The sequence below is a fragment of the Oncorhynchus clarkii genome, chromosome 14 (genome assembly GCF_045791955.1).
Source record: "Oncorhynchus clarkii lewisi isolate Uvic-CL-2024 chromosome 14, UVic_Ocla_1.0, whole genome shotgun sequence".
Classification (NCBI taxonomy): Eukaryota; Metazoa; Chordata; class Actinopteri; order Salmoniformes; family Salmonidae; genus Oncorhynchus; species Oncorhynchus clarkii.
In genome coordinates, this window is record NC_092160.1 from 16,834,787 (window position 1) to 17,123,144 (window position 288,358).

The 288,358-nt window shown below is 41.4% G+C and overlaps 7 protein-coding genes across 11 annotated transcripts; 3 read left to right on the forward strand and 4 right to left on the reverse strand.

Annotated features, from left to right (window-relative positions):
• Nucleotides 1-5,234: 5,234 nt before the first annotated feature.
• On the reverse strand, nucleotides 5,235-10,139 carry LOC139366008 (spermatogenesis associated 4). The gene is made up of 6 exons (XM_071103082.1): nucleotides 10,037-10,139; nucleotides 7,578-7,707; nucleotides 7,135-7,253; nucleotides 5,749-5,969; nucleotides 5,457-5,570; nucleotides 5,235-5,356 (listed from the first exon to the last, which is right to left on the reverse strand). Exons 1-6 carry the CDS (start codon nucleotides 10,135-10,137, stop codon nucleotides 5,262-5,264), a joined length of 780 nt encoding a protein of 259 aa, XP_070959183.1. The 5' UTR covers nucleotides 10,138-10,139; the 3' UTR covers nucleotides 5,235-5,261.
• Nucleotides 10,140-10,497: 358 nt separating this feature from the next.
• On the reverse strand, nucleotides 10,498-14,439 carry LOC139366009 (ankyrin repeat and SOCS box containing 5a). 5 transcript variants are annotated; one of them, XM_071103084.1, is made up of 7 exons: nucleotides 14,306-14,439; nucleotides 13,444-13,523; nucleotides 13,252-13,359; nucleotides 12,879-13,029; nucleotides 11,987-12,121; nucleotides 11,503-11,694; nucleotides 10,498-11,259 (listed from the first exon to the last, which is right to left on the reverse strand). In XM_071103084.1, the coding sequence occupies exons 1-7, from the start codon at nucleotides 14,367-14,369 to the stop codon at nucleotides 11,132-11,134; spliced, it is 858 nt and encodes a 285-aa protein (XP_070959185.1). In that variant the 5' UTR covers nucleotides 14,370-14,439; the 3' UTR covers nucleotides 10,498-11,131. The 5 variants fall into 5 exon arrangements, with proteins under 5 accessions (XP_070959185.1, XP_070959186.1, XP_070959184.1 ...); XM_071103085.1 differs by lacking the exon at nucleotides 14,306-14,439 and adding an exon at nucleotides 13,910-14,047; XM_071103083.1 differs by lacking the exon at nucleotides 14,306-14,439 and adding an exon at nucleotides 13,613-14,022.
• An 8,957-nt stretch (nucleotides 14,440-23,396) lies between these two features.
• Nucleotides 23,397-29,750, forward strand: LOC139366355 (nei-like DNA glycosylase 3). The gene is made up of 10 exons (XM_071103737.1): nucleotides 23,397-23,642; nucleotides 23,760-23,869; nucleotides 24,016-24,150; nucleotides 26,391-26,604; nucleotides 26,875-26,949; nucleotides 27,100-27,266; nucleotides 27,665-27,834; nucleotides 28,109-28,535; nucleotides 28,896-29,076; nucleotides 29,240-29,750. The coding sequence occupies exons 1-10, from the start codon at nucleotides 23,535-23,537 to the stop codon at nucleotides 29,420-29,422; spliced, it is 1,770 nt and encodes a 589-aa protein (XP_070959838.1). The 5' UTR covers nucleotides 23,397-23,534; the 3' UTR covers nucleotides 29,423-29,750.
• On the reverse strand, nucleotides 29,550-35,165 carry LOC139366356 (aspartylglucosaminidase). The gene is made up of 9 exons (XM_071103738.1): nucleotides 34,839-35,165; nucleotides 34,039-34,192; nucleotides 33,755-33,867; nucleotides 33,425-33,537; nucleotides 32,746-32,851; nucleotides 32,564-32,639; nucleotides 30,474-30,581; nucleotides 30,010-30,143; nucleotides 29,550-29,917 (listed from the first exon to the last, which is right to left on the reverse strand). Exons 1-9 carry the CDS (start codon nucleotides 34,936-34,938, stop codon nucleotides 29,817-29,819), a joined length of 1,005 nt encoding a protein of 334 aa, XP_070959839.1. The 5' UTR covers nucleotides 34,939-35,165; the 3' UTR covers nucleotides 29,550-29,816.
• Nucleotides 35,166-78,253: 43,088 nt separating this feature from the next.
• On the forward strand, nucleotides 78,254-226,226 carry LOC139366354 (teneurin-3). Its single transcript, XM_071103736.1, has 30 exons — nucleotides 78,254-78,509; nucleotides 80,846-81,121; nucleotides 132,598-132,826; nucleotides 145,480-145,718; nucleotides 150,514-150,639; nucleotides 152,133-152,347; nucleotides 154,718-154,928; nucleotides 157,279-157,380; nucleotides 159,512-159,706; nucleotides 163,731-163,931; nucleotides 166,488-166,673; nucleotides 168,680-168,700; nucleotides 170,421-170,444; nucleotides 171,280-171,426; nucleotides 171,587-171,806; nucleotides 175,155-175,274; nucleotides 176,709-176,970; nucleotides 178,715-178,982; nucleotides 179,620-179,763; nucleotides 196,283-196,532; nucleotides 205,053-205,073; nucleotides 206,297-206,529; nucleotides 208,228-208,382; nucleotides 210,084-210,958; nucleotides 212,763-212,938; nucleotides 213,369-213,604; nucleotides 214,743-215,039; nucleotides 218,514-220,125; nucleotides 220,383-220,513; nucleotides 224,623-226,226. Exons 1-30 carry the CDS (start codon nucleotides 78,254-78,256, stop codon nucleotides 225,373-225,375), a joined length of 8,181 nt encoding a protein of 2,726 aa, XP_070959837.1. The 3' UTR covers nucleotides 225,376-226,226.
• An 11,307-nt stretch (nucleotides 226,227-237,533) lies between these two features.
• On the forward strand, nucleotides 237,534-241,844 carry LOC139366357 (tryptophan 2,3-dioxygenase a). The gene is made up of 12 exons (XM_071103739.1): nucleotides 237,534-237,650; nucleotides 237,812-237,917; nucleotides 238,106-238,196; nucleotides 238,461-238,531; nucleotides 238,859-238,986; nucleotides 239,781-239,967; nucleotides 240,077-240,184; nucleotides 240,302-240,413; nucleotides 240,531-240,588; nucleotides 240,681-240,760; nucleotides 240,919-241,009; nucleotides 241,133-241,844. Exons 1-12 carry the CDS (start codon nucleotides 237,613-237,615, stop codon nucleotides 241,284-241,286), a joined length of 1,224 nt encoding a protein of 407 aa, XP_070959840.1. The 5' UTR covers nucleotides 237,534-237,612; the 3' UTR covers nucleotides 241,287-241,844.
• LOC139366358 (cathepsin O) lies at nucleotides 241,771-248,881 on the reverse strand. Its single transcript, XM_071103740.1, has 8 exons — nucleotides 248,561-248,881; nucleotides 248,174-248,279; nucleotides 247,857-247,981; nucleotides 247,159-247,326; nucleotides 246,850-246,971; nucleotides 245,297-245,460; nucleotides 244,940-245,032; nucleotides 241,771-242,017 (listed from the first exon to the last, which is right to left on the reverse strand). Exons 1-8 carry the CDS (start codon nucleotides 248,771-248,773, stop codon nucleotides 241,983-241,985), a joined length of 1,026 nt encoding a protein of 341 aa, XP_070959841.1. The 5' UTR covers nucleotides 248,774-248,881; the 3' UTR covers nucleotides 241,771-241,982.
• Between the last annotated feature and the right edge of the window lie 39,477 nt (nucleotides 248,882-288,358).

A 288,358-nucleotide genomic window follows, 5' to 3' on the forward strand; every position in this document is an offset into this window, starting at 1 on the left:
ACTGGCGGCCCCTGGCTGACTGGCGGCCCCTGGCTGACTGGCGGCCCCTGGCTGACTGGCGGCACTGGCGGCCCCTGGCTGACTGGCAGCCCCTGGCTGACTGGCGGCACTGGCGGCCCCTGGCTGACTGGCGGCACTGGCGGCCCCTGGCTGACTGGCGGCCCCTGGCTGACTGGCGGCCCCTGGCTGACTGGCGGCACTGGCGGCCCCTGGCTGACTGGCGGCCCCTGGCTGACTGGCGGCACTGGCGGCCCCTGGCTGACTGGCGGCACTGGCGGCCCCTGGCTGACTGGCGGCACTGGCGGCCCCTGGCTGACTGGCGGCACTGGCGGCCCCTGGCGGCACTGGCGGCTCCTGGCAGACTGGCGGCACTGGCGGCGCTGGGCAGACGGGCGGCTCAGGCGGCGCTGGGCAGACGGGCGGCTCAGGCGGCGCTGGGCAGACGGGCGGCTCAGGCGGCGCTGGGCAGACGGGTGGCTCAGGCGGCGCTGGGCAGACGGGTGGCTCAGAGGGCGCTGGGCAGACGGGAAGCTCCGGCAACGCTGGAGAGGAAGGCTCTGGCAGCGCTGGACTAAGGAGCTCTGGCGCCTCTGGAATGAGGGGCTCTTGCGCCTCTGGACTGAGGGGCGGGAGCTCTGGTAGCGCCGAACAGGCGGGAGACTCTGGCTGCGCTGGAGAGGAGGAAGGCTCTAGCAGCGCCGGAGAGGCAGGAGACTCCGGCAGCGCTAGAGAGGAGGAAGGCCCCGGCAGTGCTGGACAGGCGGGAGCCCCTGTAAGGATGAGCCGGAGAGACAGCCTGGTGCGGGGGGCTGCCACCGGAGGGCTGGTGCGTGGAGGTGGTGACGGATATACCGGACCGTGCAGGCGCACTGGAGCTCTTGAGCATGAGCCTGCCCAACCTTACCCGGTTGAATGCTCCCGGTCGCCCTGCCAGTGCGGCGAGGTGGAATAGCCCGCACTGGGCTATGCAGGCGAACCGGGGACACCGTGCGCAAGGCTGGTGCCATGTAAGCCGGCCCAAGGAGACGCACTGGGGACGTAGAGCCGGCTTCATGGCACTTGGCTCAATGCTCACTCTAGCCCGGCCGATCCGCGGAGCTGGTATGTACCGCACCGGGCTATTCACCCGCACTGGGGACACCGTGCGCTCCACAGCATAACACGGTGCCTGCCCGGTCTCCCTCGCCCCCCGGTAAGCACAGGAAGTTGGCGCAGGTCTCCTACCTGGCTTCGCCACACTTCCTGTGTGCCACCCCCCAATACATTTTTGGGGCTGTCTCTCGGGCTTCCTTGCCAGCCGTGTTCCCTCATATCGCCGGCTCCTCTCTCCGGCTGCCTCTGCTCCCCTAGCTGCCTCCACCTGTTCCCATGGAAGGCGATCCTTTCCCGCCAGGATCTCCTCCCAGGTGTAGCAACCCTTGCCATCCAATACAACGTCCCATGTCCATTCCTCTTTGCGCCGCTGTTGCTGTTGCCCGTTACCACGCCGCTTGGTCCTGTTGTGGTGGGTGATTCTGTAAGGGTTTTCCTGTGGTGAAGTAGAGGCGGACCAAAACGCAGCGTGGTTATATTGATTCATGTTTAATAAAAAAAAGATAAACACGAACACTACAAAACAATAAACGTGGAAAACCAAAAACAGCCCTATCTGGTGCAAAACACAGAGACAGGAACAATCACCCACAAACACACAGTGAAACCCAGGCTACCTAAGTATGATTCTCAATCAGAGACAACTACTGACACCTGCCTCTGATTGCCCACCCAACTCACGCCCTGACCATACTAAATAAATACAAAACAAAGGAAATAAAGGTCAGATCGTGACAATTAGCAAGTGCATCGGTGATGTTGTACCCACGGTGACTATTAAAACCTTCCCCTACCAAAAACCGTGGATTGATGGCAGCATTTGTGGAAAACTGAAAGCGCGAACCACTGCTTTTAATCATGGCAAGGCGACCGGAAACAAGACCGAATACAAACAGTGTCGCTATGCCCTCCGCAAGGCAATCAAACAAGCTAAGCATCAGTATAAAGACAAAGTAGATTCGCAATGCAACGCCTCAGACACGAGACGTATGTTTCAGGGTCTAAAGTCAATCTCGGACTACAAAAAGAAAACCAGCCCCATCACGGACACCAACGTCTTGCTCCCAGACAAACGAAACAACTTCTTTGCTCGCTTTGAGGACAATACAGTGCCACTGACACGGCCCACTACCAAAACCTGCGGGCTCTGCTTCACCACAGCCAACGTGAATAAAACATTTAAATGTGTTAACCCTCACAAGGCTGCCAGCCCAGATGGCATCCCTAGCCACGTCCTCAGAGAATGCGCAGACCAGCTGGCTGGTGTGTTTACGGACATATTCAATCAATCCCTATCCCAGTCTGCTGTTCCCACATGCTTCAAGAGGGCCACCATTGTTCCTGTTCCCAGGAAAACTAAGGTAACTGAGCTAAACAACTATCGCCCCATAGCACTCACTTCCGTCATTATGAAGTGCTTTGAGAGACTAGTCAAGGATCATATCGTCTCCACCCTACCTGACACCCTATACCCACTCCAATTTGATTACCGCCCTAACCCATCTGGACAAGAGGAATACGAATGCTGTTCATCGATTACAGCTCAGCATTTAACACCATAGTACCCTCCAAACTCGTCATTAAGCTCGAGACCATGGGTCTCAACCCGTCCTTTGCAACTGGGTCCTGGACTTTCTTAAGGGCCGCACCCAGGTGACGAGGGTAGGAAACAACATCTCCACCCTGCTGATCCTCAACACTGGGGCCCCACAAGGGTGCATTCTCAGGCCTCTCCTGTATCCCTGTTCACCCATGACTGAGAGGCCATGCACGCCTCCAACTCAATCATCAAGTTTGCAGACGACACTACAGTGCTAGGCTTGATTACCAACAAGGACGAGACGGCCTACAGGGAGGAGGTGAGGGCCCTCGGAGTGTGGTGTCAGGAAAATAACCTCACACTCAACGTCAACAAAGGAGATGATCGTGGACTTAAGGAATCAGCAGAGGGAGCACCCCCCTATCCACATCGACGGGACAGTATTGAAGGTGGAAAGTTTAAGTTCCTCAGCGCGTACATCACGGACAAAATGAAATGGTCCACCCACACAGACAGTGTGGTGAAGAAGGCGCAACAGCGCCTCTTCAACCTCAGGAGGCTGAAGAAATTTGGCTTGTCACCGAAAACACTCACAAACCTTTACAGATGCACAATCGAGAGCATCCTATCGGGCTGTATCACCGCCTGGTACGACAACTGCTCCGCCCATAACCGTAAGGCTCTCCAGAGGGTAGTGAGGTATGCACAACGCATCACCGGGGAAAACTACCTGCCCTCCAGGACACCTACACCACCCGATGTCACAGGAAGGCCAAAAAGATCATCAAGGACAACAACCACCCGAGCTACTGCCTGTTCACCCCGCTATCGTCCAGAGGGTGAGGTCAGTACAGGTGCATCAAAGCTGGGACCGAGAGACTGAAAAACAGCTTCTCAAGGCCATCAGACTGTTCAACAGCCATCACTAACATTGAGTGGCTGCTGCCAACACACTGACTCAAATCTCTAGCCACTTTAATAATTAAAAATTGGATGTAATAAATGTATCATTAGTCACTTTAAACAATGCCACTTTATATCATGTTTACATACACTACATTACTCATATCTTATGTATATACTGTACTCTATACCATCTACTGCATCTTGCATATGCCGTACGGCCATCGCTCATCCATATATTTATATGTACATATTCTTATTCATTCCTTTACCCTTGTGTGTATAAGGTCGTTGTTGTTAAATTGTTAGATTACTTGTTAGATATTACTGTATGGTCAGAACTAGAAGCACAAGCATTTCATCTGCTAACATCTGCTAACCATGTGTATGTCAAATCAAATCAAAAGTTGATTTGTCACGTGCGCCGAATACAACATGTGTAGTAGACCTTACAGTGAAATGCTTACTTACAGGCTCTAACCAATAGTGCAATGTGACCAATAAAATTTGATTTGATTTGATATACTGTACCCAGACACCAGACCTGACAGTTAAAAGATCAGATCAGCTTCTGATCTTTTCCAATCAGTTGTATAAAGAAAATACCTTCCTGATAATTGGAAGCATGGTTATGTTGCAGGCCATGTGCTGTGTGTTTGGGATCCTTTATCTAAATGCTGCTTTCATTCTATTATAAAGGTGACATTACTGTGTCTTATCACAGGTGCAAGGAAAAGAGGAAATGATCTGCACATCATTGTAAAGTTCTCAGAGGTGGAATTTTATGAGCTGTGCAAACAAAGAACACAATATCTGAACCTTACGGTTTTCATCTGGTGTATGATGCACAATATCTAAATGCTGGTGAAATAAGACATTAGGGATCTTTCATCACACAAAAGCTATTGAATTTCCCATCCTTCATTAGCTGAAACTGGATGGAGCCAGTGTAATATGGCAGAGAGAGGTGGTAATTAACCATGTCCGATACCTGAAGACTTGTGTTAACTCCCAAAGGAACCTAGGGTTTAGCTCAGCTGGCTAAGATAGTTTTGTGATGTGCAGATGACCTGGGTTCAAACCCAGTCAGTCACAACAATCTAGTCATTATTAACGCGATGTTGAGATGGATGCACCAAGCATATTACCTAACACTGTATAAAGGACCCTACCTGAAATGAGGGAATTTACAGGCAGAAGAGTTGAGCAGACAATATATTGTCCATTGTTAGTCACTGCTGTGAAGGTAATAACTGGAATGTTAACAGACATTTGTGAAAAGCACAGATCTATAATACAGAATGCATTTATCAAAACGACAGTTGATCGTGCTTTGATTTTCAACCTGCCTCACCCATGATTATAAACCAGACACAGCACCGCCACCTACTGGTAACCCCCTGAAATTGTAATTTTAGAGCAACTACTAATGGTTGAAGTACTGTAACTAATGGACTAGTGAATAACTAGTAAAACAACACCCCTAAGGTAATATCTTGCATGATAGTCATTGAGAACTGCTGTACTTGTATTTGTTCATAGAGTTACTTCTATTAGAGATATAGAGGTACTTTTATTAGAGGAATAGAGGAACTTTTATTAGAGGAATAAAGGTATAGAGGTACTTATATTACAGAAATAGAGGTATAAAGGTACTTTTATTAGAGGTATCGTATCAGAGGCATCTCTCACAAATACACACCAAACGGCTGAATCTCCTGGCCTTTTAAATTGCAATCAGCGAGCGTCTGTCCATCTGACGCACCTCAATCTCCTTGAAATGGACACTGGCTTTACTCCTGATGGATGGTTCACATGACTCTATAGAAGGGAGGAAAAAGTAAGTGATGAGAAATAAAAGAGACTACAGTGTAGACACTGTAAAACTGGTGGTGGTGAAAAAACTATGTGAATGACTTACTTGCGGTTCCACTTTGTACTGAGGCGTTGCTATCGGAGCTGTCATCTCTGTGGTGAGAAGATGGGGGCAGTCTCACGGCCAGTTCTCCCAAGGTGGGCTTCACGTTGAAGCGCTCTGCCAGAGACAAATGCAATTTTTTTTAATATCCCAATTCAATTACATTATTTGTATTTGAATAACAGTAGCATTGAATTACAATCACATGATAGTCCTGTCGAATCCTAACCCTAATGTTACCAGCCTCATGGTCTATCCAAGAACCCCACTCTATCCCGATTGTTGGTGCACTCACTGGGGTTCTGGACTCTCTCGGCCGCCCTCTGCTCCAGGTGCATGTGGATGATGGCCTGCACCTTCCTCTGATTGGTGGAGATGTTGGGCTCGGCTATGACCTCGGTCAGCCGCAGGTTGTTCTTGATGGCCTTGGAGGCTGTGGCCCGAGCTAGCATGGGCAGCTGGTCCTGGTAGTCCCTGTCTGTGAAGTCAATCTCCCTGCCCTGGATCCCTTTGATCCTGGACAGTTATACAGTATATAAGTTTTATCAGCTACAGTGCCCTCCATAATTATTGGGACAGTGAAGCATTTCTTCTTCTTTCAGGTTTTATACTATGAAAGTTTGGTTTTGAAATAAAACAATGACAATGAGCTTAAAGTGCAGACCGGCAACTTTAAGTTGAAGGTATTTTCATCCATATAGGGTGAACTGTTTAGAAATTGCAGCGCTTTTTGTACATAGTCCCCCCATTTTAGGGGAGCAAAAGTATTGGGACAAATTCACTTGTGTATTAAAGGAGTGTATTATGTGTATTATGTGATATGTGTATTAAAGGAGTAAAAAGTTAAGTATTTGGTCCCATATTCATAACACACAAGGCACTTTATTCATTACATCAAGCTTCTGACTCCATCGACTTCTTAGATGCATTTGCTGTGTTTTGGTTGTGTTTCAGATTAGTTTGTGCCCAATAGAAATTATTGGTAAATAATGTAGTGTCATTTTGGAGTCACTTTATTGTAAATAAGAATAGATTATGTTCCTTAACACGTCTACATTAATGGAGATGCTACCATGATTATGGATAATCCTGAATGAATCATGAATAATGATGAGTGAGAAAGTTACAGACGCACACATTTTTGGGGGGGTATGATACTTGTGCTTCTATGGAAAAATATGAGGAACTGGATCTGGAAAGCAGTAAAAGAAAGCCTGGTTAAACCAGACTGACCACAATGCTCACCAGTGAATATTGTAAGTGCAGCAGACAGTCTAGATTCACAAAGCTAAGGAAGAGAATCACTTGATGATCAGTTAGCGTCTATGCATTGTATTTATTTTAGCCAGGATAGTCGGCTCAGTAACAATTGGAAAACAGACAACCCATTGTCTCACTCTCTTGATAAAGCCTATTGTAATCCTAATGTATTGATGAAAAGGAGAGGATTTGAATTGGTTGAGCATGCTAAGGCTCCCGAGTGGCGCAGCGGTCTAAAGTACTGCATCTCAGTGCTAGAGGCGTCACTACAGACCCTGGTTCGATTCCAGGCTGTATCATAACAGGCCGTGATTGGGAGTCCCAGCATCCGGGTTAGGGTTAGGGTTTGGCCATCATTGTAAATAACAATTTGTTTTTAACTGACTTGCCTAGTTAAATAAAGGTTAAATAAATGTCCCACCTCCTGTTAGTTAAGATGTTGTAAATCTCTTGCACTAGAAGCTCCGCTGCTCCTGGCTTGCAATGGATGGTCCCGTCCAGAACTTCCTTTTGCAGATGGATGTTCTGTTTCACTAGAAACTGATAAGAGAGTAGAAATGGATTCTCCATTATTCAACATGACAAACAAAAGAAAATACAGGACGTCAGTAGTATAGAAAGACAGCCTTCTCACAGCAAAAACATTGATGACTTTGCAAGTGGACATTATAGGATTATTATTATATATTATATTATTATAGGATTATTAGGATTATACCCACCAGTTTATTTGTACTCATACACCTACTATTTTGTTACTGTCCGTTAGTCTGGGTTCAAGTCTGTTTAGCTAAGGAGCGTAATGTGATAACTGAACAGAAGAGATGACAACCAGGCTACCTGGCCATACCCTCCAACTCTTACCCTCTCTATTTGTGCCCAGTTGCCCTGTTTGGTTGGAAGTGATGTCCCATTGTTGTAGGAGTGCATGGGGAAGTCTTCATGATAATACCAGGAGAACATCTCTGCCACAAGGTAGCCATTGGAGAAATCCCTGGTGAAGGGAAAATGTGACTCCATAACATAGGGGAGAGTGGGATAAGTTGAGCCATTTTTTATATTCATTACACTGCATTCAGAAAGAATTCAGACTACTTCCTTTTCCCCCCACATTATTTACGCTACAGCCTTATTCTAAAATTGATTAAATTAATGTTTTTCCTCATCAATCTACAATACCCCATAATATCAAAGCAAAAACAGGTTTTTAGATTTATATTTTTAATTATTTTACAGAAATACCTTATTTACATAAGTAGTCATACCCTTTGCTATGAGATACGAAATTGAGCTCCAGTTTATCCTGTTTCCATTTATCATCCTTGAGATGTTTCTACAATTTGATTGGAGTCCGCCTGTGGTAAATGCATTTGATATGACATGATTTGGAAAGGCACACCTGTCTATATAAGGTCCCACAGTTGACAATGCATGTCAGAGCAAAAACTCAGCCATGAGGTCCAAGAAATTGTCCATAGATCTGGGGAAGGGTAGAAAAACATTTCTGCAGCATTGAAGGTCACCAAGAACACAGTGGCCTCCATCATTTTTAAATGGAAGAAGTTTGGAACCACTAAGACTCTTCTTTGAGCTGGCTGCCCGGCCAAACTGAGCAATCGGGGGAGAAGGGCCTTGGTCAGGGAGGTGACCAAGAACCCGATGGTCACTGACAGAGCTCCAGAGTTCCTCTGTGGAGATGGGAGAACCTTATGAAGGACAACCATCTCTGCAGCACTCCACCAATCAGGTCTTTATGGTAGAGTGGCCAGACGAAAGCCACTCTTCAGTAAAAGGCACATGACAGCCCGCTTGGAGTTTGCCTAAAGGCACCTAAAGACTCTGAAACCAAGAATGAACTATTTTGCCTCAATACCAAGCATCACATCTAGAGGAAACGTGGCACCATCCCTACGGTGAAGCATGGTGGTGGCAGCATCATGCTGTGGGGCTGTTTTTCAACGGCAGGAACCTCGGAGACAAGTCATGATCGAGGAATGATGAACGGGACAAAGTACAGAGAGAGCCTTGATGAAAACCTACCCCAGAGCGCTCAGGACCTCAGACTGGGGTGAAGGTTCACCTTCCAACAGGACAACAACCCAAAGCACACAGCCAAGACAACGCAGGACTGGCTTCGGGACAAGTCTCTTAATGTCTTTGAGTGGCCCAGCCAGAGCCCGGACTTGAACCCAAATGAACATCTCTGGAGAGACCTGAAAATATCTGTGCAGTGACACTCTCCACCCAACCTGACAGAGCTTGAGAGGATCTGCGGAGAAGAATGGGAGAAACTCCCCAAATACAGGTGTGCCAAGCTGGTAGCGTCATACCCAAGAAGACTCAAGGCTGTAATCGCTGCCAAAGGTGCTTCAACCAAGTACTGAGTAAAGGGTCTGAATACTTATGTAAATGGCGCTAAAAAAAGATATACATACTGTAACTGTAGATTGATGAGAATTTGTTTTAAATCCATTGTAGAATCAGGCTAACATAACATGTGGAAAAAGTCAAGGGGTCTAAATACTTTCTGAATGCACTGTATATTCATTATGGAAATAATCAGAATTCCATTACAGTTTTGAAAACATTGCTTATCCAAAAAAAGCGGTGTCTTGGCACAACTTATCCTGGGTATGGGGTATGTTGAGCCCCTGTACAGGGTAAATTAAGCTGCATACAAATTTCTGTACTGACTGGAATATTACCACTATAGTTACCTTTTTGAAACCATGTCTATTTTTATTTCCCAAACACAATAACAATCGCTTTTTTGTCTTTTGATAATTATAAGGATCTTTTAACACATGCTTTGTTGTTTTACCTCATGCCTTGCTATATGCCTGGGAAGAAAACACTTAAATTTGTTCAACTTCACATTTGGATAAATTTACCACATAACCATTAGCTCAACTTACCCCAATGCAAAAATGTTGACTATAGCCAACACAACTACAAGATGCACTTTCAAGCTAGGTGTAGAACGTCATATTAAAGCTTATAGAGACCCCAATAGAACAATCTTAAAAGGATCTACTTTGGTTTAGATACAAGCATCATGAAACCTCGAACTCAATTCAAAATATATAAATTTGTTTACCTAACTTGCTTACCACTTTTTCCATGTGGTTTATTCCTTCACAGACTACATGAAAATTGACACTTCCTCAATATTTGGTCAAATTATATATCTTGTGTATTGTTTCCTTGAAACAAAGGTAGCTCAATTTACCCGACTGTCCCTTTAAGGTTACTTGGTTAGATAGACCAACTCTCAAGTTATATTTCACATAGACACGCTTTGCAATTTGCTAATGTACACTCACCTGCGCATATTCTTTGGAGAAAATGACAAATCCAGGCTTTGGAGCCACTTCAGAACTTCTCGTGGCAGTCCTGTCTTTTTGGGAGGCTGTGCGTAAGCCATTGTCAGCTGTAATGTTAATTCAGCTAGCGTCTATGAACCAGCCACACACGCTTACAAAATGATAAGATAAGTTACTATTGGTCTAACTTTTCTGGTTCAGTATTTCGTTAAGTTGTTGCTATATAACACTGTGTCTTATAGAACATTTGTGGTAAACGAACTAGCTAAGCTAACGAGCTTACTAGCTCATATGGCACATTTGACATGTTTATCAACAGTTCCATAGCAACGGCCTTACTTCTTCTTTCTCCTGGAAAGGTGAACGTATCGCGGGAAGGTACATTGTTGCCACCCATTGGAAATAGAACATGTTGCGCACACTGAAGAGAGCTGCTTGCCTTTGAAAGTTTTGCAAAAACGTGGAATTCAAAACGTTTTAATAAAATAATAGCAAGCAGCTCAGTCAATAAGATCACACATAAAACACATCAAGCAAGCAAGTTTATATATATATTTTTTGAGGATATGAATGTAGGAGTAGTGTTCTCAATGATAATGGTAAAGATTTTGGTGAATTTTAAGTTTTGCAGATGCACAGGTCTAATCTAAAATATATAACGTGATAAACCATGTTAATATAACAATCCAAATTAAATGCATTTTCCATAATATGAAAGCACTTTAAATTGTGTTATTGTATGAGAATATGAGCCAGCCACAGATTAATTTATAAACCTGCTGCAAAATATTGATGAGGAACACATTTTCTAAGTGCCTTTAAACAGTCCAGCTCTGGATTTAAATGAAACTCTCCCTTGAAAATGTTCATAGCAAACCATGATTGCTGGTCATTGCTCCAACCCCAAATTTTAGCAGTTTCTTGTGAACCATACTCAAATCTGGTATAGGCTAAATCAAGCATGTATTTCATTGCTTCAAGTGCAAGTAGTGCTCCTTCTATCCTTGCAGGCTGTTGAGTTCACATGAATGACTGACACCAGGAAGATGCCACCACCACCACCACAGCCTTTGAGATTGTGACGTTCTCAGCTCATCATCTGTACTGGAGGTAGTTCCTGAGGGGGTTGGGAAGGGGAAGATGGTTGATGAGGTGAAACCTGTCACGGCCCACACGGTCACGGATACGCTGTCGACACAGCTGACTCAATGGTTGGGGCGTGGCTGCAGAAAGGTGGAAGGGAGAAGGGAAAACATATCATGCTATTCAACCAAATGCACTACAGCCCGGCTAGTTTGCTATTGCTTGAACACGTGATATTCTATTCCTGACAATGATGGTTTAGTTTTAAACATATAATGGACAGCTAGTTTGACTTGGGTGATTAACCAATAACACTACGATACTTTGGCTATAGGAATTCACTGATTTCTAAGGATGACTGTGAATAGGCCTATAGAACTTACCCTCATAGACCAGTAGAAACCCCTCTGTCAGGCTGCTGGGGGGAGCAGCCTCCACAGGTCTCTGGAACTCAATGTTCCTGGCATGGATATCTGCCCCAAAGTCCAACAACAGCTTAACAATGGCAGTGCAGTCCTTCTCAGCGGCAGCGTGTAAGGGAGACTCCATATATCTACCTTTCTGTACATTTGCTCCTGTGTGGAGGCGTAAACCAAGGTATGGATATAACACACATTTAATAGTCCTATGTCATTCAGTTACAGGAAAGAAGTACTTTATCGATGTCATAACATGATGGATTTGGACTTTTATCCAGGTGGGTTAAACATATTAGTAGAAATGGGAAGATGCTCTGAGCTACTACAGCATTACAGGTACAATACATTTCACCACTTGGGGAGACAGTAATAATCTTACCACTAGTTCTCCTCCTCTCATCATACCTGGCTATGGTGATTTGACAGAGCAGATGTGCACGTGCCTCACCTTCCCTCAGCAGCTTCTGGACACATTCTATCTCCTGAGAGACACAGGCGGTGTAGAGGGGCGTTCCCAGGTGAGGAATGTCAAAGTCCACGTCGGCTCCCCATCTGATTAGAGTCTCCACACACCCACTGTTGCCTACCGACCGTAGGCACATACATGGAAGTCATTAGTGTCAGCTTTCCAATTATTGTGGTTGGTGTTTTAGCTAATTATTTCTGTACCCGGAATATGAGGATTCCTCTAAGCACCATGGGACATACTCTAAATTGAATTATGTTTGTGTATCTCAAAAACTGTACTCTGATTTGTGATATTTTGATTCAGATTTTTAAGTTTTATGTATTTGCCTCAATCCCAAGTTAGCATACAGCCCAAATGGTCAGTGAAGTACACTTGAAGGTTCGTACCAATGATGTAAATAAACCATGGATTGCTGATGCTAAGTATTAGCCAATGAGAGGCTTTAAAGCCACCGGCCGCCATATTGGTACACCTCATAGGAATAAATGGAATTCAACAGTATTTCAATGAAATGTTTCAAGAACAAGATAACATGTATTTAAGTATTTTTTTGTAGTGGGGCAGTAACATTAGTACTCACAGAAAAAATGAAAATGTTTATATGTATATTTAAAAAATATATATATATATGTATATATATATGTGTTTAGCTCATATAATATAATTTAAAGTATGCATTAAGTGTCTGTAATAGAATAAACTAATTTAGACATTAAAATCTTTTTTACAATAGAGGATTATTACCAAGGTGGCTGTGCGGTGGCTTCAATACAGCAGCCCTTGTCATTCATCCAGGCTTTATACACATCATTGGGTTCATACTAGATTAATTAAGATAAGGATGTTGGAGTGATAAGGGTACTGAGCATACCTTTACTGCTGGCTTGGTGAATGGGCGAGGGCTGAAATACCAGAGCCTGGGGTTTGGCCCCGTTCTCCAGGAGGACCTCTGCACATGATACACTGCCCACTGAGCACGCGTTGAAAAGAGGAGTCACCCCATCAATGGTGGTGACGTTCACCTGCACAGAGTCTCATGTTAACTCTGACCGTTCAGCTGAATAACGCAGCACCATTTTGGGGCAGAGAAAAAATAACAAATAACAGAGAACAAGATGTATTTTACAAAAGCTTTATTAAGCTATTTCTTAAATGTATTATTTAGTACAAATTATTACTGTTTCATGTAAAAAAAAAAGAAGAAAGTTTTCTTGATTATTAACGGATCTTCTCCATTGACTCACATTGGCTCCTGCAGCGATCAGAGCTCTGGCACATGCTACATGGTCTCCAAGGCAGGCCTCGTGCAGAGGACTCACATGGTCTATAGTGACTACATTTACATTGTGGCCCTGTGGGAGCAGCAGAACACAACCATAGTACATTTCAGAAGGTAAGCAGTGGGTGCACACTGAATTGGATTACCTTTGGCTCACCTGTAAAATGAGATTCCTCAGAGCTAAGAGACGACCTTGGCATGCAGCATCATGTAAGGGTGAGCGGTCTGCCCAGGACCCTGCAGCAAACACAAATGCTTGTCACATACCACAGCTCACCGTCTCACAGTTTTGATGAATGATTCCATTTCACAGGGCACACACACACCTGGGTCAATATCCAGAATAGCACCAGATGCATTCCAGACTGCATCATCATTGTTACCTTTCTCCATATTACTGATCTATGACACTTCTATTCTATTTCACTTCATATAAGGTAGAGTACTAAGTATCCATGTTGTCCAATTGAGGGTGAGCCAATATGTCTCCATTGGCAATAACCGTCAAATCTATTTTCTCTTGAGCTAGCCTAACCTACTTGATGTATTAATGGAAGACCAAGCCACTGTAAATCAGAAACAAAACATGTTCTGGAAAAACTAGTGTAAACTACATCACTGACCTTTAATAACGCACAACAAGATTTGATTTTGTGTTGCTGTTTGCTGCATTGGTGCTCCCTTTCCATGCGCCAAGCATGTTGGCACACTGTCTGTCACTGACACTGGGAAGCTTAAGTGCTGTTTTGGTCTGCAAGTCTGCCTACAGACCACAGTCAGTCAGGAATGAAAACTAGGGCAAGGGGGGTGGGCCGTTCTATTAATAGTTTAGGGTAGAAATGAGCCTGACCGGTATGTACCATATACACAGTTATTATGTTTCAGCTACTTTGCATGTTCAGGTCAACAAAGTGAGTATATGCATTATTCACAGTAGCCAAATTATAAATAATCATTATTGTGATAATTTTGGTTGTTGTGACAATAGACTAATACAGTACAGAGATATGGGTACTCACTGTGTCCTTGACCAAAATCAGAGCCAGTACGGTGAGAACAGAGCCAGTATGGTGAGGTAAACATTGGAATAATGGAGCAACGCGAAAGGATTCGCTGTCATATTGCCCCTCTTTTGAACAGGCTCTGCTATACTGAGGGGAACATATGCCACTCTCAAGTGGTCCTCACTGAACTTCTGTGCCTGTGTTAAAATAGTTTAATTCTCATTGTGGTGTAGTGGAGTGTCATTTCAATTATGGAAGTTTCAGCACAGTCAATATCATCATGTAATCAGTGTCCACTACTGGTTCCAAGGCATGTTAGGTGCTAAATTCAACTAGTAAATCTGAGCATTGTCCAGAATCAAGTTACAAGGAAGGAAATTAGATACTTAGTCAGTTACACCATTGTGTCTTCCACATTTAACCCAACCCCAGTGAGTGCATTTTTAATCCAGGAACAAGGAAAATGCCAACAATAAAGTGAAGCTTCCAACTGTATATGAATAAGACAAAGTGCTCATTTCAGCATCTCTGACCTATTAAAACATTATTGATACAAAGGAGTGAGAGTTGGTTAAAGGCATGGCAGGGTAGTATCATTCATGTTGTAGGTTAAATGCAGCAGAGAACAGTATAGTTCCACTATTCGTTGGGAAGGTCGGAGATTTTGCCAGTATTTCATTCCATTCTCTTTAGTTATTTTCAGCCTGGCTGAATCAGCCATGTAGTCCAACAACAATCAACAAATTGCCATCAAACATGACCGTATAATGTTTTGATTTACCTTGTTTTCTGCAATGTTTGTTTGGACATGATTCTTTATCAAAATAGCTTTCCTAGTATTAGCCCAGCTTCCATCGTTTGTCATCAATCGACATAAGGAAAAATAGCGCCATCTGGCGGCAGTAGAACAATCCTAGTATTTTAATTCACACGTATTCCCAGGGGCTCAAGGGTGGGCAAACATTTATTGGATGTGGAAGGTTCGAACAAAAGACAGTACAACAAACTCTGTGTTCAAACGTTCAAGCTTTAACCAAGCCAATTTCAACTTTATATGGAAAAATAAACATAAATATTTAAGAAAAGTAGATATTGTAAAGTCTACTGAGGAAGGTGGACTGAATGCAATTGACTTTTATCTAATTAATTGATACACCATCCACAGTGTAATTAATATCTTCACCATGGTCAAAGGGATAGTAAATATCTGCTTTTTTTTTACCCATCTACCAATAGGTTCCCTTCTTTGCGAGGCATTGGAAAACCTCCCTGGTCTTTGTGATTGAATCTGTGTTTGGAATTCACTGCTCGACTGAGGGACCTTACAGACAATTGTATGTGTGGGGTAAAGAGATAAGGTAGTCGTTCCCAAATCATGTTAAACACTATTATTGAACACATAGTGAGTCCATGCAACTTATTATGTGACTTGATAAGCACATTTTCACTCCTGAACTTATTTAGGCTTGCCATAACAAAGGGGGTGAATACTTATTGACTCAAGACATTTCAGCTTTTCATTTTGAAATCATTTGTAAACATGTCCACTTTGACATTTATTCAAAATGTGAAAAAAGAAAAGGGTTGGGAATTCTTTCTGAAGGCACTGCATCTGGTCTATCAACATGTAATGGATGATAATGGCAATGCTCTATTGTATAACAATTTCATTCAAAGTATTATCTTGTTTGCACCAATAGGCAATACTCTACAGTAGTTAAGGCAATTCCACAAGCAATGCTTTTTTAAATCAAAGGAAGGTTGACATATTCTACTGCAGTACCACAGATGTTTTCATTGGTTATATATGGATGTCAACAAATTCTAAATGCATTTTATTACTTCCGTGTTTCCTTTCACCTTTGAAAAGGAAATATTTGTTACAAGATTTCATTAGGATTTGTATAGTCATAACAAGAACCAGATACCTTTTATTTTCCTTTATCACCATAAGAAGTTATTGAAAACCTTTATGGGATGCTTTTCAATATTGGATTACAGATAATGATCTTTCATTTCTAATTATGTGATATTATTTTGTTTCCTAATTAATGACAGTAATGTTGAATTTATGTACAATAATTCTTACAGAAAAGTGTTTCTTAAAAACTATATATATATATATATATATATATAACTCAGCAAAAAAAGAAATGTCCCTTTTTCAGGATTCTTTCAAAGATAATTAGTAAAAATACAACAGATTACAGATCTTCATTGTAAAGGGTTTAAACATAGTTTCCCATGCTTGTTCAATGAACCATAAACAATTAATGAACATGCAGCTGTGGAACGGTCGTTAAGACACTAACAGCTTACAGACGGTAGGCAATTAAGGTCACAATTATGAAAACTTAGGACACTAAAGAGGCCTTTCTACTGACTCTGACAAACACCAAAAGAAAGATGCCCAGGGTCCCTGCTCATCTGCTTGAACGCGCCTTAGGCATGCTGCAAGGATGCATGAGGACTGCAGATGTGGCCAGGGCAATAAATTGTAATGTCCGTACTGTGAGACGCCTAAGACAGCCCTACAGGGAGACAGGACGGACAGCTGACCGTCCTCGCAGTGGCAGACCACTTCTACCAACACCTGCACAGGATCGGTACATTCGAACATCACACCTGCGGGACAGGTACAGGATGGCAACAACAACTGCCCGAGTTACACCAGGAACGCACAATCCCTCTATCAGTGCTCAGACTGTCCGCAATAGGCTGAGAGAGGCTGAACTGATGGCTTGTAGGCCTAATGTAATGCAGGTCCTCAACAGACATCACCGACAACAACGTCGCCTATGGGCACAAACCCATCGTCATTGGACCAGACAGGACTGGCAAAAAGTGCTCTTCACTGACAAGTCGCAGTTTTGTCTCACCAGGGGTGAAGGTCGGATTTGCGTTTATTGTTGAAGGAATGAGCGTTACACTGAGGCCTGTACTCTTGTGCGGGATACATTTGGAGGTGGAGGGTCCATCATGGTCTGGGACGGTCTGTCACAGCATCATCAGACTGAGCTTGTTGTCATTGCAGGCAATCTCAACGCTGTGCATTACAGGGAAGACATCCTCCTCCCTCATGTGGTACCATTCCTGCAGGCTCATCCTGACGTGACCCTCCAGCATGACAATGCCACCAGCCATTCTACTCGTTCTGTGCGTGATTTCCTGCAAGACAGGAATGTCAGTGTTCTGCCATGGCCAGCGAAGAGCTCAGATCTCAATCTCATTGAGCACGTCTGGGACCTGTTGGATCGGAAGCTGAGGGCTAGGACCATTCCCCCGGAAATGTCCGGGAACTTGCAGGTGCCTTGGTGGAAGTGTGGGGTAACATCTCACAAGACCTGGCAAATCTGGGGTAGTCCATGAGGAAGAGATGCACTGCAGTACGTAATGCAGCTGCTGGCCACACCAGATACTGACTGTTGCTTTTGACCACCCCTTTGTTCAGGGACACATTATTCGATTTCTGTTAGTCACATGTCTGTGGAACTTGTTCCGTTTATGTCTCAGTTGTTGAGTCTTGTTATGTTCATACAAATATTTTCACATGTTAAGTTTGCTGAAATTAAACGCACTTGACAGTGAGAGGACGTTTCTTTTTTTCCTGCGTTTATATTTATAGTACCAGTCAAAAGTTTGGACACACCTACTCATTCAAGGGTTTTGATTTTCTTTATTTTTACTATTTTCTACATTGTAGAATAATAGTGAAGACATCAAAACTATGGAATCATGTAAAAAAAAGTGTTAAACAAATCAAAATATATTTTATATTCTTCAAAGTAGCCACCTTTTGCCTTGATGACAACTTTGCACACTCTTGGCATTCTCTTAACCAGCTTCACCTGGAATGCTTTTCCAACAGTCTTGAAGGACTTCCCACATATGCTGAACACTTGTTGGCTGCTTATCCTTCACCCTGCGGTCCAACTCATCCAAAACCATCTCAATTGGGTTGAGTTATTATGGAGGTCATCTTATGCAGCACTCCATCACTCTCATTCTTGGTCAAATAGCCCTTACACATCCTGGAAATGTGTTGGGTCATTGTCCTGTTGCAAAACAAATGATAGTCCCATTAAGCGCAAGCCAGATGGGATGGCATATCAATGCAGAATGCTGTGGTAGCCATGCTGGTTAAGTGTGCCTTAAATTCTAAACAAATCACTGACAGTGTCACCAGCAAAGCACCCCCACACCCTCACACCTCCTACTCCATGCTACACGGTGGGAATAATACATGCAGAGATCATCCATTCACCTACTCTGCGTCTCGCAAAAACATGGTGGTTGGAACCAAATATCTCAAATTTGGATTCATCAGACTAAAGGACAGATTTCCACCTGTCTAATGTCCATTGCACGTGTTTCTTGGCCCAAGCAAGTCTCTTCTTCTTATTGATGTCCTTTAGTAGTGGTTTTTATTTTTTTTATTTTATTTCACCTTTATTTAACCAGGTAGGCAACTTGAGAACAAGTTCTCATTTACAATTGCGACCTGGCCAAGATAAAGCAAAGCAGTTTGACACATACAACGACACAGAGTTACACATGGAGTAAAACAAACATACAGTCAATAGTACAGTATAAACAAGTCTATATACGATGTGAGCAAATGAGGTGAGATAAGGGAGGTAAAGGCAAAAAAAGGCCATGGTGGCAAAGTAAATACAATATAGCAAGTAAAACACTGGAATGGCAGATTTGCAATGGAAGAATGTGCAAAGTAGAAATAAAAATAATGGGGTGCAAAGGAGCAAAATAAATAAATCATTTAAATACAGTAGGGAAAGAGGTAGTTGTTTGGGCTAAATTATAGGTGGGCTATGTACAGGTGCAGTAATCTGTGAGCTGCTCTGACAGTTGGTGCTTAAAGCTAGTGAGGGAGATAAGTGCTTCCAGTTTCAGAGATTTTTGTAGTTCGTTCCAGTCATTGGCAGCAGAGAACTGGAAGGAGAGGCGGCCAAAGAAAGAATTGGTTTTGGGGGTGAATAGAGAGATATACCTGCTGGAGCGTGTGCTACAGGTGGGAGATGCTATGGTGACCAGCGAGCTGAGATAAGGGGGGACTTTACCTAGCAGGGTCTTGTAGATGACATGGAGCCAGTGGGTTTGGCGACGAGTATGAAGCGAGGGCCAACCAACGAGAGCGTACAGGTCGCAATGGTGGGTAGTATATGGGGCTTTGGTGACAAAACGGATTGCACTGTGATAGACTGCATCCAATTTGTTGAGTAGGGTATTGGAGGCTATTTTGTAAATGACATCGCCAAAGTCGAGGATTGGTAGGATGGTCAGTTTTACAAGGGTATGTTTGGCAGCATGAGTGAAGGATGCTTTGTTGCGAAATAGGAAGCCAATTCTAGATTTAACTTTGGATTGGAGATGTTTGATATGGTTCTGGAAGGAGAGTTTACAGTCTAACCAGACACCTAAGTATTTGTAGTTGTCCACGTATTCTAAGTCAGAGCCGTCCAGAGTAGTGATGTTGGACAGGCGGGCAGGTGCAGGTAGCGATCGGTTGAAGAGCATGCATTTAGATTTACTTGTATTTAAGAGAATTGGAGGCCACGGAAGGAGAGTTGTATGGCATTGAAGCTTGCCTGGAGGGTTGTTAACACAGTGTCCAGAGAAGGGCCAGAAGTATACAGAATGGTGTCGTCTGCGTAGAGGTGGATCAGAGACTCACCAGCAGCAAGAGCGACCTCATTGATGTATACAGAGAAGAGAGTCGGTCCAAGAATTGAACCCTGTGGCACCCCCATAGAGACTGCCAGAGGTCCGGACAGCAGACCCTCCGATTTGACACACTGAACTCTATCAGAGAAGTAGTTGGTGAACCAGGCGATGAGGATGTGGTGATTGACAGAGTCGAAAGCCTTGGCCAGATCAATGAATACGGCTGCACAGTAATGTTTCTTATCGATGGCAGTTAAGATATCGTTTAGGACCTTGAGCGTGGCTGAGGTGCACCCATGACCAGCTCTGAATCCAGATTGCATAGCAGAGAAGGTATGGTGAGATTCGAAATGGTCGGTAATCTGTTTGTTGACTTGGCATTCGAAGACCTTAGAAAGGCATGGTAGGATAGATATAGGTCTGTAGCAGTTTGGGTCAAGAGTGTCCCCCACTTTGAAGAGGGGGATGACCGCAGCTGCTTTCCAATCTTTGGGAATCTTAGACGACACGAAAGAGAGGTTGAACAGGCTAGTAATAGGGGTGGCAACAATTTCGGCAGATAATTTTAGAAAGAAAGGTTCCAGATTGTCTAGCCCGGCTGATTTGTAGGAGTCCAGATTTTGCAGCTCTTTCAGAACATCAGCTGAACGGATTTGGGAGAAGGAGAAATGGGGAAGGCTTGGGCGAGTTGCTGTGGGGGGTGCAGTGCTGTTGACCGGGGTAGGAGTAGCCAGGTGGAAAGCATGGCCAGCCGTAGAAAAATGCTTATTGAAATTCTCAATTATGGTGGATTTATCAGTGGTGACAGTGTTTCCTATCTTCAGTGCAGTGGGTAGCTGGGAGGAGGTGTTCTTATTCTCCATGGACTTTACAGTGTCCCAGAACGTTTTTGAGTTAGTGTTGCAGGAAGCAAATTTCTGCTTGAAAAAGTTAGCCTTAGCTTTTCTAACTGCCTGTGTATAATGGTTTCTAGCTTCCCTGAACAGCTGCATATCACGTGGGCTGTTCGATGCTAATGCAGAACGCCATAGGATGTTTTTGTGTTGGTTAAGGGCAGTCAGGTCTGGGGAGAACCAAGGGCTATATCTGTTCCTGGTTCAAAATTTCTTGAATGGGGCATGTTTATTTAAGATGGTTAGGAAGGCATTTAAAAAAAATATCCAGGCATCCTCTACTGACGGGATGAGATCAATATCCTTCCAGGATACCCCAGCCAAGTCGATTAGAAAGGAAATAAAGTTTATTTGCAGCAATTCGACCATGAAGGCCTAATTCATGCAGTCTCCTATGATCAGTTGATGTTGAGATGTGTCTGTTACTTGAACTCTGTGATGCATTTATCTGGGCTGCAATTTGTGAGGCTGGTAACTTTAAAGAACTTATCCTCTGCAGCATAGGTAACTCTGGGTCTTCCTTTCTTGTGGCTGTCCTCATGAGAGCCAGTTTCGTCATAGCACTTGATGGTTTTTGCAACTGCACTTTAAGAAACTTTCAAACTTCTTGAAATGTTCCGTATTGACTGACCTTCATGTCTTAAAGTAATGATTGACTGTCGTTTCTCTCTGCTTATTTGAGCTGTTCTTGCCATAATACGAACTCTGTCTTTTACCAAATAGGGCTATATTCTGTATACCACCCATACCTTGTTCCAACACAACTGATTGGCTCAAATGCATTAAGAAGGAAAGAAATTCCACCCATCTCTACAGATCGGTGTGCCACCCTCACAACAGTAGAGCTAAATTGCGCTAATGTGATTAGCATGACGTTGTAAATAACAAGAACATTTCCCAGGACAAAGACATATCTGATATTGGCAGAAAGGTTACATTGTTTTTAATCTAACTGCACTGTCCAATTTACAGTAGCTATTACAGTGAAATAATATCATGCTATTGTTTGAGGAGGGTGCACAGTTATGAACTTGAAAAGTTATTAATAAACCAATTAGGCACATTTGGGCAGTCTTGATATAGAATTTTGAACAGAAATTCAATCTTTCTTTGAATCTGTCTACAACACTGCTACCATCTAGTGGCCAAAGTATACATTTCGCCTGGGCTGGAATAAAACATTATGGCCTTTCTCTTGCATTTCGAATATGATGGTACAAAAATAAGTTAAAAAGGTTTGTTTTTTCTTTGTATTATCTTTTACCATATCGAATGTGTTATATTCTCCTACATTAATTTCAAATTTTCCACAAACTTCAAACTGTTTCCTTTCAAATGGTGTCAAAAATATGCATACTCTTGCGTCAGGTCCTGAGCTATAGGCAGTTAGATTTGGGTATGTCATTTTAGGCAAAAATTGAAAAAAAGATGAGGATCCTTATTAACTTTTGACAAGGCACACCTGTTAATTGAAATGCATTCCAGGTGACTACCTCATGAAGCTGGTTGAGAGATATATTCATGCTTTTTCTAGTTGCTTGTTCTGTTTATTGATTCAAGTGTTGTTTTGTATGTAAAATGTTCCTATTTGATTGTAAACATTTCTGAATAAAACAATTACAATTTCAAGCTAAGAATGAAGTAATTTGGTAGTTATTGAAAGACATACCTGTTTTTCCTTTTAGGGAATACTTGTATTCAAGGTAAAGTTTTCGCTGGCAAAGACATTACTCTCTACTACAAGCTACAGTGCATCTTGCTACATCAATGACTGGATGGATCCCATGCATCTCATAGGACGTCCAGGAATGTACAATGTGCACATTTAAACAAAGATTTTTATAATTAACCCAAGATTGATCAGAGCATGTCATTTCCAATGGTCTACAAAATACAGTCCACTCTGTTTGTTACAGAATCTATTTTCGCAAACACAAAACTGTATGGAGATCAAATTTGTTGATAGTTGGCCTTAATCATCTCGCTCCGTCTTCTCCCTCATCCGGTTACTGGGCTTCCTCTCATCACCATATTTGGTAGTGAGTGGAAACACCAACTGGATGCTTCGTACTTATACATCCGGTGACATATCTGGTTCATTGTGCCATCTGTGATTTCAATCTTCTTCTTCTTCTTCTATGGCGGGGTGAAAATTGAGTAACTTTAATGCACGTCTTAATCATGTGACCATGTTAAAATTCAATGTCAAAAAGCTGGACATTGTAGCATTTATTGCAATGGTATAAACTGCACCGCACAAATTGAAATCATTATGAGTGCAGCAGAATGCTTTTTGGGAGTCAGTGAGTTTACAGTTAGACATTGAAAGAAATCCTGTCAAAGAATGTTCCTCCCTCCCAGGCCCCTGAGCCTGTGTAAGAATGTGACTGAAGGAGTGGGGTGGGTTTTAATATGTCTATTTTTGTATTTTGTATGCTGGTTTTTATACAAATAATATTTTTTTCTGTCGTTTACCAACCGTACAGTAGGTGGCGGCATGCACCTCTAACCCTTGTTTTACGACCGCCTTCATACCATAGATGAAGAAGATGAAATCATATGGCGGGAATCCGGATGTTTTGGTTTTGTAAAAATTCAGTACGCACAGCTTCTTGTTGTATGTTTTTTATCCAATAGTTTGCAACAATAACTTTAGATACCAAGATAAAATGGTTGAGGGTCCAGGATGCACATTGAATGGAGAAAAGATCCGCTCGAAGGTCCAAAGAGGACAGAAGGTGAAAGAATTCAGGGGAAGCTTGACGACAAACACACAAGTAAGTTACTATTGTTAGTTAGCTAACAGTAGCTAGTTACAGTAACGTTACCAGTTATATCTCTGCTGTTGTAGCTAGCTAACTTTAGGTGATTGTAACGAACGTTATTTTTTGCAGAGGAATGCCACCAATACGATCTCCTTCCAGATATTCATGGGCAGTCAATACACAGGAGTTGAGACCCTTGGAAAGGAACTCTTCATGTACTTTGGCCAAAGAGCTCTGAGGTAGCTAGCTGCTATTATGGGGGTGATGTCATTTTATTGTTAGGAATCAACTGATTCAATTTGGGTATTAAATGTCTAACATACCACCCATGTAAAATGCATTTCTGAACTGTTTACATTTGTCATTATCTCTCTTCTAATGGCAGAGTCCACTTTGGTATGGATGGCTCTATGCGAATCAACCCCACTGACATCAAAAGCAGAAAGGGATCACCCCCTGTGCTGGAGATCCACCTGACCAATGACACAGTCTCCTTCTTTGACTCTACTGTGGAAATCAGGTATGGGGGATAATTCACACTGGGCTGGAACAAAAGCCTGCATTTGCAGCAGGCATCAAGGTACTACCCTTCCACTCCTGGCATCAACCTATAGTTCCAATTCAGCCTTTGATTGTAATCATTCTAACATGAAATGGTGTTCTCTACACACACACACACACACACACACACACACACACACACACACACACACACACGATTGCAGACGGGAGGGGAGGGGAGGCAAGTCACTATTATTTGAGTTACAAGCAGGTCTCAAGTCAAAATATCAGTCTCAAATTGAGTCCCAAGTAGAAGTAGAAGTAGAAGTTGTGCATCTAACAGCAAGTTGAGTCACAAGTTTTCATGTCAAGAAAAAAAAATCTATGCATCTGTCTATTTATTGAGGCTACCAGAAAGAGTGTTGATTTATTTACAGGTCTAGGTGATCTAATGATGAGAGCACCATATCATGCAAAATATACAAGTAGATTGACCAAATATACATGGGCAATAGCCCAAAAGAAATAGCCTCTATATCAGGCTTAACCTCTCCTATCTTAATGTACACAGGTAGAGGGCAAGGCTGTACTGCCTCCCCTTGAGACACCAAATCGAATCTGTCTAACAGGAGCTGAAACAGGCCTACATAATATAAGCACTTGGCCACCAGGACCAAACTATTTTTCAATTGATAATTACAACCAATAAACTTGTTTTACAATATAAAATGTGATTTCCACATCCATTGTTACATTGGTACTTTTGTCTTAATCAGACTTAATGATCTTTCAACACAATGGATACATGGAACAATCATTTTCCAAAGCATTGAGCTCAGGCCACATAGCCTATTTCTATGCACACTGAGACACGTGCTAAAATTACGCACAACAAAAATGACAGAGACATAGGACACAGACACACGGAACTCTGACATAACTCTGGGAAATATGAACAAAGGAAACCATACATTGAATCAAATAAACAGAACTTCTACATCATGAGTCTTGCAAACTGTCATGTGCACGCACTATAAAGAGATGTTTAAAATGCATAGGGCATTTTAAACGTGTGAAAGCCAATATTTCAACGGGGGGGAAAGCACTCCACTGGCAGGAGTGTGGAGAGTGCAAGTGAAGAGCCTTGCCTATTGTGCGTCTTCTCAATAGTAATAATTCATGCTAACAATTCCAAATGCAAGCTTCATAAGTTGATTATCAATTTCAAGCGATTGTTACATACCAAAAGACCAGTAGGCCTGTGCTAGTAATTGTTGCCAATTCCTGGTGAACTTGCAAAGTAAACCATTAATATTTATTTTTTATACCCCTTTTTCTCCTCAATTTTGCGGTATCCAATTGGTAGTTCCAGTCCTGTCCCATCGCTGCAACTCCCGTACGGACTCGGGAGAGGCGAAGGTCGAGAGCCATGTGTCCTCTGAAACGCAGCCAACCCGCACTACTTCTTGACACACTGCTCACTTAACCTGGAAGCCAGCCGCACCAATGTGTCGGAGGAAACACCATGCACCTGACACAGTCAATGATTTACTTTGCAAGTTCACCAGGAATTGGCAACAATTACTAGCACAGGCCTACTGGTCTTTTGGTATGTAACAATCGCTTGAAATTGATAATCAACTTATGAAGCTTGCATTTGGAATTGTTAGCGTGCATTGAGCCCGACCCGCCACAGGAGCCGCTACTGCGCGATGGGACAAGAACATCCCTGCCGGCAAAACCCTCCCCTAATCTGGACGACGCTGGGACAATTGTGCGCCACCCCATGAGTCTTCCAGTCGCGGCCGGATGTGACAGAGCCTGGACTCGAACCAGGATCTCTAGTGGCACTGCGATGCAGTGCTTTAGACCACTGCGCCACTCAATATTCTTGGGGGCTTGATATTTATTATGGCAATCTTGTCCCGACAATTTGACGTTTGCACTGTACCCGATCCTATAACTGTACAGCCAATCAGCAATCTGTTCACTAGCTTGCCGATCTGTGTCGATTGACAGTTTGCTGGTCCAGTGTGTGCGGTTTACTAGCCAATTTGTTGCAGTTTTTTTTTTGAAGGGCAACGGTGTTGCAACTCTCTGGCTGCATGTAGACTCTGCCTCAACCTGGCCAGATTAATTTCAAATTATCAACCTCAAGTCAAAGTCGAGTCCCGAGTCTTGAGGGTCCAAGTCAAGTTTCAAGTTATTTTATATCAAGTTGAGTCTCCAGTCAGACTTGAATCCACAACTCTGTTGCAGACTGACCGAGGACTGTGAACAGAGAGTGAGAGCTATGGAGAGTCTGGATGTTTGCTCCTGTAAATTCAGCTTCTCCCACGCGGAGGAGACTGTGAGGAGGCAGAGCTACAGGATGCTGTGTGACGTACTCCTAGACCAGGCCGTCCTACCAGGAGTGGGAAACATCATTAAGAACGAAGCCCTGTTTGACTCCGGTCTTCACCCTTCTGTTAAAGTGGGTAAAGCTGATACACCATCATTTTCAATACCTATACATAATGAGCAAGGTCCAGTCATGTTTTGGATTGCCTCTAGGCTATTTAGCATGCATTACAAACTACAGGGAATCCATTCAGTAAGTGACTTTGGATGAGTTTATTCAGCACTGTGGTGACTGAGCAGTGTATTGCATTGCTATAATTTGCTAAATAGTTAAGATTTGCTAAAATGCTAATTAGAATGGAACCAAGTCAATGGTATGGACACAATTTTCCAAATCTTTCAGGTCAATCAACTCACGGATACCCAGCTTCACCATCTTGTGAAAATGACACGAGATTTCACACTCCTATTTTACAAGGTAGACTACACTTAGAAATGTAATGAAAGCAATATCCTATGTGCTAAATGACCTCTTAATTGAATGAATATGCTTTACAGTAGTGTAAAGACCGTGTATTCATCAGCCATGTCCCTTTTGTTTCACTTCTGTTTCACTGTTTCACTTCAGTGCCGTAAGACAGGCTCCGCTCTCAACAAACACTACAAGGTCTACAAACGGCCTCAGTGTGGTCAGTGCAATGGGGCCGTCACCGTCTGTCGCCTCGGGGACAACGGAAGGATGACGTACTTCTGCAACCGCTGCCAGACTGGGGACCCAAGTGAGGTTAACGTGAGGTAAAGTCACAGGATCTGAATTAAACTAGAAATGAGTTGGGATGAAAGCCTTGGACCCCGACACCTCTGAATTTTCCCCACATGTGCTGGCATACAATTTAACATTGGTTCTGATCATTGGCCACCCGATGTGGGCTCAAACGTTGCTTGAATCATGCTGCGTGATAGCAGGTCAGCTGGAGAGAAATCCAAGATTCACAGGGGTAAACAGGTAAAAAATTTAGTTTTTTATTTAAAAAAATGAAGCTTGCATATATATTTTTTTAAGCCTATGCATCTTGTAGGTGAATTTTTGCATATATAGTACAATCTGAATGTAAAAAGTACTGGTGGAACAGAATTCAATGTATTTGCGACTCACATTTAACTCGTCTTCCTTTATACTTCCTCTTCTTTAGCAAGCTCCCAACCAGGAACACGTTAGTTGGCTGGGCTTACCAAGGCAGCATGGGGAGCAACGATCATGTGGCCAAGAGGGAGGAAGAGGAGTGGGCCTGTCAACTCTGCACTCTGATCAACCAGCCTATGAGCAAGGCCTGTGATGCCTGCTTGACCCCTAGGCCTGAGCGTGAGTAGTCAACTACTCTTATATGGACGAATGTGGTTGTGTCAAACCAATTCTAATCACATTTAAGTCTGGTTTTATGTGTGTGTGCAGGTTTCTTGACCCAGAATGAGCCTCCTCCTGGACTAATAAAGCATTCACAATGTTGAATCTCAATTTAGTTACCCTACCCTTCAGGCCAAAAATCCAGCTCTAAACTAACAGAATAGAATGTGAATCTAATTGATGTTGTTGAATAAAATAAACAGTTTTCCCACTGTCCTCGTCCCCTCCACAGTCCCCAAAGACAATGCCAGCCCCGAGAGTTCACCCTTCACCAGAGATCTGATCAAGTACCCCTGCAATGCCTTCTCCAAACCACAAGAGGGCCTGAAAGTCAACCGCAGGGCCGCATTCGGGAACACCACCCTGATGTTCACCGACCTCAGCCCAAAGGCGAGCCGCGTCAACTCTCCCCTTCCTCTATCCTCCACCAACAGTCAGTTAAATTCCACAGCAAGAGGTTTAAGTAAACACAATGTCTGCCAGGGAAAAAGAAGTAGTCCAAATTATGCCTCTGGTGGCTGGCAGGACAAAAGCGGGGAGCTCTCCAAAGGGGAATCAACAATGGTCTCCTACAGTCAGCCGCACAAGAAAATGAGAATTGATCACAGTCCCTTTTCTGTCAGTAACAAACCTCAAAACGGAACCCACCATAATTTGAGGTGAGTGAATGGTGGTGCTTTCGTATTCATAAGTAAAATATTATAACAAGGTAGTTTGACTTTTGTGTGGGTAACTGGGATGGAAAAGCCTCCTGCTCTCTGTACTTTACAGAATAGTTGATTAGTGACCATACTGTACGTGTTGCTCCGCTCAGTGAGCCCAGAATGTAGGTCAGTGTGCTGAATAAAATGTTCACAGAAACTGTTGTATGCCAGCTAATGCATGTGGAATGGTTTAAATTCAAAGATGTTATCAAGTGTAGCGATAATTAAACATACTCAATTTAAATGAACAGCTGATCCTTTGACAGTGAATGTTATACCATTTATCTAACAAGAATCATTTTCTCCACCTGTCAGTCCCCCTCAAAACAATGCACCAACTGGGAGTACACAGACCCAGTCCCCTCCCAGCAACCCTTGCTGTGTGTCCCATGGGCGGCCCAGCGTGCTCCGATTGGTCACCAAGCAGGGCGACAACAAAGGAAGACAGTTCTACACCTGCTCGCTCCCCAGGGAGACACAGTGCAAATTCTTTGAGGTAAGAATTATGGTGGAATTGGTCTACATGTCCATTAGCAAAAGTAGATATGTGTTTGTTCAAACATAAACAAGTACATCCTGATTTACAGACAAGAAAACTATTAGACTGACCAGGAAAAACTGGTGCCTCAGAATGACTGTATTCTCTCTTATGTCCTTAGTGGGCTGATACACACTTTCCATTCTGTAACCATGCAAAACGCTGCCTGATGAGGACTGTACTCAAACTAGGACCAAACAACGGCCGCAACTTTTACGTATGCAGTTTTCCAAAGGGCAAGCAGTGTGATTTCTTCCAGTGGGCAGAAAATGGTCCAGGAATCTCCATCCTTCCTGGTTGCTGATGAGAGGAAAGGGGCAAGATACAAAGACAAGAACTGTTTTGAACATCACTGCTTTTTGTACTGCTATTGATCCATTTGAGTGTAAAATGTTTTAATTAATCAATGTATCACTTAAGTTCTTAAGCTTCACCCTTGTTTTAATATTAAAATCCATCACTGTCATTAAATAAATAATTGATCGCTTTCAATATAAACCATGGCTGTCATTTGAAATGTTATGAACTGCACAGCTTTTTGTATTATGAGTTTATTCATAAAATGTGAACTATTTCTGTATTTATGAAAACATTCAAACAGTTTAGATTAAAATCCATGGCTCATAAGACAAGTATTGATTGTCATAATTGATAGTGGCACAAGGGTACACATTACCTCAAATTAACATTGAATAGTTTTAAAAACAGTCAACTGATTGTAAAAGTGGAGATTTGGTATTTGAGTTGTACACCACAAAAGGAAATTTGGAGAAGCCAGGAACTTTGTTGCATGCAGCACCTTAGAAGACAGAACAATGGGTCAGCATTACATTTATCATAGTATTTATTATGACCATTGTAACCATAACTGGGTTAATCTAGAGAACTCACCATAGTGGCCTGTTGTGTTGGCACAGATGACAGCCCCAAAGAACCCTGGGTAATGTATCTTGATCCTGGAGATGGATGTCTTACAAGCAGTGGATGGATCTGTTCCTGTCTTCATTAGCTCAACAGCCAGGTAACTGCATTTGTAAACAAATTAAACACATTTCATTAGTACCTGGTTTTGGCATCTAGCACGTTTAGCGATGATAAGCCGTTTGCTAATCCTTAAAATATTAAATGTCAGCTGTGACTAAAAAGTACACCCAAATGTAGACAAAGCAGAAATGTGTCTTATCTGGGGTGTAATTCAGTGATGTAAAACGTTCTGAGCGTTGCAGATAGAAATATAATGAATAGAGCTGACACTTCTATGACGATCATATTTTGTCTACGCCATATGTTTCTATCTGAACGTTCTTTAACGTTACATCCTTCCGAACATCTCTGCTAGAAGCCTGGATGGATACCTAGGTAGGAAGCGCATCATGACATCTCCATCTCCCGTTGCTGCCGCACCCCCTGCGGTGCTGTCGGCATAGGACCCTGCTCCAGCGATGGGAGAGTCCCCTACACGCCTACAGGACAAATCAAGGAGATGTACAGGTATACTCATCGTCAATATTCATTATATACAGTACCAGTTAAGTTTGGACACACCTACTCATTCAAGGGTTTTCTACATTGTGGACTGCCAAGAGTTTGCAAAGCTGTCATCAAGACAAAGGGTGGCTACTTTGAAGAATCTCAAATAGAAAATATTTAGATTTGACACTTTTTTGGTTACTACATGATTCCATATGTGTTATTTCATAGTTTTGATGTCTTCACTATTATTCTACAATGTAGAAAATAGTAAAAATAAAGAAAAATCCTTGAATGAGTTGTGTCCAACCTTTTTTTTTTCTCTTAAATTTGTTTTATTATCCACCGAGCTGAGGCTGCTTTTTTTTGTGTGTGTGTCCAAACTTTTGACTAGTACTGTACCAGTGCCTTTGGAAAGTATTCAGACCCCTTGACTTTTTCCACATTTGTTATGTTACAGCCTTATTCTAAAATTGATTAAAAATATAGAATCCTCAGCAATTTACACACAATACCCCATAATGACAAAGCGAAAACAGGTTAGACATTTTTGCAACTGTATTAAAAATAAATATCAAATACCTTATTTACATAAGTATTCAGACCCTTTGCTATGAGTCTTGAAGTTGAGCTCCGGTGCATCCTGTTTCCATTGATCATCCTTGAGATGTTTCTACAACTTGATTGGAGTCCACCTGTGGTAAATGTCTATATAAGGTCCAACAGTTGACAATGCATGTCAGAGCAAAAACCAAACCATGTGGTCGAAGGAATTGTCCATAGTGCTCCGAGACAGGATTGTGTCGAGGCACAGGTCTGGGAAAGGGTGCGAAAACATTTCTGCAGCATTGAAGGTCCCCAAGAACACAGTGGCCTCCATGATTCTTAAATGGAAGAAGTTTGGAAGAACCAAGACTCTTCCTAGAGCTGGCCACCTGGTCAAACTGAGCAATCGGGGGAGAAGGGCGTTGGTCATGGAGGTGACCTAGAATGTGGTGGTCACTCTGACAGAGCTCTAGAGTTCTTCTGTGGAGATGGGAGAACCTTCCAGAAGGACAACCATCTCTGCAGCACTCCACCAATCAGGCCTTTATGGTAGTGGCCAGAGGCCACTTTTCAGTAAAAGGCACATGACAAGCTGCTTGGAGTTTGCCTAAAGGCACCTAAAGACTCTCAGACCATGAGAAACAAGATTCTCTGGTCTGATGAAACCAAGAATGAACTATTTGGTCTAAATTCCAAGTGTCACGTCTGGAGGAAACCTGGCACCATCCCTACGGTGAAGCATGGTGGTGGCAGCAGCAACATTCTGTGGGTATGTTTTTCAGTCTGGGAGACTAGTTAGGATTGAGACAAAGATGAAAGGAGCAAAGTACAGAGCGATCCTTGATGAAAACCTGCTCCAGAGCGCTCAGGACCTCAGACTGGGTTGAAGGTTCACCTTCCAACAGGACAACGACCCTAAGCACACAGCCAAGACAACGCAGGAGTGGCTTCGGGACAAGTATCTGAATGTCCTTGAGTGGCCCAGCCAGAGCCCGGACATGAACCCGATTTGAACATCTCTGGAGAGACCTGAAAATAGCTGTGCATCAACACTCTCCATCCAACCTGACAGAGCTTGAGAGTATCTGCAGAGAAGAATGGGAGAAACTCCCCAAATACAGGTGTGCCAAGCTTGTAGCATCATACCCAAGAAGACTCAAGACTGTAATCGCTGCCAAAAGTGCTTCAACAAAGTATAGCTTAAAGGGTCTGAATACTTATGTAAATGTTATATTTAAGTTGTTTAATTTTTAATAAATTAGCAAACATTTCTAAAAACCTGTTTTTGCTTTGTAACTATGGGGTATTGTGAGTAGATGAAGGAAAAAAACAATTTAATCAATTTTACAATCAGGCTGTAAATGTTACAAAAGTCAAGGGGTCTGAATACTTTCTGAAGGCACTTTAATTTTAAACAAGACATGCATACCCCGGGACCTTATGGTTCGCTCCATTGGTTGATGTTCCTGCTGCAACTTGGCCATCTTTACCAATCACAATCATCCCTAATGTCAGGAAAAGGTACACAATATTAAATGTACAATTCTGATCTGAAGATCAAAGTTGACTATCGACCTCTACAAAACAATTCATTAATTTAATGAACTATACCAATAGTGTCATGTGCATGTATATCAATCTGTCGTTTTCTCTTTTGCCTCAGTGTGGCTCCAGGTTTGTATGGTCCACAGTATTGTGAAGGATCTGGGGAAACGTTCTGTTGATATTAAAGGGGAAAGATTAGTCAACATCAATTTGGGTTAAGACTGTTCTATCACAGCAGCCATAGACAAATAACACATTAGGTTGTTTGTGAATATATCCACAGTTCTGTAAAGGATTTTTTTTTATGACATTTTTTTTTGTTGTCATTTAGCAGATGCTCTTATCCAGAGCGACTTGCAGTAAAGCAAAGAGAAGGCTTCCAATTTAATGAAGATATTTTCTACTTCAACCAGCACACTACCTAAGCACCTTAATCTTTTGGCTATGGTTACCCAGCTCAATAGTCATTTAAGCAGCCGGTAGCCCAAATGCATAAGCATTGTATTGTCTACAGGGCTTTGGTTGTGCCAATGGTAACAGCATGTTGGGATAAACAATAGTCTCTTTCATACGTCCCCTAATGCATTATTCATAACATGGATGTCCATTTAATTCATTACTTTTTCAAACATGGTGATATCCTTACATTTTTTCAGTACAGTATAAATCATTATGATTATGGAAGCCTGCATGCATCTTCCATACAAGATAATGACAGACCAAAGCTATATTAGAAAACACACACCTTGCGATAATTGGGTTGGCAGTTGTCCTTCAACCACTGTGTGAAAATGCTGATAGATTTGTTGGTTGTAAGGTCTTCTGCAGTGAAGCCCATGTTCTCAGCAAAGACTGATGCTGTGTTGAACATGGTAGTGGGGTTAAAAATAATAATATAGGGTCAAAAGCAGCAAACAGCAATACAATGTACTACTAACTGTATATGATGGAATGGTTAACTGTAGGAGGCTACTGTATGTTAAAAGATATGTGATTAGTTACATGCAAAAGGAGTCATGTTTTTACTGTGTCTGTCCTCTTAGCAAATAAAAGCCTATTTTGAATCCTGCAATACCTGACTCGCCCACCAGTAGTGTGTGGTCGGTGCGTTCCATCACGGCTCTGGCCACCCCAATTGCATTCTTGATTCTGCGTAGGTCTCCTACAGCGCCCACCTCCATTGTATTACTGCATCCACATAAAACCAGGAAACCTTTAATGAAGAACATTAATAATATTTCCAAAAAATGCCATGTCCCACAATAACTTAATTAAACATTGTATTGACTGAAATGGGATCAATTGGTTTTAGACACCCCTAAGCCCTACTCTAATGACTAGTTAGTGGGTATGACTTGCCCGTTCATGATCATGGCATCCAGGGTGGTCTCTCCTCTCTCATCTGGGCTCCCTCCAAACCCCACACTGCCATCACACTGTTCAGCCTCGCAGCGGGCACAGCCCTTCTCCACGGCATCCAGCACAGAGCCCCCAGCCTGCAGAACACTCCACGCTTTAAGAGAGAGAGTCACAGACAGACAGATGAGTGTTTGACTTTGCAATATTCTTACTGTCTAGCTACATTCTAGGAATATGTCTACACGTGAAAATATGCTTTATAAAAAATAAATGGATGTGCCTCCCGATTCACCAATTCAACATGAATGGGTCCCAAGAGCATCATTTGTACATAAAATAATATGTTGGTTCCCACGCAACACACCAAATATGTAGCAGAGGTAGAACCTAGATGCACACAATATTTAACTTTTTCACAGTATTTAGACATGATTTTGGTCACATATTATCAGAGTGCCAGACGGTACAGTCCCAATCTTGCCAGATAACATGACCATCTCAAGGGATTGCCCATAAAAAGGAATAGGCCTAGGCTGCCAAAGAACCATTTGGTCAATGATCCCCCCCCAGTTGCCAAGGATTAGTATGCCAACTGGTGATATTTCGACAGCTTGGATTGTCCACATCAACTCAGAAAATAAAATCGAAAGGGCCACATTCATCTCTTGGGCTGGCAGGACAGATCTAGCTAGCTAACTTCATGAATGTCTTTCTTACAATGTATCATTTGATAAAGTTGTATCAAAATTGATAACTTATTTGCAACAATAAGAACAAAATGATAGAATGTAGTTAGTTACCTGCCGCTGTAGCATGCTCGAATTGCCATGTGTTTATAACAAGAGGCAATGTTGCGTGACCAAATGGCAACAAAAACATCAATATAAAACACAGATGCATTTTGACAAAAGTTTTGCAAAATAAATAACGTTAGCTTTCAGTTTCAACTGCAATTTTTTTCCAGAACATGTTAATTGCAAGTGATTTTTTTTAACGGTCCACAGTATTTCGAAAATATACGAGGCGTTTTGAAATTAGTTGGTTAAAAATAAACCTAGCTTTCATGAAGAATTTCATTAAGAATGAACGTTCATTTTTCGACTTCCTTGTTTTGGCACATGACTAGTGGGCAGGCTTTTCATTAAAGGGCCAGTGTATCTTTTCAGTGCAATGCATATGTTGAAATACAGCTTCATGCTCTGCATTGCTTTTCTGCAATTGCATGCGACTTGATAAAGTGAACAATAAAAAAATACCATGTTTGCTGCGCTCATTATGCCAACACTTATCTAAATTCAGATCACACATGTTAAATCATTCACAACTGTAGCCTAGCAATAAATCTGTGAAATAGAAATGGACTGACTCCATCCATTTAAAATAGGTTCACGATTAATGTTAGTTGCGGGAGATATTGGATTCAACGTTTTGCTAGAACTGAAAACAGTGGATTTAATTTGATCTTCTCATCTCAAACAAAAGAAGACAAAAGCACAGGCTACACAGGGAAAGTAACAAAACAATCAAGTCTAACCTTGAGAAGTGAACCTTAGTAGTGTGTCATCCTTTACATTATTCATTTGGAAAATACAATTTTCACTGATATTTTATTCATTGGTTAGTCCTTAAACATGGCATGACATACCGTGATTGTTACAAGGTGTCTGTTGGGGAACAATGAAGAGAGAAATATAGAGTATAACTTTTTCTGTGTTATTGATCAAAATGAAAGAGCAGAGGCTAAAAGGATTGCCCTTATAGGATATAACTTTGTCAATCACACATGTCCTTTGTGATGCAATTTTCACGATGTCCTCCACAGCTTTTCAATAAACAATGTCCCTATAGTTGTGTAGAATAAGCATCACAGCTCAATCCTATGAATAAATGTTGCATGTCAGCATAAAAGACAGTGAGAAAGGACACCACGTGCACATACTGTATGAGTCTATAGTCTCATAAGAAGACATAAAATATTATGCATGCTTATAGCATGTGAAATCATTTGGGCTGTCGGTCAATTCAAATGAGTGATTTTTTTTATTTTCCCTATTCGTTGATTACTAATACCAATGAATCCGATACAAGGAGTTAGTGATCCTGACCTTTGTTGTGTGCTGTAGCCCGAGTAAGCAATAATTAGCCCTCTTGTCAGTCAACTGTTGACTTCTTATGTGACATACATTTTACTTGTAGGGTTTGAAGGGAGCTAAAGATCTAATCGTTATTGAATGGTCATGTTAAAGGCATTGGTTAAACATTTATGATTCAACTGATTCATCTTTTTTTTTATCAGTTGTTGACTGAACCATTAGTTGATTGGCCTGAATAATCCATTAATAGCGTATAGCTGTATGCACACTATAGCAGTTTATGGTTGAGACACTGAACTTGTCAAACTTGTCAAATTGAATTGCAAGGCCTAATAATGATGTGTTTTATTGCTCTGCCTTTACAGTGTTGGCTAATACAAAAAAAAGTTGTGCAAATCACCAACTCATGAATTTGATATGGACCCTAAAAGCCACAAGTTATCGAGGTGGTGGTAGTGATGTACCACTGTTTTTCATGTAACTTTTTTTTTTACAACTTCACATGTAAATACCTTTGCAGCATGCACTTTGTAAAGGACCATGGGATCACAATTGAGGTGAGATAACAGGCGATAATAGCGCAAAAGAAAAATCATGATAGGGTTCAGCTCATGTCATGAAAAACTTGAGAGCGAGATCATTAACTACACTTTTTTTCTTGAAAGGAACTTTGCAAATAGTTAATGTTTCTATTTAAAACATGTTAAATCCTCCCAATTTGTCTCATGACCATAGGGACTAAGAAGAGTTCCATGATTAGCCACTCTTCAGATGATTAAATATAGCTCGGAATAAACTTTTTATTTTTATTTTTTTTACTCTAAGCAACACCAAAGTCAGTTGGTTCCATTTGGAGCAAAATCATTGAATGTGAAACAGATGGTAGAGAGATTTGTCAAGAGACCTGGCTTTGCAACACATGCGCAGTGAAGAGATTCATGGGTAGCGATTTTAAAGGTCCGATAAAAGACCAGCAGTGTTTCAAAGCAAGCAAATGGAGTAAGACGCCAGCTAGGTAAACAGCGATAGCAGCTGCCCGAGCAGAAGAAGAAAAAAACGTTCTTTTAAACGGCTGGCATTGGAATAAGCGTGGAGCACAACAGATCTGCCTTCAATGGAATTAAAATGCAAATAAACAAAGCATTGATTATTGAAGTATTCCCACAAGAAATGATATTGCTATTTGGTGAAGGTGACGTGACGATAATAAGGATGGTAGGCACTTTTCCACATTTTTATCTGTCAAACAATGCCAATAAAATCCTAATTGCGGGGGTAATTACAAAAATGATTTATTCAGAGTTCAGTGGCCAACTTGGCAGTCTCTTTGTTGTATTTCTTTGCCGATTTGGATGAAGTACAGATAATCATTTCTTGTATTTCTGCAACTTACGAATGAAAAGTATTTTCTTTACACGTTTCATTGAAAACTAACATTTTATCTTTATTTCAGATATAGAATTGGAGAAAAAAGTTAGATGATTTTAAATCAATCCAGACTTAGATCTGTATAAACATTAAGTATATCTGTTTGTATCTTTGTCAACAATGTGTATTTGACACATTACCTAGCTTGAAAGTTAATATTTAAAATAAGTAAAATGTCCATTGCTGTATTACCAAAAGTTGGCCAATTTCTAACTATCATTAAAAAAGTGAAGCACTTGTGAAGAGCAAACCAATAGCTTATTTATTCATTTTTTATATCAATCTAGTTCGGTAATGCAATAGCCTCAGTGAAAAAAAATGCACTAAAAACCTGATAGGTAAACTTAAATATGTATATTTAAAAAATGTATTCTAAAATGGCTCAACTGGAGCACCAAGATAATGCTAGCTACACTCATACTTTGTCCGACACTTTTTATTAAAGAAATCCATGAGAAACATTTTTTATTATGAGTTGAATATCAAATTGTATTTTATTTGTAATATCAAAGAGTCATTATAAACTTTAATTTGGCACCGTTTTTGAAACAAACATTCACTGAAATATAAGCAAACAAAATGCACCCAAAGACAAAACATTTCACTTGAAATGTTCCTTTAGGAAACTACAATAACATCAGTGGATTAGGTGCATTTCTGCTCAGTCAAGCACCCTTTTCAAGAAGCTTAGGAACCTTATGTATGGATATTTCCTTGTGCTTTTCATTGCGATTTGAATGCGTTAAATCCTTCCAATAGCCTTGCATTCGAGGCTACTCAAGCAGATCTCAATGTTTGCTTTTGGTTGAAGCGTTTAAGAACTGAGACGGATTCAAAGGTTTGTTTCTGGACACAGGCTAGGACAGGCAACGCTTTGTCACATTTCAAACAAAATGTTTAACAGGGGAGGGACGGGTCCATCAATATTTATTATGCAAGGCAAATCAACATTTCTCTTAGTCTTATGGTGTTTTTTAATCGGCCAAAATCTTAAAAAATATGTAAACGATATATACCTTTAAAAGTAATTTCACATCATGCATTAAGGAATGGAATGTAAAGCAGATTACTCAAAAGGGGCATGAGCAAAACTGTTCAAAGCACTTAATTATCATTCTATTGTGGGCTTATGTATGTACCCCAAACTTATAACGCTCACAATATCCATAGAGATTCAACATTTGCAATGACCTCTTTTTCAGCTCTGTCAGCAGTTGTGTACAATCTAGTAATACATTCAGAGACTGGCTTAGAGGCAAGATATATATATATAACTTAACGCTGTTAATGCTGTGTGTAATGTATTTTGTTGTGTACTCTCCAGTTACATTGACTGACTCTTGGAATGGCCTAGTGTGTTGTTTCTCAGAGGTTGCTGCTGTCACAACTGGGGAATGTGAACTGCTTAACATTGCAATTGATACAAGGCAGATGCCAAGGTGGACTAGAATGGCTCCTTGGAATCTGCAAGTGGAAGGACCAACATTTTGTGAAGTGAAAGATAAATTCAGACTGTGCTGTCTTTTTCTTCTTCTGACTAGAACGTTAAGGTACTCAGTGCCAATATCAATCATGCATCAGTAGCTGATTGACCAAGAATTATTAAAGATTCAGAATGTATGCTATGAGAACAAGATGTGAAGTATGTTATTTTGGCTCAGACTAGAGTGTACAGTACATCCAACACAATGTAATGACCTATAGATCCAGTGGATGGGGCTGAAGTGGAACCTCTCCATCATATTACCCTACATGATGAACAATGATTGTAAAAATCCTTTGAATCAACAGCATTGATTGATCCACAGGAATTACTGTTATTGTTACTCACGTGCAATCAAAAAATAAAGTAATTGATATTTTGTTTATTTTTGGAAATAGTGCTTGTGAATGAACATGAATGGAAAACATAATTCAAAACGTTTGATGATATTTTGTACTTTACACCAGGTTACTTCTTCTAAAGCTTTTCTCCCAAAATCTTCAGTGTACCAGATCAACATTTGGCAAAAGGTGCATCCCAAGACAAATTCAAAGCAGTTTGAATGCTATTTCAAGAAGAGGAAGAATACGAATGCCATTGGTAAGTATCACAAAACCTCAGGTATTCCTCTTGAGATTTAAATTCCTCTTCACACACAAGAGAACAGGAAGAGCCTCTATCCTAGCTTTGGCAACCGTATGAAGTATCTTCCTTTGCCTGTTCTTTTCTCTACTGCCTGTGCAGCTGTGATAAGACACTAGTTGTATCAGCGGAGAGGTCGCGGCGACTACCCGGGGTGTAGTGTTATGCTTTCGATGGAGTCACTGATGAACTGTTTACTCTAAATGGTAATGATGTGCTAGGGGGAGCACCAATCTTTACAGAAAGCTGTTAGGTGACTAGTGTCAACACAAAAGCCTCTGCCATGCCTGTGTCATGATCCCACTTTAATGAAACAATGAGATAGCAACCCCATGAGAGCAAATAGGTTTGTTTGTGATACTATTGGCATTAAGTGTTTTGAGTGTTACATTTCCTGTAGCTAGCACTAAGGTAGCAAGCAAACATTGTTTCAGGTAACTGTGCCTATCCTATCTTCAACAGTCCACTGATCTGAAAGAGGTGAACGTGGTGGGAGGCCACTATTTTACATGTTGGAATTGCAGCCATACATTGTAACCATGCAAATGCACATAGCTGAGTGAAGTATGTGGGCTATGATCAGCTCAATCTAACAGTGATAGTCATTTCATATTCAGAAGATATTTCCTAGGAAAAATAAAGCAGTATCAATTGAAGTCTCCTTTTCTCTCCACTGCAATCTTATTTCCTTAACTGCTTTGAATTCCGTTGCAGCTCTTTAGACTTTGACAACACCAGACAAAATCCAATTTATCTTGTTTTCATTTGTACACAAAGAAGAAGTGTTCAAAAACATAAAAGGTGCAGTACCAAAATACGCAAAGATACAACCAGGTGATATTACCGATGTAAATATTGACTCACACTATACAATTTAAACACCTATCCTAGATGTTATATACACAGACTCGGTCTATAAATTATAAACACCTTTCCTAGAGGTTATTTCCACATGATGTGTTTGTGTTGTAAGGTACACTTCAGGGAATCAATTCAGTCAATCAAATGCCAAATTAATTAGATCTTGTTTTCTGATTACTGACCACATTACATTTTTCTTTGAGGTAAACATGCAGAATGATATTTGCAGTTAATTAAAATAAATTGTACGAACTAGATTAATTGCGTTTGAATTAGATGGTCAATCTGTACACCAAATTTCTAATTTCAATTGTTCCCAATCAGTATTGGACACCTCCTTTCACTCCTGGGTGGAGATGGAAACTTAACAACCGACAGCATACACTCATTTGTGTTCTAAAGATTTAAGAGCACCAAAACCAATTCAATTAAAGGGACATTTATTCCAGGGCAATAGAAAAGGTCCCAGAACCGCTGAGAGTATTGTAGAAAAAAGTCTTATTGACCTGGATTCAAATGAAGCTGTTGTGAGGAAATGGATTTGTTTGTCGAAAAGCGCCGCATGTGTCACTCCAAACAATGAGAGTAAAATAACCACTTTAATTCCTGTGTTCTGTCGTCATCAAAGTGATCAGTGACAGCGTTTTGACTGGCACCTGTTGAGGAATCGATGTAATTGAATACATTTTTGTTCCCCACCATCTGGTTCTCTGTTAAAAACACTGTGAGGACTGATTTAGAAAGCAGCAGCTATGCTAATGTTTTCCTGGTGTTTCCCTGGTGTAAATGTAGCTGTATTACAGTATTGAACGAAACACAATTGTTGTATACATAATTTCCTGTACATCGGAATACTGTGATATCCTGGGACAGCTGATAATTGATCTCAATAAGGTATTTAAACACAGATGCTATATCTTTCGCAGTAAAACAGATGTTTTCTAGTACCTAAAACTATGTATCAACTAAGTACAATAATTTCCAGCATTATCTCCCAAAATTATCCAAAAACCAAGATCTCCAAGATTACAGGTTTGTTTTACATTTACCCCTGGTCACACAGAGTACACAATATAGTGTATTGTGTACAGTAGGCCTTATGTATTAACAAAATGGAGTAAACATTAGATTTACTAGAGTCACAACAGGATGTTGTCGCACACATCCCAGGGATGCCATGACATTTGGTTCAAATAGTGGAGTCAATTTCCCCCTGAGAGACTTCTTCTAACATCTTTAATTAGGCTAAGAGAGCACTGCACAGTGTAATCAATCCTATCACCCCTGGGGGACTATAGTCTTCAATATGAGGATATGCTTTGAAAAGATGTGTGGCCTTGAAAATACCTTTTGTAAATTGCCCATTTAATTGCAAAATACTTAGAACCTACAGAAGCAGTAATGACTCAAAGCAACCTGGGTACCTATTTTATTATTAAGATCTCATTTACTCCTCATTCAGATTAATCTTACAAGAGTCTTTAAAACATAAACATACAATTGATAAAACAATCACATTTTCACAAGTAAAATTACGTTCCAAACAGCAGACTTATTGACATGTAAAGTAAATAGAAAGTAAGTAGGAAATAATCAAATTGATAATTACTCTGGCAGTCTGAAAAGGGTACAAAGTACATAAACCCTAATCTACAAATTGAACACAATTTGGTTCCATTTGTCTATAGCACCACTAACTGCTTAAAGTCAATTAAATACTTTATAAAACCACCTCTGTGACTGACTACTTTTGGTAGTCAAAATCCTAATGTAAAAACAAAATGTTACAAAATGATATATATTTTTTGTTTTGGTTTGATGGATGCACACAACAGTCCTCATTAGTGGAGCTCTTTGAGAAAGGGTGATGAAGCCTCTGTTGAATGCCATGAGACCATTGGGATAGGTTTTAATTTATCTAGCACAGAGATTCTTCGCTCTGACAAGAGCAGCAGGGGGTCTTTTGAAAGCAGGGCAGCATTTCAGCACGGCAAAGCTTTGGAAGTATCTCCCTAAAGTGGGTCTGGAATCAAAAGCCAGGGCTAATAGGCTACTCCTCGCGCGTTACAGCCTTAGACAGGCAATGTGAACCAGACTGGTTCCAGAACATTCATTTATTCATTGGCTGCTTCTTGTTAGGTACATGTCCAGACATGATAGCAACACATGGAAGTGTGGACAGAGAAATATGTTTGCTTTGTCAAACCATCATTACATTTACATTTGAGTAATTTAGCTGACACTTTTATCCAGAGCGACTTACAGGAGCAGTTAGGGTCAAGTGCCTTGCTCAAGAGTACACTGACAGATCTTTAACCTAGTTGGCTCGAACCAGCGTCCTTTAGGTTACTGGGCCAACGCTCTTAACCGCTAGGCTTCCTGCCACCGTGTAAGGATCATTCTTACACGGTCCTCCTGATTGTCAAATTTTCATTGCTTTCGTCTTGGTGGAAAGGGTCGCCAATTAACAACTGGGTGCTGTGAGATATTCCTTGCAACTGCTCGTTGAGCAACAAAGATGTTCTCTTCCTGTTCATATGCTCAAGGTGGCAAAGGTCCAGACAATATTAAACCAACACTCACGCAAAACATAAATAGCAGATCTACAGAGACACAGCATCATAATGATGCCCAAGTCTAAGGATGTGTTTTTAAAAGCTTATCTCTGTAAAGAATGAGATGGTATTGAAGTAGTTTTATGTAAAGTGTGTACCGACGAAACCGGGGGAAATGGCACCAATGTCGACATTTCCACTAATGGCAAATGTATCTTCGAAGCACGTCTCCAGAGATGCAAGACTAATTTACAAGTTGTGCATATAAACAAATGGTTAACTGAAAGAACAGTGACTGTGTCTTGGTAATTGTTAGTGTGAGGGATAAGTGAAGTTGTAATGAACATCGTCAGTACCTTATGTTAGATATGACAAGTGAGCTCTTATTTACTGTAACAAGACAAGCAGCTGCGGTAAGTCAGGGCATCATTACCACTCTCTGGGCATTGTGCTCTTACTTCAGCTGAAATGTGCAGTCCATACAATAAAAACTTTATTATAATATTTGTTGGATATGTGATAATGGCAATTGCATCGATATAATGTCAAGCGAATGCTACACCTGCTCAAATTTCAACTTGAACAGTTTTCTATCCTCAGATTGTGCATCATTGTTATGTTTGCAAATATTAAAATAGCCACGGTATCGGTCATTTCTGCAGACAGATGCTGGTGGGCTTATGGGAAATTGATACAGGGATGGCCTTGGGTAAATTCTGGCAAATGCCAGACAGACTGGTCCATTTTCAGTTGAAAAGCTGGAGCGATAGCAGTGGCCCGTAAGGACCTATTTTAAGTTGGTCCATCCTTAGCCCAGTGGACCAATCTAAATTGTTTTTTTGTTGTTGTTGCAAAATGATAATTATTTGGCTTCGAGGAGAAAAACGGGACTGTGTGGCCCCCCCCCCCCCCCACGCTGATTCTGGTCCCAGGCCGTCCCTGAGTTGATGCATCCACACACGGACCATGACATCAGATGCTGATTTGAGCCAAAAAGTGCTGAAATGTAAGCCTTGTTGTGTCCTTGTCAACAACTTGGGTAACAAGTGAATGGAAATTGTTTTTAACGGAATCAGGTAATCATTACTAAATGAATTTGCTCTGGGACCAAGGATATAAGTGGGATAAATATATATCTCTGAAATGAAAACAAATGTCACTTATGCAATGAAAGGCCGAATGCGTATTGATTTTTGAGGTTACGCTCTTTCGATGCCTTTCATCGGTGGCCTGTTAAAATGATGAGTTTTCAATTTGGCATCTGTTTATGGTGAGCTGTCAACAATTACTGTACATGCAACTATCAATAATGTTTTTGTTGTTGTCCTGGACATATGTAAATTACTTTATTGAGTGATTGAATAATTCTGTGAATGATTAACATTTACCATCCCTAGTAGGCTACTTTCTACTCAAATGACCACTACTACTACCATCATCATCATCAAAACCATTGCTAACATTATCCTCATATCATCTTTAAAGCTACTAGCATCATCATCACCAAAACCATCGCTATCACCTTCGCCATCACCAGCATCGTCAGACATTAACACAATAATGATTAATTTCCCCACGCTTAAAGACAATGTTCATTATTCCAATAACAGATGGACCCTGTTAACTGCACATGGCTGATGAGTGTTGAAGTGTCAGCTTCAGCTTGGGAAACAGCTGGACACGGCCTTGTGTTTTGGAGCTGGTCTGCACTCATCAATTATTCAGCCCTCACAGCTGTCTCATAGTAGGCTGACTCAAGCTCTCTGGCCCCTTATAGCTCTCATAGCCTTCATTTCATACTAGTTTGAGTTGTACTTGCCAGGACGCATTGTAAATGGACTCCTCACAGCGCTGTAATTAATGAATTAATATCAATGCCTCAAGCGCTTGACCCCAGAAGCCGAAACATTAATATAGCCTAACGTTCTTCTTCTTCGAAAAAAGATAATAACCTCACTCCGTCTCCCTCCCAATGAAGTAATTTACTACCCACTGGGCACACTACGTCCTTTCAACGTGGATAATTGGGTAGTATTTGGTTGACGTTGATCAATCAGATTACAAGCTATATTCACCGACTCAAAAAGACAGCCAAAAGTCAGTTGAATTTCCAATGTGTTATCACTATGCTTTCAACCATCTAAAAGCACAACCAAATTCCAATGGAAAAAATAATGATTTTTGGTTAAGTTGTCGCCCAAAATGTCTATCACTGCGCTTTCAACCATTTAAAAGCACAGCAAAGTTCAAATGGGAATACAATGTCAGATATTTTGTTTATTTACACAACAAATTGTGATATCACTGTTCATGTAATAGCACAACCACATCACCTGGGTTGCAGATGAGATTACATTAAAAGTACATGGTGCAAGTGATCAATGCTGTTTGAGATTCTTCGCAGATTATTACAGCAATTGTGAAGATTTTCACAGACCTATGATGACCTATGCACACTATCTTGAACATACAGCATTTATATGATTTCATAAGAAGACATTTATAGTTACAGTGGATATGTTACTCATTTTAAGGTTGACTGTTACATTAGTTTGTAAAATAGCCATAATGAGGTCTAAGAACACGGGACTGGGGTTAACATATGGAATTGTTATAAGATGGTCATACCAAGGATCAGTTAGCTATTAATAATATTGGATGAAACATTGAATTTGGACTTACTGCTATTAGCCCATACAAACACTTTGAATAACAATTTAATACATGTCAAATAATAAAAGTTTCTGTCCTACAGTGTCTTCGAAAAGTATTTAGACCTCTGACTTTTTCCACATTTTGTTATATTACAGCTTTATTCTACAATGGATTAAATACAAATATAAAATCCTCAGCAATCTACACACTATACCCCATAATGACAAAGCGAAAAATTTTAGCAAATGTATTCAAAACAGAAATACCTTATTTACATAATTATTCAGACCCTTTGCTGTGATACTCGTTATTGAGCTCCGGTGCATCCTGTTTCATCCTTGAAATATTCCTACAACTTGATTGGAGTCCACCTTTGGTAAATTCCAATGATTGGACATGATTCGGAAAGGTCCACAATTGTCTATAAAAGGTCCCACAGTTGACAGTGCATGTCACAGCAAAAACCAAGCCATGAGGTCGAAGGATTTTTTTTTTTCATGTACATATTCTTATTCATTCCTTTACACTTGTGTGTATAAAGTAGTTGTTGTGAAATTGTTAGGTTAGATTACTCGTTGGATATTACTGCATTGTCGGAACTAGAAGCACAAGCATTTGCCTACACTCGCATTAACATCTGCTAACCATGTGTATGTGACAAATAAAATGTGATTCGATTTAGACCTGTCGAGGCACAGATCTGGGGAAGGGTACTAAAAAATGTCTGCAGCATTGGAGGTCGCAAAGAATACAGTGCCCTCCATCATTCTTAAATGGAAAAAGTTTGGAACCACCAAGACTCTTCATAGAGCTGGCCACCCGGCCAAACTGAGAAATCATGGTTAGCAGATGTTATTGTGAGTGTAGCGAAATGCTTGTGCTTCTAGTTCCAACTGTGCAGCAATATCTAACAAGTAATTTCTAATAATTCCACAACTACCTAATACACCCAAATATAAGTAAAGGAATGGAATAAGAATATATAAATATATGGATGAGCAATTTCAGAGCACATAGGCTAAGATACAATCGATAGTATAGAATACAGTATATACATATGAGATTAGTAATGCTGGATATGTAAACATGATTAAAGTGGCATTATTAATGTGACTAGTGTTCCATTTATTAAAGTGGCCAATGATTTCAAGTCTGTATGTAGGCAGCAGCCTCTCTGTGAAAACCTGCTCCAGAGCGCTCAGGACCTCAGACTGGGGCTAAGGTTCACCTTCCAACAGGACAACAACCCTAAGTACACAGCCAAGACAACGCAGGAGTGGCTTCGGGACAAGTCTTTGAATGTCATTGAATGGCCCAGCCAGAGCCCGGACTTGAACCCGATCGAATATCTCTGGAGAGACCTGAAAATAGCTGTGCAGCAATGCATTCCATCAAACCTGACAGAGCTTGACAGGATCTGCAGAGAAGAATGGGAGAAACTCCCCAAATAGAGGTGTGTGTGTGTGTGTGTGTGTGTGTGTGTGTGTGTGTGTGTGTGTGTGTGTGTGTGTGTGTGTGTGTGTGTGTGTGTACCATTCAGAGGGTGAATGGGCAAGCCAAAATATTTAAGTGCTTTTGAACAGGGTATGGTAATAGGTTCCAGGCGCACCAGTTTGAGTGTGTCAAAAACTGCAACGCTGCTGTGGTTTTCACACTCAACAGTTTCCTGTGTGTATCAAGAATGTTCCATCACCCAAAGGACATCCAGCCAACTTGGCACAAGTGTGGGACGCTTTGGAGTCAACAAGGGCCAGCATCCCTGTGGAACGCTTTTGACACCTTGTAAAGTCCATGCCCCAATAAATTGAGGCTATTCTGAAGGCAAAAGGCGATGCAACTCAACATTAGGAAGGTATTTCTAATGTTTGTACACGCAGTGTATATTTCTCTGTTTATGAGTGGAAATACTTAGGAATAGATAGAGGCAGCCCATAGGCAGATGCGGTGGATCGAGACACAGCCCATACACAAACAAACATCTCTCGCTTAAACAGACAGATTTGATGTATTTTTGTATTATTATGTTAATTAGATTGACACGTGGGTGCAGGTGGCAACTCTAGGGGGTTTTAGGCTATTTACTGTATTACTAAAGTAATATTGAATTGTGTTGGTTGACTACAGAACCAAATACACTATATATACAAAGGTATGTGGACAACTCTTCAAATTGGTTGATTCGACTATTTCAGCCACACCCGTTGCTGACAGGTGTATAAAATTGAGCACACAGCCATGCAATCTCCATAGCCTAACATTGGCAGGATAATGACCTTACTGAATAGCTCAGTGACTTTCAACGTAGCACCGTCATTGGATGCGTGGCACCGTCATTTTGTCAAATTTCTGCCCTGCTAGATCCGACCCGGTCAACTGTATGTCCTGTTATTGTCAAGTAGAAACATCTAGGTGCAACAATGGGTCAGCCGTGAAGTGGTAGGTCACACAAGCTCACAGAAACACTGAGTGCTGAAGCACGTAGCGTGTAAAAATCGTCTGTCCTCGATTGCAACACTCTCCTGGCATCCGCCATCGGACTCTGGATCAGTGGAAATGCGCTCTTTGGAGTGATGAATCACACTTCAACATCTGTCAGTCCGACAGACGAATATGATTTGTCGGATGCCAGGAGAACGTTACCTGCTTGAATGCTTTGTGACACTTTTAAAGTTTGGTGAAGGACGAATAATGGTCCGGGGCTGTTTTTAATGGTTCGGACTAGGCCCCTTAGTTCCAGTGAGGAGAAATCTTAACTCTACAGCATACAATGATATTCTAGAAGATTCTGTGCTTCCAACTTTGTGGAAACAGTTTGGAGAAGGCTCTTTCCTGTTTCAGCATGACAATGCCCTTGTGCACAAAGCAAGGTCCATTCAGAAATGGTTTGTTGAGATCGGTGTGGAAGAACTTGACTGGCCTGCACAGAGCCCTGACCTCAACCCTATCAAATACCTTTGGGATGAATTGGAACGTTGACTGCGTGTCAGGGCTATTCGCCCAACATCAGTGCCCGACCTCACTAATGCTCTTGTGGCTGAATGGAAGCAATTTCCCGCAGCAATGTTCCAACATCTAGTGGAATGCCTTCCCAGAAGAATGGAGGCTGTTATAGCAACAAACGGTTGACCAACTCCAAGTTAATGCCCATGAATTTGGAATGAGATGTTTGACAAGCAGGTGTCCACATATTTTTGTTCATGTAGTGTATCAACAGGAGACATATCTACTGCTTAGATAGTTCCGTCTGAGCCACAGGCTTCATCCCATTTTTTAACTTGTATTTTTGTTTGAGATCATGAATCCAACATACAATCATGAAATCAAGAATCCAACATACAATTTGTTATCTCATCACAAGTTAATCGGCTATTTATTGTATTTCAAAAGTGATGTTGAATTGTGTTTGGTTGTCAGTGCAACCAAACATCAACATTTGAAGGATATTTATATTCTGTTTGGATTGTTCCATCTGTGCTACTGACTTAGTCTGGCTTTATTTCCAGTTTGCCTACAAATAAAACATGTATATGTTGGATTCACGTCTCCATCTCAACCAAAAATCGAAGTTATAGAATAGGACTAAATCAAATCAAATTTTATTTAAAGTGCATGTTGATATTTGGTTGCGTTGACAACCAAACACAATTCAATATCACTTTTGAAATAAAATAAATAGACTATTAACTTGTGGAGATGTTAACAAATGAAATGTTGGATCAAAATCAAACAGAGCTTGAAACCCTCAGCATATTTAGTTGAATTCTGGGTTTAGTGTATTTTTTTATTTAAATTCTGGTTTGAATTGAAACAATATCTGTTGATGACTTCCCAAATGCTGTATAGGCCTAAATAATTTAATTATGATATATGAATGATAAGGTATGATCACATTTGATTTGCCCTTTTAAACCTACCCTTTGGAATTACTTGGATAGCATCAGTGAATCTATATAGTTTTTAAGTGGAGTTCTCTCAACAATATTTCACATTGGTAATAGTCATAGACAAATATCATAGCCATGCAGGGCTTGGTTAAAACTCTGGATGGGAGACCAAATGGTAGCTGTAGATAGATCAATTCTCCAGTATGAGGTGCCACCCAGCCTGTTGTTTTTTTTTCTATTCTCATAGTGTATAAAATGTTGAAAATCTGACGTTGTTTAAAGGTACAAATTCAATATATTTTTTACAAGGTTTGTCTATGTTGAAATGTGGTCACCATGATGGCATAATCCTGTGGTTGAAATTTGACCCTCAAAACAACAGTTGATGACTATTTTCAAATCCAATGTATTTTACACGTAAAAATACATTGAACAATTCAATTAGATTAAGAACAACGTTGATTAAACCAGTCCGTGCCCAGTGGGTTGCAGTGCACGAATTGAAGATATTCGTCTATTTTTATCAGACCGTCTCTTTTTTCAAGATATCTTTAATTATTGACTCGTCCCCTGAAGGAAAGTGGTTAAAGACCCGCTCTTTCTCCTCTCAGAGCCTGCCTTGAAGAAAGAAATGGATCTTTGGGTGAGCGAGGTGTCCTGGTGAGATGAGTCTAATTATCTCTAAGAAAGCAAGTTGGAAAAGGTTTTTTAATTAGGTCTGACGCTGAACCGGTGCGCTGAGAATTTGTGCATTGTGATGGATGGTGTGCGCATCTCCTTAGTTTCTGCAGATATATTAATAATATGAGGGGGGGTGGAGGGACTCTGGGGGCGGTGCCGGAGGAAGTGGGCGAATGAAGCCCAATCCCATGATTATCATGGGGCAGGTGAGGGAGGGGGAGAGAGAGAGAGAACCCCGAGCGACTGAGCAGTCCTGTTCCAGCACAGTGGATTGGTTAGCCCGTCTCCACACTTCCCTCTCATCTCAGCAGGGGTCCCAGAGTCGCCAAGCCCTTAATGCCCCTCCTCTTCCCCAAACTCTCCAGCTGCTTCGCGGATAGCATGCAAAATACATAATCAGTAGATAATCACAGTCAACTGCTGTGTTTTGAGTAGGCGGAAGTGGTGCTTTGGGGTGGGTGGAAAGTGTTGCGTTCGAACACAAAATTGAATCATGCAAAATTAGATATGTGTATATGTTATATAGGGCCCTGTGTTTTAGACAATCATGTCACGTGACCTGGATTTAAAATTGTTATTTAAAGCTTGTTCAACAAACTGTCCCCTTTTCTTTTTATGGCAAATGGTCCAGCACCATCCTTAGACAATTGCTTTAATTTTTGGTGTAATTCTCATTTACGTTAAAGGCTTAAAATAAAGGTTAAAATCTAGATCCTGTGACATGATAATCCAAAACACAGGGCCCTAGTTTATGTAGCCTACGTGTGATGTATGTCAAAACAACTATGTATGCAAATGAATCCCAGAACAGAGCATGTGATAATACGATTATATCTACGCTAACTCGATTACAAGCTTGAAAGGCTACTGGAGGTGTGCTTTGGCATTTGAATGCCATCGTAACGCAAACCTTTTTTGGGACAAATTCACACTGTATGAAAAGCCTGGATAGTATTTTCTACAGAAATAAACACGTGTTGAGTCACACAGTTCCTGAGTAATACGCGTACCCAAAAGACTGTGCAAGTGGATGGTCTGAATACGATGCGCTGCTGTATTTATTGCCTTCATATAATTATTGGAGGAGTCCCATCCAAACGGACTATTCATAGGACCTTGGCTTCAGGACCTTGGCTGTATTCTTCAAAAAGTTATTATATTCAATTTTCCATTCAATTTGAAGTTTTCCACCTGATCACAGCCTTCCACTGTCTAATTTCCTCAAAGGGTACACACTGGCCTGCCCACTGCTCTGAATCCTCACTGAACTCTTGGAAGATGAATGGCAGGGATTGAGTGAGTCCTCGTCCCTTTGATGTGGACTAATGGAGAGACCCTGTTCCACCGCTCTCCTCCGTATTCTCATTGGCTACCGAGACGACTGTGGCAGTGCATTTAGACACCCCATCTGATGGCCATCTGAGAAGCTGGTGTTACAGTTAAGGTTAGTCCAACAAGTTGTGTTCGTTTCATTTTTGTTATTTCTCAATATCCACACTTAAAAAATACATAAATGGATGTGCACACATACACACACACAGAGATACTTCAAACGAGACCAAGGCTCATCATCAACAACTGGTAGTCAAAGGGGAATTCAACTGAGGAATAAATCAATGAGAAAGAGGAGACCGTGGTTCCTACTACTCTAAAGGGACATGATGATTTGGTAAGCATATCATATGCTGTGCTATGTATAAGGCCATCCAAAAACAGTCAGCCATTTCATGGTCTATTTCTCCCTTGCAGAGTGGATGAAATGGATGACATTCTGCTTTGTCACACTGCCACGGCTCATAGCTTCAGAAGGCCTCTTGACAAATTAACCCACGGCAGGAGAGTCACTCAGCCCTGTCACTCCTATGAATTTATCATGAGTAACGTCATTCACTCCACGGACTGCTTTACCGTTCCCCTCAACACTCCTCACATCCTCATAGCTGAGGAAAGAAAAGACTGGGTCAAACTTCAAGTCAACATTACTACATTGGAATGAGAAGAAAAAAGGTAACACTTTCTTTAAGCACATTTATAATGCCTTAAAGACAAACACAGCCTTACGGAAATAGTTTTTAGGGTCCAGTCCACTCAATTAAATATATTTAATTTTGCTTAATGCTGCAGGAAGAAACATGACAATAGTCATGATTTTGTGGAAGTACCCCTCTGTAGGATGAAAGGGATCAAAAATTGAAATAGTGGTAAAACAAATTCTAATATGGATAGACTATTATCATTATCATTAGTAGTACCCCAGATTGAATACCATTAGATTTGGTTATGCCTCATTTAAAATGTTTTAGGCCCTAGTAAATAAAAAAACATGTCATTGGCTTCCGCAGCATAAATGTAAAGGAGGATCATAACGTGGTCCCTTCTTTTAGGCCTAGCTGATGGAGTAGAAGAAGTGATTGTGGGTTCTCAATTTTGGATATCTCGAAGAACTAGTTCTCAAAATGGTCTTCTATCTTGGGAGCAATGCATGGACCTCTGCTGTGTTCTCGCAGCTTGTCCTCAACATATTGATGAAAAGGGAGTGCATGAGATATTGATTATAATTTAGCATCCAATCATGTCATCCAGTGGATGTACTTGGTCCATTGTGATAGCACGTTATGTTCTATAACTATTACTGTGTATGATCTTAATCCTTCTAGCAGGGCATTTAAACATCTAACGTTACATTTGTGTCACTTAATGGTGAATGTAATCAATATTTTAAGTATTTGTACTTTATGAATAGTTTTAAGTTCCCCATAAATCTGTTGTAGAATATAGCCTCAAATCACGGGGCGAGGCACACAATAAAAAACATACAGACATATTACTGTATCACACAGCAAAGTGTCAAAGCAAAAAAGATCTATGCATTAGAAAACATATCTCGTTATCTTCCTAAACCCTGCGTTATGCCCTAATATGCTGATTCAATGGTAATAAACCTACTAGATAGGTATTTTTCAAAAAGGAAAACATGACTCACTCCTCCAATCAGTTATCGCTAGGAACAATGTTTCATTGCCATCGGAGACCAATTTCAAGTCAATTATATAAACTCCCTGCTGCTCCTGCCCTCTGTAGAGCACTACCAAGTAGCCATGTTGAGGCTCCTCATCTTGGCTCCTCATCTTGAAAATCTATGGAGGTCATTATTTTCTTAATTGCAAACTTAACTTACTAAGGGCTCTATTTTATCAAATCTAACGCTATGTTAAATCTAAGCGCAGGCGGTAGCGTTATAGGTTCAGGGGTGTGTCAGATATTTTTGCTTTTTTCGCTGTTACAATTATCGGCGAATTTGCTAGTATTGGCACGAAAGGGCTGGGTTTTGATGAATAAATAAGTTGTGGGGTGTGTCGAGGCTTGGCCCCTTACTGGCCAATCAGAATGTGCTCCATAGCAAAATATGTGGTTGATTCAAGTTGTGTATTGCCTTGGAATCAACTCCAATTCCAATGTTTGCCCTTTATAGTTTGTTAAATGGCTTACAGAAACTAAATAAAATGTAAACCTATCTTTGCTAAATACGTTAACTGAAACCCATTTACAGTCCACATTGTCCTAAGTAATTGAATGGCTTCAATAGTAATCACACTTATATAGGGGCCATGCCTACTGTAAATTGTATTATGGCTGAGCATGGAGATGCCAAACATTGTCAATAAGCAAGATGAAATTCATTAATGATAAGGCCTAAAAAGAGAATGAATAATTTGAATCAAAATGAAACAACAACTTGTTTTAAATAGGCTATGTCACACTTACAGGCATCATCATTTCTCCCTGTGGGCATATAATATTAAAACAATGCAGACTATGGAGGGTTTTACGCACATCCAAATAGGAACTGCATGGCTAAAATAATGTAGGCCTGCCTACAATGCATAGACAAAAAGGGAATGTCAGGTCACTGTTTTACTCCTGTCAAACTATATTTTAATAAAGCTTTGGTGATTAAGATGTATTTCCAAGTGGTCTCAGGAGCCAAACCCTTTATTGACAGTCTTGACTACTTCGCTATTGCATTGGGCAGCACAAAAAAAAGCAGACTTCATTGAGAGGAGGGGAGGCTATGCTTGGTTTTTAACCAAATAAAATGAATTGGGAAAAAACATTAGTTTTTTTATGTTTTTAAATACAAAGTATACAGGCACGAAAAGCACATAAGGCTACTCTTGTTCCATGTGCATATGGGCAGTGTGCATCACGGCTGGATAGGCTGTGTTTCCACTGTCAGAATGAATTCCATCACCAACTATGTTACCGCTAAAATCAGCTTTTGGTTGGTCTTAAATATTCCTGAAATTAGTATTTTGTTTTTAAGGACACGCCTACAATATTTCCAACCCCTCTGAACCTGGCGTTAGGGCTGGAAAATGCCAGTGCACCAGTTTTTATATGACGAAATTGCAAACTAACGTGCGTTTGACACTAGCACCGCCTTAACGCCAGACCGAAATAGAGCCCTAAGTTTTACTTATGCTTCCACGGGCTGGCCATATTGACAGTTGTCAAAACAAGTGTCGATTATCCTAGTTATTACTGTATAAGATGGTTGCCCATTCTACGATGCCAGTCTGTCATTCTCCATGGCTCAACAGATGGACATGCTGTAGACTACAGCTGTTACAGTGATTGACAACTTGACTTTTGATCTCGAGGCTGGTCAATACCACATGTCAATCACCAGCTGGTATGAACACACCATTCATTACATTGCCGGTGGAGTTTTTTTTATTTTATTTATTTATTTTTCATTTAACTAGGTAAGTCAGTTAAGAACAAATTCTTATTTTCTATGATGGCCTAGGAACAGTGGGGAAACTGCCTTGTTCATAGGCAGAATGACAGTTTCAGCTCGGAGATTCAATCTTGCAACCTTTCAGTTACTAGTCTAACGCTCTAACCACTAGGCTACCCTGTCGCCCCAGGTTAGGTTTTTGTGCAAGGAAGAATTGCTTATAAAAGTTTCATATTACTTACAAAACATCTGAGATGTTTACTTGTGTGCATTTATTTAATTGTGTCTGGGTGAATTCTTACTGGATGACAAAGCCGCAGAGACTCACATTGTTATCTGTTGACATACGGATATTTAATGCTATAGCACTGAAGTCCCTTGATGGTTTCAATTGTTGTTGTTTTTCTTTTTCTATTTGTAGATCTAGTGGTCACCCTGTTTCATTTAGATGACAGCATATATTGGACATGATGGCTTGATGACATAGTGGACATGATGACATAGTGGACATGATGGCTTGATGACATAGTGGACATGATGACATAGTGGACATGATGACATTATGACATAGTGGACATGATGGCATAGTGGACATGATGGCTTGATGACATAGTGGACATGATGACATAGTGGACATGATGGCTTGATGACATAGTGGACATGATGGCTTGATGACATAGTGGACATGATGGCTTGATGAGGACTGGCGAAGGAGTTGATGGGACCGTCATACGTTCTGCACCTTGGGGTGTGTGCGTGCGTGCGTCCTAGCATGTGAATGTGATGCATCATCCACTGCAGTTTGATTGAGTTACAGCATTGATTCTATGTGGTTTCATCTGACACTATAATGACCATTACTTGATTGAATCTAAATGATCATGCAGTCATGCTGTAGCAAGACGTGGCCTCAACATCCCAGAGGATGTTCTGTCTGGGGGAGCCAAGGAATGAAAAAGACAAAGAATGAGAGAGAAAAGATTGCAGAGATCTGATGGGTGCTAAACTGATATAAATCTTATATACAGTAAATTGTGTTTGTAAATGGCAGAAACCCTATGTCCATAGTTAGAGTTTGTAAATGGTGAGGCAAAATGGCTGTTCACTATTGAAATTTGACTACCGTATGTTAAGAATACTGTATAAGCCTGGCCAAACATTATTCCAATAGCTTATCTTCCCTAATGCAGTGTTGATATAATAATTAAATAGAATGAACATGTATTTCTCAAACTTTGACATGTTAAACTTTGGGGGTCAAAACCAAGCTTTTAATTGTGAGTTCCCTTTCATATTGGTAAAAACAAGTCTGGCAAATGACCCCTGTGGGAATAGTTGTACTCAAAATGTGCAATTGTCATGGATGTTTTTGTGTTCTGCCTGTAGCGTGTTTTACCAAAGGTTAGGACTGTTATGGAAGTTCCTAATAACCATCCACAAATGTCCCCAAAACCTTCATATGGGTGCTAATACAGTGCAGTAACACCAATAAAGTATAAATTGTGTCCGTATGTGGTGTCATGAAGCAAAGGGGCTGCTTTCCAACAAGTAAGAAATAGACACAACACACTGAATATGGTATGATGGTGTTGATACTCTTACAATCGTGTTTAAATTCTTGGTCATGCATGAAGTGTGATATTGAAAACAACAAGATAATTTGGCTTGAAATATTGTGACTTTAGACAGTTTATTTATAATATTCAATTCTGTGTTTATAACAACATTTGATAAGAATCCATTCTCTTCCATTTTAATGATTTGAGTCAGGATGATGAATCCTTCATGTTAGCTTTACATAGAGCAGACTAAAGCAAAAATGAGCAAAATAGCTAAGTTTGCTTTCGTCAGAAATATTTGATTCTCCTCCTCTCTTCCAGCTTCAGCATGGTAACTGTGCTCTACTGAAATGACCTCCTGTTTGCCTGTCTGTCAGCAGAGAGAGAGGAAGTTGTATGAGTGGATTTAGATTGCATTTCCCCTCCCTTATTGTTATTTTTGGGGAGAATAACAGATTGCTCCTCCACTCAAAGGCAGAAGCAGAAATCACTCTGTGTGTAATGAATCCTTTAGTGTGCCCTCTGCTCGGCTCAAAATGGAATAAATGTGTCATTAGGGACGCGGGTATCATTACCTTGATGAATTACAGAAGGTATAACGATTATGGAAATAGTCATCGACTGATCATCCGTCTCAATTTATTTGTGCTCAGTGCCACTGTGGCCCCGGACTAAAATGGTATCATGTACAGCATGTTGACGATGCTGGCCGTGCCCTTACAGCAGTGGGGCTCTTTAGCTCTGGTGTACGTCATCCATCCACTGCTCAACAATGGAGTGGACTGGGTAAATGCTAATTGGTCAATTGACTGGTCTGCATGGCAATTGGCCAAGGGAAGTGCCTCGATCATGCCCTTGGGACATGTACCATGTGTACAATTCCTTCAATATGATTTTATAAGACAATTTTCAGGCCATTTCCATATGTGACCCGTTTATGTGTATGCAAATCTGCAAAAAATATATTTAGCCTTCACAATGTTTGTCTGCCTATAAGGGTGCTTGTTCGCCCTGTGTGTGCATATATTTGTGTTTTATCTCAATACACAGACAACAAAATGATCAAGACATTTAGGCCGCCATTGTATCGAATCCCCATGTTGCGAATACATTGTAATATGATTCATTTGCACCACACTATGGCATCTATAATTTGCACCACACTATGGTCAATTTGGTAAGCCTGCGAGACAATAAATCACAGTTATGTCAAGCGTGCTCATTAGACTTAAATTTATGAAAATTGCATGGGATATGAAGATTTGCAAAGGTCCAGACTCAGTGAATGCTGTGTGATAGAGTCTCTCTGGAGAGTTTCTAATCGCTGCTGCAGGAATATGGGATAATGGAGAACATATCTCTTCATTAAATGGGGGAAGGAGGAGTACAGTACAGAAAATTGCAGTACAGTTCATTCAGGCAATGATATACGGGTCTCTGTTTTGTTGCCCCTGCACTTTCAGCACACAGTACCGTATCTCATGCATGTGTAAAAAACAAATTCCGTTTTTTGGTAGAACAAAGGTTTATTACTGAATCACTGTAATCGGCGGAATAATGTTTTTTTTTTTGTGTAAATGCTGCATTCCAACTACTTTGCATTATCTTGAGACAAAAAGTATAACAGCTACATTAGGTTGTGGTGTGGACTCTTTTTTCAATTTACTGTTATGCACTCTTCAAGCATTTGTCATAAATCAATGTTTTTAAAAAAAAATGTATGTGTAAACATTCAAAATGATTTTCAATCATCTTTCTAGCTGAGTTAAAGTCAAAACTCGCTAGTCACCCATGTTTCAAACACAGCGATTGTATTGTGAGCTACATAAAGCTGTGCCATTTTTTTCAAGTGACATCTTTCAATTGACACTTCTTTCTAAGTCTTATTTTGTGGAACGAGCCATTGAAAGTCACACTTACTGTGTGACTTACTGTGTGACTTACACTTACTGTGTGACTCACTTACTACACTTACTGTACTTAAATGATACTACCATGATTGATGATGATGTCACAGTCTAAAACATTTCTCCTCCTCAGTAACTTTGATTGTACATCATTTATGGGAGAATGGTCAGTGATTGGTCCATACAAATGCGACAGTCAAGCTTACAAGCCAATCGATCATTTGGGGCGACAGGTAGCCTAGTGGTTAGAGTGTTGGGCCAGTGACCGAAAGGTTGATGGATCGAATCCCTGAGCTGACAAGGTAAATATCTGTCCTTCTGCCCCTGAACAAGGCAGTTAACCTACTGTTCCTATGCCGTCATTTTAAATAAGAATTTGTTCTTAACTGACTTGTCTAGTTAAATAAAAATAAAATAATAGAAAAATTCAAGCAGCTGAAAGTAACTTATTTCTTATTTCTGAAGTCAGGTAGTCTTTGTGGTGGTTGTTTTTCAAAGTAATTGGTCATTTGGATTTTACCTAGACTTTTCAATTTAGAATATACCTATTGCATTTGTTTCATATTTAATTTCCGTTCCACCTCCCCAATTAACTATGTAATTGCTTATTTATCTGCAAAGTGAAATCATGAACTATTCCTTGTCATTGCATGTTTTTTTGGCAAGTCTGACTCAAAAATCCCCAACATCTTTCAAACTATTGTAGGTTCTAACAGTGGCGCAATACATTTAATATCAGTGACGTAACATTGTGGGGCTTTTACCTCAGGCAACATTCGAATCCCTTCCGTATAACCAAAGGTGAAAGCTTTGTTGTCCCTTTTGAAGGGATTCATTTCCACATGAAAGGAGAGGTTCTGTCCAATCCTTTTATACAGCTCCATTTAGTTGTTGAGAACAATAGTGTATCAACAAAAGACTTCATCCTCCACACTATGTGGCTAACACACTGTACATACACTAGAGCTTAATAGCCATTGATACTCTTTAATGTTATGTACCTATTCATGTAACTGACAAAACAGGCCATTATTCTGAACGTACTGATAGCCTCACGGTGTCTGATTCCACAGTGGCAGATTCCCACATAGAGGCTCGAAACAGAATGAGTCAAGTAGCATCACTGTCCTTATGGCTTGACCCATATGTTTCCTCTGGTGAGTCAGTGCATCTGTAACCCACATGGAGCCCTTTATTCCTTAATGTCTGTATGCTTTGCTCCTAGGCTTCAGTGCGGAAGTTTCTAGTTCTTATTGTATATGCATATGAATGCTGGGGCAGCTGCAGAAGTAACAACAGCAGAGGAAAGTAAGATGGTAATATTTCGAAGTGTAATACACAGAGGGCAGAGTTGGCATTTTTGGGACTATTTCATTGGTTCAATGCTGGGCAAGCTACAATAATAAATAATGCATTATGATTCAAATATTCTAATTTTAGCTAATGATATGTCAAGTTTGTCTGTCAGTATCACAACACTTTGTAGTCTATATGTACTGTATGTTGATAAGAATGTTATTATCTCCAATAGAGGGCATAGTAGACTGTATAGACATGTTAGTGCTTTTGTGTGTGGTAGAGAAACCCAGTCCTTCCAGTAGTTCTTAGTTTACAAGGCTCTGAAAATGCATTAGAACATATAACACTGAAATGAGAGAAGGTGAGAAGTTTTATTTACTGTAGCTGTGATCTGAATGGAGCATGGAGGTGAAACTGAAACTTGCCTTTTGCGCAAAATAACTGTAAAAACAAATGAGATGTCCGAGTGCTATATGCAATGTGGATACCAGGTAAAGCTGTGTCTGAGTGGAAAATAGTGGGTACTATCATATCACTGAAGTGGTTTGGATTGCCACACCAGGGTCAGACAATAGCAAAAGTGTTAGTGATAAAAAGGGAGTTTTTGTCTCTTCAAGGACTGACTTTCAGAATTGACAGTTTGCTCTTTTAGCTCTTCACCTCAATGGCAAAACTTTGAGTTCCTTCATCTTTTTGTTCAACTGTTGTATTATCCAACACTTTCTTTTTAAAACTAAACTTGGAACATGTTGCAGAAGAGACATATTTGTGCGTTGGAGCCTGTGAGGTAGGGGACATTTGTTTTTTTACAAAAATGTATCTCCTATTTCTTTTTTACTCTGGCATGCCCTTGAGCAAATATTCAAAGGCAGTTTTAGATAGATTTCTGGGCACTTGCCATTCATGCAGATAATGCCATTTGATGAAGGCAACGTTTTGATGTGTCGGGATGATAATGGCGAACCCGAGGTTGGCCTCGTTGGGTAGAGAGAAGCTGTTTTCTGTGATAACTTCATTGCTGCATGTGGTCGAACGTGGGGGAAATTCAGGAAGGGGGATTAAAAAAACTGCCCAGTCAGAGTAGTATTGTTAGTCCCCCTACTGTGCACTGGACCTGCCACAGCTATAGTTTACGTTTCTGATGTGCCAAGGTATTGCCGGACCCCTCTTGTCTTAGAACCTGGCAGAGCCCTTGCCTCAAGAGTTTTTAGGTGGGATTAGTCAATGCTTTTGTAATTAATGAAACTGCTTTCCCCCCCTGTTGATCCTTTAAATGCTAACATTTGAATACCATCAGATTGAGTTAAAAAGTTGTTTATTAATCTTTCTGATTCAAGTAAATTCAAAGCAATAAGCCAAATGTTACATGAGTAAAGAGGAAGGCAATGGGATGTAATCTCAAAGATCTAGAAAGTTTATACACTTTTCACACACGCGCACACACACACAGACACACACACACACAGTTATTCTAAGTAGGCTGGCCTATATATTTAGAGCTGTGACTAGTGTGATGAGTAATAACTCCATCCATAAATAAAGCATTTGTACTGGACATGTATAGGCTACCTATCATTTTATTTTGAAGTGATGGTAGCCTACCGTTATCACTTGTTACAAAAATAAATTGAGATGTAAATTAATACCTACCTTAGGCTTCTCCCATTACTCAAATGCTTTATGCAATTTGTCATGAGCAGTGGCATGTGACACACAAGGGACAGTTTGCAAGGATATCAGAAGCACCCATATAGAAGAGTGGAGCGCGCTCAGCCCAGTGGAGACTGATGGACTCGCTGCGCATTTCTCCTGCTAACAAGTGTATACAGGACAAAACACCAGCATTATGTAATTGGAGAGCGTCGTCTGCACTACTAAAAAGCCTCAATATTAATAAGACGTCCGCATTTACATGACGACCAAAAAGAGGCAGTCTGAATTGCTGCAGACAAGGGAATTGATAGCTTACCCCTGAGCGGACTAAGATAATTGTAAGAAATCTTGGCAGTACTGTTTTTGACATGTACTGAAATCTTGATATTCAGCACCGCACACCTTCAAACTGCATGACATCGTTGTCTCGTGGTCTGTTATTAAGGAATTTGCAACAACGAAGACTACTTGGCACACATTTTATTTTCAAGGATATTGAGGGTGTGAGTGCGTGAAATTTCACTCACCATCATCACCGACGGACAACGCGGTGCGCAAGTTTGGATGTCTCTTGTGGAAGTTGTTCTGCGGCTCCGGACAACGGGACTGTTCAGTTAGTTCCACCAGGTAAGGAAGGGAAAAAACTATTACCTTTGGTGCTGACACATACGTGTTTAGTTATCACTGAAATTCTACTATTTTCAATATTCAAATCGATGATTTTATCCACAAACATGGACAAATAATAGCCTAAATAACATCAGATGTAGTGTTCTATGGGCTACAGGTTCATGGCAGTAAATTAGGCCTACTGTTTCTTCAGAACAGATGCGTTTTTTATATAAACTTGATCGCATAAGGATAAAAAAAAAGAAAAAGGAAAAGTCCATTCAAGTACTTGCTTTAGCAGTGTGGCATACAATTGTCGTCCAGTAAAGCTACTCTAGTTCAGACAAGCAGCTCCACCACTCAGTAAATCGGCATTGGGTTATTATTAGCCTATCCATCATCATTCCTATAGGTCGAAGTAAAACGACTGTTCTATGTCCCCTGGATAGTTTGTTCATTCTTGAATGTATCTGTTCATGGGTCTTACTGTCTGTCTAGATCAGGGATGGGCAACTTTGATGGGGTGGGGGCCACAAAAAATCTGAACTCATAATTAGTGGCCGCTGTGGCTCGCGGGTCTGCATACCCACATCCATAACCACACATGCAGTCAACTGATTTGTGCAATCAATCTATTTGTGCAGTTAAACTACTTACTTCTTAACTAAATACAAAATACCAGTAGCCAGGGCCAGTCCTAGCCTGTTGGGGGCCCTAAGTGAGATTTGAATGACCCCCCACCTCGTGATCATGCAAAGAGAAACATTTGTCACATTTTGCCATGGAGGAAATTGTGAAATTGTATGACCATTTTCATGCAATTCTATTCATTTTGCCATGGGGCAGAGATTTTGTTTGCGGTTTTACAGCTAATTTCCTGCAATTCAACATATTTTGCCATGACTTATGCCATGTTAATATGATATTTGAGTGCGATAGCTACCTAGCTACTAACTTAGCAAGTTAAATGCACAACTGCAGCATTTAGCACCTTTTAAAAAAGTTAACTTAATAGTTATAAGATATCTAGTCGGCAAACGTTTAGTTGAGAATTCTATACTGTAACTGGAACACCTGGCGCGTGCTGCACAACAGTGAGTAACTCACAAGGCTCCCATCTTTGTGTGCTTGTAAACAAACACCACCTGCCTGGGGACTACCGGTAAGCTTTATAATGAAAAATTATGTGACAGGTGAAATTAAGAATGCGATCTTCTTTATCTCCTAACATATTGCACTAATTATAGTTTCAGCGGTATTGACAGTATTGAAAAATCATCCCATGGCTTTTTCCAAATACCTCTGTATACGGTATATACGGTATACCGCCTAATTTCTAAATTGCACCTTGTGTATTCTACTACTCTATGTCTCAACAATAAGTTCAACATAAACGCAACATGCAACAATTTCAAAGACTTTTTGGAGTTACATTTCATATAAGAAAATCAGTCAATTGAAATAAGTTAATTAGGCCTTAATCTGTGGATTTTACATGACTGGGAAATCACATACCTTAAAAAAAAAGTCGGGGCATGGATCAGAAAACCAGTCAATATCTGGTGTGACTGCCTCATGCTGTGCGACACTTCTTCTTTGCATAGAGTTGATCAGGATGTTGATTGTGGCCTGTGGAATGTTGTCCCACTCCTTCAATAGCTGTGCAAAGATCCTGGATATTTGCGAGAACTGGAGCACCCTGTTGTACACGTTGATCCAGAGCATCCCAAACATGCTCAATGGCTGACATGTCTGGTGAGAATGCAGGCCATGGAAGAACTGGGACATTTTCAGCTTCTAGGAATTGTGTACAGATCCTTGCGACGTGGAGCCATACTATATCATGTTGAAACATGAGGTGATGGCGGCAGATGAATGGCACGACAATGGGCCTCAGGATCTTGTCACGGTATTTCTGTGCATTCAAATTGCCATTGATAAAATGCAATTGTGTTTGTTGTCCATAACTTATGCCTGCCCATACCATAACCCCACCGCCACCATGAGGCACTCTGTTCACAATGTTGACATCAGCAAACCACTCGCCCACACAACGCCATACAAGCTGTCTGCCATCTGCCCGGTAAAGTTGAAACTGGGATTCAGCAATGAAGAGAACACTTTTCCATCATGCCAGTGGCCATCAAAGGCAAGAATTTGCCCACTGAAGTTGGTTACGCCGCCAAACTGCAGTCAGGTGAAGACGCTGGTGAGCAAGACGAGCAAGCAGATGCGCTTCCTTGAGACGGTATCTGACAATTTGTGCAGAAATTCTTTGGTTGTGCAAACCAACAGTTTCATCAGTTGTCTGAGAGGCTGGTCTCAGACAATCCCGCAGGTGAAGAAGCCAGATGTGGAGGTCCTGGACTGGCGTGGTCACACATGATATGCGGCTGTGAGGCTGGTTGGATGTACCGTCAAACTGTCCCTTGTGTGCCACATGAGCGGTGGCATGTGACACACAAGGGACGGTTTGCAAGGATATCAGAAGCACCCATATAGAAGAGTGGAGCGCACTCAGCCCAGTGGAGGCTGGGAGCACGTTGTTGTACATGTTGATCCAGAGCATCCCAAACGTGGCTTATGGTAGAAAAATTAACATTAAATTCCCTGGCAACAGCTCTGGTGAACATTCCTGCAGTCAGCATGCCAATTTCATGCTCACTCAACTTGAAACATCTGTGGCATTGTGTTGTGTGACAAAACTGCACATTTTAGAGTGGCCTTTTATCTTCCCTAGCACAAGGTGCATCTGTGTAATGATCATGCTGTTTAATCAGCTTCTTGATGTGCCACACCTGTCAGGTGGATGGATCATCATGGCAAACAGGAAAGTCTCACTAACAGGTATGTAAACACATTTGTGCACAAAATGTGAGCGAAATACGATTTTTGTTCATATGCAAAATTTCTGGGATTTTTTTATTTCAGCTCATGAAACATGGGACCAACACTTTACGTGTTGTGTAAAAAATCCCAGAAATTTTGCATATGAACAAAAATCTTATTTCACTCAAATTTTGCGCACAAATGTGTTTATACACAAATCTGTTTATATATATATATATATATATATATATATACTGAATGTACCAAAAATGAAGGACACCTGCTCTTTCCATTACATAGAATGACTAGGTGAATACAGATGAAAGCTGTGATCCCTTATTGATGTCACATGTTAAATCAACTTCAAACAGTGTAGATGAAGGGGAGGAGACAGGTTACAGAAGGATTTTTAAGCCTGGAGACAATTGAGACATGGATTTTGTATGTGTGCATTTCAGAGAGTAAATGGGCAAGACTGAAGATTTAAGTAGCTTTGAACGGTGTATGGTAGTAGGTGCCAGGTGCACCTGTTGGTGTCAAGAACTGCAATGCTGCTAGGATTTTCACACTCAACAGTTTACCGTGTGTTTCAAGAATGGTCCACCCCCCAATGGACATCCAGACAACTTGACACAACTGCGGGAAGCATTGGAGTCATCAAGGGCCAGCATCCATGTGGAATGCTTTCGACATCTTGTATAGTCCATGCCCTGGCAAAAGGGTGGGGTGCAACTCAATATTAGGAAGGTGTTCTTAATGTTTTGTACACTCAGTGTAATTGTTTTTGGAAATGTACCCATGGGCTGGCAGTTGCCCATCCGTCGGCCTAGATACATAAATACATGATAGTGAATGACGGCTGGGCCTATTATCCTTTGCCTCTCACAGTAGGCAGTAAGTCAATTCTGCATAGGGAAATATTTGTATTGGGATAATGTGATGTTTGGTACTTGTGTGTATGTTGTTATTTGTGACCTGGCAATACCCCTGACTGCATGTATATATAATATTGCATAATGTATAGGCTAATTCATAAGGCATTATAAATGCCTCATATTGCGTTATGAAGAGGTTATGCACAGGAATTGTTACCAACATCCCATATGCCTGTTATGGACATATTAACTAATAACAGCCATCAGAAATAATGCCACAGGAGATGTTGCTTGGGGTTGGGACTGCAGTTCATTAAGTCCCCAGTTCATTACACCTCATTACAGCCATTACTTAGCCTACCTATAATTCACCTGATTCCCCCAGTCATGACGGAGAATAATTGATTTCATTTGAGTGTTTTTCTCACTTTGGGGCTGATAGCGCAGGTGGTCACTGAGACCTGGTCCACCTAAATGAAATCAGACAACTTCTAATATATTGCTTTACCACATTCACAATCACACTTTCAGATAAGCTTTATTGTGATAAAGGAGTATATGGGAGTTTCAGGCTTTATACTGAGCCATTTAACACAAATGGTACATCAACTGAACAATGTTTTGCCTATTTTTTGACACTTGTCCATACAAAACACATGAAATATATTGTGGGTTGCAAAATATGATGGTCTGGAAGTAGTTTCATTCATTTTTTTCCATAGGCCTACAATGTAAATACGATTTGTATTTCAATCACACATGTCAGTTGCCTCATTTAGGAAGGTGTTAACATTTTTTGTAATAAACATTTTTTTGAAGACAGTCCAGAGGGGTGGTGCTGGGTGGGACATCTCCCTCCCTCCTGTTATCTTGCTCATTACATGTATAGTGTCTCTTCCTGTGGACGCTCAATTGTTGATCATATGAAATGTTACATTAGATATGTCAAATAGCATGGCTGAGGCATATGTTTCAACACATCAGAGTAAACATGTGAAGGTTAATGCAGCTTGTCAAACTGTGCACAGATCCCTGGTCCCAGCAGATAGTTTTTATGGCATAATTTGCTTTGCATGATTGCTGGCCTCTATCTTCTACTGTTAACACACAGCCTGCTACTGTTAGCACACAGCCTGCTACTGTTAACACACAGCCTGCTACTGTTAGCACACAGCCTGCTACTGTTAACACACAGCCTGCTATACTGCTGTTTGGCTGATCTGTTATCTTACCTGTTTTTTCTGAATCCTCACTGAATCCTCTTGCCGCTGTTTGAGTTTTTGACAGATTGATATTCTAGCTCTTACATGGTCCAATCGATATTGTTTATAAATCAATATGGATGGAGTATATTTTATTGATTTTATATGACTGTAGACGAAAGCAAGGAATTGTGTCCTTACGTTTATTCAAACTAGTGTAGGCTAGATTTTGAAATAAATGAATGAATGAGACTCTAGTAGTGTTTTGTTGCAGCAGTGCCATGGGTGAAAGTTATACGGTACTACGTTATTGCATTTTAAGGTAGGTGAACAAGCTTTTGGATCTCAATCAGAATGACAATGACAGCTTCTCTTTGAAATTGTCTTTAATAAAAAGACTGATATATGTGGCACATGATATGGTCTTTATAGATACATGTGAAAAAGTCCCAATGGATACATTTATCTCCCTGGAATTAATTTGGAGAAGCACAATACAAGTTATACATAAAATGTATGCATGCATGACTGTAAGTCACTTTGGATAAAAGCATCCCGCTTAATGACATATATTATTTTATTATTATATTACATAGTTTGACAGTGTGGCAGCAGACACTTGATGGCTGTACTCTGAAAGTCAACCAAATACTTTTTGGAGGATTGCATGCTCTTGAAATGTACTCATGGTAGGGATATTTGATGACAGCCTGTGATGTATTGCCACCATAATTCTTAACACATGTTAAGGGCAGTTGGCTACATGTTTAGGGCAGTTGGCTACCAAAACTGTCCTGCAATTTGTTTTAACACCTACTACTGTAAGACTGTAGCTATTTTAAACCATAGCCGCTATTGAAACACATAGCATCTGGACTTAGTATTAAAGTCACTTATTTGGCTCACTGAAATATGGACACTTCAGATGCTTTGGCTGTATGTTTTCCTTTGGAATTGTGTAACATATATGTGAGCCATACACACCTTTGTACATTGGTTTCCAGCAACTCCTGCTCAGTATAGTTATGGGCTGTACTTGTTTTTCACTAGCCAAACCCAGCAGGCAAAATGTGGCATTGGGCATCATAATGATGTTTTTCTGGTAGTAAACTGTTTCTTTTCAAGTGACGTCAGATAGCTTGTGTGATGACTAACCTTTTCTGAGACCTGAAGACTTGCCTAGGCTTTAGCTCAGCTGGAAAACACAGTATTAAGGCACACAGACGACACAGGTTCAAACTCAGACTGTATATGTTTTAGACAGCTATTGTTTTATCATGATAGAAAATAAATTGTTCTCCAATACGCGGTTCCTTAAGTGCTTGAAAAACTAAGCTGCGTGCATTGCAGCTTTGGTTTGTTTCTGCCTTTTATTTCTGGGCCGAAAGCCACCTGCGATTAGCCACATGGTGGCATCCTGCTGACCAGGCGCCAGGGGCCATACCCGACTCACTGGAGCCTGTCTCTGGAACCAACAGATTTACATTCATATTCCTCACTGGCAAGCATATGTCAGCTTTTAGCAAGAGGATCGTAGTAATAAGATTGATCAGGAGCGGGGCTGGCATCGTAACAAAGCACCTCAGGTATCTTTCGATTAACACTTAGTAGGGAGACTGGTCTGCGGTAACATTGATCTACCCAAATTCTCATCTTGTTGCCTGTGTAACTTGAACCCTTCTTTGTCACAGATATCCTCCTATCCATAAATGACGGCCTTCGATCACACTGTATCATGCAGTACGCACCGAAAATACAGTTTGAACACAGTGAGAACTTGGAAAGATGCTTTAGTTCTCGTGATATCCATGTGTCGTTTAATGCTACAGGATTTCAATAAAAAATGTGTGAAGAAAACAACCCACTCTAGACGTGGAACTAGAGTACAAAGCTTGAAAATCTCAGAACGATCTCTTTGATCACCCTAAATGTTGCTTTTGAACCCTCTCTTTCTAAGGCCTGGACAGTGTTTGCCATACAATGCAATATTGGCCTTTGCAAGCTTCCTCTGAAAAGGAGATGCCAAGTGCTTCAGGTCAGGCTCTTTTGTGTCCCTCAGACAGCCCAGTGGGATGTTGGATGTCAGCTCTGCTCGTCGATGGAGCCACTTGACGACCTCAATAATTCAGTTGAGGTGACCTGGGTAATGCCAAAAGCCCCTGGTCTGGCAGGCTGATGAAGAGCCATGATAGACCAGGGCCAGCTGCTAGTTCCTGAGGGACCCTACTCAGCAACCCCTCTCCCCCATTCTCAATGGGGGTGAAGACAGAAAATATAAAAAATCCAGACATTGAGTAGTTTGGGAGAAAAAATGTTGTAATGATATACAGGTCAATGGTCATTGACATCCAGCACGCCATCACTTGTATTCAAGAATTTGGGCTTTTTCACCCCCAGAAATTAAGAAACAGCCAGCGCAACGTCAGAGGAATTTCAGATGGATGGTTCTTTAATAAGGGCTGCGGTCTTTCTGTATTCTGATAGTGTGTTATCATGACCTATATATTCTTCCCCATAATGCTGACACCTGTAGAATAAAATCCCCCAGTTAATTTGTTCTTTTGTTTGATTAATGCACATCTTTAAGTGGTAATATACTCATTATATTATTCTCTGTTAAGTGCATAAACTGCATACGATCATGTTGTCCCTAATTTGTGCACGTAACAATTCACAGATGGCTCCAGTTTTTTGACTATGTAGTAGTAGGCTTCATTCTTTGCACAAACAGAATCCTATCACAATTACATTTCCCTGATTGTTTAGACTGTCTTACTGAGGTTGTTGACGTGGAGTCAGACTCTTTCAGTAATCACAATTTCTTCCTGTAACCAATTCATGAGTTGAATGTATTGCCAGCTCACATTGTATGACTAAAATATATCTCAGGAGAAATGGAAGGGTTTATCCTTGCTTGTAAAAAAGAAAATATGCCTTTTTTTTATCTACATTCAGACTCAGCACTTTTGTGTAACATCCAGCATTTTAATGTTTAACCAATAACATGGTTTGAATGCACACAGCAATCGGTTTCAATTTTGCTTTAACCCATACATATTATGTCTATTTTGAAGCTTCAACATTTATGCCACCTCATATGCCATTGCCAGCAAACAAGTACTTTAGGAACAATCCAAGTAGAATTTACTACCGAGACATAAATAAGGATATGTGCAATTTAGCATTTAGGAATGTTTGAGAAATGTTTTGGCAATCAGTAATTGAAGTGTGACACTCTATTTTCATTTCCTCACCAGTTTCATTTGAGGCTTCAGTCCCATTTTGTTTCAGTTATTAGAAAATATGTTTGACAAATGTTATGTTCATCATGCCATATTTTGAAATAGCACTGAACCAGTCATTCAGTTTTCATTTAACCAGTCATTGTCAGTTTACGTCAGTGCCTGCGCTTGCCTTACAACCTCATTACAACTCCACCACTGCCCAAATGTAATTTATTTCTCTAAGGGCATACTGATCATTGTGCTATTTGACTGTACATTTTTACAATTCCGTTGATGATATATTTTCAGATGCAGTCAACTCATGCAGGTAATCAGGCCTAATTCATTTAAATGTGGTGAATATTCACAACCTTGGCCAAGCAGCTATTCCTACACAGTTCCATTAAGTTAATTTAGATTCATAATATTCAGTACCTCCTGTATACAATAAAACAACTTATATCGCTGTACTGATGTGTATTATTTAGAAAAGGAATGGAACATTGAATTAAGGCAGTGGCTAATGGAACATTGAATTAAGGCAGTGGCTAATGGAACATTGAATTAAGGCAGTGGCTAATGGAACATTGAAGTAAGGCAGTGGCTAATGGAACATTGAATTAAGGCAGTGGCTAATGGAACATTGATGTAAGGCAGTGGCTAATGGAACATTGAAGTAAGGCAGTGGCTAATGGAACATTGAATTAAGGCAGAGGCTAATGGAACATTGAATTAAGGCAGTGGATATGATTGTGTGGATATGATACATACACTACCATTCAAAAGTTTGGGGTCACTTAGAAAGCACATTTTTTGTCCATGAAATAACGTCAAATTGATCAGAAATACAGTGTAGACATTGTTCATGTTGTAAATGACTATTGTAGCTGGACACAGCAGATTTTTTATGGAGTATCTTCATAGGTGTACAGAGGCCCATTATCAGCAACCTTCACTCCTGTGTTCCAATGGCACGTTGTGTTAGCTAATCCAAGTTTATCATTTTAAAAGTCTAATTTATCATTAGAAAACCCTTTTGCAATTATGTTAGCACAGCTGAAAACTGTAGTGCTGATTAAAGAATAAATAAAACTGGCCTTCTTTAAACTGGCCTTCTAGGCAGAGTTGCAAAGAAAAAGCAATATCTCAGACTGGCTAATAAAAATAAAAGATTAAGATGGGCAAAAGAACACAGACACTGGACAGAGGAACGCTGCCTAGAAGGCCAGCATCCCGGAGTTGCCTCTTCACTGTTGACGTTGAGACTGGTGTTTTACGGGTACTATTTAATGAAGTTGCCAGTTGAGGACTTGTGAGGAGCCTGTTTCTCAAACTAGACACTCTAATGTACTTGTCCTCTTGCTCAGTTGTGCACCGGGGAGTCCAACTCCTCTTTCTATTCTGGTTACGGCCAGTTTGCGCTGTTCTGTGAAGGGAGTAGTACACAGCGTTGTACGAGATCTTCAGTTTCTTGGCAATTTCTCGCATGGAGTAGCCTTCATTTCTCAGAACAAGAATGGACTGGCAAGTTTCAGAAGAAAGTTATTCGTTTCTGGCCATTTTGAGCCTGTAATCGAACCCACAAATGCTGATGCTCCAGATACTCAACGAGACTAAAGAAGGCTAGTTTTTTTGCTTCTTTAATCAGCACTACAGTTTTCAGCTGTGCTAACGTAATTGCAAAATGATTTTCTAATGATCAATTAGCCTTTTAAAATGATAAACCTGGATTAGCTAACACAACGTGTCATTGGAACACAGGAGTGATGGTTGATGATAACGGGCCTCGGTACACCTATGTAGATGTTCCATAAAAATCAGCTGTTTCCAGCTACAAATAGTTGTTTACAACATTAATAATGTCTACACTGTATTTCTGATCAATCTGATGTTATTTTAAATGGAAGTGCTTTTCTTTCAAAATCAAATACATTTCTAAGGGACCCTAAACTTTTGAAAGGTAGTGTATAAGGGGAGGTGTGAGTCTGATAACAGTATAGGGTATAGGTTGCCTGGAAATAGATAAACAGACTTTCAATAGGGCATGGAAAAACATACTATTACCACTTCAGATAGCCTACAACATGTCAATATCTCTCTTTCTATGTGATCTTAGGCAACGTTTTTATATTTGTTTTTTATATCCAAAGAGCGATAATGATTGCCTCATATTCTGCGATTTTGCTTGCGTCAGCAGATTTTTTGCTTTGTATTAAGACTCAATGAACATTATTTATTTGAGTGTCGTTGTGCTTAAAGCTGATTGGTTGGATTTGTAGATATCTCGTTGCTGTTTATTATTTGGTGTCCTGTCTCACATGAAGAGATGCATTTCACCTCCGTGTCAAGCCCACCTCAAGTGAATCGCTGTGTATTTCAGATAAATAAATCCCTGTTAGTTCTGGTTAAAGTTGGAATCTTAACACTGTTATACTCCCTCTGAGATCATTGCACAACAGTACACGTGATAGAACAGTGGAGTATGTACTACATTTTTTGACGCTCCTTTTCAAAGACAAAACTATAACACCTGTATTGGTACCGCCAGTGGCTCTGTTTCACCTTGCTCATATCTCAGCATTAAGGTGAGGTCTATACTAATGTAAGACATTGACATACTTCAGCATTGGTGTCCACTGATGCCTGAGTTTCTGGATTTCTCATCCTATCCATGATTGTAAAAAAACATAAAGGTTTCTGCAAAGACACCTGAATGTATTTAATGATAAAACTCACAGCCTCTGTGAAAGGACACACACACACACACACACACACACACACACACACACACACACACACACACACACACACACACACACACACACACACACACACACACACACACACACACACACACACACACACACACACAGCTAACTCAATAAAAATCTTGCATTAGCATGGTCCCTGTTGTAAAGCTTTAGACAGATTGAACAGAAATCTGGTTCTGATGGGATCCAGACTAGAACACAGGCAGAGCCAGGGAATGTGATGGCATCAAGACTAGAACACAGGCAGAGCCAGGGAATGTGATGACATCAAGACTAGAACACAGGCAGAGCCAGGGAATGTGATGGCATCAAGACTAGAACACAGGCAGAGCCAGGGAATGTGATGGTATCAAGACTAGAACACAGGCAGAGCCAGGGAATGTGATGGTATCAAGACTAGAACACAGGCAGAGCCAGGGAATGTGATGGCATCAAGACTAGAACACAGGCAGAGCCAGGGAATCTGATGGCATCAATACTAAAACACAGGCAGAGCCAGGAAATCTGATGGCATCCAGATTAAAATACAGGCAGAGCCAGGGAATCTGATGGCATCCAGACTAGAACACAGGCAGAGCCAGGGAATCTGCTTTCAACAGACAAACACTTCTGTGTCTCCAAAATCACTGGTGTCAGGAGGGAACAGGCAGCAGCTGATGGAAGAGTGCCCTTGTTACTCCTCACCCCATTCCAGAGAGTTAGAGAGAGGGAAGAGAAAGGAGAGAGGAGAGGATAGAGACTCGACAAGATGAATTATGCAAAGCTGTCAGAGCCGGCTATTGTTGGAGGTGCTGGCTGTGTTAAAGTGAGCCGGCCTGATCCCCACCACCCTCCATCACCACTTTCACAACTCCCTTGGCAAAGGACCGTACGGTCCCTGCAAAAACAAATAGAAAAGGGTGAGGCCACAGAGTGGAAGGATGGGAAGGGCAGCTAGCTTGGCATCGTGGTGGCAAGTGGAACATCTGGGAAAGGGGGACTTGATGGAAACGATAACCATGTGTTTTTATTGGCTTTATTTACAGAGTCAGGGGTTACGTCAGGTAGTAAACGATAACCATGTGTTTTTATTGGCTTTATTTACAGAGTCAGGGGTTACGTCAGGTGGTAAACGATAACCATGTGTTTTTATTGGCTTTATTTACAGACTACAGGTGGTAATTACTGGCTTTTGGACCCAATCTTTTTTTTAAAGCCAATAAATGTAATAGTCGATCGGGAGAAAAAAACTATCTTATTACAAAATAATGCTTTTTGTTTATTGATGGAAATATCAGTCGATGGAAATACATTTGACCATCACGCTTATAGGTCTATAGGTTAATGTTCTTAAGTGGAATTAAATTGGGGCGTGTGTATTTTCATTAGTCATCATTTATCTTATTTATCAAACACAACTATCACATGCGCACAGCATACAGGGCTTATTTTGAGCTTGAAACGTGTGATTTGATAAGACCAGTCATTGCACAACAATTCTAAATGCAATCGCATGGCCACGATTAAAAAGAGCTACTATTTTTATTTCTCAATTGGCAAATTGAAGGGCGCCTCCCATTTGCCATTCAAGTGCATAGTCAACGGTAGGCAGTCTATCACCATGCCACCCAATGTGAGCTGGAGGCAGTATGCATTTTCAAGACATATACTTCATTTTTTTAAAACCTGAACGTTTACTTCAGATTGTGAGGCATGTCTTTCCGTGTTTCAAAGTAGCCTAGGAACCATAGAAACGTAGAGGCAATTATTTTATAAAGACTTCCTCATATGCAGTTGAAACCAGCATTTTTCTCCTCTTATATTGGTTTTCAAATCAACTTTCTTTCGTTGTCTAGAAGCCAAAGGCACAATCCTAGTCATATTAGAAACCCACCCTAGTTGCTGCATCTTTAGATTTCCCCTCTTTCTAAGTTTCTAACATACATTTTTATCTCTGTCACATGTGGAACCGCTCGCATCAGATGTGCTGTTTAGAATGGTGTTTTCCCGCAAATTGCATTTTGGCAAATGTTTGTAAATGACATTTTATTGTCTGCTTCATTACAGGAATTGTGTGTTCTGTTAAGATGAATTACCATAATTTAAATGTGAATTCTGTCATTCTGAGCACCGTGGGTGGACTCCCTAATGGGTTACGCACCCAATGCATATGGGTCCCATAATTTCTCAAATGGCCGTTAAATGAAACTCTTCCCGGTCACATTGTCCGGCGCCTCATTTTCCTCACGGAAACCCTGGGTCAGGGGGTCTGAGTTAATATTTAGAACAGGCCTTCGGAAATGTAATTACTTGAACAAAGAGGGCTTCGGGAAGAGTTGCCGTTTCAGCAGGGAAGTCTCCAGTGGCTACTCTACTCTCTCTTTGCAAAATGCTGTTTGTGCTTACGTCAGGAATGTGGGTCACATTGGTTGAAACCAATTTATTTGTCTGTATTGGCTCTGAGCCACGTCTGTGGTGGCTTCTCCTTTGGTCCTCTCATGTGAATCGTGAGTGTGAAGCAAAAAATTCCAACACACAATCCCTGATTTTGTGTCCAAACAAGAGAATTGAGCCTAGATCATAAAAGCTTATATTCTCGAAAACTATGTTACCAAATTGACATCAAGACATTGCTTGACACTATATTATATATATGGTGTATGGTTAATGCTTAGAAAAACATTGAGACTGTATATAACAGAATAAGCAGGTTTAGGAGGAACTGGCTGGGGAATCATAGACCTGTGTAGTACTGTGCTACGCTACATGGATCATGGAGTGTCACTTCCCCCTGCCTCACTGCCTTGTCAACGTTCCCACTGTGCCACTATAATACTGCAGTGTCGGCTTTTCCTACTTGAGGTCATGGGTGACTGGCTGTCTCAATCAACCATATTATCAAAGGTGACACATACCGACCAGAGGATTAGCATCCTAACAAATCAAATTTATTTATATAGCCCTTCGTACATCAGCTGATATCTCAAAGTGCTGTACAGAAACCCAGCCTAAAACCCCAAACAGCAAGCAATGCAGGTGTAGAAGCACGGTGGCTAGGAAAAACTCCCTAGAAAGGCCAAAACCTAGGAAGAAACCTAGAGAGGAACCAGGCTATGTGGGGTGGCCAGTCCTCTTCTGGCTGTGCCGGGTAGAGATTATAACAGAACATGGCCAAGATGTTCAAATGTTCATAAATGACCAGCATGGTCGAATAACAATAAGGCAGAACAGTTGAAACTGGAGCAGCAGCAGTATGTAGGACAGCTCTCAATCCGAATCGGGAGACGTGGGGATAATTGTTGGTGTATTGCGGTAAGGCACAACGTGGACATTATGTAGGTCTATTTGTGGTTTTGGTATCCAAGCAACGAGGTGGCTTAATCCTTAGATAAAACTTCCTTGAGTTCACAGCACAGCACACTACACCAGACAGCTTCTATGAGTATCTCCCTAGTGTCCCCAAAGCGTCCCCATGTACAGGAACTACCTTCATTACATTTTGATGAACTCCGAAAAATGTTGGCGTTAGTAACTTTGGATCCTCCTGAGGAAGGCAGTATGTGTTCACATTAAAGACGTGCCCGGTCGTTCACTTTGCTTTGTGAGAATCCGGCCCGCCACGACATTTCCACATAACACACCCATGGAGACTTATAGCTGATTAGGACACTAATCTTATTCCCCCTGTTGGGTTGTCGGCGGCTCGACAGACAAGGCTCTTAGCAATGTCGTCTATCAGCCCCTGTGTATAAAGTCCATAAATCAGAACGGATCACAATCGGGGAGGTTTGTGGGTGAGTCCGTTCTTGGCCACTGCACAATAATCTTTGTAAATGTGGGTTAACATCTCCACTCTTGTCTCTGCGTTTGAAAGTGTCTTTTAAGATTCCATCTCTGCATAGAAAGAAAGAACAACCTGTCACCTAGTGAAAGGACTTCTCAGCAAAATTCTCAATAAAAACTTTGAGGTCGAGAAAATATCTTTTCATTTCTCTTGGATCCAAAGTTTCAGTTTCAGTACAGGGAAATGTGTAAGTGTCTGATACACCTGTCTTTGGGCTTCCAGCTGAGTCAAGACAGAAATGAAATCCAAGTTGTGGACAAAAGGAATTTAGTCAAGACAATGGAGGTCTGAACTGAGGCTGAAAGAATAAAAGAAGGGGGAGTGAGAGGAGAGGAGATCTGCTTTATAGAGGAGTTCATGCAAGGATGGTGGGGGTTTAGGGATGGTGGGTTTGAGTGGGCTTACGGGTGAGGTTTGAGAGATGGTGGTGGTGTGAGTGTGCTTACGGGTGGGGTTTGAGAGATGGTGGTGGTGTGAGTGTGCTTACGGGTGGGCTTTGAGAGGTGGTGGGTGTGAGTGGGCTTACGGGTGGGGTTTGAGAGGTATTGGGTGTGAGTGGGCTTACGGGTGGGGTTTGAGAGGTGGTGGGTGTGAGTGGGCTTACGGGTGGGGTTTGATAGATGGTGGGTGTGAGTGGGCTTACGGGTGGGGTTTGAGAGGTGGTGGGTGTGAGTGGGCTTACGGGTGGGGTTTGAGAGGTGGTGGGTGTGAGTGGGCTTACGGGTGGGGTTTGAGAGGTGGTGGGTGTGAGTGGGTTTACGGGTGGGGTTTGAGAGGTGGTGGGTGTGAGTGGGCTTACGGGTGGGGTTTGAGAGATGGTGGTTGTGAGTGGGCTTACGTGTGGGGTTTGAGAGTTGGTGGGTGTGAGTGTGCTTACGGATGGGGCTTGAGAGTTGGTAGGTGTGAGTGGGCTTACGGGTGGGGTTTGAGAGGTGGTGGGTGGAGTGGATTTACGGGTGGGGTTTGAGAGATGGTGGTGGTGTGATTGGGCTTACGGGTGGGGTTTGAGAGATGGTGGTGGTGTGATTGGGCTCACGGGTGGGGTTTGAGAGGTGGTGGGTGGAGTGGGTTTACGGGTGGGGTTTGAGAGATGGTGGTGGTGTGATTGGGCTTACGGGTGGGGTTTGAGAGATGGTGGTGGTGTGATTGGGCTCATGGGTGGGGTTTGAGAGGTGGTGGGTGTCAGTGGGCTTACGGGTGGGGTTTGAGAGGTGGTGGGTGTGAGTGGGAGCTTTTGAAGATTAAGTTGGGGGATTAGTGTTATCTGAGCTTCTCCCCTCTCCCCTCTCTGTTTTCTAGGTAGAGCCAAATGGGGCTAAGTGGACAGACAGACAGAAATACAGACGGATAGACAGAGGGACAGATTTACCAACGGCGTAAACCGGAGTGGAATATCCCAAAGCGAGCGTCTCAGGAGAGAAGGACACAGTATGCAGGCAGCATGGAACAGGTGAAGGAGCAGCAGCCTTTCTGCTCACTCTCCAAGAGCCAGAGAGAGAGAGACCGTGAAAGGGAGAGGGAACGGCGTCACACTGCATCATCAACAGACCAAGAAGGGGCCTGCCGTGTGCCAACCCAGAAGTCCTACAGCTCTAGCGAGACGCTGCAGGCCTACGACCATGACCCCGCCCGGCTGCTGTTCTCAGGCCGAGTCAAGGAGATGGCCCACCAAGAGACCAATGACTACAGCAGGCCAGGTCAGTACAGCCACAGCCCTATTCCAATAATATGAAAGGATGGTTCATAATAGGTCTGCTGTTTGGATATCATTTGTTTCATGCGTGTACTTTTTAAACATACTTAATTAACTTGGGAACACATGGAGTTTGGTATAATAAAAAAAATTGCAAGGTGTATTATAGAATTGAAATTAATTGTCTGCTGTTGAGATCATTGACATAGGAAAGATAGATAGAGAGATACTATATTAGTAAGTTTATCATTCTTTCATAGGGCCTCCCATGGGTTTCCTTGAAAACTTTATCTTGGTAATGCATGATCCATTAACCAGCATTCATAGTTCGTCATTTGAGGTTTGTATTACTCCATGATGAACAGTAGAGCTCTTATCAATCTGTGCAGTATGTACAGATCCAAACGAAATGATCGCGCTCCACTTGACGTACCGTTGATAATTACCCATTGAACTGCTGAGGAAATAACCCACCGTTGTAATTGGTTGTTGGCAATTGGTAGGAAATGTTCATAATAAGAAAAAAGTTGGTTGGTTTATTTTAGTGTCATAGACGATTCTTGATTTTCTAAAATTGCATATTTTATGGCATATTTCTCATTGATGTCTGCTAATTGGCGCCAACTGGAAATGAATTGCATTCTAATTAGGCTGTGGGAAGAATGTTCATTTCCCCTTTATTTCTAGATCAAATTACAACCTTTAATGAAAAGGTAATGAGCGATTAGACTTATTATCACTTCAATTATCAATAATTGTTATCTACACATTTCAAAGTTGTATCTGTTTTTAAAATTAAATTCACACCTTAAGTCAAATGTATAGTTTAAGGTTATTAATTGTCTTTTGAAGTTTTTAACACGACATACAATATTGTCAAAGTCCGGAATCGCTCCCCTGCAGTTTTTTCTTTAAAATGTTCTTTGTCAATTTCACTTGTTTAAATGTTTTCTTTCATGAAATAACCAGTAAACTAAATCAAATGACAGTTTTAAATGAATTTATTCATTGCTAATTTACTTACATTAATCTTGCTCCCTGTCTTGTCTGCACTAATGATATTTCTATATTAATGTGGATAAAATACATGTCTGTAATCTTATGCAGCATGACATTACATTCTCTATTATTCAGCTAGCTGAATACATTTTTTTTATAGAATGACTTTGAATGTATATATGAAAACATATATATCGATAAATATATACACTGAAAAAGATTTTCCATCCAAACTTGTTTTAGTTCTGTCCACGCATTTAGAAATATAAATTCAGTGAAAAGTACATTAATTGTAGATTTTTGCTGTTTACTTCAGATTACATTCTTTTTTCTAAATCCAGCATTGACATCCTGTAAATTCCTTTGCATCTCTGTTTTTCACCATTTTGTTTCTCTATTAAATCAACACTTTAGATCCAGATTTACAAACAATTTAGACACAGAATTGTGGAACTCTTTCAATTTACAAAAAATAATAATTTGGGTGGTTGTACAATGAGTGGGAGTCTCTTTTCTCTGAGTACGCACCCACAGTTTTTAAGGAACTCAGTCTGGCTTTCGAAGGACTCTTGAAAGTTGTAATAGTAGAATGCACAAGGTGCAATTTGGAAATTGGGTCGTGCGTCATCAGTTTTCCTCTTGTCATGTCAGTCATTGCATACATTAGAGAGCTATTTATAACTTGTCAGAAATGTCCAGATCAACAAGCCCATGTCAGCTAACGTTTTTTTAGCCCATAGATTTTGCTGTAACGTTCAAGTCACTCAAATATCACATGAATACATGTTAGACATGGCAACATGAATAGAATTGCAAGAGAATGGACTTTAAAACTGCAAAATGTTCACTGCCCAGCTTGACAAAAGGTGTAGAATTGCAGGAAATAAGGTTTAAACCTGCAAAATGTTCTCTCCGCCAACAAGAGGGGTATGAACAGTTTGTGTCAAACCGTGCTTGTGCCCATAGAAATAGACGTGGCACGAGTGCACGGTGGGGGGGATGTTGTTTTCAGCAGAAGTCCTATCATCTTCCATCTTACTTGAATGTACAGTATGTCTGTTGTGACTTGTCTTCTGATTTACTGGTTGGCTTTTATTTTTGTGAGGCTTCTATTTGAGTTAAGCCTACTGCCCTTCTAAGAACAGACATTTTAAGAATCACACAAATATTTAAGCTACACATTTTGGCAAAATGGCAGTCATTGTAAATAAGGATTTGTTCTTAACTGACTTGCCTCGTTAAAAATAAAACAAAACGTCCGCACCTGATATTCTGGGTTTGGGATTGGGGTTTGATAACATTGTTAAATTATAGGCCTGCTATTTGGTTTTGTCTGTACAGGACAGGCCTTCTCGCTGAGGCAACTTGGGATATGTGAGGCCTCCACACGCAGAGGCCTGGCCCTCTGCCCTGAAACGGGCCTCTCGCACCCCCTTGGTAGCTACTCCAGAGGAACGGTCCCCACAAAGAATAATGAGCACACATCTCCGGAACGTACCATGGTTCTCTGGGGCAGGGGTGCCAAGTCAGGCCAAAGCTCATGCCTGTCTAGTCGCTCCAACTCGGCCATTACCCTGACAGACACGAAAATGGACAATAAGTCGGACAACGAAATTGGTGAGTCTGCCACACCTTTATTTGTTAATTGTGATCCCCCTTATTCCTGTTTTTGTGGAGGTTTAAGTATGAAGTTAATCGCACAACAAATGTGCAAACTAGTAAGCATTGTACCGGTAATATTTCATTGGTGCTCAGGAAATCTCTTTCATTGGTGGAAGCGATAAGCGGTGGATTCTGATTGGGCATGTGCAGCTGCTGTTTGGGGATAAAAGGCATGTTTCATGGCCTCTTGTGGATAAGAATTTGGTCTTCCAATTGAGTGTTTGGTAGTCACCTGGTCATCTCCACATGGAGGCAGGGGAGTTTGATCAAGTTTCCCCTTGGGCTAGTGTGTAATCAAAGATAGCTTTGTAAAGCGTCGGTCAGAGATTTCGCATAGAAATTCCACAGTAGTTGAACGAGCACACACAATAGCTGATTTAAGAAGGTTCAATGGTTTGAAGTGCAAATTTGATCATGCTCGAAACCCAAAACTTAAGACTGTGGTATTCTTTTGAAGGAAGATCTTCTGTGCATCAAATGCGGGATAAAAAAATATACATTTATGTTTATACTTATCAATATTGCTTTAAGTGATAAATGACTCTTTCATTTTGATTTAGAAAGGGTTTGTACTCAAACAAAAAGCGGTCTATACAGCTATCTAAAAACACAGTTATTTTGTTGCTTTTGTTGTGTATAGAATGTGAGGCACTTTCAGTGTATAATATTCCTTGCAAGTGATAACTTTTAAACTTTTTATCCGGCATTCGTCAATGACTTTACAAAAAGTACAATGTTTTGCCTCCAACTTTGTGATGTTATTGTCTATTACTTATTTATTCATGTCGTTGTGCAACAAATATTGTTGTATAATATTTTCTACACATCAGCCATGGTCTCAAATTTGTTCTTAGAGCAGTTTTGACAACTTTTGCTGCTGTTAAGCTAATTTGAGGAATACTTTTACCTTTAATGCTCTCAGAAAACATTGAAAATATATTTACCATAGTGGTATGTATTGTCATCTCATATGTTTGCTATCGCCATACTTTTCAATAAGTATTACCAAAGGTACAGAAGAAAGAGAGAGAGTAGTGGATTATCCAAGAATTATCCACAGACTTTCAACTGGCCAAAACATATAGAAAGGTCACATGGTACAAAGGAAATATTTTGTGTTCAGAGCAAGCAATTTATATTTTGGTTATGTTCCAGAGAGATATTCCATACCACACTTGAGACGTAGATCTGAGACGTGGATCTTTCGCCTCTCTTAAGTGCCTTTTTTCATTATATAACATTATTTTGTTTTATTATAGTCTCCAACTACTTTGTGACTACTACTGATGTAAAAAGGGCTTTATAAAATACATTTGCATTTGATTGGATGGAAAAACGTGTGGAAAATAAATTGATGCAAGGGTAGTGATCGGAAGGATTAATGCTCGCACCAAAGTCAACATCTGCTTGTTCACACACTTCAATTTCTGTGTCCTCATCTAGTTTTTTAAAGCCCCCATTATTCATGTGACGCCATATAATGTCATTCCAAATAACTCATTGATGACGTGTAATGGGAGTAAAATAAGACATTCAAGGCACCTAACAAGGTGTTTTCTTATCTATATCACTTTTCCTCCATGTTTGTTGCAGCTGTTACATGCGATCTCTGTGGCTCAGAAAGCGCATTGGAGTTAGCTGGCTTCAAAAGGCTCTGACCTGGCCTCCTACCCCCACTACCCCCCGCAGCCTCTCTCCTTTGGAGTCTCTTTTGGCGATGTCTGGAGTGCTGCCGCTCATTTGTTCTTGTTAGTGCGACTCCCCGCTGTGACTTTTATCTCGCCCAATTTCCACCCTATTATTTTAATCATAGGGAAAATAAGCAATACGTGCCACATCTTGTTCGCAGGTAGCGAAGCTACCACCCGTTAAGAAGGCGCGGAAAGATGCCCAGAGTTCTCAAATTTTAATTAAACCCTAACCACGGGTAACTTTTCCGTCACTTGTGCTTGTTTGTTCTTTTGTAGCTTAACCTTATTTGGATGTTTCGTTGTGAATGATAAGAGGTTCAGATCTTGACGTGTCATGCACTAATCAACAGCTACATTGTTGATTTGTTATCGTGTTATCCTTATCTTGAATCAGATGGCTACTTTTATTTTCAACTTGAGCAAAGGGGAAAAAGTAATCCTTTAATACTGCTTTAGATCTCATTCTTTCTCTCTTTTTGTCATGAAGCATTACACTTTCGACTTTCACTATTTAATGAAGCAGCTAAGAGGAATTACCCATCCAAAGGTTTCCATCAACTGAATATGCATGTGAAAGCCGTTACAAAGGGGCGTTCAGCTCCACTTATTCATAAATGAACTCAATATTTCATTGTAATTTGCACCGTTCTGGGCAGTCAGACACAGAAGACTACTACAGTCTTGGCAGACTGTCGGGCTATAGCATCTGCAACTGTTAATAACTGCCTGATCCAAGAGAAAGAAGACTAAGATTAAAGACTGTGTCTTTGCTGGCTGTGTTTCATTCCAAAAGAATCCAGAGAATTTAGGTCCAGATTGACAGATTTACTTTGTTGGTTGTGATGTTGGTTGTTTTGTTGGTTTGGGATGTTGGTTGTTTTGTTGGTTTGCGATGTTGGTTGTTTTGTTAGTTGGGATGTTGGTTATTTTGTTGGACTGTTGTGTTGGCCCTGATGATGGGTTATTGTCTGTTCAGCGTCTAATAACAGTGAACAAATTGATTGAGACAATTGTGCCGAATCGTACCCTGTCGACAACAAATCCAATGCCTTCTGAACCGATGTCCTCAAGAGCATTTTAACAGCTGTTTTAACATATTATTAATGCTATGTGTCTGTGACATTTCATCAGTGCAAAAATTGCAAAAGAAGTCCAATTTATCCAAACAATGAAGACAGCCACCAAAGACAGTTTTACACACCACTCTGAAATAGAGTATAACTCCTGGCTGCTTTGTGTGAACCCTTCCAGTAAAAGGTTAATTGAATTACACGAGAAGACATTGTAACATGCAGTGCAGCACAGCACACACCAGAGAGCTGTGGGTATATGAAAGCACCACACAGATACACACACACACACACACACACACGCACACGCACACGCACACGCACACACACACACACACACACACACACACACACACACGCACACACACACGCACACACACACACACTGGGAGTCTAACAAACAAAGGTTACACACCATCTGTCAACTCCTGCCTCAGATCCGCATCACATCATGATTACAGTGGAATCATTCTATTGATCACGGAAAATAAAAACACCCTCACACTGCCTATATAATTCAATATGGCCTAAGTTGTGAATATACAGAATAAGTAAAACCTTTAGTTTGGTCAAAGGCTCTGAACATCTGTGACGTTTTTGAAGAAGAGCTGAGAACGCATCAGTGTGTTTGAGCCACAGACCTTAGTGGCCTGAGTGCCGGCCACGTCCAACTCTTGTTATTTTCTCCTCTCCTGGTCCCATTGACTGCTCCCTCTCAGAAGAGTTGCCTTTATCTTTTGTCGGACCGTGTCAATGTATGTAGGACACTGGCTGCGTGATGTGTGTACAGCGCAGAGGTGTCATGGGGGTAACATGCTCATCCATCAACTGAACCCACACTGCTTTCTATTTTGGTGGAAGACAGAGAGAGCTTCGTGTGGAAGATTTCCTTGCTGTTTCATTGGGTAAAGGGTCAATTCCATTGGATCTAAACTTCTGTTACTTATTTGATAAGACTTGACTCATTTCTTTTTAACTCCTAGTGGAGAATAATTTATGCCCAATTCATACCTTGACGACCTCTTTTCTAAAATAGTTTTCAATTCATCCTGTGTGGTTACAGAGGAATTGAACCTGGCCTTGTTGTCCAAACCGATTGGGCTTGCCATTGTTGGTTAGCCGTTGGTAAGCAAAACATGCCATTGAGCTTGCCATTGTTGGTTAGCCGTTGGTAAGCAAAACATGCCATTGAGCTTGCCATTGTTGGATTGCCTTTGGTAAGCAGTTGCATACACCAGACAAGACTGCACAACATGCTATTATAATTAAGACCTACTCTAGCATTGTCAATTACCAGACCTGCTATTGACTGTACTATATAGAAAGGGCTCATTTCATTTCAATAGGCAGCCTGATGGAGTAGCTGTATTAGCCTCCAACATGGAAACAGTTAGGGGTCTATTTCTCAACACATGGCAACGGATTAGGCTGCGTGTTGGGGCTGTGGTGTATATAGAACTGTCTCAGAGCTACTTGTCCTTTTCCTTTCTTTTCAACAGAATTAGCATCATTAGCATATACTCAAGTGTAACATCATGTTCCTTGAATAATACAATGCAGAGCTAATTTCGATCGTTGGTGGCTTTTCCCCTGTTGATACACTGTGTTTTATTGCTGGAGCAATCTTAGCTTTTGTAGACATCAGATCAAATCAAACGCTACGGGTTAAGACTACTTGTCAAACTTGCCAAATCACATTGATGCTTATTGACGCTCCTATGTCGACTATATGTTTTGAATGACAGCTCTTCTCCGATGAGCTCAGATATTGAAAAGGAAGGAAAAATGGTTGACAAGCCATTATAATACTGTGTGTATCCCTGTAAATAAGATGGGAATTTATGGAAACATAAAAGCAGCTATAAAGAGTGAAAATAAAAATAAAAATAATTCTTAAATGGTATATTTTAAACATGAGTCACATGAGGGAAACTCACATTAAGATCAGTCTAATAGTCAGAGGACATGCATGCTGTGAATATGCATGCTAGGGGTGTGAACGTTTTAATGTTTCAGCGAAATTGGGATCCTTAACGTTAAGTGCCCAGAAACCTGCTCCTTTTATTCTCTGTTCCAAACGTGCTAGACGATCAGTTCATATAGCCTTTAGCTGTACCCTTATCCTACTTCTCCTCTGTTCCTCTGGTGATGTGGAGCTTAATCCAGGTCCTGCAGTGCCTAGCTCCACTCCCACTCCCCAGGTGCTTTCATTTGTTGACTTCTGTAACCGTAAAAGCCTTAGTTTCATGCATGCTAACATTAGGAGCCTACCCCCTAAGTTTGTTTAACTCGCAGCTTTAGCACACTCTGCCAACCTGGATCTCTTAGCTGTGTCTGAATCCTGGCTTAGAAAAACCACCAAAAACCCTGAAATCTCCATCGCTAAATATAACATTTCCCGCCAAGTTAGAACTGCCAAAGGGGGCGGTGTTGCAATCTACTGCAAAGATAGCCTACAGAGTTCTGTATTACTATCCAAGTCTGTGCCCACACAATTCGAGCTTCTACTTCTAAAAGTTCACCTTTCCAGAAACAAAACTCTCACTGTTGCCGCTTGCTATAGACCTCCCTCTGCCCCCAGCTGTGCCCTCGATACCATATGTGAATTGATTGCCCCCCATCTATCTTCTGAGCTCGTGCTACTAGGTGACCTAGGACATGCTTAACACCCCGGCCATCCTACAATCTAAGTTTGATGCCCTCATTCTCATACAAATTATCAATGAACCTACCAGGTACAACCCAAAATCCGTAAACACGGACACACTCATAGATGTCATCGTAACTAACTCGCCCTCCAAATACACCTCTGCTGTTTTCAATCAAGATCTCAGCGATCACTGCCTCATTGCCTGCATCTGTAATGGGTCTGCGACCAAACGAGCACCCCTCATCACTGTCAAACGCTCCCTAAAACACTTCTGCGAGCAGGCCTTTCTAGTCGACCTGGCCGGGGTATCCTGGAATGACATTGACCTCATCCCTTCAGCAGATGATACCTGGCTATTCTTTAAAAGTGCCTTCCTCACCATCTTAAATAAGCATGCCCCACTCAAAAAATGTAGAACTAGGAATAGATATAGTCCTTGGTTCACTCCAGAACTGTCTGCCCTTGACCAGCACAAAAACATCCTGTGGCGTTCTGCATTAGCATCGAATAGCCCCCGTGATATGCAACTTTTCAGGGAAGTTAGGAACAAATATACACAGGCAGTTAGAAAAGCTAAGGCTAGCTTTTTCAAACAGAAATTTGCATCCTGTAGTACTAATTCAAAAAAGTTCTGTGACACTGTAAAGTCCATGGAGAATAAGAGCACCTCCTCCCAGCTGCCCACTGCTCTGAGGCTAGGAAACACTGTTACCACTGATAAATCCACTATAATTGAGAATTTCAATAAGCATTTCTCTACAGCTGGCCATGCTTTCCACCTGGCTACCCCTACCCCGGTCAACTGCCCGGCACCCTCCACAGCAACCCGTCACAGCCCCACCATTTCTCCTTCACCCAAATCCAGATAGCTGATGTTCTGAAAGAGCTGCAAAATCTGGACCCATACAAATCTGGACCCATACAAATCAGCCGGGCTAGACAATCTGGACCCCCCCATCTATTTACCTACCTCATCCCCATACTGTATTTATTTATTTATCTTGCTCCTTTGCACCCCAGTATCTCTACTTGCACATTCATCTTCTGCACATCTACAATTCTAGTGTTTAATTGCTATATTGTAATTACTTTGCCACAATGGCCTATTTATTGCCTGAACTTACCTCATTTGCACTCACTGTATATAGACTTTTTCTTTTCTTTTGTTCAACTGTATTATTGACTGTTTGTTTAGTTTATTCCTGTATACCTGTATACTTTATACCTGTACATAGCCCATCTATAATTTAGCCCAAATAACTACCTCTTCCCCTACTCTATTTATTTATTTATTTAGCTCCTTTGCACCCCATTATTTCTATTTCTGCTTCGCACATTCTTCCCACTGCAAATCTACCATTCCAGTGTTTTAATTACTATATTGTATTTACTTCGCCACCATGATCTTTTCTTTGCCTTTACCGCCCTTATCTCACCTCATTTGCTCACATCGTACATAGACTTGTTTATACTGTATTATTGACTGTATGTTTGTTTTACTCCATGTGTAACTCTGTGTTGTTGTATGTGTCGAACTGCTTTGCTTTATCTGTCACGTTCTGACCATAGTTATTTTGTGTTTTCCTTGTTTTAGTGTTGGTCAGGACGTGAGCTGGGTGGGCATTCTATGTTGTATGTCTAGTTTGTCTATTTCTATGTTTGGCCTGATATGGTTCTCAATCAGAGGCAGGTGTTAGTCATTGTCTCTGATTGGGAACCATATTTAGGTAGCCTGTTTTGTGTTGGGTTTTGGTGGGTGGTTGTTTCCTGTCTTTGTGTTCTCTGCACCAGATAGGACTGTTTCGGTTTTGCCACGTTTGTTATTTTGTATTTGTGTAGTGTTCACGTTATCGTCTTTCATTAAACATGTTGAACACGAACTACGCTGCATTTTGGTCCTCCTCTCCTTCGACGGAAGAAAGCCGTGACAGAATCACCCACCAAAACAGGACCAAGCAGCGTGGTGACAGGCAGCGGCAGGAGGAGCAGCGCAATCAGGACTTCTGGACTTGGGAGGAGATCCTAGACGGGAAAGGACCCTGGGTACAGCCAGGAGAATATCGCCGCCCCAAAGAAGAGCTTGAGGCAGCGAAGGCGGAGTGGCGCTGGTATGAGGATGGAGCACGGCAGTGCGGATGGAAGCCCGAGAGTCAGCCCCAAAAATGTATTGGGGGGTGGCACACAGGAAGTGTGGCGAAGCCAGATAGGAGACCTGCGCCAACTTCCTGTGCTTACCGGAGGGCGAGAGAGACCGGGCAGGCACCATGTTATGCTGTGGAGCGCATGGTGTCCCCAGTGCGGGTGCATAGCCCGGTGCGGTACATACCAGATCCTCGTAACGGCCGGGCTAGAGTGGGCATCGAGCCAGGTGCCATGAAGCCGGCTCTACGCATCTGGTCTCCAGTGCGTCTCCTTGGGCCGGCGTACATGGAGCCAGCCTTACGCATGGTGTCCCCGGTTCACCTGCATAGCCCAGTGCGGGCTCTGGCGGCTCCTTGCAGACTGCCGGCTCTGGCGGCTCCTTGCAGACTGGCGGCTCTGACGGCACTGGCAGGGCGACAGGGAGCATTCAACCAGGTAAGGTTGGGCAGGCTCGGTCCTCAAGAGCTCCAGTGCGCCTGCACGGTCAGGTCTATCCAGTGCCACCTACACGCACCAGCCCTCCGGTGGCAGCCCCCCGCACCAGGCTTCCTGTGCGTGTCCAGAGCCCAGTACTCCCTGTTTCCCTTCCCCGCACTCACCCTGAGGTGCGTGTCTTCGGCCCAGTACCACCAGTGCCGGCATCACGTACCAGGCCTACAGTGCGCCTCGCCGGTCCAGAGCTGCTAGAGTCTCCCGTCTGTCATGAGCCGCCAGAGCCGCTAGTCTGCAAGGAGCCGCCAGAGCCGCCAGTCTGCAAGGAGCCGCCAGAGCCGCCAGTCTGCAAGGAACCGCCAGAGCTGCCAGTCTGCAAGGAGCCGCCAGTCTGCAAGGAGCCGCCAGAGCCGCCAGTCTGCAAGGAGCCGCCAGAGCCGCCAGTCTGCAAGGATCCACCAGAGCCGCCATTCAGCCAGGATCTGCCAGAGCCGCCAGTCAGCCAGGAGCTGCCAGAGCCGTCAGTCAGCCAGAAGCTGCCACGTTTGTTATTTTACATTTGTGTAGTGTTCACGTTATCGTCTTTCATTAAACATGTTGAACACGAACTACGCTGCATTTTGGTCCTCCTCTCCTTCGACGGAAGAAAGCCGCTACATTATCTTGGCCAGGTCGCAATTGTAAATGAGAACTTGTTCTCAACTAGCCTACCTGGTTAAATAAAGGTGAAATAAATCAATAAAAATAAAACATGTAGTAGAAAGGTCAACGTAACGTAGAGGAAATAGAGCAATTGAGATGATTGATGACAGTGACCAGGGAGGACAGTGTCACTTTCATTGTCAAACTCATTATATTATTATTATAGAGTCCTCCTCTTCTCATATTCTATTTCTTTTCAAGTACAGCCCAGCAGAAACACTCAATCATATGAACATTCACTCACTCACGCCCACACAAACTTTAGTACATGCACACACACATACTGTACACACGATGAGTGATACGGAACATCTTTAATCCTTAAATGTGAAGAATCTCTATTCTCCTTGACTGTATAGCGCTTCTTACAATGTACAAAACATCCCACGGCTATATATACTGAACAGAAATATAAACATTTCAACGACTTTACTGAGTTACATTTCATATAAGGAAATCAGTCAATTGAAATACATTCATTAGGCCCTGATCTATGGATTTCACATGACTGGGCAGGGGCACAGCCATAGGCCCACCCACTTCGGAACCAGGCTCACACACTGGGGAGCCAGGCCCAGCCAATCAGAATTAGTTTTTCGCCACAAACTGGCTGTATTACAAACAAAAATCATTCTCAGTTTCATTAGCTGCCCGGGTGGCTGGTCTCAGATGATCCGTCAGGTGAAGAAGCTAGATGGGGAGGTCCTGGGCTCGCGTGGTTACAAGTGGTCTGTGGTTGTGAGGCCATTTGGACGTACTGCCATATTCTCAAAAATTCTCTTCTATCAAGGCTTTCCACTAGACATTGCAACATTGCTGCGGTGCGGGGACTTGCTTCTATTCAGCCACAAGAGCATTAATGGAGTCGGGCACTGATGTTGGGCGATTAGGCCTGGCTCGCAGTCGGCATTATATTTCATCTCAAAGGTGTTCGATGGGGTTGAGATCAGGGCTCTGTGCAAGCCAGTCAAGTTCTTCCATGCCAATCTCGAGAGATCATTTCTGTATGGACCTCGCTTTATGCACACGAGCATTGTCATGCTGAAACAGGAAAGGGCCTTCCCCAAACTGTTGCCAAAAAGTTGAAAGCACAGAATCGTCTAGAATGTCATTATATGCTGTAGCATTAAGATTTCCCTTCAATGGAATTAAGTGGCCTAGCCTGAACCATGAAAAACATCCCCAGACCATTATTCTTTCTCCACCAAACGTTACAGTTGGCACAATGCATTCAGGCAGGTAGCATTCTCCCGGCATCCGCCAAACCCAGATTTGTCCGTTGGACTGCCAGATGGTGAAGCGTGATTCATCACTAGAGAGAACGTGTTTCCACTGCTCCAGAATCCAATAGCGGCGAGCTTTACACCAATCCAGCCAACACTTAGCTTTGCGCATGGTGATCTTAGGCTTGTGTGCGGCTGCTCGGCCATGGAAACCCATTTTGTGAAGCTTCCGACGAAAAGTTATTTTGCTGACGTTGCTTCCAGAGGCAGTTTGGAACTCGGTAGTGAGTGTTGCTACTGAAGACAGATGATTTTTACATGCTACATGCTTCAACACTCGGCGGCCAGTTCTGTGAGCTTGTGTGGCCTACCACTTCGTAGCTGAGCCGTTGTTACTCCTAGACGTTTCCACTTCACAATAGCAGCACTTACAGTTGACCGGGCAGCTCTAGCAGGGCAGACATTTGACTAACTGACTTGTTGGAAAGGTGGCATCCCATGACGGTGTCACGTTGAAAGTCACTGAGCTCTTCAGTACAGGCCATTCTACTGCCAAGTTTGTCAATGGAGATTGCATGTTTGTGTGCTCAATTTTATACATCTGTCATAAACTGGTGTGGCTGAAATAATTTAATCCACTAATTTGAAGGCTTGTCCATCTACTTTTGACCATGCAGTGTGTATATACTGTATGTACAGTATATATGTGTATGTGTGTGTGTGTGTGTGTGTGTGTGTGTGTGTGTGTGTGTGTTTGTCAAGGGGTCTGAATACTTTCCGAAGGCACTGTACATCCTTGACTTTTTCCACATTTTGTTGTGCTACAGTCTGAATTTAAAATTGATTATATTTATAGTTTTCACTGGCCTACACACAATACCCCATATTCTCAAAGTGGAATTATGTTTTTCGAAATAAAAAAATATAGAAATGAATGAAAAGCTGAAATGTCTTGACTCATTATGTTTTCTAAGCCTTTGTTATGAAAAGCCTAAATAAGTTCAGGAGTAAAAAGGGGCTTGTCAAGTCACATAATAAGTAGCATGGACTCACTCTGTGTGCAATAATAGTGTTTAACATGATTTTTGAATGACTACCTCATGTCTGTACCCCACACATACTGTAAGGTCCCTCAGTCGAGCAGTGAATTTCAAACACAGATTCAACCACAAAGACCACAAAGGTTTTCCAACGCCTCACAAATAAGGTACATATTTTGTAGATGGGTATAAAAAAACAGACATTTAATATCCCTTTGGGCATGGTGAAGTAATTCATTACACTTTGGATGGTGGATCAATACACCCAGTCACTACAAAGATACAGGCGTCCTTCCTATCTCAGTTGCCGGACAGCAAGGAAACCGCTCAGCGATTTCACCATGAGGCCAATGGTGACTTTAAAACCGTTACGGAGTTTAATGGCTGTGATAGGAGAAAACTGGGATGGATCAACAACATTGTAGTTACTCCCCAATACTTACCTAATTGATAGAGTGAAAAGAAGGAAGCCTATAGATGATAACAAATATTCCAAATCATGCATACTGTTTGCAACAAGGCACTAAAGTAATACTGCAAAAAATGTGGCAAAGCAATTCACTTTTTGTCCTGAATACAAAGTGTTATGTTTGGAGCAAATCCAATACAACCCATTACTTAGTACCACTCTCCATATTTTCAAGCGTAATGGTGGCTGCATCATTTATGGGTATTCTTGTAATCGTTATGGACTGGGGAGTTTTTCAGGATAAAAAATACATGGAATGGAACTTAGCACAGGCAAAATCCTAGAGGAAAACCTGGTTCAGTTTCAACCAGACACTGGGAGATTCATCTTTCAGCTGGACAATTACCTAAAATGCAAAACCAAATCTACACTGGAGTTGCTTACCAAGAAGACAATGAATGTTGCTGAGTGGCCGAATTACAGTTTTGACTTAAATCTGCTTTAAAATCTATGGCAAGACTAGCAATGAACAACAAAATGTGAAATAAGTCAAGGGGTATGAATACTTTCTGAAGGCACTGTATATATATGTGTGTGTGTGTGTGTGTATATACATATATATATATATATATATATATATATATATATATATATATATATCATCATCGGCCACAATTGGTGGCTGACTAAATACTTTTTGCCCCACTGTGTGTGTGTGTGTATATATATATACATATACACACACACACACACACACAGTGGGGCAAAAAGTATTTAGTCAGCCACCAATTGTGCAAGTTCTCCCACTTAAAAAGATGAGAGAGGCCTGTAATTTTCATCATAGGTACACTTCAACTATGCCAGACAAAATGAGAAAGAAATCCAGAAAATCACATTGTAGGATTTTTTATGAATTTATTTGCAAATTATGGTGGAAAATAAGTATTTGGTCAATAACAAAAATGTATCTCAATACTTTGTTATATACCCTTTGTTGGCAATGACAGAGGTCAAATGTTTTCTGTAAGTCTTCACAAGATTTTCACACACTGTTGCTGGTATTTTGGCCCATTCCTCCATGCAGATCTCCTCTAGAGCAGTGATGTTTTGGGGCTGTTGCTTGGCAACACAGACTTTCAACTCCCTCCAAAGATTTTCTATGGGGTTGAGATCTGGAGACTGGCTAGGCCACTCCAGGACCTTGAAATGCTTCTTACCAAGCCACTCCTTCGTTGCCCGGGCGGTGTGTTTGGGATCATTGTCATGCTGAAAGACCCAGCCACGTTTCATCTTCAATGTCCTTGCTGATGGAAGGAGGTTTTCACTCAAAATCTCACGATACATGGCCCCATTCATTCTTTCCTTTACACGGATCAGTCGTCCTGGTCCCTTTGCAGAAAAACCCAAAGCATGATGTTTCCACCCCCATGCTTCACAGTAGGTATGGTGTTCTTTGGATGCAACTCAGCATTCTTTGTCCTCCAAACACGACGAGTTGTTTTTACCAAAAAGTTATTTTCTGGTTTCATCTGACCATATGACATTCTCCCAATCTTCTTCTGGATCATCCAAATGCTCTCTAGCAAACTTCAGACGGGCCTGGACATGTACTGGCTTAAGCAGGGGGACACGTCTGGCACTGCAGGATTTGAGTCCCTGGCGGCGTAGTGTGTGGTAGACTTTGTTACTTTGGTCCCTGCTCTCTGCAGGTCATTCACTAGGTCCCCCCGTGTGGTTCTGGGATTTTTGCTCACCGTTCTTGTGATCATTTTTGACCCCACGGGGTGAGATCTTGCGTGGAGCCCCAGATCGAGGGAGATTATCAGTGGTCTTGCATGTCTTCCATTTCCTAATAATTGCTCCCACAGTTGATTTCTTCAAACCAAGCTGCTTACCTATTGCAGATTCAGTCTTCCCAGCCTGGTGCAGGTCTACAATTTTGTTTCTGGTGTCCTTTGACAGCTCTTTGGTCTTGGCCATAGTGGAGTTTGTAGTGTGACTGTTTGAGGTTGTGGACAGGTGTCTTTTATACTGATAACAAGTTCAAACAGGTGCCATTAATACAGGTAATGAGTGGAGGGCAGAGGAGACTCTTAAATAAGAAGTTACAGGTCTTTGAGAGGCAGAAATCTTGCTTGTTTGTAGGTGACCAAATACTTATTTTCCACCATAATTTGCAAATAAATTCATTCAAAATCCTACAATGTGATTTTCTGGATTTTTTTCTTCTCATTTTGTCTGTCATAGTTGAAGTGTACCTATGATGAAAATTACAGGCCTCTCTCATCTTTTTAAGTGGGAGAACTTGCACAATTGGTGGCTGACTAAATACTATTTTGCCCCCACTGTATATATTCCTGACAATGACATTGCTCATCCTGATATTTCTTAATTTCTTTCTTTTTAACTTTTTGGACAATGTGTGTATAGTTTTGTATTGCTAGGTATTACTGCACTGTTGGAGCTAGAGACAAAAGCATTTCGCTGCACCTGTGTACTCAACCAATGAACTTTGAACAGTTGATTGAACTTGTTTCCCTTTGAATGGTTTACTTCTGAAAGGGGTAAATTCACTTTAAGAATATAAAATATTTTATTTTGGTCGATTATGGGAATGTTTTGGTCTTTTAGTAACTTTCAGCAGTCTCTGTCTAGCTACTGTCTTATATTATAATTTGGTTTGATTGACCACAGTCCCCCAAAAAATCTCTTTCCCAAGCCGTTCCTGAAGATATGTTCTCAGTCAATTTACCTGTAACAGTAAGAGTTAAAAATAAAACTGTGAGCTTCCGGTACTTGACGCATACCATATCCCATCCTGGGACGATGTGTGGTGTATTAATATGGCCTGCAGTGGTAACAGTGGAGGTCACTCCGATAAATTGTTCAGGTTGCCTTTTAGCAGCTCGGTCACAGCCCATTTATCTTGTTACCCCACTCTATCCATTTAGTGGTCTCAATAGTGGGATTAGACAATGGAGCAGCACCAGGCACCCAATGACGGAGCCTGGCAAATAGGTTGTAGTGTTGCCTTAGCTATTGTTATTTTTTTCTTTCTCTTGGTTTTTGAAGGATCTGTCTGTTTTCTGGAATAAGTCTTCATGTGTTTATATTTTCGCTCAGGAAAAGTGAGTTATAGTTATTTTCGTAGACAAGGATTAATCGGTCTTGATCGGGCGAGGCAAATAGGCGGTGTCAAAATGAACCTTGAAATGAAGAGGGAAAATAGAAATGCTATATCAGGTTGTTTTGGTTTGATGTGTGGAACTGCACACTAACCCTCCCATCAATTATCAAAGCTAAAACTCATTTCAGCCCCCTCAGCACTGCATAGAATTGTCTCTTTCAGTACCATTCAAACACATATATAAAAACATGAATTGAAGTGGCAAGGACACTGTAGAAATAAATATTCCTTAGATAATTGGAAGATTATTTCCTCCTCTACAGTTGTTGAGAGAGAATGGTCTCCCTTTAATGTGGTGTGTTGTGTTGACTGAGTAACCTGAGACTTCTACTGCATCCAGAGAGGAATATATACACTGAGAAACAGCAATTAATTCCGTTCTCAGTGCTGCCATGGGGTTTCTGCTATTGCCTATGGTGGTGATGTTAAAAGGTGTAGTTGTAAGCTTCTATTTTCTATTATAAGTGTGGAAGTCCTCCAAAACACCAACAAACAAGCCGGAAGGAGTCTTTGTAAGTGCAAACTCAAAGAAGAAAAGGTAATGGTGCCTTGATTGGAGCAAATAGAGCATTTTTGTGTTTTGTTTCAGCCATGATTGTGTATGTAGGCTTCAGTAATGCACCCTACAACCGCAGGGGAAAATGAGCTGTGGAGTGCATCTTCAAGGATGGTGTAGAAATGGGGTCTGGGGAAATTGGCATACTATCATTATTATACAGTGATGATTGGAATTTGCCTTCTTTCGTGGATGGAAGATGATCATAGTTATCCTGCCAACAATAGGACATTCACATTTGGTAGTCATTCCCATTTAGAAACAATCAGCACCCTGGTTTTTCATCCATCCCTTGCAATCAAAGCAAATATTTTAATGGTGCAAAGTACCTGTTTCCTGACCCTCTTTTGGACTTTGAGAGTCTTGAAAAAGACACATTTAGTCTACTCAGACTCCTTCTCGACCAAGCTGTTTGTTTTCCAATCACTTAAAAGATGCACCAAGGGATAGCACAATCTTTCTAGAGTTTGCTCTTTAAATAAGTATGGGGATGACATTTGGGACTTCATTATAATGGCTGCAGAGAGATTTTTTCTCCCGTCCCTCTGCTGCATAACAGAAGAAATGTACTGTGGCTGAACAACATTACTCACAAATAATACACTACAGTCTGCCTCACACAGAAGCTGTGTTACATTTGAGATAAAGCTTTGGTGGTGGGGCTGATAACATGATACATATTACATTACATCATCCTAGCATTCTGTTGCCATATATCAGCTTCCCTTTTGAAATATGGCCTGCTGCCCTGTTCCTGTTTCTGCACCAATGTGAACTTCCTCCTACAGCACAGCAACACATAGACACTGTTTAGTGGGCTAGCTGTTCACACATTTAATATAGTGGTGTAGAGAAAGTCCAGTATTTGAAATCAAATGTTGTACAACACCAAATCAAATAATGAATTCCTTGCTTTTCCTGTGGTCCAAACACGCTTCCCTGCCAAAATGGATACACTGGAGGTTAGGGTCAGGCAGTAACCAGATGTTCATACCTTCATACTGTTCCTTACTGCCAGTGCAAACAAGGGGCACTATTGTTTTCAAAATGTTTTTTTTTTTGACGCACAAAACAAATTTAGGCAGTAGGGATCCTGATCCAGGAGGAGATTGATTGTCTCTGCTGTAACCATAAAGGTTGATCTTGCAAGCTAGCCACTTAGCTAGCAAGTTATGCACAATTTAGATCAATGTTTCTCAAACTTGCCCTAACACTACACAACTGATGATTAGTTCATTATTTGAATCAGCTGTGTAGTGCTAGGGCAAAAAACAAAATGTGCACCCCTTGGGAAACCCTGTCTTAGATAGTTAATTTATAGTTAGTTATAAGCAGTGTCGTAGCAACCACTGCTTGTATACAGTATATATTTTTACAGTATTGAAAATCATACCGTCGGTATTTCATATGTATGTATATGGCATGGATATGGTATGTGTATGTGTATGGTATGTATATGGTATGTGTATGGTATGTACACTACCGGTCCAAAGTTTTAGAACACCTACTCATTCAAAGGTTTTTCTTGGGGCAGCAGGTAGCCTAGTGGTTAGAGCGTTGGACTTGTAACCGAAAGGTTGCAGATCAAATCGCCGAGCTGACAAGGTACAAATCTGTCGTTCTGCCCCTGAACAAGACAGTTAACCCACTCTTCCGAGGCCGTCATTGAAAATAAGAATTTGTTCTTACTGACTTTGCTAGTTAAATAAAGGTAAAAAATATAAAATGTTTTTCTTTATTTGACTATTTTCAACATAGTAGAATAATAGTGAAGATGTCAAAACTATGAAATAACACATATGGAATCATGTAGTAACCAAAAACGTGTTAAACAAATTCAAATATACTTTATATTTAAGATTCTTCAAATAGCCACCCTTTGTCTTGATGACAGCTTTGTACACTCTGTCTGACTCGTCCCAAACCATCTCAATTTGTTTGAGGTCGGGGAATGTGAAGGCCAGGTCATCTGATGCAGCCCTCCATCACTCTCCTCCTGGGTAAAATAGCCCTTACACAGCCTGGAGGTGTGTTGAGTGATTGTCCTGTTGAAACACAAATGATAGTCCCACTAAGCCCAAACCAGATGGGATGGCGTATCACTGCAGAATGCTGTGGTAGCCATGCTGGTTAACTTTTCACACGTACCAACACTCGGGTGAGATCATTCTACAGTGGTCTGAGGACCCAATATTTGGCATGGGTCCTCGGAGATCCTCAAAAGGTTCTACAGCTGCAACATCGAGAGAATCCTGACTGGTTGCATTACTGCCTGGTACGGCAGCTGCTCGGCCTCCGACCGCAAGGCACTAAGACGGGTAGTGCGTACGGCCCAGTACATCACTGGGGCTAAGCTGCCTGCCATCCAGGACCTCTACACCAGGCGGTGTCAGAGGAAGGGCCTAAAAATGGTCAAAGACCCCAGCCAACCCAGTCATAGACTGTTCTCTCTACTACCGCATGGCAAGCGGTACCGGAGTGCCAAGTCTAGGACAAAAAGGATTCTCAACAGTTTTTACCCCAAAGCCATAAGACTCCGAACAAGTAATCAAATGGCTAGCCGGACTATTTGCATTGTGTGCCCTCCCAATCCCTCTTTTACGCTGCTGCTACTCTCTGTTTATCATATACAGTGGGGAGAACAAGTATTTTATACACTGCCGATTTTTGCAGGCTTTCCTACTTACAAAGCATGTAGAGGTCTGATTTTTATCATAGGTATACATCAACTGTGAGAGACGGAATCTAAAACAAAAATACAGAAAATCCCATTGTATGATTTTTAAGTAATTAATTAGCATTTTATTGCATGACATAAGTATTTGATCACCTACCAACCCGTAAGAATTCCGGCTCTCACAGACCTGTTACTTTTTCTTTAAGAAGCCCTCCTTTTCTCCACTACACTTTGAACTCGTTACCTGTATAAAAGACACCTGTCCACACACTCAATCAAACAGACTCCAACCTCTCCACAATGGCCATGACCAGGGGGCTGTGTAAGGACATCAGGGATAAAATTGTAGACCTGCACAAGGCTGGGATGGGCTACAGGACAATAGGCAAGCCGCTTGGTGAGAAGGCAACAACTGTTGGCGCAATTATTAGAAAATGGAAGAAGTTCAAGATGACGGTCAATCACCCTCGGTCTGGCGCTCCATGCAAGATCTCACCTCGTGGGGCATCAATGATCTTGAGGAAGGTGAGGGATCAGCCCAGAACTACACGGCAGGATCTGGTCAATGACCTGAAGAGAGCTGGGACCACAGTTTCAAAGAAAACCATTAGTAACACACTACGCCGTCATGGATTAAAATCCTGCAGCGCACGCAAGGTCCCCCTGCTCAAGCCAGCGCATGTCCAGGCCCGTCTGAAGCTTGCCAATGACCACCTGGATGATCCAGAGGAGGAATGGGAGAAGGTCATGTGGTCTGATGAGACAAAAATTTAGCTTTTTGGTCTAAACTCCACTCGCCGTGTTTGGAGGAAGAAGAAGGATGAGTACAACCCCAAGAACACCATCCCAACCGTGAAGCATGGAGGTGGAAACATCATTCTTTCGGGATGCTTTTCTGCAAAGGGGACAGGACGACTGCACCATATTGAGGGGAGGATGGATGGGGCCATGTATCGCAAGATCTTGGCCAACAACCTCCTTCCCTCAGTAAGAGCATTGAAGATGGATCGTGGCTGGGTCTTCCAGCATGACAACGACCCGAAACACACAGCCAGGTCAACTAAGGAGTGGCTCTGTAAGAAGCATCTCAAGGTCCTGGAGTGACCTAGCCAGTCTCCAGACCTGAACCCAATAGAAAATCTTTGGAGGGAGCTGAAAGTCCGTATTGCCCAGCGACAGCCCCGAAACCTGAAGGATCTGGAGAAGGTCTGTATGGAGGAGTGGGCCAAAATCCCTGCTGCAGTGTGTGCAAACCTGGTCAAGAACTACAGGAAACGTATGATCTCTGTAATTGCAAACAAAGGTTTCTGTACCAAATATTAAGTTCTGCTTTTCTGATGTATCAAATACTTATGTCACGCAATAAAATGCAAATGAATTACTTAAAAATCATACAATGTGATTTTCTGGATTTTTGTTTTAGATTCCATCTCTCACAGGAAGTGTACCTATGATAAAAATTACAGAACTCTACATGCTTTGTAAGTAGGAAAATCGGCAGTGTATCAAATACTTGTTCTCCCCACTGTATGCATCGTCACTTTAACTATACATTCATGTACCATACGGCTATCTGCATTGTGTCCCGCCACCCATCACCCGCCAAGCCCTCTTTTACGCTACTGCTACTCTCCGGTGCCTGTATATATCCTCATTACTGTTATAGCCTCGCTACTGTCTTTTTGCTGTTGTTTTTATTTCTTTACTTACCTATTGTTCACCTAATACTTTAAAAAAAACATATACTTTGCACTGTTGGTTAGCCTGTAAGTAAGCATTTCACTGTAATGTCTACACCTGTTGTAGTCGGCGCACGTGACAAATAAACTTTGATTTGATTTGTAGCGTAAGATCAAACCAGTGTGATTAGAATGCTTATTTAGAACTGCCAGTTTTAAATGACGCAACAATCAGCATTTGAGAAACACAGTCCTTACAAAGTTATGTCCAGAATGTGAGCAGTTTATTTTTTGATGCAATGTTCAGACATTCACAGAAGTATCTACAGCATAAAACAATCATCCAAACAGGAAAAATGTAGGCTACATTTGACCTAGTGCTAACTGAGGAAAGATTGACGTAATACAAGCGGTCAAATTTTAATAACTCTCGGCTGACATAAACTACAAATGAATTAGCTAATAGCAATTACTATTTATAATTAATCACATCACGTGTGAGCTCACCATTGATCAAAATAATTGACTTAACCACTCTTTAGAAATCAAAAGTAATCTGACGATGGGTAGTTTCTGCACGCTGCCATACTTTTTCTTCCTCACAGAAACCAAAGATAAGAGAAGCCAAGATGAGTTTGGTCTGTTTATAGTATGCATGTTGAAGGGGGTGTTTCATCTAGCATCGTTCACATCGCACCATTCACTTCCGGAAGTTGAGTAAAACCCTTACTCACCTCATTTTGTTATAGCATCTTTGGTCCGACCGACGATTACGTGAAACCCAGAATGCATTGTATGTCAAAAAACATGGCTCCACACACAGCTGGAATTAGTTTAGCTCATCATAATCAGTACAACCTTCAAAAAAGTATTTTACACACATAATTATAAGGGCACAAGGCGAGACCCAGATGCAGACATGGGAGGCAGATGGTTTGAGTCTTTGCTATTTATTATAATCCAAAAGGGTAGGCAAGAGAATGGTCGTGGACAGGCAAAAGGTCAAAACCAGTTCAGAGTCCAGGAGGTACAGAGTGGCAAGCAGGCTCAAGGTCAAGGCAGGCAGAATAGTCAGGCAGGCGGGTACAGAGTCCAGAATCTGGCAAGAGTCAAAACAGATCAGGGCGTGACACATAATATGTGCCCATTACAATCTATACAAGAATCGGAATGCATGATTTGTCATCGGTACTTGAAAACATGTGAATAAAACAGCACTGCAAAGTCTGCCTGTCTTGCACCAGGAGAAGTAAGCAGAGGAAGTTGACAAAATACATGTGTTTAGCTTGTGATACACCTCTATGTATTTCACCATACTTTGCGGAGTATCATATGCTCAAGCACTATTGAGCACATCTGCAGCAATTAGTGACTGACTGACCTGACAGGTGACTTGACAGGTAGCCCGCCTTTAGAGGTGGGGGTGGAAATGCAGTTGTTGTTCAGTCACTGAATGAATATGAAATATGGGTTATGCATATTCCGTTTTTTTCCCTCTAGTAAAACAAGTTTGTTGTTGTTCAACCAACCACCACCAATACTGCAATAAAATAGACGACTATAACATATTGGCCTATGTGTTTTCTTGCTGTGTTTTCATCCAGTAAAACTGATAAGGAGTGTATGCTAGGATACAAAAGCTGGCCTCAATCTTCAGCTCCAAAGATGTCCAGCTCTAGTTCCAGTTATGATATTGGCAAATACTGTGTGTGGTTTCTGAAAGTACAGAATAAAGAGGATTTTTTTGTAATTAGAATACAATATAAGGATATAGCAATAAAACAATATTAGATAAAAGTAGCATAATAAACATTGATATACAAATAGTATATTGCATTGACAAAATCACAAATTTGAGTTATAACAGTAAGAAACAGTAACTTTTGAGCTCCACAAGGGGGCAAGGCAGGGCAGAACAGAACAGAGCTATGCTAAATAGGCCAAATGAAAACAAACTATGGGCATGTATTTTCTAACCATTATTTAACCAGGCAAGACATTTAACAATAAATTATTATTTACAATGAGGGCCTACACTGGCCAAACTCTAACGATGCTAGACCAATTGTGCACCGCCCTATGGGACTCCCAATCACGGCCAGTTGTGATACAGCCTGGATTTTAACCAAGGTGTCTGTAGTGACACCTCTGAGATGCAGTGCTGTAGACCGCTGCGCCACTTGGGAGTCATAAGGCCACGGTAGCTTTAAAATACAACACAAGATAATACTTCTGTGACGCAATTTACATTGTTTTACAGCGCTAATAGAAGAATGGAACTAGCTACATAAGCACGATTGAATATAACACCATAAAGGTTATGAAATGAGTAACGTTACCTCACCTGTCCGTTTTTATAAGGAATATACACAAATATATTATGCTTCATACATACAGGGAGCTAGAACAGAAACAGCATAATACGACATACAGAAACTATTATAACTTAATAAGGTACTTACTTTGATAGAAACACAGCCTGGATTTGAACCAGGGTGTCTGTAGTGACACCTCTAGCACTGAGATGCTGTGCGGTAGACCACTGCACCACTTGGGAGTTATAGGATATCTTCAAAATACAATGCAAGCTTATACTTCTCTGACGCAATTAGCATTGTTTTACAGCACTAATAGAATGTAGCTAGCTACATAAGCACGATTGAATATAACACCATAAAGGTTATGAAATGAGTAACATTACCTCACGTGACCACGGTTATAAGGAATATACACAAATATATTATGCTCCATACATACAGTAAACTACAGTAGAAACAACAAACATAAACTATTATAACATAATAAGGCACTTACTTTGATAGAAACGCACACATTTCCAAAGTTATTATTAGTAATGAAAACAACAATGACTGCGATGCGGGCAACAGACGGAAAATGTGAACACAATTTCTAAGTAATAGTCCGCAAAAGTAAAATAACAATTTTTATGTGAATGAATGAGGAGGCGGAACACACCTCAATTCAAACTGTTCTTAGAAAATAAAAACTTATTAGAAAATCATTAGAAATTGACAAGTTGAAACAGCCTATAAATAAAAACAGGCTGCGTGCCTTGGTTTGAGGGCAGCGAGAATTAAATATACTTTTGCGTAACAATCACATTCCGGAATGGAGAGAACATTCTAACATCATGTGCATAAAAAAAACTCACTCTGGGGCAACCATTAAAAATATTTGGAACTCAGGTATGAAAAGGTGAAGTGTGCCTTCTAAATAGATCACAGACAGTGTCACCAGCACAGCACCCCCACACCATCTCACCTCCTCCTCCATGCTTTACGGTGGGAAATACACATGCGGAGATCATCCGTTCACCCACACCATGTCTCACAAAGACACAGGGGTTGGAACCAAAAATCTCCAATTTGGACTCCAGACTAAAGGACAGATTTCCACCAATCTTTTGACCGGTAGTGTATATGTTATGTATACATGGAATGCGTATGGTATGTTTATGGTATGTATATATTATTACGCTCATCATCGGATGATAAATGACCGGACCAAGGTGCAGTGTGGTAGGCGTACATTCTCTCTTTATTTGAAAACGTAACACCGGGAAAAAAAACAATGAACACAAACCGAGCGTAAAGCTAGTTGTGCATAAAGCAACAAACAAAGACAATATCCCACAAAACCCAAAAGGAAACTGACAACTTATATCTGATTCCCAATCAGAGACAACGATAGACAGCTGCCCCCGATTGGGAATCAAACACACCAACATAGAAACAGAAAACCTAGAATGCCCACCCCAATCACACCCTGACCTAACCAAATAGAGAAATGAAGATCAGAGCATGACATATATGGTATGTGTATGGTATGTACTGTATATGGTATGTATATATGGTATGTATATGGTATATGCATAGGATACCGCCCAAGCCTACTGGAGTAATTGCACTTTTTGCGTGTAAATGAAAGCAGTTGTTAACGTCCTTGTAAGATGAATGCAGTTGTAAATGACCTTGTAAGATGAAAGCAGTTGTTAATTACGTAAGATGAAAGCAGTTGTTAATTACGTAAGATGAAAGCAGTTGTTAACGCGCTTGTAAGAGGTAAGCAGTTGTTAATGTCTTTGTAACATGAAAGCAGTTGTTAATGTTATTGTTGGATGAAAGCAGTTGTTAACACCCTTGTAAGAGGTAAGCAGTTGTTAATGTCCTTGAAAGATGAAAGCAGTTGTGACAACATTGTAAGATGAAAGCAGTTGTTATCGATCTTATAAAATTAAAGCTGTTATTAACGCCCTTGTAAACATGAACAAGCAAATATGCTATGAGTTGGTTATCTAAGTGCAAGTAGCTTTTCTGCACTTGAAGTTTCTCATACTCTTTATCCAGATAACAATAATTGGTCCCACTTATTTGGATAATCCAGATAGTCCATATGTAGATGCTTGTTTGGATTAGTAGATAGTTATTTAAAATGTTACTGATGGAGCATCTACAAATAAAGTGTTACCCAATACTTTTATGCTGCTGAATGTACACTTCATTTGGGACTGTGGGGACACGGTAGTAGAGGTAGCTAAGAGGCAAAACAAGAGTGCGATATTAGCAAGAAAATGTGGCAATATGCTAATGCCACCAGGGAGACAACTTCAGTTGTGCAGAAGCGAACCACTCTGCATTTCGCCAGCACTAGTCTGTTGCTATCCCATTATCGCAGTTCTGTGTGTGAGCAATGTTGATATTCCATTATCCCAGTCCTGTGTGTGAGTAACATTCATTTAGAAACACTGACTGAATATCAGGGAGGGCCATACTCACTCCATCATTTAGTTTGTAGTTGTACGTGTTACATGCACCAGGTGTTGGTTGACAACTAAATTCATGTCTGGAAAGAGGGGAAATTCAGGGAGTGGAAGCCTATTCCCCGATTCCCTGGACTCTCCATTAATATTGGAGTCCACTCTTTCAGGGGATACTGCTGACATTTGGCTCTCTGTGTAATGGAGACCTAACCTTTAAGCACTGCATGGAACGAGTCATTTCTCATAATCTGGCATCCGTTTTTTACGAATTGTGTCCAATGATGTGTCTAACTGTCCTCTCCTACCTCTGTATTTTGCCTTCCCTTCTTGTAATGTGCTGTGGTCATAAATTCTCCTCCATCTAGTATATTTTAATCATGCATCCTCTGATTGTGCTTAGCTAGCTAAAACATATTTCTTAGTCAATATTGAACTGTAGTAGCTACATAGAGTGGCTACCTATTTGGCTGAACATATTTACACTAAAAGCTATAATTAGTTGATTGGGCAACCAGAGTACACATTTGGTTAGGTCCAAGTCCCCCTTAATTCCTATAAATCCAGACTCAAGCCCTAAGCTACCATTACAAAAACTCCTAGATCCCTGGTGTCCTTCCTGAAGCTCCATGGATGGAAGGAAAGGCATTGTTTCAGCAGCCGGTAATGGTGATTAGCCACAATCTGGGGATCGACTGCAGATCAGTCAAAGACGTGGTGATCCTCAAAGGGAACATGACCGACTGTCCCTGCCATGCATACTGAGCAGATTGATTGTGTTTCCCTGGGAGATTGAGGGGAAATCTTTGAAGTGTGCCTGGTAATAATCTAGGATTGGACGCCATGAAATGTGAAGCAATTGTCTTCAAGTTAAAAGCCAGGGAGGGATTTCCTCCAGTGGGTTCATACATATTTGGTGGTCAACAGTCTTGGATGTGCATTTCCTAATTTGGCTCATTGTCGAAGGTTGTCATTGCAATAGCATTCGGAATATACCATTTCTAAATGTAACGTTCATAACATGGTATTTGGTAATGGGACCCATGACTTGTACTATCTCGTGATTTACGAGGTTCGAGTGACGTCCATGTATCCCAAGTTGGGGAGAAAAATCTATTTAATTCCAGTTAGCTATTGAAATACCAGTGGAAACAGAAACGTAAAATAATTGACTACACAATATACTTATTTATAACATTACAGTGTGTGTCCCTGGAGCTTTCATGCAAAAGTTTTCCATTTGGAAGAAATACTGCTTCAATATTATTGAGCATTTTCCCCACGGTGAATTACTTTACTGGAAATAGCCTTTATTAAGGGAATAGAGAATCAGGGAAAGGTACGGGGTGTGCTGTTGCCATCAATAATGGATCGGAAACAAGTCAATGTTTCCGGAGGCCTTCCCTTTGTCGAGGTCTTCGTGCCGTAGCAGTACGTGTGAATAATGCATCCTCTCAGACTCCCGGTCCCTCTCCTCCCTCCTCTCCCTTCGTCTTGTTCGGGCCACAGTTCCCCGGTCGTGATTGGCTGTGCCTCGGGGCACCGGAGGAGATAGGAAATCACCTGCTCCATTTAGCAACGCCGCACTAGCGGCCCCAGCCCCGGCGCCATACTGTTCAGACCTTTGTGTCTGAGCTGGCACTTAATGCCAGGACCTCTTGTTAGCTTCAGTCGGTGGGGCCGCGCTGCAGCGTAGCTGTCACATCTGACCGTTATTATTGTTACACCCGACTGTTTGGACGGTAAATCAGCAATAGCTGCAACCACTGGGAGTTTCATTTTGTTCTTTTTTACAGGGCAACAGTTTGTGGATTAGCATGATTGGTGATAGCAGACAGCTTTCGCTGCAAACCCATTTTCTGTTCTGCTTTGACTCTGAGTCTGTGGCCCCCTCCCTCCCTTTATCTTTCACCCTCTCTCTATCTTTTCGCTACCTCTCTTTCACATGCTAGCGTATGGGCTAGTGTGAGAAGCGTCTGTCTACAGGATCGCAATGAGTGCGGCCTGCTAGTTTCAGCGTCCCCCTCACACAGGGGTCTCTGCGGGGAGTCCGCAGGAGTCGGGCACCCACCCCAGCCCCCCCATAGAGCAGCCCTGGCCACTGCCTGGCCACATAATCCATATTGTAAAGGGCAGCTGGAGGAGGAAACACCAAAGAACCAGAACAGCACTGAGGCGTCCCCCTCAGTCTTTCTCGCTGTCTATTCATAGAAAACATCAGCGTCTGCAACAGACGCACTCTGCATGTCAAATTCCAAACTCCAGAACCCAGAGTGAACACCTGTCATACCCACCATTTGTATTAATTCTCCCCCGGCTCTCTTTTGCTTTTAGAATGAGGCACGGTAAGTAGGACAATGCATGTTGGTTTCTGGTTGTTTACTCCAAATTCATTGCAGTATATTCGCCAGTGCAGAAACACTTTTTTTTCTCTCTTTGTACATACAGCTATTGTGAAAGCAAGCTACTTGGCTGTATAGGTGGCTGTTTATCCAAGGGCTTTGGAGGTAAGCCTGTTTTGACAGAGGATGGATCAACAGCAGCGGGTGACTGTCAAAGGCAAGACATTTTAGACAGAGTTACATTTATTCTCCAGACGAACCATCAAGGCACAAGCCCACCACCTCTTCCTCCCAATTATTCAATGTCCTCTAACTAAGCGCTCTTACTGTAGGACTAGTCATTATATTCCCATAAGTCACTTGAAGACAGGGTAGCCTTAACCTACACATACAATTGTTGCTTTGAAATATGATATAATTTGGCAGTATTGTTAATATCTCTACTGCATGACCTAGGTCAGTGATACATGTTAACGTGATAGGTCAATGATACATAATGTGATGTACTGTATGGGTATTTACATAGAACAGGGTCCTGAGGGACCTAGACATGGACTTACACATGCCTTTGACCCATTTAGTATCCCTTAACCATCCAATGAGGGGAATCACACACAGGACAACTGTTATGTGAAAAGAACGGAAATAAACAATGACCCTGGGAGTTTTTATATGAAGAATATAAGCCCCCATTTGGAAAGTTTCTTGTCATATGTCCCAAATATCTTTTTTGAGGATAGATAATGAACAGAGCAGATTAATTTGGGGCACTCAATACTGTATAATGTGGATCAGTGGGACACTTAGATTACACAAATTGGAGAGGAGCCATACTCATTGCAGATACTCACCACTGACATGCTTAGTGAGTTCATGCTGTCTTCCTGACACAGGTCGAGGATTCGGTAGAAATTGCCTCTAACCGCTGGTCCAGGGTTGTATATCTTTATTCTCCTAATGGTTCATGTTAATATTTGGGTTGGGTAATCTGATCCTAGGTCTGTGTATAGAAGAAACTTCTACCTTTAGCGCCGTACTTCAAGCAATATGCTAAAATAGGCCTACGTTTTTTCAAACTGGTCTTCAAATAAGTCTCATCAGTTCAAACCATTTAAAGTTATTAGTGAAGGATCGCTGATGCCTCAATATTATCCAGCTCTTGTACATGATTGATTAATGACATGCACAATATATTTTTATGAGCTATGAATATAATCAGGTATATTTAATGTTTTCAATCTTCTAGCCAAAAATATATTAAAGATATGCTTGACCGTAACACATGAACACATACATTAAAATACATCTTTGAAATGTATTCTTCCTTGTGCAAATAGGCTACAGCATTGGCCGAAAAACGACCTACAACTACATTAAACCAGAACAACAAGGGGGAATTCATTCCTTGACTTTGATTCAGTCCCGATTGCACGTGTCCAATAATTACGATATCGATAGTGCACCATTTAACACTTCAGGCAACCATTTTGGCTTGCTTGTTGTGACATGTTTTTACATTATGCATTCTAGATCAATATAACATTATGCATTTCTTAGTGTTGAATCGAATAGTTTGTCATCAGACCATGAAATATTCGAAAACCATATTTAATGCATTAGTGTTTGCCATTGGGCCAAGGATATGCATAGGTTTACTACTGAAGTGCTCATAGCAACAATGGAATCTAGACCATAACCATTATCTTTCAATCAACCACACATATTTGCAAGAGTAAAAGAGAGGGTTTTCAAAATTGATTGCAAATAGATTCTCTATTTGTTATATATTTTTTTTTTTCAAGGACTAGACAATTGAATTGAGGACACAATGCCAATCTATTTTATTAATTTAAAATATGCCCTTGACAGGGGTGTTAAAGGCACACTCTGTAATTTTCTTTCAGCTGTGGTTGCACATTGCATTTCATACACAAAAAACAAACCAGGATTCATATTGGCCAGCACCCGTTCCTTTCCTTCTTGTATTTTAAACATAAAAAACTCCCCCTCAGCCCTAAGAAAACACATGAAAAACATTTAGGTTCCCACTAAATAAAAATATGAACTACCAAATGTGCCTTTAAAGCACAATTTAATTCCTCGATTTCTCAAAAAATGTTCATGCAGAAGTTACTTTGACGTTTTTGATTTTTTTAAAATTATATTAAAGTGACAATTATAAACATTCCCAAGTACATTTCACAGCCTATTGAGAGGCTAATGAAGACAATTTATGTCCCCTTCATGGCATGGAAAAAGTTAAATAAACAATATTCATTTAACCATGTGATATACAGTACTTATTAAATATATCACGTACAAAGTCACATCAATATTCTATTTTGTCAAGGATCTCAAGTGACATCCAAAATCAAGGAGACATATATTGACTGTTATTTTGATATAATTTAACATGATTTAATCAAAGTCTATGTAGACTGTCCTTATTGAAAAAGAAAGAGTAAAATTTATGCATTTGACCATCTTTAATGTATTGTGCTTTTTCATGATGGGAAGGAATTGTTCTCGTTTCCTCAGAAATATGCACTCAAACGTAATCCATGATAATGTAACCTTTATCTTGACAGGGAGTAATGCTGAGACCAAGGTCTCTTAGTCTTTTTCAGAAGCTTGTGTTCATTATAATACCAATTAAATAATTGATATTGTTTGTGTGTGTAAATGTACATTTCAGCACTTTAGTCTTTGTATTGATTTGCTATAACTTCTCATGGTATAATTAGCACACATTAGGACAATGAAACATCTAACCTTATTGTTTAACTGAGGAGAAAACATGAAGGCTATTACGACAGTGATGTCACCCTGATGGATAAGTTCATATCAAAACAGTGTTTAAACAGGAATAAGGTGGCAACAGTCCCACATGTGAATTAATTTCACTGTTTCTCTATTGTGTCAATGTACCGTATGTCACCTATCGAGATGTCTTGGAGGTGTGTTTCCCCCACGGTTGAGCTTTAGCTGGTGGCAGTCTCTATCCCCTCTCTCCTTTCCGTCCCTTTCTTCCCCTCCACTTATGCAGGGTAAACACACACACACACAACGCTCAGCCTATCGTCTGAGAGTGCAGCTAGAGCCAGACAGCGTAACACGATCCGTGATAGAGTGATGTCCAGCACTCTGTCTACCGCTTCACGTAGAGGAGGAGAACGAAAGATAAATCGAGGAGAAGAAAGGAGTGGGAGAGAGAGTGAAGGTGGCAGGGGAGGTTGGCAACTAGAACGATTCCTGTGTGTGTGTGTGTGTGTGTGTGTGTGTGTGTGTGCGTGCATGCGTGCGTGTGTGTGACTTCCTAATCCAGTATGCTTTAACCCTTGTGGCAGCAAGCGACTGAATGCGATAGCGTTCCAGTCCACTGTGTGACTGTAGTATCTATCAAGACTGGGCGACGAGGATATCCAGGGCATTTGCACAGCCGCTACAAAAACAGAAACACTATCTAAGAAGTGAAGCTCGTTAGGATCTCTTGAGAGAATAGCCACAGGCATTGCTAAAGGTAACTTTTGTAATGGATATTATTATTATTTTATCATAGCCTACTTTGTAGGCTTAGATTTCTTTATTCTCCACAATCTTTATTCATTGGTTGGCCACAGGTTATGCAAGAAAATAGCAATTCTTAACTCATGTGGTGCAATATACGGGTTCATTTATAAAAGGCATGCATATCTTGTCAGCATGCATGTGAATGTAACTGTTCTACAATTTGCTTGGGCCTTATTAGGACTGCAGCACAGTATACCCCTCTCAATTCTTTCAAGTTATGGAGACTCAATGTTTATTATTGTCTAAAAATATGCCTGATGCCTAACAATACCAGACACCAGCTTTTGATAATTCTCAATTGTTTGCACTTGGCAAGACCTATGTCTATTGGAAATATTGACATTGCAAGTAAATTGGAAACAGATTGCAGCATGGAATCCAGTTACTGTACACTTGCCCAGCAACAATTTTAGCAGATGTTTTGTGGGAAAAACAGCAGGCTCTGTTGTAGTCTACTATTCAATGGGCGATATTCAGAGTGATGCATGTTCTCATGGAATTCATCAGAAGATTTGATGGCCTGTGCTCTAACAATGAAAAACAGCTAAGTTAAATTGGGAATGGGTTAGAATGGAATTGGAATTATGCGTCATTGGGAGGGTTGGATAATGGGTATTATTTGGCCAGCTATTCTTATGGTTCTCTGCACATTGCCAATGAAACAATAATGATGTCTTATTGTCACATACACTGGATAGGTGCAGTGAAATGTGTTGTTTTACAGGGTCAGCCATAGTAGTACGGCACCCCTGGAGCATTTTAGGGTTTAAGGCAACACATCAATGATTTTTCACCTTGTTGGGTATTCAAACTAGCCACCTTTCGGTGACTGGCCTAACGCTCTAACCGCTAGGCTACCTGCCACCCAATGTGTATTGGTAATGGCTATGACAAATCTGGTCTTGACGGTAGGTACTGCTTCCTGGGTCTTAACTCCTTTGATTTAACCATTGTGGGAGCTACGTCATGGCCTTGGAGACAGTGACATATTGAAGACCTTAGCAGAGCACTAGTTGTGAAGACCTATGTAGCAAGTGGCAACCAGCAATAAGCAGTAGAGATGCATCACAGAGGAATAAGCTCAGGTGTCACACCAGGTCATACAGTTGCTATTCACATATATTTACAAGTGACAGATAAATGCAAGTGGGTAAACTCAACAAGCTTTTCTCTGTGGGTATTGCATCATATGAGGTATCGCTGTGGAGCTACGGCTATGATTTATTGCCAAGGCCAGAAGGCGAGTGGTGCGCCAAGGTAGCTGTATTTTTAGCTGCTACCTGAATAAGAAGGACATGATTAATTACACTTGATATATCCATTTCCTCATTTATCAGATATATTCATTTTATTAGTGGCCAACAATTTAGATTTTTTCATTATATTGATGTTCATATACAGTATGTATTGTTTTATCCCAGCATTCCTATAATACCCATGATGCCCATTTATATTGTGCACTTCAATTATTCATTATTTCAAATGATTTGTGTTGCTGTTTCTAGTGTTAACTGTGATATCAGTTTATGTCCTAAAGGCACTATCTCTAACTTCAATTTCCAGTCAAAAGTGCTGCCCCTGCACCTGATTGTTGATTGTGGGGGTGGGACTTGACAAATGTAACTGTGACTCACATTTCCATGATATTGGAATTCTGTTGTAAGTGCCCCCAAACCAAAGGAGGCTGGTTTTGGATGTGGTTACTACAGCATCCAAATCACCCAATGGCAGTTGAATGTTCCAAGACACACCCACACAGTTTGTAAAATACGTAGAGGCCGAACTATTAACTGGACATGAACGTTACAGTTTGTGCCTTTAATGCTGGTTGTGATTTAAGTTAATTAATGTGAGCTAAATAGTGTACTTAAATGTAAAATTATGAAATCCTCACCAATTTATTTTTTTTATTATAAAAGAAATGGTCCTATCTCTTATGGAACCATAATACAATGTTATGTTTATTCCTAACATTTTTTGATATTATGATACTGTATGATGTGATTCAGTAATATAAATGGTGCCGTTTTGTGTTTCATCACCTATGCAGAGCAATTGGTAAATTCAGTTTACACAATTTAGTCTTTGGCATGATTGGCGCCATAAGAAACATTGACACCATATTATTGTCCCACAGGGTCCTTACTAACTGTTATGTTGTATAGTTTCATCATTATAATTGTGTGTATCAGTATTTCTCTCCTTGAAATAATTTGAAAATACTCTTTCATCATAGGGTCAAGGATTATTGGTGACACCAGCGATCCCCGTTGGTTTCAATGCTCTCTTTAGCTACTTCACTTCAAACATCAATGGCTCCAGTAGCCCTTCACTGAACTATTTTAGGGGAGAGATCACTATATATTTGTTTATATATACTGGTTAACTGTTATTCATTTCTGTGTTGTGTATTTCTCATAATTTTTTATGATAATTTATATTTTACATTGTAAATTCCAACCACATTTTAACACTTGACACCTATTTGATTCAATCTTATTATTTAATTTTTTAAGTTCATGTTCTTTGATATTTATACCTTGGTTTGCATTTTTTTTTTATTAAAAAAACATATTTAAAATAGCTATAAAATGAGCTAGATACTGATTGTTTTACTCATTTCAATTTGTTCAACATTTAATATTGCATTTCAAGACCTAATTCTTAACATCAAGTCCTATGTACACATGAAATCAATATTTTCACACAGCCCTTTATAGCGTATTGCATTGGGATGTTTCCTTTATCTGGTAATTGGCTGAGGGCTTGCCACTGAAAGGCATGTCCAACATTGCATCCCAAATGCCACACCTGTCAACACATCAGCATACAATAGGAGACGTCAGATATCACTGGCACCCCCTCACACCCGCCTGTACCCTTTGCATTAATCAGGGACACGGGATGGGGGGGGGGGGGGGGGGCAGGAGAAGCCTTTGATCCATCTATAAAAGGCCACTTAAGCAGATATTTCTTCCCAGATTCATCTGCTTCAGTTTTTCTCTGGCCTAACATGAAGGAGTTCCTGGGAGAGGGCAAACATTCTGTCTAATTAACACTACCTTTTATATACTCTCTCACTTTCACCCCCCCCCCCCTCTCTCTCTCTCTCTAGCTCTCTCTCTATTTTCATTCCTCTCTCTCTCTTTCATTCCTCTCTCTCTCTCTCTCTCTCTCTCTCTCTCTCTCTCTCTCTCTCTCTCTCTCTCTCTCTCTCTCTCTCTCTCTCTCTCTATCATTTGCACCTTACACTTTTTTCAATCTCTCTCCTTCTCTCTCTCTCTCTCTCACTGATTCTCAGTGACTGTCTTTCTACTCTCTCTCTTTCTATCTATATCTATCTCCCCCTCTCTCTCTCTCGTTTCTATCATCCATCACATGAAGCTCAGAGGTGTCTTTCTCTATTTCTGTACCTTTTCGGTGAGCTCTTGACACTTTTTGAAATAGTTGGCTTACCCCACCTTTGATGTTGTCTTCAAATGGATGCAGATCAAACTTTAAACTCCCGACCCAGATATAGCGGTTAACACATTGAATTATCAAAATCATTCAACACTTGAAACAAATCATGTTCCGTAAACCTGTGTACAGTACATTTCCCTGACTTGCAATACCAGTGGGGGCAATGTTCACGTTTTTTAAGGAAAATGCATTGTGTTTTGAAAGGTGAATAGGGAACTCTAGTGTTTTATGTCTGGATGCCGTGCTATTAATGGGCTTGCTCTACCGGAGGATTACTGCAAGTGGCAGATTATTCATTATTTTGATGGCAGGCATCATAAACCACTTGACTGTGATGTGTGCTGCTATAGTAGACCGAGAGCGAGAGAAAGTTATGCCTGTAGATCTGTTTTCCTCCCCCAGAGAGGGTATTTGTAGCAACTTGCAGCTAGCACCAAGCAACCTTCAACTACTGCCAGCTTCAATTGATGGACTTTAATGGGTTATATACTGCATATACTGTATATAGGGTACATTCATGTCAGGTCCCAAATTATTGGCACCCTTGATAAAGATGAGAAATAATGACTGCATAAAATAAATCATTCAAATACTGAGCTATATTGTATCTCAATTTTTACCCCTGTTTTCAATACTCTATCACCCTCCCCTTGCAAGGTTAACAACACTGAGTCTTTTTCTAAAATGTTTTAGAGTGGAGAACACTTTGGGAGGGATCTTAGACCATTCCTCCGTACAGAACCCATACAGAATCCAAGCATTTACATTTGCTGGATGACATTGCAATATAGCTCTTTGGCCACGCACACCAGTGGTGGGTTTGGCGTCGAAGAAAGATGCATATGCCGAAAAGAACCCCATACCTACTGTAAAATACGGTGGTGGATCTTTGACGTTATGGGGCTATTTTGCTTCCACTGATCCTGGAACCCTTGTTAATAAGGTCAAAGGTCATTTTTGAAAAAGGCTCTTTGCCATTATCCTCGCAAGGTGAGGTTTTGAAAGGTATTGAAAACAGGGGTGGCAATAACTTTAACCCCTATATATATTTTTTAAATAGAACAATATTACTTCTTAAACAAAATCTCTTTCTCTGAGCAATTGTATTAGTATAACATAATATAATTTCAACATTTTTGGGAGCATACAATATATCTCAGTATTTGAATTATTTATTTTATGTAGTCTTTTTTACTCATTTTTGTCAAGGGTGCCAGTAATTTTGGAAACAACTGTATATTAATAGGTAATGCTGGAATGTAATCTAATATGATATACAGTATACTGAGTCTAGGTACTAGAAAAACGATATATCCAATTATGTTAGTTATTTTCATTATATCAGAGAACTGTATCAAAGCAGGACTTTGATATACCTACTGTAGTCACAGCTGATTGTTCATCTTATTGCAGATGCATCCCCATATGTATACATGCTTTCTTTTCTGTTTGCTTTGCTTTGAGAGAGACGAGAATAGAGTGGCTGCAAGTGAAATTAACATTTTAGTCTCTGATATCTGTACAGCACTGTCTGAACGAATGTACAAATTCAAATCAGGGAGCTGCAATGTGATGAGGCAGAGAAAGAGGGACTGTTGGTGGCCAGTTAGCCAGGAGCAGACAGCAGACAGGATTCCTCTCCAGGCATACTTCAGCATCTCTATGTTGGCTTTACTTCTTACCCTGACACTTTTTAGTTTGGACACCCAGCTCCAAAGTGATTAATGCATCGCCACAGCCGCTTTGGAGGATGTCTTGCAGCGCTCTACCATTCTCCTTGCCAGCTCTCCTCCCTGATAGTTCTCTAACATGACATGAAGCGGAGGAGATTGATAGCAGTCATTACGTTGCTCTCAAAGAGCAACATGCGTTCCCAGCACGAGCCAGCGTGCTCCCCATTTAACTACTGCTAGTTCCGTAGATGGTTTAAAGGAATGCTGAGGGTGGTATGGCACATAGTGTAGCCTTGCTACTGTGTGGTAACCTCCACACAGAGGAGAAACCAGAGGCATTCTATAATAATTGTTGCCTTATTAGTTCAACAAAATGTCTATGTTTGCATTTTTTTTCTACGAATACCTCCGTCTCCCTGTGAATAACAAAAATTCAAAGAGAAGGAATTCCGATCATGCAGAAAGAGAGGGATATCAGACACTCTTGCCTGATATTGTTAGCAATATCAATATATTTCCCCAGATTTTCCCCTCCTCTGAGTCCCCCCCCCCCCCAAAAAAAGGACACATTTAGCCTTTAAATTGGTTGATCCAGGCTGCGATGTTGGCTAAACCGGTTTTTAAAGCATTACGTTGGTGAGAAGTAGACTGCAGTCTCCTCTGGGTGATGCGACCTTATCAGGCTAAACACCTGACAATGAGACGCTATTGTCACTAAGGGGAACACAAAGATGCTGGGTAAAAGCGCCCCACCACTGTTATTGACTTCGATAAGAGAGTACTGCCCCCAGGCTTTCCTAGGTTCTTAAGTCCTTCAGACAGACTCAGCAAACCAAGGACACTTCAAATCAAGGTCCGATGACTAAGCTTGTATTGCATAGACTCTTTGTTTTAGATAAATATGTAACTCTTATATTCTGTCATCAACCAACCATGCATGTACTGAACACCTTAACCGTGATTAACATTCCAACCAACTCTGCATGTATTGAAGACCTTAACCCAGATTAACATTCCAACCATCTCTGCATGTATTGAAGACCTTAACCCAGATTAACATTCCAACCATCTCTGCATGTATTGAATGCCTTAACACAGATGAATATTCCAACTAACCCTGCATGTATTGAAGACCTTAACATAGATTAACATTCCAATCAACCCTGCATGTATTGAAGACCTTAACCCAGATTAACATTCCAACCATCTCTGCATGTATTGAAGACCTTAACCCAGATTAACATTCCAACCATCTCTGCATGTATTGAATGCCTTAACACAGATGAATATTCCAACTAACCCTGCATGTATTGAAGACCTTAACATAGATTAACATTCCAACTAACCCTGCATGTATTGAAGACCTTAACATAGATTAACATTCCAATCAACCCTGCATGTATTGAACACTTTAACCCAGATTAACATTCCAACTAACCCTGTATGTATTGAAGACCTTAACATAGATTAACATTCCAATCAACCCTGCATGTATTGAACACTTTAACCCAGATTAACATTCCAACTAACCCTGCATGTATTGAACACCTTAACCCAGATTAACATTCCAACTAACCCTGTATGTATTGAACACCTTAACCCAGATTAACATTCCAACCAACCCTGTATGTATTGAACACCTTAACCCAGATTAACATTCCAACCAACCCTGCATGTATTGAACACCTTAACCCAGATTAACATTCCAACCAACCTTGCATGTATTGAACACCTTAACCCAGATTAACATTCCAAACAATCCTCATCATCATGTAGACATGACATATTGTCAATAAAATACGTTTTATTGGCCCTAATCTATAGCCAATATAGACCTCGATGCACTGAGTTATGCCTTGCGGAAAAACAGGTCATATGGTCATATGTTATTTACTTCTTTCTGCCGGCATTGAGGAAATATTGTCAGTCACATCAGTACTCACCATCCTCTGCTAGGTGTGGTGCATATCTGCTCTCCATAGCATTCTAAATCTGGCTAGGTATGGTGTATCTCTGCTCTCTATAGCATTCTAAACCTGTCTAGGTGTGGTGCATATCTGCTCTCCGTAGCATTCTAAACCTGGCTAGGTATGGTGTATCTCTGCTCTCTATAGCATTCTAAACCTGTCTAGGTGTGGTGCATATCTGCTCTCCGTAGCATTCTAAACCTGTCTAGGTGTGGTGCATATCTGCTCTCCGTAGCATTCTAAACCTGTCTAGGTGTGGTGCATATCTGCTCTCCGTAGCATTCTAAACCTGGCTAGGTACGGTGTATCTCTGCTCTCTATAGCATTCTAAACCTGTCTAGGTGTGGTGCATATCTGCTCTCCGTAGCATTCTAAACCTGGCTAGGTATGGTGTATCTCTGCTCTCTATAGCATTCTAAACCTGTCTAGGTGTGGTGCATATCTGCTCTCCGTAGCATTCTAAACCTGGCTAGGTATGGTGTATCTCTGCTCTCTATAGCATTCTAAACCTGGCTAGGTGTGGTGCATATCTGCTCTCCGTAGCATTCTAAACCTGGCTAGGTGTGGTGCATCTCTGCTCTCCACAGCATTCTGAACCTGGTTTCCTGTTGTTGTTCCATACATTTTAGTTGATCCTCCTCCCCTGTCACTCCTAGCTCGCTCAGTCTTGTGTTAAAAAGATGTCTCCTATCAACACCCTGTACTCCTCTACAGTAGCGGCCAGGAGTTTTCCAAGAAAAATACAGGAAAAGAGGCTAAAAAGGCATTAGAAAAAAGCTTATGTCGGCATTATTGATCGAGGTCAAATTAAACCTCTGGATCAAAGAAGTGATTCTAGAGTGTTGGCTATGGAATTCCAACTATATCAGTAAAGCTTTTGTTGACAGAGTATAACAAACCCTATAGCCATACAGTATGTATCCTGCCAGGAACCTTCCAGCTGCTCCTCTCGAAGCCGATAACTGATCGTTTCACAGAACCATATGTGGCCATTTTCTAATTTTCGAATCTTTTCTAATCACTTTTTCTTCTGTGAGCTTTCTTCTCACTCTCCATTGTGTATTTTTGTCATAATACTCCATATTCAGATTAGTAGTATATTTCAGTCTTAGGAAACACAGCAGGGGTGTCTACATGTCCCAGGCTTCACCTCCCACTGCTAGTGGGTGAAATAGGAAGAGGGCAGATCGTAATAGCTCACTTGAAATAGCACTTGTTGATTATGTGATTTCCTTATCTAATTGGTGCAAACAAGAGTAGATTGAATGAAAGATTAGCATAGTGTCTTGAATTGCAAATATGGTCTTAAATAAGTCACTTACACTGTATACTGATAGAGAAATGAAGTGGGATGAGTGGTAAAATAAGTGCTGTTTTACTTTTTGTTCTGGAGTGGATCGTTGTGAGTAGGTTGTGACCTGTTGTCTAGAAAATACTCCTTCTCTTTCTCGGCTCTGTGGCAAATTCAAAAGACTCCATTATACTGTATTATGAGTAGTTCAGAACTTGATATGCACCAGGATGAGAAGACGGTTTGCTAGAATGTTAATAGATATTGGCCGGTATGATTAATATCTAATGGCTGACGGTATAATTCATATCTAATGGCTTCCGGTATGATTCATAGCTAATGACTGCTGGTATGATTCATATGTAATGGCTGCCGGTATGATTCATAGATAATGGCTGTCGGTATGATTCATAGCTAATAGTTGCCGGTATGATTGATAGCTAATGACTGCCGGTATGATTCATAGATAATGGCTGTCGGTATGATTCATAGCTAATAGTTGCCGGTATGATTCATAGCTAATAGTTGCTGGTATGATTCATAGCTAATAGTTGCCGGTATGATTGATAGCTAATGGCTGCCGGTGTGATTCATAACTAATGGCTGCTGGTATGATTCATAGCTAATAGTTGCCGGTATGATTAATAGCTAATGACTGCCGGTATTATTCATAGCTAATGGCTGCCGGTGTGATTCATAACTAATGGCTGCTGGTATGATTCATAGCTAATAGTTGCCGGTATGATTCATAGCTAATTGTTGCCTGTATGATTCATAGCTAATGTCTGTTGAAATTATTCATAGCTAATGGCTGTCGGTATGATTCATAGCTAATAGTTGCCTGTATGATTCATAGATAATGACTGCCGGTATGATTTATAGCTAATAGTTGCCGGTATGATTCATATCTAATGGCTGCCGGTATGATTCATAGCTAATGGCTGTCGGTATGATTCATAGCTAATAGTTGCCGGTATGATTCATAGCTAATAGTTGCCTGTATGATACATAGCTAATGGCTGCCTGTATGATTTATAGCTAATGACTGCCGGTATGATACATAGCTAATGGTTACCGGTATGATTCCTAACTAATGGCTGTCATTATCATTCATGTCATTGTGGACCCAAAAGTTTTTTCTGCATATTAGCACTGTAAGTGTATGGAAGCCATGGACATGTAATGCAGTGTTTTCAGCCCACTTGCTTGTCTGTTGTATCATTCTCGCTATCCCTATTCTGTTAGCACTCTCCTAGCATCCACACATGTGCTTTACTGCACCAGCAGGTAAACTGGCCATACCACCGAGAGTCACTTCTGGCTATAATTCATAGAAAAGCTGTTTAAAGGAACAATATGTAATTTCCACAGCCTAACCCTGACGACTTTGTGGTGCATGCAAGACCATCCATGCAATACTTGAAGCTCATGGTTGGAAGATTGTCCAAATCCTGTAGAACAGTTTTGAACTACTGCTCCTCTAGTGGTACAGTATCATGAGGTGTTCATTGAAAATATCTGCAGTATAATGTTTTTATTTAGTTCATATATTAGTCCATATTCTCAACTGATACATCAATTAGTCATTTTGTATTTAGTCCTTACATTCAAGTGATGAGCACAGATTTAAAATTACCTAGACTCCACCAAAACTAACATGAGGAAAAACATGTATCTACAACCTATGCTGTATCCACAATTCTCTGGAATCTAGTGGAGGGTTTACATGTAAGAGTGGGATGCCTCTTGGAGACAGCATTAAGGTGAAAAATCAATAGCTGCCAAACAAAGTGAAATGTTAGGTTTAGTCTGATACATGACAGATACCGCCTAGGCTGATTTGTCTTCAGTGAATCAAGGCTGGAACAGTTGATGCCTGTCTGCTGTTGTCAGTTACCACTGCATTAGACACGTTTGGAGGACAGTAAGTCTGGCTGGTCCTGCTATTGAGTTACCATAATAGCCAATGAAAAGAAAGGCATCTTCAGAATCAAGGCCTGTTGCACAGCAGCTTAACTTACCAGCCAATTTCACTAATGAATTTGGTAGTAACGACTACTGCCACAGAAGGGATTCATGGTGGATGGTGGTTTCAATAATTGTGTAGTGTGCGGGATTAATCTCAAAGACAAAATCTCAAATACAAATAAAGTTTAGATACATGCACTTATCTGACGTTGATGCATAAACCATGCATTGATAACAATTAGGGCTGTGAATTGCCAGGAGAAATGTGATTTATCAACATACACCAATACGATATGTATTGCGATTTATCAACATACACCATGATTCTATATATTGCGATTGAATACTGTCATTTTACCGCAATTTTATGTTCCAAACATATTGCTCACTATATGTCTGCAGCAGAGAGACAAGAGAGAGCATTAGAAAACCAGTTCGATCAGTCAAGGAAATAAAAGTGCTGTAAACATGTTGGCTCATTATTTAAGAAGTAAAAAGAAGATAGAGTCATTTTCATCCTATAGATTGTTCTCCATCAATTTTTTTTCTCCCCATCACTTAAAAAATTAAAATTAAAATGTTTTCAGTTATGTGCCCTGGTTTCAAAATAGAATTTGTATGTAAGTGGCTAGGCCCGCTTAATGATGCAGTCAGCTAAGTCTTCCTGTACTCTGAAGCAAACAAACAAGCAATTTCTATATTTTTTTACTGATCGATAGAATCCCCAAACAATGAATAGCTTTGATCATAGGTTTCAACCGGGAAGGTTCTATTCATCATGTTGTGCACTTGGAGTTGGCTTAGTTGCCTCAGCAAATCAAGACTGCATATTTTACTTTCTAGCCCTGAGCATATGCAATGTTCAAGACTCTGCCAGTGTCCTCTGCATGGAGCCTGGGGCCATATCATAGTGCTGATTGTGCAGGCTGGATCATTAGAGGGTACACTGGTTGCTGTACATGGGATGCTGAGAGGGGGATAGGGAGAGAGGGATAGGGATAGAGGGATAGGGAGAGAGGGATAGGGAGAGAGGGATAGGGATAGAGGGATAGGGAGAGAGGGTTAGGGAGAGGGGGATAGGGATATAGGGATAGAGGGATAGGGATAGAGGGATAGGGATAGAGGGATAGGGAGAGAGGGATAGGGATAGAGGGATAGGGAGAGGGGGATAGGGAGAGGGGGATAGGGAGAGAGGGATAGGGATAGAGGGATAGGGATAGAGGGATAGGGAGAGAGGGATAGGGAGAGGGGGATAGGGAGAGAGGGATAGGGAGAGGGGGATGGGGAGAGGGGGATAGGGAGAGAGGGATAGGGAGAGGGGGATAGGGATAGAGGGATAGTGGGATAGGGAGAGAGGGATAGTGAGAGAGGGATAGGGAGAGGGGGATAGGGAGAGAGGGATAGGGATAGAGGGATAGGGAGAGAGGGATAGGGAGAGAGGGATAGGGAGAGGGGGATAGGGAGAGAGGGATAGGGATAGAGGGATAGGGAGAGAGGGATAGGGATAGAGGGATAGGGAGAGAGGGATAGGGATAGAGGGATAGGGAGAGAGGGATAGGGAGAGAGGGATAGGGATAGGGATAGAGGGATAGGGATAGAGGGATAGGGAGAGAGGGATAGGGATAGAGGGATAGGGAGAGCGGGATAGGGAGAGAAGGATAGGGAGAGAGGGATAGGGATAGAGGGATAGGGAGAGCGGGATAGGGAGAGAGGGATAGGGAGAGAGGGATAGGGAGAGGGGGATAGGGATAGAGGGATAGGGAGAGAGGGATAGGGAGAGAGGGATAGGGAGAGAGGGATAGGGATAGAGATGGTATGAAGAAAGATTGGAAAACATCAGGAAGTCCAAACTGGTTGGTTGGTGGGTTCTTGTGGTGTGTGTGTTCATGGTGCTTAGATGTGTGCATTCATGTGCATTTGTGTATGAATGTGGGGGAGAGGATCAATGTTGTGGAAAATAACTACCTCCCCTGGAAGAGCCATATCCTTGGCTTTGAATTATTCTAGAATGCCCTGGTCTGTGTCAAACAGCACTGTAACGGTAGGATATCAATTTATAGCCTTGGCCTTATAAACCTTCCCTTAGAAAGCAGGATGTCAGCCACTACAATGTCACAATACAACTGGGGATAATACTGGACAGTGGGGTATCATATTTTTTTGGAAGCACTGGTGTCAGATTATGTCTCGACCTCCGAGCCATCGTTTATCTCTAAAGCAGAGAGTAACGCTGGTCTCAGGATTTGCAGTGAAGCATTGTCTGTAGATAGCGATTGCAGCTATGCCATTGTTAGTCAATTTGTTGGGTTCTTTTGAGGAAGTACAGGGCCAATAGAAAGTCTACGTTCCCTTGAACTTTTTTTTTTGTTGCGTTACAAAGTGGGATTGAAATAGATTTCAGTAATTAATCTACACAAAATACTCCATGATGTCAAAGTGAAAAGAAAGTTGTTTATTTTTTATAACTAAAATATAGTCGTTGCATAAGTATTCCCTCCTTTGTTTAGGCAAGCCTAAATTTGTTCAGAAGTCAAATTTGGCTTAACAAATCACATAATAAGTTATATGGACTCACTCTGTGTGAAATAAAATGGGTTGACATTATTTTAAACCCCTACCCCTTCCTCTGTCCCCCATAGGTACACCATATTTAAGGTCCCTCAGTCAAGTACTGAATTTCAAGCACAGCTTCAAATATCAGGGAGCTTTTCCGAAAGCCTCTTATAGAAGGGCAGTGATTGGTAGATGTGTAGAAATAGCAAATCAGACATTGAATATCTCTTTAAGCATGGTCAAGTTTATAATTATGCTGTGGATTATTTATTAAACCACTCAGAAACATCAAAGATACAGTCGTCCTTCTGAACTGTAATACTGCAAAAAATGTACAAATGAAGAAACTTTTTGGCCTAAATGCAAAGCCCTGTTTGGGGCAAATGCAAGACAACACATCACTGAGTAACTGCGTCCTTATTTTCAAGCATGGTGGTGGCTGCATCATGGTATACGTATACTTGACATCAGCAAAGGCTGGGGAGTTTTTCAGAATAAAAAGAAACGGCAAACTCCTAGAGAAAAACCTGCTTCAGTCTGCTTTCCCCCAGACACTGGGAGAGGAATTCACCTTTCAGTTGGACAATAACCTACAACACAAGGCCAAATCTACAGTGGATATGCTTACCAAGAAAACAGTGAATGTTCCTGAGTGGCAAAGTTACAGTTTTGACATGAATCTGCTCGAAAATGTATTCCAATACTTAACAATTGCTGTCTAGTCATAATCCCCACAGAGCTTGAAGAATTTTGAAAGCAATAGTGGGCAAACATTGGACAATACAGGTGTGTGAAGACTTACCCAAGAAGACACACAGCTGTAATCACTGCCAAAGGTGTTTCTAACATGTGTTGACTCAGGGGAATGAATGCTTGCACTATCTAATCAAGGCCCTATAGCTGTATTTCAGTCCACATATTGCTCATTTAAAGAGTGCCTTTGTTACGTAGTCCATTAGAAAAATGAATAAGCTGAAAGTGGAAACGTGTCAAGTTTTAAACAAAATACTTGCCATTATTTGTGAAGGGAATGCTTTCCCCTTTTTAACTGTTGACAGGTCTCTTCTCTATCCCTTTGAACAGTGTTTTGCTGGGGAAATGCAATTATAGCAACCATTGTGACAGCTATTAGAACCCCAAATGGCCTGTTTTTCCTGGTTCCATTTGCTCAAGTGATTTGGAAGGTGTGGCCTAAGTGAACAAGAGGCATATCAATAGTCCACCTGACAGGATTGAATTGCTGCACTAAAGACACTGGAGAACGCCATTAGAGCCTAAAACATTTTTTTTTTAAAGAGAAATGACTGATTGTTTTGAAGGTGTTTACAGTTGAAGTATCTTCACCTATTCCAGGCAGGCAGCCTACATACCTTTTTGAATGGGTAATTTTGAAGCGACCAGAAAATAATGTTTGACCAATGAGCCTTACAAACCGACAGTATATATATAATATGTTCAATAGGGGCAATGCTACAATCAATATCATTTCTGGAGCCACTCCTTTGCCAGCCTCCACTAGGCCCCAACACTCAACCAGGATTCATTTCCTGCTGCCGTCTGTCCATCGCCATGACAACACAAGGCAGTCATACTGACTAATGGCACTACCTATCCAGGTCACGACAGTCTTTTTGATGAAGAAAAAGTCTTGGCACCTGGTTGAACCCGTAATGCTGGCAGGACAAATTGGCTGTCTAATGTTTGGGTAATGACACCTAGAGCTGTTTTTCATCTCCTGTCTATCTCCTGTCCATCACCTATCCATCATGTGTCACATCACATGTTATGCTTCTTCTCTGTTGAATGGCAGGGTTATTAGGATCATCTGAATCTAAGATGAAAAACATTGTTATTTATTTCTCCTTTAAAATAATCTTAAACATTTTTTGACACTAGCTATCTTTTCATCAAATTGGCGACAGATTTTCAAGCAAATATTCTAAAATCCGCATAAAGACAATATGCACATTTTCCCACCAGTGGTGTGTTTCCACCGAACGGACTTGTTGCAGATAAAAATCTGTGCATAATGACTCTTGTCTTGGGACCTGCGCTCTAGCCAACATTTTGCAGATACAGTGCGGGTAGGCTGTGCAGGTAGTAGGCTAGTGTACAATTATGAGATTATTATTTGTCAAATGGCAGTCAAGCATCGATCAGAATAAGAAGGAGCATCAAGATCACTGTGCACTTTCACCACCCTCTGTTATTTAGTCTGTAGCCCAATAAACTGCTGTCACGCCCTGACCTTAAAGAGCCTTTTTATTACTCTATTTGGTTAGGTCAGGGTGTGATTTGGGTGGGCATTCTAGTTTTTCTATTTCTTTGTTGGCCGGGTATGGTTCCCAATCAGAGGCAGCTTGTCACGCCCTGACCTTAGTATTCTTTGTTTTCAATATTATTTTGGTTAGGTCAGGGTGTGACATGGGTGATATGTGTGTTTTTGTCTCTTTCTAGGGTGTTTGTACTGTCTCTGGGTTTTGTAGATTTATGGGATTGTTTTCATCTAGGTATTTATTGTTGTCTCTGATTGGGAACCATATTTAGGCAGCCATCTTCTTTGGGTATTTTGTGGGTTATTGTCTAGCCCAGTGCAGGCTATTCCACCTCACCGCACTGGCCTGGCTACGGGGAGCATTCAACCAGGTAAGGTTGGGCAGGCTCGGTGCTCCAGATCTCCAGTGCGCCTTCTTGGTCCGGTCTATCCGGTGCCATCTCCATGCACCAGCCCTCCGGTGGCAGCTCCCCGCACCAGGCTTCCTGTGCGTCGCCAGAGCTCAGTTCTCCCTGTTCCTCCTCCCCGCACTCGCACTGAGGTGCGTGTCCTCGGCCCAGTACCACCAGTGCCGGCACCACGCACCAGGCCTACAGTGCGCCTCGTCTGTCCTGAGCTGCTAGAGTCTCCTGTCTGTCCTGAGCCGCCAGACTCTCCCGTCTGTCCTGAGCTGCTAGAGTCTCCCGTCTGTCCTGAGCTGCTAGAGTCTCCCGTCTGTCCTGAGCTGCTAGAGTCTCCCGTCTGTCCTGAGCTGCTAGAGTTTCCTGTCTGTCCTGAGCTGCTAGAGCCGCCAGTCTGTCCTGAGCCGTCAGAGCCGCCAGTCTGTCCTGAGCCGTTAGCCAGCCAGGTGCTGCCAGAGCCATCAGCCAGCCAGGAGCTGCCAGAGCCGTCAGCCAGCCAGGAGCTGCCAGAGCAGTGAGCCAGCCAAGAGCTGCCAGAGCCGTCAGTCAGTCCGGAGCTGGGTTATAGTCTATGTGTAGTTGCCTGTGTCAGCACTCGTTATCATAGTGTCACGTTCGCTTTGTTGTTTTTGTTTAAAGTGTTCTTTGTGTTTTTCGTCATTCAATAAAATAATGGATTCACACCACGCTGCGCTTTGGTCCACTCCATACGACGATCGTGACACAGCTGTCTATCGCTGTCTCTGATTGGGGATCATACTTAGGCAGTCTTTTTCCACCTTAGGGTTGTGGGATCTTGTTTGTGTGTAGTTGCGTTCTCTACTGCATATAGCGTCACGTTCGGTTGTAGGTTGTTATTTTTCTTTCTTGTTCATCTAATAAAATGATGTACGCTTACCACGCTGCACCTTGGTCCAATCCATCTCTAAACGATCGTAACAACTGCATGCTTTCCTGAGTTGCAGTGGAAAGACCTTACACCATATTGTCGCGTGACTCCAAGTTTACTTCAATATGATGGTTTTTATATCAATATTTGCGCATTAAGGTGTTTCCACTGCCATTTCTCACATAATTCATTGTTCCAAAACGTCCGGTTTCCATCACAGCTGTCATGATTTTTTGTTATTCGGTATGACTTTACTCGCATAAAAACTGTGGATGGAAACATGGTTACTGAGATAATAGCTGTCAACATGAGACTAACAGCTTGCTAGTTGGCTTATCCCAGCTACTTATGAATAACTACAACTTGTAATTGCAATACATGTCTGTAGCAACAGCTAGTAGTGATGATTGTTTTGGTGATCTGTAAGTTGACAGGGAGACCTACTGAAGTATGTTTTTGAATGTTCAACATTTCATCATGATGACCATGTTTATAATAATCATAGTATCTTTCTTTACACCCTCATACTAATAATTATGTCATATTGAAATGTTACCCTGGCTTTCTGTGGTGAGATGAATTGGGGGGGAATGTAAGAGTCCTTTGATGTGATGAGAAGCTGGGTAAGGAGAGGGCTGGTGTGTTTGACAGGGTAAGGTAGCAGGAAGTTTGAGGGAATTCAAAAGGAGCTCTCCTGAACCTCAGGCCCTTATAGTTCAAAGCTACAACCCTTCTCTTTGCTGAAGAATTTCCTAAAAGTCACCAGGAAGGTGGTTCTAATGGTTCTGGATCCCAGCAGGGTTGACTGCACTCCCCTAGGCCATCCAATATGAGTCTGAGCTGCCGCCTCCACTACAGAACTCTGCTAAAGCTAACCGATCGTCCAACCAGAGACAGGATAGTAATACATGCAGCCTGATCACACACTTAAAAGTGATAATTGACACAATAGTTCCTATAGTGACTAAAACAGAAGACTCTGTAAATAGATTATTCTAGGCTGGGGATGTTCATAATTATTCACTAGCTATGAAATGGTAGATCAAGATCCCTGAACTGACACAATGGAACTTCCTGCTCTTATTTTTTTCAATGGAATGGTGATGATATCCTACAATTTTCATAATGGTGAAGGACTAAATAGTCACTTAATAGACACTTAAGTGTCTGAAGACCTTTGCAGTTTTTGCACATTTTTAAAAGCCTTTTACCATTCTGTCCAAGCTTATAGTCCTCAGATTGTTGTTGTTCTGCAAAACAGCTTTTAATTGTCGCCTGGTGCCGTGTCAAATATTGTACTCTGTATTCAGAACCAATGGACTAATCATGAGGAGATATTTCAGAAGAGGGAATACCTGAGAAAGCCATTGAAGCAGACTTTCCAGGGATTGCAAGATAGAGAAAGATCAAGACAAATCCAGCTAACAGCCAAGGGACTCTTAGCCGTTGAGAATGGATCAGACATCGAACAGCAGCTGTACTGATGGATTTTGTAGAGGTTAATGGTAATCGTCTTTAAGAATGTAATGTTCTTAACGAAACCTTAAAAGCGCTTGATTTTTTCACTGACTGATTGTAATCCTAAATTGTGCAACGTGACGATGGGAGTCGAAAGGAAAGTAAAACACATAGACACAAAGAGATGCAAAAACCTGTCGGTCCAATTCCCAAAAGGGTTCCTGATGAATAAGCACAAACACATTCTTCTAAAAACCAAGAATTAAAAACGCACCAAAGGGAATTCCGCTTCGAGAGACATTATTGTGAAAGCATAGACGCTTCATAAACCCGGCGTTTGATAGATATCGCAGGCGCCATTAAGATCTGAATGAGGTTGTCGTTTCAGCAGCCAGCATGCAGTATGAATCAAAAAGGGCCTTTAATTAAAGCATCTCGTCTGACGGAGACAATGACACGATGACATTGAGGAGTTATGGAAGGGAGGCATCTGTCTTGATCTGATTTCAAATCATAGCCCCAGAAAACACACAGCTGTTTCATCCCAGGGCTCTTCGCTCTTAAAATATCAGGTTAATTGCCTGTGTTTTGGTGTAAGAGAATGGCAAGCTGTCTCAGAGAATCATTGTTTCACACACTTGAACACATGCATTCGTGTGCATATCCTCTCACATGCATATGCGAGAACATTTGCAAGGCGCTCTCTCTCCCATCACACTCACTGGCGCATGGGTGGCAATTAATGATGAAGCACACCGGTGCCAATTGGTTTGATTGCTTACCAGCATCACGGTGCAGTTGACATTGGACTTGATGAGGTGTGGAGATCACATGAGATGTGCAATTACTATCTATTAAATGAATGTAAAGATGTTGACCTTTGTCTCAGCACCAAATACATTTATAAAAAGTGAATGTTTAGAAAGTGCAGAAATTCCCACTTCATATATGTCTGGCCACCCAATACATTAAATATCTATTACCAAAGCAAGATAAATAGTGAAAAAACATGGCATCTCAAATGCTTAGATATTTAGATTTAGATATATTTAGATATGCAGATGAACTCTACCAAGTCGAAGTGTTCTAATTTGTATGTAAAGGGTTATCTTATGTATCAAGTATTCTAATAACCAAGTACAAGAAGATGATTTCATTATGTAATGTAATCATGTTCCCACGTAGTCATCCTGTGCGTAACTTGACGGGATAACAACCACTGTAACCAATTGTATGTCTTCATTAAACCTTGAGGCAGTACAATGAGCCAGTCAATATCTTTGCTAATCTACATTTGACCCCACAAGGTGAACTCATGAAGATAGAGGCATTTCCATAGTTTCAAGATTTTATTGAGCTCAAATGAGATGTTTTGATCATTTACATTAACATACAATTTGGTTGAAAGGTCTGCTACAGTATGATACATACAATATTGTAATAACAATGGATTTTTGTAAAGCTTATCTCAAACTAACTCAAAAGTCCAATAAACATTAACTAGTAGAAATACATAAAACCTTTCTTAACTATAAACCATTGAAAGTGTAGTGTTGTTCCTAACATAGGATATTTCTATACAAAAGACAATAGACCATTACAGGGTCACCATAGCAGATCAATGTTTCAGACATTTCACCAACAGCTCACACTTTGTTTCTATACAATAGACAATAGACCATTACAGGGTCACCATAGCAGATCAATGTTTCAGACATTTCACCCACAGCTCACACTATGCAATATTCATACAAGCTTATTAAATTATTATTTCAGTGTCTGAAAAGTAACTTTGAATGGTTTTGGATTTTACGTTTTAAGATGGTTAAATGGTTGTCACTTCACGTGCTGCTTCTGTTGTGTTTGATGTTAGAACATGTGTTTGATGCCATTCATTGGGTGAGTTTTGAGGAATTTGAAACTGAACAAAAGTGTCTGTGCCCTATTAAAACATGTCGGTAACGTATTACACCCTGCCTTGGATGTTCCCTCCTGGAACTTCTAACATTGTAGGCCATCATTGTAAATAATAATTTGTTCTTAACTGACTTGCCTAGTTAAATAAAGGTTAAATATTTTTTTTATAAATAATGTATTACTTTTACATGAAAAGTTTGACTATGTTGATTTAACTCATAATGTGTCTCAGTACACACAGTATTATAACAATATCTACATAGGTTATAACCCTGAAATAGGACACTGTCATGTCAACTGTTGCCTGCCCTTCCCATAGGCCCCGAGTCCGTAATGAATTATACAGCTGAGAAATAATTCCTGTAGAAAATTATTTCTGAATGACACGCATACATTTCCTCAGCCTTGCGGAAGCGACGTAGGGGTTGTTTGTCAGCTGCTGGAGGTTTGCTTCGTGTTGACAGGTGTGCAGCGAGAGGCAAAGGCACACTGACAGGGACAATTTGCATAGCCACTAAAGAGGCAGCCTCACTGAAACAATGCATGATGTCCTTCAAACAAAGTTGTTATTTTTGGCCTTCACTCTTGTCATATTATTTTAGCACAGTCCATGTTACTGGCCTTAACTTGTCATATTGTTTCTGGGTCTTTCTCTAGGGCTGCCATCAGCGAAATGACAAGTAGAAACATCAGCATACCATTAGGTGACCATTAGGACATCCAGCATGTAACAAGGATTGTGCCAAAATCCAAATTCATATCCAGCTGTTTACCCTATCAAAGCATGCTGTTAATGCAGATGACATAGTTCAAGAAAAGTCCTGACTTTTTCAATTATCTCAAAGATTGCCCTAACCCTTAAAAAACCCACCTCCATTTGGAATTTACAGGAGCAAATCAGAAATGTCAGCATTGTAGGTTTACCTCTTAGCGTTGAAGATGGATAGATAATCACGACGTGTCATTCCGGGGGCCAATTACACAGCTTTGTGTGAAATTGGAAAACCTGTTCTCTGAGCGCTCTAATGGATGTTCTGGTCATTAGTTATTTGAGAGTCTTTTCGGGCTGTAATCAAACGTGAAACATCCTGTTAAGCTCCCATAAAGAAACAGCTGTCTCTATAAATGACCTTCTGGGTTAAAGAACCCAACATTCAGCCAGTTGGTGTTTGCCATAATTATCAATATTTTTTTGTGACTATAGCATCTCATGCATTTGAAGAGCAATTTTAGGTTGCATTTACTTTTCTTGGTTTGTCAGATAACCACAGCTTTATACAGAACACAATCACCAGTTTATTGCAAGCAGCTCCCCCACAAGATAGTAGCAATCCAATGCAATGCCAAGCAGGTGTACTATACTTTTTTTGTTTTTACATTCAAGTGTTCTCATATGTGCTTACAGTCTCTTTCTGTTTCCTTTTGAACAGGAGCCCAACTGTCGAGTCAACAAGGCCCGCCTCCTCTACCACCAGCCCCTCCCCCTCACCACAAACACCACCCGTCCATTACTTCGTTGAGCCGCGGCTCGCTGGCCAATCAGAGGAGCCCAAGCCCTCCCCCCTCGGCTGGCCTGGTGGCCGAGTTACAGAGCGCAGCAGAATGTGTCCAGCTGCAGGACAGCTGGGTCCTGGGCAGCAATGTGGCCCTGGAGAGCAGGTGAGTGACCCACAATGCACCTGGAGGGTTTGTGACAGTTTTTAACATCCAATACACCTGGGGATATGATGACCAATCGCACCTTTAGGGAATGACTCATCTGCAAGATCAGTATTCCCGATGAAAGCGTCATATCTACATGTACATTAAAGGGAAATGTAAAAAAAAATATTCGACATCATATTCCTCTCATCTCCAGCACATATGTGAGAAAGACACATTTCTGGGTTTTGTAGTAAAAAAATAGGAAGATAAGGGTTTCCAATGACATCATCAACCAATTAGTAAACAATTAGTAGGCAATGCTTCCTCGCAATTGGTCAAAATCACATGATGCACACCGATGAAACACTTATCTTCCTTTTACTACAAAACATAGAAATTCACTAAATTGTACATATGTTGATGAATATGAAGTTGAAAAATGGTGACGTTTCCCTTTAACTTAAGAGAAGAAAGAGGTTGGTTTGTTATAATCTGAATGTACATTTCTCTATGTGTCTTCTGGTGCATCTCAGTGGAACTGTTGGTCTCCTTGTCATGGGTAGCCCTTTCCTACAGTAAAATGACTAGTGGCCTCATGGGTGGAATTGTATTCATATTTTTTTTCATAATTAAAAAACCGGTGTTTCTATGTCAAATGGTTTTGTTATTTTTTCAGTCTTCTGTGATGTATATAAAGTGTAATATTGGAATGCAAACAAAAAATGGAACACATTTAAACTCTATATCTGACATGGTACAGGTGTCTTGTTTTTTTTATAGCCCATAACCATGTGTGTGAGGTGTATACTATGGTTTCAAAGTAGATTTGTTAAAAACTACCAGGAAGCACTCTAGCTGTGTTCGAATACTCATACTAACCGCACTAACCATACTATTTGTGACATAAATTGAGTATATGGTATGTTTATTGGTCATAGTATGGATAAAGTTAGTTTGCCAAAAGTTCCCGGATGTCATACATTCGACAAAATACGAAGTTTACAAGCAGTGGACAATAGTTCCGTCCTTTTAAAGGCCCATGGTGAAATTCTTCAGAAAATGCTTATGGCTTCATATTGTTTTCAGATTTGAAGAAAATGGCAGAAAATAGAAAAGTCCAACGGGAGCGGATACAAATTCATAGCTTTAACTAATTATGACCAATGTAATGAAGTAATGACTTTTCAAATAAGTTAACTTTCACGTTATGTTGACTGACAATTTGCTAGCTACCCTATCCTTACGAACCACATAGCATATCATTACAGCAGTATGTTAGCTAGCTACCTAACATTAGTTGGCTACTAATACATCAAACTTGCCAGTATATTAACTATAAGCTATCTAACTAACTATCCAGTGTTCATTGACTTGATTATTCCCTTCATTCATAGTTTAGCTAAGTGGTATAGTCGTTTTGCGTTTCTCAATGGACATTCGGGTGCTTTCGTAAATTTGCTCTGGCTACTTACTCCAATTTTAGAGCACCTTCCTTTGAGTGTACGAGAGTGCAGAATAACTTCCCAGCAGCACAGTTACAGTCACAAACACTCTGGATGACATAAAAACAGCATAACCAGCTCTGCTAGGGCGAGTAAAATGGTTAGAATGATGTGTTCTCTCATTTTTGTGTCTGAAAGTAGCTAGCAAGCTAGCCAACGTTAGCCAGTTAGCTTGGGTGCTTGACTGCCATTGTAAGGTCAGAACGCTCGAATCAATCCTACTCACCGGCCAGAGCGTACATTGTACACTGAACGATCGGAGAGCAAAACGCTCTGAGTTTACAAATGGACAATCTGACAACGCTCTGAATTTATGAATGCCCAGAGCACATTCTGAGCGCACTCTGGCACTCCAGATTGAATTTAAGAACACACCCAAAGTCATAAAATGTCTAGCTAGTCATTTCTTATGCTAACAAGCTAGCAAGAGGTTACATAGCAACAGCATCAACTTCCGGTAGACAGGCACAGCGCTAGTACGCTCAACTGAAAGGATACCATTCGTTTAGGGTATAACGTCAACTCACTCACTTTTGTACATTGCCTTGGTCCGTACAATTGACCTTATTTTAGCGCTCAAAAAACGTTATACTTCCAGATCAACTGGAATGTCAATACCATTGTAAAGCACAATTTCTCCCCTTTCCAACTAAATTCATGCAGAGACCAACCACGCTGCCCGTTTCTGCATGATTCAAGCAGGCAATGAGCCCCGTCGGGTCTTTTTAAAAATGGCAGGTGGGGAAGCTAAACTAATGTGTGATAGTGAGAAGGAGAGATGATGTGGGAAAACTGCTTTTTTTAACTCGATCTGTCCAACTTATCACCTTATTGCCTCTAAAATGTAAATTAAACACTATAAAGAGTTTATATAATGTGTCATTACATACCTATTTGAAGGTTTGTGTCGAATTTGAATCGGTGCTAAAGCTAATCTTCAGAAGTAAACAGCGGCTTTGAGAGTCATGATTGCTTGCAGTGTTGACTTAAAAAATGACTAGGTATCCCCCCTTACCCCCGTCACTGTCCATTTCTTGTTTTTAAACGATGACAGAAGTGCTACACCTGGTGGAGAGAGATTATAAGACAGAAATAGTTGCTTTACGTTACGACATGACACGTCACAATGTAACGGAGGGTCCGTTTTTTCAACTTTTCTCCAATACTATAGAGCCATTACCATGTCGATCAACGCTTGAATAGAAGCGTAGTTCACACCCCAGATTTTGAAGTCAACACAGTCACTATAGTCCCATTGGTTTTCTTTGCAGCCTCATTTGAATGTCGCGGTTGCGCACATTTGTACGGAATGGGGTGAGTTTACGTTACTAAAATTAACGAATAGTATATAGTATGTATTGTATACTCATTAGGTATGTAGTATACAGTATGTTAATATGGAAATTCAAACACAGCTTCAGAGTGACCCTGATTTAGCCCACTGCATTAAAAGTATGTCAACTAGGTGAGTCTGTTCTATTTCTCAAAGAAACCAAATGGACAATCTACATTGCATGAAGAAATCATTTTATATCTCTCACAAACACAATCTTACCTCTGGACATAATCCCAACTAATGCACTATCACTAATTACTAATCATTCATAGTTCATCAACAATAAGAGATGGTTAGAGGGCCTCTGCTAGGACTTTGCCTCATCAGTTCAGTTAATCAGTTTAGAGCACCAGCAAACGTTTGAGGTGAAAGGAAATATGACCTGGAGATGGATCATTCGCAACATTTGATACGATCCAAAGCGGTTTGGCATAATGGTAATGGAATAGCACAGGTTTCCAGAGGCTTGCCAGCCTGAAATCAGATTGTTGTAACTTACAAGAAGGCACTTCGGTCTAAATAGATTATTTTTTTTCAGTTGAAGATGCCCTGCACAGGAAGCTACTTTGTCATAAGAGTCTTTGTCTAGCATTTCCCCCGTGAGAAAAAACATCAGTGTTATTTATTTCCAAACCATAAAGGGGTTTCAAAATGTCCATACCATTCCAGGAAAGTATATTACGTTCTACTTCAAATTGACACAGGTGGATGAATCCATTCCAGCCGGATGGTTCCTGGGCTCAGAGTACTCTTACACATCCTAGATAAATTTGGGCCTTGACGTTTTTCTTTAGCAGCATGCAGTAAGACGCTATCATGATAGGACCAAATCAATTGGGTTATGCAGCATTTGTTCATCCAAGCTGAGGAAGACACGACAATTGAATACTAACATCACTGTAACCTTGACTGCCTTGCTGGTATTGACAAAACAATATGTACACACCTATCATCACCCAGGTATAGAAATTACTATCTGCAGCACACTGTGCTCTAAAGCAAGTTCCTCGCTGTGAGAAGGAACCAGGCGTCATGGTAACCTCAGGGGGCAGATGGGACGGCCTTAGCTACGCATATAACTATGCTTGTCCAGTAAACTACTAAGTTGTTCAATGCAAACAAGGGCACCAGATAACATATATTAGGCATTCAGCATGCTGGTTTTGGTTCTGTTAACTGGCAAAGAGATGCCTACAGAAATCATATCACGTATTTTCTCTGTTCAACTCATGGTGATAACTAATGCAATGGGACAAACAAGGGTCAGGGGTTTTATAATTTGCATGGTTTTAGAACCTGCCTCCTTCTACCCATTGTACTATAACTTTAGTATGGCTTAAAGTATAGAACAACCACAATGACTGACCACACTAGCTAATGTTATGATTCATTAGAATGAATTAATCATACTACAGCCCTCATTAAAGCGGCAATCAGTGGTTGAAACAATAACTAAGTGTTTCCCTGCCCCGTTTCGATAAAAAGCTGAGGGATGGTGCTGGAGAAATGTAACCGCTCTCAAATTCATAGACAGAGCTGTGGATGCAAGGACTGACCATCATTATATCACAATTATAGTTTTTAACCATGTTTTGAGGCTTTACAGTGTTAGCGTACATTTACTTTGTTTACAAACATTGGCGTAAACAAGCTAATATTTGGGGTTCGGATGGCGTACGACAGTTGAACTAAGCTCATGAGGCATTTAATGGGTACATATCAATAATTTACACAGTAATAGTGAAAAGTCATTCCAGGGTTTTTCTTTATTCTTACTATTTTCTACATTCTAGAAAAAAGTGAAGACATTAAAACTATGAAATAACACATATGGAATCATGTAGTAACCAAAAGAGTGTTAAACAAATCAAAATAAATGTAATATTCTTTAAAGTAAACCCTTTGCCTTGATGACAGCTTTGCACAGATTTGGCATTCTCTCAACCAGCTTCACCTGGAATGCTTTTCCAACAGTCTTGAAGGGGTTCCCACATATGCTGAGCACTTGTTGGTTTCTTTTCCTTCACTCTGCAGTCCAACTCATCCCAAACCATCTCAATTGGGTTGAGGGCGGGTGATTGTGGAGGCCAGTTTATCTGATGCAGCACTCCATCACTCTCCTTCTTGGTCAAATAGCCCTTACACATCCTGAAGATGTGTTGGGTCATTGTCCTGTTGAAAAACACAATGATATTCCCAATAAGCGCAAACCAGATGGGATGGTGTATACTGTGGAAGCCATGCTGGTTAAGTGTACCTTGAATTCTAAATAAATCACCAACAGTGTCACCAGCAAAGCACCCCCACACCGTCACACCTCTTCCTACACGCTTCATGGTGGGAACCACACATTAGGTGATCATCTGTTCACCTACTGTGCGTCTCACGAAGACACTGTGGTTGGAACCAAAAATCTCAAATTCTGACTAATCAAACCAAAGGACAGATTTCCACCGGTCTAATGTCCATTGCTGATGTTGCTCATGGCCCAAGCAATTCTCTTCTTATTGGTGTCCTTTTGTAGTGGTTTATTTGCAGAAATTTGATGATAATAAAATTCAATGAAGTCCTGATTCACGCAGTCTCCTCTGAACAGTTGATGTTGAGATGTGTCTGTTACTTGAACTCTGTGAAGCATTTATTTGGGCTGTAATCTGAGGTGCAGTTAACTCTAATGAACTTATCCTCTGCAGCAGAGGTAACTCTGTGTGTTCCTTTCCTGTGGTGGTCCTCATGAGAGCCAGTTTCCCATAGCCCTTGATGGTTTTTGCGACTGCACTTGAAGATACTTTCAAAGTTTCATCCTTTCAATGTTCCGCATTGACTGACCTTCATGTCTCAAAGTAATGATGGACTGTCATTTCTCTTTATTTGAGCTGTTCTTGCCATAATATGGACTTGGTCTTTTACCAAATAGGGCTCTCTTGTCTATACCACCCTTGCCTTGTCACAACACAACTGATTGTCCGAAACGCATTAAGAGGGAATACAATTACACAAATTAACTTTGAACAAGGCACACCTGTTCATTGAAATGCATTCCAGTTGACTACCTCATGAAGCTGGTTGAGAGAATGCCAAATCTGTGCAAAGATGTCATCAAGGCAAAGGGTGGCTACTTTGAAAAATCTCTAATATATTTGTATTTATTTATTTACACAGTGTTTTGGTTACTACATGATTCCATGTGTGTTATTTCATAGTTTGATGTCTTCACTATTATTCTACAATGTAGAAAATAGTTTTAAAAAATAAAGAAAAACCCTGGAATGAGTAGATGTTTCCAAACTTTTGACTGGTACTGTAAGTCCAAGAATGGATGTAGCAACTGAAGATTGATCGTTTACAAATGTGGTCTTCAAAGCATTTGCATTCTAATTTGGCCCCGTTCCTTCTTACATTCATAACGAACAGTTCTGTTAACTTATTGAAAAGCTGCATCCAATTACTAATGTGTTTATCCAAGAGGAAATGTATGGGCCCCATTATGTATTTTTATTAGACTCCCATTTCACAAGTCTCTCTCTATATAGATATTCTCAATGCAGTGTACAATGGAGTGTACAGTCATTAGTGTTCAGTTAGAGCTGTTTGTCTGTGTTGTCAAAAGGTAATAGACTGACTATCATTTCCTGAAATGCCTAATGTACTGGTCACTTCTGTGCATTTATTTTTGTCATGTTCCAATATTGAGTGCGCAAAGCAGACATGCATAACTATTCAAAACAGCTGATGTTATATGATATCAGCTGTCACCTGCTTCCTTATTTTTTACACCTCCATGTTATATTTCAGCATCCCTGCTTTGTATTCAATTTGTTGATCTTTTAAGGGATTCAACAACCTCAGTCCATAACAGGGAGTGAAATATTCTGACTCTCAAGCAAAAATACCCAACTTAAAAGAATTTCCAAATGAATTGACTTGACATAAAACTAGCAAAATCTGGAAGAGTTTTAGGCTTTTAGCCGCCCTTTGAATTAAATCTAATTACTACTTTCAAAGTGAGAAATGAAGGTTTCCTAACCGAATAGATATTCTTCAGAAATTATTACACTCAAGCTTTTGTTCCAATCCATGCTGAGAACACTCCAGCTCTTCGATATAAAGTGCTCAATTAGTTGCCAATATAACCCTGTTATTACCTCCTCTGTTCTGTTCCGGACTGTTCCCTACCACTATGGATACATCCACATCTCATAAGTGTGTGGAGGGCTTTCAATCAACCACTCAGGTTCCACTTTTTAACACTCGCCTCTATAGAAATACAGATATTTTCAATTAGTGTTATACAAAGGTGCCACTGAATCCCATTTATGTGTGAATTGCTATTGGCCTCGAGAGGAAAGTCGCCCAGGTCATTATCCTTTAAATGTGGTGCCCTCCCAGATTAGTTTTAAAAATGAACCAAATGTGTAAAATTGGTTTATAATATATTTATACCAGATATACTATAAGTACTGTTCTCAATAAGGTGCAGTTAGGCTGTCTCGTGCGTCCTGTGGAATCCAGTTAAACTCTCTGTCACACATATTCAATAAAGAGCATTTGAAACGGCTATTATGACACAGCTTCAACGTTTGTGGTTCCACACGCTACTGTTATAAATGGTCTGTCGGCCCTCATCAGATTCACCTGTCAGGGGAGTCTGCTCGTAAAATGAAATTATGTCTGGAGTCTAAAATCATGCAACGATAGAATGTCAGGATGGGTGCCTTACTCCTGAAAGAATAGAGAGTAGGTCTCTGTCTTCTATGGGAAATTCTTCCAGATATATTTTTTTTAAAGCTATGAAAATAATTTGTGTACTGTACATGGACTGCATTAGTAAATACTTAATTAGATTGTGGTGTTTTTAAATGATTATCATTAAAAATCAACAACAGATCATCCATCTCTCATGTTGTGACCGTGATGCACACATCCCCCAAGTACTCAAACAACACTTTCATGTCTTAAAGCGAGTCAAACAACATTACTTGGTTATGTGCAGCAGCCCGGGCGCAGTGGGGAAGCATCTCAAAATGGCGCCACTCTGATCTCTGCAACATGGCCCAGAAACACCAGGGGGCTGCCCCCTGAAATACTGTCACACAGATGTGTGCTGCTGCACTAGGTTAGCACCTGCTACCAGTTCCCCTGCTGAGAGAGCAGGTGGTTCCATAGGATAGCGGGGGGGCGAAGAAAAAAAGTGAAACAGAGATAGGGAGAGCTAAAAAAGAAGAAGGGAGCAAGAGTCCGAAAGAGGGAGAAAAAATAGAGAGAGAGGAAGGGAGAGATACTGATAGGACGAGAGAGAAAAAAAGTGGGAGGGACAGTGAGAGAGAAAGGGAGAGAGAGATGGACTTAGGTGCCTGCCACATCGGTAGGCTGTCTTGGTCATGGATTAAAGAGCCGTATTATTCCATCATTTTACCTTGAAATGCTAATGCTAACAATACGATGGCTAATAGGCAGATTACATAGTCAAAGGGTGTTTGTGCTCATTGTTTCTGATGTGCAGAAGGGCTTAGCCCAGGTCCAAATCTACCCACTGTATGTTTTGTCTTTTGTCCTCCTCAAGTGTTTCAAATGTCAAACTGATGACGAGGAAGTGAGTAGAGCAATGGAACCCGGCTCTTGCTATTACTTTTGTGCGATGGCCATTTCAAAGAGACGTACACGCTCATGCACGCATGCACACACACACATCAATAGAGCTGCCAGGATTAGCATAGTAATGTGCTTCATTTCGTCACACTCCTTCTAATTGATTACAGACGATCATCCTGTGTGTATAGCCGCAGACGTTTATCACGCCACTGTGTTTGGTAATCATTTCCAAAAGCATTTCATTTTACCCACCACTGTTAGCAGGCAGTCTGTTAGCCAAGTTAATATTCAGAACACAATACTGCAATACTGCTTTTCAACATTTTGCCATTTTATTCAACAGAAAATGTGTGCCAAAAGGCAGCTTTGTGTTACAGTGGATTTTAGTGATCTAACGCATAATTTTCACAGTAAAGTTCCCCTTTAAAAAAATTCAGGATTAAGGGCAGAGAAAACCATTGGTTTACTAAGAAACTTACTAAAATTATAAGGGATCAAAATGCTATGTGGGCTAAAGCAAGACGGACTGGTTCGGTAGATGATTTGATGGCTTTTAAACGTCTTCGAAATATGGGGGTGGCTATGATCCGTAAATTGAAAGCAGACCACTACCTGAAATCTACTTCAGATAATTTAAAAAATCCATCCAAATTTTGGCAAGTAGTCATAAGTTTGGAGTGCAACAAAGATACACCGCTTCCCAAACAATTGTTGGTAGACACACTGATTGTAACTGAGAGAACCTCCATTCTGAAAGCCTTGAATCAAAATTGTTTAGATGCAGCCAGTTTATTTGAAAAGGTATAATTAAGCCCCCTATGAAATTACCTGACACCCCTGTGCACTCCTTCACCAGATTCTCCTTTTCATCCTTCCCTGTTTCAGAAGTGTGTAAAGCCTTGAAAGAAATTGATGGACAAAAATCCCCTGGCCCTGATGAACTACACCCCTGCTTCTTACACCTAGCTGCAGACATCATTGCTCCCCCTTAACATGTATTTTTAACCTCACGCTTGATGTTAAGGAAATCACCAAGTTATGGAAATCTGTTTTTGTACTGCCTCTCCTGAAAGGTGGAGATCCTTCCCTACTTGACAACTATCGACACATATCAAAATTGTTTGTACTGTCAAAGGTACTGGAGTCCTTAGTTAGTAGGCAGCTAAAGGCCTACTTCCAGGTCTAGCCACAGCACTATTTCAGCAACATTGAAGGTTTTAAATGACATCCACTGTGCTCTTGACAAGAAGTTACATTGTGTGTCTGTCTTTATTGATTTGTCGAAGGCATTTGACACCGTGGACCATGCTGTGTTAATGCAAAGGTTAAAATGTTGTGGAATTACTGGTCATGCTCTAGATTGTTTTATAAATTACCTATCAAATCGTACACAATGTGTAGTGGCGGATGGTTGTAAATCTGAGTACATAGAGGTGTGCTCAGGTGTTCCACAAGGTTCTATTTCGGGCCCACTGTTGTTCATTTTGTATATCAACAACATTGGGAATCTTATTGAAACAGCAGATGTGAATTTTTATCTATATGATACTGTTCTATATTCAAGTGGTAGTAGTTTATCTTTAGCTTTTGAAAATGCCCAAAGAGCATTTAACATCATACAAAAAAATCTGTATGATTTAAAGCTGGTTCTAAATTTGGGTAAAACAACATGCATGGTATTTTCAAATGCCAGGCATGTTACTAATGATGTCATTGCTACGTTGGCTGGACATACTATAGAGCAAGTTAAAGTGTACAAATATTTGGGTGTGTGGGTTGATGATAAGCTGAGCTTCACTGTGCATGTAGAGAACTTGATAGGAAGCTCGTGCTGAGAATAGATTTTTATTACCGGCATAAGGCCTGTTTTTCTTAGGAGGCCAGGAAGGAGCTGGTACGATGTACATTACTGGCGGTTTTAGAGTTTAGTGATGTTATATATCTGCAGGCCTCAACCACTGTCCTGAGAGCATTGTGATCTCCACAGCACTGTTGGCTGGTTGTCATTGACCTTGCGTAGGCTTAAATACTGGTATACACTGATTTATAAGGCCATATTGTGCCATTTTATCTCTGTTAATTTTTAATCAGGTCCATAAATAAATATAAATTCCTACTCTAAATGTGCTTCTAACAGTACCAAAAATTAGAACAAGTCATGGTAGAAAGAGTTTTAGTTACTCCGTGGTCCTGGAATTCTCTCCTGAACATTTTGAAATTTGATGATCTAGTTTCATTGGTTGAGTTTAAACACTTGATCGATGTATATATCATAGAAGAGTGTAATTGTCTTTTGGACAGCTGTTTTTTAGTCAAGACTTTTGTGTTTTTTAACGTAATATGTAATTGTTGTATTGTATGTGTGTTTTATAGTTTTGTTTAATGTTGTGTTAGTCTATGTAAATTGTTTTGTCTGAAACGTTGTCCCCCCTGCAGCTATTGGACCAGGTCTCTCTTGGAAAAGAGATGTAATCTCAATGAGAAAAACCTGGATAAATAAAGGTTAAATTAATAAAAAAATAAATATAAAATGCTTAATATTCTGTAGATGAGTAGTGGGACTTGATATTCAATAATTCAGATTGTGAACTAACCATTTGATTGTGAACTAACTTTTTGGCCTTTTTATTCAATATCAACTATGTGTGAAATGAAATCATTTGGTGCATTCTCTCTCGTAAATAGACCCCTATAACCACCGTATGCTCATTCTCGTAGACAAGCAGCTCTTAAATTGGCCCCAGTTATTCACTGTATGCTCAAATCAATATCACTGCACAAATCCTTACTGAACTACCTCAGAAATAGGTGTACCGCCAACCCTTTTCTCTGACCAAACAGTGAGATGAATCCATCAATCATCAACCTTGGAGAAAAGAAAAACAGACATATTACAGATCACTAAGCTCATAATACACTTGACCTCCAACTTTTCACACAAGCTGCTGAATACACCATACATCCTGCCAGATCCGCGAACACCCCTGTTCAGATACCACACTCTTCATTCTCCGTGACATGCTGTACTCTTTCACAGAGAGAGACTTATACTATCCATGACTATGCTTGTCAATTGGGGCTTAGAAATGCCATACAACCCATATTAGACATTTGTGCTATTAGAAAACCATTGATCAGATGCATTAACGAAACAACATGGCTGTGGCAAGGCTGTGGTAATTTAAGTGTTGGCATGGAAAGTGACAGTTAACTAGGTTAATAAATAATTTAGCAGATGCTTTAATAAAAAGGAACTTAAAATGTGACAGTGACATGTTGTAATGTGGAGGTAAGGAAGGGGAAGTAGAATGATGGCTTTATAAACTCATGGGTATATTTATGTATCAAACCCCAAATGGCACCAATAGGCTAGTGGGACAGCAGAAAGATTCTTACCAACAGTTAGTGGAGGGCCAATCCCATAGCCTGGCACACACTTCATGCCCACAGGTGCCGGATCAACCACCCCAACAAAACACATGAATGCGAGCCCTGATGTAACAAACCAAGAACCAACCTCACAGGTACAACGGTTAGTGAGATAATGCAACATAAAGAACATAAATTGCAATTACTCACAGTTCCCTAGCACACTTGCTACAATATTGAGAGAATTGAACCCTCAACGCTGGTGTGGTCAGCATCATGCTCCAACCCACTGAGACAGTTGAACCCTTGTTATTTCTACTGTTAGCAGTATTGACAAGAAGGGGCTGTAAAAGTTTAATTACACAGAGAACACTTCAAATGGTAAGTCTGTCACATTTTACTAGGTCCAACCTGCACACATTTAGCCATTAATCCGTAAGTGATAGCAAAAGAGGCATCAAGGCTTAATTTATCTACTTCAGAGGTTTCCACGCGGGTTAAAGAAGTTAAGTGGCAAAGCCAGAGTGGTGCTTGTGATTAAACCTCCTTAATTACCCCAGGTATAATGGCCTATTAGTCGGTCCCTGTAGTTAAAGAGCAAGTGGGAGATGATTGTTTTTATGAGGTACTTTTAGCTTCACCTTTTACAATGTCAGGGTTAGTACTGAGGCCTATCCTATTGAATATACAATTCACATTGGAGAATAATGATATGTCCATGGTTTCTCTTGCAAAAATATGTTGTTTCAATGATTATCCTGAATAAATAAAGGTTTAATAGGAATATACAGTACACCCAAATAAATGTGTATTTGATTCTGTATTCATTATCTAATATGAATTTGTATTTTTCTGGTTTGTTTCCCTAGACACTTCCTCTTTAAGACGGGCACAGGAACAACCCCTTTCTTCGGCACGGCAACCCCAGGTTACACCATGGCAACTGGGGCGGTGTACTCCACCCCGGCACGTCCACTACCCAGAAACACCCTCTCCAGAGGGGCTTTCAAGTTCAAGAAGTCGCCCAAGCACTGCTCTTGGAGATGCACCGCCCTGAGCGCAGTGGGCATGGCTGTCCTGCTTTCAATCATGCTCTGCTACTGTATAGGTAACTATTGCCCCTCCTTGTGACTATCGCCCCTCCTTGTGACAATGGTCCCTCCTTGTTGCTACGGCCTCTCTTTGTAACTATGGTCCCTCCTTGTAACTACTATGGCTCCTCCTTGTGACTATGGCCCCTCCTTGTGAATATGGCCTCTCCTGGTGACTACGGGCCATCCTTATAACTATGGCCCCTCCTTGTAACTATGGCCCCTTCTTTGAACTATGCCCCCTCCTTTTAACTATGCCTCCCCTTGTGACTATGGCCCCTACTTGTAACTATGGCTCCTCCTTTTAACTATGCCCCCTCATTTTAACTATGCCCCCCCCTTGTGACTATGGCCCCTCCTTGTGACTATGGCCCCTCTTTGTAACTACTATGGCTCCTCCTTGTGACTATGGCCCATCCTTGTGACTATGGCCCCTCCTTGTGACTATGGGCCCTCCTTGTAACTATGGCCCCTCCTTGTAACTATGGCCCCTCCTTTTAACTATGCCCCCCCTTGTGACTATGGCCCCTCCTTGTGACTATGGCCCCTCTTTGTGACTATGGGCCTTCCTTGTAACTATGGCCCCTCCTTGTGACTATAGCCCCCCCCCCCACCCCCCCCCCCTTTAACTATGGCCCCTCCTTGTGACTATGGCCCTTCCTTGTGATTATGGCCCTTCCTTCTAACTATGGCCCCTTCTTGTGACTATGGTGCCTCCTTGTGACTATGGCCACCTCCTTGTAACTATGGCCCTTCCTTGCGACTATAGCCCCCCCCCATTTAACTCTGCCCGCCCTTGTGACTATGGCCTTTCCTTGTGGCTATGGCTCCTCCTTGTAACTATGGCCCCTCCTTGTGACTATGGCCACACCTTGTGACTGTGGCCCCTCCTTGTCACTATTGCCCCTCCTTGTAACTATGACTCCTCCATGTGACTATGGCCCCCCTATGTGACTATGGCCCCCTTTGTGACTATGGCCTTTCCTTGTGACTATGGCCCCTCGATGTGACTATGACCCCTCCTTGTAACTATGGCCCCTCCTTGTGACTATGGCCCCTCCTTGTGATTATGGCCTTTCTTTCTAACTATGGCCCCTCGTTGTGACTATGACAGCTCCTTGTGAGTATGGCCCGTCCATGTGATTGTGGCCCCTTCTTCTAACTTTGGCTGCTCCTTGTAGTATGGCCCCTCCTTGTGACTGTGGCCCATCCTTGTGACTATGGCAGCCCTTTGTGACTATGGCCCGTCATTTTAACTATGCCCTCCCTTGTGACTAAGGCCCCTCTTTGTGACTATGGCTTCTTCTTGTGACTATGGCTCCCCTTTGTGACTATGGCCCCTCCTTGTGACTTTGGCCCATCCATGTGATTATGGCCCCTCCTTCTAACCATGGCCGCTCCTTGTAGTATGGCCCCTCCTTGTGACTATGGCCCCTCCTTGTGAATATGGCAGCCCTTTGTGACTATGGCCCATCCTTGTGATTATGGCCCCTCCTTCTAACTATGGCACCTCCTTCTAGTATGGCCCCTTCTTGTGACTGTGGCCCCTCCATTGACTCTGGCCTCTCCGTGTGACTATGGCACCTCCTTGTGACTCCTTGTGACTATGGCCCATCCTTGTGATTATGGCCCCTCCTTCTAACTATGGCACCTCCTTCTAGTATGGCTCCTCCTTGTGACAATGGCCCTCCTTGTAACTATGGCCCCTCCTTGTGACTATGACCCCTCCATGTAACTAAGGCCCCTCCTTGTAACTATAGCCCCTCCTTCTGACTATGGCCCCCCATTTTTCTTATGCCCCCCTCGTGACTATGGCCCCTCTTTGACTATGACTATAGCTTCTTCTTGTGACTATGGCAGCCTTGTAGTATGGCCCCTCCTTGTGACTATGTTCCCTCCTTGTGACTATGGGCCCTCCTTGTTTACATTGTTGTATTAGTGCATAGTTCACCATGACCCTCCCTCATTGCTCTGCTTATGCTCTATATACTGTGGTATAAACAGACGACTAAGCAAGCCTCGAGCATTGCTCAGGTGTTTTAGAGGAGGCTTAGCACTCTTAACACCCACTCTCCAAAGATGAAGCTGTGGATAGAAAAAGCATAAGAACTAGCTGGACAACTACTGTACTACAACTTGGCCTTTCAAATATATTATCCTTGCAAATATAAATGGCTTTCCATTCAACGTAAGTGGTGCACCAGCCTTCAGTTCTCAGTGATCCAGCCCCACAGAGTGACAACACTGACATGATCCATCCCCACAGAGCAGAATCACTGGCATGACCCAGCCCCATAGAGCAGTATGATTGACATGACCCATTCCCACAGAGTGACATCACTGACATGATCCAGCCCCACAGAGCAGAATCACTGGCATGACCCAGCCCCATAGAGCAGTATGATTGACATGACCCATCCTCACAGAGTGACATCATTGACATGACCCATCCCCACAGTGACATCACTGACATGACTCAGCCCCACAGAGCAGCATCATTGACATGACCCATCCCCACAGTGACATCACTGACATGACTCAGCCCCACAGAGCAGCATCATTGACATGACCCAGCCCCACAGAGCAGCATCACTGACATGACCAAGACCCACAGATCAGCATCACTGACATGACCCAGCCCCACAGAGTGACATCACTGACATATCCCAGCTCCACAGGAGCCCTGAAAGACAGACACAGTTGAAATCCCCCTCGACACCCTACAATGACACTGTCAGAAGAAACAAAATGCCAGCACCCCAGTCACATTAGGTTATCACAAGGTTATCACTTGTCATGACTGACCTTCTCCCAACCGATTTGCAACATTGTGACAATGTCATGTGCTGATGGGGCATAACCCCCAAAAAGGGAACTATCCTAAGAAGTTGAAAGCCTTCTTCACCAAAGCATTTTGAGAAGAGGCGATGAGAGAGGATGTGAGGAATCGAGAGCTATAAAGATTTTCTGGTGCAACAAAATCTCTTCAAGGAAGTGCTTTCATCTCGACCAGGAAGCTAGGAACACAGGCTTTAGTTTAACGCATCAACCTCACCCATAGGACAAAATTCCACTTCAGAAGGGGCTTTGTCTGGTTTTTACACCAACCTTTAGCAGCTTGACCACAGCGATAAAATGGGTGGAGATTTATCTGTCCTTTCTGTCCTCCTGAGTCATACACTCTCTTAATCTTGGGCTGTGTGACTTTCCCCTGAACTGCCGTAGCATTCTCATGGTGCTGAAGGGAGGACAGGATAACATGCTCGTATAGAGAGAAATATGTCTGGAGAAATGAGGCAATGGAGAAAAAGTATGGAGAGTGCTCTCCATAGCAGAGGGCCATTACAGTGCTATATTAATATCCATGTATATTATCTCTATCATCTGGACCTGCCATGTGTTTTTGATTCATGATATCGTGCTCTGTCATTGGTTGCATGTGATTTTGCTGTGCATGTTTGGTGGGTTGGCTTGTTTCTGGATTCCGCGTGTATAGCTTATGAGTGCGCCAATGGCTTTAAGGTGTGTGTGTTTGTGTGTGTGTGGTCTCGTGAGTGCATGAGTGTGTTTCCTATGTGGGAGTTCTTTTGATTGTGAGTGTGTGAGTTAAACAGATACAGGCCTTCTTTGCCAGTTGCCTCAGGTTGAGTTTTTCACCTTCCTCTCTTTCATCTGCAGCCAAAACACCTGCCAGGTGCGATGTCTTAAATAGCTTATGTATGCACTAGCACACTCCGCCTCTGCCAGCCCACAGATAAGAACACAGTCCGATACATACGTACAAGCACACATCATTCTGCCTTGGTCTCTCTCTGTCTCTCTGTCTCTCTCTCTGTCTCTCTCTCTCTCTCTGTCTCTCTCCCTCTCCAATTCCGTATTCTCTATGATTCTGCTTCATCCCTTGTGAATTAGCTATGTTTTTTAAGCAGTCAATACCCCATACCCTCCCCTGCCCGTTTGAAAAAAGTTCCACCTCAGATCAAAACACTGGGAAATCAGAGTTTTGCCTCCTCAGCACGACTCCCCGGCTGGCGATCTTTGAAGGAGCCTCGCCCTCTCACTGTGTTCATAGAAGACCCAGTTTCCCCAAACAACAAGACATGCAGCTTAATAGCAATCTATTCAGAGACAGAGGTTGGAGGAAGAACATGGCGGTTTGGTTGGTTACGTAAGAGAATTAGAGAGTTTGAGGCTTGAAGCCTCTTTGACCTTCTTTCTGACGCACACAAATACATACACTTGGGGTTTCCAGATGCTTTGATTTGGGCTGTCATTATGTTGCTGCACGTTGTCCACCTCCTCCTGTCTGTTTGGTGACAATATTCGGGTTTTTAAATAGAACGTCCCGCTGCGCTCTTTGATGCAGTGCTGTTTGTGTTAATGAACAGCGCTCCCCAAAGAGACACAACAGTGTTCCTCGTTTCCTCAGTATTGATTGAGCTTGCTGTGTCTGGCCCCTGTTGGGTTTTACAGTAGAGCACTTAGCCTACATGTGGCGCACCCATAGTAAGGATAACCTAGTACAAAATAATTCCTACTCTTTAGTATTTTTCAGGCATGTTTCTTGAAGATACAGGGAAGTATAGGAAGGAAAGAGTGAAGGAAGGAAGGAGGGATGGAAGGAACTGAGTCATGACCACTTTCATGTGCTGAGTGCGGGGGTGCTAACTGCCAAGCCACCACAGGGCACAAAATGATGTATTGTCTGATCTATTTTTCCTAGAAATGCTGTGCAGCACGCATTTTGTTTTGTAATGATTTGATTGATTGCCCTAACCCTAGCATATTCCACTGTTTTTGTTCACTTTACAGCAATGCACTTTTTCGGACTCAACTGGCAACTTCAAGAAACGGAAAACAAACCAGCGGTTGAGAACGGAGGGGGGAAGGCTTTGCCCACTCAACCAAGCATAGTGACAGTACTCTCAGTTGACTATGGTAAGGACCTTAGCCCTTGACCTACTTCTTTACCTACTTGTTATATCTGTAGATTACATTTGGGGAAGGAACACATATTTTTGATTAAGTTTCTAGCCTTTAATTGCACTGGATGTTTGTTTGTTTGTCCATTTTGCTTTGTGAATGTTATGCGTATGGCTCAGCACAAAAACGGTCCCAGACTGGAGCCTATCCTATACTGTAGGTACCTTCTGAATTGTGAACGACAGAGTCCAAACAGCTTTAACACATTCAGCCTTTACCAGTAGGTGTCTGTCATCTTGTATGCAATGTCTGCCACATGCATGCCACCTTTCTTCACCTTTACAAAAAAAGGCCACTGATTTAATTTAAATCTCTTAAGGATTGGACCATTTTTTAAAATGTTTTGCCTAAAATTACATACCCAAATCGAACTGCCTGTAGCTCAGGATATGAATATTCTTGATACCATTTGAAAGGAAACAGTTTGAAGTTTGTAGAAATGTGTAACACATAATATAACACATTCGATCTGGTAAAAGATAATACAAACAAAAAAACATGTGTTTTCAAATATAATTTTTTTCATCATCTTTGAAAGGCAAGAGAAAGGCCATAATATAATATTGCAGTTTTGGAACCATTTAGATCTTGGCCACTAGATGGCAGCAGTGTGTGTGCAAAGTCCAATATTGATCCAGCGATCCATTGCAATACTGCACAGTATTTTGTAATAATGTGTCTTTATTTCAACCAAACAAAAACTCTGGAAGTCCATTGTAAGAAAGATATTTATCCTAAGTGGTTTTTGAAATAAATATCAGGCAAAAATGCTCTAAATGCGTTTCATGTGAGAATGACTCATGCTCAAGTGTTTTTTTGTTGCTTGCTAACCTTTTAAAATCATCACTTCCTTGTCCTGTTGTTTTGTTACTGTACCAGGTAATGAATCAGCTAGTACATTTAGATCCTAGACATTTAGCAGTGAATCACAAGTACCACACAAAAGATAGGGAAATCAATGTCGAAGAACAAGAAGGCCCATTATTAAGCTCCCAATTCACCACTTTATTGACTACGATTCGATCTGAAACTGATCTTCGTCAGGTCAAAACAATATATAATAATCAATGGTGAAACAATCTGTTCCAGTCTCATGATGAAGCAATCACCTGAGGTCTATTTGAGTGGGAATAAAGAAGTTTCTATCATCAACTGTGCCAGGAAATAGAAATACCTGGAACTACTGAAGCTGTCTGGTATTTCCATGTTTGACTGACTTAATGAGCAAGACTCATATCTATAAGGGCCCGGGATACACACTGGGCCAGGGATATAGACTGGGAGTCATGTGTCTGCATAATTTTATTTAAATTAAGGTAATATTGAGAAATATTATTTTGTTGAAAATGGAATCAATGCAGATGAAAACTGTATACAACTGTGGTGAGCTTGACTTCACAAAATGTCCATCTAGCTTTATCTCAGTGTTCTCTCTTTCTCCCTTCCAGGCAGGACTGGTGCTGTCCATCAAGAGAACAACTCCATTGACACTGGGCAAGTGGAAGTGGGCCGAAGGGTAGGTCAGGGAATACCGCCTGGGGTGTTCTGGCGCTCTCGGCTGGCTATGGAGCAGCCACGTTTCCTCAAGTTCAACATCTCTGTTCAGAAGAATGCACTGGTTGGGGCCTACGGGAGGAAGGGTCTCCCACCATCTCACACACAGGTAAATGGTACATTAGTTGGGTAGGGGGTATGGCAACTGCTCGGCTTCCAGCCTCGGACCGCAAGGAACTACAGAGGGTAGTGCATACGGCCCAGTACATCATTGGGGCAAAGCTTCCTGCCATCCGGGACCTCTATACCAGGCGGTGTCAGACGATGGCCCCAGAAATTGTCAAAGACTCCAGCCACCCTAGTCATACACTCTTCTCTCTGTTACAGCAGCGCAAGCGGTACCAGAGCGCCAAGTCTAGGTCTAAAAGGCTTAACAGCTTCTACCCCCAAGCCCTAACACTCCTGAACAGCTAATCAAAGGGCTACCCAGACCCCTCGTTTAAGCTATGCATAGTCACTTTAACTCTACCTACATATACATATTACCTCAATTACCCCCGCACATTGACTCTTTACCGGTATCCCCTGTATATAGCCTCGCTATTGTTATTTTACTGCTACTGTTTAATTATTTGTTACTTACATTTTTTCTTTTCTATTTTTTTTACTTATCAATCAACTAATTTTTCTAACAGGGTTGACCGTAACAGGTTTGATGATTTCATCTTAAATCAGCCATAAATTGAGACAGGTGGAATGTAAGCTTGTTGTGTGCAACACAGTGTCAATTGAACGCAAGCTTCACCAAACAAATGTCATTGTTAAAACATTTCTAGCCATGTTATGCATGACCCGCTCAGTTTTCCACCACAAAACACCATAAAATGGCCAAAAAGAGTAGAACCACCTGCTTTTACAGCATGATTGGACTATTAGATAGATGTTAAATCTGTCTTTTGAAAAATCAAAATGTTTAAGGGAATAGCTTTACCATATTAATATGAGAGTTCAGTTCACGTAACTGGGTTGACCTTAAAATGAGACAGAGGTAAATCAATCACTAATCACACACACAAAAAAAGAATCTTCAGAAATTACTTTAAAAAAATAACTAGGTCAATGATGGTGAGAACTTTGGTGGTAAGTGGGTTAAAATCTTCCTAGAAGTGACAGGGGGACATGTCAAAATGCTGAATTTTGGCACTTAAAAAATATTGATTGAATTTTCCATGTGGTCTATATTGACGGGCACATAATGTAATATTACAGGCTTTTAAAATTCAATATTGGTGCACATTTTATATCTAGAATATCAAAGGGATAGAAAAGGCACTATTTTTGTAGAATGACCTGGCTATTTTCCACTTTACCCTAGAGAGAAATCTTTCAACTTCACCTTCTTGACATTCTCTGACTTGACTTGAAGAAGAGCCTCTTTCGCGTGCCGGAAATTGGGCCACTATCGAATGAAAAAAAAAAAAGAAATACAAATGACAACAGGAAAGAAGGGATTACTCTTCTAAGGTAAAATAAAAAAGGAACCCAACTCAATCAAATACAACAAACAGAGAAGCCTCCTTTTATGTCCAAGGCAATTGCTGCGCTGGCCCGCTCAAGACTGTCAATGCCTAGACACGAAGTCAACCGCCACTGCCTTAGAAACGGTCCGTTAATTTGCCAGGGCGATAAATCGATGCGTTTACTTAACTTAGCATGAACGACCCCAATGAGACCCCAATGAGAGATATTGACCGTTGGTTACATTCACAGCTTGAGGAGAGGAACAACTTTAAAGTGCGTCACCAATCGCCCAAAAGAAAATAATACAACTAAATTTGTTCGTAAGTGTCTTACTCTGCATGATTCATCAATTGCCTTAAACTAGGTTTTGTGAAGAAATGATCAACACTAGTTTGAATTCCCAGGTGTAGCTAATAATTATTTGTGGTTCATCAGCTGGCCTGGCTCGGCTTGGCCTCTTGTTCATTATTATTTGCTCCTATTGTTAGATTGAGATAAGCCTTTGCCAAGCAATCAAGATGTACACACTGGCCTGGGAGTAAAGGAATGGTTGGGTTCTGGACTTTTATTACTTGGCCCCCTGGCCACCAACACATAAAAAACTGCCTACATCCACATCTCTTCTCTGCTCCTCTCAAAAGGGTTTAAACCACTGAGTGTTGACTTCTCTCACCCTAACTTTAATGCTTTATTTCCTATCAATACTGAGTCAGTTGGAGGGATGCTTGGTGTCATGTCCCCTGTAGGTCCTATTTCCGATACTAAATCCTTTTTTAATGTGCCATTTTCTACTTTCAACTCCCTGTGTTGTGTTCGTTTGTGTGAATTTAATGTCTCCTTTAATGTCAAATTAGAAAAAAATTTAAACAGAGATTTTCCCTCTATGCACCTGGAACTACAGAATGTCACCGTTATTGTAAATGTTTATACATTTACATAAATGTATATGTCGCACATCATATGTCATGAAGTGACCCATTACTTAGTCCCAACTGACCTCTGCTTGACCTTTCTTCAGTATGACTTTGTGGAGCTGCTGGATGGCAGCAGGCTCATCGCCAAAGAGAGGTGGGCTCCCACGGCGCAGGAGACCAGGGGGCGGATGGAGCGCCAGGTCAGCCTCCACCAAGCTGGCTTCATCCAGTATCTGGACTCTGGGGTGTGGCATCTGGCTTTCTACAATGATGGGAAAAGCCTGGAGACAGTATCATACAACACCATCATCCTGGGTAAGCATAACATGGAAATAATGTAGAAAATTGATGTAGAAATGGATGAGGTGAATATTTTCAATTATATTGAATTGCTGGAAAAGGCACTTGGAGAACGTTTACCACAACTAAGAGAATAACTGGGTAGTTGACAGGCCAGATCAACATATACATTAATCAATCATTTAAACTGGATCTACAGACTGTATAATGCAAGCAAAATGTGTTGTTGGGCTTTTGGCTTAATGAATTGTGTTATGCACATTTTATGTCTCTACATTGCAGGAATATCGCTATCCCTTAGGCTTTTCATTGTTGTGCGTGCTCAGGAATTGTACTGTGGGAAAACAGAAAACATGCTAAGTTAATGTTTTGCATTAGGGAATTCCATCGATACATTTCTAAAGATATGAAGTTATCGAAATCCAAGGTCAAAGTTGCCCGGATGTGTTGAAACTGACAGCCCAGTAGTGTACAGTCAATGCAAGTCTTCAAAAGCAATAAAAACGAAAAAGTTTGCCCACTTAACACAATCGAAAGGAGCTCCCAGCCTAGGGGGAGTGCCCATTATGAGCGCTGGTCTGTTGAACGAACACAAGACGTGTCAGTGGGATATGTCAGATTAACTTCAACTCAGAGAGAGGATTTACAAAGATTGATCCCGTTGCTTGTGTGGGCATGATCAGTCATGAGATGTTCATGCGGAGAAAGAAATGTCAAAGAACTAGAAATGCACTGTGAAATGTAAAATGGGTTGCATGGGTTCGTGATGGGTTCGTGATGGGTTGCATTCGTGATGGGCAAGACGGCATGGGAGTTGTCAGGCTACAGCAGATGAGAGGTACACACATACCAACATAGAGTACACTGTACATTCATGCAATAAGCCAGTGTTTCCCAACCGTGGTCCTCCAGTACCCCCAACAGTACACATTTTATTGTAACCCTGGACAAGCACACCTGATTCAACTTCTCAACTAATCATCAAGCCTCAATGAGGTGTGTTTGTCCAGGGCTACAACAAAAATGTGTACTGTTGGGGGTACTCGAGGACCAGGGTTGGGAAACACTGCAATAAGAGAATGTGGCTGTGTAGAAATGTAAGTTGGAATAGTATGTGACATCATAGTAGTGATATGAAATCCAATCAAATGTGTTGGATATTGTGTTGATATTGATCATGTGTTGATATTGCTATTGTGTTGATATTGATAATGTGTTGATATTGATAATGGGTTGATATTGCTATTGTGTTGATATTGATAATGTGTTGATATTGATATTGTGTGGATATTGATATTGATAATGTGTTCATATGGATAATGTATTGATATTGATACTGATCATGTGTTGAAATTAATTGTGTGTCGATATTGATCATGTGTAGACATTAATATTGTGTTGATATCAATATTTTGTTGATGTTGATGTTGATATTGATATTGGTAATGTGTTGATATTGATAATGTGTTGATATTGATATTGTGTGGATATTGATATTGATATTGGTAATGTGTTGATATTGGATGATGTAATGAAATGATATATGCAGCGATGAAAATATTTTTTTTTTATTTTTTTTTTATTTGTTTCAATATTGAACAGAACTGGAATTGGTCAAACTCTCAGTTTAAAACATCTACAAAATGATCCTCTTTCCCTAAAAGCTTGATGGTCATGACTTTTTTACATGAAATGGGAGGTTAACTTGGCCCCAGACAATCAATCTGAGATTGATTTAAGTTTCAGTCATGGGATTTTTGCTTGAACCGTGTATGTGTGGTTGGCACATTTTAGAGGTGTGATATCTCAATCTTGTGCAAGAACATCTGACTGAAAAAAAGTATGAACTCGTTTGCCATGCCAGTAACCAGGTTTCAATCCAACCATTTCATACAGATGAATTACCTGACGCTGCTAAAAACAGGAAATGTCAGTACAATTTCTTAAATGTCCACAGACAATTTGTTCGCTAGAAATGGTGGGATCTTTTTGTGTCTGTAAAATGAATTATGTGAGAGAACTGGTGGTGGAAACGCATTTATGTGCAAATAGTGATATAATTGGAAAGGGAAATTAATGGGGGGATACCTAGTATGAATGCATTTAACACAACCCCTCTGAATCAGAGAGGTGCGAGGGGTTGCCGTCATCAGTGCCCGGTTAACCATCATATCGAAGTATATTTGGAGTTACGCAATTATATGTTGGGTGGTCCTCCCACTACGACTCGGGAGACCATGCTGTATATTAGGCTACAAATTAAATAAATTATGATGAACTTCACAGGGTAGAGAAAGTGCACAGTGATGAGCGTGATGCTACTTTCCAATAAATATCGAGGGTCTTATTCTTTTTGTCCCAACAGAGTCGGTTATGGAGTGCTCACACAACTGTTATGGGAATGGAGAGTGTGTGTCCAGCTCCTGCCATTGTTTCCCAGGGTTCATTGGGCCGTACTGTTCAAGAGGTATCTTTTTCCCAACTCCTCATCTATCTATTGATATCGCAACCTATACATGAGCAAGCTTCAATGGACAAATATTGGCTATTTTTTTTTAATTAATTACCATGTGCATGTGATATTTGTTCTTAGTTTAGGGTTAGGTTTAAGCTAAATGTCAGGGTTAGGTTTAGGTTAAGGGTTAGGTTTAGACTAATGGTCAGGGTTAGCACTAATCGTTCAAATCAAATATTTGGATAGGAAGTGTTGTACTCCAGTCCTTTTTACTGTAGCATGGAAAGATAGTGATTGGTTGATTTAAGGTTGTGTCAACACTGCAGCTATACAATAGACTATCACTCAAATGTATTTATGAAGCCCTTCTTACATCAGCTGATGTCACAAAGTGCTGTACAGAAACCCAGCCTAAAACCCCAAACAGCAAGCAATGCAGGTGTAGAAGCACAGTGGCAAGGAAAATCTCCATAGAAAGGCCAGAACCTAGGAAGAAACCTAGAGAGGAACCAGGCTATGAGGGGTGGCCAGTCCTCTTCTGGCTGTGCCGGGTGGAGATTATAACAGAACATGGCCAAGATGTTCAAATGTTCATAGATGACCAGCAGGGTCAAATAATAATAATCACAGTAGTTGTCAAGGGTGCAACAGGTCAGCACCTCAGGAGTAAATGTCAGTTGGCTTTTCATAGCCGTTCATTCAGAGTATCTCTACTGCTCCTGCTGTCTCTAAAGAGTTGAAAACAGCAGGCCTGGGACAGGTAGCACGTCCGGTGAACAGGTCAGGGTTCCATAGCCGCAGGCAGAACAGTTGAAACTGGAGCAGCAGCACGGCCAGGGGGACTGGGTACAGCAAGGAGTCATCAGGCCAGGTAGTCCTGAGGTATGGTCCAAGGGCTCAGGTCCTCCGGGAGAGAGAAAGAAAGAAAGAAAAAAAGAGAGAAAGAGAGAAAGAAAGAGAAAAAGAAAGAGAATTAGAGAGAACATACTTAAATTCACGCAGGACATTGGATAAGACAGGAGAAATACTCCAGTAATAACAGACTACTGCAGTATAAATACTGGAGGCTGAGACAGGAGGGGTCGGGAGACACCGTGGCCCCATCTGACAATACCCCTGGACAGGGCCAAACAGGCAGGATATAACCACACCCACTTTGCCAAAGCACAGCCCCCACACCACTAGAGGAATATCTTCAACCACCAAGGCCGAGTATAGCTCACAAAGTGGGAGGGGGGGGGGGGGGGGGGGGGGGGGGGGGGGGGGGCAACCTGGACAGGAAGATCACGTCAGTGACTCAACCCACTCAAGTGACGCACCCCTCCTAGGGACGGCATGGAAGAGCACCAGTAAGCCAGTGACTCAGCCCCTGTAATAGGGTTAGAGGCAGAGAATCCCAGTGGAGAGAGGGGAACCGGCCAGGCAGAGACAGCAAGGGCGGTTAGTTGCTCCAGTGCCTTTCCGTTCACCTTCACACTCCTGGGCCAGACTACACTCAATCATAGGACCTACTGAAGAGCTGAGCCTTCAATAAATACTTAAAGGTTGAGACTGAGTCTGCGTCTCTCACATGAGTAGGCAGACCATTCCATAAAAATGGAGCTCTATAGGAGAAAGCCCTGCCTCCAGCTGTTTGCTTAGAAATTCTAGGGACAGTAAGGAGGCATGCATCTTGTGACCGTAGCGTAAGTGTAGGTATGTATGGCAGGACCAAATCGGAAAGATCGGTAGGAGCAAGCCCATGTAATGCTTTGTAGTTTAGCAGTAAAACCTTGAAATCAGCCCTTTCCTTAACAGTAAGCCAGTGTAGAGAGGCTTAGCACTGTAGTAATATGATCAAATTTGTTGGTTCTAGTCAGGATTCTAGCAGCCGTATTTAGCATTAACTGAAGTTTATTTAGTGCTTTATCTGGGTAGCCGGAAAGTAGAGCATTGCAGTAGTCTAACCTAGAAGTAACAAAAGCATGGATTAATTTTTCTGCATCATTTTTGGAGAGAAAGTTTCTGATTTTTGCAATTTACGTAGATGGAAAAAAGCTGTCCTTGAAACAGTCTTGATATGTTCGTCAAAAGAGAGATCAGGGTTCAGAGTAACTAATATGCTTTATATACTATTGAGTAACATTGTTTCTTCCCACAACAGCTGCCTGTCCTGTCCTATGCAGTGGCAATGGCCAGTACACCAGGGGGCGCTGTCAGTGCTACAGTGGATGGAAGGGCACAGAGTGTGACGTGCCTACTACCCAGTGTGTAGACCCCCAATGTGGAGGCCATGGGATTTGTGTGATGGGCAACTGTGTGTGTAATGCCGGCCACAAGGGAAGCAACTGTCACCAAGGTACACCACAAAAATATGTATTGTCACCGTTCGATTTCCCAGCCTGTCGGCGATGTATACAGTACTTATACAACTTAAACAATAGCTCTTTTCAACTTCACCAAGCAAATAATTCCTTTTGTTCCTCCATCGATACTCTGCATGCATTAACTCCCTCCAACCATTTAGCCACCACAGGTATGGATTGGAATTGATTCTGAATTGTCCATCCAATGTGATTGCTTCAGTGCGCTCCCGAACAAGAACCCTGTGAGATTCAATATCTCTCAGTCTGGGTCTATTTCTCATTGTTATCGAAAATACTTCTCGCTATCCCCTCTACCTCTTCTCCCCCTGTTCAGTCAGTTTAACTTCATTGATCCCAATTCAGACAGAGGCAATTCACTTGTCAGATGTACATCTGCAGATCAGTGACCCAATGTGTAAAATCTTATTGAGTTGAGGGAGTAATTAAATAAAACTGTTGCGCTCATTGTGAAGTGAATTAAGAGAGAAAGTACATAAGTGCTATTGTGGAATTATGCAGGAACGGTTGGACAATGTTGTCAGTGGACTCAAACTGGACATTTGGTTCTTGTTTGATGATGGTACAAGGTATTGCCTTACAGTCCCTTCAGAAAATATTCACACCCCTTGTGTTGTGTTACAGCCTGAATTTAAAAGTTATTACATTTAGATGTCCTTTGTCACTGGCTGACTCACAATACCACATATTGTCAAAGTGGAATTATTTTTTTAGAAATATTTACAAATTAATAAAACATGTAAGGCTGAAATGTCTTCAGTCAATAAGTATTCAACCCCTTTATTATGGCAAGCCTAAATAAGTTCAAGGGTAAACAACGACCTAATCTCTATACCCCACATATACAATTATATGTAAGGTCCCTCAGTCAAGCAGTGAATTTCAAACACAGATTCAACCACAAAGACAAGGGATGTTTTCCAGTACCTCACAAAGAAGAGAACCTATTGGTAGATTCGTAAAAATAAAATAAAAAGCAGACATTGAATATCCCTTTGAGCATGGTGAAGTTATTAATTACACTTTGGATGGTATATCCATACACCCAGTCACCAAAGGATACAGGTGTCCCTCCTAACTCAGTTGCCGGAGAGGAAGGAAACCGCTCAGGGATGGTGACTTTAAAACAGTTACAGAGTGTAATGGCTGTGATAGGAGAAAACTGAGGATGGATCAACAACATTGTACAGTAGTTACTCCACAATACTAACCTAAATGACAGAGTGAAAAGAAAGAAGCCTGTACAGAACACAAATATTTCAAAACATGCATCCTGTTTGAAATATGGCACTAAAGTAAAACTTCAAACAAATTGGAAAATAAATTAACTTTATGTTCTGAGTAGAAAGCGTTATGTTTTGGGGGGATAAATTGAACCCATTACTGAGTTCTATTCTTCATATGTTCAAGCATAGTGGTGGCTGGATCATGTTATGAGTATGCTTGTCATCAGCAACAACTAGGGAGTTTTGGGGGGATAAAAAAAACAGTATACAGCTAAGCACAGGCAAAATCCTCGAGGAAAACCTGGTATAGTCTGCTTTCAAACAGACACTGGGAGACAAATTCACCTTTCAGCAGGACAATACCCTAAAACACAAGGCTATATCTACCCCTGAGTTGCTTGTCAAGATGATATTGAATGTTCCTGAGTGGCCGAGTTACAGTTTTGACTGAAAGCGGCTTGAAAATCTATGGCAAGACTTGAATGTGGCTGTCTAGCAATGATCAACAACCAACTTGACAGACCATGCAAAACGTGTACATGCTGACCAAACGTGCCATCGTGCGTATGTTGATTTTGTTCCCCACACCAGAAGCGATCAGGACAGGCAGGTTGAAATATCAAAACAAACTCTGAACCAATTATATTCATTTGGGGACAGGTCAAAAAGCATTAAACATTTATGGCAATTTAGTTAGCTAGCTTGCTTTTGCTAGCTAATTTGTCCTGGTATATAAACATTGGGTTGTTGTTTTACCTGAAATGCACAAGGTCCTCACCTCTGACAATTAATCCACAGATAAAACGGTAAACCGAATTAGTTTCTCATCATCTCTCCTCCTTCTTTTTCTTCTTTGGACTTTAAATGACGGTTGGCAACAAACTTTACAGTGCATTACTACAACCTACTGGAGTGTGGATGTCAGTTCATCTTTCCCACGTGGGTATATGCTCCTAAAAACCAATGAGGAGATTTGAGAGGCAGGATTTGCAGCATGTTGAGTGTCACAAATTGAACCAACTTCTATTTTAGCACCTTGCCACGCAGACACTTACTGTGGCGTGCGAGCAGTGTGGGTGCAATGATTGAATAACATGTATGTGTACATTTATTTTGCGACACGAGAGGTGTGGTCAGCATGGGGCGGCAGGGTAGCCTAGTGGTTATAGCGTTGGACTAGTAACCGGAAGGTTGCCCCTGAACAGGCAGTTAACCCACTGTTCCTAGGCCGTCATTGAAAATAAGAATTTGTTCTTAAAACTTCTTGCGACTCTCAAACCCGGATCCGGGAGCGTAATCATCGCCTCAAACTAATTAGCATAACGCAGCGGACATAAATATCCCTAGAAAGTATTCCTATTCATGAAAATCACAAATGAAATGTATTGAGACACAGCTTAGCCTTTTGTTAATCACACTGTCATCTCCGATTTTCAAAAAATGCTTTACAGCCAACGCTAGACAAGCATTTGTGTAAGTTTATCATAGCCTAGCATAGCATTATGCTCTGCTAGCAGCAGGCAACATTTTCACGATAATAAGAAAAACAATCAAATTAAATAATTTACCTTTGAAGAACTTCGAATGTTTTCACTCAGGAGACTCCCAGTTAGATAGCAAATGTTCCTTTTTTCCAAAAATATTATTTTTGTAGGCGAAATAGCTCCCGTTTGTTCTTCACGTTTGGCTGAGAAATCGACTGGAAAATGCGGTAACTACAACGCCAAACTTTTTTCCAAATTAGCTCCATAATATCGACAGAAACATGGCAAATATTGTTTAGAATCAATCCTCAAGGTGTTTTTCACATATCTATTCAATAATATATCCGTCGGGACAATTGCTTTCTCATTCGAAGCGATTGGAAAAATGGCTACTTCTGTACTTTACGCAAGATTTTCTGCGGGAGCCATCATGTGACCACTTGCTCAATGTGGTCCCTTACGGCTATTCTGTAACATAAATGCGTAAAAAGACGTCACAATGATGTAGACACCTTGGGGAATACGTAGAAAGCGTAAGCTCATTCGTAGCCCATTTACAACCATATAAGGAGTCATTGGCATGCAGCGCTTTCAAAAAATGGGGCACTTCCTGATTGGATTTTTATCTGGGTTTCGCCTGTAACATCAGTTCTGTTGCACTCAAAGACAAGATCTTTGCAGTTTCCTATCCAAAGCTGTCAATTATATGCATAGTCGAGCATCTTGTCGTGACAAAATATCCCGTTTAAAACGGGAACGTTTTTTATCCAAAAATTTAAATACTGCCCCCTAGTCACAAAAGTAACTGACTTGCCTAGTTAAATAAAGGTAAAATTAAAATAAATAAAAAATGTTAGAGACTCACAGCTGTCATCGCTGCCAAAGGTGCTTCTACAAAGTATTGACTCAGAGGTGTGAATACTAATGTAAATGAGATATTTCTGTATTTAAGTTTCAATAAATGTGCTTACATTTTTTTAAATATATGTTTTCACTTTGTCATTATGGGGTATTGTGTGTAGATAGGTGGACATTATTTTGGGGCTGTAACACAACTACAGATGGAATAAGCCAATGGGTATGAATATTTTCTGAAGGCACTATGATTAGAACCAAATTATTCTCAATGAGTCGCTGAGATCAATATACTTGTATGTGTTTGCTAAAAGGCTGTACTAGTAATAAGCTGGCTATGGAGCATGTTCATATGTTTAGTTGTTTGTTTCATGATTAAGTCATCCCATATACAGTAGTTGAATCATCTCCTTTCCTTTCTCTTGTTTTCCTAGCGGACTGTCTGGATCCAACCTGCTCGGGCCACGGAGCCTGCCACCACAGTGAATGCCACTGTAACCCGGGCTGGGGCGGAATCGGCTGTGAGATCCTGAAGAGCACGTGTCCTGAACAGTGCTCCAGCCACGGAACCTTCCACACCGAGACAGGCACCTGTGTCTGTGAGGCTAACTGGACAGGCTCCGACTGCTCTTTAGGTCAGACAACACTCTCTAACTTTTTATTTCGGGTTTAGCTGTCTGGCTTTGTGTTGTGTGTGAGGAGACTCCTCCAGTGAGGAAAAGGATGATGGTCCTCATTAATATGAGGAACATGTTAGACATTTAGTTTGTTTTCTTGTAGGTACTTTGCCAGTTTGAGGGCTGTGCTTTGGTTTTAGTAATCGGTTCATTTGTTTAAAAGACAAGGTGATTCATACTCAATGTCCTTCTCTAGAATGGGTTTTATTTAGTTTAGTCTAATCGCAGTGCCGAATTAGTACCTGCATCTGCAGTTCACAGTTGGAGACCCAAATTGAGTAGCGTCACATTGGAACCTACTGGGTTTTTAACTATCTGGAGCTAAGATTGATTAAGCCGCACATTTACTTGATTGTGCGATTGAAATCTGAGGGGTTTTGCGTAAGAGGGTGTACTGTAAGTCTGAAATGATGGATGAGATGAAAACCTAGACTGCTGGCAGGAAAGAATAATGGGAATTTAGGGGACCAGGGAATTTGTCTCAATTTATTCACTTTCAGACAACATCCAAAGTAAGGCCATTTGTTATTCTATAAAATACTTTTGAAATTCAGGACAGAGTCCCTCTTTCCTGCCATGAAACATCCATTGCCGGTCGATGTCAAAAATTCTACATTGAGGGCCTCCCGGGTGGCGCAGTGGTTAAGGGCGCTGTACTGCAGCGCCAGCTGTGCCATCAGAGTTCCTGGGTTCGCGCCCAGGCTCTGTCGTAACCGGCCGCGACCGGGAGGTCCGTGGGGCGACGCACAATTGGCCTAGCGTCGCCCGGGGTAGGGAGGGCTTGGTCGGTAGGGGTGTCCTTGTCTCATCGCGCACCAGCGACTCCTGTGGCGGGCTGGGCGCAGTGTGCGCCAACCAAGGTGGCCAGGTGCACGGTGTTTCCTCCGGCGCATTGGTGCGGCTGGCTTCCGGGTTGGATGCGTGCTGTGTTAAGAAGCAGTGCGGCTTGGTTGGGTTGTGTATCGGAGGACGCATGACTTTCAACCGTCGTCTCTTCCGAGCCCGTACGGGAGTTGTAGCGATGAGACAATTGGATACCACGAAATTGGGGAGAAAAAGGGGTCAATTTAAAAAAAATAAAAAAAAAAATTCTACATTGAAGGGAGTGAGGTTAGCTTACTTAAGCAGCCGTCCAAACTTGTATTTGCCCACCTGGGTAGTAGTCAAGGTTTCTCTCTTAATTATCTCAGCAGTTCCACTTCAATTAAATCAACTTTAATTAACAAGCGGCGTGGCATAGATCGACCACCCACTCTGCCATCGTGCCAGAGTCAGGTGCTTGCTAAAAGCAGATAAACACCTTTGCGCTAATGAAAAATTGATTTCATGGATTCTTTGGGAGGGGGGGGCCCTTGGAATCGAACAATCCCCCTCCAGAGGCATGGTTAAAATTCTGGAGTGTCGTCTAAGCTTAATCAGAGACCCACCAAGGTCTGTCAATCGAAGAAAAACTCCATTCAGAGGGCGATGAAAGCAACCTATTAAAAAAGTGCAAATTAAGGTAGGTGAGGTGGTTTCACTTGTAAGCGGAAAACAGAAAAATTAGTGAATTTTAAAACCTTGACGTGTTATCCTCAAGGATATTCACAAGGGTGCTAGGTGGACTAGATTTGTGTCGATATTTTCTTAAACTTACTCAACTACTTTTAATGGGTGGGTGGCGGACTGCTTTTTCCTGTAGCCTACTTGAAGTAAGGTTTTTTCAAATCTTAGAAAGTCTGTTCTTGCTGTCTGAACGGCTGCTGGGGTGACATTTCAAAGTGTTCTGGAGCCTCTGAAGGCAATACTGGGTCAGTTCCTGTGAATAAACCATTCCCTTCATGGTTTCATGTGGTTTTCCCTCAATAATAGAATGGAGCTTTTAGTATGGTTTGTAGCATGCCAGTGACTGAAGCACTCTCCTTGGTCTCCTACTACCTGTGGATTCAGTAATGAGAGTTTCTCACCCACACCGCCTGCTGTCTGACTACATAGAGACATCTGCTTAAGTAGTTGGTCTTATGCTTTTGTGGTCCTTGGTGACTAAAATAAGTGAGTTGACCTGCTTATTCGAAAGCCTGTAGGTCTAAAGATGTCTCAAGCTAGCCTTTTACTTCAGTCTCTTGTAAATGTTGTGGGATTTAACGTTACAGGATCAAGCTGAAATCATTGGGGATAACTGACGGCAAATGTAAAAACCTTGTTTAGTCTGCTCTGCCAGTTAAATAAATGAAAACGAAGCAACAAAAGACAAAACAAATTTGTTTTCGTTTTTTTTTGTGGCAGGAAAATGTGTCCTTGTCTCCCATCACATCTGAATTTGGAGAGAAAAATATCAGGCTTTGTGCCTCTTTATTCAATCAATATGTAAAGATTATGATTCAGCTGTGGCAGTGGAACTAATGTACTGACAGCAGAACATTTTTATTATTCACTATGTCCATACAAGTACTTACAGATGTAATTACTGTACACTACTATGGCACACGTCTGTCCAGTGTATGACGGATGACTCTGTTTGTGGTTGTGTGTCAGAGGTGTGCACTGTGGCCTGCGGCCCCCATGGAGTGTGTGTCAGTGGGACCTGTCACTGCGAGGAGGGATGGGCAGGCTCAGAGTGCGACCAGAGGGACTGTCACCCACGCTGTACAGATCACGGTGTCTGCCGAGAGGGCAAATGTGACTGTCACCAGGGCTGGACCGGAGAGCACTGCACCATTGGTGAGTCGGCAGAGAACCAGTACAAAGAGGCAGGAATGTACCAATTTATTCTCCATCAATGCTCCTGAATATGCCCAAGAGTTGCTTTCCACAGTATGTTGAATGCAGTCTAAATTGAAGAGCTTGGAAGAAATGTGCCTCCTATCAATCAATGTTTGCATCATATAACCCTATGAAACATAAAGAAAGAATTTTCTAAATTACCCATTCCATTTCACTTTCACTGTCCTTGACACCTGACATCACCATTTTCCCTTTCCCAATCCACCTGAAAATGGATTTCAGAAGTGACTAATCCAACTAATCAAATAAATAAAAAATTGTCACATGCTCCGAATACAACAGGTGCAGACTTTACCGTGAAATGCTTTGTTACGAGCCCTTTCCTAACAATACACAGTTAAAACGTAAGAAACATTTGCATTAAATAAAAAGGAAATAGTAACACAATCAAATAACAAAAATTAGAATATATACAAGGAGTACTGGTACCGAATCAATGTGCAAGGGTACGAGGTAGTTGAGGTAATATGCGGAGGTGAAGCCAGTCAAGATGCTCTCAATGGTGCAGCTGTAGAACTTTTTCAGATTCCGAGGACCCATGCCAAATATTTTCTTTATACAGTAGAATATAAATATGCTCTTTACAGAGTCCTACCGCCTATTCTACGACTCAACTAAGGGAAAGTATTAAGGGAAAAGAGGGACAGCTAGTACTAAGGTCTTATTCAGCTTTGGCTCAATGGTATAGCCATCTCCGAGATGACAGCTTCACTGTGCCTTAATAGAGACCAAAGCCCCTCGGTGACATCGCCCTCTTGTTGAAACAGACCCCGGCTCTCCAAACCCTAATTACATATTTACAAAACGTTCTCCTCATCAGCAGTTATCCCATCCAGAGAATGAAGCTGACTGGTTAGAAACCAGGAGAGAGAGATGAGATTGCACTGGGGTGATTGGAGGGGTTGCATTCCTGATGTTATTAATCTCTGCCTCAATGAGAACTCAAATCCTGTCCCTTTCAGCTTCTTCCTGTTTAACCCCCATCAGGAAACAAATTCCTCGCCGTAGATGCGCCTGGGATGAATAGGCAGCCATTTACCTATTCTTAACAGGAACTAGGAGCTTATTCCTTTCTTATAGGGCTCTCTGAATAACTTCAATTCGCATAAAGCACCTTTAATCACATTACATGGCGAAACCTTGACGAAGGGGCTTGAATAGACCGCTTCCCTGGACCAACTATTGTCAGACACGTTGCGATTCTGGTTTTGCATGGGAGTCTTAAGCACCGCTGTTATTTCTTTGCTCTCCGCTGCTGTTTTTTTCTTCTAGTACACATCCAGGAGTATTTCAGCATATTGTTGTCCCAGTACACATCCAGGAGTCCTATACATTACAACTATCAGTCATGTAGCTGATTGTCCTCAGAGTACACAGGAGCTATTCAACCACTTCATCATTGGAACAAAGCATGGAAGTAAACTCCCAGGAGCACTTAAATGCATAGAAACACCTTTTGTAGTAAACTGAAGGATAATACGCTACACGACTCTTGAATGGAAAATGCGCTTATAGTTGTAGCTGCTGTATAGCTGGTGTAACAGAGCTAAGTGCAAAAGTTGACACTAGAATGCTATTCAGACAGCACTAAAACACAGCATATTAATGTTCGAGCGTGTGTTTGTTAGCAGCTGCCACCTATTCAGTTATAAACTGGGTTCTTTAGATGTTCTATGTGAATGTACTGTACATTGTTATTTACTTTATGTGGAGGGTTTAATAGGTGGATGTGTGTTGTTAGGAATGAAAGCATGCCACTACTGCTATGGCAACGTATCTCACCAGGCAAGCCTGATAATTTGCTCAAGCAGATCCTTAACACACACAACTGTGAAACATTCATAGTTCAAATGTATTTACATTTTCCTCTTCATGCTGTCTATGTATGTTTTCTCTGTAGTAACACTTCTATAATACCTGTTTTCTTTCTCTCATCTGACAAGCTCTGGATTCAAGAGTATCAGGTAATGTCCTTTCCTGTCTTTCGCTCTCCTTCCTGTTTCGTATCAATAGCCCCCAACAAATGTCATACTGAACATGTAAACCCCCTTTAAATGGGGTAAGCAGATAACTTTACTTCCCTCAACAGAATCAGAATGTGACAACCATGCTGTTTTTTTGTGCTCCATCATCCACCATGAAAGATCATATTTACAAAAGTGATAACAAAATCCTAATCACTGTCAGGGCTAATGACATACAAACAATATGGGCTGTATCTTAAAGGCCTAATGCAGATGTTTTTATCTAAATATAAAATAATTTATAGGTAGCAATTAAGTACCTTCCTGTGATTGTTTTCAATTAAAGTGGTAAAAAATTAACAAAAATAGCTTCTTAGCAAATACTATTTTCTCAAGCAACAATTTTGCTAGGACTGTTTGGGAGTGGTCTGAGTGGGGAGGGGAACATTGAAAACTAGCTGTTATTGGCAGAAAGGTTTGGAACTCTCTGTCTTATTGGTCTATCAACTAATTAATGCCTGGTGATGTCAACTTTCAGGCGGTCTTTTCAAACAGCTCTTACACAAAGGTCATTATCATAATTTTCACAATTTCACAATATTATTCCAACCTCATAGTGTGGAATATAGACTCACATGCCCGTTTATTAGGTACACCACTCCGTTTGTGAAAATGGATTGCTTCTACAGACAGTGAGTCACTTGGCCGTGGCTTTCTATATAAAGCAGGCAGACAGGCATCGAGGCATTCAGTGACTGTTCGATTGACTGTTAGAATGGGCAAAACAAGTGACTTAAGTGACTTTGAGCGTGGTATGGCACACTGGATGGCAGGCACACTGGATCCAATATCTCAGAAACGACCGCTCTCCTGGGCTTTTCACGCACAACAGTGTCTAGGGTCTGCCCTGAGAATGGTGTGACAAACAAAAAACATCTGTGGGCAAAAACAGCTCGTTGATGAGAGAGGTTGAAGGAGAATGGCAAGATTTGTACAAGCTAACAGGCGGGCCACAAACAGACAAATAACGAGGCAGTACAGCAGTGGTGTGCAGAACAATATCTCGGGAACGCACAACTCGGCGATCCTCGTCACAACTGGGCTATTGCAACAGACGACCACACCGGATTCCAGAAGCGGCTCCAGCGAGCATGCGATCACCAACACCGGACAATTGAGGAGTGGAAAGACATTGCATGGTCCGACTAATCCCGGTTCCTGTTGTGTCATGGTGATGGCAGTCAGGATTTGGCGTAAGCAGCATGTGTCTATGAACCATCCTGCCTGGTGTCAACGGTACAGGCTGGTGGTGGTGGTGTACCGCTGTCCAATCTGCAGCAACTGCCTGAGGCCATCGCGTCAGCATGGACCAACATCCCTGTGGAACGTTTCCGACTTTTAGAATCCATGCCTCAAAGCATTCAGGCTGTTCTGGAGGCAAAGGGGATATGACCCGGTATTAGAGGTAACTAATAAACTGGCCGGTGAGTGTATATAAAACAGAAAATCACATTTTTGACTGCACTGGGCTTTTAACCCTACAAAGCTTAATTGAAAAGTATTCATACCAAGTTGTCAGGTATATCTGGACTGAGCTCTACCTCTTTCTTTCTTCTTGTATCCTATACTCAGATAATTGTGTTTGTCAGTCTAGATATTCCTGCAATAGAGATAAGTAATTTTCTTTTCCAAATGTTTCCCCTCTCCTCAATGGTAATAGGAGCAGTCAAGATAGGATATAAAGGTAACGGAATGACTACCCCAGAGAGATTGTCATCAACAATCACTCGCCTGCTCTGTTTTCTTCCCCAAGCACACGTCTTATGTCCCAGTCTATCACTGTTTCTATTGTGATCCCAGTACCTTCATACGTGTCCGTCCTAACTAGTCAAGCACACTCTCGGTCCCCCTTTTCCTTTCTGAATCCTTGTGTGTCAGAAGAAATGCCAAGCAGATGTAGCCAGTCAGTTACAGTATGCTCTGTTCTTGTTCAAACCTGTGAAAAAAGAAATGCAATATCCTGGCATCAAGTAGAGATGCTGAGACAACATCAACAAACCCTTTCGTCTTTACCTCTATCTACCCTTGTCTTTTCTTTGATAGTACCTTCACATGGGTGTTGTGCCGGTTTTAGGCCAAGATAAATGTGTGTTGTTTTTTGTGCTGAATTTGGTAAATACTACAGATAGGAATAGAGTAACTTTGACTAATCAGCATGTCATAAAAAGCAGAGCAAAGATATTCGCAGTACTAACCCCTATTATCAAAGTGTGTGTTGACCTCTATGCATTGTTAATATCCTACATTTGCCAAAACCATTTCCATTTCAAAGTGCCCTGAAATGGTATAGAAATCAGTTAAAGGAAAAAACCCATGTGAAATTACAGTATCTTTAGACCCCTCCCACCCCCACCCCTCCCCCCGTCAGAATTATATGTCCTGTTTGTCCACTTTATACTTTTGTTTTCATTTTGTCCCTCTGTGCTGCCCCTGAATGACTAAGTCTTGTCTCCTCCCCTCAACCTGTCTCCCTCTCACTGATTGGCTAGCATGTGTGATTGACATGATTGTTTTGGCAGATGGGTGCCCTGGGTTGTGCAACAGCAATGGGAGGTGCATTCTGGACCAAGCCGGGTGGCGCTGCATCTGCCAATCAGGGTGGAGAGGGCTAGGATGTGACGTTTCCACGGAGACCCTCTGCTCAGATGGAAAAGACAATGAGGGGGGTAAGAACAAAGTCCATTATTCTTCACTCAAATTATATAACTTTGTGTCAGTATGATGGACTGTTGAACTCAGGAGTTTTTATTTGATCACCTGTATTCACAGAAAGAGCAGAGTTAGGGTATTGTCCAATATCAACACGGTTGCATCTTGGTCTTATAGATGGACTGGTGGACTGTATGGACCCAGACTGCTGTTCACAGAGCTCCTGCCAGGGCCAGGCCTACTGCCGTGGATCCCCAGACCCCACAAGCATTGTGGGCCAAGGTCAAGGGTCATCCTCCTCTCCGTTGGACCCCAGGGGCTTTTACGCGCACGTCAGCTTCCTGGTTAGGCCTGGTGGTTGTCACGTGATACCTGGTGACAACCCTTTCAACAGCAGGTGATCCCCATCAAGTCCATCTGTCTTGTTGGATGTCAAAAGCGCAGTAATTTTTAAGCAAAATCAGTTGTCAGTAGTGTATCATTGAAATAATCTCAGTTGATTGAATCTTGTCGTATTTTCCTAGAGTTGCTCCTGTAGGACCAACTGTGGCATAGCTCTTTTAGGGACCTTGACTTGATGAATATGGGTAAAAAATGTGTTATTGAGCAAACTGATTTGATGTATCAAACCTTAGTGGGATTTGAAACCTTGTAGTGGAAATAATGAAATTTCATCAATCGTCGACATAAAGGAGTAAGAATCAATTTGCAAGTAAGTTCCTCAGCAGACAGAAATGTTTTTCATTGGGAACCTCAATGCACTCTCCCAGTCTGTTCTGGATCATAAGTAGAGTTTGTTTTGCGGCTGATGGAGAGGAAATGATTGCTAACTATGTGCCGAAAGCTTTGGGAATATAATCCCCGCAACTCACAGAATAGTTTGGGAGTAATCCTTATGTAAATAGCATGCTTTACCACAAATATAGAATGAGGCAATCCCCAAGCCGGTCTGGCAGAGGCATATTAGTTCACCCGCTGAAAATGTCAATTTTATTATCTTCATCTCCGTTAAGAAGTTGGTTACATATTCACAGACATTCAGGCAAATTTCAGTATTTAAGCACACAGACATTCTGCAAAGTTTGACTAAATTAATTACATTTCTGAAGTTACAAAAATCTATATAACTTTATTTAATAATTATTTTGGGCAAAATAGGGTGAATGTGATTCATAATAAGCACATTAGTAAAATTACATATCTTTACTTTATTTGGCTGATTAGACCGTGATGGTACTACCAGCAGAATGGGGGACAATTCCACTTTCATATATTTAGTCTAACAGGCACACTGTGATAGAGAAAACAGAAACACTACAGACGAGACAGAACTGTCCAATCTGAGCAGCCATTCAGTGGTCCTGGTAGTCTGGGTAGAATAAGAGCAGAAGAGAACATGAGAAAAATTGAAAAGACAGACAATAGAATATGTGAAATACTTAACATAATAAAAAAATAAGATGATGATGTGATTGGTAACTATATAATATACTTATACCAACCTAATCTGTATATTTCTCAGAAGAATGTATCTTTTTCAGGATTACTCTGTCTTTGGCCAGCTTCTCCATCAACTCCTGGCAAGGGAGGTTGAAGTTTGTCTTCACAATAAGCATAGGAACAGTGAACCTATTTCTTGCTGCTGTCCATATATATATTCATTCCGTTTCTTGGAAAGAGCAATTGTACCTCTGTCTGCTCTTCTTACTCTCTTGACTTTTTCTTCTGCTCCAATCTTTCTCCTCTTCTTTTCTTCACTCGTCTTCCTTCCTTTCCTTCTCTTTACCTTTCCACCTCACTCTTCTACTCTCCTCGCTTCACTCTTTTTACTCCCTTCATTTTTCCTTCTCCTTCCTCTCCAATCTTTAATAATAAATAGTACACTATTAGATAAAATACTTTGGTTAACAGATTCCCATTGCTTGCCTCATTTTTGTATTTTACCTCAAAAACATTGTTTGGAATAATACATTGGCAGGCTCTGTAATCATAATCTTTACCTTTCCTCCTCTCTCTCTTTCACTCTCTAACAGAAAACATTATGCTAATGTTATCCATGAAAATTTCAAAATATATTTTCACACTACTTATAATGTCAAACCATTAAAATTGCAATCTACAAATAAATGGCATAATTAATTGTGCATTCATTTAATATAATCATATTTTCAAAATAGCCCGTCCACTGCATGTTAACATGTGAACGTTTTTTAACCTAGCTACCATGACAGAGCTAACGTTAGCTATCCTAGATAACTTAGTCGACATAGCTAATAATAGCTAGCATAACCTATCTATATAATAAATTGTGACATTATAACATCACTAGCTAGTATCTCAAACGATAGTAACTTACCTAACTTGAAAAGACGTTTGTGGGGATGATGTGGATTCACTTGATACTTGCTAGCTTCTGGCTGAGTTTTCCACAGCAGTTTTCTCTAAAACTAGCACGAGCAAGTAGTTAGTGGAAGAAGAAGAGTGAGTGAAGCTGCTATAGCAAGCTGGACAAAACAAGCACAACGCGATTGAGACGTCAACCGACGTCTTTCTTGCCACTTAAAATATGATTTCACTTTGCAGTGTTTTTAATGGAGCTCCAGCCGGGGATAGGTCACCAAAAACGGGGACTGTCCCCGGAAAACGGGGACGTCTGGTCACCCTATCTTAAGAGGTCTTTTCATTTTTACATAAACCCATAAAAGAACCCATCCAAAACAAGTGGGCTAGCCAAATGAAAGCGAACAGTTTTCATTGTGTGGCTGGGTTTCATGCCAATGCTCTCAAAACTCTCCTCTCTCGTATGGCATAAAGACTAATACCTTACATGGTTTGTGTTGAGACCCACAGCCATTTCGGATGTCCCCTTACAATTCTCCCAACTGACTTAAAATGGTGTCTTTGACCAAACCACCGCTAGACATTGACAAAGAGGGACTGTGGGAACTACTCATTTCTTAGGTTATGCGACTTAATGTTTATTTACGGGTCAGCTCTTGTAGGGTCAGCCAGCCTGTAGAAGATTAATGGCGAGACAAGGAGAGAATAGTGAACCTCCATAGCTCCTAAAATGGCCTTATTCCCTTAGACTGCAAAGTAAAAAATTAGACGTTGTTATGCTAGGCATGTTGTGGTGAGGAAACAGAGAAGAGAAAGCTGTTGATCATCCCTGACTCATATCCGTAATGACCTGAAGATAAAGACGGCATAACGGGACACGTCGCGCCTCATGGATCTGCCGCCAATGACAAATGCTAATTAAAAACCTCAAGAAAATCCACGTTTGACATAGCCGCCCTTGATGAATTGTTGATGAAGAAACATCCCCCTATCGTCTTGCCCCCTTCAGACGGTTGCCCAACTTAACAAATTACCTCACAATTAGGAATGCGAGAATGCTCGTCGGGTCCAAGAAAGAGCTACGTGGAATATTTGGTATGGAAATGGGTGCCCCTGTAGAATATCAATGCTGAAAACATGTACCAGGGAAACTGCTGAAAGTAAGAGGACCTCGATGGCTGTGAAGCCTTTTTGGAATGAGTTATAGGCGGTTAAAAGGTCTAAAGAGAGAGCAAGCCATTTCATGAATAACAATCGCTGACACGTGTATGTTTTTAACACTCATTAAATCAGACTGCCGGTACCCTTGCTGAGGGAGGACAGATGTTAGTGGAGATGACTGGTTGTTGACTGCTGGCATTTTGTTTCTTTACTTGACCCTCTTTGTGTTTGTTTACGGGTGCAGCCTGGCGTCAATCATCCGGGGTCAGGTGCTGACGGGAGACGGGACACCCCTGATTGGAGTCAATGTGTCCTTCCGGGACTACCCAGAGTACGGTTACACCGTCACGCGCCAGGACGGCATGTAAGAGAGCCACACACACACACAGAATGAACACGTCCACACACCAACATGTTTTCCCTCCGCACAAGGTTCAGTAAAGGTCTGGTGATATACTATTCCTGATTCACCAGTGGAGAGATGTCATGGCAGATATCCAAAACAGGCTAGCAAATGCAAATGACAGAGCATTGTGCCCCACAACAATAGCTCATGCAAATGTCACAGTGTTTGGGGCCATTTAGAACAAGGCAATTTAAAATGCATTGAATCAGCCAGGGAAGAATCAATCTGCCAGCAGTGTAGACTACCACAAGATTACTGTCTGACCTTCTTGGGCTATTATCATAGAGTTGTGGTGCATGGTCTCACTCTTAACCAAACAAAGTCATACTGGGTACATAAATATCACAGAAAACATTCAGCTCCACAGGAAGTTTATCTTCATACTATTGGTTGTCTGGGTTTACTGGCATGTGTAGATATTCTTATTCAAATCATCACCAACATATCTGAGTTATGTTTGTCTGGAATAAAAGGCCTATAATATTTAGTGATGTCTGGGACTAGCGTAGTCACTCTTATGGAGCAGGAACCGCGGAGGTAAGGGCCCCTGATAGCCAAGGATTAGCTGATGTCTCCAGATAGTCCACCCTGTAACACCTCTGACATAGCGCATGATAAATGGCAGGGGATAATCGCACTTGGTTAGCCACCGTATCCGCTCAGGGTGTTAAGAGGGCAGAAACGACATCAAAGCTTGGCCCCTTGCAGCTGTGAGCTCCCCACTGCCCAAAGTGGATGGATAGAGGGGGAGAGAAGGGTGGGGGGTTAGTGGAGGAGGAAACGGTTTCAGGTCAGATGCACAGCTGAGGTGCGTGTGTGTGTATATATGTGTGTAAATGTGTGTCTGTATTTCTCTCTTTCACTGTGTGCTTGTGTTTTTGTGTGTGTATTTGCATGTGTGTGTGTGTGTGTGCATGTGTGTAGTGTCATCATGCAGATGCTTGACCCCCTGGGTAGTAAAGTTGGCTGAATATATAGAGCAGCACTTCAAAGACTCGCCCTTCATTTCCAATCCAGTAACTGTTGTCTGCACTATGTGTAGTAATTAAAACTGGTCCACCAGAGAAACTTCTCAACAAGTTCACACTTTAAGTGTCTCACTGCATCATGGTTGACTAAACAAACGTAATAAAATAGATTCAGTGAATAGTAATAATATGTGAGCCACGAAGGAATAAGACAACGGATAAGAAAAGGTCTTTGTTCCATTGAAAAAATATAATCTGGTTTGTAGCCCAACATTTATGAATATATATTTGAGTTTCCACTGAAATGCTTTGTCTTCCGGAGAGAAGTAAATGTAATATGGCCGGCCTTCAAGGAAATCACACTGGGTAAAAATGTAAATCTATTTTTTTCATCACTTCTCCACATTCATGGGGATGTCTCCAGGTTTGACCTGTTGGCCAATGGCGGTGCCTCGCTGACGCTGAGTTTGGAGCGTGCCCCTTTTCCCACACTGCACCGCACTGTGTGGTTACCCTGGAAGGTGTTCCACGTGATGGACACTGTGGTAATGAAGAGGGAGGACAACGATATCCCCAGCTGTTACCTCAGCGGCCTGCTTAGGCCCAGCCCCCTCATCCTGGCCTCGCCCCTGTCCACTTTCTACAGGAGTTCCCCCGAGGACAGCCCCATCATCCCTGAGACCCAGGTAAGATTAGCCCATGGCAGACACGGCAGTGTACAGCTGGGTACATTAACATGTTTCCCTGCACTGCAGTACAGGTGACATCAATATATATAATTCTACAAACTAGCATTTCACAGCATACTGAAACTTCTGTAGGTTTTCAATACTAGAACATGAAAAACTGTTCGGTACTAGAATTGTTGTTACTTTCAATACTTCTGTTTCACATCATATACGGATTGAGAGGATCGAGGCTGTCTAGTAATTTGTCTGAACCTTCTCAAGGGGGCAGTAGCTAGCCAGCTGACACAGAGCAAGCCACTTTTGAGAAGCAAATGAGAAGAGAGAGAAAATGCCAAAAGCATGGCTTCTTCTACCACCACACCCGCAGCTTGTTGACAAAACTCCCTGCAGAAGCAAACTATGGGAATGCTTTTCTTACAGAGCAGATGATGAGGTTATATGAGTTGGTTATTTGAATCAACTGTGTAGTGCTAGGGGCAAAAACAAAAACGTGCACCCGAGGGAGGCCCCAGGACTGATTTAGGAAACACTGATTTAGACTACTTTGGGTAGCAGTAGCCAGTCAGCAGCCCTGGGCAGAGCATTGCACCATGGACAGTCAAATGCACTCTGGGGGTAGTAGTATGCTGTGTAAAATCCATTGTATTTCTATGGTGTGTAGACTATAGAGAGATAGTAATGGTGTTTTTTTGTAGGCACTAACTATGCCAAGATTCATTGGACAAGGCATATGAGGAAAATGAATGGGGTTTTTGGATGGGTTTTGGATAAACTCTGAAAATAAGGTCTGTGGTAAACACAGGATAAGGAGGCGTTAACCTCAGACCTTATTTTCTGCGTTTATTCCAAAACCCCTTTTTTCCCCATTCATTTTTCCAATAGGGATGGCTGAAAGAAACCAGATGTAACTTGTTTCCAGGTTTTAGGACTACAAGCTGCCGAGGTCTATTGCAATATAGAAGTTTAAGAAATTAGCTTTAAAGGTTTTTTTATGTAGTTTTGGAACTAAACTATTTATTTAATGCATTAAATTATTTAGCTGTAATGAATCATAGTTCAACGAATGTCATTTTGCCCAATATTAAAGCCATAGATTTGCAAATGAACCCTAATATGTATCAAATCCCATTTTAAAACAGTTTCGATGTAATTGTAAAATATATATATATATATTTTGTCTGCTCTGAGTCTCAAATATGGTTTTGCATGAGGAAAATTGAAGATATTCTTCTGTTATTTAATATGGTGTTTTAAATTTTTTCCCAAAAAATGTAATATAGGATAGAAAATATTTGAGTTCTTCTACCAGTTATCAGTATATTGTTCAATGTTGAAAAAATAAAGCCCCGTGGTTTTTCTGTGACTCACGTTTTCTTTTTTTTGCTGTGGTATCTTTTGGTATCGAGTATCGTTTTGGTATTGAGTATTGTTACGGTATCATGTATCGTAATACTAAACCTGGTATCGGTATTGATGTAAAAAATCTGGTATCGTGACAACACTACTACAAACTAGACATAACCGCACCAAAGGTTCCAGACATGCAGTTCATTACATGCGTTATTGTTAGACGATTGCAAGCAAACTTGGCACTTGGTAAAGTTGAAATCATCCTGTGAGAGAGTTTGTCACATTAACGATGTACCATTGTTGCAACACAGACATTTTGAAAAGTAACTTTTTAACGCACTCAGTTATATGTTCCGTATCTTTTCATAACGGATTCTGCTCAAACTCATAGGTCCTACATGAGGAAGTGGCCATACCTGGAAGTGACCTCAATCTGGTTTACCTGAGCTCCCGCACGTCCGGCTACAAGCCCATTCTCAAGGTCCTCATGACCCAGGAACGACTCCCATTCGGACTCATGAAGGTCCATCTGATGATTGCTGTCATGGGCAGACTGTTCCAGAAATCATTCCCTGCTTTTCCCGACCTCTCGTACACCTTTGTCTGGGACAAGACAGACGCCTACAACCAGAAGGTCTACGGCTTGTCAGAGGCTGTAGGTGAGTCCCCAACGATGATCAAACACAGCTGTATGGAGATGTTATGTAAACATCGTCTGATCGTGGTGTCAGGTCCTAGTGTAGTCTAGGAGGTTGAACTTTGGATTAACTCCTGGCATTGATATCCTTTGAACTTCCTGATTGTTTTTGCAGTCAGAGGCATCATTGTTTTGTAATATGGTATAACAGCTGGTGTGAAAAATATCAAGGAGAAATCCCAGACGGCTGCATTTCTGAAGGGCACTACTCTGCTGACTTAGTTTTTTTGCATGTGTAATTACTCACCAGTTGAACCATGGGAAAATGATTTATTTTTAACGTCATGCCCACGCTGTTGTATTTTGGTCCATAAATTAATTCATTTTGATAAAAATCACCCACATATTATTTCAGGTAATATGGTAATTTGACATCCAGATGCACTGTGAGCTAGCAGTATCTCAGACTTTATATGCTTGTAATGCCTATTGGCATACTAGTAAACACTCATCTGAGAGTATACCTCATTCCTAGAGAGAAGATTCTACAATCATTAAGAGATTTTACAAGTTTTCAGGCTTTTTTTTATACAGTACAAGCCTCATCATTTTTTTAAACAGATATTGATAGATTCATTATACACCATTGTTGTTTCCAGTGTCTGTGGGATATGAGTATGAATCATGTCTAGATATGATCCTCTGGGAGAAGAGGACGGCCATTTTACAAGGTTATGAACTGGATGCCTCTAACATGGGGGGATGGATGCTGGACAAGCACCATGTATTGGACATTCAAAATGGTAAGACTTTTTTTTACACTGATCAATGACGATGCTGTGTGTGTGTGTGTGTGTTTGTGAGTGCGTGCGTGCGGTTGTAGGATGGAAGCTTCAGGAGGTCTCTAATCTCAAATACAGCATTAAATACTCAGATGAAGATTAAATATGGTTCATCATACCATTTACAGATAATAGAGGAGAGTTTTGACAGGTCGATCATTCATATTAATGATGGAATAAATCAGATACAATGACCCGGGGTGCAGAGCTCCCATCCTACTCAGTGATTCCACCCTACTCGGCTGTTTTGCAACAAGATGGCATTTGCGTGCCAAGAGGGGATACATTTATCTGTAAAGAAGTTACTGAAATATATACTGTAGTTCTTAGCTTTTTATCATCCAAACTACTCTTTTGAATGAGCGTAAGAATAAAACTACAAACAGATAAAAAAACATACTGCATGATCAGGGCCCTGTTAGATAAAACATCTTAAGTTAATTTTCCCCTTATCTTTTCCCTTAACTTGAAGTCAGTTCCACTAAACATTTCAAGCGAATACCACCCTTAAATTAAGTGAAAAGTTTAAGGGTACCCATGAGGCCCCTTAAGTGCTTCGTTAATATAGATATGAATGTAAAAAGCATTTGTAAAGGTGAATGTTACTTTCCTCTGCCCTAGTTTCAAAAGTAAAACATCCACCAGCTAGCTAGCTAGGTAGCTAAACAATGGAAGGTGCACAATCCATGTCTGCAAAACTAGCTGGCTAACTAGCTACCTACTCTGCAAGGTAGCTTGACGTACTAGAAAGTAATAGAAACAAGTTGAGAAACAAGTAACTCAAATAAATGTTTTATTATCGCTGAATCAATTTGTTTCTCCTGTCTTGAATGTAGAAGTTCTATTTTGGGATCTCCCAAAATAAATGGGATCTCTTTGAGGAGACCTTCTGTCAGTGAATCATGTTGTCTCCATGGTAACCAGAGACTCTTTTGCCATAGGCTACATGACCATAAAACCCTTAAATTATGCCCTTACCTAAGGAAATGTTTGAGATGCTCTATGCAACACCCTTAAACAATTCCCTTAGTTAAGGGAGAATTATTTTTTAAGGTAAACCCTTAAGGGAAACTCTTAAGATGTTTTATGCTACTGAGCCCAGGGCTTTAAAGTGTGACCACTTTGGTCGCTTATGCTCCAAAATATTTTGCTGTGCGAACCTGACATTTTATTTTGGGAGCACCTTGGACCTAGAAAAATTATAACTCCGATAATCATTGTTGTAATGATTGAGCTTGAGCCATAGAGAAACAAGTGAGTGCAGATTCTTTACTGTCATGGTTATACCATTACTACAGCGAAAACTGATTGTTTCTAGCCCAACAGGTAAAAAGATATGACCCATATTACCGGTGCAATTTTTTATTTATTCCTGTCTTGAATTGGCTATACATTCATAAACAATTTTGCGGGCTGTTCCAAAACCACTCTCGGGCATTTTCTTTACACCTTGGTCAGTCATGTAATCTCATTAGCTAGCTACCACCCTGTACTCAACCCTGCACTTTAGAAACTACTGTCCTATGTACATAGTCATTGAACACTGGTCACTTTAAACATTTTACATACTGTTTTAACCACTTCATATGTATATACTGCATTCTAGTCAAGGCTCATCCTATATAACTAGTGCTGTATGCACCATTTCTATTCATATAATATCCATAATGTCTATACACCATCATATACATACAGTGCCTTCAGAAAGTATTCACACCCCATGTTGGTGGAATTATGTTTTTCTATCTAACCTCATATCTGTACCCCACACATACATTTATCTGTAAGGTCCCTCAGTCAAGCAGTGAATTTCAAAATGTCAAATTCAACCACAAAGACCCGGGTGGTTTTCCAATGCCTCAAAGAAGGGCGCCTTTTGGTATATGTGTAAATAAAAAAAACAGACAAGTTCTTCGGCTTGCAAGCCTCCCCCTTTTTCCTTCAAACATAACAATGGTCATTATGACAAAACAGTTCTATTTTTGTTTCATCAGACCAGAGGACATTTATCCAAAAAGTACAATCTTTGTCCCCATGTGCAGCTGCAAACAGTAGTCTGGCTTTTTTATGGCGGTTATGGAGCAGTAGCTTCTTCCTTGTTTTACTGTGGATATAGATAATGTTGTACCTGTTTCCTACAGCATCTTCACAAGGTCCTTTGCTGCTGTTCTGGGATTGAATTGCACTTTTCGCACCAAAGTACGTTCATCTCTAGGAGACAGAATTTGTCTCCTTCCTCAGCGTTATGACGGCTGCGTGGTCCCATGCTGTTTATACTTGCATACTATTGTTTGTACAGACAAACAAGGTACCTTCAGGCGTTTATTTCTGATGTCTTGGCTGATTTCTTTAGATTTTCCCATGATGTCAAGCTCAGAGGCACTGAGTTTGAAGGTAGGCCTTGAAATACATCCACAGGTACACCTCCAATTGACTCAAATGATGTCAATTTGCCTAGTAGAAGCTTCTAAAGCCATGACATAATTTTCGGGAATTTTTCAAGCTGTTTAAAGGCACAGTCAACTTAGTGTATGTAAACGTCTGACCCACTGGAATTGTGATACAGTGAATTATAAGTGAAATTTTCTGTCTGTAAACAATTGTTGGAAAACTTACTTGTGTCAAGCACAATGTAGATGTCCTAACCGACATGCCAAAACTATAGTTTGTTAACAAGAAATGTGTGGAGTGGTTGAAAATTAGTTTTAATGACTCCAACCTAAGTGTATGTAAACTTCCAACTACAACTATATATATATATATATATATACTTTTTTTCATTTTGCAGACACTCTTATCTAGAGAGACTTACAGTAGTCTGTGGGTACCCCTTGGGTATCAAACACACAACCGTGGTGTTGCAAGCACTATGCTCTACCAACTGAGCTACATGGGTATCAATGTGCAAACATCTGCTCAATATGCAGTAGATCTGGTAGCAAAAAACCCTCAGCTATTATACAAAACTGGGTTCCCTTAACAGATTATTGCTCACAGAATTCTTCAGGAAATGTTTTATAGAGCTAGTGTACAGAAGTCAACCTGCGACTTTTGTGTTTACCCCAAGATGCTATGTGTTTTCCTGGATGTTCGTTAAACATAAAAAAATAACTGATATTTAGCTGAACCAAATCTGTCAAAAACATCTAGCACACAAAGTTTTGCAAAGAGCGTTGAAAAAGAACATTGAGAACTGTTCCAGCTTGACTGCTGCCAGAGCATTGTGTTTCATCCCACCTGTCTCAGGGTAAAGCTAGCTTGTCTCAAAGCCTTCACACAGCAGCGCCAGCGCACAGTGGGGGGGATCGCTGTCTCTAGATGTGAAGCTTCATGATCAACAGATGTGTAGGTGCGATACGCATTTCATCTTTGGCATATGATATGCAAATACTTATTGTGTCCTGCATTAGATTGGGTATCAATGTGCATTTGTCTGGATGAATTATGTTTATTAGGGATGAGGTAGCATTGTTTTGGCAGATTTGTGTAGTTTGATATTGATTACATGAATGACTGAAATGAAGGACACATGCAGATACAGATGGTGTCTTACTTGTCTTTACTATCAGGACTCCAAAGAGGGTTCAGTTTCCTTTTCTTTCTTTCTAACCCTTCAAATACGTTAACAAATTTGCTTTAATGAGGATAGGTGAAAAATATTCGACTTTTCATTTCACAATCCCATTAGTTTCACCCACAGATAGTATGTCAAGTGGGTGAAATAATTGATGGTTTCCCAGTCAACAGACCCTTAGATGTCAGAGGCACAACATGCCATGTCATGATGGCATTACAGGGAAAAGTGTGCACCTTATGTAATTGTGTATGCCTTTTACAATGTATTAATATTTTAATATACTGTATCTGCCTTGTTCGTAGGCATGAGATATTTCACATAGTCATGAGGATTAGTTTTGTATTTGCATTTGTATTTATTAAGAATCCCCATTGTCTGCTGCCAAGGCAGCATCTACTCTTTCTGGGGTCCAGCAACATTTTTATTTGATTTATTTAACCTTTATTTAACCAGGTAGGCTAGTTGAGAACAAGTTCTCATTTACAACTGCAACCTGGAGGCAGTTATATTAAGGCAGTTATATACAGTTTAAAATATTACATGACATTACATAACAATTTACCCAATACATTTAGTGTGTTCCCTCAAGCCACTACTCCACTATCACATATTTACAATACAACATCCATGTGTACACGTGTGTAGAATGCGTGTCTTATCATGTGTATGTGTCTATGCCTATGTGTGTTTCTTCACAGTCCCCGCTGTTCCATAAGATGTATTTTTATCTGTTTTTTAAAATCTGATTCTACTGCTTGTATCAGTTACCTGATGTGGAGTAGAGCTCAATGTAGCCATGGCTCTATGTAGTACTCTGCAGCTCCCATAGTCTGTTCTTGGGGCTTGGTGTGATGTCTTGTGGGGTATACATGGGTGTCCGAGCTGTGTGCTAGTAGTTTAAACAGACACCTCGGTACATTCAGCATGTCAACACATCTTACAAAAACAAGTAGTGATGAACTCAATCTCTCCTCCACTTTGAGCAATGAGATATTTACATGCATATTATTAATGTTAGCTCTCCGTGTACATTGAAGGGCCAGCGGTGCTGCCCTGTTCTGAGCCAATTGTAATTTTCCGAGGTCCCTCTTTGTGGCACCTGACCACACGACTGAACAGTCCAGTTACAAAACTATAGCCTGTACGTATGTAGTGTTGTTAAAAAGGCAGAGCAGCGCTTTATTATGGACAGACTTCTCCCCATATTAGCTGCTGTTGTATCACCATGTTTTGACCATGACAGTTTACAATCCAGGGTTACTCCAAGCAGTTTAGTCACTTCAACTTGCTCAATTTACACATTATTGTAAGGGTTTTCCTTAGGTGAAGTAGAGGCGGACCAAAATGCAGCGTGGTTTCTTTGATTCATGTTTAATAACAAAAGATTAACACGAACACTACAAAACAATACACGTGGAAAACCAAAAACAGCCATATCTGGTGCAAAACACAGAGACAGGAACAATCACCCACAAACACACAGTGAAACCCAGGCTACCTAAGTATGATTCTCAATCAGAGACAACTAATGACACCTGCCTCTGATTGAGAACCATACTAGGCCGAAACATAGAAATAACCTAAAACATAGAAAAACAAACCAAGACTGCCCACCCAACTCACGCCCTGACCATACTAAATAAATACAAAACAAAGGAAATACAGGTCAGAACGTGACAATTATTTATTACAAGATTTAGTTGAGGTTTAGGGTTTAGTGAATGATTTGTCTCAACTATTTAGGACTACATTTTTCCTTTCCACCCATTCTAAAACTAACTGCAGCTCTTTGTTAATTGTTGCAGTGATTTCACTTGCTATAATAGCTGACATGTATTTTTTATTTTTTTATTTTTTTATTTCACCTTTATTTAACCAGGTAGGCTAGTTGAGAACAAGTTCTCATTTGCAACTGCGACCTGGCCAAGATAAAGCATAGCAGTGTGAACAGACAACACAGAGTTACACATGGAGTAAACAATTAACAAGTCAATAACACAGTAGAAAAAAAGAGAGTCTATATAAATTGTGTGCAAAAGGCATGAGGTAGGCGAATAGTTACAATTTTGCAGATTAACACTGGAGTGATAAATGATCAGATGGTCATGTACAGGTAGAGAGAGATATTGGTGTGCAAAAGAGCAGAAAAGTAAATAAATAAAAACAGTATGGGGATGAGGTAGGTAAAATTGGGTGGGCTATTTACCGATAGACTATGTACAGCTGCAGCGATCGGTTAGCTGCTCAGATAGCAGATGTTTGAAGTTGGTGAGGGAGATAAAAGTCTCCAACTCCAACAGTGATTTTTGCAATTCGTTCCAGTCACAGGCAGCAGAGAACTGGAACGAAAGGCGGCCAAATGAGGTGTTGGCTTTAGGGATGATCAGTGAGATACACCTGCTGGAGCGCGTGCTACGGGTGGGTGTTGCCATCGTGACCAGTGAACTGAGAAGCGAAGCTTTACCTAGCATGGACTTGTAGATGACCTGGAGCCAGTGGGTCTGGCGACGAATATGTAGCGAGGGCCAGCCGACTAGAGCATACAGGTCGCAGTGGTGGGTGGTATAAGGTAACAAAACGGATGGCACTGTGATAAACTGCATCCAGTTTGCTGAGTAGAGTGTTGGAAGCTATTTTGTAGATGACATCGCCGAAGTCAAGGTTCGGTAGGATAGTCAGTTTTACTAGGGTAAGTTTGGCGGTGTGAGTGAAGGAGGCTTTGTTGCGGAATAGAAAGCCGACTCTAGATTTGGTTTTAGATTGGAGATGTTTGATATGAGTCTGGAAGGAGGGTTTACAGTCTAGCCAGACACCTAGGTACTTATAGATGTCCACATATTCTAGGTCGGAACCATCCAGGGTGGTGATGCTAGTCGGGCGTGCGGGTGCAGGCAGCGAACGGTTGAAAAGCATACATTTGGTTTTACTAGCGTTTAAGAGCAATTGGAGGCCACGGAAGGAGTGTTGTATGGCATTGAAGCTCGTTTGGAGGTTAGATAGCACAGTGTCCAAGGACGGGCCGGAAGTATACAGAATGGTGTCGTCTGCGTAGAGGTGGATCAGGGAATCGCCCGCAGCAAGAGCAACATCATTGATATATACAGAGAAAAGAGTCGGCCCGAGAATTGAACCCTGTGGCACCCCCATAGAGACTGCCAGAGGACCGGACAGCATGCCCTCCGATTTTACACACTGAACTCTGTCTGCAAAGTAGTTGGTGAACCAGGCAAGGCAGTCATCAGAAAAACCGAGGCTACTGAGTCTGCCGATAAGAATATGGTGATTGACAAGAGTCGAAAGCCTTGGCAAGGTCGATGAAGACGGCTGCACAGTACTGTCTTTTATCGATGGCGGTATAGTGTTGAGTCATCCGCATACATAGACACTTTGGCTTTAGTCAAGGCCAGTGGCATGTCATTAGTAAAAAAAACTGACTAACTGATTAAGTTGGAGAAGCGTCCACTAAAGAACACGGATGTGTTCTGTTAAACAGGTAAGTCTTTATCCACAATATAGCAGGGGTTGTAAAGTCATAACACATATGTTTTTCCATCAGCAGACTATGATCGAAAATGTCAAAAGTCACACTGATCCCACAATCTTTTTATCATAAATTTCTCTCAGCCAATCATCAGTCATTTGTGTAAGTGCCATGCTTGTTGTCCTTTCCTATAAACATGCTGAAAGTTTGTTGTCAATTTGTTTACAGTAAAATAGCATTGTATCTGGTCAAACACCATTTTTTTCAAAAGTTTACTAAGGGTTGGTAACAGGCTGATTGGTCGGCTATTTGAGCCAGTAAAGCCAGGGGGCTTTACTATTCTTGGGTAGCAGAATTAGTTTTGCTTCCCTCCAGGCCCGAGGGCACACACGTTCTAGTAGGCTTAGATTGAAGGTATAACAAATAGGAGTGGCAATATCATCCGCTATTAGCCTCAGTAACTTTCCACCCAAGTTGTCATACCCTGGTGGCTTGCCATTGTTGGTTGTTCACTTCTTTCACACTCACTTCACAGATGTCAGAATTAGAATGCTTGTCTTTCATAATTTGATAAGTTATACTTGTATGTGTGGTGTCAGCGTTTGTTGCTGTCATGCCTAAGTTTGCTAATCTTCCCAATGAAATTTTTTTTTAAAGTAGTTTGTGATGAATGACCCATCTGATTCAATGAATGATGAAGCTTAGTTTGCCTTTTTGCCCAAAATGTAATTCTTTATGTAATTTATCTATGTTCCATAGTGTAGTTTCTTCTTCTTTTTATTCAGTTTAGTCACATGATTTCTCAATTTGCAGTACGTTTGCCAATCTGTTGTGCAGCCAGACTTATTTTCCATTCCTTTTGCCTCATCCCTCTCAACCATACACTTTTTCAAATCTTCATCAATTCACAATGATTTGAAAGTTTTTACAGAAAGTTTCTTAATGAGTGCATGCTTATTAGTAACTGGAATAATCAATTTCATAAATGTGCAGTGTCTGGTTGCAGGTTGAGGGCCTTAACAAATTCAGCCTGATAAATAAATATCACAACTTTATTTTCACAACTAGCAATGTATTACCTCCCTAATGCTGTACATTTCTTATTCTTTGATAAAACATGCAAGTTGTGCTCCACTATAGTCACACTCCTGACGAAGCTACATTGTATGCTATCAGTCCTTCTCCTCTTGGTGACTCCAGACATAGCTATATAGTATCAGTCCTTCTCCTCCTGTTGACTCCAGACATAGCTATATAGTATCAGTCCTTCTCCACCTGGTGACTACAGAAATAGCTGCAGTTGATGTCGGAAGTTTATATACACTTAGGTTGGAGTCATTAACTTGTTTTTCAACCACTCCACAAATGTATTGTTAACAAACTATAGTTTTGGCAAGTCGGTTAAGACATCTACTTTGTGCATGACACAAGTAATTGTTCCAACAATTGTTTACAAACAGATTATATCACTTATAATTCACTGTATAACAATTCCAGTAGGTCAGAAGTTTACATACACTAAGTTGACTGTGCCTTTAAACAGCTTGGAAAATTTAAAAAAATGATGTCATGGCTTTAGAAGCTTCTGCTAGGCAAATTGACATCATTTGAGTCAATTGGAGGTGTACCTGTGGATGTATTTCAAGGCCTACCTTCAAACTCAGTGCCTCTTTGCTTGACATCATGGGAAAATCAAAATAAATCAGCCAAGACCTCAGAAAATAATTGTAGACCTCCACAAGTCTGGGTCATCCTTGGGAGCAATTTCCAAACGCCTGAAGGTACCACGTTCATCTGTACAAACAATAGTACGCAGCCGTCATACCGCTCATGAAGGAGACGCTTTCTGTCTCCTAGAGATGAACGTACTTTGGTGCGAAAAGTGCAATTCAATCCCAGAACAACAGCAAAAGATCTTGTGAAGATGCTGGAGGAAACGGGTACAAAAGTATATTTATCCACAGTAAAACGAGTCCTATATCGACATAACCAGCAAGGAAGAAGCCACTGCTCCAAAACTGCCATAAAAAAGCCAGACTACGGTTTGCAGCTGCACATGGGGACAAAGATTGTACTTTTTGGAGAAATGTCCTCTGGTCTGATGAAACAAAAATATAACTGTTTGGCCATAATGACCATCCTTATGTTTGGAGGAAAATGGTGAAGGCTTGCAAGCCGAAAAACTCCATCCCAACCGTGACGCACGGGGTGGCAGCATCATGTTGTGGGGGTGCTTTGCTGCAGGAGGGACTGGTGCACTTCCAAAAATAGTTGCCACCATGAGGCAGGAACATTATGTGGATATATTGAAGCAACATCTCAAGACATCAGTCAGGAAGTTAAAGCTTGGTCGCAAATGGGTCTTCCAAATGGACAATGACCCCAAGCATACTTCCAAAGTTGTGGCAAAATGGCTTAAGGACAACAAAGTCAAGGTATTGGAGTGGCCATCACAAAGCCCTGACCTCAAACCTATAGAACATTTGTTGGATCCAAGATGGCGTAGCAGTCAGACGTCTTGTCGTGTCGTGTCCCTTGTATATATAGTTTTTTTTTTACATATTTTTCTTCGCATATCTTTTAAAACATTTTGCTGAACCTCAACTTCTAAATACTCTCCTGCAACCCGCCTCACCCAATGTAGCGCGGATCTGCTTTTTTTTCTAAAGTATTTATATTTACTTCGGATCCGGAACCCCTCAACTGAAGCTAGCCAGCTAACTACCAGCTATCAGTCAGCAAACCATTGCTAGCGGTCATCAGCTAACCGGTCATCAGCTAACCTTTAGCTCGGAAAAGCTCTCGCCAGTTCGAACAACGCGACTCTAACCAGAGCATAACGGACCAATTATTTTTATCCCCGGATTCCCACCGGATTCCCACCGCAAACGGAACATTTTCAGCTGGATCTTCACTAGCTAACTAGCTAACCGCAACCCCGGATGATTACTCCTGGCTAGTGTTTCCATCCACTTAGCTTGAAGCTTGCCCGGCCAGAGCTCCTGTGCTACCACCGAAGCATACTCCTGGGCTACAATATCCGGACCCAAAACCGGTCTATCGATGTCACCGCATGAAGAGGCATAAACAGACTCACCCCTTCGCGACGTCCCCCAAAGGCTAACTTTCTAGCCCTTGCTATCTGCTTGCTTGCTAATTCGGCCTGCTAACTGCTAGCTTGTTTAGCCCCGTTCCGCTAACTGCTACCTTGTTTAGCCCCGGCCTACTAACTGTTAGCTTGTTTACACAGGCCTGCTAACTGCCTGAATCGCTGCGTCCCAAACACTCACTGGACCCATATTTACTTTCAATCTCTTTTCGATTTTTAATTCGACTATACCTTCCGGTAACCTGCCTCACCCAATGTGATACGGAATCGCTATTATTTTTAATTTTCAGAACACATTCAAGAACCTCCAGAAGCTAACCAGCTAACTAGCTACAAGTTATTTAGTCATTGTTAGCCACTGCTAGTGGCTTTTACCTTCTGCACAGCCAGCCAGTTTTTTTAACCTGGATAATACTCGCCAGTCTAGCTTCCCTGCCCCATCCACCGCTGCCCCCTGGACACTGATCACTTGGCTACATAGCTGATGCATGCTGGACTGTCCATTAATCACGGTACTCCATTCTGCTTGTTTATGTTTTATCTGTCGGCCCCAGCCGCACTCAGGCTCTGTGTGTAGTTAATCCGACCCTCCCTGCCTAGTCAACGCCATTTTACCTGCTGTTGTTGTGCTAGCTGATTAGCTGTTGTCTCACCTATTGTTTTAGCTAGCTCTCCCAATTCAACATCTGTGATTACTGTATGCCTCGCTGTATGTCTCTCTCAAATGTCAATATGCCTTGTACACTGTTGTTCAGGTTAGTTATCATTGTTTTAGTTTACAATGGAGCCCCTAGTTCCACTCTTCATACCCCTGATACCTCCTTTGTCCCACCTCCCACACATGCGGTGACCTCACCCATTACAACCAGCATGTCCAGAGATACAACCTCTCTCATCATCACCCAGTGCCTGGGCTTACCTCCGCTGTACCCACACCCCACCATACCCCTGTCTGCGCATTATGCCCTGAATATATTCTACCATGCCCAGAAATCTGCTCCTTTTATACTCTGTCCCCAATGCTCTAGGCGACCAGTTTTGATAGCCTTTAGCCGCACCCTCATACTACTCCTCTGTTCCGCGGGTGATGTGGAGGTAAACCCAGGCCCTGCATGTCCCCAGGCACCCTCATTCGTTGACTTCTGTGATCGAAAAAGCCTTGGTTTCATGCATGTCAACATCAGAAGCCTCCTCCCTAAGTTTGTTTTACTCACTGCTTTAGCACACTCTGCTAACCCTGATGTCCTTGCCGTGTCTGAATCCTGGCTTAGGAAGGCCACCAAAAATTCTGAGATTTCCATACCCAACTATAACATTTTCCGTATAGATAGAGCTGCCAAAGGGGGAGGAGTTGCAGTCTGCTGCAGAGATAGCCTGCAAAGTAATGTCATACTTTCCAAGTCCATACCCAAACAGTTCGAACTACTAATTTTTAAAATTACTCTCTCCAGAAATAAGTCTCTCACTGTTGCCGCCTGCTACCGACCCCCCTCAGCTCCCAGCTGTGCCCTGGACACCATTTGTGAATTGATCGCCCCCCATCTAGCTTCAGAGTTTGTTCTGTTAGGTGACCTAAACTGGGATATGCTTAACACCCCGGCAGTCCTACAATCTAAGCTAGATGCCCTCAATCTCACACAAATCATCAAGGAACCCACCAGGTACAACCCTAAATCTGTAAACAAGGGCACCCTCATAGACGTCATCCTGACCAACTGGCCCTCCAAATACACCTCCACTGTCTTCAACCAGGATCTCAGCGATTGCTGCCTCATTGCCTGTATCCGCTACGGAGCCGCAGTCAAACGACCACCTCTCATCACTGTCAAACGCTCCCTAAAACACTTCTGTGAGCAGGCCTTTCTAATCGACCTGGCCCGGGTATCCTGGAAGGATATTGACCTCATCCCGTCAGTTGAGGATGCCTGGTCATTCTTTAAAAGTAACTTCCTCAGCATTTTAGATAAGCATGCTCCGTTCAAAAAATGAAGAACAGATATAGCCCTTGGTTCACTCCAGACCTGACTGCCCTCGACCAGCACAAAAACATCCTGTGGCGGACTGCAATAGCATCGAATAGTCCCCGCGATATGCAACTGTTCAGGGAAGTCAGGAACCAATACACGCAGTCAGTCAGGAAAGCTTAGGCCAGCTTCTTCAGGCAGAAATGTGCATCCTGTAGCTCCAACTCCAAAACGTTCTGGGACACTGTGAAGTCCATGGGGAACAAGAGCACCTCCTCCCAGCTGCCCACTGCACTGAGGCTAGGTAACACGGTCACCACCGATAAATCCATGATTATCGAAAACTTCAACAAGCATTTCTCAACGGCTGGCCATGCCTTCCGCCTGGCTACTCCAACCTCGGCCAACAGCTCAGCCCCCCCCGCAGCTACTCGCCCAAGCCTCTCCAGGTTCTCCTTTACCCAAATCCAGATAGCAGATGTTCTGAAAGAGCTGCAAAACCTGGACCCGTACAAATCAGCAGGGCTTGACAATCTGGACCCTCTAATTCTGATACTATCCGCCTCCATTGTCGCAACCCCTATTACCAGCCTGTTCAACCTCTCTTTCATATTGTCTGAGATCCCCAAGGATTGGAAAGCTTCCGCAGTCATCCCCCTCTTCAAAGGGGGAGACACCCTGGACCCAAACTGTTACAGACCTATATCTATCCTGCCCTGCCTATCTAAGGTCTTCGAAAGCCAAGTCAACAAACAGGTCACTGACCATCTCGAATCCCACCGTACCTTCTCCGCTGTGCAATCTGGTTTCCGAGCCGGTCACGGGTGTACCTCAGCCACGCTCAAGGTACTAAACGATATCATAAACGCCATCGATAAAAGACAGTACTGTGCTGCCGTCTTCATCGACCTTGCCAAGGCTTTCGACTCTGTCAATCACCATATTCTTATCGGCAGACTCAGTAGCCTCGGTTTTTCTGATGACTGCCTTGCCTGGTTCACCAACTACTTTGCAGACAGAGTTTAGTGTGTCAAATCGGAGGGCATGCTGTCCGGTCCTCTGGCAGTCTCTATGGGGGTGCCACAGGGTTCAATTCTCGGGCCGACTCTTTTCTCTGTATATATCAATGATGTTGCTCTTGCTGCGGGCGATTCCCTGATCCACCTCTACGCAGACGACACCATTCTATATACTTCCGGCCCGTCCTTGGACACTGTGCTATCTAACCTCCAAACGAGCTTCAATGCCATACAACACTCCTTCCGTGGCCTCCAACTGCTCTTAAACGCTAGTAAAACCAAATGCATGCTTTTCAACCGTTCGCTGCCTGCACCCGCACGCCTGACCAGCATCACCACCCTGGATGGTTCCGGCCTTGAATATGTGGACATCTATAAGTACATAGGTGTCTGGCTAGACTGTAAACTCTCCTTCCAGACTCATATCAAACATCTCCAATCGAAAATCAAATCTAGAGTCTGCTTTCTATTCCGCAACAAAGCCTCCTTCACTCACGCCGCCAAACTTACCCTAGTAAAACTGACTATCCTACCGATCCTCGACTTCGGCGATGTCATCTACAAAATTGCTTCCAACACTCTACTCAGCAAACTGGATGCAGTTCATCACAGTGCCATCCATTTTGTCACTAAAGCACCTTATACCACCCACCACTGCGACCTGTATGCTCTAGTCGACTGGCCCTCGCTACATATTCGTCGCCAGACCCACTGGCTCCTGGTCATCTACAAGTCCATGCTAGGTAAAGCTCCACCTTATCTCAGTTCACTGATCACGATGGCAACACCCACCCGTAGCACGCGCTCCAGCAGGTGTATCTCACTGATCATCCCTAAAGCCAACACCTCATTTGGCCGCCTTTCGTTCCAGTTCTCTGCTGCCTGTGACTGGAACGAATTATAAAAATCGCTGAAGTTGGAGACTTTTATCTCCCTCACCAACTTCAAACATCTGCTATCTGAGCAGCTAACCGATCGCTGCAGCTGTACATAGTCTATCGGTAAATAGCCCACCCATTTTTACCTACCCATTTTTACCTACCCAGGTCGCAGTTGCAAATGAGAACTTGTTCTCAACTAGCCTACCTGGTTAAATAAAGGTGAAATATATATATATATTTTTTAAATAAAATTTGTCGGCAGAACTAAAAAAGTGTGTGCGAGCAAGGAGGACTAACTGGTGATCCTAACTGACCTAAGACAGGGAACTTTTACTCGGATTAAATGTCAGGAATTGTGAAAAACTGAGTTTAAATGTGTTTGGCTAAGGTGTATGTAAACTTCCGACTTCAACTGTATGTGGTATGAATCCTTCTCCTCCTGGTGAATCCAGACATAGCTATATAGTATCAGTTCTTCTCTTTCCTTGTGACTCCAGACATAGCTATAGAGTATCAGTTATTCTCTTTCCTGGTGACTCCAGACATAGCTATATAGTATCAGTTATTCTCTTTCCTGGTGACTCCAGACATAGCTATATAGTATCAGACCTTCTCCTCCTGGTGACTGTCTCCATTTTCCCCTTGCCTTCCCTGTCTTAGGAGTCTACTGTGATGTAGTTAAGAGTGTTCCTCTCCTCCTCTGGCGAGGACTCTTGAGTCTTTCTCTCACTCTTCTCTGGGGCCTGTCTAACTAGATAAGGCCTGTGCTGTAGCTATGCTCCCTCTACACCTCTTCCCCCCTTCTCCCTCCCTCCTTCCCTCCATCTCTGCTGCAAAGTGGCTATATGCCCTCTGTTAAAGCAAGGCTGTTGAGCCCTACAAACATGTTCAGATGTTCAGTGGCCTTAGCCTGGGTACAGTGACATATTGTAGCTCTGTCAGACAGATTCTGTCAGAGAGAGAGGGACTGTAAAGTGGGTGGGACCGTTAATGTGTGTGCTAGATAGAAGGTGGGTAAAATGTATGTGCGTATTTTATTAATTACATTAGACTTTCTAATGGCTTATGGGAAGACAAATCTGTGATTGAAGTGACTGTGATATGTGGTTGTCCTACCTAGCTATCTTTAGATGAATACAGTAACTTGGTTGCTCTGGATAAGAGCGTCTGATAAATTACTCAATGTAATGTTAATTGTAAGTGTAATTCAATGTAAGTGTAATTGTAATTGTAGGGTTGTAGGGTACTGGGGGCAGGCTGCCAAATTTACCTAATCATTAAATTAATATTTTTAGAAAATATTTAATCTTCATTTTTAGTAAGGTGTAACGCTTCAAGCTTTTTATACTGAACTCTATATTGGATATGTAAAAAAGGTACTCTCATTGGGACTTGGTGTAATTAGGGTAAATTCAGCATTATGATAGTGAAGGTAATGTGTGACATCTTGTGCTGGTTATTCCATAATTACTTGGTTATTACTTTGCAATAGGGATATCGGGAATACTTGCTTTCGAGTCAGCCCTCGTTCAACGCTAGATCACTCACATAGGATGTATCTGAGCAGACAGATGGATCGCAGTGCAATTAAATCCCCAAGGTCATCCGTTTGATGGCGTCACACACAATGCCGTCCCTCGTACCCATTAATCTTTGTTAGCCGCACATTTGTAATGCTCTCTGTTAAAAAGAAACGGAGCACTGGGATTGTCTTGCCAGCGGTCTCCCTAGAGAAAGTCTTCATTTCAGTCCCCCCCCCCCTTTTAATTAATCAATGAAAGGGACTAATCGGAGAGGGACAAACATACATCGAGATGTGCGGGGGTAATGTCAAGGGAACCGGCGGTGCTACACTGGGCGTTCAGTGCTGCCATCGATCTGGTAATGAGGAAGAGAGAGTGTCGGAATTCAAAACGCGTTGCCAGGGTGTGAATAATTAAGTGCTCCCAGTATGCAATTCACCACTTTGATGTTTTTTCTTCTTTTTTTCTTTTGAAGTCTACTCCACCATATCCCTCCCCCCGAAAAAAAAAAAGTTATATTTTCCCCTCGATCAAATATTTATCTGTAATGACTGATGAAGTTCAATTGAAGTTCTGTTACTTTTGCAAGGTATATTGTCTGCTGCATTTGTCTAACCCTCCTCGCCATGAGTACGGGGAGGAAATGGCAAAGGGTCCTGGCGAGATTGAAAGAACATCATGTTCTGTAAAGAAGTTACTATTAATTGATGAGTTTACGAATCCCACTAAACAGGTTCCTTACAAAAATGATATCACAATTCATGAGACATCGGAATATGCACACATAGGTAGTCACTCTACCTATGTAAAGTTGTAAACAGCATATAACAAAATTATTATAACAATTATTATAATTAGCACAGCTCAAAGTCATCATTCTCATCAATTACATAGAAACTACTCTCTATATTTTTCCTGTTTTTCAGGCATCCTCTACAAAGGCAGCGGTGAGAACCAGTTCATCTCGCTGCAGCCTCCCGTCATCTCTACAGTGATGGGGAACGGTCGGCGCCGCAGCATCTCGTGCCCCAGCTGCAACGGGCAGGCCCTGGGCAACAAGTTGCTGGCGCCAGTGGCCCTGGCGTGGGGCATCGACAGCAGCCTCTACGTGGGCGATTTCAACTACATCAGACGCATCTACCCATCGGGCAACGTCACCAGCGTCATGGAGCTCAGGCTAGTTCAGGTTCTGCATGGAATCATAATGGTGGTGCACGGTTGTTTTGTGCTGGCCCTTTGTCCCTTTAGTTCAGATATTGAGGCTTTGCATGGCTCTGTAATAGTGCACAACCTCTGACCTATTGGTTCAGACCTTTTGGCCCTCGAATTAGAGATTGATTCTTTATTTCTTCTGAGGTAGTAGTAAAAAGAGGTGGTGTTTAAGACAAAGTGGGTTGCATGGATGTGAAACTCACCCATAGCATGTTGGCTGGAGTACATACAAAGCAGCATGCTGCTCACAGAGTGACAGACTAGTCTCTGTTGGCAAAGATGGTTGGCTTTGAGCAGCATGTGTTGTTGTGTAGATGGTTGTGAGTTCAAGCCCCACTGGAGGCAGATCAAAATGGTTAAATGTTACATGATCTTGAAAGGGTGGACATCTGACGTGTACAGTGGCTTGCGAAAGTATTCACCCCTCCCCCCTTGGCATTTTTCCTATTTTGTTGCCTTACATCCTGGAATTAAAATTGCTTTTTTTGTGGGTTTGTATCATTTGATTAACACAACATGCCTACCACTTTTAAGATGCAAAATATATTTTATTGTAAACAAGCAAGAAATAAGACAAAAAAACTCCAAACTTGAGCGTTCATAACTATTCAACCACCCAAAGTCAATACTTTGTAGACACCTTTTGCAGCTATTACAGCTGCAAGTCTCTTGGGGTATGTCTCTATAAGCTTGGCACATCTAGCCAGTGGGATTCTTCAAGGAAAAACTGATCCAGCTCCTTCAAGTTGGATGGGTTCCGCTAGTGTACAGCAATCTTCAAGTCATACCACAGATTCTCAATTGGATTGAGGTCTGGGCTTTGACAAGGCCATTCCAAGACATTTAAAGGTTTCCCCATAAACCACTTGAGTGTTGCTTTAGCAGTATGCTTAGGATCATTGTCCTGATGGAAGGTGAACCTCTGTCCCAATCTCAAATCTCTGGAAGACTGAAACAGGTTTTCCTCAAGAATTTCCCTGTATTTAGCACCATCCATCATTCCTTCATTTCTGACCAGTTTCCCAGTCCATGCCGCTGAAAAACATATCCACTGCATGATGCTGCCACCACCATGCTTCACTGTGGGAATGGTGTTCTCAGGGTGATGAGATGTGTTGGGTTTGCGCCAGACATAGCGTTTATCTTGATGGCCAAAAAGCTCAATTTTAGTCTCACCTGCCAGAGTACCATCTTCCATATGTTTGGGGAGTGTCCCACATGCCTTTTGGCGAACACTTTAAGCAATGGCTTTTTTCTGTAAAGCCCAGCTCTGTGGAGTGTACGGCTTAAAGTGGTCCTATGGACAGATTCTCCAATCTCCGCTGTGGAGCTTGGCAGCTTCCACAGGGTTATCTTTCGTCTCTTTGTTGCCCCTCTGATTAATGCCCTCCTTGCCTGGTCCTTGAGTTTTGTTGGGCGGCCCTCTCTTGGCAGGTTTGTTGTGGTACCATATTCTTTCAATTTTTTAATAATGGATTTAATGGTGCTCTGTGGGATGTTCAAAGTTCAGGATATTTTTTTATAACCCAACCCTGATCAGTACTTCTCCACAACTTTGTCCCTGACCTGTTTGGAGAGCTCCTTGGTCTTCATGGGGCTGCTTGCTTGGTGGTGCCCCTTGCTTAGTGGTGTTGCAGACTATGGGGCCTTTCAGAACAGGTGTATATATTCTGAGATCATGTGACAGATCATGTGACACGTAGATTGCACACAGGTGGACTTTATTTAACTAAGTATGTGGCTTCTGAAGGTAATTGGTTGCACCAGATCTTATTTAGGGGCTTCATAGCAAAGGGGGTGAATACATATGCACACACCACTTTTCCGGGTTTAAAAAAAAATAATTTTTTGAAACAAGTTATTTTTTAAATTTCACTTCACCAACTTGGACTATTTTGTCTATGTCTATTACATGAAATCCAAATAAAAATCTATTTAAATTACAATTTGTAATGCAACAAAATAGGTAAAATGCCAAGGTGGATGAATACTTTTGCAAGGCACTGAAGTGGTGTTCTTTGAACTGTAATTCAGTGGTTTTCAGAGACTATCTTCACAATGCACATGGTGGTCAGACACATTTTAGAGTACTTGCACAGTATCAAATGTGATGGAATGGGAAAACGGACAGATGTACTATTTACAGTGCATTCTGAAAGTATTCAGACCCCTTGACTTTTTCCACATTTTGTTAAGTTACAGCCTTATTCTAAAATTGCTTAAACATTTTTTTTCCCTCATCAATCTTCACACAATACCCCATAATGACAAAGTGAAAACAGGTTTTTAGAAAAGTTTGCTTATGTAAATACCTTATTTACATAAGTAGTCAGACCTTTGCTATAAGACTCAGGTGCATCCTGTTTCCATGATTTGGAAAGGCACACACCTGTCTATATATGATCCCACAGTTGACAGTGCATGTCAGAGCAAATACCAAGCCATCAGGTTGAAGGAATTGTCCATAGAGCTCTGAGACAGGTTGGTGTCAAAGCTCAGATCTGGGGAAGGTTACCAAAACATTTCTGAAGCATTGAAGGTCCCCAAGAGCACAGTGGCCACCTTCATTCTTAATTGGAAGACGTTTGGAACTGCCAAGACTCTTCATGGAGCTGGCCGCCTGGCAAAACTGAGCAATCGGGGTAGGAGGGCTTTGGTCAGGGAGGTGACCAAGAACCCAGTAGTCACTCTAACAGAACTCCAGAGTTCCACTGTGGAGATGGGAGAACCTTCCAGAAGGACAACCGTCTCTGCAGCACTTCACCAATCAGGCCTTTATGGTAGAGTGGCCAGACGGAAGTGACTCTTCAGTAAAAGGCACATGACAGCCCACTTTGCCAAAAGGCACCTAAAGGACTCTCAGACCATGAAACAAGATTCTCTGGTCTGATGAAAACAAGATTGAACTATTTGGCCTGAATGCCAAGCATCACATCTGGAGGAAACCATGCACCGACCCTACGGTGAAGCATGGTGGTGGCAGGATCATGCTGTGAGGATGTTTTTCAAGAGCGGGGACTGGGAGATTAGCCAGGGCCAAGAGAAAAATGAACGGAGCAAAGTACAGAGAGAACCTTGATGAAAACCTGCTCCAGAGCGTTCAGGACCTCAGACTGGAGGATGATTCACCTTCCAATAGGACAACGACCCTAAGCACACAGCCAAGACAACGCAGGAGTTTCTTTGGGACAAGTCTCTGAATGTCCTTGAGTGGCCCAGCCAGAGCCCGGACTTGAACCTGATCGAACATCTCTGGAGAGACCTGTAAATGGCTGTGCAGCGATGCTCCCCATCCAACCTGACAGAGCTTGAGAGGCTCTGCAGAGAAGAATGGGAGAAACTCCCCCAAATACACGTGTGCCAAGCTTGTAAAGTCATACCCAGTAAGACTCAAGGTTGTAATCACTGCCAAAGGTGCTTCAACGAAGTACTGAGTAAAGGGTCTGAACACTTATTTAAACATGATATTTAAGTTCTCTTTTTAAGACATTTTCTAAAAAATCTAAAAACACGCTTTGTCATTATGGGAAATTGTGTGTAGATTGACGAGGGTGGAAACAATTTAATCAATTGTAGAATAATGCTGTAACGTAACACAATGTGAAAAAATTCAAGGGGTCTGAATACTTTCCGAATGCACCATAATGTGGAATTAATACTATATCCTTTACAATTAGAGAAAGACTCCATGTCTTTTGCCATGTCAATTGATTTAGGCTGATTTGCCAAGTTGGCCTCAATCACCAATAAGCTTCATTTTGCCAATTGGCAGACTCCGAAACAGCAGATGTTGATTAGAATGAAAGCTGTTTTACAGCCAGGGCTACTTACAACAAAGCTTATGAAATCTGTCTACCAAGAGGCTACAGTTGATGTGTCTATCTTTTAAAATCAATTTGATGACCCTGGCCCACATATTGCAAACACCAGTGATTGCACTTCAGTCTTCAGTATAGAAGACATCCCCACAAATCACACAGCATTCACAACCGCCTTGCCTGTTCATTATGTTTCAAGACATTCTCTTATAGGTGCATGGAGAACGTTAAGCCAACATGATTGAATTGCTCAATATAAGAAATTGTTGTCTTTTCTATCATTAACGTGATGACAATTATTTTATGAAATCAATGAACTACATTTAATTATTACGCAATTCAATTAATCATATAACAATTAATTAAGTAGTCATCTTCGGGCACCGTGGAAAAAGTGTATTTAACGAGTTACCGTTTTCCGAATGAACTCTTAAAGATATAAAGATCTCTTACATTTCAGTCATCAGTCAGTCATTAAATTAATTGTTACCTTCTATCAGTCTCATTCTGAATGTCGCAAAACTCTTGGATATCTGCACAAACCCTAGCATAAATGATGAATCAGCGATATACAAATTGGCTTAATTATTTATTTACTAACTAAATAATCACACAGAATTACATAAACACACAAACAGGATAACTTACACATTGATTACTACACAATGACACAACTACACAATGAAAAATCCTTAGTGGACTAACCCAATATGATGGCTTGGTAGACAATGGAAAGGGGTGGGGACAGATGAAGTGCCGTAAAGACAGAATGGACCAACTACATACAGTTGATAACTACGCTCATGGAAATGCTAATAGTTTGCACACGAACGGCCGCTCATTCGAAAATAATTGCAATGTGCATATTTACACTTGTATGTCTTGTCGTCTCTCTCTGTTGAAATTGCCGGGTCCATTTTCTTTGGAGAGTAATTCATTAGAAGTCTCTGGTTGTGTTCCGTCAGACGTACCAATGGTCATTTGATAGGGAAATGTTCAATGTCCTTCTCTCGTCTTCGATTGAGTTTCTTAGACTATTTTACATATACAGCTGCAGACTGTGAATGTGTAGTCTTTAGTTTTGTAGATTTCTTAACCATTTGTAACATATTCAGCTGGCGCTGCACATAACTAGTCTTTCGGGTGGTAGCCATTTAAATTGCATGTAGATACAGCTCCATGCTCCCAAAAGGGCAAGTCATGACAAACTGTATAATGCATGTATTTACAGGTCACTGACAAATAAAGGAAATACAGCTTCAATGCCCCTTGGCATAGATTCTACAAGTGTCTGGAGGGATGTGACACCATTCTTCCACAGGCAATTCCATAATTTGGTGTTTTGTTGATGGTGGTGGAAAACGCTGTCTCAGGCACCGTGCCAGAATCTCCCATAAGTGTTCAAATGGGTTGAGATCTGGTGACTGAGACGGTCATGGTTAATGGTTTACATTGTTTTCATGCTCATCAAACCATTCAGTGACCACTCGTGCCCTGCGGAGGGGCGGTATTGTCATCCTATGCGGGCATAGCCATGGTAGACAAAATAATATCCTTCCCACCATTTTTATACATGGCTAAGGATTGCTTAATTTAAGGCTGCAATCCCGTTAACGGGATCGATATGACAACAGCCAGTGAAAGTGCAGGGCGGCAAATTCAAAACAACAGAAATCTCATAATTAAAATTCCTCATACATACTGTTTTTCAAACATACCATTTTATACCGTTTTAAAGGTAATCTTGTTGTTAATCCCACCACAGTGTCCGATTTCAAATAGGCTTTACAGCGAAAGCACCACAAACGAGTATGTTAGGTCACCACCAACTCACAGAAAAATTCAGCCATTTTTCCAGCCAAAGAGAGGAGTCACAAAAAGCACAAATAGTGATATAATTAATCACTAACTTTTGATGATCTTCATCAGATGACACTCATAGGACTTCATGTAACACAATACATGTATGTTTTGTTTGATAAAATTCATATTTATGTTTAAAAAATCTCAGTATACATTGGCACGTTACGTTCACTAGTTCCAAAAAGATCCGGTGAAATTGCAGAGAGCCACATCATTTTACAGAAATACTCATTATAAATGTCGATCAATACAATTGTTAGACATGGGAATATAGATATACAGTGGGGCAAAAAAGTATTTAGTCAGCCACCAATTGTGCAAGTTCTCCCACTTAAAAAGATGAGAGAGGCCTCATCTTACAGGCCTCTCTTATCTTTTTAAGTGGGAGAACTTGCACAATTGGTGGCTGACTAAATACTTTTTTGCCCCACTGTACCTCTCCTTAATGCAACCACTGTGTCAGATTTTAAAAAAACTTTACGAAAAAAGCAAACCATGCAATAATCTGAGACGGCGCTCAGAAAATGAAAGAAAAACTATCCGCCATGTTGGAGTCAACAGAAATCAGAAATAACATTATAAATATTCCCTTACCTTTGATGATCTTCATCAGAATGCACTCCCAGGAATCCTAGTTCCACAATAAATGTTTGTTTTGTTCGCTAATGTCCATTATTTATGTCCAAGTAGCTACTTTTGTTAGCGCGTTTCGTACACAAATCCAAACGCTCGTGCAGGTCCAGCCGAACTTTAAAAAGTTATATTACAGGTCGAAGAAACTTGTCAAACTAAGTATAGAACCAATCTTTAGGATGTTGTTATCATAAATCTTCAATAACGTTCCAGCCGGAGAATTCCTATGTTTGTAGTAAAGTCATGGAACGCAGGTCGCTATCATGTGAAATGAGTGACCATTACCTAGCTCTCTGCCAGACCACTGACTCAAACAGCTCCCATCCGGCTCCACATCACAGCAGAAGCCTCAGTCAAGTTTCTAAAGACCAATAACCAATATCCCACTGTGTATTCAATAGGGGCTGGTTTGAATATCGACCAACCTCAGATTTCCCACTTCCTGTTTGGATTTTTTCTCAGGTTTTTGCCTGCCATATGAGTTCTGTTATACTCACAGACATCATTCAAACAGTTTTAGAAACTTCAGAGTTTTTTATATCCAATAATAATAATAATATGCATATATTAGCAACTGGACTGAGGAGCAGGCTGTTTACTCTGGGCACCTTTCATCCAAGCTACTCAATACTGCCCCTGCAGCCATAAGAAGTTAATTTACTCAGAAACTCCACCTGTGTGTGAGCACCTGATTTCAACATACTGTACTTTGTATCCCTCATTTACCCAAGTGGTTTCTTTATTTGGGTAGATATCTGTAAGCAAGTCCCAACCTGGCTTCTCAACCTGGCATGCCCCAACGATTTGGATTTTGGATATAAAGTCTTTATTTAGATATGGAGCTGTATAACAAGTGGCAAGATCAATATTCCGATACTCAGTTATTAGTGCTGAGGGATTAACATACATTTTGGTAAATTTGGATGAACTGTGTGATGTAATAAGGAGTTGTAGGTTCCAACAGGCCAATATTCTACATAGTTTAGCAAAGAAAACATGGTAATTAACCACAATTACCATAATCCATAGAGATGATAATTTGGGATGAAATAAAAAAGTTACGCAATAAAACAAATGTAATATACACAACAACTGAAAATATTTTATTTAAGTAAAGTAATGTGAATAAATGGTGGTTAATTAACTACAATGACCATAATCTGTGTTACAGCGTTCAACCCACATAATGCAAAATAATCTAAACCGAAAAAAAACGTGATGTACTAAGGAGTTGTATTTTCCAACAGGCCAATATTCCACATAGTTCAGTGCATGAAACGTGGTAATTAACTACAATGACCATAATCCCTTGCGAGCTTACATATGTCTGTGTTTCTTTTATGCCTGCTACGTAAAAGAGACCAAGGAATGCGCGATCGATAGGGAAAGAGAGCAGTTGCTTTCACGACATATCTCTCCTTGAAAATACCTGATCTAAGTGATTGATAGTTGGTATTCAGCAGTCATAAAAGTATTCCTTATTTACTTTGAAGAACTTCTAAAATAGTGATTTTGTCATACAGCATAGGCAGCAGCTCTATAGAGATGATGACTTGGAATGAAATAATAGTCATCAAATAAAACAAACGTAATATACACATCAACTGAAATATTTTATTAAAGTAAAGCAGTGTGAATAAATTATGCTTAATAAATGATAAGCGGTAATGTCAGACACTACCATTATTGGATTTGAATTAATTGTAAGAATGCATTAAACACAACAGTGTTGCTACGGAATTTAATGTTTAAAAAATAATAATCTAAATTGAAAACGGTTGTCCTTGTTTAAATAATCGAACCGAAACTGATTTGACCTCAAAAAGAATGAATCGCTCAGCACTATTGGTGATTTGAATGGAGAAAAAAGCAGTGGTGTAATGGCCCAATGCATTCCCTTGTGGGGGAGTTTTTTATATTGTCCCCTCTGTGAGTTATGGGTGTAGGGTTTAACTCCACAACATATATTCTCCCCTCGGTGAGTTATGGGTGCAGGGTTTAACTCCAAGACATAGTCACTCCTCCTTTTCCCTCTTCTCCTTTCTGCACAACAAATCTTCATTGTCTGCTCCTTTTTTATGGTGTTTTTCCTAGACCTTTAAGTCACACACTTTTACGGTCTCTCTTTGTCTTTCTCTTCTCTGCTTCCTTCCTTTCTTCCCACCCTAAGAAATAAAGATTTTAGACACAGGTAGGTCTGATAGGTATGATGGTGCAATTCTGTCACTGTCTTTCTGTGTGTTAAGAATGAATGTATTTTTTTATGAACATATGTTTATGGTAAATTGATAAGCCATTAAGGCATTATTTAATCATCTGGTTTGGCTCATAAAGGTGTCCAGTTTTATAACCACACTCTCTAATGTAACATGACTTTTTTTTCACTGTGTTTAAATGCATTCACACATTTATTTTAACATACTCACATTATTCCATTCATAAGTGTCAAAGGCTTACAGTATTGACTAATGGACCATTAAACATAAGAACACTTACTGGGGCTATCTTCATTGCCAGATTGTTAAACAAGTTCTAACCACATTCAACAGCTTATGTTTCAGGCTTATCATTGGCCTCCGAGCACACAGATGAGTTGTGTCTTCCTCAGTTGGAAAGAGTTGACCTTTTGATATGTCAATGTGCAATGTGTCATTTAGTCATGTAATAGGATTATGGTTAACTGGCTTGGAACATTTTTTATGTAATTGCCTTTGACAAAAGATAGAAATTCAACAGTCAATACTACTATACTTGCTGTATGTTGATGGCATATAGCGCCCTACATAGAAAATGATTAATTCTGTTCTTACATTGGATGATTTTTTCATAATAGCAGCAAGCCTTGAAGACATCTCTCCTAACTCATTCTGAAGGAGCCCGACACATTTTGAGGCATTTAAAATGAATGCAAATAAGCACAACCCGACAAAATGCAATTCAGTTGTTGACTGTCATTAACATAAACACTTCATTCTATATTTACTACAGGCTTCCCCGCGCAGGGGAGTGATGACGGTTAAAATAATCTGACACACTTGATGTTGTCGCTGCCGCTTTGTCATACTCAAACCCACTCCAGTCATATCCTGTTAAATTCTCGGACTCTTTTCCTTGACTGTCAAACCTATTCCCCACCCGTTTGTTATGCAAAAATACTCACAAGCTTAATTGGGCATTCACAATGACAAAGTCACAAACAGATACAGAGGCACCTTTTTCTGGGGTCATTATCATTCTCAATGTCAAATTATCTTTCTGTTATTTAGGAAAAACACCTTTAAATTCAACAAAGGAAAACATGTAAAGCGTTGATTATTTTTGGATTGTTCATAAAAACACCTTTTAAACAAGTTTATTTTGAGATTGTTCATATTGCGGCAATCACAGTAACCACAATTATTTCCTCAATCCTAGTAACAACCCTGCTCACCGCTATTACCTGGCCACCGACCCAGTGACTGGGCAGCTGTATGTGTCCGACACCAACTCGCGGAGGATCTACCGGCCCAAGGTCCTGACGGGGATCAAGGAACTGCAGAGTAACGCGGAGGTGGTGGCAGGGACCGGGGAGCACTGTCTGCCCTTTGACGAGACCCACTGTGGGGATGGGGGCAAGGCCACGGAGGCCCTGCTCACTGGGCCAAAAGGTAGGACCTGAGCCAACATTAGTCTGTTCCCTCCAGGGTTTTTTCAATTCCACTCCTGGAAAACTCCTGGGTGTAAAGGCTGCAGGATTTTGTTCCAGCCCTGCAGTAAAACATTTGATTAGAACACAATTAGCTGAATTGGATGTGCTACCGCAGGGCTGAAATTGAATTCTGCAAAGCTTTCAAAAGATTGGTGATTCACAGCACAAAATATGTTTTAGAAGTAATGTGTTATCCCTTTTCACCAGGTCAGAAAATGTTTACACAAGGGTAACTGGCAGTAAATGTAAAAATGCACATAAAATCAGTAGTGGATTCAGACGTGTCAGGTGAACTATTGTGTCCTCACCTTTGGTCTAATAATTTCCTCATAATCTCCAGTGTTCTCTTTCAATTGCTACCATGGTCATGCATATGCTTTTTAAAGTTATTCTGTTTCAATTTGGCCCTATCCATATAGGCCAATTTCCACGAGCATAAGGGGTTAAGAAGTCATGGATTATTAGTTTGTCTGGTGTGTGCCAGTCTTTAAAGTCCCCCCTAATGGCCCAGTTTAGACTGCATTTAAAAGAGTGGGTTTGACTGAAGGGAGTCTGGGAGGGAGTGACTCTAACTATGAAATGGGAGGAGGTAGAGGCTGGGGGAAAGATGGCAGATGGCTGGGGTTTTCTTTTCCAGACGTTTGCTGAAATATGCTCAAATGTGACACTTTTCATCTGTCTGAATTTCCCCTCCGACTCCCAGAATGCATTGGTGGTCCCTCAGCTCTTTAATGTTTCAGTAGCCAGGCAATCTTTGTGCAGACCTACATGTAGCCACAGGTCAAACCAAAGCACTCACCTATAAAAATAAATCATAAAAAAATAAACTGATTTAGAAGCTATTAAATCTGATAAAGGCAGAATATATACCAATTCCTCACCTATTGTGATCTACTTTTCTCACCCTGTTGAGTTTAAAAACCAACCACTAATGTGTTTACACCAGCGTTTTATAGCGCTTATTGAAAAAAGAAATGGAAATGTACGAGAGGTTTAATTGAAATCCTATAGGCACTGCTCTCTGTTAGGAGCCCACAATAACATGATGAGATGTGAAGTGTGCCATGGTTGCTAATGTATTTTCCCTGTGTGGGACAAATTACTACGGCAAGCACTCTCTTCTCGCACAGAAAGTTGGAACCCTCAGCCGACACTCAATCAGTCGGGCAATTTTGCCCACCGTCGTAACCATGGCAACCGCCTGTCGTTCACCCGTTTCGTCTAAAATTGGCCCTAGCCGTCATTTCCCCCCGCCCACCCATTTCACAGATAGAGTGAAGAGGGTTGATGATTGTTGGGTGTTGGAGCTGCAATTTAAGGGAAAAAAGTCACGCTCATTGACACTGTACCAATGAGTTCTGTTTTTAGAGGTGGGATATGGCGGGATGCGCGGTGCCAGGCACACATACAGTAGAGATACAGCCTTTCCCACTTCACCCTGAGAAATTATTCAATAGCAGGAAAGCAGGCGGTTGAATTATTGAAGGATGTGCTTTTTGCAGTGACCTGAATAATGGGAAGCCAAACTCGACACATGTATCCGTCGTGTTCTGTCCACAGAGTCATGGAAGCAGAAAGAACTTCACATTTCCCACATCTGACACATCTATCATCTGCCTTTCTTTTATTCCCACCTTCCCCCCTTTTGCCTCGACAGGTATCGCTGTGGACAAGAATGGACTGATATATTTTGTGGACGGCACCACGATCCGGAGAGTTGACCAAAGCGGCATCATATCCACACTCCTGGGCTCCAATGACCTCACGTCGGCACGCCCCCTGACCTGTGACATCAGCATGGACATCAACCAGGTGACTGTCAGATTACCAGTCAGGTCTCCCTCAAGCCTGTTCGGTCCTCAAGTCAGTTCCCATAGGGCTCACATCACAGCGCCACCTTGTGGTTCTCTTCCTGCCCATCTATGAGTCACTCAGTCCGGAGTGTTACATAATGTCAGTCTCTTTAGGATTCTGAGATCGCAAAAAAATATTTTTTTATCAAGGGCATGCCAATTTGACCAATCATCGCACTATTACTGCATAAAACCATCAAATCTCTGCAATATTAGCGCATTAAACTGTCTGATTACCACACTACAAAAAGAAGGTTAGCATAAAATGGTTCAATCAAGCCATTTTTGTGACAATTTGGACAAAATCATTGCATATTGCCATGCAAAATATAAAATATGCTGCAGTAATATCAAGCAATTAGGACCGCAGTGAACCCCAAAAACTGCCATGAAATCATGATAATGGAAGTACTTACACAGTTAAATAATACACCTTTGGGCATGGTTATCTCAGGGGAAGAAAATACATTAGAAGGCATTGTATTGTGGTTTAAGGACCTCTATCTTTCAAGTTGCTGAGGCTTATTGTTGGGTATCTAGAGAAGTGTTTCCCAATCTGTTCCTTAAGGACCCTCAGGACTGCATATTGTTATTGCACTACACTAGCACGTCTGACTCATATAAGTCAAATAACCACCAAGCCCTTGATTAGTTTAATCAGGTGTAATCGAAGTTCATGTAGTCAGCAACTGATTTTTCCTACCAAACAACATGACATTTCAGCATTTCAACAACTTTCCACAGATGCAAAAATCTTCCCTTAACGGTTGATAATGGTGCATGAAGAAGGCAATACGTTACCTCCTCATGAACATAGTGCCCTGTCATGAGGTAATAAGTTACCTCCTCATGAACATAGTGCCCTGTCAGGAGGTAATAAGTTACCTCCTCATGAGGCTAAAACATTAACTCAATATAACTTTGTCTATCCTCTCAAACATCTCCCCTCTATCCCCTTCCATTACATACAGTCTCTGACATGGTGCAAAAGAATAATAAAGAAAATAAAACTAAGAAAGCTTTTATCATATTAAAATGGAATGGCGGGCCTCCATTACACACCATATATTTAGGGTCTCTAGAGGGGACGTTTCAGGAGTGGATTGGAGTCGAGAGTCAAACTCAACTTGGATTGGAGTCCCATACCTCTGCCCTTTACACCAAGGGGACATGCCAGAGAGCATTTCCATTTGTCTTATCGGAACCCTAATGGAGGCATGAAACCATCAGGCGGACTGGCCTGCATAGGACTAAACATGTCGTCTTAAGTTAATTACGACACTTCAATGTTACAACCCAACACAGATATCCTTTTGGCTAGACTGTAGCATCCCAAGGCATGTTGTCCCCCATAAGAAGGCAGACTGGCAGGCTGGCATGCATGGCACAGCAGGCACAGAGACAGCCTTAAGGGCAAAATACCTTATTATTAATCACTGTCTGGAAAGGAAGATTAAGGATGTGTTTTCCCACAGTTTTTGACAATGCTGATGTCACACTGAAATATTTCAGAGATTGTAGACATTTCTAATGGGACAAGGTTGCCAATGTCACATTGGTGATGTGTAGATGGAGAAGATCACAGTAATTTGGGTTGACAGTCACGTTTTAATACCATGTCTCTGTGAAGTGGTGCCTATAACAATGTCCCGATCTGCAGGTGCTCCTGGAGTGGCCTACCGACCTAGCGGTCAGCCCCATGGATAACTCCCTGTACGTCCTGGACAACAATGTGGTCCTACGAATCACTGAGAACGGGCAGGTCAGCATTGCAGCAGGTCGGCCCATTCACTGCCCTTTGGCCGGAATGGACCGTGGAGGTCAAAGGGCAGCACTGACGCCCCTGGAGTCTGCCATAGCCATCGCCGTGTCCTACCACGGCGCCATCTTCATCGCCGAAACTGACGAGCGGAAGCTGAGCCGAATCCGAACTGTATCCGTCGATGGTGAAATAACCCATCTGGTGGGGTCGCCGTCCGACTGCGACTGTAAGAACGATGTTAACTGCGATTGTTACCAGACGGGTGATGGCTACGCCAAAGACGCCCGTCTCAACGCACCGTCCTCTCTTGTCGTGGCACCCGATGGCACCCTGTATATGGCAGACCTGGGCAACATCCGCATCCGGGCGGTCGGTAGGAACGGGCCTGCGTTGACCTCCAATGCCAACACCTTCGAGGTGGCGTCGCCGGACGCCCAGGAAGTGTACGTCTTTGACACCAATGGTACCCACCAACACACCGCCAGCCTCATGACGGGTGACTTGAAGTATACCTTCAGCTACAGCACGGAGAACGACGTAACCGCCATGACCGATAGCAACGGAAACACCCTGAGAATCCGCCGCGACCCTAACCGCATGCCTGTGCGCATAGTCGCCCCTGACAACCAGGTCATCTGGCTGACCATGGGGACCAACGGTGGGCTGAAGACCTTGATGGCTCAGGGCCAGGAACTGGTGCTGCTCACCTATCATGGTAACACTGGCCTGCTGGCTACCAAGACCTCTGAAATTGGCTGGACCACATTCTATGAGTGAGTATACAGAAGTAAGAGGGTCTGATTCCTGCAATGGCTGAATAGACCTTCACTTTTTGGGGTGATGAGAGTCTGACTAGATAATTATATTTGAGTAATATGAAGAAATAGTCATTGATCTTAAGGTAAGCTAAATAAGTTACTGCTTTGAACTTAAAATGTACTTAAATTGATATTATACACTGCTCAAAATATTTTAGGGAACACTTAAACAACACACTGTAACTCCAAGTCAATCACACTTCTGTGAAATCAAACTATCCACTTAGGAAGCAATACTGATTGACAATAAATTTCACATGCTGTTGTGCAAATGGAATAGACAACAGGTGGAAATTATAGGCAATTAGCAAGACACCCCCAATAAAGGAGTGGTTCTGCAGGTGGTGAACAACAGACCACTTCTCAGTTCCACCTGTGGATGTCGGGCCCTCATACCACCCTCATGGAGTCTGTTTCTGACCGTTTGAGCAGACACATGCACATTTGTGGCCTGCTGGAGGTCATTTTGCAGGGCTCTGGCAGTGCTCCTCCTGCTCCTTCTTGCACAAAAGCGGAGGTAGCGGTCCTGCTGCTGGGTTGTTGCCCTCCTACGGCCTCCTCCACGTCTCCTGATGTACTGGCCTGTCTCCTGGTAGCGCCTCCATGCTCTAGACACTACGCTGACAGACACAGCAAGCCTTCTTGCCACAGCTCGCATTGATGTGCCTCCTGCTGTAAACAGTTTCGGCGATGTTTACAGCCCAACACCGTGCAGGATGTTTGGCATTTGCCAGAGAACAACAAGATTGGCAAATTCGCCACAGGCGCCCTGTGTTCTTCACAGATGAAAGCAGGTTCACACTGAGCACATGTGACAGACGTGACAGAGTCTGGAGACGCCGTGGAGAACGTTCTGATGCAACATCCTCCAGTCATGGTGTAGGGTGGCATTTCTTTGGGGGGCCGCACAGCCCTCCATGTGCTCGCCATAGGTAGCCTGACTGCCATTAGGTACCGAGATGAGATCCTCAGACCCCTTGTGAGACCATATGCTGGTGCGGTTGGCCCTGGGTTCCTCCTAATGCAAGACAATGCTAGACCTCAGTTCCTGCAAGAGGAAGGCATTGATGTTATGGACTGGCCCGCCCGTTCCCCAGACCTGAATTCAATTGAGCACATCTGGGACATCATGTCTCGCTCCATCCACCTGTTGCACCACAGACTGTCCAGGAGTTGGCAGATGCTTTAGTCCAGGTCTGGGAGGAGATCCCTTCAGGAGACCATCCGCCACCTCATCAGGAGCATGCCCAGGCATTATAGTGAGGTCATACAGGCACGTGGAGGCCACACACACTACTGAGCCTCATTTTGACTTGTTTTAAGGACATTACATCAACGTTGGTTCAGCCTGTAGTGTGGTTTTCCACTTTAATTTTGAGTGTGACTCCAAATCCAGACCTCCATGGGTTGATAAATTTGATTTCCATTGATAATTTTTTGTGATTTTGTTGTCAGCACATTCAACTATGTAAAGAAAAAACTATTTAATAAGAATATTTCATTCAATCAGATATAGGATGTGTTATTTTAGTGTTCCCTTTATTTTTTTGAGCAGTGTATTTTCATCTTGATGTGAAATTGGTGGCAGTCACAGTGACTTCCTTCACATTGACACACACTGGAAAATTTGCCCACAGTGTCATATTTTGACCCGTTGATGTTGCCTACATTCTCTGAAAAAAATGACACCATGCATCAATGGAAACATTCATGAATCATAATGACCACCTTTACATTAACTTCTCCATCTATCTTTCAGCTATGACAGCGAAGGCAGGCTAATGAACGTGACGTTCCCCACCGGAACAGTGAACAACCTGTACACCGACATCTACAGGGCCTTGACCGTGGACATTGAGAGCTCCTTGACTGAAGAGGAAATTAGCATTACCACCAATACCTCCACCATTCGTGCCTTCTATACATTGGCTCAGGGTAAGCCACACATCTCCTCCTCTCTGTCTTGCTAAAACAAGTACAAACAGTTCAGATGGCCATTTTGAAAGTAGTTATTTGTCATTGTTGCTTGGGTTGTCACGGCAATGTTGAGTAAGATTAAGTCATGTATCATTATGGGTGAGCGGTTTTGACAGAAGACAGTGTAAATGATTACTTCCTCAGCGTGTGGGGTAAGCAGAAACCTTGTATTGTAACTCTTTGTCCACTGTATTGAGCTACTTATTTAATTCTTCCATTTGTTGTAGTTCTATAGTTATGTTTTAAATGTTAATCAGTTTTCTACCAGTGAGTAGTTATTTTTTTGATATAGGTGGCAAGATTTCCCTGAGTATCCACAACAATGATTTAGAGTTACAATACTTAGTACAATGTTATCATTTATGACCCTGTCTTTTAAACATTTCAGATCAATGTAGAAGCAGTTATCAGGTTGGCTATGATAACTCTCTGAGGATCACCTATGCCAACGGAATGGACACCCACTACCAGACTGAGCCCCACATCCTGGCGGGCACTGCCAACCCCACGGTGGCACGGCGTAACATGAGTTTGCCAGGGGAGAGTGGGCAGAATCTGGTTGAGTGGCGCTTCCGCAAGGAGCAAACCAGGGGCAAAGTCATTGTTTTTGGGCGCAAGCTAAGGGTGAGTTTACCTTTATTAATCAGAGTTTCATTTATCTGTAAGACATGTTGTTCACTAATTTATTGAATATTAACTGTGACACTTACCTGAAGTGTTGACTTACACCAAAATAAATTAAATGCCTCCCTGGATGCATCAATGACTAATCCTGGAGAGGCGTGTGTGATATATTAGCATAACTGATTCCAATTAAATGCAGTAAAATAGTACCTGCTTCCAAATTCCCAATACCCTATACTGCCAGTATTCTTCTCCAGAACCTGCCAATGAGATTTACAATTGACGTTATGAACTTAACTTGGGTAGTTACTTTCCTTAACAGCAATTTTGGGTTTAATCGTTTCTGAGCAAATGCCAGTGTCTCTCAGTTTAATGAAGCCCTTGAAGGAGCTGTTCATCTCCTCTCACTGACTGCCAAAGAGCGGCAATCACACTAAATGCTGTTTTTAGGGCACCAGACAAAATATTAAGTGCACTCTCCGTGACTCTGTGACTTAAAAGTCTGTAGCATAGAATTAGGAATTAGACTACTGGAATTGACATGAACCTTCTTATGATGGTATACAAGGTCAGCCATTTTGGTAAGGGAGTTGGGAGCTACCTAGTCAATAATTTGTCAAATTTACTGCCAATAGGCCAACATTTCATTCAAACAATGCAGTCAATGCATAGCCATACACAGGCTCAAATCAGTTGTTGACAAGTTGTAAATGATATTGTACTGATATGGTATCATATTATAACACTTACAGCTTTCCAAGAAGACAACATTAAGACATTTATGGTATGCTTGCATATATTTTAGAGGCTATTTCTAAATCAAATTGATATAAAACTTTTGTATACTGTATTTATAATTATATGACAATATTTTAAGTTGACAATAATTGTGTTATACAATTACTGATATATCATATGCCTTACTTGTATTTTCCTGCTTAAGTAAGAGAATGAAATGCATCACCTATGCCTCTACTGCAATTCGGACTGGTTTGGATTTCTCCCAATGGCTGACATTTTCATACCATTCTGAAACTTTGAGGGTTTGTGACATAGCCCCTCTAGTAATCTAATATGATCTCTATGGTCTGTTGTTGTTTTTGCTTGGCTTTGATTCAATACACATACCAACTAATAGGTGAATGGACGGAACATTCTATCGGTTGATTACGACCGTACGCTGAGGACGGAGAAGATTTACGATGACCACAGGAAGTTCCTGCTGAAGATTATCTATGACGGCGCGGGCCACCCTGTGCTGTGGGTACCCAGCAGTAAGCTGCTTCCCGTGAACGTCAGCCGGAGCAGCAACGGTCAGATCAGTGCCCTCCAGAGGGGGCAGACCAGCGAGCGGTTGGAGTATGACGCTCAGGGACGCGTTGTGTCCAGATTGTTTGCTGACGGGAAGACGTGGAGTTACACATACCTGGACAAGGTGAGGGTTGAAGTGATTCAATAAAAGGATTTGGTTTCTCCACTGGTCGCTCAGTGCACAACACAAATGGATGATGAAAGTAATTGTGTATAGGAATGCAGGCCCCATACACACTTTGCTTAACTCTTCCCTGTTTTGGGGACTTGCGTGGATCTGGTACCGCTTCCGACTGATATTTTCGCTTAAAAAATGATATGTGGTCATCATAGATTGAAATGTATTGCATTTTAAAAAATCTTTATTTAACTAGGCAAGCCAGTTAAGAACAAATTCTTATTTTCAATGATGGCCCAGGAACAGTGGGTTAACTGCCTTGTTCAGGGGCAGAACAACAGATTTTTACCTTGTCAGCTTGGGGAATTGATCTTGTAACCTTTCGGTTACTAGTCTAAACACTCTAACCACTAGGCTACCTGCTGCCCCTGCATTGAGCAGTAGCCCTGATTCTCACGGACACAGGAGTATGTGTCTTCTGTCTTTGTGAAGCAGGATGTGAAATCTGACACCACTTGAAGAGGAACTGTCCCTCCTACCATTTAATTCGCTTTCTGACTGTCCATCAACTCCTGGCTGAAACCTACATCACAGCCACTTACATGGTAACGCAGCAGGAGACAGTGATTTCGTTGCTGTAGTGCATTCAGAGATCGATTTATACCAGTAATCTAAAATAATTAATAGATCAAAAATAAAAAATGAAAATGTTCTGTTTGTCATGGACGGACAATATTAATATGAGATGAAAAGCGAGTTCCTATCTAGTTCAAAAAGCCAAGATAGAGCTCTGTCAGACGTTCACAGTGATGGGGGCAGATGTTTTGATCAAGAGAGACCTTTAGAAAATATGTATTTTACAGTAATAAGGAAGGTGAAATCTTATATTTAGTAAATTTTAAATTGATTAAAGAACATATATAAGTCATGTCAAGTCTTATTCATACAGTTTTGTTGAATAGGAAATAGACCAAAAGAAATTGTTAATATTTTCATTTTTCTATCATATTTGTACTGTGTACATATTAAGCTTGTGTCCTTAAGTGCCTATACCAGAAAGGTGAGATTTGACCCTTTCTTGGAGTATGCAGCATTACTATTATAGTTATTGTTTATGGCCCTCTCATGATAAATAATTACTTTTGGGGATTACTTAGATTGCATTTAGTTACTTTTCAGAGGTTTTAAGCAGAACTTCTAAACCTCACACACACACACACACACACACACACACACACACACACACACACACACACACACACACACACGGTACTTACATTAGAGCTGTTCATTATGGTAACACCTCCACTTTAAGAACAGAACTCCTCGCAGAACTTCCCTAAGAACAGAACTCCTCGCAGAACTTCCCTAAGAACAGAACTCCTCGCTGAACTTCCCTAAGAACAGAACTCCTCGCTGAACTTCCCTAAGAACAGAACTCCTCACAGAACGGCAGGGTAGCCTAGTGGTTAGAGCGTTGGTCTAGTAACCTGCAAGTTCAAACCCGTCGTTCTGCTCCTGAACAGGCAGTTAACCCCCTGTTCCTAGGCCGTCATTGAAAATAAGAATTTGTTCTTAACTGACTTGCGTAGTAAAATAAATAACAGAACTCTTTGCTGAATTTCCCTAAGAACATACAGAACTTCCCTAAGAACATAACTCCTTGCTGAACTTCCTTAAGAACATAACTCCCCACAGAACTTCCCTAAGAACATAACTCCTCACAGAACTTCCCTAAGAACATACAGTGAGGGAAAAAAGTATTTGATCCCCTTCTGATTTTGTACGTTTTCCCATTATCAGTCTATAATTTTAATGGTAGGTTAATTTGAACAGTGAGAGACAGAATAACAACAAAAAAATCCAGAAAAACGCATGTCAAAAATGTTATAAATTGATTTGCATTTTAATGAGGGAAATAAGTATTTGACCCCCTCTCAATCAGAAAGATTTCTGGCTCCCAGGTGTCTTTTATACAGGTAACGAGCTGAGATTAGGAGCACACTCTTAAAGGGAGTGCTCCTATTCTCAGTTTGTTACCTGTATAAAAGATACTGTATCTGTCCACAGAAGCAATCAAGCAATCAGATTCCAAACTCTCCACCATGCCAAGACCAAAGAGCTCTCCAAGGATGTCAGGGACAAGATTGTAGACCTACACAAGGCTGGAATGGGCTACAAGACCATCGCCAAGCAGCTTGTTGAGAAGATGACAACAGTTGGTGCGATTATTCGCAAATGGAAGAAACACAAAAGAACTGTCAATCTCCCTCGGCCTGGGGCTCCATGCAAGATCTCATCTTGTGGAGTTGCAATGATCATGAGAACGGTGAGGAATCAGCCCAGAACTCCACGGGAGGATCTTGTCAACGATCTCAAGGCAGCTGGGACCATAGTCACCAAGAAAACAATTGGTGACACACTACGCCGTGAAGGACTGAAATCCTGCAGCGCCCGCAAGGTCTCCCTGTTCAAGAAAGCACATATACAGGCCCGTCTGAAGTTTGCCAATGAACATCTGAAGTATTCAGAGGACAACTGGGTGAAAATGTTGTGGTCAGATGAGACCAAAATGGAGCTCTTTGGCATCAACTCAACTTGCCGTGTTTGGAGGAGGAGGAATGCTGCCTATGACCCCAAGAGCAGGTGGCCTAGCCAGTCTCCAGACCTTAATTCCATAGAAAATCTGTGGAGGGAGCTGAAGGTTCGAGGTGCCAAACATCAGCCTCAAAACCTTAATGACTTGGAGAAGATCTGCAAAGAGGAGTGGGACAAAATCCCTCCTGAGATGTGTGCAAACCTGGTGGCCAACTACAAGAAACGTCTGATCTCTGATTGCCAACAAGGGTTTTGCCACCAAGTCATGTTTTGCAGAGGGTTCAAATACTTATTTCCCTCATTGAAATGCAGATCAATTTATAAAATTTTTGACATGCGTTTTTCTGGATTTTTTTGATGTTATTCTGTCTCTCACTGTTCAAATAAACCTACCATTAAAATTATAGATGGATCATTTCTTTGTCAGTGGGCAAATGTACAAAATCAGCAGGGGATCAAATACTTTTTTCCCTTACTGTAACTCCTGGCAGATCTTAAAATAAGTGAGATCACTTACTGGAAGGCTCAGCTGCAGAGACTTTTCCTCGTGCAAAACCATACAGAGATTTCCTTGCCCTCACTTGGCCCTCCTTGTGCTCATTACAAGACAGGGAGAGGCCATGTCAACAAAGAAACACGAGGCACACTGAAAGCTTTAGGAGCTCAAGTAACCAATGGCCCACTGAAAGCACTTCTAGCACCCAAAGTGTATTATGAATGAACTCTGAGTTGCCATGGATTTTAGGAGTCAGAAATAAACATGTGTAGGTTTGATGCAATTGTTTAGGCTATTTTGTGAGCTGGTGGTGTGCATATATATTTATTTGTAGTCATAAAACAGCAATAATTCGTTTTTTCTCCCTTTCCTCATCTTTCCTCTAGTCGATGGTGCTCCTGCTCCATAGCCAGCGTCAGTACATCTTCGACTTTGACTCTCAGGACCGGCTATCTGCTGTCACCATGCCCAGTGTGGCCCGCTACACCATGAACACAGTCCGCTCAGTGGGCTACTATCGCAACATCTTCCACCCGCCTGAGAGCAACGCTTCTGTAGCAGTGGACTACAGCGAGGATGGCCTCCTGCAGCGAGTGGTGCACTTGGGCACGGGCCGCCGGATCCTGTACAAGTACCGACGGCAGAACAAGCTAGCCGAAGTCCTGTATGACAGCACGCGGGTCAGCTTCACGTACGATGAGATGGCAGGCGTGCTGAAAACGGTCAACCTGCAGAGCGAGGGCTTCATCTGTTCAATCCGTTACCGCCAAGTGGGCCCCCTGGTGGACCGGCAGATCTTCCGCTTCAGCGAGGACGGCATGGTCAACGCCCGCTTTGACTACACCTACGACAGCAGCCTGCGCGTCACCAGTGTGCAAGGCGTCATCAACGAGACGCCGCTGCCCATCGACCTCTACCAGTTTGACGACATCTCCGGCAAGGTAGAGCAGTTCGGCAAGTTTGGCGTCATCTACTATGACATCAACCAGATCATCTCCACGGCCGTCATGACCTACACCAAGCACTTTGACGCCCACGGCCGGATCAAGGAGATTCAGTACGAGATCTTCCGATCCCTTATGTACTGGATCACCTTCCAGTACGATGACGTGGGACGATGCACCAAGAGGGAAATCAAGATTGGGCCATTCGCCAACACCACCAAGTACGGCTATGAGTACGACGTAGATGGCCAGCTCCAGACGGTCTACCTCAACGACAAGGTCATGTGGCGCTACACCTACGACCTGAACGGCAACCTCCACCTACTGAACCCAGGCAACAGCGCCCGCCTGCTCCCCCTGCGCTACGACCTCCGCGACCGCATCACCCGCCTGGGAGACGTGCAATACCGCATGGACGAGGATGGCTTCCTCCGCCAGCGAGGTTCCGAGATCTTCGACTACAACTCAAAGGGCCTCCTGGTACGCGTTTACAGCAAGGGCAACAGCTGGACCATCCAATACCGCTACGATGGCCTGGGCCGGAGGGTGTCTACCAAGAACAGCCTGGGGCAGCATCTGCAGTACTTCTATGCAGACCTGAGCTACCCCAGCAGGATCACACACGTCTACAACCACTCCAGCTCTGAGATCACCTCCCTGTACTATGACCTGCAGGGACACCTGTTTGCCCAGGAGATCAGCAGCGGAGAGGAGTACTACATCGCCTGTGACAACACCGGAACCCCTCTGGCCATATTCACCAGCAATGGCCTCCTGATCAAGCAGGTCCAGTATACGGCGTATGGGGAGATCTACTTTGACTCCAACCCGGACTTTCAACTGGTGCTGGGGTTCCACGGGGGGCTCTATGACCCACTGACCAAATTGTTGCATTTTGGTGAGAGGGACTATGACATTATGCCCGGCAGGTGGACTGTGCCTGACATCAACACCTGGAAACGAGTGGGGAAAGAGCCAGGTCCTTTTAATCTCTACATGTTCAGAAACAACAACCCCATCAGCAAAGTACATGAAGTGAGAGAGTATGTCGCAGGTAAGATATTTATTGTCACTTATATTCTACTTAGTAACATTTAATGTGCACGTCGTGTAAACATGTTATTTAAATGTGCTATTCAAATGTTGAAATCTTTGTACATACTTAAACTGGTAATGCATGCAATCATGCCAGCTTATTCATGACAACTAAGACATTCATTACTTATGAAAACACATTACCATATTTTCTATTTTGACATAACCACGTCATTAAATATTTAGTATGACCTTGATCTTATTTGTCCCATGTAGATGTGAATAGCTGGCTGGTGACCTTTGGGTTCCATCTACACAACACCATTCCTGGCTACCCAGTCCCAAAGTTTGATCTGACCCACCCATCTTATGAACTAAAGAAGAGCCAGCTCTGGGATGATTTACCGGTTGGTTTCATATTTTACATTATTTCAATCACTCCTTTATTGTCCTGCTATTTGTGATCCATATATTAGAGAAATGTAAAGTAGGCAGGTTGAACTTTATATAAAAAATATGTAACCTTTATTTTACCAGGGAAGACGTATTGAGACCTAGGTCTCTGTTTCAAATGTGCCCTGCCCTGCACAATACAACACAAATATACACGCTATACACAAAATATACATATATACAGTATTCACATTAAAATCCAAAAACACAGTCATGGGAAGCACAAGTAAAATGTCACAAATCACCAAGAAAACAGTTATATTCCTTCACAAATAATTCCACAATCAGTACTCTAAACTGCCCTAATGGCACCAGAACATTAGCTGAAATGTATTTAGATTTGTTTTCCAGCAATACAGTGCAATTAAACTAAAACTAAAAGCAGATTTACCTAGCTTGGTTGCCTAGAGTTAACCAATCCTTTGAACGAGTTAGGCAACTCGGGTGTCTATACTTCAACAGCAAAGTTAGATATGCAGTGAACAAAAACATGGAAATGTCTGCTTATCCAAAATTACAACCAACTGATTGCAGCATTACTACAAAAATGGAGGACGCAAGTGGAAACGGAAGAAGTTAAGGAACTTATCTGTCAGCCTTGCATTAAAGACCAAAAACTGGCTGAAGGAAATTGTGATAAATACAAACGTATACCAGTTTAATTTAAGGACTAAAACATTTACAGCTGCGCCATACAGGTTGAAAAAATAGTTTGGAGAAGATATTTGATGTACCGATTCTATGGCACATAGTTTATGAATTTAATATGACACATGTTTTTTTGTATAATATCAATTATTATACAACATTCTTGCAACCAATAGAATGTTATATACAGTTGAAGTCGGAAGTTTACAAACACCTTGGCCAAATACATTTAAACTCAGTTTTTCACATTTCCTAACATTTAATCCTAGTAACAATTCCCTGTTTTAGGTCAGTTAGGATCAACACTTTATTTTAAGAATGTGAAATGTCAGAATAATAGTTGAGAGAATGATTTATTTCAGGTTTGATTTCTTTCACATTCCCAGTGGGTCAGAAGTTTACATACACTCAATTAGTATTTGGTAGCATTGACTTTAAATGGTTTAACTTGGATCAAACATTTCGGGTAGTCTTCCACAAGCTTCCCACAATAAGTTGGGGGAATTTTGGCCCATTCCTCCTGACAGAGCTGGTGTAACTGAGTCAGGTTTGTAGGCCTCCCTGCTTGTACATGCTTTTTTAGTTCGGCCCACATAATTTCTTAGTAACAGGGTCAGGGTTTTGTGATGGCCACTCCAATACCGTGACTTTGTTGTCCTTAAGCCATTTTGCCAAAGTATGGAAGTATGCTTGGGGTCATTGTCCATTTGGAAGACCATTTACGACCAAGCTTTAACTTCCTGACTGATGTCTTGAGATGTTGCTTCAATATAGCCACATAATTTTCCTGCCTCATGATGCCACCTATTTTGTGAAGTGCACCAGTCCCTCCTGCAGCTAAGCACCCCTACAACATGATGCTGCCACCGCCGTGCTTCACGGTTGGGATGGTGTTCTTCGGCTTGCAAGCATCCCCCTTTTTCCATCAAGCATAACAATGGTCATTATGGCCAAACAGTTCTATTTATGTTTCCAAAAAGTATGATCTTTGTCCCCATATGCAGTTGCAAACCGTAGCCTGGCTTATTTCTGGCGGTTTTGGAGCAAGTGGCTTCTTTCTTGCTGAGAGACCTTTCAGGTTATTTCGATATAGGACTCGTTTTACTGTGGATATAGATTATTTTGTACCTGTTTCCTCCAGCATCTTCACAAGGTCCTTTGTTGTTGTTCTGGGATTGATTTACACTTTTTGCACCAAGTACGTTCATCTCTAGGAGACAGAACGCGTCTCCTTTCTGAACGGTATGTCGGCTGCTTAGTCCCATGGTGTTTATACTTGAATGTGGTACCTTCAGGTGTTTGGCTGAAGGTACCAGACTTGTGGAGGTCTACAATTTTTTTCTGAGGTCTTGACTGATTTCTTTTGATTTTCCCATGATGTCAAGCAAAGAGGCACTGAGTTTGAAGGTAGGCTGTGAAACATCCACAGGTACACCTCCAATTGACTCAAATTATGTCAATTAGCCTATCAGAAGCTTCTAAAGCCATGACATCATTTTCTGGAATTTTACACGTTTTTTTAAAGGCACAGTCATCTTAGTGTATGTGAACTTCTGACCCACTGGAATTGTGATACAGTGAATTTTAAGTGAAATAATCTGTCTGTAAACAATTATTGGAAAAATTACTTGTGACGCACAAAGTAAATGTCCTAACCGACTTGCCAAAACTGTTGTTTGTTAACAATAAATTTGTGGAGTGGTTGAAAAATGAGTTTTAATGACTCCAACCTAAGTCTATGTAAACTTCCTACTTCAACTGTTTTTGGGGGATACAACCATCCCAGCTCTGCAGATTTAGCTGCGAATAGACAGAATCATTAGATCACTTGTTTTGGTGCTGCCCATATGTAGCTGGTTTTTGGTCGCAGGTTCAGGAATGGCAGAAAAAGTTGAACATTTACTTGAAGCTAACTCTGCAAATCTGCAAATAGATCTTCTGGGTGATTTGAAAAGTCGTGGTCAATCAATCAATAATATAATAATACTCTTAGCAAAAATGTTTATCTTTAATTTACAATCTGTAGAAACTATGAGAATAGAAAGATTCAGAACTTTTGTGAAACATCACAGCGGAAAATATACTGTATGGCAGCTAGAAATCAAAACTGGATGGTCTTCAGAGAGGGATGGTAGGGGTAGAGAGTAGCTGAAAGGTGGGACTAAAAGCAAACAATAGATAACAAATTTAAAATATACTGTTTCCACAAAATGTATAGAGTATGTATAAGCAGGAAGTAGAAAACAAGTATTTTTGTCCATTAGTTTACTCCAATTAAGGGAGGGTGGTAGGATTAGGGAAAAATATATCTAATTTAAAAAAATATATATATATACAGTACCAGTCAAAAGATTGGACACACCTACTCATTCCAGTGTTTTTCTTTATGTGTTATTATTTTTTACATTGTAAAATAATAATAATAATAATAATAATAAAATAATAAGACATTCAAACTATGAAATAACACATATGGAATCATGTAGTATCCAAAAGAAGTGTTAAAAACAAAATATATTTTGTGTTTTAGATTCTTCAAAGTAGCCACCCTTTGCCTTGATGACAGCTTTGCACACTCCTGGCATTCTCTCAACCAACTTCATGAGGAATGCTTTTCCAACAGTCTTGAAGGAGTTCCCACATATGCTGAGCACTTGTACATGGGGGATTGGAAATGATACAGACAATTTCATTGATAGAAGCCACAATTTATCTGCAATATTAAAGATGATCTAGATAAGATAGAAGTTTATGAAGTAGGGCCTTGTAAGAAAACCGTGAGTAATGTAGAGATATAAAAGAGCATAGCTGTCTGCTGGATGAATATCAACCACTATGACAAACAAGCAGTGGAAAAAGAAGCATGTAATCTCTTCTGATCTACAATTATTTATTTATTTTATTTATTTTTTATGTTTGTAATTGGCATCACATTTAATTGGACAGCGTTTTCATAGGAAGAAGTACAAATTGGTTTCCATTTATTATTTAATTCATTTGGCACAGTAGCAAATAACTTTATTGTATCCAGTTAACGTTTTCTGCTGTCCAAGACAATGTGTTATATTTGCCCTTGCAGTACACATTCATAACACAGATATAATTATACTGTACTTGTAATACAAATTCATAAGAAATACATAGACATTTATACACACTACATATGTGACGTTACCACTTGTCATTGTTAACATAATCATCATTCAATGCTTACTAAGCTGTCAAGAATTGCCTAGTAATCATTATATGATAAAAATCCACAATGGCATTTGACCTTGATGTAGCTTTATCTCACTTCCTGGTAATACAATTATCTTGCAGGCACTGTTTGACGCCTGCTTCTGCTCATGAATGGACTGCAGTGTGAAGTTCTGCCATGCTCAGACATTAACGTTTCACTGCATTCTCTTCACAGTCCATCTCTGGGGTCCAGCAGGAAGTTACCAGACAGGCGCATGCCCTCCTAACATTTGAGCGGCTGCCGGAGGTCAATGCGGGCCGAGGCCGCCGAGGCGCGAAATCTTGGTTATGGTTTTCAGCCGCCCAGTCCCCTATCGGTAGGGCCGTCATGTTTGCCATCTACAAGGGCACCGCCCACACTCACACGCTCAACGTAGCCAACGAGGACTGCATCAAGGTGGCCACCGTCCTCAACAATGCCTTCTACCTTGAAGACCTGCACTTCACTGTGGAAGGCTGCGACACTCACTACTTCGTCAAGCCCGGCCTGCCCGACGGCGACTTGGCGACACTGCGCCTCACCAGCGGCCGCAAGACCCTGGAGAACGGTGTCAATGTCAGCGTGTCCCAGTCCACCACGGTCATGGACAGCCGGACTCGGCGTTTCGCAGATGTGGAGTTGCGGCGTGGGGCGCTTGCGCTGCATGTGCGCTATGGCTCCACGGTGGACGAGGAGAAGGCCCGGGTGCTTGAGTTGGCCCGCCAGAGGGCGTTAGTGAGTGTGTGGGCCAGGGAACAGCAGAGGGTGCGCGATGGCGAGGAGGGCGTCCGCCCATGGACAGAGGGAGAGAAGAGGCAGCTCCTGAGCAATGGGAAAGTGCTAGGGTACGACGGGTACTACGCACTTTCCATCGAGCAATATCCAGAGTTAGCGGACAGCGCTAATAACATTCAGTTCCTACGGCAAAGTGAAATAGGGAAAAGGTAACTAACTATTGTGCACTTGCTGCCAAAAAGACTTTGAATGGCCTGTTTCAATAGAGGCGTGGCGACAGTGGGAACGAAAGCATCAATAGTGGCATGGCCAAAGATTAAATATAGCTATGTCCGAGTGGGGTGTGTGTTTTTGTAAATCATATGTGATCGAAAGCAATGCTGTGCAATGCTGTTAAACAGGGGACTACTACAGAGTAAATGTATAACTACGCCAAACCTTAATATGGGCAGTTACAAGATGTACCTCTGTAGCACAAACTGATTGGACTGTTGACTCTCAACCAGGAGCCAGGAGAAATAGTAGTGTTTTGGGAAATATTTAGTCTTTTTTTGTCTCTGTTTTTTACTAAGTGTTGTCTGCTTAAAATTAAAAGAAAGTATTTAAAGGTGAAATGAAATGTTTACATACGCATTATATCTGCACTTCTCTGGAAATATGATGTATGAATTTTTACTCCTCAATAGGCAATGTCCATTACCAGATGTTTGTCTTGAATCGATGACCTTTCAATTTGAGGTTTCGTCTCACTCAGTGACCATCACACCTAACATGTCGGAATTGAGAAGCACTCCCTTTGATAAACCCTGGCTCATACCCCTTTGTGTTGCTTTTAAAAAGGACATCATAACAAGTTACATGTTATACAAAATATTTGTTTTGTGTATCTGCCTTGGTAGGAGATCAGGGCAAAATATGTATGAAGGAAGTCTTGCCACAGTCTTGTCCAAGCACAGGAACACCATGTTTTGTAAATTATGAGTGTTATTGTTTTGTTTTCTATGATATTGATTAACAGACCATTGATGATTATACCAAGTAATTTATGTTGTGTTTATACCTTGTAAATAAAATCTAAAACCTTTTTTTATATATTTTTTGTATTATGTTACAGAAGAAACGATATTGGATATTGCATCATAATGCGTCTTTGAATTATGCGTCTTTGAATTATGAAATTTAATTTAGAAGTCTCTGCAAGATTTTGTTGCATAAGGTATGAAATATCCTGTCAAGGAACAGTAAAAACAAAATCTATTTAAGGTGGTACAGACGATCACTATATACCACATTCAGTGAAATATTTGCTCCTTGCGTGTTGATCACGCATAATGCCTTGTGACTTGGCCCCTGTCCAATAAATATTTAATGAACACAAATAATTAATGAACGCATATCCCCCAAACAAGTTTGTCCAAATATAGAATCCATACATGTTAGCAGCTATCATAACTTGTGTTTTGTATAATTAATAAGATCATGGATTAAAACGCTTTCTTTCGAGTCAGCCATTTTCATTTGTCATTTGTTCTAATGAAATGGTAGTACCGTAAAATACCAAGTCTTTACTAAAGATGTTTACTAAAGGCGTTTAGAAAGTGTTCAATGAGACCTTCATTTCCTAAATGCGTGCCCTAAAATGATTAAAACAGCCAAATTCTGCTCCTCTTTGAAGTCAGCTGTTTGTAACAGTTGAATTGAATTGTTTAAATTGTGACAGAACCGATTTGTGAGTGTAACAAACCAGGATTTTTGACAGGACAAGACCCCTTAACACTGATGGCTTCTATCAACTTCATAATCCTAGGGTTTCGGGGTAAGTCGTCTTCGCTCTATACAATTCTGAACGGAAACACCAATTAGATTTTGGATTGTAATAATTGCTTGCCCTTCCTAATGTTATCAAAGCCTTAAGAGTTGTATCAGATCACAGGGCACAAACTCGGTAGAACAAGTTTTAGGCTCAATTATAGCCTGCCCACATAATCATAGGCATGAGCCTTTGAAGAATTCTTAATGTGATACTAATTTGTTGAACATGAACATTTCTTCAAAATGTACAGGTGATGCAGTTCCCAGCCAAATTGTAAGGAATCACATGTAATTCTGATCCATGCTATTTTAATAATTGGTTTTAAAGGAAATGAATACCACATTTCATACAACACATATGAACCCTTAATGTCTATACAATCCTCTGTTGCTCTCTAGTGGTACAGTGTCTACAGCAGAGTAGTATTTACTTTACTAGGCAAGTCAGTTAAGAACAAATTCTTATTTTCAACAATGGCCTAGGAACAGTGGGTTAACTGCCTTGTTCAAGAGCAGAACGATAGATTTTTACCTTGTCAGCTCGGTTACAAGGCCAATGCACTAACCACTAGGCTACCTGCCACCCCAGATAAGCATTTTTGGATAAGATATTATGCCTGCATTCCTGGATTTTGATCTGGGATCAGTACTTTACCTACTACTATACAATACGCAACCAGTCACTGTACTGAGTTTATATTAAACAAAATATATCTCATAGTTTGTTTTATATTGCAGAGAAGACTGCAGGACTCCATGACATGATTTCTTAGCAGAAGCATCAAACATCACCGTAGCATCAGATGACTGCCTCCATTGGCTATTAGTACCCAGAGACAGCATCAAACAACCACAGCAACGGGCATGATCACCAAGTTTTAGCAACATTTACCTATGCTTCAAACAGAATAGCTAAGGTGTCCCAGTACAAGTGTAAGCAAAATTATCAATGGCATAGCTCAACATAACCACTATCACTGTGTGACCACAACAGGCACATTCAAAGCAAACCAGCAGATCACAACACACTGCTATGTGACCTACTTCAAAGAACAGCATAAAAGCCATGGCACAACTTACCAAGTATATCAAAGACCAACAGCATTATGCAATAAGCACATCAGACGCATGTGAAAGACATCCATGTTCTAAAATTCAATTGATGTGACTCGTATTAATTTCATATGACACAAAGGAATCAAAGTCCCAGGGTCTGAAATACCAGTGCAATCATACATGGCATGGGTGTACACACACTTTTTTAACTTGAATGAGGGAAATTGGTTTACTGGCATGTGTTGCCTTGGACAATGCATGAACATTCCAGTGGCATAGCGCAGTTTCGCAGGGCCTCCTCAGTTTTTGAGAAAGGCCTCACTCACCCCTCAAAAATATATAGAGAAAAATGTGCAGTTTTATAACTATTCTCTTGTTATTTCACACATTTTGCCATGAGGCGGAGATTTTTTGGGGCTGAGCTCAGGGATTCTTCAAAGACGGGACAATCTCAAATGTATGTCTTCATGTTTACAATTTTGAAATATATAGTATAGTGGTTAGAGCGTTGGACTAGTAACCGCAAAGTTGCAAGTTCTGCCCCTGAACAGGCAGTTAACCCACTGTTCCTAGGCCGTCATTGAATATAAGAATTTGTTCTTAACTGACTTGCCTAGTTAAATAAAGGTAAAATAAAAAACACAAAATATTAGCTATCACACCATATAAAGGAGCAACCATTTTTTTAAAATGTTTTCATAAAATTACACCATAAAAGGCAATTTGTACAATTATTGTCCAACAAATGTTTAATGGCCTTGATTGTTTAATTGTAACATTAGAATATTCAAATATGTAATACAAATCATCAGACATCAACATTTTTGTTTAGTTTTATAGCACTATTAAATGCTTCAGGGTTAATTCCGTTAGCATTTTGGCATGTTTTTCTAGATTTACAACATAAAACAAAATTTCTAAAGCAAACATTATCCCTTAGGTCTAGCACAGCAAATATTTCAATTGTTTAAGCATATGTTGCAGAACAGTGATTAAATCAAATCAAATCAAATGTATTTATATAGCCCTTCGTACGTCAGCTGATATCTCAAAGTGCTGTACAGAAACCCAGCCTAAAACCCCAAACAGCAAGCAATGCAGGTGTAGAAGCACGGTGGCTAGGAAAAACTCCCTAGAAAGGCCAAAACCTAGGAAGAAACCTAGAGAGGAACCAGGCTATGTGGGGTGGCCAGTCCTCTTCTGGCTGTGCCGGGTGGAGATTATAACAGAACATGGCCAAGATGTTCAAATGTTCATAAATGACCAGCATGGCCCAATAATAATAAGGCAGAACAGTTGAAACTGGAGCAGCAGCACGGCCAGGTGGACTGGGGACAGCAAGGAGTCATCATGTCAGGTAGTCCTGAGGCATGGTCCTATGGCTCAGGTCCTCCGAGAGAGAGAAAGAAAGAGAGAAAGAGAGAATTAGAGAGAGCACACTTAAATTCACACAGGACACCGAATAGGACAGGAGAAGTACTCCAGATATAACAAACTGACCCTAGCCCCCCGACACATAAACTACTGCAGCATAAATACTGGAGGCTGAGACAGGAGGGGTCAGGAGACACTGTGGCCCCATCCGAGGACACCCCCAGACAGGGCCAAACAGGAAGGATATAACCCCACCCACTTTGCCAAAGCACAGCCCCCACACCTCTTCAACCACCAAATTACAATCCTGAGACAAAATATTATTTCAGAATATTGACCAAAAAACATTTCTTAAGGTGGTTAGCCATCAGTGACGGACTTGACAAACCCCTAACGGAGTTGACAACCGATGATTAAAACAGACTTATTTTTGAAAATGAATATCCTCAATAAAAAGATGATAATTCTATCAGATTTTTCAGCACTCTGACAGAATTGACGTTAGACAAAAATCTGACAGTGTTGATATTTCATGGAGTTTATGAAAAATTGCATTTTTCTTCATTCAAGTGGTAGACACTGTAGCAATTGAGTTTTTCCTCAGTTGCTTTATGACTCTAAAACCTAATTAAATGTAACATATTTGAACAAAAATATTTTTATTTATTTTCATCTATCAGGCAGATGGCGTTGACAGTTTATTGTTGGGACCATGATGATTCCAAAATTGCTTTTTTAAATATATCAAAAGTAGAGAACTTTGCAGACCACGGCTGCTGTCCAAACACTTAAAAGAGACACCCTACTGTATTGCCTCAGCCCTCAAATTAAGTGGACACTTCTGATGATGTGTCGTGACGTCTGACGATGAGTATACACTTGCAGGGCAAGGTGCGAGGGAGGAGGAATGATTTTTAAATGGACCACCCTTGGCCGGAAATTCATCACTCGTTCATCCCATGATGATTGATTTTTTCAACCACCGGTGGCTTGTGGGTGCTTTATATGTGCTACAGTCAATTATGAGTGCATGTCTACTTATATTAAATATATAATTATTAATATAGGTCTACTGTATGCTAGCTAGCAAATTAATTAGCTAACTAACATTAACCTGCCTAGCTGGAAATTCTGAAGAAGGAAAATTTTTACTTCTACAATTTCCAAAAGAAAACCAAACAAAAACATATTTACTTTATACGAGACGTGTTTGTGCCATCATGTGTACTAACTTATTTGCATTCGTTTTTACTTACACTTGTATGTTGACTTCTCCATTGATGTTGTTTTTATGTTTTCACTGACTTTTCTTAGCGGATGTACAATTGTTGTGAATTGAATTATGGAGAGTTTCAGGCCCTGGAGTGAATTTAATTGGACACTCGCAAAGCTGACTAAAAACAAGGGCTGAGGGGCTTACGTTGCAAACTCCCCTTGCTTGGCTAATCATTTGGAGCACCCTCCAAGATGACGACGGGGATTCCCCCAAGGGCATAAGACGAGGGTAAGTTGACGAGGGTATCTCTTTTTAGTGTTTGGACCGCAACACACGAGTGGTCTTGTTGCACTGCATGAGGACATTAATAAGGGGTCCCTATAGTATAGCTGTCCCTGTTCATTCCTGATTCATTTAGGATTTTAGACAAATATGACGGAGTTGACCAAATCTCCAGACACATTTCGGAAACAAAGTTTTAAGATAAATATTATTTAAAGTCACAGAGGGCTTTTGCAAGAAACTACATGTGACCCAATTCAGGAAACTAGGTGTATGTTGCAAGTCACGATGTCACAGGAGAGCCTTTTGAACGTAAAAAATATTTTTTTATCAAAATGCGTTTTTTGGCAGAAATGCCCTCTCGAACATGTGAACATTCATGTGCCTTAATATCAAATTTGTATGTTATCTGTAAATACGAATACAATTGTTAACTTACGAGCCTAGTTGGTTTAGCCGCAGAGAAAGAAAGCAACCTTCTCGCCAGCCATGATTAGCTGAGATAATGCGTGGGCTGGACATGCCGAGGGATGAGTTTGGATTGGTCTGCGGTGTTGCATCTTGTGTCTATAAAATGAGCTCCTCGTAATCCGTAGATAATCCTTTCTTCTGCAGTTTTTTCGAAAGATATAATGATAGCCATGGAGAATTGCAAATATGTTATGGGGAACTGCAAATATGTTGCTGCCCGGAATTGCGAAAAATCTGTGTGGGCTACTTTCTGGAGGATGATCGTACCATGCTGACTCTCTCTGACTCTGAAAATGAATCAGACAATTAGGAAATCCCTGATTTCAACAATCAACAGTGTTGTTGTCATGGAAGAAGTATTTGACCGAGTTATGAAATCAGTGGAATGTCTGATAGAAGCAACAAGACACAGGACGTCTTATTTAATTAAAGGGGTTGCAGTCTGCCGTGAAGCTTTCATCCATGTTTACGGGTAAGAATGTAACATTGAACCTACTATATTTGGTTAACTTCAGATAGCTATGACAATCGGTTTGTATTGCTAGTTAAAGATTGCTGTTAGCTAGCCAGCATGAGTTTGAAGACTGGTTTGCTAAAGTTACTCTATGGATTGGGATTTTAGTTCATTTTTTAGCTAGCTAATGTTAATGTTACATGTCTAAACAAAAGACCCCAAGTTAAAGCTTGCTGTTAGCTAGCTAACGTAAGCGGAGGTTAGATGGCTGGCTTGCTAACGTCACTCTGTGGATTGGGATTTTAGTTCATTTTTTAGATAGCTAACGTTAGTGGAGGTTAGATGGCTGGCTTGCTAGCTAACATTAACTTACATGTATGAAGTGTGTGTGTAACTACGCAGAGGATCATACAATAGCATTACCAGGACGCCACCCAGGACACAAACACTTTGGTGGAAAGCTGCTGCCATCCCATGTGACAAAAGCATCAGTGTGGCGTCTCTACAAGGAATCGATGACAACACTTGCAATGTAAAGCATAAACCCATTTTGATTATTTAATTGACCTCCAACATCATTGGCACTACTTTTATTGATCTCACATTTTTTGTGTATTTTCCAGAGGTATGTGTAGTCTTCCTTCCGGAATCTGTGGAGAAAATTGCTGCCCCACATTTCAAGCACTAAGCCGAGGACAGACCTGTGCTGGCAGTGCCAGATGAAAAACTATCAGGTCTTCAGATCTACCAGAATCTGTTTAATCAGCCAAGCTGAAGAAGCAAGAGCAGCATCTCCTGCTTGTTCAGAGTGAGCGGTCTGTCTACCAGAAGATGGTTGCTGACTATATATATATGGGAGGCAGGCAAATACATTTCACTGATTGGTGTAAAGACAGGTTGACAGGAGTGAGACAATTAATTGTAATTTATCTTAATGTTCTTTTGTTGTTTGCAGGTGCACTATCCTTCTGTCATTATGCAGCCAGGTCCCATCTACTTTTTAACTCCTCGCAAGTGTGGCTTCTTTGGTGTCTGCTGTGAAGGAATACCACAACAAGTCAACTACTTGATTGAGGAAGGCATGTCAACCAGCAAAGGCAGCAGAGCAGTCATCAACTACATTTACCATTTCTTCACCAACTACGGAGTTGGGGAAACAAGTGTGGATCTGAATTGTGATAACTGCAGTGGCCAAAACGAGAACAAGTTTGTGCTCTGGTCTTGTGCCTGGCGGACCATGCACAAGCTCCACCGCAGTCTGGACCTTAATTTCCTGATCACAGGCCACATCAAGTTTGCCCCCGACTGGTGCTTCGGCCTCATCAAGCAGCACTTCAGAAAGACCAGGGTGAACACTTTGTCTGAGATTGCTGGTGTTGTGAAGGACAGCACTGTGACAGAGTTTGTGTGTATGCATTGATATGTAGGCTACGTGTGCCTATAAAAAAAAATGTAAGTAGTTTTGTCTTTGAGCTGTTCCTGTCAATTGATGTTCTGTATTATGTCATTCTGTATTATGTTTCATGTTTTGTGTGGAACCGAGGAAGAGTAGCTGCTGCTTTTGCAACAGCTAATTCAGATCCTAATAAAATACCAAATACCAATACTCTGTACTTCAGGATGCTGCCACAGATCAAGCAGTACCAGCACTTCAGGTGAATGTCATTTCCATTGCATTGTATGAGGTTATTCTTCTTATTGAAACTTAGGAGGTGAATTGATGTTGTGCAAGGATGTAATGTCTTCTAAAAAAATCTTCAAGTTTAACAGCGTCAATGCTCTGGAGCCTGGTGTTGTTGTTGCCACTGTCTGGCCTTTGAAAAGGCTTGGCGATCAATCAAGAGTGTCTGGGTCACTGTTTCAAGCATCTAGCATGTGCTCCATATGGCTCATCTCTGTGCTGGGTGTATACCAGCTAAGACAAGAACAAAAGCTGTGGCTGCTTTAGTGTGTACTCTAGCTCTCTGCAGCATGCAGCATCAGTGCAGGTTGGCACTGTGTCCCCAACCAGAAATAGTTGCTTGTTATCATGTCTCTGATCTTCTGAGGAGAGGCACAAAAGGCTTTTGGGACTTGGCTCAAAGGCGTTCTACAAAGAGACTTGGTGAAAAACAGGAGCAATATTGATCAATAGCTAATGATCTCTGGGAGATTTAAAGTGACTTGAGGCGTGCTGGAACTGGGATTTATTTATCCATTATTTTACCAGGTAAGTTGACTGAGAACACATTCTCATTTGCAGCAACGACGACGACCTGGGGAATAGTTACAGGGGAGAGGAGGGGGATTAATGAGCCAATTGTAAACTGGGGATTATTAGGTGACCGTGATGGTTTGAGAGCCAGATTGGGAATTTAGCCAGGACACCAGGGTTAACACCCCTACGATAAGTGCTATGGGATATTTAATGACCTCAAAGAGTCAGAACACCCATTTAACATCCCATCCGAAAAAACAGCACCCTACACAGGGCATTGGGATATTTTTTTAGACCAGAGGAAAGAATGCCTCCTACTTGCCCTCCAACACCACTTCCAGCAGGATCTGGTCTCCCATCCAGGAACTGACCAGAACCAACCCTGCTTAGCTTCAGAAGCAAGCCAGCAGTGGTAAGCAGGGTGGTATGCTGCTGGGATAACTGTTCTATGAAGATCTATGTATGATTGTCACCAAGTTCTGTTGGGATGTGACAGAGATGGATTTGTAAATGAATTACCTTATTTTATATAAATGTTAATTATGTAGTATGATTACCTAATATTGTATCATGATCCATATTTGTTAGGAAGAGTGGAAAGAGGCCATGGTCACCTTAAAGACAAGGCTGTACTTTCATACTTTGTTTACTCCTAGAGGCTGTAGCGAGTAGAAAGCAGTTGGAAGAAGATAATAAGTAGCCTTCCTGGCTGATACCAAACTCAAAGTCTTCCTGACTTCAGTGTCTGGTGAGGAGGTTTTGATGTTGTTGGCAAAATGTCCCCTTAACATGGGACTCAGCTCGTTTTACACCAGGGGGTCTGGACGGGCAAAGCAAATAGTAAGGCAGCACATACAGGTCTTTACAATAAGAGTCTGTTTTTCCTATCATTATTTATTTGTATGGAGTCACATAGGCAGGTAGAGTGGAATTATAGTCTATGTACCCATGGCTACACTTGCAACTGGTATACTGACTTCGATTTGTGAGTTGTGTAACATGTGTAACATAATATTTGTAACATAATTACAATAATAACATATTTGTAACATAATATTTGTAAACAAACTCAAAGAGATTGTGGCTAAACTTCCTCTCACTAATGAATTGGTTTATTACTCAGTTTTCTGATTTTTATTTGCAAAATAAAATTGTGCATTCTGCAAAGAGAAAAGTAAGTAAGTACACCTGTATCTACACTGTAATTCCACTTTTCCTATGTAACTACTATGTACATACTAATAGGTAATTACGGACACGTTTTGTAGTCTGACTGATGTGGTTTATCCATCTCTCATCTATAAAAAAAAACCCAGCCGTGTTGAATGTTTAGGGACCAACAATAGCCTCTGTGCTTCAAAATACAATATGGACTGCCCAGGAGAGTAGATCAAAGGCATAGTTATGTCAAGGTTGTGTCAACAAGGTTCTCAGAAAACAAAATACATATAAATGACAAAATTACAGCAAGTCAGCATTTCTATGGCAAAGATTACACATTAACTGAACTACAAATATTGAAAGACTGATTCCCTGGTAGCCTATGACTGCAGTTACAGGTTACAGGATCTTAATTTGATCACTCTTTTGTTGCTGAGAAATGCAGATGAGCTTTGTCATTTACATAATTTCACTGTAAAACCACACTAACACATGGTTATATTAACAGTATTGCACTTTTGATGTAGCCTAGGATAATAGCCTAACCACCGATCAAGCAAAATGATGTACTAAACGTTCAGATCCTGTTGCTGCAGGATTATTTTTGCTGTGACAATATAGATCAAATTAAGATCCTAGATCTGTATGCTCAAATACGTTTAATTTTGTTTTATCAGGTCAATATCGGTGATGGGACAGGAGATAAACAACATTACAGAACAACAAGGGGTGGCAGAGTAGCCTAGTGGTTAGAGCGTTGGACTAAATCCCCGGGCTGACAAGGTACAAATCTGTCGTTCTGCCCCTGAACAGGCAGTTAACCCACTGTTCCTAGGCCGTCATTGAAAATAAGAATTTGTTCTTAACTGACTTGCCAAGTTAAATAAAGGTAAAAAAACATTGGACAGCATTACAAATGCTTTTTTTTATAGTATGACTAAGCTGGAAGTAGAAGCCTAAGTGTTGTTGTCCATTAGTTTTCTCCAATTAGGGGAGGGGTGGTAGGGTTAGGGCAAAATAATAAAGGAAAATATATATATCTTTTTTAATCTATATTTTATATATTTACAATCAAATATATGGATGATTGGAAATTATACAGACAATTACATTGATGGAAGCCACAATCTGTCTGCAATATTAAAGCTGATCTATCAGGTCAATATCGAGGATGGGACAAGAGATAAACAACATTACATAACAACATTGGATGGCATTACAAATTCCTTTTTTTTTTATCCAACTCGTGTTTGCACCAGAAAGAAGATTTGAGAAATTATATAATTCACTTGTTGACAACTTGATAATTCAATAGAGTGAGGGTACTACAACTCAGATCCAGTTATTGTTGACCACTTGGCAGTTCAATAGAGTGAGGGTACTACATCTCAGATCCAGTTATTGTTGACGACTTGGCAGTTCAATAGAGTGAGGGTACTACATCTCAGATCCAGTTATTGTTGACAACTTGATAATTCAATAGAGTGAGGGTACTCAATCTCAGATCCAGTTATTGTTGACCACTTGGCAGTTCAATAGAGTGAGGGTACTACATCTCAGGGTCAGTTTGGATATACTTGAGCTGTAACAAATAAGATGTAGTTTGCAAGAGACAATATTGACTGTACATGCATAAAAACATAAATAAATGCAATAAATACAATGTACAATATACAAAAAAACGATTGAGAAATACTGCAGAAATTGATATGATATGGCTATAGATAATTCTATAAGATACACTTTGGGGTAATAACAAGGCCTCTGATGACCTACATGTTTTTTTAAACTTAAACTCAAATGAATAAGCTAAGGAAGATACACATTTTCAAGTAACATGATGCTAAGATAAAACAGTGTGATGGTTGAATAACAGCTCATATTATGAACTGCACATTACACATCTGATGATAGAAGTATGTTTTGGTTGATTGCAAACATAGATTGCTAAGATGTTTTGACCTTTTTACATCCAGTGAGTTTACCCAAGAGAAGGTAAACAAGAACAGTTGGGACTAAAAAATAACAAAATAACACATGTAAAATATACCGTGTCTGTAAAAATGTAGATAGGTTCAGAACTCTTGTGAAACAGCACAGTTGAAAAATAAATGGTAAATAGAAGTCTAAACTGGATGTTCTTCAGTGATAGATGGGAGGGGTTGCAGATAGCTGAAGGTTGGAGCTATTGTAAAATATATTATGCACCCCCCCCCCCCCCCCCACACACACACACACACACACACACATACACACACACACACACACTTTGGATGGCGCAAAAGGAGGTGGGCCGGATGTTGAAATATGCCAATAACATGACGTGGTGTAGAGCCCTTAAATACCTGGGTTTTCACAGAGATAGTTTTATTAAACCAACAGAAGTGGATCAAATCTTTACTTTAATTTTGAATCATTTGGAAAACAATGAGTGGTGGATGTCCATACTTTGAGAAGAAGCACTTGTATGCAATCATTACATTTCAAATTCTGTTTTAGTCAAATGTTTGTGACATTTCAAAGACATCATATAATTGAGCTGAATGCTAAATAAATTATCTTTATCATTATTATGATTTGTATGACAGCTAATCAATGCCAATACATGTGTATTTTCATTCCCCAGGTTATTCAAGAGCAAGCTGCATCTGAATGAGGAGGAGACAGATGACTCTCAAAAAGGAATTAACAAGGCCAGCAAAGGTGGCATCATCTATGGTGACTACCTTCAGGTAAAGCGTTCTCTATCTTCATCTAACTTAATCTTCTACAAGGTTTTTAACATAGTATCATTGCCTTCTGCAGATGGAATATTTGCTCCATCTCTTATAGGTTAATTAACATAAGGGGTGGAATGGAAGTACAATTTTAATTTGTGTTAGCTGTAGTACTAAATGTTATTTGTTTTGATCCATTATAGCTTGACAAGGTTGTGACGGCCCAAGTTCTTCAGAGTGAACTGAAAGGGAACAAGATCCACGATGAACATCTTTTCATTGTCACCCATCAAGGTGACGTATGTTTGTGGTCAAATATCATCAAGATTTGAGAATCAATCGAGGAATTGTAATCATAGTGTGCATGCATGCCCTTTGGTTCCATTTGAAATCCAGTCAATTCAATACATCAATCTAACCATTTCATCGTGGTTGCACCTAATCCTGGAAGACTTGAATAGCCATTCACCACCAACTTTCCATCAACAAATTATCAATTGAATTTAATTGCAAAGGTGGGACATTATGTTTAATTGAATTTGTATTATTTTATTTCAGCATATGAACTCTGGTTCAAGCAGATTCTTTGGGAACTGGATTCAGTGCGAGAGATTTTCATTAGTGGACATGTAAGTACCTCAGAAAGAACATTTCAATCCGAGCAGTGTGTTTGTTTTTCTTTCTAAATTAAAGGTACATTCTAGAAATTAAAGTTGCTATTGTGTACATCAAATTGTGGCTTGAATTTAACATATAGTTCATAAATTATGAAAATACAATACGAGTCAATGCTTTACCTCATTAAACCACAAAATATAAATAAGGTCAATGACCTAAACCTTTTTTTCATGGGTGTTAAGCGGTGTGCTTCTTTCTGTCCAATACGGTCCAATTGCAGCACCCCTAGAAGCCAAAAAATTATACAGCTCATCTTTAAAATGGTCATGGTTCACCAGGTTCGTGATGAACGCAACATGCTGAAGGTCAACACCCGCATACATAGGATCGTTGTGATCTTCAGGCTGCTGGTCGACCAGTTCTCCGTGCTCGAGACAATGACCGCCTTGGACTTCTATGACTTCAGGTAAGCCCCATAGTTAAATATGCCTGCGGCCTCCTCCGCCCTTCCGTCCGTCCAGTCTCTCGTTGAATAAACTACCACTGGAAGCCGATGAGGCGCTGGTTGTAGAGCGTTGATCAGACAAGGGTGGACAGAAGTAAGCGGCATCCCTCCTGCGTCTGTCATGGAGAGGGGGAGCAGGACCTCTTTTGTCAGGTTTTCTCCAGAAGTAGACTTTACCATTGGCCTTGTCTTTTTTGTCTTGGTTGAATTTCTTGATTTTAAGTTCCTTTATTTCTGTCTCAACGTAGACTTTGATCTGAAGCCATCTTGTGATTATTGTGACTTTGCCATTGTGGTTGTTTGTAAACTTGCGTAGTCAAATTAATCTGTGATCGTATGCTATTCATTTGTTGTTTGTATGCTGTTCTTTGTATGACATTTTAATATTTGATTATTAACCAATGATATTAGGCCATTCTTGGCCATGATTACAGACACCTGTGTATTTTGACACTATATAAACGAGTCATCCCGCAGTGTTTGTGATTATACCCTGATGAAGACAGCTTGGCTGTCGAAACGTTGGTATTACATTTTTGCATCTGAGCTCAAGAGTGTGCGGCTCTCTTTTATTTTCAAGTTTCTACTCCGCTAGCCAGCACCTCGTCTTAATAGGTGTGCGTTTCTTTTTCTTCTAAAGCCCCATAGTTAACCCATGGAAAACCTTTAGCTTATATAAATCTTTGTAAACCTTTAACCTCATAAAATTATACCCTCTTTACAATTGTAACACTCTTTACTCGTGTGTGTTGTAGAGAGTATCTGTCCCCTGCCTCCGGGTTCCAAAGTCTCCAATTCCGTCTGTTGGAGAACAAGATTGGGGTCCCTGACAACCTGAGGGTCCCCTACAACAGGCGTCACTACAGGGACAACTTCAAAGGACATGAGAGTGAGATGCTGCTCAGTTCTGAGAAGGAGCCTTGTCTGCTGAAATTGGTAGAGGTGTGTGAGAAGCACTAAAGCAAAATTACTGAAACATATGAAAAGCGATACTGTTTGAATACTTGATATCATAGCAGTATTGAGAAATACTGTTTGTTGTTCTATTCAGAAATGGCTGGAAAGGACCCCAGGTCTTGAAGGCGATGGGTTCAACTTTTGGAAAAAACTGGAAGCCAACATCTTTGAAGGATTGTGTCTTGAGAAAAAGAAAATCGCGGTATGGGCTGTTTTAAAATAATCCAGTACCAAAAACTTGCCACAACATCACTTATAAGGTTACATAAATATAAAATAATATGACCAAAAGCTATGATCTTATTTGTCCTGTTGGCAGAAAATGCCAGACTCTGAGGAGAAGGAGGAGATGATGGAAGAGCTGACGAAGCAAAAAGAGCTCTTCACTTCTCTGTTTGACATCAAAAGACATGAGCATCTTTTGAGCAAAGGTGAGTACCTGCATCCAGGCTAAGCATCTAACACCAACTGCCTCAACAATTCACCACCCATAATTAGTTTAAAACTACAGATCCCAGGTCTAAGAAACCATCCTGTTGTTTGGCCAGGTGAGAGACGGATCTCCTACAAGGCTCTCCAAGGAGCTCTGATGATTTACTTCTACAGGTAAGGAGGGTTCCTTACAGTTTAGGCAGGCTTATGTTTGGTCACCATTTGAGATGTCATTATTACATTGTGAATTGTTCTGTTATTTTTAGGGAGGAGCCCAGGTTCCAGGTTCCCTTCCAACTCCTGTCCAACCTGATGGACATTGATACCCTCATGACAAAATGGAGATGTAAGTTACATCCAAATACATATTGTATGTAAAGAACAGTTACAGGTGTCCCTTAAACCATTTGTATTTCGCACTAGATAACATGCTTTCAACTGTCTAGAGTATCATTGATCTGGAACAGTTGAAATAACAAGTGTAATATTCCTCTTGTGTCTCAGACAACCATGTGTGCATGGTGCACAGAATGATTGGTAGCAAAGCAGGCACTGGAGGCTCCTCTGGCTACCACTACCTGCGCTCTACTGTCAGGTATGTCATATATGATTATCTATTGAAATAAACCGGATCCAAAGCAATCCAGAGTTACTGTCAAGCACATGCTCTTATACCCCTTCAAGGAGCTAAGTGGGTGTTCGTTCTTCTCTCTAACAGTGATCGCTACAAAGTCTTTGTGGATCTCTTCAACCTGGCCACATTTTTGATACCTCGGCACTGGATGCCCAAGCTGGACCCCAATGAGCACACATTCCTGTTCACTGCAGAGTACTGTGACAGCTCCTACTGCAGTAGTGAGGATTCAGACTAGAACCTGTTATTAACTGTCGAAAATGGTCAGATCAGATGGAGGAAAGGTGACAACGAAAGGGAGCCTCTTTAAACTATGAAGACACACGTGACCCAGGGAGCATTATATAATATATATAAAATACATTTTATTTATAATGGGACAAGTAACATAGTATATAACCTTAACCACTTAAGCTGACTGCATGTATATATTGTTTATATAATTATTTAGTGTTTATAAAGTATATTGTTTATATAATATTGTGCTGTATTTAAAGTAAGAAAGAATTTGATCTATGTATATGGCCTAATTAATGATAATCATGCACCGACCCATGCACTTTGGGTTATTCTGAATGTGTACCCTAAAGAAGCCTATTGGTAATCTTTTTTAGAGTAACATGTTTTTGTACAGTACTTCGATATTGGCAGATTGGGTGTTTTTATGTGATGTCAGAAAAATGAACTGTATACTTTATTCACCATATAAATGATCACAGGACTGCAAAGAAATATATTTTATTGTATCAGAAGAATATAAATTGTATCTGTCTCAATAAAAATACAGTACTGAAAAGGTTGCCAGAAAATGACTTTGACCTCCATGGGAATTGTCTTGAAAATAATTCCTTCGAGTTGATCGAGAATTTGGCAGTACTGAACACACTAATGAATCCCTTTAGAAAAAACATCAACGTCACCATGGCTCACACAGTCACAGGAAGACAGCAGTCACAGAGTCTGCAATACCTACAGAAAGGACAGGAATGGGGAGATTTGACATAGAGCTATAACTGTAAAATGATTGACAAGGCATTTCCACAGCAAATATGCACAAATCATTGCTAGTCACTCACTGCTTATGAAAACGAACTCCTCCAATAAAGAAATACTGATTAAGATGAGCCCCACACAATGTCTACAGTGTGAAGGAGAATGTGGCTCAATCCCTGCCGGTCACGCATGCGGTAACGTGTTAAAACATCACCTTGTGACCTGTCATCAAGGCAAAGGGTGGCTGCTTTGAATAATCTAAAATATATTTTGATTTGTTTAAAACTATTTTTGGGTACTACATGATTCCATATGTGTTATTTCATAGTTTTGATGTCTTCACTATTATTCTACAATGTAAAATAAATAAATAAAAACCCTTGAATGACTAGGTGTGTCCAAACTTTTGACTGGGGTATATATATATATATATATATATATATATATATAGCCTTGAGGTGTGTTGGGTCATTGTCCTGTTGAAAAACAAATGATCGTCCCACTAGCGCAAACAAGATAGGATGGCGTATCGCTGCATAATGCTGTGGTAGCCATGCTGGTTAAGTGGGCCTTGAATTCTAAATAAATCACAGACAGTGTCACCAGCAAAGCATCCCCACACCTCCCCTCCATGCTTCACGGTGGGAACCACACATGCCGAGATCATCCGTTCACCTACTCTGAGTCTCACAAAGACAACGGTTGGAACCAAAAATCTCACATTTGGAATCAGACGAAAGGACAGATTTCCACCAGTCTAACGTCCATTGCTCATATTTCTTGGCCCAAGCAAGTCTCTTCTTATTATTTGTGTCCTTTAGTAGTGGTTTCTTTGCAGCAATTCGACCATGAAGGCCTGAGTCAGGCAGTCTCCTCTGCACAGTTGATGTTGAGATGTGTCTGTTACTTCAAAGTCTTTGAAGCATTTATTTGGGCTGCAATTTGAGGCTGGTAACTCTAATAAACTCTGGGTCTTCCATTCCTGTGGCAGTCCTCATGAGAGCCAGTTTCATTTGCCCTTGATGGTTTTTGCGACTGCACTTGAAGAAAACTTTAAAAGTTCTTGAAATTGTCCAGATTGACTGACCTTCATGTCTTAAAGCAATGATGGACTGTCATTTCTCTTTGCTTACTTGAGCTGTTCTTGCCATAATATGGACTTGATCTTCTCTATACCAACAATACCTTGTCGTCACAATACAACTGATTGGCTCAAATGCATTAAACTCAGCTTCATTAAATAGTACCCACAAAACACCAGTCTCAACGTCAGCAGTGAAGAGGCGACTCCGGGATGTTCCTCTGTCCAGTGTCTGTGTTCTTTTGCCCATCTTAATCTTTTCTTTTTATTGGCCAGTCTGAGATGTGGCTTTTTCCTTTGCAACTCTGCAAAGGCCAGCATCCCAGAGTCGCCTCTTCACTGTTGACGTTGAGACTGGTGTTTTGTGGGTACTATTTAATGAAGCTGCCAGTTGAGGACTTGTGAGGCGTCTGTTTCTCAAACTAGACACTCTAATGTACTTGTCCTCTTGCTCAGTTGTCCACCGGGGCTTCCCACTCTTTTCTATTCTGGTTAGGGCCAGTTTGCGCTGTTCTGTGAAAGGAGTAGTACACAGCGTTGTAAGAGATCTTCAGTTTCTTGGCAAATTCTCACTTGGAATAGCCTTCATTTCTCAGAACAAGAATAACCTGACAAATTTCAGAAGAAAGTTCTTTGATTCTGGCCATTTTGAGCATGTAATCGAACGCGCAAATGCTGATGCTCAAAAATGCTCAACTAGTCTAAAGGCCAGTTTTATTGCTTCATTAATCAGCACAACAGTTTATGTTAACTGTGCTAACATAATTGCAAAAGGGGTTTCTAATGATGAATTAGCGTAAAATAATAAACTTGGATTAACTAACACAATATGCCATTGGAACACAGGAGTGATGGTTGCTGATAATGGGCCTCTGTATACCTATGTAGACATTCCATAAAAAAATTAATCTGCCGTTTCCAGCAACAATAGTCATTTACAACATTAACAATGTCTACACCTTATTTCGGATCAATTTGATGTTATTTTAAAAACGGGACATTTCTAAATTACCCCAAACTTTTGAACGGTAGTGTACATACATATCTGTATAACAATTCACACTATGAGATTGGAATAATAGTGGGAAATTGTGAAATTATGATAATGCCCTTTTAGTGTAAGAGCTGTTTGAAAAGACAGACTGATATTTCAGCCTGTTTTGGTGGGATGGAGTTTGCCCTGCCTGGTGACATAACTGGGCATTAAATGAGTTACAACAATAAGAAACAGAGTTCCAAACCGCTCTGCCAACAACAGCTCATTTTCAGTGTTCCCGTCCCCATTAAGACCACAGGCCAATTTGTTCTTAACTGACTTGCCTAGTTAAATAAAGGCAAAAAAAAATAATAATAATAATTTGAGAAATTGGTGAAGGTTTTTTCATGCCACTTCAATACCAAAGATAATTTTTCGTAGCAGTTTAGGAGAATTAACGTAGCCAGTTAGGAGACTGAAGTTAAGGTTAGGAAAAGGGTTAGCTTAAATGCTCCCCTAACCTGCTACAAAAATCATTTTTTAATCGAAGTGGTGTGAAACAAGTGTGTTCCTGAGAAATTGCTCATTGCTAAGTAGCTATTTTTAAATTATTTTTGACAATTTTAATTGAAAACAAATCACAGTAAGGTAGTTAATCGTTCACCAGACATTATTTGATTCTGAAATAAAAACAGCTGCATTGGACCTTTAAATGAAAAGTGCTCAGAATATAAAACATTGAATTGACATTATGCTTAGTCAACAGGTATCACTAAACAAATTCCGGGACAATGTTGCATCAGGCAGTGTAAAGACTAAGCGTAAACAAGTTCAAACTCACCACAAACATTGCCTCCCATTTTAATGTAAACATAACCTTTGTTACCCCATGACGTTCCCCATGAGTTTTGTACTATCCAGTATGGCACGTCACCTGAAACAGAGGGACAATGTTTAGAATGTTCAGTCACACACTATGAACACTACTGTAGACAGAGTATTCCATGCATATGAAATTGGCATCATGTCAAATTGTAGTAATAAAATGTAAAAATTATGACAGAATTTACATCAACTACAAACTTTCTGAGTGTGTGTCTTGTTTGTGTGCATCTTGTGTGTATTTTTCGTTGTTTATTTATTTGTGTGTGTGTGTGGGCGCCCAGATGAATGCATATTTAGTGAGTGAATGGAATACCTGTGGTGTCGTAACCAGTGACCAGCACAGCATGGTTGGCATGGTGGCAGGAGCAGTGGTGCTGCATGATGCCACCCAGATAGTCCTGCCAACTGATGGCATCCACAGTCACAGCCAAGGGTCCCCACTCCACCAACCTGCCCATCATAGCCTCCTCAAGCTCACTAGAGAAGACATCACAGGCACCCCACCGGGCAAAGATATCAGATCAACATCCACTTTTGGTTGATGTTTAATTTAATTAACTATCCAAATGTAATTTCAAAACCATTTGTTGATTTGCGGTAGACATCTGGGTTAAAAAGAGACCAGTCGGGATTCAATCCGATGGTGGATTTGGACAATGCACCATGTAAAGGTAATTTCCTATTGAGCAGACGTGCAGTGTTTACTGTGAATGTGGTCTCTGCAAACAGAGCGATATTGCCTTTGACATGTGCATTGTGGACTAAGCGCGATCGGATTGAATCCCAGCCAAAATGAGACAAAACCTGTGAATGTTGAAACATTAAACCACTTAGCCTCGTTAATGCGTCATTACTATGCCCATACAGTAGAAGGTTGATACAACATTATATAATAATATATGATGTAAATCAGGGATCAAAACACTATCTGAGCTTGGACCCTTTTTCTGACCACATAACCAGACTACTACAAACACCTTTAACCAGGGCTCAGAGTTCTTCCTGGTCGGGAAAGTATGAGGGAGAAGGGAGCAACGCTAAGCTAGAAAACCATTATTAAGACAGCTGTAAAAACTAAAGAGGAGTAACAAAAGAAGCTAGTCCGAACCCAGGATAAAGAGGTTCACCAAGTTTAAAGATGCAAACAGCACAGTGAAATACTTGTGTAAATAAGTGTAAATAAGAACGTCCCTATTCAGTGACCATAAACATCACATTGTTTTGAGTCAGCAGTGATTTTTACCCACAATGCACCGTAGCCACAGGAATAACTTAGTACATGTCTGAATAAACAACAGGATATGAGTGTCGGGGACACAGCAGCGGGAACCTCGGTGTTAATGACCTGTCTGTCTACAGCATATTAGTCTGGTAAACAGTAATACTGCATCTGAATCGCAACCACCTTTGAACCTTTGGTGCAGTACTTAATGAAAACATTGCACTCACTACATTTTTTACATTTTAGTTATTTATGGGGACACTCTTATCCAGAGCGATTTACAGGAGCAATTAGGGTTAAGTGCCTTGCTCAAGGGCACAGACAGATTTTTCACCTAGTCGGCTCGGGGGTTAGAACCAGCGACCTTTCGGTTATTGGCCCAACGCTCTTAACCGCTAGGCTAACTGCCTCCCTGAACTTGGGAAAATACTGTAAAAGAGTCCCTGTTGTATCGTGAAACATTTCCCGAAAGAACATTGGAGTATTTGTGCTTAACTTGTGCAGACGGTCTTGTTTATATGCAACTATACGCCTGTGCTATATGCCAAGTCACAGTCATATATGACTTCATAAAATGTTTTAATAAATGTGTTAAATATTACCCATTAGAATTCAACTTAAAAAAGGTGTTAACACTCTTATACCTGAAATCATGGGCAGCAAAGTCCTTCACCAAAACACCATCATGTGACTGAGAAAATAAATGGCAAATTCCAGTCTCGGCCTTATATGGGTATTCTGACTGTTTCACCAACTTAACCCTAGTCTGAAAGAAAAGGACAGGGAGAAGCAAATTCAATGCATGTGTATGCTACATGTATGCTACATCTTGTTGATTAAAAGGTATACAGTAGTAGTCTAACAGTGGAAATCACCATCACTTCTAAATAATCAATGACAAACATTTGATATTACACGAAATGCTTAAAAGGCCTCAGAAAACATATCTGGACCTGTTTCAGCCAGCTCAAGGCCCTGGTAATGGAGCCTCCATTGCAGCCCTGGTTCTTGTAGGAACAGTCAATGACTTGTTGCACACTGAGCTGTTTCAATGGCTGGCCTGATTTGGCATAGACTGACTCTATGGCGCCCACAACACTGAACGCCCAGCAACCTCCACACTGCAATGAGAGACACTTGACATTCAAGCATCGGCATTTAACATTACAGCGAGACATTAACATGAACATCTAAATATCCAAATAAATTGTTAATATACTTTATAACAAATATAATGTCAGCAATATGTGATTTGATGTGGGATGTGTGGAATTTATGCAGTATAAAGATTTCTTATTATGAAAACAATGTCCATGTGTCAAAAGATGGATAGTAAGACTATAAAATGGTTCTCCACTGCCATCTACTGACTGTAGCGGAAATGTTGAACAAAAATGCAAAATTACTGTGATAAGTCTCTCGTACCAGACGTTCGCAATAGCCTGGGGACAAGGTTACGGTGACACAACATAACACCTACATACATGATTGTCAAGAGGTTTTTTCTTCATAGAAGTTAATACAAAGTGAGTGTTTTTTACTTCTATGAGGAGAAAACCTCTAGACAGAGTTCAAAGTCAACTTCAATAAGGAAGTGTGTCACCTTGAAAAGACAAGTATGTTGATATCTTAAGGAAAAGGAAGCTCTTACTGCTTGTTGATTCTGTACTGATCCAACTGCAGACTGGTCCCTCCAGTCAAACTTGGCAGGCAGTCCCCCTGTCTTCAGTCCTGAGTAGGGAGGGACTGTTTCAGCTGTGGCAGTCAAATACAGGTCTGTAGAGAAAGTCCAATTACATTTCAGTGTTCAAGTAGGCTATAGCGATCTTCTTCCAGTTAATGTGGTGTTTGGTTAGCCTCCATGTTTATTTTGGTTTAAATATAAAATTAATAATCAATACTAACCCAGTCAATCAGTTTTGTTCACTGGGAAACAAATACATTCGTTTTTGTTTTGCATAGTATTACCTCTGAATTCATTTATTGATAAATCCGAGAACTGGTTAATGCCATATTTTGCTGAGTCTTTGTCTGTTGACAATGAGTTCAGGTATGCCTGCCTTTTGATGGAATTCTGCAACAGACCACAATGTCACTGTACATGTCACAGTAGGCTAACTCTCATGGCATATCCAGAAGGTATAACAATAGTCTTACCCCCCACTTAATTTATTTGTTAATTGACGAACATATTTCAAAACTTAAACCTACAGTATATCCATCCCTCTTCCTACGCAAATCACGTTAGTCTCTCTTCTGACACAGTGCCCGCACACAGCTGCAACTCCCCAGCTGCAAATACAGTTTAATTCAACTAATATAAATACGAAAAAGCCATAACACCGACAGGCCTACCTTAAAATAAGATCTGCGCCGATGATAACAATCGCTGTGGAGTTTATAATTCCGATGAAATTGTTTCCTAAACGACTCAAAATCAACATCAGTGTCTGCAGAGCAGTTGGACTTCCTGATAGTTTGCCAAACGCCACTACAACTAGCAACATCGGAAAAAGTAAGTATGCCTACGTTTAGGAGGAACATGAGAAACAATGTAACACCCGTCATTTGAATTGTAGGACAAGCGACATTGTAGCCTAAAATATATTCGTTTTAGCTCAATTTCCTCTTCGCCGTCTCCGTTCTTCTTCTTCACTGGGTTCAATTCAGGAGACTAGACCTACACATTTGCACATGCAATACCGCCACCTATTGAGTTCATAGCTATGATGGATTTAGTGGACAATTGGCCCATAATAAATGATGTAACGTTACAAATTAAGCATATAATCCAAAAAAGTATAATGACCAAATGTATGTATTCCACCTGGATTGATATGGACATTATGAGATGAAGGTAGCCTATGGTTTTCTGGCAAGAGTCTTATCCACTTGAGGGTGCTTTAGTACCATTAATGCAAGCACTATTACCAGAAGTCTAAGAACATGTACTGTGTAGCCTATGTGCAGTATATCCTATAGGGTGGTTGTGTACGTGTAGATAAGTGAACATGAAATCATCATGCACATTTTTATAGATCCCCTTTGTTTTTGTCCTAGCTGGTAATTAAGTCTATTTTATTTGGAGTCCCAAACCATGTTTTTTTATAACACCGTTTAGGGGTAGCCTATGTCACTGTTTTTGAATCATACTTAGGTAGCCTATATCTAGCATCTCGAATGCTCTGTATGTTTTGCATCAGTTCAATTAAATGTTAGGCCAAACTGTTCCATGAATAAAATATGTTATTTCCCACTGTAGCCCAGTCTACATCTTCTCCATCTTATTGTTAATTTATGGTCGTCCCATCTTTTCCATTTTTAAAATAGGAAATTGCATTAATGTCAAAAGGTTTTCTGCACGGCTTGCCTTCATAATTGCTGCAATTTGTTTGCTCTCCACTTTTACCATCCAGAGGAGTCTGTAAACCCAGATAACAAATAGACTAATATTCTTTGGCCAAGTGAACAACTGTGTCCTCCTCCATAAGTCAGGACTCAGCAAAAACTTGTATTAAAATGTTAACCTCCTCTCTGATAGGCTAGTGGTAAAGTAGTGCACTTGTTACCGTGACACCCATAGGCAATTTATCCCGAGTTCCAAAATAGTGAAGTACTGTATGCCCCCACGAGGGGCGCAACTTTGGTTTTAGAAGTGGGGGGGAACATAATTATTTTGATTATATGTATTTTTTAATTCAGTCAGATAAACAATCCAAACAGCCTACCCGACCTCTCGGATGCGTCTGCATGGTCCTAAAGCACAATTGCCTCGTTTTGTATCACATTCAAATTATAAAACTGGGGGGGGGGTCAAAAATGCTATTTCAGAATGTGGTGAATGTCCTCCCTGTCTCCAGTAAAAGTTGCACCCCTGGTCCCCACCAAACCACTCTCCATCATCAATAGCTTCAGATGAAGACTGTGGGTGCATGGCACAGTTTTTTTTCTTCTCAGAAATGACCTACATGTTCTTGCGTTGTGAGTTGATCTTACTGAGAGGGAGCCATCAGGTCCCGGAATGGTGTAGACAGGGCAATAAAGCATCACTGTCTTGAACATTCTGGTGACACAAATAAATTACATTTCAATAGCTATGTGTTCAATGAAGTGTTGTTGTCAGCTTGGGTTATTATTTCAACCTTCTAATGACATTATTTTGTGTAGTGTAGACTAGATTCTGTTGTGTAGTGTAGACTAGATGCTGTTGTGTGGTGTAGACTAGATTCTGTTGACTCTTGGAAACGTGCGTGCGTGCGGGCGGGCATACTTGCATGTGTATCTGTGCACACATGTAACTTTAATTGTGTTGGGGCAGGTGAGAGATGAGACAGTAATGGAAAACAAGAAGAGGCTCCATGGTGCTCTGTGATCTTTACCCTGTCCCCACAACCTCCACACCAGGACCGCACATCAGTAGCACCTCATTGCTTACCTGAGAGGCTACCACTGTGCTGTGACACACAAGGAGAGAGAGGGGGATGAAGAAAGGGTGTGCGAGGGGTGAAAAGGTCAACAGGAGGTGTGGCGTTGGGAGCTGACAGACTGTGTTCACCTTTTCACCTTCACCCCTCAAACACAAACACAGGCATGCTCGTACATACAAACGCGCAGGCACACTTTTCTTTACTATACTCCCAATGGTGCGACACATCCCATGCAAAAGTGGCAGTTATTTGTGTGGCATGTTTTTAACCATGCAAACACCCAAACAGTGCAAGAAGTGTTTCATTCCAAACTAGTCTGAGACCTTCTGTCAAGTTGACTTGACACATTGTATGCCCTCTTAAAAGACTCCAAACTCGTCACCTGCAACACCAGAGTCCTGACCCTTAGATGTTTTACAGCTCAGCACTTGAAAATAACAAACTCATTATGTTAGTCCCTGACACACACATACACTCTCTCCCTCCTTCCCACCCTTCACTCTGACAAATCTCTCCTGACCATCCCAACATAAATCAGACACACTCACCATCCAGCTACATGGCTGCATAATAAAGCTTCCCGCTTGGCTCACCCCTTAACTCATTGTTTGTGTGTGCTTTCATGCGCTTGTATGTGCGCGTGTTTGTGTCGCTGTGTACTCAGCATACTTAGCCGCAGTTACTTAATAGAAGCCCATTTTATCTCAGCAGACGGCAGCGTAATCAATTCTTTATGAAGTGAATGGTGAAATAAGGTTATGTCTTGGGCAACTGAAAGAATCAAGAGGCTATGCTCTGTTTGAAAGGAACATTACACCAGAAGTTTGTAATTTACTCAGTATTCTATAAGCAGTAAATATCAATCCAGATATTTGCTGAAAATGAAAAGTTTAGCTTATACATAGGAATACCATTGATATAGGGCTTCCATACATGTCTGGGGATGGGATGTAGCAGTTCCCTGCAGATATTGCTGAGGTTATGACTGACAAAGTGAGAAACTGCTGAACATGAATATCACACCTCGCCAGAAATGGATTCTGAGTCAAATCAGCAATCACTTAACAGAAGAACACAGTTTATCATGTGAAAGTGAGTGTGGAAGGCTGTGAAACAAAAGTGAAATCTACTCCGGGGGTGGTTGAGCTGGCCTGGTAGGTTGAACCATGTTAGAGTTGGAGATGGGTTGCTATGCAACTGTGATTGAAAACGGCCTTGCTGCAGTCAGGAGCCCTAAGGCACTGAGAGCACGTTTAGACAATTGCATCGGCTGGTGTGACTCAAAGTAAAGACAGCTAAAGATTGGACTTACACTTCAAATGTCAACTTTTCACAAACTTTTTTTTATCCAGTGTTGTTCCTGTTTTATATCAAAACAGATTATTGACTGTGAAAATCAAGAGGAGAATTGCAATTTGATAATGGTTATTTTAAATGGCTGATATAAATACACTGACATATAGAAACAGTGTATGAAGAAACCACCTTGAGTTTCACCTGTGAAACTATCGGTCCTTTAAATTGGTTGTTTTGACGTAGGAAGTATATATCCCTTTTCAAGTTTTCTTTCATAAGGATGTGGTGTAACAGTACTGTGATGTCAGATGCAGATGCCCCCTTTTAGATTTGTGGATGCTGTGCTAAGCCCCCTTTTATTTATTCACTTATTCATCCTTCTACACACACGCATGCAGGCAGACAGGAACACACACACACACACACACACACACACACACACACACACACACACACACACACACACACACACACACACACACACACACACACACACACACACATTTTAAGGTCCCAGGGAATTCCCAATCTCCATATAGCCCTACATACAGTATAATGTGTATATTTAATACCATCGAGGAATGCAAGTATACAGGGAGCGATTTGATTATTGTTCAGTGGTTAATTTAGGGGGCCGAGGGTCTGGCGAATGAATGGCGGCACACATGGCCAGCTGAGGGAGGAAAACGGGTAGCAGCACCACCACCAGCGGCCTTCCCTCCCTACCTCCTCTCTCGACACCTCCTTAAGAATGTGCCTCTTGTTCACCCTCTCGGCTGGAAACATCCTGGAGAACGATGTTTCATCTATGTAAATGTTCGAGGTCACGCAACTACCACCACCCCAGATAGCCCGGGGGAAATTGATCACATCAAACAGCTAGCCTCGCTCCACACACACACACACACACACACACACACACACACACACACACACACACACACACACACACGCACACACACGCACACGCACACGCACACACACTCGCACACACACACACAGACCTTTAATTGGAGACTGGTGACTGAGGCCTTTTGGGAAAAGGTCACCCTAATAGGGAGGGCAGGGGCTCTGGAGATAAGGTTTGAACCTACATTATGAAGTCTTGTGGCATGCAGCGATGTAATGACTAGTGAAGGCGGGAACACACCCTAAACCACCTCTGTGTTTGTTTAATATGATGCCTCTCTGTCACATGCTGGCTGAGGTGGGAATAGGCTGAAGTTGCCCTTAGACGGTGATCTTGGGTCAGTTTTGCATTTCTCCCACATGGTTAAAGGTTAAATGGTTAAATCAAAACATGATTGACCTGTGTTTATACATATACAGTGCCAGTCAAAAGTTTGCCAATGAGTAGGACACACCTACTCATTGGCAACAGTGAGAGGCGACTTTGGGATGCTGGCCTTCGAGGCAGAGTTACTCTGTCCAGTGTCTGTGTTCTTTTGCCCATCTTAATATTTTATTTTTATTGGCCAATCTGAGATATGGCTTTTTCTTTGCAACTCTGCCTAGAAGGCCAGCATCCCGGAGTCACCTCTTCACTGTTGACGTTGAGACTGGTGTTTTGCGGGTACTATTTAATGAAGCTGCCAGTTGAGGAAACTAGACACTCACTCTAATGTACTTGTCCTCTTGCTCAGTTGTGCACCGGGGCCTTCCACTCCTCTTTCTATTCTGATTAGAGCCAGTTTGTGCTTTTCTGTGAAGGGAGTATTACACAGTATTGTTTGAGATCTTCAGTTTCTTGACAATTTCTCGTATGGAATAGCCTTCATTTCTCAGAACAAGAATAGACTGATAAGTTTCAGGAGAAAGTTAATCAGCACAACAGTTTGTTAGCTGTGCTAACATAGGTTTTCTAATGATCAATTAGCCTTTTAAAATGATAAACTTGGATTAGCTAACACAACGTGCCATTGGAACACAGGAGTGATGGTTGCTGATAATGGGCTTCTGTACGCCTGTAGATAATCCATAAAAAATCTGCCGCTTCCAGCTACAATTGTCATTTACAACATGAACAATGTCTACACTGTATTTCTGATCAATGTGATGTTATTTTAATGGACAAAAAAATGTGCTTTCTTTAAAAAACAAGGACATTTCTAAGTGACCCCAAACTTTTGAACAGTAGTTTGTGTGTGAATATATATATATATAAAGTAACGACAGATATATTATAATATCCATTCAGTATGAGACAACACAGTCAATAACAGTCAAACCACCCATCCTGCAGGACTCATTACAGTATGTCATATTTATGGGCTTCTGGTATCACCTTAAAACTATTTGAGACAATGTCAAATGCAATCATCCTCCACTGATATCATGGCATCATTGTGAAACACAGCTACCAGTGCATTTCCCATAATATAGAGCCAAGTCTTGGTTTTGTCATCGTCTTCCACCCTTTCTGAACATGTCTGAGACAATAAGATAGGTTGCCGAGCAACTACCCATTGAGTACATATATAAAAAAATATATACACTATGAGGTTGGAATTGTACTGTGAAAATGGTGATAATGCCCTGTTAGTGTACAAGTTATTTGAAAAGCCGCTGGAAATGTCTGCTTGTTTTGTCGGGATGGAGTTTTGGCCTGCCTGGTGACATCAGGGGCAGCTGAGGGTGAGAAGGTGCTTTACTGAACCTGTAGAGACAATTAAAGGGGCAGTGTTAACAAAAATAAGAAAGTAGCAAGTACTAGAACTACTTGGAAATTAGTTTGGAATAGCATTGTGGCAGGCACTAGACAGATAGGGTATGGAGCTCATCTTCACGGTGAAGGATGTTCAACATTGTATTGATTAACAAAATGGCTTCAAAAATGTGAATCATGGATTCTTTTTAATCTGTCCTCTGGATGGCAGTATTTCCTGTTTCATCGATAACTCTGTCACAAAGTGCTGTTTTCCATCCCACATAGTTCCCAGCCAGACCTGCATGATTCTCGGAGGAGTGCTCACGGAACATCATGCATCATAAATCTCGGAAAAACATCAAGACATCTACAAGCTGAGATCTCCTGTCAGAGAAAATCCATTATCAGTCAAGGGACATGCGTGTTGTGACATCTTCCATATCCACACACTTCATCTTGTCATACTAATCTGATTCTGTCTATTTTAATTGGATGTAAATGATTACACAATTACCATGCTTCATTCTATATCTAGAGGACTCCTAATATCTCCAGGAGTGATAAGTATTATTTTTGTCTTTATCTGTTGTTTAGTACTGTCTTGCAAGCTAGAACCATCTACTTCAAGTGCTGCCTGTCTTCCCAGTAGCCTACTTGGTGTGTAAACTGCTGACTGCTATTAACTTGTAGATGATTGTTGACATATCAACCAGGATTATGGGGCAGGGCAATTTGTGACTGTTGTTGTTTTGGTAATCAGTGGCTGTATTGGAGGGGGAGTGGTTTTTCCTCTCCTAGGCAATCAGCAATTAGTACCGGGAGGTGTGCTCTTCCCCTCTGCAAGGCAATTAGCAATTAGCGTTAGTACTTCAGTCTCCCCTGTTTTTTTTTAGCGGCGGTTGTATCAGCAGCAGTCTCGTCGCCAAAACTGAAACGGTTCTGCAGAGTTATGAGAGGAAGGCTCCACGCCAGTCTCTCACTTTTGTCTCTCACTTTTGTATCTCACCTAGTTATTTTCAGATGATCTCATGTTGGTCTTTTGTAGCTTTTTTCAACTATGTGTGCGTTTTCTATAAGTGTTTGCTCTTCTCCCTGTAGGCTGTAGAGACACTCCCCACGCCTTGGCTGCAACCCTTCTAATTTAGTGTACCCTGCATGCACAACCTAAATCCTTCTCCCTCCTGTCTCCTGATTCTGCCTCTTTGAACTTACTCTCCTCCCTTTGCGCATCCTACAGTGGTTCCTCATTTAAAAGTTGCGAGCTTACACCGCGGGACTTAGAGGTACCCAGCGTCACGGCTCCATTGCTCCAGACCACCACAAGGGGGAGTTAGAGCACTCATTATGCATTTGGGTCCCAAAGGAAAAACTAATATTAATACTTTTTCACAAGCGTAGCAGGATGGGCTATTAGCTGAACAATAGACTATTCAACCTTAACTAAAGAATTGTTTAATAGCCGAGCTAGGTGTGAAACCCCCCAACTTGCAACAAATCATTTGTATCTATCTTTCCACATCTACCTATACAAGCATCTACCTACACACGGTTAATGTTCTGATTTAAAAATATATATCAGCAAAAAAAGAAACGTCCTCTCACTGTCAACTGCGTTTATTTTCAACAACTTAACATGTGTAAATATTTGTATGAACATAAGATTCAACAACTGACAAACTGAACAAGTTCCACAGACATGTGACGGACAGAAATCAAATAATGTGTCCCTGAACAAAGGGGGGTCAAAAGTAACACAGTATCTGGTGTGGCCAGTAGCTGCATTAAGTACTGCAGTGCATCTCCTCCTCATGGATTGCACCAGATTTGCCAGTTCTTGCTGTGAGATGTTACCCCACTCTTCCACCAAGGCACCTGAAAGTTCCTGGACATTTCTGGGGGGAATGGCCCTAGCCCTCACCCTCCGATCCAACAGGTGATAGACGTGCTCAATAGGTTTGAGATCTGCACTCTTTGCTTGCCATGGCAGAACACTGACATTCCTGTCTTGCAGGAAATCATGCACAGAACAAGCATTATGGCTGGTGGCATTGTCATGTCAGGATGAGCCTGCAGGAAGGGTACCACATGAGGGAGGAGGATGTCTTCCCTGTAACTCACAGCGTTGAGATTGCCTGCAATGACAACAAGCTCAGTCTGATGATGCTGTGACACACTGCCCCAGACCATGACAGACCCTTCACCTCGAAATGGATCCCGCTCCAGAGTACAGGCCTCGGTGTAACGCTCAGTCCTTCGAAGATAAACGGGAATCCGACCATCACCCCTGGTGAGACAAAACCGCGAATCGACAGTGAAGAGCACTTTTTGCCAGTCCTGTCTGGTCCAGCGACGGTAGGTTTGTGCCCATAGGCGACGTTGTTGCCGGTGATGTCTGGTGAGGACCTGCCTTACAACAGGCCTACAAGCCCTCAGTCCAGCCTCTCTCAGCCTATTGCGGACAGTCTGAGCACTGATGGAGGGAATGTGCGTTCCTGGTGTAACTCGTGCAGTTGTTGTTGCTATCCCGTACCTGTCCCGCAGGTGTGATGTTCGGATGTATCGATCCTGTTCAAGTGTTGTTACACGTGGTCTGCCACTGCGAGGACGATGAAGCTGTCCACCCTGTATCCCTGTAGCACTGTCTTAGGCATCTCACAGTACAGACATTGCAATTTATTGCCCTGGCAACATCTGCAGTCCTCATGCCTCCTTGCAGCATGCCTAAGGCACGTTCACAGAGATGAGCAGGGACCCTGGGCATCTTTCTTTTGGTGTTTTTCGGAGTCCGAGTTTTCATAACTGTGACCTTTATTGCTTACAGTTTGTAAGCTGTTAGTGTCTTAACGACCGTTCCACAGGTGCATGTTCATTATTTGTTTATGGTTCATTGAACAAGCATGGAAAACAGTGTTTAAACCTTTTACAGTGAAGATCTGTGAAGTTATTTCGATTTTTACTAATTATCTGTGAAAGACAGGGTCCTGAAAAAGGGACGTTTCTTTTTTTGCTGAGTTTATATTGGTCATGGCTCCCGAGTGGCGCAGCGGTCTAAGGCACTGCATCTTGGTGCAAGAGGCTTTACTACAGTCCCTGGTTCGAATTTAGGCTGTATCACATCCGACGGTGATTGGGAGTGCCATAGGGTGGCTCACAATTGGCCCAGCGTCATCCGGGGTTGGCTGTCATTGTAAATAAGAATTTGTTCTTACCTGACTTGCCTAGTTTAAATAAAGGTTCAAATTAAAAAACAACTGCTGGCAACTGCAGCGGAATCAATAGGAGGTGAACAGTGGCTGGTGCTGAAAATATAGCCAACTTGTTATGCAGGTTTTGCACACCAACAGATGGAGAACCTACAACAGTCGAGCAATTCATTTAAATAATAATCTTAATTTGAATTTCACTTTACAAACAATAAGAGGGCTTAATGGGAGTCTATTTCTTCGGAGCCTAGACATATAAAATGACTTAACTGGTTGAGGTAGGCTGAGGCTTAACAGCCTAATAGAAGTAGTTTTTATTAGGCCTACTTACAATTGTAACTGGTCGAAAATGTAGCATCCTACATAAAACAATCATTTAAAGAAAAAAAGTCTGCACGATCAAACTAAAACAGTGTAACTAATAACGCGCACATTTGTAAATCCCAAACTCTAAAAGTAATTGGAAAGGTAGATACAAATTGTGTGACATTGTGGTTACAATAAAGAATGTTAACAAGATTCTGTGTCTTTGCAGGTGTAGCCCATCATGCAAATGTTTCCTATTAGCAGAACAATATACTTTTTATAGCCCGGCTACTGTGTGTGAAATCCCTCCACTTGCAATGTATTTGATGCATAAGTACTCTAAAGTGTTACATTTCTAACTCAAAACAGCAGTACAGTATTTCTTCATCAACATCTTTATGCTTTTGTTAATAAAATAAAGAGAAAAAAGACATTCAAATGCAGATGTTTATATGAACTACATTTTAGTCGCACTTCCACCCAGCTCCACAACCACAGGTAAAACCTTGCTGAGATGATCAATGTATTTGTTGTATCATCAATTTCTCTATCCAAAACATCTTGATGGCCTTGACCAGTTAATCTTTGCTTGTTGGCTTGGCACAGTTACGGATGAATGTTTTCAGTTGATGCCAAACAAGTTCAAACGGGTTTAAAATCAGGAGACCTACATGTAGAGATTATTTTAAACGTTTTTACGATTTACTGTAGTCCTACCGAAGGTGTTGTAGGTATTTTATAAAGAAATGTATTTTACCTTTATTTTACTACATAAAGGTCTACTTACTCTGCTGGCATCTTAACCCAGGTTATGCCCTCATTTGCAATGCAAACCCGGGCTGCAGTGTGTTTTGTGTCATTGTCTGCATTTGGAGAAGAAAAAAAAAACTTTAGCCAATATTAGATATATACAAATATACATGTAAGTAGGCCTTAATGTAACAAAATATTGCTATAATCCTACCTTGAAAGAAACCATGTGTACCCAGAAACACCTCTCTGACATAGGGTCCAGCATTTCTCTTGATGATTTCTTCCTCAAAGAAATCTTGAGCCATGATACCTTAAAAGGAGGCAAGAGTGTTTTATTGTGGAACACATAACAGTCTGTGAGGTGTAGACTACAATATTTTATGTACCTTTTGCTTTGTAAATAGCCTAACTTACCATCAAAAATCAAATATAGGCCTGATCCCTGGCGTGAAATTGTCCCCCACACATGGAGTTTGAGCGAATGCTTGGGACTCCGCCTGCTTGATCTTCTTCCTTTGTTTTCTGTAGCAATTTTGAACAAATTGCTCAAGGGCCACGGTTGATTAGTCTGTGAAGATGACGTTATTGAATGTCTCACCAGCTTTGATCCATGCCTGGGCCGTCAGGATGCAAAGTTCTTAGTTTGTCAGACGAATAATTGCGTCGCAACTACAGAACAGTACAAAACAAGCACACACATGGTTAATGTTCTGAGAATAAAATAAAATAAAATAAATATATATATAAAACATTTCTTACCGAGCCTTTCCATAAGTCCATACAAGTTTCTTCAACTGTCTTCTGAATGTGATTAGAGCGATATTGTGATGCCTCACAGATTGCCTTTGCCGATCGCTCATCTTCATTCATCAGTGAGTCAATGGCTTGAATAGTCTCGCTGGAAATTAAATACAAATGTGCAGCATACAGTAAAGAACAGCAGTCGATTAATTAGTTAAGCTAGATTCTTGTGGTGGAGCATTTGTGTGGTGGAGTCACTTTTAATTCTTAATTCATATACTGTTTCTATCATAGGCCACTATAATCGATGGGGGCTCAGGGCGGTACCATTCTGCTCATCTGATGATGGGAGCTCATGGAGGTACCATTCTGCTCATCTGATGAAGGTGCTCATGGATTTACATTCAAACTTTGAAGAGCGAGATTGAGTCATTGAAGGCAGACCATCAGAAAGAGAAACATTCTCTGAGGGCAGAGATATGCGCGATGGCTGATGCATTGGTTCAGAGCCAGGCGGTATTGGCGGAGAGTCACTCCGCATTAACGGAGAGTCAGGCGGCATTTGTGGAGAGTCAGGCGGCATTGGCGGAGAGTCAGGCGGCATTGGCGGAGAGTCAGGCGGCATTGGCGGAGATTCAGGTGGAGAATGACGCATTGAAAAGGGCGAGGAATGAGATGGAGTCACAATCCATGCCAGGCACATCTGTGAGCTCTGGAACTTCACCTCCGACAGGCAGTCAACATACGTAGCGGGTTCGTCAGGTTGTCGGTTCACCCTGACATTTCCATTCCTATTCTCACAACAGAACTGCTCACCAGGCACAGCAAGGGCTGCCCAGACCGTTATGCTGTTCTGCTATTCCAAGGATGTGTAACCGAAGAGCGATACCATAAGTGGGCACAGAATACATAGCCTTCCCGTTGTGGATGTCTATTTCAGGACCGTTTGGCGCTGCTCTGAGACAAGCATTGGAGAAACGAAAATGTTCAAATATTCCATGATATTCTTAACCTGTCAAGGACTAGCGGGGCGCCAAATACAAATTAACAGAAATCTCATAAATCAAATTTCTCAAACATACAAGTATTAGGCCCCATTTTAAAGATAAAATCCTCGTTAATCCAGCCACAGTGTCTGATTTCAAAAATGCTTTACAGCGAAAGCTCCACAACCGATTATGTTAGGTCACCACCAAGTCACAGAAAAACCCTGACATTTTTCACAAAAAGCACAAATAGAGAGAAAATTAATCACTAACCTTTGATGATCTTCATCAGACGACACTCATAGAACTTCATGATACACAATACATATAGGTTTTGTTTGATGAAGTGCATATTTATATAAAAAAATCTCAGCATACATTGCCGCGTTACGTTCACTAGTTCCAAAAACATCCGGTGATATTGCAGAGAGCCACATCATTTTACAGAGATACTCATTATAAATGTTGATGAAAATACAATTGTTAGACATGGAAATATAGATACACTTCTCCTTAACAGAAAAATTGGCTGACAAATAGATAACGTGCCACAGAATGCTGCAGCAGCCCGCAAGGTGTGCCGCAGTATGACACAACTTTTAAAGGATGAACCACTGTATGATTCGTACTGTCCCCTTGTGAGCTTACAGAACAGGGCTGCGGGCAGCTGGGTGAAAATGTAGGAAAACTAAACTTCTGGAGGACCTATCATTCCCTCATCTCTACCTTCTCTTCCTCTGTATCTGCTGCTAAAGCCACTTTGTATCACTAAATGTCTAGCTTCTGCCTCTAACCATAGGAAACTCTTTTCCACCTTAGTCCTCCACCCCCTCCCCTCTCCCTCTATGTGGACGACTTTATCAACCATTTTGAAAATAAGGTTGACAACATTCACTCCTCATTCACTCAGCCTATTGAGTCTACTGGTCCCAATCACATATAATTACCCTATGCCTTCACCTCTTTCTCCCCTCTCTCCAGATGCAACTAGTGAGGTCCGGCCACCCGACATCCACCCGCCCGCTCGACCCCATCCCTTCCTCCCTTCTCCAGACCACCTACCATTACTCACTTCCCTGACCATTGGCTGTGTCCCCTCTGACTTCAAAATGTCCCAAGTCGCTCACCTCAATAAGCTAACACTTGACCCCTCTAAACTAAAGACCGGTACTCCTTATTTTCTTTCTTTCCAAAACACGCGTGCGGTCTCTGACCAGCTCTCTATCTCAGAATGATCTTCTTGACCCTAATTAGTCAGGCTTCAAGACAGGTCATTCAACCGAGACTGCTCATCTGTGTCACGGCTCTCCGTACTGCCAAAGCGAACTCTTTCTCTCCTGTTCTCATCCTCCTAGATCTATTTGCTGCCTATGACACCATGAACCATCAGATCCTCTTCTCCATCCTCTCGGGGCTGGGCGTCTCAGGCTCTGCACACTCCTGGATTGCATCCTACCTGTCACGCCGCTCCTACCAGATGATGTGTAGAGGATCTGTGTCTGCACCATATACTCTCACTACTTGTGTCCCCCAGTGCTCAGTTCTAGGCCCTCTCCTCTTCTCTCTATACACCAAATCACTCGGCTCAGTCATGTTCTCACATGGTCTCTCCTATCATTGCTATGTGGATGACACTCAACTACTTTTCTCCCCCCGCCCCCTTCTGACACCCAGGTGGCGACACGCATCTCTGCATGCCTGGCAGATATCTCTACTTGGATGTCGGCCCACCACCTCATACTCAGCCTCGACAAGACACAGCTGCTCTTCCTCCCGAGGAAGGCCTGCCCGCTGCAAGACCTCTCCATCATGGTTGACAACTCCACAGGGTCTCCCTACCAGAGTGCGAAGAAACTTGGCGTGACCCTGGACAACACCCTTTCATTCTCTACAACATCCATAGAGTTTGACCCTACCTCATACGGGAAGTGGCACAGGTCCTAATCCTGGCAATTGTCATCTCCTATATGGACTACTGCAACTCGCTGTTGGCTGGGCTCCCCGCTTGTGCCGTCAAACCGCTGCAACTTATCCAGAATGCTGCAATCTGCCTTAAGTTCAACCTTCCCAAGTTATCCTATGTCACCCCGGTCCTCCTCACACTTGAAGCTCGCATCCACTACAAGACCATGGTACTAGCCTACGGAGCAGCAAGAGGAACTGCCCCTCCCTATCTTCAGGCTATGCTCAAACCCTACACCACAATCCGAGTACAGGAGGGCAGCTCCCACTCAGCCCAGGCCAAGCTCTTCCCTGTCCTGGCACACTAATTGTGGAACCAGCTTTCCCCTGAAGCTAGGACAGCAGAGTCCCTGCCTATCTTCAGAAAACTTACTTTACTTTTTTCCACCTTACTAGCTCTAACTTTGCAAATAGCTACTTTGAGGAAAATGTACTTACTATGACTGGGATATGTGGTTTTCCTACCTAGTGCATTCATCTTCAGATAGCTAACTGGATAAGAGCTTCTGCTAAATTACTCAAATGTTAATGTAACGACAACTAGCTTTCATTCCTGAAGGACCTCTCTTAGCCCCTTTATGTTGTTGTCTATCACTTCAATGTAAGAGTCTGTAGTCGACTAACAGCTTCCATGTCTAGACAATGTACTTTGCTTAAGATGAAGCTGTTGCTAGTCCATCCTGTGAGATGGATATTGGGTTGTTATTTTACCTGACGTGCATATGGACACCTTTACATTTTTTTTCATATAACCTTTTCACTAGGCAAGTCAGTTAAGAACAAATTCGTATTTGCAGTGACAACCTAGGAACAGTGGGTTAACTGCCTTGCTGTCACGCCCTGACCTTAGAGATCCTTATTATTCTCTGTTTGGTTAGGTCAGGGTGTGACTCGGATGGGAAATTCTGTGTTTTTTGTTTTTGTTTTTGGCCGAGTGTGGTTCCCAATCAGAGGCAGCTGTCTATCTTTGTCTCTGATTGGGGATCATACTTAGGCAGCCCTTTTACCACCATTAGGTTGTGGGATCTTGTTTTCTGTTTAGTTACTGTTGCCTGACAGAACTGTGCGTTTTCATTTTCGGCATTTTGTATAAGTTGTTGGGGAATAATCAGAATTAGTTGGTAACATAGGTAAGATGTTTTATATTCATTATATGCTTGTGAGTTATTTCTCATCAGAATGTTTATTTTTGTATAATACTGTTCGCCATTTGCAGTCATCTGTTCTCTGTCAGGACTAAGTTACTTGGGCCGCAGAGAAGGGAGAGGTCAAGCGTGTATCTCTTGGCTCCACAATGTCTGTGTGCCAGTCACTGTGTCTCTGTGATATTGTCAAGGAGGGGGCATTTGATATATGCCTGTTGATAGGTTTTGTTTTATGGTTCTGAGAGCGAGAAAATAACATAGTTTAGGAGACAAAGCTGAACGATAATTTATGGCCAATGCTGTCTGGCTATGTGTGTCTTTGCTATAAAGGATCTCAGTTGCAATGTGTATGGACTCTTAGAGGATTCATTTATAGACACTGAATTGATCTGAGAGTCACAGGGTTGTGATGGAGCTCATATAATTAAAGATGGACTTTATGATAACTCTGACTTGTGTGTGGTTTGCTCTCATGATTTGGTAAATACAGGACATTTCTACGACAAAATGTTTTGTTGAATTAAAATCATGAACACTTTCCACGCTGCGCCTTGGTCTACTCTTTCTACCACCATCGAGAGCCGTTACACTTGCTCAGCTCAGGGTAGCCTAGTGGTTCATTTTAGCTGGTTCTTTGTATAATTTTGACCCTGAGTCATACTAAATTGTGTGTTTCTCTACTCCAATGATTAATCCAAGGATAAAAAGGGAAACCTAGTTAGTTGTTAATCTTTCAAGCACCCAAGTGGGTTTGTACTTTTTATTTTTTTACCAATAAGGAGATGGGAGAGGTTGGACTTGTAACCCTATTCTATTTTAGCATTTGGCCACGCAGACGCTCGTTGACGTGCACTAGCAATGTAGATGAAATAATTGAATAACGTGTGTACATTTATTTTTGCAACGCTCACTCATGTATCATGGCCGGTCTAGTCAGGATAAGTCTTGCATTGACTACTTGAGGGCCAATTCACTGATCACTTCAGCGTCATTGAGAATGTTCTAGTGCCTCCTTTGTTGACCAGTCTCACAAATAAGAATACATTCAAGATCCCCAAAATGTTTTATGGCCACAGGTCAGGCATACAATGAAATTGTATTTTAGATATATGATCAAATACTTTTAACAACCACTTTTGCATACATATCAAATATATGTGTTAGTAGTTTGGCTGATGTGTGTTGACTCACCACATCCTGCAGCTTGAGGTACTCTGGGGGATTGTGCCAGACTGCTTTGAAGCTGATACTGCATGGGAAATCAGAATGTTCCAGAAGAATCCAGGCAGGTCTATACTCCACACATTCTCTGACTTCATCTTCCCAATGCCCCACTTTCAGCCAATAGCACTGCAAAGTCCTAACTTGAGACCATTTCAATACTACAATGTGAGGTACTATAAACAATGGCTGGTGCACTAAAACAATTGCTCCAGTCTAATATAGTATAAAACATTTCCCCTATCAAAAAACAAAATAATACTTGAGCGTACTTGTGCCACTGCCTAGTGCATGGGTTACCAAGATGCAGTATGCCATCTGCTTTGTTTACTCCCAGAATAAAACATCAGATCAGTGCTTATTAGAGTGGAACTGACACAAAGAAGCTACATCAGATCCGTGCTTATTGGAGGGGAACTGACGCAAATAAACTACAACAGATCAGTGCTTATTAGAGTGGAACTGACACAGACGCTACATCAGATCAGTTCTTATTAGAGTGGAACTGACACAAAGACGCTTCATCAGATCAGTGCTAATTAGAGTGGAATTGACACAAAGAAGCTACATCAGATCAGTGCTTATTAGAGTTGAACTGACACAAAGACGCTTCATCAGATCAGTGCTTATTAGAGTGGAACTGACACAAAGACGCTTCATCAGATCAGTTCTTATTAGAGTGGAACTGACACAAAGGCGCTACATCAGATCAGTACTTATTAGAGTGGAACTGACACAAAGGCGCTTCATCAGATCAATGCTTATTAGAGTGGAACGGACACAAAGAAACTACATCAGATCAGTAACACACACTCTATAATGGCGTCCATCTTTAAATTTATATATATATATATTTTTATATTTCAACTTCCTCTGGACAGTAATGAAAGATGCAATAGTTTGTAACTGGTTTCCTTTATGTCCCTAGATGCTTCAGTCTCAATTTGTATGAACATGGAAATTGGTAGAGAAAGGCAGGGAAGAGGTAATCACCAAGAAACATGAAGGATCCCACCGGGCACAGACGTCAATTCAACATCTATCCCACATTGGTTGAAGGTAATTTAATTGAAATTACGTGGAAACAATGTTGATTCAACCAGTGTGTGCCCTGTGGGATGGCATCAGCAGAAACAACTAGCAGCATTGAGCACACATATTACGATCATGCATCTCATTCCGATGAAATATGATTGTGCGTGATAGGAACAGTTCACTGGAACTAATTGTGTTGATTAAAGTATGAGAGGACTCCTGTGTCTATGCTCTTGATTTCTCCTTTTCACTTATACTCTCTCTGTCTTTCTCCCTCTCATACTTGCTCTTGCATTCTCTCGCTCACCCACGCATAGTACAGTCTTGAGTCATTTACACACCTTAATGCGCGCACACACATACACACACTGCACCCCCTTTTCCCTACGCATACACATACACTGACACACTCATTACATTTTAGTTTTGTCTCCCCTGCATACATTTTCACAGTTAATCTTTTGATCGTGGCGCCTTGATTTCTGGGGAGATGCTATGTTCTGACTTCCCTGGGCTACATATGAGTTCTATTATTTATCATTGACTGTCGTGAGGCCTAGGCAGGGGAAGAAGAAGAAAAACGTCCTCCCAACCTCTTTGATCACAGCCAAGAGAGGAAAGGCCCAGTGTGTTCACAGCCTCGCAGAGAAGACTATCCCTACTGATTTTGAGATTATACCGTAACAGCATTTCCCCATTTATAGTAGTGGAATGTTTAAGGTTAAGATTTGGTTGAGCAGCAGTTACAGCACTACTCTCAATCTAGAGCCATTGCTGTTGAGATCGGTGTATATTATGTTATTATATTGTTATTCCGTTTTGTGATTCTGTTATATTCTTTTGTTACTCTGTTATGTTATTTTACATTGTTATATTCTGTTGTCATTCTGTCATATTATTTTATTCTGTAGTTAGTCTGTTGTTATTCTATTGCTATTCTGTTACGTTATTCTTATCCTATATTATTCCATTATTCTGTTTATATTCTGTTTTCATTCTGTTATATGCTGTTGTTATTATGTTCATTTTCAAAGGCTAAATGGATGAGTAGGTGGAAACTTTAGGAACTCAAGACCTGTACTGATTACTGAGTTATGACTGCCATGCAGTCCTCATGGACACTAATGGTGTAACCTTTTTTTCAGAAATGTTTTTACTTTTAAATTATTGATATATATATATATATACCCATTGATTCTGGAAGAATATATCATTCTTGAAGAATATATAAATAATATATCCTGATATATCCTGATAACCAATGTGCTTATAATTTTAAACACCAAAACCTTTGAATAAGCTTTGGAATCATCCTCCAACCAGTAATGAGATATCTCCCAGCAAGTGAGGGTAAATCAGAGATTAGTTAGCCAGTTCTAGTATGTTGTTAGCAAGTTACCATCTACATTAGGAAACCCCAGAAACAAACAACATCTAATCCACTCTTGTTGACTAAATTAAATGTAAAATACAACATTGATATACTTTAGTCCTTGACCTTTCACACACACACACACACACACACACACACACACACACACACACACACACACACACACACACACACACACACACACACACACACACACACACACACACACTTCATACTGTACACCTGCGCTTCCATATTAAGCGGTGCACCTTTTGAATACACAAACACCCCCCTTGTTAACCTTCTATTACATGAACACACCACCCTTGTTAACCTTCTATTACATGAACACACCACCCTTGTTAACCTTCTATTACATGAACACACCACCCTTGTTAACCTTATATTACATGAACACACCACCCTTGTAAAGTAAAATGGAAGAATAGAAGTAGTGGATGGTATAATTACCTAATTGGCCACTTTTGGTTTTCACAGTGGAGAGGCTTGTAAAGGCTCCATTGTCGTCTCTGTCAGGCCAGGTGCTAGCCTCCTACGATGGCTCAAGCCACCAATGCATATGGGAAGAGAGGTACTTTATCATTTTCCTCCTCCCGTCACTTATCTGGCTCTTATCTGAACCCCACATGATGAAGATATTTGATGTTTGTTGTTGTTATTTTGTTGACTACGCCATTGATGATTTCACATGCCTGTTGCCAGAAGCGTCATGCCCATAGATACAATTGCATACATTTGTAGGATAGGAGATGTAACGCTCGTCGTTGGGAGAGAGAGAGAAGGACCAAGGTGCAGCGTGGTAAGTATTCATATTCTCTTTTAATAAAAACGAATACTTGCAAAAACAACAAAACACGAGAACGAAACTAAAACAGTCCTGAACGGTGAAATACAAACACAGAACAGAAAATAATCACCCACGAAACACAATAGAAAACCGGCTACCTAAATATGGTTCTCAATCAGGGACAACGATTGACAGCTGCCTCTGATTGAGAACCATACCAGGCCAAACACAGAAATAGCGAATCATAGAAAAACTAACATAGACAACCCACCCAACTCACGCCCTGGCCATACTAAAACAAAGACATAACAAAAGAACAAAGGTCAGAACGTGACAGGAGATATAGAATTTTAATGCAATACATAATTACACTGAATTACACTTAATTTAACTTCTACTAACTCCCCATCCCGTATGTGGGAGCGTAATCATCGCCTGACACTAATTTGCATAACGCATCGGGCATAAATATCCCTAGAAAATATTCCTATTCATGAAAATCACTAATGAAATATATTAGCCTTTTGTTAATCACCCTGTCACCTCAGATTTTCAAAATATGCTTTACAGCCAAAGCTAGACAAGCATTTGTGTAAGTTTATCATAGCCTAGCATAGCATTATGCCCTGCTAGCAGCAGGCAACATTTTCACGAAAATAAGAAAAGCAATCAAATTAAATAATTTACCTTTGAAGAACTTCGGATGTTTTCACTCACAAGACTCCCAGTTAGATAGCAAATGTTCCTTTTTTCCAAAAATATTATTGTTGTAGGCGAAATAGCTCCGTTTGTTCTTCACGTTTGGCTGAGAAATCGACCGGTCACTACAACGCCAAACTTTTTTCCAAATTAGCTCCATAATATCGACAGAAACATGGCAAACGTTGTTTAGAATCAATCCTCAAGGTGTTTTTCACATATCTATTCAATAATATATCCACCGGGACAATTGGTTTCTCATTCGAAGCGATTGGAATAATGGCTACCTCTGTACTTTACGCAAGATTTTCTGCGGGAGCCATCATGTGACCACTTGCTCAATGTAGTCCCTTACGACTATTCTTCAACATAAAAATACGTCACAATGCTGTAGACACCTTGGGGAATTCGTGGAAAGCGTAAGCTCATTCGTAGCCCATTCACAGCCATATAAGGAGTCATTGGCATGCAGCGCTTTCAAAATATGGGGCACTTCCTGATTGGATTTTCTTCTGGGTTTCGCCTGTAACATCAGTTCTGTTATACTCACAGACAATATCTTTGCAGTTTTGGAAACGTTAGAGTGTTTTCTATCCAAAGCTGTCAATTATATGCATAGTCTAGCATCTTGTCGTGACAAAATATCCCGTTTTAAAACGGGAATGTTTTTTATCCAAAAATGAAATACCGCCCCCAGAGTTTCTTAAGCCATCATTTCCCTCAATGTTTTGCCGATACATGTTTCTTGCTAAACTGTTATATTGCTATCCATCTTCTTTACTGTATGGAAGTCGTGTAAATGCAGTATAGCCTATCTGTCATTATTATTTCTAACAAAATGTTGATCAGACTTGATAACTACAGAATAATAGGCTACTGCGTTTGTTAACCGACGCTGGAGTGTCAAGTGTGGGTTCAAGGAAATTAGATTAATCAAACAATCTAACACAATTTGTCATCAGGCACAGGGTATACATTTTGATATACATAAGAAAGGAGAGCTTTCCTTATGTTAAGTCATGATCTGGGAATATATTTCCCTATGAGCAAGCTAGCTCAATGGTTAAAGGCAAAGGTATTTTGTACCAGTTTGAAATCAATTACAAGTGGAACAAAATTATCTAAATGAGTTTGTGGAATATAGAATTACAAATGTTTGTCTCCAGATTTTTCTTGGACCAGTGTTTCATCATAAAAACACAAGAAGCATTCCTGGTGTCCAGGACAGTCAAAGCACGTGACAAATTTGAGAATCTATCAATCCAGACTCTATTTATTAATGCAACCACTAATTTGCTAATCTCTCATGGACAGATCTACGGAAACATAACTGGTACCGTAGAATCTGTCAGGAAAGAGTGGGATGCGTGGGATAATGAGCAGCAGTAGTTCTGGTTTGTGGGCTTTTCACTGGTTATTTAGACAAATCGTGATTTTGCAGGTGTTAGCATCTTTCGAATTTTAGGAGGGGATGGGACATTCGGCACGTAACTTGCAAAGAGAGGGGGTGGAGGTCCTTTTTCATATTACACTCCTTGTTCTAGCAGCTCTTCATCTCTTCTCTTAACACGTATGGATCCAGAACTTAATAGAGCAGCTGACTCATTACGTAAGACTTTAGTTCTGGGTTAACTGAGATTACTAATTTGACAATTATCTCACTAACCTCTTCCCCTGGAAATGGCAACTGCAATGCCCTCCATGGCTTATTTAAAATGCATGATATTAAACGGACCAAAACAAAACTGATTCTGCCGTGGCCAAGAATAGCAGATCTGAGATCTGTGGAATTTTCTGCTCCCTGACTAGACTGACATAAGGTATTTTAACAAGGACTGAAAATATGTGGAGGGACTTTAATTGGCATATTTCTCAGTTCTCAGAGGCTGCCAGAAGCCAGTATAGTATAAAAACCTAAGCCAAGCACAAGAGAGATTCCACATCACATTCTGGTTTGGAGTCTATGATGTCATTATCTCACAGAGCTATGGTCTCGTATCAAAGAAAGGTCCTTTGATAGATTTACAGAGAAATGCAGGTCTGATATTTGTGGTGCCTGATAAATTTACAGACAACTGGAGGTCTGATATTGGTGATGCCTGATAGATTTACATAGAACTGCAGATCTGATATTGGTAGTACCTAATAGATTTACAAAGAACTGCAGGTCTGATATTGGTGGGGTCTGATCGATTTACAGAGAACTGCAGGTCTGATATTGGTGGTACCTGATCAAATGTAGTTTGGCGTCCTCTGTCAAATGTTTGGAATTAATTTCCACTGACAAAGAAAGCAACGTTTAAAACAGTAATATCTGTACCACAGATGTATTCATTTTGAAAGCCATGGCGGGGCGATGATAATTGCATGCATCCATTCTGCAAGGCTAGACAATTTGATTGGAGATTCATTACAAAGAGAGATCACGCATAACACAGAAATTATGCAATGCAGAATCAGTATTCAAGGGAAAAATTGAAAACTGTAAATGACGTTGAAATGTCCATCAGTGATTATTTTTATATGAACATGATTGGTAGTGCTGTGTCGTGAGCGTTTCTCCCGCTCTGTATTCTAAAAAGCAGCAATCACATATCTTAAAAGAGGTTGTGTAACTTGATTGCCATTGAAATAGCCACTGGCTGGTAACCCTAGCTGCTGTTCCGCCCCTGGAAAGTGAATAAGATAGAAGCTGCTCATTTTAGAAATCTATTATCCCAACAGTGTGCTCATTCTCTGTTCAAACAATGTAATAATTGTTTAGAACCATACATCATGCTAGGTGTTAACTGTTACCAAGCACTTATGGGAGACAAGCATGAGGGTTAACACATCCTTTACTATTGTCACCAGCAGGTAACAGTATATCTACTGGAGCAACCCTACACAGACGTGGACAGCGACAAAGACAAATTGTATGTGTCGTATATATATATTTTTTAAACATGTTGCTATACTATAGGGTTATACTATAAAGCAGGATCAAGGAGTTAGCCAGCTAACATGCCTAAATAGTTAGCCAGCTGACATAGTTTGAAATCACTTTTTTTGTTTCTAGAAAGATAAGTTTGAAATGGGCATGGTCTAATTGACTCAACAACAAAACATATGTTCAGCTTTATTAATTAACCAACACATCTACTGTTATTTCTGGTTGTTTATCAAAGTTAGCTGGCTAACTCATTGATCCTGCTTTGTAGTATACCCTTCTGGTGTGAAGACATATACGGCCATTGTTATCAAATAGCCCTTCAGTTATACCCATAACATTGGCATTGTCATTACTCTACTCTCCTGTGAGGATCGGAAGGATCAGGTTACAGTGGGTCCGCTCTACAGCGCCCTCTCTCTCCTGCAGAGGGGGAGGGGGATGGAGTTGGACAGTTTTATGACGGTCGTAAATACCTTGCAGAAACTCAGCCTTTGGGTTCTGCAGGATAGAGGGGAAAGAACCCTTTTGTTACAAGGAGATTCCTCCCGCCAAAACTATGGGATCCAAAAATGGAGAATGGAGACACAAATAATATGGTAATTGGTGGGGTGGACTTAAAGAACAATCATGTTGCTAATTTGTGATGTAACAGTAGCACTACAACTGTATCTCTGAATATGTATATTTCCCAGTTTTCAGATTTACATCTAAATGTCTTTCCACTTGCCACAAATAGTTTCATATAAGTTCCACAACATTTAGATGTAAATGAGAAATAGTTGTTAATATAAAGTTTATCCAGTCAGTAACCACACCCATGTGAGGACAGACATTATGCCAAACGTTCTAGAGTGTCAGTTAAGAACAAATTCTTATTTTCAATGACGGCCTAGGAACAGTGGGTTAACTGCCTGTTCAGGGGCAGAATGACAGATTTGTACCTTGTCAGCTCGGGGGTTTGAACATGCAACCTTCCGGTTACTAGTCCAACGCTCTAACCACTAGGCTACCCTGCCGCCCCAAAAAATGATCCGTGATGAAATTCACATCAGACCAGTACATTGCTGGGTTGCTACTGCCGTGTATAATGGTTCTAGCTGTACCCTGAATAATTAACCATTGGGACCAGTACACAGACAGTAAGCTGGACATGTAAAATGGTTAGTCTCTACATTAGACCAATGTGACTGACAGCGTGAGCTGAAAGGTATGAAATGGTTAGAAACTCTGAAACTATACAGGAACACTCAGTCTGCAGCTGTTTAAGTACTTCAGTCTAGTAAACTCGACCTAAGACTAGAAGACAAAACAGAATTTAATCTCACCACTATAGATGCCTCTATTCTAACGAACAGTGCTCGCTGAACAATGCGGGGGTAGACCTCTGGAAGACTGTTCTAACAGACACTCCAGAGACAGAGATGCTACAGCTACAAAGGACATGGTGACCTCTGGTGGACAACCAGAGACTTATCCAACCAGAGCCTTCTGATGAATTACTCTCCACAGATGGACCGGCGATTTCAACAGAAAGACAGCAAAGACAGCATACACGTAAATATGTACATTGCAATTCTTTCGAATGAGTGGCCGTTCATGTGCAAGGTATTCACATTTCCATGATCATAGTTATCAGCTGTATGCACGATAGTCAAATTCCTTTGTCTCTCCCTTTCCCTCTCTTTTGAATCCGCCATTTTGTGTAACAAGCCATCATATTGGTTTAGTCCACTAGGGACCTTTCAATGCATTGTGTTAGTAACCAATAACTATACTGTGTGTGTGTTTATGTATTTCTGTGTGATTATTTAGTTAGTAAATAAATAATTAAGCCAATTTGTATATCGCTGATTCATCATTTATGCTAGGGTTCGTGCAGGTATCCAAGAGGTTTGCGACATTCAGAATGAGACTGATGAGGGAAATAAGAATTAATGTATTGACTGTGACTGATGGAAGAGATATTTATATCTTTAGAGTTTAGTCGGGAGATAGTAACTCATTAAATAACTTTTCCATGGTGCCCAAGATTACTAATGAGTTCATTGAATCATTGTAATAATTAAACATAGTTAATTGATTTGATAAAATAACAGACAAACCCAATAATGATAGTCACGACAGCATCATCAAGTTGAAAAATTTACAGGAAATCCTTTAGAAGATTCTTCACAGAAACAACCTTTAAAACCAAAGAAGGTTCTGTGAAAAAGCTTGCCTTGTTGTAACTCTGCTCACATCTCATGGTGAAGAGAGGTCATTAGCTAGCACCCACAATAGTACTAATGCTAAGGATCTGATCAGAATGGAACATGATGTTAATGATAATTTTTTGTTTTACATTTCAATACAGTGTCTTACGAAACTACCGAAAAAGCCTACCCTTGCTATGTCATTGTAGGATATTCTAGCCTGTAATTATTGGGGTTCTAGCATGTCATTATTGGGTTTTAGCATGTCATTATTGGGTTCTTGCCTGTCATTATTAGAGTTCTAGCATGTCATTATTGAGGTTCTAGTCTGTCATTATTGAGGTTCTAGCCTGTCATTACTGGGTTCTAGCCTGTCATTATTGTGGTTCTAGTCTGTCATTATTGAGGTTCTAGCCTGTCATTATTGAGGTTCTAGCCTGTCATTACTGGGTTCTAGCCTGTCATTATTGGGTTCTAGCCTGTCATTATTGGGTTGTAGTCTACCTAGCTGGTCCATAATCTGATATAAACGGTCATTTCACGCCGAACTGTGTATCTGCAGGCCATCAAATCAAAGGCACTCCTTCGATATAAAGTTGTTTTTAATGACATGTTCTACTACTTAAAACATTGGCTAGAATCTAGGTTGTGCCTTTAGATTTCGAGAAAATTAACAACTAAGGAATTGTTCACTTCTCTCATTGACTTCTCAAACCCCAAACCCTAGCCTAACATAAGTGTATGTAAACTTCCATGATCACAAATGGGTCTTACAAATAGACAATGACCCCAGGCATACTTCCAAAGTTGTGGCAAAATTGCTTAAGGACAACAAAGTCAAGGTATTGGAGTGGCCATCACAAAGCCTTGACCTCAATCCTATCTGTGGGCAGAACAGAAAAAGTGTGTGTGTGAGCAAGGAGGCCTGCAAGCCTGACTCAGTTACAACAGCTCTGTCAGGAGGAATGGGCCAAAATTCACCCAACTTATTGTGGGAAGCTTGTGGAAGGCTACCCGAAACGTTTAACCCAAGTTAAACGATTTAAAAGCAATGCTACCAAATAGTCATTGAGTGTATGTAAACTTCTGACCCACTGGGAATGTGATGAAAGAAATAAAACCTATTACTATTGATCTGACATTTCACATTCTTAAAATAAAACAGGAATTTTATGATGATTAAATGTCAGGAATTGTGAAAAATGTTGTTTAAATGTGTTTGGCTAAGGTGTATGTAAACTTCCGACTTCAACTGTAGTAACCAAAAAAGTGTTAAACAAACAATATATTTTAGATTCTTCAAATAGCCACCATTTGCATTGATGACAGCTTTGCACACTCATGGTATATGTCACACCCTGATCTCTATCACCTGTCTTTGTGCTTGTCTCCACCTCTCTTCAGGTGTCACCCATCTTTCCATTATTCCCTGTGTATTTATTACCTGTGTTCTCTGTTTGTCTGTTGCCAGTTCATCTTGTCTTGTCAGGTTTTACCAGCGTGCTTTCCCGTCTTCCTTTTCCTCAAGTTCTGTTTCCTAGTTTTCCCTGCTCTGACTATTCTGCCTGCCCGGACCCCAAGCCTGCCTGCCGTTCTGTACCTGCACCTGACTCTGACCTAATTATGAAGGAATGTGCCAAAATTCACCCAACTTATTGTGGGAAGCTTGTGGAATGTAGTTACCGCCTGCCCTGACCCATAGCCTGCCTGCCGTCCTTGACCTGCCCATTATCTGCCCTGTTTTTACAATAAATAATCTGAGAACTGTACTATCTGCCTCCTGTGTCTGCATCTTGGTCATATCCCTGAGTCATGATAATATATATATATATATACTACCATTCAAAAGTTTGGGGTCACTTAGAAATGTCCTTGTTTTTGAAAGAAAAGCACATTTTCTATTAACTAAAATGACATAAAATGATCAGAAATACAGTATAGACATTGTTAATGTTGTAATTGACTATTGTAGCTGGAAACTGCTGATTTTATTATGGACTGAGCAAGAGGATAAGTACATTAAACTGTCTAGTTTGAGAAACAGACGCCTCACAAGTCCTCAACTGGCAGCTTCGTTAAATAGTTCCCGCAAAACACCAGTCTCAACGTCAACAGTGAAGAGGCGACTCTGGGATGCTGGCCTTCTAGGTAGAGTTCCTCTGTCCAGTGTCTGTGTTCTTTTGCCCATCTTAATCTTTTATTTTTATTGGCCAGTCTGAGATATGGCTTTTTCTTTGCAACTCTGCCTAGAAGGCTAGCATCCCGGAGTCGCGTCTTTACTATTGACGTTGAGACTGGTGTTTTGCGGGGACTATTTAATGAAGCTGCCAGTTGGGGACTTGTGAGGCGTCTGTTTCTCAAACTAGACACTCTAATGTACTTGTCCTCTTGCTCAGTTCTGCACCGGGGCCTCCCACTCCTCTTTCTATTCTGGTTAGAGCCAGTTTGTACTGTTCTGTGAAGGGAGTTGTACACAGAGTTGTACGAGATCTTCCGTTTCTTGGCAATTTCTCGCATGGAATAGCCTTCATTTCTCAGAACAAGAATACTGACGAGTTTCAGAAGAAAGTTTCTAGCCATTTTGAGCCTGTAATTGTACCCACAAATGCTGATGCTCCAGATACTCAACTAGTCTAAAGAAGGCCAGTTTTATTGCTTCTTTAATAAGAACAAGAGTTTTCAGCTGTGCTAACATAATTGCAAAAGGGTTTTCTAATGATCAATTAGCCTTTCAAAATGATAAACTTGGATTAGCTAACACAACGTGCCATTGGAACATAGGAGTGATGGTTGCTGATAAAAAAATCTGTCGCTTCCAGCTACAATAGTCATTTACAACATTAACAATATCTACACTGTATTTCTCAACAATTTGATGCTATTTGAATGGACAAGCAAATGTGCTTTTCTTTCAAAAACAAGGACATTTCTAAGTGATCCCAAACTTTGGAACAGTAGTGTATATTGTTTTGTTTTATTTTTTATTACACCTTTATTTAACCAGGTAGGCAAGTTGAGAACAAGTTCTCATTTACAATTGCAACCTGGCCAAGATAAAGCAAAGCAGTTCGACACATACAACAACACAGAGTTACACATGGAGTAAAACAAACATACAGTCAATAATACAGTAGAAAAATAAGTCTATATATAATGTGAGCAAGTGAGGTGAGATAAAGGAGGTAAAGGCAAAAAAAAAGGCCATGGTGGCGAAGTAAATACAATATAGCAGGTAAAACACTGGAATGGTAGATTTGCAGAGGAAGAATGTGCAAGGTAGAGATAGAAATAATGGGGTGCAAAGGAGCAAAATAAATAAATACAGTAGGGGGAGAGGTAGTTGTTTGGGCTAAATTATAGATGGGCTATGTACAAGTGCAGTAATCTGTGAGCTGCTCTGACAGCTGGTGCTTAAAGCTAGTGAGGGAGATAAGTTTTTCCAGTTTCAGAGATTTTTGTAGTTCGTTCCAATCATTGGCAGCAGAGAACTGGAAGGAGAGGCGGCCAAAGGAAGAATTGGTTTTGGGGGTGACCAGAGAGATATACCTGCTGGAGCGCGTGCTACAGGGGGGACTGTACCTAGAAGGGTCTTGGAGATGACCTGAAGCCAGTGGGTTTGGCGACGAGTATGAAGCGAGGGCCAGCCAACGAGAGCGTACAGGTCACAGTGGTGGGTAGTATATGGGGCTTTGGTGACAAAACGGATGGCACTTTGATAGACTGCATCCAAATTATTGAGTAGGGTGTTGGAGGCTATTTTGTAAATGACATCGCCGAAGTCGAGGATCGGTAGAATGGTCAGTTTTACAAGGGTATGTTTGGCAGCATGAGTGAAGTATGCTTTGTTGCGAAATAGGAAGCCAATTCTAGATTTAACTTTGGATTTGAGATGTTTGATGCGAGTCTGGAAGGAGAGTTTACAGTCTAACCAGACACCTAGATATTTGTAGTTGTCCACATATTCTAAGTCAGAACCGTCCAGAGTAGTGATGTTGGACGGGCGGGCAGGTGCAGGCAGGGATCGGTTGAAGAGCATGCATTTAGTTGTACTTGTATTTAAGAGCAATTGGAGGCCACGGAAGGAGAGTTGTATGGCATTGAAGCTCTTCTGGAGGGTTGTTAACCCAGTGTCCAAAGAAGGGCCAGACGTATGCAGAATGGTGTCGTCTGCATAGAGGTGGATCGGAGACTCACCAGCAGCAAGAGCGAGATCATTGATGTATACAGAGAAGAGAGTCGGTCCAATAATTAAACCCTGTGGCACCCCCATAGAAACTGCCAGAGGCCCGGACAACAGGCCCTACGATTTGACACACTGAACTCTATCAGAGAAGTAGTTGGTGAACCAGGCGAGGCAATCATTTGAGAAACCAAGGCTATCGAGTCTGCCGATGAGGATTTGGTGATTGACAGAGTCGAAAGCCTTGGCCAGGTCAATGAATACGGCTTCACAGTATTGATTCTTATCAATGGCGGTTAAGATGTCGTTTAGGACCTTGAGCGTGGCTGAGGTGCACCCATGAGAAATGGGGAAGGCTTGGGTGAGTTGCTGTGGGGGGTGCAGTGCTGCTGACCGGGGTAGGGGTAGCCAGGTGGAAAGCATGGCCAGCCGTAGAAAAATGCGTATTGAAATTCTCAATTGTAGTGGATTTATCGGTGGTGACAGTGTTTCCTATCCTATGCAGTGGGCAGCTGGGAGGAGGTTTTCTTATTCTCCATGGACTTTACAGTGTCCCAGAACTTTTTTGAATTTGTGTTGCAGGAAGCAAATTTCTACTTGAAAAAGCTAGCCTTGGTTCTTCTAACTGCCTGTGTATATTGGTTTCTAGCTTCCCTGAAAAGTTGCATATCACGGGGGCTGTTCGATGCTAATGCAGAATGCCATAGGATGTTTTTGTGTTGGTTAAGGGCAGTCAGGTCTGGAGAGAACCAAGGGCTATATCTGTTCCTGTTTCTAAATTTCTTGAATGGGGCATGCTTATTTAAGATGGTGAGGAAGGCATTTAAAAAAAATAACCAGGCATCCTCTACTGAAAGGATGAGATCAATATCCTTCCAGGATACCCCGGCCAGGTCAATTCGAAAGGCCTGCTCGCTAAAGTGTATCAGGGAGCGTTTGACAGTGATGGGTGGAGGTCGTTTGACCGCTGATCCATTATGGATGCAGGCAATGAGGCAGTGATCGCTGAGATCTTGGTTGACAACAGCAGAGGTGTATTGAGGAGGGCAAGTTGGTTAGTTTGATATCTATGAGGGTGCCCGTGTTTACGGCTTTGGGGTGGTACCTGGTAGGTTCATTGATAATTTGTGTGAGATTGAGGGCATCAAGCTTAGATTGTAGAATGGCTGGGGTGTTAAGCATGTTCCAGTTTAGGTCGCCTAGCAGCACGAGCTCTGAAGATAGATGGGGGGGCAATCTGTTCACATATGGTGTCCAGAGCACAGCTGGGGGCAGAGGGTGGTCTATAGCAGGCGGCAACGGTGAGAGACTTGTTTTTAGAGAGGTGGATTTTTAAAAGTAGAATTTCAAATTGTTGGGGTACAGACCTGGATTGTAGGACAGAACTCTGCAGGCTATCTTTGCAGTAGATTGCAACACCGCCCCCTTTGGCCATTCTATCTTGTCTGAAAATGTTGTAGTTAAGGATGAAGATTTCAGAATTTTTGGTGGTCATCCTAAGCCAGGATTCAGAGATACGGCTAGACCATCCGGGCTGGCAGAGGGTGCTAAAGCAGTGAATAAAACAAACCTAGGGAGAAGACTTTTAATGTTAACATGCATGAAACCAAGACTATTAGGGTTACAGATGTCATCAAAAGAGAGCGCCTGGGGAATAGGAGTTGAGCTTGGCACTGCAGGGCCTGGATTCATATAATGCATGTTTGTGTTGGAAATACACATTCATTCAAGAAACCACCTTTTGTGGCTGTGACAGACTTCTATTGATTGTCTGTGTGCGCATGTGTGTGTGTGTATACTATACATCTATGTGTGTGTGCGACATGATAACTAACCATTACAGCCTTTTCAAAGGATGTTCTAAACCCTTATCATCCTACTGAGCATTGTCCGTGATGATGTTACTTTGTTTGAAGAACTTTAAAATAAATTGAATGTGAGGAAAGTTGTTACTCATACATTTCTGGAAGGGTGTCTTCTGCTTTTCGCCCAAGACCATCTGCTACACATGTTGAAATGATGACTCAAGCCCCTCTATTAAAAACATAAGGGAGTTCTTCAAGTCAAACAATGTTGACATGTAAAGTGTTCCTGAGATTTTTCGGAGAATTTGCTAGCCAATTTCTCAAAGACTTCAAGTCTTTTGTTCAACTGGTGATCAAACATGTATTGTGCCTTAACAACCTTTATTATGCCTTATTTAACAACCTTTAAAAAACAGAACATAGATAATCAGGTCCATTGCAAGTGAATTTAGATTATAAACCTCATCAAATTCATAAACATTACCAGAAAAGTGAAAACAATCCACCAAGGCAGTTTAGGCACCAGAAAAGCAGTTTATGACAAAAGATTACTTCGAATAAATTCTGAAGGTGCCTAATGAGATGTTTCTGTCTGATGGATTAGGTTGGGAAGACTAATAAGCCCAAACACTGAGTCCCAAATGGCACCCTCTTCCATATATAGTGCACTTTGTAGGGAATAGGATGCGATTTGGGTCGGACACTGGTAATTAAGAGACATCTCTGCAGGCAACTGCTATATATTGTCATTTATACAGCACTATTTGATAATACTCTGACCTAGCTTCAATCTGCTTCAGGGAATGTCTACTTTATATGAATCATGAAAACAGAGTGCTGAAATAAGGATGTCCTCCTATAGCGTCGTCCTCAGCCTCACAGATAACGAACAAGTGTTGAAAAGACTGCACGCTCTCTGAAATCCTTTTTTCATTAGAACATGCTGGCTGATAACTGATGTACTGGGGAACAAGGAGCTAAGTGCTGTTACAAGTAATTTAGGAGTGTGCCTGTTTTCTGAAACTTTAATCATATGTTTGAGTTTGACTTCAACTATCAGGGGAAAATAAGTCATTAAGAAGAATCTTTGCCTTCCAAAATTGGTTGTGTGTAATGTAAATTTTTTTACTACACAGAGTATAATCAAGAGAAATTTTCCAATTAGAAAATAACTGCAATTACATCAACAAATAGTCATAAAGATAGGCAAACCATGACTCCAGTTAGTTTAGAAATGGTTATTGTCTGAGCATGAGGAATGTTAAATGAATGCATAATTTTTTTAACAATTAAGTAGTACACATTTTACTATTTTGTTTAATGGATATTTTCAGGTTTATATTTGTTGTAAATACAGTGTTATAAGTGGTGTCTGCTGTCAGAAAGGCACTGAGTATTATGTCTAAAACAGCATTAGAAAACAACCCACATCGCTCCAGAGGAAATAGCTAGAAGCATCCAACATGATTGATACTGTGGCACTGTACCAAACTACCACATGGAGAAACAGAGTGAACAGAAAGATGTTGCATGACATACTTTTCGCTAGCATGACCCTAATTCTTTCAAATGCCCTCCAGCGGCCTGTCGATGTCATTCATGCACTGCTTGAAGGAGTTGTTTGCGTAATAACTATCTTCACAGGGACCATATCCCCCTTGTGTTACCAAGGATGTGCATTACCATGGCAACCCTATCTCAGAGGCAGCTTGAGGAGCAGCAGTTTGAAACTGTGTGGCTATACCATACATGGTTAACTGCCTGCCAAGTATGCCTGTTTGATCATCATAGAAACCACTTTCTTAGCTTTGTTTTCACTTGAATAAGAACATAGTGTTACTACAGATGTAGGATCTTAATTTGATCACTCTTTTAATGTAGATAATCTTCCTGCACAGCAGGAAATGCAAACTTGTAGTGTACTCAAGGCTTCTAAAGTTAGTCATTTCCAATTTAAAATGTTAGACTTGCTTTGCCCTAACAAAAAAAGGTATCAACCCCTACAAAAACTGTAATTATAATCCACATAATAATTCACATTTCCTGTTTCTGAATTATTATTTTCCTGCTGTAGTAAACTGAACTGAAATGAAGATCCTACATCTGTACCTGTACACCCAACACCTACTGTATTTCTAAAAACTGACATTCTCAGAGCTGTTAAAATAGTGATCTACTGTAATGTTTTAATGCTGTATTTCACTGGTGTGATGCAATGCTGTAGTTCTCGTCAATTGATTTAGTTCATCTTTGGTAACTCTTTAAGTATCTGGCACTACAGTAAATTCAAAGCCCTCTGATGTTATCATGGTCTTGATAAGATCTTCTGTCTGGTCAAGGATGAGGTTGGTGGTGAAAGCATGCACATAGGGGCTGTAGCCTACGTACTGCCTCTATGTATCTAATGGTTGCATTCAGCCCCACAGTGAACACCTCACATTAGCCTGACTTTCTAAGCGTTTTGTATGAAGCATGTTAAGTGTATATGTAAGTGTTTAAATCATGACCAATCCCGCTCCTCTGATACGGACGCCCACTGCATTGATCTTTCTTTGAAAACACCATGCGGTAGTGGCAGCTGTCTCACATGTCAAACCCTCACGGCCCAAACAGTCAAGGGTGAGGCAACCAGCATCACAGCAGTTGTTTGGATATCTCCCACTTTGGGATATTCCTTGAGAAAATATTATGGGTTCAGTTGCAAATGTTTTCAGTGTTTTTTTTCACTACTTGAATTGGGTGGTTGGGTTGGGACTCTGATTTCAAAATGACAAGCACCAAGAAGGATTGCAGCCATGGGTCAGTCCAAGCTCTAGAGCTCTGGTTTGAGACGAAAAATGGAGCGGCTCCCACTGACAGATTTTTTCTGTTCCCCGTGGAATGTACACTCTGTGATCCGTGTTCCGGGAAGGCCACAGCCCGTCACCTTGATCTATCTCTGCCTTGGCAGTGCCCACAACCAGTTGGCAACACCCGTGGAATTGCTGTGACCTCTGCCAACTGTGGCCGACCATCAAGGTTTTGTAAACAAACATCGATATATTGATATATAGTGGGGCAAACAAGTATTTAGTCAGCCACCAATTGTGCAAGTTCTCCCACTTGAAAAGATGAGAGAGGCCTGTAATTTTCATCATAGGTACACTTCAACTATGACAGACAAAATGAGAAAACAAATCCAGAAAATCACATTGTAGGATTTTTTATGAATTTATTTGCAAAATATGGTGGAAAATAAGTATTTGGTCACCTACAAACAAGCAAGATTTCTGGCTCTCACAGACCTGTAACTTCTTCTTTAAGAGGCTCCTCTGTCCTCCACTCGTTACCTGTATTAATGGCACCTGTTTGAACTTGTTATCAGTATAAAAGACACCTGTCCACAACCTCAAACAGTCACACTTCAAACTCCACTGTGGCCAAGACCAAAGAACTGTCAAAGGACACCAGAAACAAAATTGTAGACCTGCACCAGGCTGGGAAGACTGAATCTGCAATAGGTAAGCAGCTTGGTTTGAATCAACTGTGGGAGCAATTATTAGGAAATGGAAGACATACAAGACCACTGATAATCTCCCTCGATCTGAGGCTCCACGCAAGATCTCACCCCGTGGGGTCAAAATGATCACAAGAACGGTGAGCAAAAATCCCAGAACCACACGGGGGACCTAGTGAATGACCTGCAGAGAGCTGAGACCAAAGTAACAAAGCCTACCATCAGTAACACACTACGCAGACAGGGACTCAAATCCTGCAGTGCCAGACGTGTCCCCCTGCTTAAGCCAGTACATGTCCAGGCCCATCTCTAGTTTGCTAGAGAGCATTTGGATGATCCAGAAGAAGATTGGGAGAATGTCATGTGGTCAGATGAAACCAGAATATAACTTTTTGGTAAACTCAACTCGTCGTGTTTGGAGGACAAAGAATGCTGAGTTGCATCCAAAGAACACCATACCTGCGCAGTTCCGGCGCCGACAGAGATGGCCGCCTCGCTTCGCGTTCCTAGGAAACTATGCAGTTTTTTGTTTTTTTACGTGTTATTTCTTACATTAGTACCCCAGGTCATCTTAGTTTTCATTACATACAGTCGAGAAGAACTACTGAATATAAGATCAGCGTCAACTCACCATCAGTACGACCAAGAATATGTTTTTCGCGACGCGGACCCTGTGTTCTGCCTTACAAACAGGACAACGGAGTGGATCCTATGCAGCGACCCAAAAAAACGACTCCGAAAGAGAGGGAAACGAGGCGGTCTTCTGGTCAGACTCCGGAGACGGGCACACCGTGCACCACTCCCTAGCATTCTTCTTGCCAATGTCCAGTCTCTTGACAACAAGGTTGATGAAATCCGAGCAAGGGTAGCATTCCAGAGGGACATCAGAGACTGTAACGTCCTTTGCTTCACTGAAACATGGCTCACTGGAGAGACCCTATCCGAAGCGGTGCAGCCAACGGGTTTCTCCACGCATCGCGCTGACAGAAACAAACATCTTTCTGGTAAGAAGAGGGGCGGGGGCGTATGCCTCATGGCCAACGTGACATGGTGTGATGAAAGAAACATACAGGAACTCAAATCCTTCTGTTCACCTGATTTAGAATTCCTCACAATCAAATGTAGACCGCATTATCTACCAAGAGAATTCTCTTCGATTATAATCACAGCCATATATATCCCCCCCCAAGCAGACACATCGATGGCTCTGAACGAACTTTAACTGGAAACGATTTATCCGGAGGCTGCATTCATTGTAGCTGGGGATTTTAACAAGGCTAATCTGAAAACAAGACTCCCTAAATTTTATCAGCATATCGATTGCGCAACCAGGGGTGGAAAGACCTTGGATCATTGTTACTCTAACTTCCGCGACGCATATAAGGCCCTGCCCCGCCCCCCTTTCGGAAAAGCTGACCACGACTCCATTTTGTTGATCCCTGCCTACAGACAGAAACTAAAACAAGAGGCTCCCACGCTGAGGTCTGTCCAACGCTGGTCCGACCAAGCTGACTCCACACTCCAAGACTGCTTCCATCACGTGGACTGGGAGATGTTTCGTATTGCGTCAGATAACAACATTGACGAATACGCTGATTCGGTGTGCGAGTTCATTAGAACGTGCGTTGAAGATGTCGTTCCCATAGCAACGATTAAAACATTCCCTAACCAGAAACCGTGGATTGATGGCAGCATTCGTGTGAAACTGAAAGCGCGAACCACTGCTTTTAATCAGGGCAAGGTGCCTGGTAACATGACCGAATACAAACAGTGCAGCTATTCCCTCCGCAAGGCTATCAAACAAGCTAAGCGCCAGTACAGAGACAAAGTAGAATCTCAATTCAACGGCTCAGACACAAGAGGCATGTGGCAGGGTCTACAGTCAATCACGGACTACAGGAAGAAATCCAGCCCAGTCACGGACCAGGATGTCTTGCTCCCAGGCAGACTAAATCACTTTTTTGCCCGCTTTGAGGACAATACAGTGCCACTGACACGGCCTGCAACGAAAACATGCGGTCTCTCCTTCACTGCAGCCGAGGTGAGTAAGACATTTAAACGTGTTAACCCTCGCAAGGCTGCAGGCCCAGACGGCATCCCCAGCCGCGCCCTCAGAGCATGCGCAGACCAGCTGGCCGGTGTGTTTACGGACATATTCAATCAATCCCTATACCAGTCTGCTGTTCCCACATGCTTCAAGAGGGCCACCATTGTTCCTGTTCCCAAGAAAGCTAAGGTAACTGAGCTAAACGACTACCGCCCCGTAGCACTCACATCCGTCATCATGAAGTGCTTTGAGAGACTAGTCAAGGACCATATCACCTCCACCCTACCTGACACCCTAGACCCACTCCAATTTGCTTACCGCCCAAATAGGTCCACAGACGATGCAATCTCAACCACACTGCACACTGCCCTAACCCATCTGGACAAGAGGAATACCTATGTGAGAATGCTGTTCATCGACTACAGCTCGGCATTCAACACCATAGTACCCTCCAAGCTCGTCATCAAGCTCGAGACCCTGGGTCTCGACCCCGCCCTGTGCAACTGGGTACTGGACTTCCTGACGGGCCGCCCCCAGGTGGTGAGGGTAGGCAACAACATCTCCTCCCCCCTGATCGTCAACACTGGGGCCCCACAAGGGTGCGTTCTGAGCCCTCTCCTGTACTCCCTGTTCACCCACGACTGCGTGGCCACGCACGCCTCCAACTCAATCATCAAGTTTGCGGACGACACAACAGTGGTAGGCTTGATTACCAACAACAACGAGACGGCCTACAGGGAGGAGGTGAGGGCCCTCGGAGTGTGGTGTCAGGAAAATAACCTCACACTCAACGTCAACAAAACTAAGGAGATGATTGTGGACTTCAGGAAACAGCAGAGGGAACACCCCCCTATCCACATCGATGGAACAGTAGTGGAGAGGGTAGCCCGATGTCACAGGAAGGCCATAAAGATCATCAAGGACATCAACCACCCGAGCCACTGCCTGTTCACCCCGCTATCATCCAGAAGGCGAGGTCAGTACAGGTGCATCAAAGCTGGGACCGAGAGACTGAAAAACAGCTTCTATCTCAAGGCCATCAGACTGTTAAACAGCCACCACTAACACTGAGTGGCTGCTGCCAACACACTGACACTGACTCAACTCCAGCCACTTTAATAATGGGAATTGATGGGAAATGATGTAAATATATCACTAGCCACTTTAAACAATGCTACCTTATATAATGTTACTTACCCTACATTATTCATCTCATATGCATACGTATATACTGTACTCTATATCATCGACTGTATCCTTATGTAATACATGTATCACTAGCCACTTTAAACTATGCCACTTTGTTTACATACTCATCTCATTTGTACATACTGTACTCGATACCATCTACTGTATCTTGCCTATGCTGCTCTGTACCATCACTCATTCATATATCCTTATGTACATATTCTTTATCCCCTTACACTGTGTACAAGACAGTAGTTTTGGAATTGTTAGTTAGATTACTTGTTATTACTGCATTGTCGGAACTAGAAGCACAAGCATTTCGCTACACTCGCATTAACATCTGCTAACCATGTGTATGTGACAAATAACATTTGATTTGATTTGATTTGATTTGATTTACTGTGAAGCATGTGGGTGGAAACATCATGCTTTGGGGCTGTTTTTCTGCAAAGGGACCAGGGCGACTGATCTGTGTAAAGGAAAGAATGAATGGGGCCATGTATCGTGAGATTTTGAGTGAAAACCTCCTTCCATCAGCAAGGTCATTGAAGATGAAACGTGGCTGGGTCTTTCAGCATGACAATGATCCCAAACATACCGCCCGGGCAACGAAGGAGTGGCTTCGTAAGAAGCATTTCAAAGTCCTGGAGTGGCCTAGCCAGTTTCCAGATCTCAACCCCTTAGAAAATCTTTGGAGGGAGTTGAAAGTCCGTGTTGCCCAGCAACAGCCCCAAATCATCACTGCTCTAGAGGAGATCTGGAGGAATGGGCCAAAATACCAGCAGCAGTGTGTGAAAACCTTGTGAAGACTTACAGAAAACGTTTGGCCTCTGTCATTGCCAACAAAGGGTATATAACAAAGTTTTGAGATAAACTTTTGTTATTGACCAAATACATATTTTCCACCATAATTTGCAAATAAATTCATAAAAAATCCTACAATGTGATTTTCTGGATTTTTTTCTTCTCATTTTGTCTGTCATAGTTGAAGTGTACCTATGATGAAAATTACAGGCCTCTCTCATCTTTTTAAGTGGGAGAACTTGCACAATTGATGGCTGACTAAATACTTTTTTGCCCCACAGTATTATAACATTGAAAACCTGCATTTGTCATAAAGGACCCACATAATCTGAGTGTGTATTGAAATAAACAACACAATAGAATGCAACAGTTACAGTAAAGAACACACATACTTTGAGGGAACAAATGGTTATGAGTCTCCACATTCATTGGTCCTTATGCTCATAAAGTTTCATGAAAGCACTATAAAAGTCACACCAAAACACTGCTACTGCAGTAGCTTACCAGCATCTGTTGACTAACAGTTTGTCATTCCCACAGCTTCCCTAACTCTTGTCAAAGTTACTGGGCATGGTGGGGTGGCCATTTTGGATCCTTGTGGGGCCATGTGGAGGAGATTGGGGAACTGGAGGTTGCGGTGGCTGGCGATGCACTCCTCAGATGGTTCTCAACCCACCTCGCATGCTCATACGGCCCTGCATTCACATTGTTCTCACTAGGGTTTGGCATACACTTGTTACAGTGGCTGTTGCTTCTTTCCGGCAATTACATTTTACAGCATAAAAGAACAACAACATGTGGCAGCTGGAAGTAGCTATTTCTTTGGTTTTTGGTCTGCCTCTGTTTCCCAAGGAAGCATTTAGCCACAAGTTTAACCAAAGCTTCCTCATTCAGGCATATTCTTACAG

Bases quoted from the DNA above. Each gene is read 5' to 3' on its own strand.
- LOC139366008 (XM_071103082.1), bottom strand. From the start codon at position 10,137: ATGGCTTACGCACAGCCTCCCAAAAAGACAGGACTGCCACGAGAAGTT. The intron at 7,708-10,036 runs GTGAGTGTACAT...TCCCTTCACCAG, and splicing joins TCTCCAAAGAATATGCGCAG to GGATTTCTCCAATGGCTACC. The intron at 7,254-7,577 runs GTAAGAGTTGGA...CTCTCTTATCAG, and splicing joins ACTGGGCACAAATAGAGAGG to TTTCTAGTGAAACAGAACAT.
- LOC139366009 (XM_071103083.1), bottom strand. From the start codon at position 13,679: ATGGAGAAAGGTAACAATGATGATGCAGTCTGGAATGCATCTGGTGCT. The intron at 13,524-13,612 runs GTGTGTGTGTGC...TGTTTGCTGCAG, and splicing joins TATTCTGGATATTGACCCAG to GGTCCTGGGCAGACCGCTCA. The intron at 13,030-13,251 runs GTGAGTCAATGG...GACTCTGTGCAG, and splicing joins TGATCGCTGCAGGAGCCAAT to GTGAACGTCACCACCATTGA.
- LOC139366355 (XM_071103737.1), top strand. From the start codon at position 23,535: ATGGTTGAGGGTCCAGGATGCACATTGAATGGAGAAAAGATCCGCTCG. The intron at 23,870-24,015 runs GTAGCTAGCTGC...TTCTAATGGCAG, and splicing joins TTTGGCCAAAGAGCTCTGAG to AGTCCACTTTGGTATGGATG. The intron at 28,536-28,895 runs GTGAGTGAATGG...TCCACCTGTCAG, and splicing joins GGAACCCACCATAATTTGAG to TCCCCCTCAAAACAATGCAC.
- LOC139366356 (XM_071103738.1), bottom strand. From the start codon at position 34,938: ATGCATCTGTGTTTTATATTGATGTTTTTGTTGCCATTTGGTCACGCA. The intron at 34,193-34,838 runs GTAACTAACTAC...TCTCTCTTAAAG, and splicing joins CGAGCATGCTACAGCGGCAG to CGTGGAGTGTTCTGCAGGCT. The intron at 32,852-33,424 runs GTGTGTGTTTTC...TAATATCAACAG, and splicing joins GCCAACCCAATTATCGCAAG to AACGTTTCCCCAGATCCTTC.
- LOC139366354 (XM_071103736.1), top strand. From the start codon at position 78,254: ATGGAACAGGTGAAGGAGCAGCAGCCTTTCTGCTCACTCTCCAAGAGC. The intron at 152,348-154,717 runs GTAAATGGTACA...ACCTTTCTTCAG, and splicing joins TCCCACCATCTCACACACAG to TATGACTTTGTGGAGCTGCT. The intron at 220,514-224,622 runs GTTGGTTTCATA...TTCTCTTCACAG, and splicing joins AGCTCTGGGATGATTTACCG to TCCATCTCTGGGGTCCAGCA.
- LOC139366357 (XM_071103739.1), top strand. From the start codon at position 237,613: ATGAGTGGTGGATGTCCATACTTTGAGAAGAAGCACTT. The intron at 238,987-239,780 runs GTAAGCCCCATA...TGTGTGTTGTAG, and splicing joins TTGGACTTCTATGACTTCAG to AGAGTATCTGTCCCCTGCCT. The intron at 240,589-240,680 runs GTAAGGAGGGTT...TGTTATTTTTAG, and splicing joins CTGATGATTTACTTCTACAG to GGAGGAGCCCAGGTTCCAGG.
- LOC139366358 (XM_071103740.1), bottom strand. From the start codon at position 248,773: ATGACGGGTGTTACATTGTTTCTCATGTTCCTCCTAAACGTAGGCATA. The intron at 247,327-247,856 runs GTAAGAGCTTCC...CTCTCATTGCAG, and splicing joins CAGTACAGAATCAACAAGCA to TGTGGAGGTTGCTGGGCGTT. The intron at 246,972-247,158 runs GTCCAGATATGT...CTTTTCTTTCAG, and splicing joins CCTTGAGCTGGCTGAAACAG to ACTAGGGTTAAGTTGGTGAA.